This window comes from Camelus dromedarius, chromosome 36 (assembly GCF_036321535.1).
Source record: "Camelus dromedarius isolate mCamDro1 chromosome 36, mCamDro1.pat, whole genome shotgun sequence".
Classification (NCBI taxonomy): domain Eukaryota; kingdom Metazoa; phylum Chordata; class Mammalia; order Artiodactyla; family Camelidae; genus Camelus; species Camelus dromedarius.
Genome location: NC_087471.1, coordinates 572,138 through 850,943, shown reverse-complemented (window position 1 = coordinate 850,943; position 278,806 = coordinate 572,138). Strand labels below are relative to the sequence as shown.

Genomic DNA, 278,806 nt, shown 5'->3' with positions numbered 1-278,806 from the left:
CAAGTGACCCAGGGGGGCTCCAGGGAAAATGACATCTTCCCTGGAGGCCTGGACCCCAAGACCGTGGGGCCCGGTGATCGTCAGCGGCAAAGCTCAAGCCATGGGGTTAACAGAGTTAGGCAAGGCGGTTCCCGGGGCCCAGAGCAAGGAACAGCATTCAAGGCTGGTGAGCTAAGCTTCAGAGCTGCATGGACAAACTCACCAGCTGTTTCCTAAGACATTCCTCCTGAGAAAGCCTAGTTCTGTCTTGTGAGAATGAAGGTGAATGAGGTCAAGACAGGAAATGCTGGGGACCAGAAAGCCAAGAACAAAGTCCAGGAGAGGGAAGATGGTGATATTGGTGTTGTCAGTGCAGCCCTCCCTTCCTTCCCGCAAGGCTGCCTCGTAGCCTGTCCCTCTTGCCTCCTGTCTCCGCTTCCCATCTTTGGGATTTTGAATCCCAAAGGGAAAAATGCTTTTTCTTAGTATCTGCTCATTCAACTTTGTGACGTGGTATTGCAGTATTACTGCGCACTGCCGTTTCCTCCAGCGCTGAACACTTGCATATCAGGTGCTCAGGGTGATTAAAATTAATGGAACTTGTGGTCCCACGGAGTCCTGTGGTTCTTGTAACAACATCAAAGTGTTTCATATAACATCATGGATGAATGAGCATATGAAATGCGTGTTTCCGTGCACAGAAAACTCTCCTGGAGGAATCTGCATTTTTTAGTCTCTTGGTTTGTGGGCAATACACTTGGAGGAAGCCAAGCACTGATGCTAAAGATGTGAGCTGGGTTCCCGCACACTTGGCAGGGACCAGCTCCCCACCTGGCACTCACTCTCCACTGAAGATTCCGCATTACCAGGTGGGAGCACCCTCTCCTTGGAAATGCCACCTCTAGGTACGAAGGAACCACTGAGATCTGGGGGACTGCCACTTTATTTTAGATTTGCGGTGTCTGCAAGACAATACTTGAATGAATGAACCAACTATATTAGAACAGTTAAAAAGGGGGCATGAAGTGGAAAAGACAGTGTGGAATATGGTGCCCTCTTCCCCGGCAGGAACATTTGAACACTGGAAGCCCATTTACAACTTGAGATGTTTATTCCCAGCCAGCACCCGAGGACTTTTCCTTTATCCTTTGTCTTAAAAAAAAAAAAAAAAAAGGCAGATTTTGATTCCTGCCTTGGAGAACCTTGCTGGCTCCTTGATGGCGGAATGGGTCTTGCTGGATGAACTTAACTCTCTTTTAAGATAACAGGACAGATTTCTCTGTCACAGTTCTTGCTACGTTGCGCACGTAACATTATTTTCCCGGTGGAACGATGAAATTGTGTCTTTAGGTTAGAGTCTTTTCTAGTATTTCAAGGGTTTTTGTAACCAGCGCTGAAGCTCTGGGCTCAGGTGCGCCAGGTCCCACGCTCTCTGGGCGACGTGCTGGCACCTGCAGCCCCGTGGGCCCAGCCTCTGCACCACCCCCCACCCCGGCTCAGGGCCTGCCCTGGGGGCATGTGACAGGTAGCCCTCACCACTCGCAGGTGAGGCCGACCCGGGGAAGCTTCGTTTCCATAACAACCCAAATCAAGGAGCGCCCCGGAGAGGCGGGTGCGAGTGCCCGTGACACACTTTCGCCATTAAAATGACAATGACCCCGGGTCCAATCAGAATCGTTCAAAAATAGAATGAGCCTCTCTCGGCGGAATTACAATTGATTTCACCCTGTACTAACGCAAACTTGGAAACGATAAATGTTGCAACATTTCGTAGCCTGCTTTGCAGGATGACATGAGCAGTGACATGTCAAGAAGATAATGGTGCAGTAATGCGGGAAAAAAAAAAGCAGCCAAATCTTCCCAGGGAAATATGGCCTTAATTGGCTGCCATGGGAGGTGTATACGAGCAACGGTTAGGAAAAGCAGCCCTTTTTTTCCCATTCTTGCCTTCTTCCAAAATGTAATTAGTATACTAAAATCAATGTACATTTATTATTATTATTATTATTTAAATTTTTATTTATTACATGGTTTTAATCACTTTTGCTATTCTTTTTCTTGACAGTTTTTTTATGGGGAGGGGAATTAGGTTTATTTATTTCTTTTTTTAATGGCAGTACTGAGGATTGAACCCGGGACCCCGTGCATGCTAAGCCCCCACTCTACCACTGAGCGACGACCTCCTCCCTTGCCTCTTTTTAAAGGGTAACTCTGCTAACAACAAATTATCTGAGTTTTCCTTGACCTGAGAAACATCTTTATTTTCCATTTATTCCTGAAGGACAATTTTGCCAGATAGTAAATTCATAATTGACAGCTCTTTTCTTTAAAAATTTGAAAGTGTTGTCACCTCCTTCTGGCCTCCGTGATTTCATGTGAGAAATCAGCCATCATTTAAACGGGTCTTTCTTTGTAGAGAACAAGCCATTTCTCTCTAGCTATTTTTATGAAAATTGTCTTTGTCTTTAGTTTTCAAAAGTTTAATTATGAAGCTTTGGTGTGGATTTATTTGGATTTATCCAATGGAAGTTTTCCTCAGCCGCCTGAATTTGTAGGCACAGGTTCCCCCACTACCCAAAAGCAGAGCATTCCTACAAAACCCTTTCTAAGCCAAAGTGGTACAGAGGGAAGAAGCAATTACACTGGGACACACCTCGCTATTGGATGCACAAAATACACCGTGAGAAAGCACAGATGCTCACAGACAGTTCAAAGCTACGACGGCCTGATGCTGAGGTCTGAGCGTCCTTCCTGGGAGGGAGCGTGGTGGGGCCCCGCTCATTGTTTGGGGTTCATGTGGCCTCTGTAACAACCTCAACAAAATAAATGCTGAATGATATTTTCTTTCTTTCTTTTTTTTTTGGGGTAAAAGTCCTCCTCAGACTTCTTTTGGTAGGCAAAAACAAGTGCCAATGTAGGTCTTTTGTAAAAGCTAGGTGGCACAGGAATCGAACTTTCAAGAAACCGGGACACCAGTATATGTCTTCTGCCAAATCTGAGAGATTGGCAGCCATTACTTCTTTGACTGCTTCTCAGCCTCATGCTCTTCCCTCTGCTTCTGAGAGTCTACACTCTGGATCCTAGATCATTTGTTCCTGCCCCACGGATCCCAGAGGCTCTGTTTATTCTTTTTTTTTTTTTTCTAGTTTATCTTGTTCAAGATTAAATATCTTGGCTATCTTGTGTAAATTCTGTTGATTTTAGTGGGGTGGGAAGGCACAGACTGGGAGTTCCGAATTTGTAGATACTGACAGGCATATGCAGAATAGATAAACAAGATTATACTGCACAGCACAGGGAAATGTACACAAGATCTTGTGGTAGCTCACAGCGAAAAAGAATGCGACAATGAATACATGTATGTTCATATATAACTGAAAAATTGTGCTCCACACTGGGAATTGATGACATTGTAAACTGACTACAACTCAATAAAATAAAATTTTAAAAAATATGAAAAAAATCTATTGATTTGTCCTCATGTTCATTGATTTTATCCTGTCATCTCCATTCTACTATTGAGTCCACCCAGCGTGTTTTAAAAATTTCAGTTGTTCTCTTTCAGTTGTATAATTTCCATTTGATTCTTTTTAAAATACCCTTGTATTTCTTTGCTGAGATTTTCCACTTTAAAAATTTATTTCAGGGTAAGTTGTCACGGTAATTCCTGGTTCTGGGTATGATGAGTGATCTTCGATTGTATGAGAACGTTTTGGCATCATGTTAGGACAGCCTCGTCCTTTCTAGGACTTCTGTTCCTGCAGGCAGCTTCCTGGCTTAGGTTTAAGGGCTAGGCTTGTGCCTGGTTTGGTGGCTGTAGTTCAGTGTCGGTTCTGTTTTCAAGGCCCTTGCGTTGTTACTCCGGTCTGCCTCGTTCTTTGTGAGCTGCCAAAGCTCACACACAGCTCCGCAGTTGTCACCCGCAGGGGAAAGAGGCTCTTCCAGACCCCTGGTGTGGCCAAGCCACTTTCTGGGCTCAGAGGCCGACTCTGCTGGGCCTGGGTCTCCTTGTGCCACTGCGGGGAGGGCGATGGGCTCCACTGCTGCTCGCCCTGCAGGTGGAGAAGTCCAACTGTCTGCGCTGGTGACACACAGCTGGGGTTGCCTGCTGGGGCGTTGGGGCTGCCACTCACACAGCCTAGCCAGCAGGTGCCACACGGGTCCCTCGCGATAAGCACGAGGCCTCTGTTGGCTTTCCCTCTTCTGGTCCTTTGGCGGAGGACCTGGGTTCCTTGTTTCTGTCCTGCTCTGTAGCTGCTGGTCCCGCTTGCAGGCTCTCGAGCGCCCAGTCTGAGGTATGTGGGGACAAACAGGGAGCCCCTGGAACTCCCTGGGTCGTCATCTCTCAAGTTCCGCACCGGAGTCAGTGGCTTCCTTTGTTCCTGCCCTCACAGTCCTTTTATCAGTGTCTGTTAAATTATCTCCAGGGTTCCCAGCTGTATTTAGAGGAGGAACAGGGAAAGGTGAGTCTACGTCATCTTTTTCCAAAACCCGAAGCCTGCAATTGACATTTTAAAAACCTGGATTACTAATTTTAAAGATGTGTCCCATGATTTTCTATTTAATGAGTTTTTTGTTTTTTTTAAATAGATTGCTCTGAATGTCTTCCAGAGCTGACCTTTAGACTCAAGGGAGGCCAGAAGGCCAGGCTGGGGTGGTGCCTGGAGCCCCCAAGAAGCCCCTGTGGATGGGACACGTGGCTCTGGTTCTGGAAACTGCCGTTCCTCTGTTTCTTGACACTCGGATTGTTGCGAAAAAATTTGTGACAGCTCGGTGTTTCAGATCTGTTGTGACAGCAACCTGGATCCGGGCGAGAAATCAAACAGCACTCGGAGGGTTCGAGAACTCAGGTTTATCACACCACCGGGCACACACGAGTTAACACCTCAAGTTCTGGACCCCGTCTGTAAGGCTCCACAGGCCTTTATAGGCTGCTGGTTTACACTTTGCAACATCATATGCAAATAAAGTACAACAGAAGTTGACCAACCAGGAACAAGCTTTGTAGAAATAGACCAATCAGGAGTGAGCTCCATGCAAATGAAGTACTACAAATGGACCAATCAGAAGTTAGGGAAGTGGACCAATCAGAAGTGAGAGTAATAACCAATCAGGAGTGAAAGTAATAACCAATTAGGGAGCCAATAGAATTGTAGATGTAAGTTAGCCGCTTTAGAGTCAAAAAGTGAGTTAGAGCTTCTGGGCCGGGGAACCGGCCGGTGCTGGGAGGAGAGCAGCGGCCCTGCCTGGGGATGCTACTGGGTTTTTTGTGGGGCTTCCCGCCTCAGGATGAAAAGTAGCAGAAAGCCCCTGTCTCCTCTCAAGCAGAAGAGGCAGCAAGTGCACAGACACATGCCTCCCCTTTGTAGGTGTTTTACCCTTTTTTTCCCCCTACATCTTCCTTCTATTATTAGCGGTTTTTGACTTTTATAGTAACAACCTGTGTATCGAGAGGTCAGATTTCAGGAACTTTCAGTAGTCAGGAAGGCAGGGAACCGAATTAATTGGACTCATCCCCCTTGAGACGTTCTGGGCCGGTTCTACCAGGCAGGGGACATCAGATGGGGAGTCACTGTATTGACGGAGTGAAAGATATTCCGGAAATTAACCCAGCCAGGGTCATCAGCAGGTTTAGAGAAAGGCCAGCAGGTCAGCAGGCTTTGGAGAGGCGCAGAGGAAAATGACAGGCAAGGACGACCAGGGGTCGGTTTTCACGACCACGGGAGTGATGAGAGCCTGGCGGGTTGAGGGGGATGGAGCTGAGCTGAGCAGGCATCTGCAAGGTGTCCCCTGCAGTGGGCCCCTCCTTTCTGCTAAGGGTTTAAAATTTGAAAAACTTCAAGCAGGTGATTAAATGGTAACCGAAGACCATGTCTGGTACGGAGCCTTTGAGAGAAGGGCTGAGAGGCAGCGAGTGTTTCAGGAAGGCGGTGATGTGGGGAGATTTGGGGAGAAGGGACAGGACAGGGCGGTTTGGGGCCCACAGGGCAGGTGTCTGTGATCTGCTCTGGTGTTGGGTCCACCGGTGTAGACAGTGGACTAGGGCTTTGGGAAGCAACCTTTCCTTTCCTGTCTCCTGCTGTGTGGACAGATGCGGGGGTAGAGGACAGGGTTGGGGAGTCAACCTACACTTTTGCAATGCCAGCTGGTACCTCCCGAGGCCCTATGGCCACACCCCCACCGGACTTCCAGCCCTTAGCCACCTGCCTGCTCCTCTTTGGAAGAGACAGTCCTGACGCGCGTTTGCCTTAGCAGAGTTAACACCCCTGGGAAATGGCTAGTTTCACAGGCTGTCAGGCCCACTCGTGTCAGCTCGTGTCTCCATCTTACTGAAGTCATAAATCCACTATCCCCCCAGGTACCAAAGCCCCTTACCTCACTTACAGCCAATCAGAAGTCTGCTCCCCTATCCTTTGTGTTCACAGCCTCTTCCTCAGTAAAAGACCCTGCACCTCCACACTCGGTGGACACGCGGGCACCTCTTGCCTGTGTGGGTTGCTGTTGCCTGTAGCAGTGAACCTGTTAAACTTCCCTTTGTTCTCAAACTTTCCCTTGCCTTGGGTAAATTCTTCTTACCAACCCACATCACTGGCCTTGCCAAGTGTCCCCCAACACTTAATTCTTAAGCTTTTCCTGCTGACCACCCCTTTCCCTCCCCTGTGCTTTGCTTCTTTTAGGAGAGATGGAGAAGCAAGCAGGAGCCAGCACCACGGAGTGGTGACCAGAACACTGTAGAGGGAGGGGTGGATGGGAGTAGTGGGCGTCTGTGACTTCCATCAAAGGATGACCCTGACAAGGGAGATGTGGAGCAGCCCACTCAGGAGCTCTCCCCTTCAACCCTGCCTCCTGGAAGCTCTGCATTTGCACTTGGAGGAGCCGACCAAGAGCACCTGTGTCATTGACGGTGTTCATTTCGGCCACACGGTGTATGGGAACCGTCCATGTCCAGTGCTTTCTTTCAACTCTCCTCGTATTTCTTTGTGGAGACCTCTCCCCATTGGTGATACATAAGCTGTCTACTGCATTTGCTTGGTATGCAGTAGAGATTGGTAAGCTTTATCTGTGAATGGCTGGATAGTAAATATTTTAGGTATTTTGGGCCACACAGACACCCTCTGCCCTGACGTGGGAAAGCAGCAGAGGACGGCATGTCAACAAACGGGCATGGCTGTGTTCCAATAAAACTTCATTTAAGGACAATAAAATTTGGATTTCATTTAATTTTTATGCCATTAAATGGTATTATTAAAAAAAATTTCCCCCTAGCCATTTAAGAATGTGAAAATCATCCTGTCACAGCCAAGGGGTGCCCAAGGAGATGTGACGACTAAACCTAATGTAGCTTGGATGGGATCCTGGAACAGAAAAAGGACGTTAGGGAAAAACTGAGGAATCCTGAATAAAATGTAGGCTTTAGTTAATAATAAAGTATCAGTGTAGGCCCATTAATTGTGATAAATGTACCATGCTAATGTGAGATGCTAGTAGCAGAGGAACGTGCGTGTGGGGTATGTGGGAACTCAGTACTGCCTTTGTAATTTTTTGTAAATTAAAAAAAGTTCATAAAAAAGTAAAAGCCATTAAACAGCAACAGCATTTTTAGCCCATGGGTGTACAAAAACAGACAGTAAGCCAGATAAGAGACGGTAAGCCAGATTTGGCCTAAGAGCTATAGATTGCCAATTCTTGGTATAAAGAATAAAACTGGTTTTTTTCCAGTCGACATGGTGGAGTGGTAGGACCACGAGCTCGCCTCGCCTCATGACTACAATGAAACCACGACTGACTGCTGAGCAACCATTGAAAAAAGACTGGAACCAGCAAAAAAAGCTCCTCTTCAACTGGGAACATAAAGAGGGAGCCGCAGCAGGACAGTAGGAGGGGCGTGCTTGAGACGTAATTGGGCCCGATACCCTCCAGGTGGGCGACCCACAGGCTGAAAGATAATTAAGTCGCAGAGGCCCTCCCACAGGAGTGAGAGTCCTGAGCCCCACGTCAAGCTCCTCAGCCTGGGGTTCCAGCATTGGGAGGAGGAGAAGACCCCAAAACACCTGATTTTGAAGGCCGGGGGAGGGGGTGGAGTTAGGCCCAGGAGCCCCACGCAGGACTGGGGAAGACAGAGACTTAGTTCGCTTGGGAAGCGTGTTTGGGATCTCGCAGGCACCAGGTCCAGGGGCAGAGACAGTGATTGCGTAGGAACCTGGGCCAGACCTGCCTACTGGTTTTGGAATGTCTCCTGGGGATGTAGGGAATGACCATGGCTCACCTAGGAGACACAAAAGCTGGTGGTGGACATTACTGCAGTGTTCATCTACAGGAGCTTTCCTGGAGGCTGACATCTTGATTGCATCATTAGCATCTAGACAAAGCCCCACCCAGCAGCCTGTAGGCTTAAGTGCTGGGAAGCCTCAGGCCAAACAACATACTGGGTGGGAACACAGACCCACCCATCAGCAGACTTTCTGAGCCACAAATGCCTCTAGACACAGCCCTACCCACCAGAGGTCCAGGGCCAAGCTCCACCCAGCAGTGGGCAGGCACCTGCTCCTCCTGCCAGGAAACCTGCATAAGCCTCTAGTCCAGCCTCATCCACCAGGGGGCAGATACCAGAAGTAAGCAAACAACAATCCCAAAGCCTGTGGAAGGAATCCACAAAGGCCAGGCTCTACACTGGGACTGTTGGACCCTGACCCTTGGGTTACAGGAGAGGAGTGTACTGCTGGGACACGTAGGACGTCTCCCACAGAGGGCTACCTCTTCAAGGTCAAGAAGCATAACTAACCTACCTAAAAATACAAATAGAGAGATAGACAAAACGAGGTGGCAGAGGAATATCTCCCAGGCCAAGGAACAAGATAAAATCCCAGAAGAAGAAATAAGTGATGAGGAAACAGGCAATTTATCTGAGAAAGAGTTTAAAGTAATGTTGGTGAAGTTGTGCAGAGAACTCAAGAGGAGTATAAATGCACAGAACAAAGTTTTTGGCAAAGAGTTGGAAAATATGAAGAATACCCAAACAGAATTGAAGAATAAAGTCACTGAAATGAATAACACGCTAGAAGGAACCAAGAATAGACTAAATGAAGCAGAAGAGCAGATCAATGAGCTGGAAGACAGATTAGTGGAAATCACTACTGCAGAACAGAAAAAAGAAAAAAAGAATGAAAAGAAATGAGGATAGTTTAAGAGAACTCTGGGACAACATGGAGCACACTAATATTTGCATTATAGGGGTCCCAGAAAGAGGAGAGAGAGAGAAAGGACCTGAGAAAAATTTTGAGATAGTAACTGAAAACTTTCTTAACTTGGGAAAGGAAACAGTCACCCAAGTCCAGGAAGCGAGAGTTCCACACAGGATCAACCCAAGAGGAACACAACAAGGCACACAGTAACTAAATTGACAAAAATTAAGGAGAAAATATTAAAATTAGCAAGAAAAAAGCAACAAGTAACATACAAGGGAACTCCTATAAGGCTATCAGCTGATTTTTCAGCAGAAACTCTACAGGCTGGAAGGGAGCGGCACGATATAATTAAAGTAATGAAAGGGAAAAACTTACAACCAAGAACACTCTGTCCAGCAAGGCTCTCTTTCAGATTTGATGGAGAAATCAAAAGCTTCACAGATAAACAAAGGCTAATAGATTTCAGCATCACCAAACCAGCTTTACAACAAATGTTAGAGGATCTTCTCTAGTCATCAAGCCAGAAGAAAAAAGAACAAAAAGAAGAAAGAAAGAAAAAAGACCTACAAAAGAGTGCTTTGGCAGTTTGGGGTCTTTTATGGTTCCATATAAATTTTGGAATTGTTGGTTCTAGTTCTGTGAAGAATGTCGTGAGTATTTTGACAGGGGCTGCATTGGATCTGTAGAAGCTTTGGGTAGTAAGGCCATTTTGATAATGTTGATTCTTCCAATCCAAGGGCACAAGATACCTTTCCATTTCTTTGTGTCATCTTTAATTTCCTTCATCAATGTTTTACAGTTTTCAGTGTATGGGTAAGCTTCTTGGTTAAAATTATTTCCAGGTATTTTATTGTTTTTGATGCAATGGAAATGTTTATGCTAGTTATAAAATTCTGGTTTTCGAAGTGAAAAAAAAAACTGATTGAAGGCCTGCAAATGGCAAAATATCCTTCTTTTTTATGGATGAGTTGTATTCCATTACATGTACATGTTACATCTTCTGTATCCATTCATCTATTGATGTGCACTTAGGATGCTTCCATATCTTGGCAATTATAAATAATGTTGCTGTTAATAGTGCATGTATGTATCTTTTTGAATTAATGTTTTTGTTTTTCTCAGACATATGCTCAGGAGTGGAATTGCTGGGCCATATGATGATTCTATTTTTAGGTTTTTGAGAAACCTCCATATTGTTTTCCATAGTGGCTGCACCAATTTACATTCCCACTAACAATGTGCAAGGGTTCCCTTTTCTCCACATTCTTGCTGACATTTGTTCTTTTTGCTGATGGCCATGCTGATAGATGTGAGATGACATCTCATTGTGACTCTGATTTGCATTTCCCTGATTTTAGTGATGTTGAGCAACTTCTCACGTTCCTGTTGGCCATCTGCATTTTCTCTTTTGGAAAAATGTCTGTCCAGTTCTTTTGTCCATATTTTAAATGGACTGTTTGTTTGCTTGCTTTTTAATTGAAGTACAGCTGATTTAAAATGTTGTACTAGCTCCTGATGTACAGCATGGATGGACTGGGAGGGCATTGTGTAAGTGAAATAAGTTAGACAGAGAAAGACAAATACTGTGTGTTATAACTTACATGTGGAATCTAAAAAAATACCACTAACTAGTGAACATGACAGAAAAGAAACAGACGCACAGGTATAGAGAAGGAACTAGTAGTTACCAGTGGGGAGAGGGAAGGGGGAGGGGCAAGATGGAGGTGGAAGATTAAGAGGTCCAAATTATCAGGTACAAAATAAGCTACAAGGATGTATTGTACAGCACAGGGAATACAGCCAATATTTTATAATAACTATAAATGGAGTATAACCTTTAAAAATTTGTGACTCGCTCTATTGTATGCTTGTAACATATAATATTGTACATCATCTATACTTTAATTAAAAATGATATTGTAAAATAAATACATAAATTAAAAAAAAAAGAATAAAATGGACTTCTATATCTGGCAATATGGTAGACCAGGACATCTCCCTGACTGTGTCAGTGAGAACAGCTGAAAGTAACGCCTAATAATAATAAAAAAAAAAAATCCCTAAATTGATCAATGATCTGGCAACAAAGTGTGATGGTTAATTGTATCGCAATTCGGCTAGGCGGTGGTGTGCAGCTGTTTCGTCCATCATCTGTGAAGGTGCTGGAAGCTGTGGGAAGGGGTTCTGTTGATGTGTTTCATATTTACGGCTAGTTGACTTTAAGTGAAGGAGCTTGCCATTGACAATGTGGGTGGGTCTCATCCAACCACTGGAAGGCCTTAAGAGGAAAATCCAAGGTTTCCTGCAGAAGAATTCTGCCCCAGGATTGCCTGCCAACTCCTGTCTGAGTCTGGAGTCTGCCCTACAGATTTCAGATTTACCAGCCCCCCACAATTGCATAAATCAATTCCTAAAAACTCTCTCTCTCTCTCTTCCCCATCCCAGACATATTGTATATCTATATGTGTATTGTGTGTATCTCGGTTCTGTTTTTCCGGAGAACTCTGACTGATACACAAAATAAGGAACAGTAAGAACAAAAATGAATGAAGGCAGGATTCCAAACAGGCAAGCTGGCTCCTGAACTCAGCTTTCATCTTGAGGACATTTGCGGAACCAGGTGCAGGTTCTTTTTTTTTAAATTACTGATTTAATTAATGTCAATTAATTGTGTCAATTTCCGGTGCACAGCACCATGTTTCATTCATACATATACATACACATATTCATTTTCATATTCTTTTTCATTATGGGTTACTACAAGATATTGACTATATTCCCCTGAGCTATACAGAAGAAACTTGTTGTTTATCTGGTTTTGTCAGGATTTTCTTGTATTTCTAAAGTGAGAGATATTCTGTCAAAGTTCAGTTGGTATTCTGTGTGAATTAATCCTTTTTCAGATGTAAAGTTTTGGTGTATTCACAGGAGAGGGAGAGGTATGGGTCCTTCTACTCCATCATCTTGGAACTCAGGCTGAGATGTAAGTTCTAAGAGGAGAACCTCCAACTTTGAAGTGGGACGCCAAAGGTCTACTCCATCCTTGCAGGGGTGGGGCACAAACAAACCTTCCCTACCATGTGGAGGATACGAAGATAATTGCTGACATTCCTTCAGATGAGAAGAAACCTCCCTGAGCATTTTAACCACAAGCCACTGTTTATATAGATATTCATTTTGAAGTCACACTTGGGTGACCCTAAATGCCTGGAATTTATTTTTCAGGTGGTTTCAAATTGACTAAGTTCTTAGGCAACACCTGGGAACAAACAACCATCTTCTTGGAGGACACTAAACATTATCCTTCACGTGAAACATTCTCACGCTTGAGGTTAGCAAAAAAGGGGGCAATTCACAGTCACTTACAGAAGGAAATAAGGTGTCTTGAGTGAGAACCAGCAGCAAAAACAGTTCCCAGAAACAGGCTCGTAAAGTCTTCAAATACTGGCATTTTTATACACAGGGTATAGAGTAACTACAATTAACATGTTTACATAAAGTAAAAAGAAATTTGAAAATAGAATAATGAACAAGAAACTATAAGAATGACCAAAGGGTTAGAAAAGAGAACTAACAGAACTTACAGAAATGAATATATATATATAATAATTGAAATTAAATACTTGATTGTATGAGTATAGTAGCAGATCGGGAATAGCTGAAGGAAGAATTAGTGATTTGGAAGATAGAAATCACTGAATTATTGATGATTTATAAGAGACCAAAGAGAAATAAAGGGAAAGTGATACTCTAATTAGAGGCATTAGACTGTAGGGCTGTCATTCGCAGATCTGGGCAAGCGTCAGAATCCCCTGGAGGACTTGCTAAAAGACAAACTGCTGGGCCACACCCCCAGAGTTTCTGATTCAGTAGGTCTGGGACGTGGCTGAAAATTTGCTTCTCAAGTTCCCAGGGATGCTGATGCTGCCAGTGGGGGCCCTACTTTGAGAACCATTGCTATCAGTCTGCTTCAAAGCTTGCCTTCACGGGCTCAGAAGCCCACCTGCACTTGCTGGCTGTGTAACTTCGGAAATTCCCCTTCACTTCTCTGTGCCTCAGTCCTTCCATCACAGGGTTGCTGTGGGGAATACGTGAATTAACACATGTAGAGTGCTTAGTGCTATAGTGGCAAGGGGGAGGATTCTAAAAGTGTTAGCTGTTACAATGTTTTGTACACGGGCCCTCTGACACACTTTCCTGAGCACCCCAGATCACAGAATTTATGAGCCCTCTGAAAGTCACTTTTGGAATGTTCCAATGCTACCAATTCTCTGATACACAAGGGAACTTGTTGTGTTAAAGTGCTTGAAGCAGATTGTGGGGGAAGTCTTGCCCTGACTGTGAGAATTTCATTGTGTAATATTTAAAGAGAAATTTACTTGTATTTATATAAAAGATTGAATAGGTTGAATTCACTTCCAATGACGTGATTCCAAATAACATGTTTAAATAAATAGATGAAGCTCACTTGTAGCATCGACAAAAATTAATCAGTTGATCTAAGAAAGAAAATTTTATTTAAGCCAAGTTGAAGAGTATAGCCTGGGAACAGCCCCTCAGAAAGCTCTCAGAACTGTTTCACCCTTTAGAAGTCAAAGCACAGTTATATAAGTATTTTGAGACAGAGGGTTGTACATTATCTTGTTAGAGCAGGCAGGTAGCTAGATATGAGCAGAGGAAGGGGGACATGGGCAAATGGCAGAAAACCGTTCATCTTGTGAACAATGCAGGTCCTTGCACAGACCAAGAAAAACAGGATCCTCTGGACTGATGAAAAACCATACCTTCTGGGTTGATAAGTGTCCTGGAAGGTAGGACAGGACGGGAATCCCCACCACCCAAATGTAACCTTTTGATCATTATGACCTTTGTCCAAATGTAACCTTTTGCTTATGATAGCCCCATCCAAATGTAACCTTTTGTTCATTATGACCTCATCCAACTTCCCCATCAAGACTAAAGAAGGATGAAAAATCCCTTCCCCCCCCCCCCCAAGGTAGAGCTGGGATGGAGATCAGGAAAGATGACCCCAAGCCCCTCCCCGCCAATGAATATTCTGCATATTCAATTTTACAATCATATAACGAGCTTGCCCAGGAAACTCGGGGCAGCCACCCACTGGGTCTGCCTGCTCTTTCCTTGAGAGCATACTACCCATCCCTTAATAAATCCTTTGCTTTTCTTTCTTAACCTCCGTGTCTTGTCTCTGAATTCTTTCTGCGACAAGACAAGAACGTCTCACCGCCAACTACATGACCTATTATTGGCAGTTTACACAGTCCAGACCTGCAAGTGCAAAGCAGTGGGTCATCATGACCCTTTACCAGCTCTGGATATCCCTTTGGATGGAACTAGGACCCTATTTCGTCGTGAACTATTGCTCAGGCTGTCATGACCTCCCTTGCTGGACGGCTTTCCCTTTGTTCCTGTGGCCCCTCGTTTCTCCAATTAGCAGCTGCCTGAGTCCACTCGTTGGAACTCAGGGAAAGCCTAGGGGAGTAAAGTCTTATTCTTAAACAAGAAATGGGGGATACGAAAGGGCTTTGGTACCCAGGAAAGCCTGCAGGGTCCTGCTCAGTTTCACAGTTTAGCCGACTTTAGCACAAGGAGCTCAAGGAGCTCTGAGGAGTGACACAAAATGAAAGACTCTTAAAGACAGAAGGAAGTGGGAACGAGGAAGCTATACTAGGCGAAAAAGTTGGGTTACGTTCCTTTAGGAGACGGCAGGAGTCTATCAGGCAGATTACCTAACCGGTGCTGATCAGGAAACTCTGATTCCTCACTGCAGCTCTGGGAGAGCCGGAACTGGAACTGAGTCTTGATTTGGTGACACTCATTTGGGGCTGGCTGTCTTGTTTTAAACACTTACTAGATTATTACTGATTCATTATAAAAGGATATGACTCAGGAAGGGCAAGAGGAAAGAGGTGCATAAGGCAGGGTATGGGGAAAAGCCAGGGGGCTTCCGTGCCTTCTCTGGGTGTGCTGCTCTCCCGGAGTCTCCGCAAGCTCACCAGCCCAGAAGTTCTCTGAGCCCTGTTTTGGATTTTCATGGAGGCTTTGCTGTACAGGCACGGTTGATTAAATCACCGGCCATTGGCAGCCCCTCCCCTCTCCCCTCCTGGAGGTGGGGGTTGAAACTAGAAATGCCAACCCTCTGATCACATGCTTGGTCCCCCTGACAACCAGTCCCATCCTTAGGTGACTGGGGGGCTTTCCAAGAGTCACCTCATTAACATAACATGATGTCTTTATCGCTCTCATCATTTGGGAAATTTCAGGGGTTTTAGGAGCTCTGTGTCAGAAATGGGAGGAAGATGAAATGTACATTTGTTATTTTATGTATATATATATAAATATATTTATATAAATATTTTATATATTTTATATATAAAATATTTATGTAAATGTAAAAATACTATACATCAAATATATCTTATGCATAAAATATATAAAATGTCATATACATAATATATAAAAATATCACATGTTGCACATATGTATTTTATGTATGTGTATATAGGGAGGGAAGGATTAAGCTTATTTACTTATTTATTTTTTAATGGGGGTGCTGGGAATTGAACCCAGGACCTTGTGCATGCTAAGCACGCACTCTACCGCTGAACTGTACCCTCCCCCCACGTTTGTTGTAAATCACAGTATCACACCCGTAATGCTCCGGCACGTGACTGTGCGGTGTTCCCGAGCACAAGTCCCACCCTCTGGCTTCCCCTGGGGCGGGGTCAGGGTGGGGGTGGGGTGGGGGTTTGGAGTGGGGGGGTGGATAACCGGCCCCAGCCTCAGTCCTGCCCGCTGAGCCTCCTTCCCCTCCAAGCCCAGCTGCGCTCCCACTTCCGCGGGACTCGGGGGTCCGATTTTTGAGTCTTTCAGGGGCTTCACGGTGAAGATCAGGTTACAGCTTAGCCTCTCTCTGCGCAGCCAGCTCAGAACTTGGCTCTCCCGGGTCTGCAGGGTCAGATGCCAGCTTTCCAGTTTTGTTGCTTATTGTCTCCTCTCCCATTCTCTTTCGTCTTGTGGGTTTGTGTTGTCAAAAACTCTATTTGCTATTGTTTTAGCTGCGTTTGGGGAGGGGATGAAAGTAAAGGGATGTGTTTAATCTGCCATCTTCACTCCTCCACCAAAATTCCAGTGATTTTTTTTACCAAAATAAAGCACCTTAAGGTTCAGTAAGATGTCATCTCCTTGCCTTCTCCTGAGTAAGGAGCTATTGCGTTCTTCCCAAATACCCTTCATTGCCTGTGAAGATCCTATAAAGAGCTTTTAAATTAGCGATTGTAAAAAAAAAAAGGGAAAAATTCAATAAATTTTAAATGAGTGATCTCAGTGCCATTAAAGACATATTCTTACTGAATATGTCATAAAAGAATGTTTTTCAAATTTAGGAATTAATGATTCTAATGTACTTGACTTTGTGGAGTTAAGAAAACATAGAATCCGAGATTTTCCCGATGCTGCAAACTGGTCGTTAATGCTAACTTTGAACTAATGTCAGTAATAATAACTAGATCGTGGTTTAGCAATTTTCGCAGAGGTATTTAAAAAGACTGTTTAAAAGCTAATTTGAAATCATCAGTCCTCACGACTGAGGAAGCGTGGCTGCCGGGGAGCCCCCGGACATTTCCCCAAATTTTGCCCACCCCCCGGGTGCTCATGCTGGCCGGCACCAGCCTGCTGGGGCTCCTCCCTGCTCTGCTTCTGGCTGTGTCGTTCTTGACTCTGAGGGTCAGGAATCTGGACAGGGCACAGTAGGGGTGCCTCATCTCTGTTCCACCACGTGTAGAGTCTCAGTTGGGAGGACAAGCACGGCTGGGTGTTGGCTGGGCCCCTCCCTCTCTTGTCTCCATCCCCACAGTCTCTCCACATGGCCAACCTGAGCATCCCTTCAGTGTGGTGGCTTCCAGGTGGTCTGACCAATAGATGGTGACCCAGGGCTCCGAGCGGTCAAGGCAGAAGCTGCAAGTCCCCTTAAGGGATGGGCCTGTAACTGGCATGGTGCCACTGTCACCATTCGTGATGGGTCAGCGCCAGCCCAGGTTGGGAGGAGAGGGTGGACCCCGCCCCTCTCTGGAGGGAGTGCCGGGGTGTTTGCAGCCATCTTTACTTTGCCTTGTGTGGACTGTGAGAGTCTCAGCATATCCTGGCTGTAGCACACAGCGAAATCTGGGAACAGCCTCTACGTCTCCCTGCTCATCTTCCTTGAGTCTGGCCCATCTGAGTCCAGGCGGACTCTCTGCGCCATCCTGGGGGCTAGGCTGGGGCAGAATCTTCTTTTCCTGCAACTGTGCTGTCTCCCCAGATCTGTCTGTATCTATTCAGAGGTAAGAACCCCGGAAATCCCATTTCAGGTGTATGGAGTGTGTGTGTGTGGTGTGTGTGTGGAGCGTGGTGTGTGTGGTATGTCTGTGGTGTCGTCTGTGGTGTGTGTGTGGTGTGGGAGGTGTGTGTGTGGTGTGGGAGGTGTGTGTGTGGTGTGGTGTCTGTGTGATGTATGGTGTGTGTGACGCACAGGTTCGTGAGTTGCCTTATGCCGTTGTCTCTGGATGTGGGTTGGGGTCCTGGCTGTCTCTCTAGGGAGGGCTGGAGGGATGGATGGTGTGAGCTTGGACTAGTGGGTACCACTCGGGGAGGGTTCATTGCCTTTGTGTTCTCTGCCTTTGGATGGAAATGGTGTCGTGCAGCGTGACCCCTCTTGAGTCTGGGTCAGCACTCTGGAGCTTTCGGCCCTTCAAGAGCTGACATCTTTATTTTGAGATAATTCCACTGAGGGTGGCCACTGGGGTCAGGGCCTCTCCCAGAGCATAAGTTAGAGCCCAGAAGGGCCTGTGTGCGCATGTCAGCCTCACTCACCAGCTGCTCCACATTTAGATTATGAAGTGGGGGTAACAACCTGAAACATTTTCCTATCACATGTGAAAGGGCCAGTAAATTACAAGGGAGACACAGGGGCTCCGGCTGGGACTGGAGCGCGGCCCCGCCAGACACAAGCTCACCAGCAGGAACATCGGAAGTGCATCCGGGGGGAAAGGAGGGTCCAGGGCCGACTGGAATGGTCGGTTGCCCCGAGGGCAGGTGCCCCGACAAAGCTACTCCTCTCTTTGGCACCTTCCTTACCTGCCAAGTGATGAGGCTGCAGGTGTGGGGCCCGCTACGGACTGAAGGTCTGCGTCCCCCAAATGCGCATGATGAGGGCCTAACCCTTAATGGGATGGTGTCTGGAGGTGGGACCTTTGGGAGATAACTGGGTTTAGATGAGGTCGTGATGGTGGGACCCCCATAGGGGTTAGTGCCCTTATGAGAAGAGACACCTCAGAGCTTCCCCTCCACCCCCCACTATGTGGGGACAGTGAGAAGGTGGCTGTCTGCAGCCCCAGAGAGCCTCACCAGGTCCCCACCACGCTGCCCTCCAGAACTGTGAGAAATGAATGTCTGTGGGGTTTTGCCACGGCAGCCAGGCTGACCGAGACAGGTCCTGAAGCTGCTGGCAAGGATTTGGAGGGGAAGGAGCGGACCCCCCAGGAGGTGGGGGTCCCTCTGTGCCCACGTGGGGCCCGGTCCTCACACCCATCTCGGCCTTTCCCCGCCACTCAGGCTTGGCCCCCACCAGCGTACTTGCCCCAACTGGGCTTCACCAGCCTGGCTTCTGGGCCAGGGTGGCCCCTGTCTCCCTCTTTGGTTTGGTCCCCTTTTTGATCAAGGACAACCACGGAGGTGCCGTCGGGAAGGTCCTCCTTCACCCTGCAAAGCTCAGGAGCTGCAGAAAATAGTTCCAGGAAACTTGGGCCACTTTGAGGAATGACCACCTACAACAATAAAACTTACCGCCGACAAACGAAACATTCACTACACATCGGCCTGAGGGAAGATTCTGGATTCCCATCAGGATTCTGATGAAGTGTGACAATCTGTTTGCCAGAATATGATTTCAGAGACATTGAAAGGGAGACTTCAAAAAATATTTTGATTTGCTTCATTTGGGGCTTTCTAAATATTTAAGGTTTAAAATCTTTCAGATTATTGATTCAAAATCATGTTTATTTCCAACGACTTATGTTTAGTTTATATTTGCCGTTTATAAACATTCAACAAAATCAGTCCCATGTGGCATTTAATAATGTTTCAGCTGCTATTATTGGTTTTTCCTTAGAATTCTGGGAGGGTGATGAAAAGGAGGCCGATGCAATGCAAAGGGCATAGAAGCTGGGAGGTGATCCTGGGACGCGTCCGCACTTCTCCTTCCCACAGGGGAGACCTCTAACAGGTTCTGCTGGATTCATTGTGAAGATACCGAGAGAAATCGCCTTAAATTAAATCTCAATATTCCAGCCAGCCTGGCGGCGCAGGCTAACTGCATCTCAAAGTGCAGATAACACGCTGATGCTCACGGGTCCCCCTTAGCAACAGGATTGCCATGGAAACACATTGTAACTCACTGAGAGGAGGCAAGCAGGAACAGGAGGGGTTTGCAGGAATTTCTCATTGAAATAATTACAGTGGTCTCAGTGTGCTGAAGAAACAAGTGCACCATGACTTAAAAAAAAAATCCTTTTCATAGCATGTTTGTGACAAGTCTTGCTTCCAAAGAGTTTAGTTCAAATGCTTACTATTTTAAATTTAATTAATATTGTATTTAAAAAAACCTGTTTGGAAGCACCTGGTGGTCAGTTTTCTCTTCTAGGATACAGAGTGTCACATGCATTTAGATGTTTGCCCAGGATTATGAGAGGCAGAAAGGATGTGTGCGGAATCTATTTTCATAACATTAATGATTTGATGTGATTTTGTATTAATTGCGTGCCATTCATGCTTTTATTCAATGTTCTTTATTTTATTTATTTATTAATTTTTTATTAGGTCATAGTCAGTTTACAATGTTGTGTCAATTTCTGGTGCACAGCACAGTTTTTCAGTCATACATGGATATACGTATATTCATTTTCATATTCTTTTTCACCATGAGCTACTACAAGATCTTGAATATATTTCCCTGTGCTATTCAGGATAAACTTGTTTATCTATTCTATATATACCTGTCAGTATCTATAAATCTCGAGCTCCCAGTCTGTCCCTTCCCACACTGCTCCTCTCTGGCAACCACAAGTCTGTATTCTATGTCTGTGAGTCTGTTTCTGTTTTGTATTTATGCTCTTTTTTTTTTTTTTTTTTAGATTCCACATATGAGCAATCTCATATGGTATTATTCTTTCTCTTTCTGGCTTACTTCACTTAGAATGACATTCTCCAGGGACATCCATGTTGCTGCAAATGGCGTTATGTTGTCGGTTTTTATGGCTGAATAGTATTCCATTGTATAAATATACCATATCTTCTTTATCCAGTCATCTGTCGATGGACATTTAGGCTGTTTCCAGGTCTTGGCTATTGCAAATAATGCGCTATGAACAATGGGGTGCAGGTGTCTTTTTGAATTAGGGTTCCTTCTGGATATATGCCCAGAAGTGGGATTACTGGATTGTATGGTAAGTCTATTTTTAATCTTTTGAGGACTCTCCATACTGTTTTCCACAGTGGCTGCACCAACCTGCATTCCCACCAGCAGTGCAGAAGGCTCCCTCTTATTCAGTGTTCTTTGTAATGAGTTGTTACTTTCCTGGGTTGGTTTGTATCAGCACCGTAAACAGGACTGTGCCTTCTGGGCATCTGACCGTTTGGGAAACCCTAGGGCTCCTAGGAGAGATTTTGTTTCTATTTAGAAAACATTAGCTGCTTCTCTGAATCAGAACCAAAAGAATAATAAAATGGCATTTAATAAATTATTCCTAAAGATTCTTCATAGTGAGGATCTGACTTTTGCTTTAAAAAGCAGCCTTTTATTCTGGTGGAAAACGTGTATGTGTTCCTGGCAAAACTTTTAGAAATGATATAAAAGCACAAAGACAAGAACGAAGCCGCCCCAGAAACCTCCCACTGAGGGAGAGCTCACCCCCGAAGTATGGCACTCTTCCCTGAAGTCTTTGTTTTTAGGTGTCTGTGTTGTTTTTTGTTTTGGTGATTGTGGTCAGGACAGTATTTGGGAGCCATGCATTTAACATACAAAGCACTCACACGAAGTTCTTCAGCGAAGAAGGAAAACTCAAGCAGAAACCCTGCAGGTTGTCTGACATACAGAGAGGTTAATTCTTCACTCAAGAAAGATGGCACTCTATGGAGACATTAATGAGAGTGCTCACGACAGAAACACGACTTTAAGATCGATTCTGGCTGCCGTGTTAATTCCTGACGGCGATTTCCGGGGCCTCCGTCCCCGGGGGGGAGGCTGTTGTGGGCTGGACGTGCTCAGGTCGCCTGCGGCGTTTCCAGCTCCACTAACCCAGGTTGGCACCAAACAGGTGCCCTGATACGTCTCTGTTCTTGCTTATTGAGTTGTAATTTTTACTTATTTCGATGTTACAATGTCTAGAGTTTTCTAAGGCACAGGACCTTGGAACAAATACATTATATTAAGACAGTAATGAGTAAAACATCTAACAATGTGACTCTCTGAAATAACAACAAACGTGTACTCACTGTGCAGAAAAGAGAAATAATTCTAAATCCACATCTAGGGATCCTGGGCGTGGGGCTTTCTGTTCACTGCATGAGCCACAGCATCGCTTTAGCAGAGCTGAGGACCATGAGAGGTGGACCCACTGGAGGACGAGGGTGCCATGTCTGTGGCTTCTGGGAGTTTCCATGAGCTGTTATCAAAATGCAAACCTAGGAATATAGAATACAGAGACCTCAGTCTGGAAGGAAGCTAAGGCCTGGGCTACAGCCGGCGGAGCAGGCAGTGATGGCGTTGTCACCAGATTAATCAGTGCTTGGGTTTCTTTTTCTTCGAAGAGGCTATGAAAGCTGGTTGCGTTACCACGGACACTTTGTAGGAGGCGAAAGTCACTTGAACATCACCACGGACAGCAAAGAAATCACTTGAGGCCATGCATCATGTTTACCAGGAGCAAGGCAAGGGAGGAAGTTTTCAGGAAACTTTTTATTGCAGTAAAATATACGCAGCACAAAATGTGTCATTTTAACCATTCCTGAGTGCACAGTGAAGTGGCAGTTAAGTACATTCCCAACGCTATGTACCTGTCACTACTATCCATTTCCAGACTGTTTTTGCCACCCCAAACATAACCTCCACCCCATTAAACACTGACTCTCCACTGCCCTCCTTTCAGCCCCCAGCAGCCACCATTCTGTTTTCTGTCTCTAGGAATTCAACAACTCTCAGAGCCTCATGTAAGTGAAATCATAGAATATTTGTCCTTTTGTGACTGGTTTATGTCGCCTAGCAGAGTGCCCTCAAGGTTCATCCGTACTGTAGTATGTGTCAGAGTTTCCTTCCTTTTTAAGGCTGCATAATATTTCATCTTGTGGATATACCGTGTTATGTTTATGCAATTATCCATAAATGCACATGTGATTGCTTCTACCTTTCGGCTATAGAGAATGATGTTTCTATGAACATGGGCATACAAATATCAGTTCAAATCCCTGCTTTGAATTTTTTTGGGTACATACCCAGAAGTGGGACTGCTGGATCGTATATAGTAATTCTGTTTAATTTTTTCAGGAACCACCCTACTTATTTTCAAAGCAGCTGCACCATTTTACATTCTCACCAGCAGTGCATCAGGGATCCAATTTCTACACATTCCTGTCAATGACTGTTCTTTTCTTCTTCTTCTTTTTTTTTTTTTTTGATAGTAGCCATCTTAATGTGTGTGAAGCAGAGGATGGACATATTTTGAGAGAAGGTGGAAGGAGAAGGTGCAGAGAAACAATCACCAATGTGGCTTTGCTCATAGGACCAGCTCCCACTTCTTCTGGGAACTGTGCTCACTGGGAGGGTGCTGACAGCCACGCTCTGAGGATGCGGGTCATCTGCCATCCCACCCTCGGTCCCCTGGGGCAGGCTCTCCACTTTCTCTTGGTGAGCATTCTCTTAACCTTCACACTTCACTGTCCTGGACCAGAGAGGGCAGGGCAGTTCACAGTTGGTGAATGAGGTAACCCACACTGTGAATGAAAAAGAAAAAGAAAAGAAAGGAAAAACAAAGATGTTTGTACAGAAAAGTATAACTTTCCAGGAAGAAGAAAGTGAAAAGTGGAAATCAAATGGGGTGCCCTCTGCAGTGTACCTAGGTGGGAACTCCCAACGTCCGAGCTCCATAACTTCATTACCACCGCCATCTGCTCCTGTTAACCCCAAAGAGCTGAAACTAGTGCTTAGCGGACTGACAGCAATGCCGACTCAGTTCCTAAGAGTGTTTCGCCAGGGCCTCTGTCAGTGTGGGACGTTTCATTTCTAACATCAGTAACATTTAATGGGAAGAATCCCTTGGAATCTTTCAATACAGCTATTTGTTGTCATGTTCAGATACTGCCCACGGAAATTGTCCCTGGAAGTTTCTAGAAGGGATGTGTCACAACCTCCAGGACTTCCTGCGAGTCCTGGGCTGCAAATCACTGTTTCAGTTTGGAGAGCGGAGACTGTGATCCTTGTGGGGCATCGTTACTGAGGACCCAGGACCGGGCTGGTCTAGGCCGAGAGGGAGAGGCTCTGAGCCAAAGTGCTGTCGGGAGATCAGCTGGAATATGGTTTGACTGGCTCTTTTTTGAAGGGCTGGACAAAAGGATGAAAAGCCACAGATTCTACCAGGGGTACGTAGCCTGCATCTCCACCTCAGGTGCAGGCCCAGTGGTCCCCCCGCTGTTACAGATCTGAGGCAGACACAGAGTTTCTGCCGGAGTCTTCAGACGCCGCCGTTGTTTGGCTCCAGCCTGACCTCTCTTCTGAGTCGCCATCTCCTCGCGGCCCCTGCACTGGGAGGTCTCAGGAGAGCTCGAGCCCTGGTCTTGATCTCTTGCCGTCAAGTCAGCCCTTCTTCCTCAGTTCTTCGTCTTGGAAAACAGGCCCTCTGCCCACGCTTCATCGCACCCTGACTGTCCATTCTGACTCCACAGCCCAGGCTGAAATGGCACGTCTCTCCGGGGCTCCTGACCCCTCACCTGGACCTGCCGGCTTCCCCTCCTGCCCACTCAGATCCATTCTCTACTCAGTGTTCAAAGGGATGCTTCAAAATGCAAAAGGAGACCAGGCAGTCTCCTGCCTCAAACACTCCGACAGTTTCTGACCCTCTGAGGATAAAGCTAAAGTCACTGCCCTCGGCTGCGAGGACTCCCTGCTCACGTGGCCTCCTCGCCTCTGGACATTTGCTCTTGTTCGCAGCCCAGTCTCTTGGGTCCAGTAGAGCATTAAATACAGCTGCCCACACCGTGGCCCAGAAGGCCTTTCTGCCACGCCGGCCCCACAGCGCTCCTGGATTCTGGTCTCAGATTAAGAGTCATTTCCCTGGAAAGGACTTCAGACATTAGTGACACAGCATCCCCTGTGGTGCTGACTCAGACCACGCCCTCCCCTTTCACTGTTCTTCAGAGCTCCTGTCACGATTTGTAATCACATACCTATTTTTAAATTTTTATGTTCTCTCTTTCATGAATCAAAATGTTACATGATAAATACACTTTTCTATCTTACATTTTTGAAGAATTAGTGTTTATTTTTGCATTTAAATTTAATTTTTAAATTTCTGTTTGAACTTTTAATTATGTGATAATTGTAGATTCACATACAATTGTAAAGAAATAATAATGAGAAATGCTGTGTGCCCCCCACCCATTTTCCCTCGGTGGTAACATCTGCAAAGCTGTAATGTAACACCACCACCCACAGTGACATTGATGCAGAGCGTTGCCAACACCACAGGGATCCCAGAGCCACACCCACTTCCCCACCCCCGGCCCCTCCTTATCCCCTGGCAAGTGCTAATCCGATAGGCATCAGAGCTCTCTGATTTTGTCATTTCAAGAATGTTATACAAATGGAACCATTTGTTACATAACCTTTTGAGACTGGCTTCTTCACTTGGCATAATTATCCAGAAATTCATCCAGATGGTTGTGTGTATCAATAGTTCATTTATCTGTATCGTTGACTCATATTTCGAGAAATGGATATAACACGTTTGTTGAACCAGTTACCCACTGAAGGATATCTGGGTTGTTTCCAGTTTCTGGTCATTACAAATAAAGCTGCTATGAACATTTGTGTACAGAGTTTTGGGTGCATGTGGGTTTTCAGTTCTCTGGGCTAAATGTTCAGGAGTGTCACCGATGGATCGTATGATACTTACATATGCAGTATTTTAGGAAGCTACCCAGCTGTGGCTGCACCATTTTACATTCCCATCAGCGATGTCTGAGTGACCCTGTTTCTCATTGTCATTCTAATTTGCATTTCCCTAATGGCTAATAATGCTTAAAGTATTTTCATGGGCTTATGCGCCATCTGTACATCTTCATTGCAATGTCTCTTTGTGTCTTTTGTCCATTTTTTCTAATTGGATTGTTTGCCTTTTTACTGCTGAGTTTTGTGTGTTCTTTATATGTTGTAGCTGCTAGTCCTTTCCAGGATATGTGGTTTGCAAATATTCTCTTCCTGGTTTGTCTTTTCAGTCCCTATTTGTTTAAGTGTCAGTTTTCGCTACTTTTGATGTAAATTCTATGAGGTTCCATGAGATGGACCCACGTCACCGTCCTCGCCATGACACCCTCAGCTGGCAGAGATGGTGCTGGTAACGTGGAACGTGAGGAGTAAATGCAGAAAACAATAAGATACATTTAGTGAGTTTTATATCATTGAAGTCACCCTGTATTTAGTTTTAAAAGTACATTTATTGCTTTATTTCTGGTTGCAAAAAATACACGTTAATGACAGAAATACGGAAAATGGCTTAGCACAAAGGAAGTGATCACTTGTGACAGTGTCACCTGGAGATGAGCATGTCTGTTTATGCACGTGCCCTAATGTGAGTGAACATATATGGATCTATGTAGGTGACATGTGGACATTACCTTATCTCTCAGGGTTGCTTGCTGCAAGCACAACCCTGAGAAATGGCCGGGGCAAAGAGAAGTCCAGCCCATGAGTTCCTGGTACCCCCGGTGAGATTTGTGGGAGGTGGAGAGACGCATGGAGAACTATCTCTCTCAACACGTGAATGCCACATAACTTTTACACATTCAGGAGCGTTCTTTTGAAATGTTTTGTAACATAAGTTTTTTATATAGCAAAAATATATTAACATTTTGTTACATTTATAATATGTATTACATTTACATGTCTATGTATATATACAGCTTTAAACATTTGAGATCAGGGTATTTAGTATTTTGTAACGTGCTTTTTTTTTTTTTTGTAACGTGCTTTTTAATTTAACAAAATTATATTGACATAATGTATGTCAAAATTTCAAAAGATTGCATATTATTATTATTGTGTATGAATCACTGCAGCCCCTTTAAGTGAATTTCTATTGTATATTTAAAGTGGCAATGAGAATTTTATAGGAAAAATTTCTTGACCATGAGTTTGGAATTACCATTTGTGTGTGTGTGTGTGTGTGTGTGTGGTGAGAACACTAAAGACCTACCCTCTTAGCAGATGTGAAGTACACCTCACAGTGTTGCTAACGAGTCACGTCGTTGTGCGTCTGACCTCCAGAATCTGTTCGTCGCGCATCACTGACACTTTACAGCCCTTGCCGAACATTCCCCGTTTCCCCTGCCCCCAGCCTCCGGTAGCCACCATTCTGCTCTCTGTTTCTATGAGTTTGACTGTTTAATTACCACATGTAAGAAAGATCATGCAGTTTGTCTTTTCGCATTTGGCGAACTTCACTTAGCGTAATGCCCTCCTGGGTCACCCATGTTGTCACACATGGGAAGATTTCCTTCTTTGTCCGTCTGTCTGTCAATGGACACTTAGATTGCTTCCACATCTTGGCTATAGTGAATCATGCTGCGACAAACATGGGGGTGGGTGCAGATAGCTCTTTTGAGATCCTGATCTAATTTCCGTTGGATATTTACCCAGAAGTAGAATGGCTGGATCATATGACAGTTAGAGCTATTATTTTTTAATCTTTTGAGGGAACTCCGTATTAGTTTTCATACTGGCTGAACCAATTTACATTCCCACCAACAGTGGACAAAAGTTTGCTTTTCTCACATCCTCACCAACATTTGTCATCTTTCCTCTTTCTCACAGCAGCCACCCTGAAAGGTGTGAGGTGATAGCTTGTGATTACAATTTGCATTTCCTTGGTGACCAGGGTTGGAAGTGCAGCATTTTTCATGTGCGTGTTGGTCATCCAGTCCTATTTCTTAGGCCAGTTGGTAAGATCAACCGTATCCCGAGGTTGTTAATGAGACAGGGTGGACTGGGGGCTAAAAGCATTGGACTTGGAGCTGGACATATTTGCACTGGAACCCAGTCACCCACTGGAGCTGTGTGCCCTTAGCTACGTTTTAAACCTTCTATGAGTCTATGTGTTCATCTATAAAATGGAGGAACAGTTGCTATGGGACAGCTCTGAGGTTTCAAGGGGATCATCTTTGTAACCCCTTAGCTCAGCATCTGATATCTGTGGACGAAGAGAGGCCAACTGGCCTACCAGTAAACAAAGGGCATCGCAGCCAACAAGCCATCAGCCACTGCAGCTGCCCCCTGTGCGGCCCCATCACCAGTTTCCTGGCATCACAAAGGTGACTAAGAGGGCATTTCCTGCTTCCCAGGTGGCCAGGGGCTCCGCATAGCTTGTTTGATTAAAAGCAGTAAAGAAGTGTGTCATTTTAAAAACTAGAAGAGGAAATAAACGATTAAATTAAGTGGCGAAGAGTCGAGGAACATTGAAGATGTGTCATCTACCTGAGAGCGAGAAAGATCCTGAATGAGAATCCGGGCAAAGCACTCCAGCTGAACGCTGCGGTCCTCAGCAAGACCCACAGGTGCTGGGTGGGGTGCCCTGCGTGGCGCGGGATCACCGCCGCTGGTGCTGACTCAGCCCCAGACCAACTCAGGAGAAATTCAGGGAACTGATCAAGTCTGTGAAGGTCACGAGGTGACAGTGCTCTGACGGTGGCTTCTTGTGGTGACAACTGGTGCCTGCCGCGGCCCTGTGACTCCCATTCCTGGGCTCTCAGATGTCTGCCTGCAATCCCTCAAAACACAAAGCACACTGTTTCCTGATGTTTGTTTGCCTTAGCAGAATTAACAGCGCTGGGAAACGGCTAACCTCACTGGAGCTCAGGCCGACTTGTCTCAGCTCACGTCTCCTCCTTATCGGAGTCATAAATCCCACCGCCTTGCTTGTCTCAGTCCGTGTCTCCATCTCATCAGAGCCGTAAATCCAGCCACCCTCACATATACCAAAGCCCCTTACCTCACCTATAAGCCAATCAAAATCTGCTCCCCCGTCCCTTTGTGTCCACAGACCCTTCTCCAATAAAAGACCCTGCACGTCTGCCCCAGTGCTCACACAGGCACCTCCTTTTCAGTTATGATGACTTTTATTTCTTTTTCTTTCCCAATTGCTTTGGTTAGGACTTTTAGTCCTATACTGAATAAAAATGGTGAAAGGAGGCACCCTTGCCCTTGTTCCAGACACTAGAGGAAGAGCTTTCATTCTTTCATGACTGAGTACGATGTTAGCTGTGGACTTACCGCATATCGACTTTATTATATTGAGATAGTTTCCCTCTATTTCTAGTTTTTTTAACATTTTTATTGTGAAAGGGTATTGAATCCTGTCGAATGCTAATTTTTTTTCTGCATTGATTGAGATGATCATGTGTTTTTTTTTTCTTCTCTCTCTTAATGTGCTGTATTACATTGATTGATTTTCATATGTCGAGTTAATCTTGAATCTAGGAATAAATCTCACCTGGCCGTGGCGTACAACACTCTAATGTGCTGTTGAATTTTGCTTGCTAGTACATTGCTGAGAATTTTTGCATCGCTATTATCAGGGACATTTATCTTTAGTTCCCCTTTCTTGTAGCATGTTTGTCTGGTTTTAGTAATACTGGCTTCATAGAGGGAATTTTGAAACATTCTCTCCTCTTACATTTTTTGGAGAGTTTAAGGAGGGTTGGTACTAATTCTTCCTTCAATGTTCAGTAGAATTTATTAGTGAAGCCATCTAGTCCTGGGCTTTTCTTTGTTGGAAGGGTTTTGGTTCCTGGTCCAATCTCCTTACTACTTATCAGTATACTTAAGTGTTCTGTTTCTTTGTCATTCAGTAGAGTTAGGTTGTGCATCTCTGGCAATCCATCCATTTCATGTAGGTTACACAGCTTGTTGGTGTATAATTGTTGAAATTATTCTCTCACAATTCCCTTTTTCTTTTCTTTTTTTTTTCAACTTTAATGCATTTATTTAATCTAGTGTAATAAAAATATTACCATTTCAACATATAATCAGCATAAAATTATTATTATTATTATTAACATTTTTTATTGATTTATAATCATTTTACAATGTTGTGTCAAATTCCAGTGTACAATTCCCTTTTCTTTAAAATTTGATGACGTATCTTCTCTTCTATTTCTGATTTTAATTATTTGTATCATCTCTCTTCCCCCCCCTTTTTTTTGCTAAAGATTTGTCTGTTTTGTTGATCATTTTGAACAACCAAATCTTGATTTTGTTGATTTTCTTTGTATTCTTCTATCTCTGCTCTAATTTTTATTACTTCCTTCCTTCTGCTAATTTTGGGTTTAGTTTTCTCTTCTTTTTCTAGTTCCTTAAAGTGTGAAGTTAGGTGGTTGGTTAAAGATTAATGCAATACTTCACAGATATATCCTTCACTCAGTACTGTTTTTCTTATGACTCATTTGTTATGTTGTATTTTCTTTTAAATTTATCTCAAGATATTTTCTAATTTCTCTTGTGATTTCTTTTTCTGACCCATTGTTGGTTTAAGAGTTTATTATTTAATTTCTACAAATATGTTGACTTTGCTGTTTTCCTTCTGCTGTTGGTTATCAGTTTCATTCCATTGTGATCAGAAAAGATATTTTGTATTATTTTAATCTTTTAAAATGTTTTAAGGCTTGTTTTGTGGCCTAACATATGGTCTCTTCTGGAGAATGTTCCATGTGCACTTGAGGAAAATGTGCACTCTGCTGCTAGTGGGTGGAGTGTCTGTACATGTCTGTTAGGTCCAATTGGTCTATAGTGTTGTTCAGTTTTTTGATCTTCTGTCTCATTGTTCCATCCATTCTTGAAAGTGGAGCATTGACATCTCCTGCTGTAATTATACAGGTGTCTGTTTTGCCCTTCAATTCTGTCTGCGTTTGTTTGTTTACTTTGGAGCTCTGATGTTTGGTACATTTATGTTTATGATTATTATGTCCTTATTGATGAACTGACCATTTTATCATATGTAATGTCCTTCTTTGGCTCTCATAACAGTTTCTGACTTACAGTCTATTTGTTCTGATATTTGTTTAACCACATCTGTCCTCTTTTAGTTATCATCTACACAGAACATCTTTTGCCATCCTTTCACTGTCAACCTGTATGCGTCCTCAGATTTAAAGTGAGTCTCTTATAGACAGTGTATATTTGGACAGAATAACTTTTATCTTAAATGCATGAAATAAAATTCATAGAATTACAAAGAAAGCCAATTATATTTAAATACAGTTATCAATTTTTTTAAAAACATATTTGACATTTGGTAATATAGACAGTTCTTTATGAATTTATAAGATATCCAGATATGGTGGTGGTATTTATTACCACTGTAATTTTTGAGGTAGTGAGGAATATAAATGGTATTTTAAAACATATGTGACAGCTGTACTGTGATAACCAACAACCCTGGATATCCCCTGCATCTATACTTTATTAAAATGGTAAATTCCAATTAAAAACTCATTCCCCCACTACCTCCCCCACTGGAGTTTCATGGGTCCCAGATTAAGAACTCTGATTTCTTAGAAGGCTGCCCAGTTGTAAGGACAGATGATCACAGTGTTTTAAAGTGAAAGAAGTAGGAGATGAAACAACATGATTTTATTTATGTAAAAAAATATAGACAGAGACATGAAAGAGTAGACTGAATGCTAGCAGTGATTTAATTTTCTTCTTTATGCAGGTCTGTATTTTAGGTGCTTGGTTAAATGTTCCCAGAAGCCCTATTCTTCCTGTTTCATAACACACTTATTATTTATCTGTTCCACACTTGCTTTCTCACCAGCCAGGGGGCCATGTGGGCAGTCTGCTTCACTCTTGAGCGTGGTGGGAGGCATTCACTCATGGCAAAGGCTCTGGACCTTCCTCTAGTTAAGCCTGGAATATATGACTTTACAATTCATTTATGCTTCATCCATCCATTTATGCAAACATTCACCACTGGCTTGGTGATTCCTGAGATGTGAGTGAGCATGGAACGCTTGCCAGGCAGAACTGAGATGCTGAAGGTGCACGGATTCTTAGGGCGGCCTTTGCCCTTGGGGAAGTCGCAGCCTTTTCAGTGGAGACAAGTGTAGCTGTGGACCCCTGCATTGCCATTCATTCCCTAATCATCGCCTCACCCTCCTCAGAAAGATCGAACAGCATCACCATGTAGAACTCAGTCATGGTGGTGCAACTTGCTCTGGCCGGTGAAGTGAGAGCAGCATTTATGTGCGTCACTTCCTGACTGGCTTGAAGGTGTGAGCGTTGGCAGCACTGTTTTGTCTGCACATGATCATGGGCACAAGAGGCTGCTCTGTCAGCCGAGTCTCTGAGAGAAGGCAACTGGGAGCAGAGCCCAGCTGACCCAGGGTTGATGTGTAGATAAAGTGATGAACATGACATGAAGATGTCAGGTCTTTGGTACCACAGAAGAACCTAGTCCATCCTGACAGTACCGCACCAGTTAAGCAGATCTACCTTGTACCAAAGGCAAAAATTTCTGAGTCCTGGAACTAAAAATATCACTTATTTTTCTTGTTCTTGACCTGGCTTTCTGATACAACTGCCTGATACATTTAAACACACAAACTCCTTTTATTAAGGTGTCGGTATCACTCAGATATCTAACTCAATTGTTACAACGTTGTGAATTTTATACATTCTATGCTCCTCTCAGTTAACATTACTGTTACAGGAGGTGTGAGTGCTTAGCATCAAACAATGGTTACTCTAAACTCTCATTTGGAAAACCTGGATTTGGAAAGCTATTTCCTCTTGGTCACACTTCTAAGTAAGTGTTGATTCAAGGACAGAAATACAGGGCAAAGCTAACCTATAATCACAACTAAACAGCAGTAAAGGCAGCTAAGCATGCGCCCCACCACTGAGCTATACTCACCCCCTGGGGTTAGTACTCTTATAAAAGACCCCAAAGAGCTCCTTGCCCCTTCCAGTAAGAGAGGAGACAGGGGGGAGATGCACTCTATGAATTAGGAAGTGGGTCCTCATCAGACACAAATCTTCTGGGACGAGACCGTGCACTTCCAGCCTCCAGTCACCAAAGACTCAATGTCACCTGCACACCCATGACTTCTAAGTTTCAGCCTCCAGCCCCGACTGCTCCTCAGCTCTGGACGGTTCTCCATGGAAGTGAAGGGGACCCGGAATGGGCCCCCCCCCCCATGCTGGGGCACATGTGGCTTCCTACAGCCCCCTGCCCAGTCCCACAGCCTCTCCCTGCTTTCCACAGAGGTTGGTCCTTAATAAGCATCTTGCACCCCAAACTCCAGCTCAGCTTTGCCTCCAGACAGGAAAACTTGCCCCACTCTCCCTCACCCATCCTCTTCATCCAGATCACCTTACTGTCTCCTTTCCAGCCCACTTCTCTGGCCTTCCTTCAAGATCCTATCAGTTTTTTTTAACTTGTACTGTTATTTACTACGTTCATCAACTCCCCACAGCCACCCCACGTCCCTGCCAAGGTGTCCACATAAAATGCAAACGTGGCTGAGTCACCCTTCTCAAGCCACTGTAGACCTGCTGGTGTGTCTCAGGGAAGGCTTCCAGCGCTCCCCACCAACCCAGCCAGCCTACACAGGATTCTGGGAATCGTGAGCCCTCTCAAGCTGCTCTCCCACAGCGTCTCCTCCTGGGGCCTCCCCGCCTCAGCCTACCCGGAAGATCCCAGCCACCCCTCAGAGCGCTGCTCGGGGCCACCTCCCCACTGAAGTCATCCCTGACACCCTTAGGCCAGGCTCAGCATGGTCCCCTCGTGGTCGATTTTGAATCTCGCACACCTGGAAATATTCGCACAGCCTGCTGCTTCATAATAGTCACTTTAAACTTTCTGCCTCTCTTGGTAGGATGAAACCCTCTGTGGGGCAAAGCCACACTCCCCAGGGCCCAGCTTACCGCCCAGAACAGTGTGTCTGGACAGCCTCTAGGAGCAGAAGAAAGCAAGGGGAGGCATTCTCCTCTAGAGACTCCGGAAGGAATGGGTCCTGCCCACATCCCTGTGTGAGCCGTTTTGGACGTCTGACTTCCGGCACAGGGAGATGACAAATTTACGCCGTTTTAAAACACCCGTTTTGTGGTTATGACAGTAATAGAAAATCAATACACTTTTAAAAAAATTGGAGTACAGTCAGTTACAGTGTGTCAGTTCCTGGTGTACAGCATGATGTCCCAGCCATGCATATACATATATATTCATTTTTATATTCTTTTTCATTAAAGGTTCTTACGAGACATTGAATGTAGTTTCCTGTGCTGCACAGAAGAAATTTATTTTTTATCTATTTTTATACATAGTGGTTAACATTTGCAAATCTCAAACTCCCAAATGTACCCCTTCCCACCCCCTTCCCCCTGGTAACCCAATACCCTTTTAAATTAATAGATTTAAAAGGAAAAACGGAAATATTCCGGACAGGCCCCGGGATGCCTGGCTTTCTTGAGACTTCACAATGGTTTCCTTTTTTCTGTTTTGGTTTGTGCCACCAGACTCTGAACACTTCATCTATGATCCACTGTTGTGCTGTCACAGGCTGATACACTTGATACTTGGGCATTTGGAATAATGTCTGAAATAAGCAGTAACAGCCCCCGTTGAGGGCCCGCAGGGCTGTCCTGGGTGGGAGGGACGCGGGCTTCTTGGCTGGGATCGCAGCTTCTATTCTGGTGCTGAGAAGCCTTTGGGATTGCCTTTCTGCTTTTTTCCCCCATCTTCCAAAATTCGGATACCATCTTCCTGATAAGTGAGGTGTTACTGCATTATTATATTCTTAAAATATTAACCACCTTCTTAGGTGATCAATCGTCTTCCATGTGGCAAATCTATAGTGCAATTTGTCTTTAAAAATGGCCAATTTCCCTCCACTTGCCTCATCATAACAAAAGAAATTGAAGTCTGCTTTTGGCTAAAGGGTTAACTGTGTAGCTTTGGTGTTTTTTTTTTTTTTTTTTTCCCCTCTCCTTGGAGACTCACAACGTGCGCGCGCGTTCTGTACTCCTTTCACAAAAAGAATTAAGGGCGAGGAGCCTGGGTTTTGAATGTGCAGTCGCTGTACATTCATGATAAACGCTGAAAAGAATGGCACATTCATGGCTGCTCCGTGATGTAAATGAATGGCTGAATGGAAGCCTCAGGGCGCAGCTCACCTCCGAGAGGGCAGTCCTGTTCACACGCGTCCCTGACCCACGGTTCTCGAGTTTCCTGGAGAAACTAGCGTTTCCTGTCTTTGCAGCAGCGCCCCCCCCCCCCCCGCCCCCCGTCTTTGTAGCCAGGCTGAGTTTTTTGTTTTTTTCCCACACTGCCGCTGGATGAAAGGGCCCGCCTCTGATTGGGGAAGCCTCCACTGCGGAGCCGGCTCCCGCTGAATGAGTCACCGCGGCGGCCGCTCATTGGCGGAGGCCGCGGAGCCGGGGGCGCGCCTGGCGCCGGCCGCAGGGCCCGGCTTCATTCACAGAAACGCGGGCTCGCTCGCTGGCCCTTTCATTCACACAAACAGCGTTCCATTCACAGTCTGCTGTTTTTGTCCGCCTCTAATGAAGACCACGGGCTGGGGATGGCGGGGCCTCTCTGCTCTGGGTCTGGGGGGACCTCGATAACCCTCCCGCTCGTCTCTGGGGTGTGCATTTGCTGTTGCTGTGCAGGCAGGCGGAAGGGAAGAAATGAGGGCCAGGCGGCCGCTCCGCGAGGCCTGCGGCCCTGGCAGCGGGGCCGCCGCTCCTCCGCGCTCCTGGCCCCGCGGCTGGCCTCACCCGGCCGGCCATGGGTGCCTCCCCTTGCACCCTGTTCCTTGAAGCCCTTCAAGGCTCGGTGCCTCCTCTATCACATGTCTAGTCGTGGGTGTGAGAAGACTCAGGGTGACCTGAAAACGTGCTAGAGGTAAATTGATTTTTCTGCACAGAAGTAGCCGGGAAACTTGGACAGGGAGCGTGTGACCGTGTGGGGCAGCATCTTGCACGAGGAAGGCCAGCAGAGAGGCCCTGGGCACAGGGGTCAGTGGGCCTGGGTCTCTGGAGGCGCCCTGAGGCTCTGGGGGAGGGGGGCCATGCTCTCTGTTCCGCTCACTGGCAGGAAGGAGGCCTGCGCGTTCGCTTGCAGCCCGGGTTTGGAAAACCAGGCATTTGTCTGCGGATCTGATGTGTAACGAGGGCAGCTGCATTTTTTTTTTCTTCCTGACTTCAGGGTTGCAAGCAGCGACTGAAGGGATGTGGAAATGTATTTGTAGCGTTTCTTAGGCATCTTTCCAGACCTTGAGCACATTCAGTTGGAATAAAGCTTCAAGCACAGCCCCCTTTTTGGAATGGATTTCTGGAGCCTGCTGCTATTCATCAAAGAAGCACTCTTCTTTTTTGGAAGTAGGTTTTCAACTTAACCCTGGCCGAGAAGGACTGCTGTAAATCGGCAGGGAAGACACCCTGACTGGCTCTTGGGCAGAGGTTCACATGCAGATCTTTTTTTTTTTTTTTGGAGGAACTGCATTGCCACAAAGACACTTGTCATGGCTGCTCTGTTGATTGGACAATAAAAAGAAAAACCCTGGAAATTTTTTTTTATGTTCACCTGGGAGTGAATATTACTTTTTTTTTTTTTTTTGAGATTTAACAATTACTGCTGCTTTCCAAATCAGAATTCATGAGGATCCGCTGAAAATCTTATTCTTAAAAAGCCTTCGTCACATTTTAACGCAGCGCCGTCAGACACTTTTACAGGCTCACACAGATGGGCTGAGCAGGGAAGAGAAAAACCCCAGCACAGAATAATGGGCTTCAGAAAGTTCATCTGATCTTCCGAAGGGACTTGACTTACCTCTGGCACAAACGCTGGGAGGGGTCGGGGGGTGGGGGGCTGAAGAAACAAAGGTTGGAAGGAAATATCTGGGAAGGTAGGAGAAAGGGATTTGAGAATTGATTGGCTCGAGTGTGCTGTCAGTGGGTGTATGTGGTTTTTTTCTTCTTTTTTTTTTTTTCGCTACAGGAAGTGATTTGCAGTGCTCACCGCGCCTTTGTTGAGAAGGGTCTCCTCGCAGAGTGAGTCACGCTTTTGCTGTGAGCAGCCCCGAGCAGCTGGGCGCTCCTCAGAGGGAACTATGACTTTTGCGAAGCAAACGCGCCGCCCTCCGCAGCCGAGCCCGGGGCCGGAGCTGCGCGGCCGCGGCCGTGCGGGCTGTTAGCGGTGGGAGGCCGGCGCCGCCGCCCGCGCCACCCCCCACCCCCGCCCCCCACCCCCCCGCCGGCTGTCCCGGCCACTCCGTCCCGCCCGGGGGACCGCGGCTCGCCTGCTATGCGCGGCAGCCCGCGCCGGGGGCTGGCACCTGCAGCGCCCGGGCGGATGCGGCGAGCCCACGGAGGGGCATGCTTCCACGCACCAAGTACAACCGCTTCAGGAATGACTCGGTGACATCGGTCGATGACCTTCTGCACAACCTGTCGGTGAGCGGCGGCGGCAAGGTCTCGGCGGCGCGCGCGGCCCCGGCGGCGGCCCCCTACCTGGTGTCCGGAGACGCGCTGCGCAGGGCGCCCGACGATGGGCCGGGCAGCCTGGGCCACCTGCTCCACAAGGTGTCCCACCTGAAACTCTCCAGCTCGGGCCTCCGCGGCCTGTCGGCGGCCAGGGAGCGGGCGGGCGCGCGGCTCTCGGGCAGCTGCAGCGCGCCCAGCCTGGCCGCCCCGGACGGCAGCGCGCCCCCCGGGCCCCGCGCCCCGGCCATGCGCGCCGCCCGCCAGGGCCGCCCCGGCGACGAGCCGCCGCCCTGCGCCCCGCACGCCAGCGACCAGGTGCTGGGGGCCGGAGTCACCTACGTCGTCAAGGTGGGTGCAGAGCGCGGGCCGCCGGGTGGGGAAGCCCGGGCGCCGGGGCGTCCGCCACGGCGGGTGCCCTGGGGGCCGGGAGGTGCGCGCTCCTTCGCCGTCCGCTCGCCTGGCAGCGGGGACCGGGCGCAGCCGACGCGCCCGTTGCGCATCCATTGGGATGAGGTCTGAAGCCGGTGACCTCACTCTGTCCTGGTTTCCCTGGGCCCCGCTCCTCGGGCATGCCTTGGCCACCCCGCTGGGCCGTGTGTCCGGCCGGCACCCCTCCCGGCATGGGCCCCCGGCCCTGGGAACTGGGCATCAGGCCCACCTAGGAGGCCGTGAGCACACTTACAGGAACGGGGCAGCCCCTGCGGCGAGAAAAGCAGGTGGTGGCACCACTTCTGCTGCGTTTGCCCCAGGTGGCAGGGTAGGTGGGTTCATTTCTGCCACGGCAAGAATCCCCAGCTCCTTGCGGGGCAGGCCAAATGCTGCCTTGCTTTATACCAGACCGGTTCTAACTTCTTACCCAAAGGGAAGGCTTCCTTTGGTGTCTGCCTGTCATGCCTCACTGTGTTGGTTTACAGCAGCAGAGGAGAACCGGGGACTGTTTCTCCCCGAGGACTGGAGGCTTCCATTTAAATAGGCTAAAGGGAGCTGAGCCGCTGTTCCTGCAACACAAAGAAACAGTCACGCCCGATGTAGTCCACAAAATTCTTTCCTTATGCAAGGACGCTGTGATATTTAAAGAACACACACTCGGCCCTGTTCGCTTGGCATGCCCCACGCTTCTGATGTCCTGCCCGCCAGGCAGCAGAGAGCCACCACAGGGCTCTCCAGACACCCTCCAGACGGCAGGAAGGGGTCAAAACCACGCCGTTTCAGTCTGGTCACTCCGAGGCACGACTTTTTGTTTAAAAAGTAGTGAGACACAGACTGTGTCTCCACGGAGTTGTCAGTCACAGCCAGAAACCTGCAGGCTACCCCGCCGGGACACCCTGGCTGCAGATCCCGCTGAAAAATTCTACAGACCGTATCCTCAGGTAAAATGCTGTCTCTTGGCCATTTTGAACCAAATACGAAAGGAAACGGTTAACTTTGTGGATTATCTTTAACCATCTAAAAAGTACCGACAAAGGAAGGCAATCGTCAGCATTGAAAATGGGGCCTTTTCTCCTTTTTGAGGCTCTCTTTTAATTTAACCTTCATCTTAACTTCTAGAGATGCATTAATATATTTTACAAAAAGGCTGCAGATCAGCATAAGTTATGCACAGCTGGTTGAGTCTGTTATAAAAGGAAAAGAACATTCTTCTTGCATGCTTTCTTTCAATTATATAACCAGGAGCCAAAAGCAAAAAGAAAAACCCAAACCAAACCAAACCCCTGACAACTCTGAGGTTAAGGAGCAATGCCAGAGCCATCACTTGTGGCAGGTTAGTGCAATTGCTCTCTAAGGGGGAGGGAAAAAAAAACACCCTATGTTTAAAATCGACAGATGTTGGCAAAGCTTTTTCTACCTGTCATGTTGAACATAGAGGGTCATTTTCAAATGGAGGGAGAATTTTCAAACTTATGCCTTTAAAGTTTTCCTTTAAAAAAAAATCATTCACTTTGCTTAGGGCTTTAGACTTGATTTTTGAAGGATGGAGGCTGACATCCAGTTCTAAATGTCAGTTGTGGCTGAGGAATGACGAGCAGCTAAAACTAGTCTGCTCTGCCTGGCCATTCGGTGGTGGCTTCCCTGGCGTCAGCACTGAAACAGGGGAAAGGCTGGGTCTACCCAGAACCTTCTGGGTTTGGGGTAAAGGGCCATAGTGACCTAGCGGTGGGGAGGGGGTACATAGCATGGCTAGAACAGAAGCAGCTCTCTTCCCTGGAGAAGTTTGAAATCACACAGCAAAGGAGACCAGACACTGGAGGACAATTTCTTCTGCGCACGTTTGATTCACATGATCACGTGGCCCTCTGTTGGTGCGCATCTCTGAGTTGTCCTTGTTGAGTTTAGAACCAGGAACTTATTTTCCTGAAAAAAAATCACAAAACTGAAAAAAAAAAAAGCCTTCATTTGGTATTGTTTGCTGATTTGTGAATAGTTTTACTGGAATCCTTGCTCTAAAAGATCTCTGGTAGATAGAAGGGGGTGTTCTTTACAACATCAGCTGCAAAATCTAAATGCTCAGGGTTTGGGAAAGAACGTATTCTCTTTGATTTAAATTTATTTCTAAATTAAGGAAAACCCCCACATGTTTCCCAGTTTCCTGGAAGATTCATCTACTGTTTAATTGTAGATTTCCTATGCTTCACAGAAATATCTACCTGCAGACAATATTAGGCTGTTGCACACAGATTTATTATTCAGAAAGATTTCAATCTAATCTACTTACGTGAAAGTGGAAATTGTAAAACGCACATGTCTGGTGGGTTTTGACCAATTAGGAAACATCAAACTAAATAGCAGGTTGTTATATTAATTAATGAATTTAATTAATTTTAATTCAAAATTTAAAAATGGAAGCAGTTCCTGAGCAACAGTAGAATTGCAGGCTCAGAGCCTGTTGAATTTGTCTTTCCTGCCATCACTTGAGTCTGCTGTTCATAACAGTATGAGGTTATGCACACGGGGAAGGGTCCAGGCGCCTCCAGGTTTGTATGGATTTACATCAGGAGACCCCCATTGGCAGCACCCTGTACCTGCCAAAGTATGCTGGCACTGGGTTTTTTCTTTGGGTGACACGAAAGGGAAGGAACGAGAAAATATGCCCTTGATAGACAGAAAAGGAAAATCATAGCAAGCAAAGAGCAACGAATACTTTCATTACAATTCTATTTTAGGATGATTTATGATCTGGACTTGAGAGGCCGATAGAAACACAGACAAGCATTGATTTTGCTGCTGTCCACCCCCAAGCTGGCGAGTGCCCGTCTTTAGCAGGTTCCAAGGGCAACAATGGGGGGCTCCACCTGCAGATCCGCAGAGCACAGAGTTCGGGGAGGAAAGAGAGACATGAGAAGTTGAGTCAGTTCTTACAGAACAGGGGTCAGTTCTTACAGACGGCCGCTGGCTGGGGTGCGAGAGTCATCTGAAGACAAGCGCAGCCTTGAGGTTCAGCCTCGACTCCGCCAGATGGGAGGCCACACTGTGTGGGCTGTGCCTGGGTTAGCTGTCGGCCCTGGGAGGGGGGCCCTAGAACAAGGGCTCACGTCACAGACTCCAAACAGGGTGAGAAGTGGCCACGTTTAGGACTGACCCGAGCACCCACGGCAAGAGTCAGGAGGGCCAGGGAAGAAGCAGCGGCCTCCCCGACCACCACCACACAGTGACAGGTGCCGCCGTGACGGCCTCAGACAGGGCGGGTTTGGGTCTGCAAAGAGCGTCACTCCTCTACTGGCGACGGCTCTCTGGTGTAAGCTAGTCACAGAGTTTAAAAATCAGAGAACCACTGAATCATCTCCTGGTGCGCCGGAGGGGGTGGGCTTGCTTTTGGAATTCAGCCTTGTTCCTGCAAGAGCTCTTTAAAAATTATTTTGTTTCTCCCATTGTGAATCTGGTGAGACTGAGGGTGATATAAATTATTCATTTTATTTATAAATGTTCTGTTGCTCTTTATAGGCAGTCCTTACTCACCGCACAGACTCTGAAATGTAGTCTTCGTTTTTTTTTTAGGGCAGTGTGGTATGACCAAACATACATGCTCCCTTCATCTTTTATTTTTTACTTTTTAGGGGGGAGGTGATTAGGTTTATTCATTCATTTTAGTGGAGGGACTGGGGTCTGCACCCAGGACCTCGTGCACGCTAGGCAGGCACTCTGCCCCTGAGCTGTGCCCTCCTCCCTAAAATGTATTCTTAATTGCTTTTCTTTTTTCTTTAAAAGCATTTTAAATCTTTTTTTTAGCAAAGATATCTAAAATCTTTTTTTTTCTCGAGCTGTATTCTTTTCATAAATGCGAGTAAATCTCGTATTAAAGAACCAGCAATGGAGTCGTTTCAGGTGCAGCCATGATGCGTTATTACCGTGGGGTTGGCTGACTGAATTTTGTTTTAATTCTAGATTAGAAAGTTGTTCCTTGATGTAGAATACAGCTTTACAAGTTGACTTTTTTCTTAAAATTGTTGAAAAATCTCATAAATGGGTGGCTTACATGTAAATGTTGCCCAAATGGTTTGAAAAACAGCAAACGTCTTTTGAGGCTAGTAGACAAAATTATTAATTTGATCTGGAAAGTGTGTCATCTCTCTTTTCATGTGACACGAGTAGAGCAGATGCATTACATGTGTGTGCGCACACACACCACATCACACACACGCACATAGATACCCACCGCCCCCACACCACACCCCTCATTCCATACATACAAACGTCCACACCCCACACCCACTCCACACACACACACCACATATAAACCACGCATACACACACCCCCCACACCCACTCCACACATACACACAACACATATACACCATGCATACACCCCCCCACCACACACACGTACACACACAACACATAATCACACATACACCCCCCACCACACACACATACACGCCACACACACGTACATACCCGACTCCCCCCGCATGTATACGCACACACACCACACATACACACACATGCTTTTTGCTGACTTTGGACAGAATCGTTAGAAAGCAGTTAATGTCCTATTTGCAGAAATCCCTGATTATTTCATTCATTGCTTTTATGTTCATGGTTAAGAGAAGATAATTCTGCAAGGTCAGATTTTGATGAGACGTTAATCTTATAAAGAGCAGGCTTCTTGCTTCTCTCCCTCCCCACTCTGCGGTATCTGTGAATGTATGTCATGTTTTGGGGAAATACATGATAAATATCACTTAAGCAAAGTTGTGGCGATGGAAAATCTGGGTAGCAAGCGTGTAAAACGGATGACAGGGTGGCTTCCCAGCCGACAGGCTCCTCCTGAAGGGTGTGTGAAGCTGGAGCCCCTCACTTAGTTGGGGTGTCCTGGGCAGGGACCCCCGGACCCCGGTCCCACTTGGCCCAAGAGGCGTGTGGGGCTCCAGAGGGCAGCCCGCCCCCTGGACCTTTCTCGCCACAATCCCACCCCTGCGGGGAGCGCGGGGAACGCGCGATGCCCGGGAGCAGCTGTGGAGACTGGAGGGCGGAGGCCGGGTCCTCCCTTTATCACCCGGTTTCTGGAAACCCCACGAAGCCAAGGCTTCCTGAGGAAAAGTGTTCAAGGAGTTCGTGGTTATGACGCTGCTGACTTCAGCCTTGGCGCCCTCCTGGTGTGTCTTCTGAAACGCACTGATTTCCTAACGTGAAAGCCCCTCAGAAGGGCCTTCCTCACGCCCGTCTGCTGAATGCACAGAAAGAGCAACAGAGCTTTTATTCAAATTTTAAGAATTTCAACTTGTACGAACCCTGCAACGTCGGCGGAACTTGGCCTTCACCCAGCCTCGCACCAGCAGGGCTCTCTGCCGGGATCCTTCTGGCAAACTGTGTTTTACCAAATTCCGTTAAATAGCATTGATGGGCCGTCTAGAGGGACCGACAGACCAGGTTCCACCCCATGGCTTTTTGCTTTTCAAATGTTCAAATTTACGAATACCATTTGCCCGGATAGAAACCTTGTGTTTAAAAAATTTTCTTGAAAAACCACAACACAGTTCCAGCTCTTTTGATGGAAAACTGGTCCCTAACCTCGTTTTCAGCACAAACACTGTATAATCGGGGCTCCTATGCTTTCCCCCAAAGAGGGAGGAACCGCAATTTTACCTCTTGGGATAAAACAGTGAAAACATGACTGTTCTGAGTGTTTTTCGTGTGGAAGAGCCAGCTCCCCGCACAGCACCTCAGCCTTTTTTGGAGATGGATGCAGTGTGTGCACACGGTTCGGTCCTTCTGGGACCGCTGGGCTGCACCACGTCGGGTCCTGAAGGGCCCCTGACCGCCTAGCCCTTGGCATGTCCCTCTCACTTCCTTCCCCTCTGGGCCTCAGTTTGGACCCTCCCATCTTCCCGAGCAGAGGGCTGTTCAAGCACAAGTCCCTATAGTCTGCTCATCCGAAGAGGAGGAGCCTTGCCCCCAGGTGTCCTGCCTGCCCTGAAACCAAGGGTCGGGGAGGGCGTGTGGGGAACAGACGTTTGTCCCCGAACACTGAGTTACTTCTAGAAGGTGGGAATGGTGAGTGGGACAGGCAGAGAAAGGCAGCCTCCAGAGGCTGGGACTCGTCCTGGGGCCCCCAGAGAAACATGATCACGGACTCTAACTGTGGACGCTGACTGGCCACCTCATGCTCACAGCCCTGTGGCCCTGTGATGTCAGTTACCTGTTCTTTTGTAAACCTTCCTTTACAAAATGTAACATTTGCTATGGAGATTTTCAAACATACATACAACACACAAAATATATCAACATAAAAAGTGGGGAGGAATGATCTAATGCACCTGCTGGTACCCAGTAGCCAACTTCTACAGGTGTCAGTTCATGGCCATCGGCACCCCCCCTGCCTTCCTGCATTGTGCAGAGCTGGCTGGGGCTCCCACTTCAGTGCTCGGACAGAACTTGAGGTTTTGATGAATCAGTTGCAGGACTGGGCTTAACTGTAGTTCCAAATATGGCAGAGCAGGTCCAGCGTCACAGGTACTGGGACATCCCTGCAGTCGACTCTGTGGTCCCCGAGGCAGAGGCGGTGGGGCAGCCTCTGTGATTTCTCTGTCGGAGGTGATGCTGTTGGGCTCCGGGAGATGCCTCTGATGGGCACCCCCAGGTGATGGGGTGGGAGCTGTGCCTCCCCACCCACGCTGCTCAGGCTCCCCTGGTCCACCTCACCTCCTGGCCTGGGCTGATCCTCCTCTAGCAACCAGAGGATTCTTTTAGAAGTGGGTTTTCTCCCAAACTGGTTTTATAGTAGTGTATCAGTCAAGGTTCCCCAGAGAGACAGAACCAATGGGACGTGCATTTATGTAGAAGGAGATCTGTTGCAAGGCAGTAGCCCGTGTGATTATGAAGGCTGAGCAGTCTGTAGAGGGAGTCGGCAGGCTTGAGACCCAGCAAGAGCCCATGTTTCGGCTTGAGTCCTAAGGCAGGAAAAAGCCATTATCCCAGCTTGAAGGCCATCAGGTAGGAGGAATTCCCTCTTGTTCTGGGAAGGTCAGTCTTTTGTTCTGTTCAGGCCTTCGACTTATTGGTTGAGGCCCACCCACATGAGGGAGAGCAATCTGCTTTGCTCAGCCTTTCCATTTAAATGTTAAAGTCTTTTAAAAACTCCTGCACAGAAACACCCAGAATCATGTTTGATCAAATATCTTGGCACTTGGTGGCCCCATAAAATTTACCATCACAGGCATATACACAAACTTTTAAAGTCTTATCTAGAGTGGCCACTAGCTGACTCAGACACTTAAGGAGATTCACATTCCCTGAAAGAATGGAGGTGAGGGATGAGAAATGACAAAATAACTCCCCTGGAAGAGTCTCAGATTTCCTCCCCTTTTCTGTGGGTACCAAATGGAGACACCTTTAGAAATTCCTCAAGCAGGACCTCAGACTGAGGTCCTGAAATATGAGACAGATGGACTACTACCCTGCTCACTAAGAGAGCTGTGAAACAAGTCTTTATGGGACCAGTGACAAGAGTGTGTGTCTGTGGTTCGCACACTTGCCCAGAGTGGAGGCTCGGACGGTCTGCTGTGCTGGATGAATGACGGTCACACCTAACGTCATCACCAGAGGTCAGAGCAAGTTCACTGGTGGAAAAACACAATCTGATGCGTCTGGTACAGACCCTCAACCAGGGACAGAGGCCCTAGGAGGGAAATCAGATGTTTCCAGGCCAAGACGTGTCACCACTAAAATGCATTTTTTTTTTCTAGATGGCAAATAATAGTTTGGAGGTCCAGTTTTCTCAGTTTAAGATTTGCCATCCTGGATTTTTAAAAAGTATTTCCACGTGTGCTTCTATTTGTAGCCTTGAGTGATGTAGAGAACCAAGAGTAAGTATTACCAGACGATGGATGGAGCCAGGGCTGGGCCCCTTCCAGGAAGCTGGGCTCTGCGTGGAGGGCTGATCATCGGGCGGCCAGAGAGGCACCGCTGGGCACCTGAGCCTGTCCTGAGCTCACGTTCTGAGAGGCTTCTCTATTTTGTCTGCATCCTCGTGACTGCTGGAAACCGGGGCACAGTCCAGAACTGCAGGTCCTCACACCTGTCAACCTTGGTCGTCTCGGGCTCATTCCGCTGGCCTCACTCCCTCAGGGCCCCTCCAGACTCTCCTCCCGGTCTCTGGGCTGGGGACTCCGCTTTTGTGAGGATGGTTATTTGCGAGGGCTGGTGGCTGCCCTGTGTAAAGGACCGAGCCCTGATTTTTTCAGGGAGAGTGGGAACTCCTGTGATAGACACTAACCTTGCTTGCAGAGTGACTGATTTGCCCGCACGGGAGGAGAAAGCAAAAATCATGAACTGATGGTCAGGAGGGAGGGTTCTGACGCTCCAGTGTTGCCCACCATCTCCTGTTCCTTTGTCGTCCCCCCGCCTCCAGCTGTATCTGTTGGTTAGGCTCCCAGGGAAGGGGTGTGCTGGGAACTGTTAACACTTGGCTTTCCGGACAAAAATATCGTGATTTATGGGGTTTGCCAGTTCTCGTGGTGTAAACAGTCACCGCCCGGCTTTCCCCGGGAGGTGGGAAAGGAGGAGCAGTAACACAGCCTCGCAGGGGCTTCACTTCCAGGGTGTACGTACAAGGACTAGGAAACGATGAGTTGTGAGCACTGCTACCTTTTGAAAAATATAACTAGTTTTTGTGGACCTCCTCTTTAGGCTTATTGCAGCCCAGAACAGCTTCCCCTCCAAGCATCCCATCTTCACTCTCCTAACTCTTCCTTCCTCATTTTACTTCCTCTCGTCTAATTCACACCAAAAATTGGCTTCTCCTGATCCTCAGGCAGTGTCTGGAAAAGGCCCCTTAGTGACCCCTAGTTTGAGAGTCTGCAGCGCAGACTCCCCCGGTGCTGCCCCCTCGCAGCTTCTCTTCCAGGCGCCCGGCATCTGCTCTAGAGGTTCTTCCTCTTTGCTTCCTCTTCTCGTTTCAGTTCCTGGATTACTTGTGAACAGTCTTACCCCCTCCATTCGTCTACTCATCACTGTCCCTCCATCAACGTGCCAACCAGTTGCTTCGTTCAACTAGTGTTCACTGAGTTCCCGTTCCAGGGCAGGCCTGTGCTGGGACCTGGGGACAGAGAGGTGGCGAAACAGGCATGCTTCCTGCTCTTTTGGTGCCAGTGGTAGAGACAGATGAGAGGAAATATCAGGAGACCACATTGGTGGTGGGGAATGCAGAAATCAAGGATGGCTTCCTGGAGGAGATGGTGCTGAAGTGGAGCCCTAAATATCCAGGAAGATGAATGGGATTTGAAGGCAGATGTGTTATTGCATGAAAGTGTGTGTCCCCTTCGAGGAGGAGGAGATGGAAGCTGAGGGCATCCGGTGTAGCTAGGGTGTATTGAGTCTGGGGGCGGGTCTCAAAGGGATGGCCAGCTCCAGGCAAGTGCAGTGAAGCCACTGGGGATTTTCTGCGAGATTATTCTGTCTTCTATGGGGAGAACAGGTTGGAAAGGCAGGAATGAAAGTACAGGCAATTGGGAGACAATTGGGAAGGATGACAGTGGCTTGGGCCGAAGGTCACTGGCGTTCATTGAGCCCGCTCTGTTTTGCTTGCTCTCCGTGCAACACGCCCATCCACTGTTTCATGGCTTCTTACATGAAGTATGTCTCAAGCTGAATTCATGACCTTTCCTACCTGCATTCTGTTCCTCAGTCATTGGTGTCGCTGCTCCCCCACTTCCCATATTCAAGACCTCAGAGCCATCCTTGAACACATTCTTTTCCTAAAACCATTACATCTCTTTGGTCACTAAACTATCATTTTTACTCAACAGGGTTTCAAATCTTTCTTCTTTTTCTCTTCTTTTGTCCTGATTCGTGCCTTCACCATTTCTTGTCATGTTTATGACAATAAACTAACTGGTCTTCAGATGATTGCTTTGGGAAAGGCTAGTCTTTTTAAATTGTATAACAATGATAATAAACTCTCACTAAAATGTTTCAAAGTTTCCCCTTCACTGCCTTCCCTTCTAATTTTCTTCGTCTCAGAGATAAGCACCATCAGCTGTTGGCTGTTTATATTTCCAGAGAAACACATACACACTTTCCCCCCTTCCTTTCTTTTGTTTTTCTCTTTTTCCTTTCTGATACACAAAGAAAAGCATTCTCAGTACGTTGTTCTGCGACTTGCTCTTTGCATTTCATACGCCTTGGAAATCCTTCAACATTAGTACCTGTAGTTCTGCTTCATTCTTTTTGGCATTTGCTCAGTATTCACGAATATAGAGGTGCTAACATCTATTCAAGCAGTTCCCTATTGTTGGACGTGGAGGTCGTTTCCAGTTTATCACACATAGTAAAATAGTGAACCTTCTTCTACGGGCGTCTTTCCGCTTGGGCACATATTTTTGCCTGTCTGTACACTGCGTGTTAGCTATTATTAATCTTTTCTTCTCCTATTGCATTGGCAGGACCGAGAGTACAATGATCAGTTTTGTTGGTGGAGGTGACTTTTTCACTCCTGGCTACAAAGCGAGTCCCCTGTACTTAACTATGAAGGGGGACATTTACCAATACATACACTTTCACAGGTTAAGAAACATTTCTAGTAACCTTCGTTTTCCAAATTAGCTTCCAAATTAGTTTTCAGCATCTAGTGAGATAAATGTATGTTTTTTTTTTTACATTTTTTCTGTTAATGTGATGAATCATTTATCTTTGTAAAATACATGTTTCATCTTCCTAATTAGAAGCTCCCTGTTGCTTGTCCTTGCTTATAGAATTCAATCCTAGCTTCTTATTACGATGCAAACTTTCGCGGTTTGGCTTCAGTTTAGCTCTTGCCCTCAACCCCCAACATTTCAGCCACACAAAACAACTTGTTTTCCCCAGACCAGCTGCACCTCTAGCCTTAGCTCAAAGTCTCTGGCCCTGGGTCCTTTTCCTCCACTTTGTCTTAGCCTAAAATAACTCTCTGTTTGCTCAGCAGCAGATCCCTCTCTTAGGAAGGCAGAGTTAACGATCACCCCTCAGGGTGTCCACAGCCCTGGGGGTTCATCTTCGTGTCCATCAGCTCAACCCATGCCGAGTGGGAACCGGCCAGATACTTACCACTGGGTCTCCTGAGCACTCAAGGTGAATTAGATGGTCCCTCCTTTCATGGCAATCATCCTCCAGAGAGGGGGCTACATGTGTGCGCTAGAAGGCTGTGAACTGTGGGAAAGGCGGACAGTTGGCTGTTCCCCAGCCTTCCCTGGGGAAAGGCCTGAGATGAACAGTACGTGCAGGTGGAGGAGCCGGGCTGGCTGTCGGGCACCGGGCAACGAGACAGAGCGAAAGAGGCTGGTCAGGAGGATGGCTGGGGTTAAGGATGTAACTTCAAAGAGGCACATTTTGAACTCTGCTCTGTTTAAAAATTCCTTGATAATTGTTCCTCCCATGAACTGGCATGTAGAACACGGCCCACCCAGAGTCTTCACAGGCTGTTCCATAGCTAAGAAGCATTATTAACAGACCCGTGAGTTCTGTTCTTATGACTCTTTCTCTTTAGAGCTAATTACAGAAGGGTTTCAGTAGGAGAATTGACTTTAATGAGAGCCGTGAATAATCATTATTAAGTGAAAACATTATATAGCCAGATTTCACCAGGGCACTTCCAAGCAGAAAGCTAAACTGAACGCTTCCACGCGCCCCCACCTGTAATTAAAGCACGCGGATTTACGAGAAAGAACAAGGGGAAATGAATGTATCAACCAGTCATTTATGAAGGCTCGATCACTCGCCTTGTCCTGCGGAAGGTATTGTGGATTGTGAAACAGGAACAGGGCGATTTTCCAAAAGGAACTTGTGATCCAGTTGAGCTGGAAAAACCTGCTCCATTTTAAAAAGAAAGAAAGAAAAAAGGAAATCATGTTCAATAAGGTGCTGATGGCATGGTGAGAGTTCAGTGGTGGCTGGAGCTACCAGGAAAGGCTTCACAGATGGAGTGGCATTTTTTTCTGGGTCCCGAAAGACTGTCCAGCTCTGGGTAGGTGGAGGGGGAAGGGATGCCCAAGCTGGAGAATCAGAGTGAGAAACGCTTTGGAAATGGGGCTGGGTTCCGCATTTGACTAGGGGATGGGAAAGGCAGTCCACGGCAGACTGGCCGCAGTCAGAGGGAAGCTGAGGTGCCGGAAACAGGGGCCGTAGCCTCTTGGGACGCTGCCTACTTAACGGAGGGACCAGTCCCCTGCTGGTCTTCGTTGGATTGTCCACGCGGCTCATGTTTGTGGCTCTGATCTCTTTCCTTACCAGGTGGCAGCCCCTGAGGGAACCACAGTTACATTTCTTCCCCTCTCTCCTCTCCAAGCTAAACATTTCTCTCTCAGCCGACTGCCCTGGGCTCACTATATCCTGGATTCCCTTATCTGTTCACGTCTTAGTTTGTGAATTACACTTAAGGGGCTTGAGTCATGTAAGGTGTTTGGTGGAACTGCAGTTCTGGCTTGGGTTGGTGTATATTCTATTTTTAGAGTTTTGTCCTGTCTCTAGAATAATTTGTGCCTTAGTTCACATGCCTACACGACGGAGATAAATTCATCTTTGTCTAAGATACAAGCTGCTCTTTTTTATCCCCAAGAAAGAATGATAAGGTTTTCTTTATGGCCTGTTCGTTATAATCTACCAGCAGCATTACTGATGATTTTCACAGTCACACTTCCTTTTATCAGAAAGCTCATTGTAGACTCACCTCTGCCCACCAACCCCTGCAACCACTGCCTACTGTTATGAACTTCAAGCCGTCAGCCTCTGTCATCAAAACTCAGCATTGTAATTAAGAAGGCCAGTGGGAGCATCCCTGGGAATACCACCACCCCACCAAACAAGCAAGTGCCCCGCGGCAGAATGGCGGAACAAGCTCTGGGTGCAGTCGTAGCATACAGTATCACGCGGGCATTTGAAACAGGGAATTAGAGTTTCCTCATGGCCGGCTGGGAAAGGGTTTCCCGGCGCATTGTTGCGTGACGAGAGCCTGGTACAACAACATGCGTGTGACGGGAACCACGCTTGTAACAGACCCAAGTACAGAGATGCTTGTATGTTTCCACAGTTGTAGCTGGAAACTTCCGCAGCCCACTCGGAGCAACCGTTAGGCTATTATGCCAAAACTCTGCAAGGATATTCAAAACCGAGCAGCATAATCAACCAGCAGGGTCTAGTGGACTGCCACAGGATGCTCCGGCAAACCACGGCAGAACAAACATTCTTATCAAGGGCCCGTGGAGCCTCTCCCGAGATAGGCCACAGCTCAAGCCACAAAACAAGCAAATCTAACCAAATTCAAAATAACTGGAATCATACAGAGGGTGTCTTCTGACCACAGTGGATTCCAATTAGAAATTAATGAGGAAAGACAACAGGAAAATCTCCAAACACTTGGAAATGAAGCCACATGCCCATAAATAGTCCATGGGACAAAGGACAGATTTCAGAGGAAATTAAAAAAGACATAGAATTGAATGAACATGAAATTACATCATGTCAAAACATGTGGGACACAGCTAGAACGCTGCCAGGAGGGAAATTTATAGCAACAAATGCTTACTTGGAAAAGAGAGAAATTCTCCAACCAATAATCTAAGTGTCTTGCTCCAGACAGTAAAAAAGAACAAAATAAAGCCAAAGCCAGCAGCAGGCAGGAAGTAACAAAGATAAAAGTAGAAATCAATGTAACAAAAAATAAAACCAGTAGAAAAAAAATCAATGAAACAAAAATCTGATTTAAAAAAAAAAATCAGTAAGAAGAGTAAACCCATCAAGACTGACAGAGAAAGAAGATGCAGGTCCCCAACCTCAGGAATGGACCAGGGGCTGTCCCAGCAGACCCCGTGGCCACGACAGGGCTTCCGGGACAGCGTGGCCCTGTTCTCAGTTGTTCACGTCCAGGTGGCTGGTTAATGGCCCCTCCCTCAGAGCGAGGACAGTCAGGCAGCCTCCACGGACTGGGGGGGGGGGTGCGTGGCAAGGTGCAGAAGGCAAAGCCAGGCATCCAGGTACAGTCTGGTCCACTCAAAGGGTTGCCCAGGGTTGAGACTGGGGCCCAAGGTGCAGTGGGTCCACAGAGGAAGGCTGGCTAGGAGCCCGGCTACTGGCACTAACCCCGCGAAGGGTTCAGCTACACAGAGGGATGCTGGGCAGACCGCCAGGGGCCCTCTTGTCCAATAATCTTTCCATTTACTTCTGTTGGTGGGGAGGGGGAGAAAGCCGATGCTCGAGGTGAGAGGATGCATTCTCTAAGACCAAACGGCCAGCTAGATCAGCGTCAGAGCGAGGATGAGCATGATGGCTGGAAGACACACTCCGTAGCATAAGGAGGGCTGGTCAGCTTTGCCCCCTCGCGCGTTCGCTAGAACGTGGCTTTAGCTGTAACACCAATACGCATTTTTGGACGATTTCTTCCGCCTCTTCCTCTGACTTTGAATAGCAGCCGTGGCCTGCTGCACGGCTGTGATCTGCAGATGAAACGCAGTGCAGAGGTTCACTTTTAACCAGGCCCCAGTCACACTTCCTCTCTGACTCAGCTTCCTCGTCGTAAATGAGACGATGACACACGCCACCAGCTAACATTCACAAAGACGTCCTGGCTTTTTGGAGGAAAGCCTATATGGCATTTGTATTAATACATTTTTCTCTGCGAGATGAAAGATGAAAAGGGAATTGTCCCCCGAGCGAAGGAAACGTAGACGCAGACTTGTTGTCCTGTGTAACCAAATGGCTAACTTCTTCCCTGTCGGGGGCGGGGCAGAAAAAAATCTGATAAAGTAAGGAAACTGGAAGTGGGCTGTCACCTCTCTCAACACTCAACCCATTGATTCCCACGAGACGGTCCCACAGCATCACCTCATCACTTGCCCTTTGTGCTGCTGCTCTGGAGACACATTTCTGGCTTTTAATAACAAGTACCCCAGGCTCCCTGGACACACGTCAACTTGACTGAACTCTCTTCCTTCCCCAGGGTGATGTCCATCATATGGAGCTGCATCTGAGCCTCAGGTTCCTTGTCTGAAATGGGGGTGACGAGCACCGTCTTTACAGGGGCATCAGGAGGTGACGTAAATGAACAACTGGAGGGCGGTTGGCCCAGTGACTGGCAGGTGACAGCGCCTTACTCAGAGTTGGCCATGTGAGCCATCCAAGTGCCTATTATTGAATTCACAGCTTGCTTCTCTTAAAATTCCATGAGTCAAGGATGACCTCTGTCTTCGAAGAGATTGATTATTCATTTGCTTTACTCAAGAAAGAGTGCTATAATGTCACAGAGTGTGACTCCGGCTCTGTGTCACCTCAGCCTCCTAACCCACGTGAATCTGTCCGTGAGACGGACGTGATGGTGCAGCATTGTCCTCGGTGCCACTGAGGTGGGTGTGGGGTTGAGCCTCGGTGGGGTGAAAGCTGGAAGGGACTGCAGATTACATTTGGGGCTGCAGTGTGGGCAGCGTGGGTTTGTCGTGGAGGGCGACTGACCAGGTATCGCCAGCAGCTGGTTTTGATGCCCTTTGGGAAGCAGCAGCATGGATGCTGGAACCGGAGTTCACTGCGGGTGGGTGGCGTCCATGCCGCCGCAGCTTCCAGTGTCTGTGCTGAGGCTGACGGGCTTTGAGAACGAGCTTGCCAGCTGCTCTATTAGCCAGTGAACAGGAGCTGAGCTGTTGCAGGGTTTCAAACAACATTTAGCACAATGCCGAGTTATTCCGGTGGTGGGTTGATTAGAAATGATTTTGAGTTTTTTGATGCTTGTTTGTGTTTTCCAAATTTTTGTACAATGAACATACGTTATTCATCAGAAGAAGTTGAGGATTAAAAATAAAATGAGGGGAGAGGGTATAGCTCACGTGGTAGAGCGCATACTTAGTGCACATAAGGTCCTGGGTTCAATCCCCAGCACCTCCTCTAGAAATAAATAAATAAGTAAACCTAAATACCCTAACCCCTAAAAAAAATTTTTTTAAATGATTTTGAGGGCTCTCTTTTTTAAAAAAATTTAATTTATTATTTTTTAATGGAGGTACTGGGGACTGAATCCAGGACCTCGTGCATGCTAAGCATGCATTCTACCACTGAGCTACACCCTCCCACCCCCTTGATTTTATTTTTAGTGCTCTCCTAAAAGCAATGATCTTTTGTTCTTTTGGTTGAATGTGTAGTAGACATGCAACCTTGAGTGTTCAGCTCAGCCAGCACCACATACACACACATCCCAGCCACACGAGCACCTGACAGAGATCTAAAGCGTATTCCTCGGCGCTACCACAGCCAGTCAGCACCCTCCCAAGGGTACCCACTGTTCTGACTTCTGCCACCAGTGATTGGTTTATGTCTGTGACCTTTCAAATGAAAAAATGCTAACAGTCTTGGCCAAATTAGTGCTGTTAAGTATGGCCCATCCTTCTTGAGGGGGTAGTAACTTTTCATTAACTTCAAGGTTGTTTTTAGAGGAAATTTTATAAATATATAACTTTAAGGGTACAAAATCCCATATAAAGTAGGTTAGGCAAATTAATTGATGAAATCTAGCAGTTTCCTTTTCTCAAATATTTGTACACATTTGTAATGAATAATCTTAACTCTAGCATCACTAAGTCAAATCATTTTGGAGCCTGGAATTATTTAAAAGCAATACCAGACAGAGTCAATGTGCTGTTTTGTATCAGTGGGAGGGCGGGCGTGGCTGGCCTGACAATTGTGAGGGGATGCTCTTGGATGCAGGCACTTGCGGTCAGGTTGCTGAGATGGTCGGGCTACAGCTGGCCTCAGCACTCCTAAACGATTTTTTCAAACCTAAAAACTGGAGGGCAGAATTATCGTTGAATTTGACGTTGCTACGTATTCATAAGTTGATGCCATTTGAACTCTATTTGATAGCGAAGTAGTAGTATTTACAAGTGCTCAGGTGCACTGGTCACCACGGGGGATTTGGACGAAGGAGGTGACGTTCACGGCTGGCCCTGGGCCTCCGGGTTCTCACTGGCTGTTGAGTGATGATTTGCTGAGCCAGAGATGAGACTCAGGCAAGAGCTGGTTTATGGTGTATTTTACACCCCACATCTTTAATTTCCCAGAGGACAATTCATCATATGTGGCCACTTTCCCAGTAGAACCCTGGGAATTCAAGTCACTAGGGTTCGACGCCACTAACAGCAAAACCCTGAAAGGAGAATCATTGACTGTTACTGCAAATCCAAAAGTCTGTGCACAACCTTACCAGATATGGATGCTTTTAGTTAATAATGTTTAGCTTTCTCTTATGAAAACAATACATGCTAATTGCAGGAAAAGGAGAAACTAGAGAAAAGCATAAAGAAGAAAATTAAAATGACCTATAATCACATTTTTCATAGTACCTGCTATTAAGGTTTCCATGATGTTTTGGCCCTTATTTTCATTTCTGCAAAGTTGAAACCAGACTCAATGATTCTCGAAAGTATTAAACATTATTAAAAGACATGGTTTTTAATGGTTGCATAATATTCTGTCCCATTAATGTATTATAACTTACTTAAACATTTCCCTAATGTTTAGTATTTAGGCTGTTTCCAATATTTACTGCTATAAAAACTTGGGTTTTCAAGCATTCATTCATTTACTCAATAAATTGCACTGTGTTTATATTCAGGCCCTGTACAGGTGCTAAGGGCACAAACTGGGGATTAAAAAAAAAAAAACTGATGTGGCTTCTCCCTTCATAGAATTTACATTCTGGTGAGGAAGTCAGAAACTAATGAAATAAACAAGATAATCAAATGGAGACTTAATTTGCAAACCTAATCAAATAGTTTAAAAATGCATCCATACCCAGAATAGCCAAAAAATCTTGATAAGGAAGGAAAAAATTAGAAGACTCACATTTTCTGATTTAGGACAACACGATACTAGCCTAAGTATAGACGTGTAGATCAATGGAACGGAATTGAGAGTCCCGGAATAAATTCATACATTTATGGTCAATTTATTTTTGACAAAGGTGCCAACACTGTTCAATAGGGAATTGTCTTCTCAGCAGATGGTGCTAAGACAACGAGACACCCAAATGCAAAAGAATGAAGCTGGACTCCCTCCCACATCGTATGTAAAAATAAACTCACAATGGATCAAAGACTTAAATGGAAGAGCTAAAACCAGGAAACTCATAGAAAATACACAGGGGTACGTCTCTGTGACCATGGATTAGGCAATGGCTTCTTGGCTGTGATACCAAAAGCAGAAACAACAAAACAAAAATAAGTAAAGTGAGCTCCATTAACATGAAAACATTCTGTGCTTCAAAGGACAACTGTGGAATGGAAGAAAATATTTGCAAATCACACGTCTGATAATGGACTGGCATCCAGAATATAGAAAGAACTATTATAACATAACAATAAAGACAAAAATAATCCAATTAAAAAAATGAGCAAAGGATTTGAACAGACATTTCTCCAAAAAAGACATGCAGATGGCCAGTAATCACGTGAGAAGATGCTCAATATCTTTAGTCATTCGGGAAATGCAAATCAAAACCACAGTGAGCTATCACTTCCCCCCCACTAGGATAGCTGAGAGAAAAAAGCCAGACAATATCAAGTGTCCGTGAAGGTGTGGAGGAACTGGAACTCATATGCTGCTGATGGGAATGTAAAATGCAGCATCTGCCTTGGGAAATGATTTGGTGGTTCCTCAAAATGTTAAACACAGAGCTATTACATGACCCAGGAATCCCACCCCTGGGCGTATACCCAAGAGAAGTGAAGGCTCGTATTCACACAAAAACTTGTACACGAGGGTTCACAGCAGCACTCTTCATAACAGCCCAAATGTCCGTCAACTGCTGGATGGATAAACAGGAAATGGTGTAAGAAGGGATGAAATGCTGACACATGCTGCTACATGAATGAGCCTGGAAACACATTATGCTGAGTGAAAGAAGCCAGACACAAAAGGGTTCCTATTGTGTAATCCCATTTACATAGAATGTCTAGAATTGGCAACTCTGTAGAAACAGAAAGTAGATTAGTGTCGTCAGGGGCTGGAGGTGGGGGCCGCTAAAGGGTCCTTACCCAGGTTTGTTTTGGGTGTGATGAAATTGTTCTGGAATTAAACAGAGGGGATGGTGGTCCAGCAGTGTGACTATACTAAAAATGAATGAATTGTACATGTTAAAAGGATGACATTTTATAGCATATCAATTATATTTCAAGAAGGAAGAATTACTAAAAATGCAGGCATGTTTATACTATGGAATATTACTCAGCCACAAAAAAGAATGAAATAATGCCATTTGCAGCAACATGGATGGACCTAGAGATGATCATCTTAAGAGAAATAAGTCAGGCAGAGAAAGACAAATATCATACATATTGCTTATATGTGGAATCTAAAAAAAAAAAAGATACAAATTCTATATACAAACCAAAACCAGACTCACAGACGTACAAAACAACTGGTTACCTAAGAGGGAAGGGCGGGTGGGGGGATAAACTAGGGGCTGGGGATTAACAGACACACATTACTAAATATAAAATAGATAAACAACAAGGACCTACTGTATAGCACAGGGAACTATTCAATTTCTTGTGATAAGCTATAGTGGACAAGAACCTGAAAAGAAAAAATAATGTATGTACGTGTATAACTGAATCACTTTGCTCTACACTTGAAACTAACACTGTAAATCAATTACACTTCAATAAACACTTTTTAAAAGTGCAGGCATGTTAATTAAAATAAGCCAGAGGGTAGAGGGACCTTGGCTTCATCCAGCAACTGAGGTCTGAATGTCGGAGCAGTTGTCTCGGTGAAGAAAGGAGGTAGGTGTTCTAGGTAACAGGCTCAGGGTGCAGGTCCCAGGAGCGGGACCCGGAGCGGCCGTGCCTGTTCTCGCGCGCCCCACGGTGTTTCCTTAGACTGGGTGAAACACGCTAGGCAGTCAGCTTGCCGTGAAATCTCACTTCTGAAGCAAGAAAGTTCATTGTAGAAATTACGATTTTCAGATAAGTAGCAAGACGGAAAGAAATCACACCCTGCAGAGCTGGCAGAGAGGGAGGGGGAGATGCCCTCACACACCATGAGCAGATGTGTGCACGGGCACAAGCTTTATGAAAAGCCGGTTGAAATACTTCTCATGGGAATGTGCTGCGGACGCACGGTCGATGTTCTGAACACGGTACACAGAGCTTTCATTAATTAGGCTCCGCATAGTGCCGCTTGTTTAAAATCCACGCGGCCTCGCGTGTTTCTCACAGTGAACCCCATTTTACAGACGAGGAAACAGAGATCAGAAAGGCCCAGGGGTTTGCTGAGATTCGCACAGGCCTTGAGTCTGTCTGGCAGAATGCAGACACAGACGCAGACTTCACAGGGCTCTGTCGTTTGCCAGCCAGCGGAAGGGACACGTGCCTTTCCCAGAACCGTGTTCTAGTGCTTTTCACAGAGCTGAAGACAGAGGAGTGAGATTTGAGGCCAGTGGTTTTTCTTGTTCATTTTTATACTGCAGTACTTGGCACCTAGAAGCACTAAACACATGTTGAATCGTGTAATTCTGGTAGAGTAGGCTTAAAAGTGCGCATTCCAGTTGACATACCGACTTAGAGAGTAGGTAGTTAACTCACAGAGTATGTTTTCATCGTAAAATTGTAAGGAATCATTGGGAAACCCTAAGCATGTGATTCAGTTGGAAAAATATCAACTTACTGATCTTTTAGGAAATGCCGCTGTGATTCCCAACTGAATGTTACCTGTATCCGCTTCCAGGACATCACTCTCGATGGGGAAAAATCGGCACCCAGATAAATAGAGAGAAAATGCTGAAATTTACGGCAGTAGGGTTGGCATCTACTATTTTGCTTTCTGGAATCCTTAAACAACTTTTCAGTTTGAATAATTACAGAATATTTTTGCAAATATTTGCTGTGCTTTTTACTTTTCTCTCCCATTGCTAGGATCAGCATTCCCCGTCTCCTCCCCGCCCCCCACCGTGTTTTTCCTTACTGTTCTTTGACTTCAAGCACGCACTCGCAGACACCGATCAGGGTTAATATAGTACAGCCAAGGAAGAGGGATTAATATAGTACAGCCAAGGAAGATATTTCACCATCAAATATCTAACTTCCAGAATAATTTCAAGGAAGCAGGGTCAGAGTGTATTCAGTACATGACATACCACAAACCAGTGTAAACTAATGCTAATAAGTGAAATAAAAAGTTAATGAAAAAATTATGACTCATGAGATGCCTGCGTTATCAGATACAGTGTTACAGCTCTCTCGCTCCGATGGCTGGAGGGATGCTGAGTGCATCTTTAGCTCCATTAGCCCTCAGTGAATACGTGCACCAAACATTTATTTTGTACCCATTCCACGTAAGGGATTAGGAGCGCAAAGAGGAATAAAGTCACAATCCTGCAGGCTCTTCTGGGTGACAGAAAGTGTGAGTGGGTGTTGGAGCCTGCTGGGTTTGGGGACAACGGTACGGGGCTCCAACTCCGCATTTTGGAGGCGAGCTGGGATGTTCGGGAATTGACAGGGAGGGAGGGCATGGCCATGACAGAGCCCGAAAGGTCTGAATTTCCTTCGTTTGGAATTTCAGCAAGATGACATTTTTTTTTTTTCCTGTGCAGAGCATTGTGCCGTGATAAAGTGGTGAAAAGGCATCTTGCAAACAGGCAAAGAGGTCCGTGGCAGCAGGACACAGAACGTGCTCTCGCAAGACGAGGAGTGTTATTACCCGCGGCGGGAGGGGCACTTTCTCGGTGTCTGATGTTTGATGTGGATCGTGAAGGGATCTGAAAAGAGGAAGTGGGGAGGGAGGGTAGGAAAGAAGGGACTGCAGCAGGAGGGAGCGGCATATATCAACACAGGAGGTGTGACAAGCCGGGATGGGGGAGGTAGCGATGGAAGATTTGATTTGGTAGGAGTACGGGGGTAGAGCTGGTGCGTGAAGCCCAGAAGGCAGATGCAGGATAGACCAGTTATTTCTATTTACTGCCTGCTTTCCTGACCAGGATGGCTCCTCAGTCAGTGCACGGTCTCACCTGTCCTGTTTGCTGCTCTCCCGTTGTCCGCCTACGCTGGTTCTGATGCAGACTCGGAGCTCTGCCAGCCTTTAGGGGACGCACGAAGTGGCTGAAGGGAGCCCTTCATCGATTGCAGAGCTAGGCCGTTGCATGTAGTTGAGGTTCTCCCACGCTCGTTGCTGCATCATCGCCGTGTTTTGTGATACATATCAGCGTTTCTTCATTCGTTACATCGCTGATGGGTAGTTGGTTTTCCTTCAGCTTGGGACCATTATGAATTGGGCTGCTGTGAATATTTTCTGTACGTTTCTTTTGGTGGACAGATGGATTCATTTCTCTTGGAGGGGAATTGCTGGATCACAGGGTATGCCCACGTTCAGTTTCAGAAGAAAACGCCAAACAGCATCGCCAAGTGTTTGCCCCCGTTGACACTCCTACCAGCAGGGCCAGGGTCCCTGTTGCTCTGCACCCTCCCCCACACTTGACGCTGTATTTTCCACTTTACCACCCGGGTGGGTGTGTGGTGCGTGCCGTGTGGTTCAACGCGCAGTTACCCGATGACGGATGAAGTCGATTACCTTTCATTTGTGTCTTGTCCGCTTGAAGTTACCTTCAAAAGTAAAGCACAGTTTAAACTAGTACTTTTCTGATAGCAGCTTTAGTATCTGAAGTTCGTCAGGATTCTAGTCCGAAGGAAGCAAGCGTCTCACGCCCTTTCGTTCCCCTTCATTGCCGTCTTCCCTCTGCCACACTCCTTCCACCTCCCACGTGAACAGGGCACTTCAGTTCCAGATGATTATTATATTAAGATACAACTGCAAGACGTGTAGACTTAATCAATTTCATTGATTATTAAATATGGTGTCTTGTTACCCATTTCTTTTTCTAGGATTTATTTTAATTCTTGCTTGAGTATAAACTCAAGTAATTCTTTCAGAAAGAGTTTCTTGTGCAGCAAACTTTCTGAATCTGTGTGTATCTGAGAATGCTCTCAACTTGTCCCTCACCCCGACAGGATAGTTCAGCTCGGTGTTGAATTCTAGGTTCAGAAGTCATTTTCCTTCAGAATTTTGAAAATGTTTCTCCACTGTCTTTTTGCATCTGAAGTTGCTAAAGAGAGGTCAGCTGTCCATCTGCTCATTGTTTTATCTACGTATTGATATTATTTTTTTCTTTTTAAATTGAAGTCTAGTCAGCTACAATGTTATCTTTTTTGGGGGGGGAGGTAATTAGGTTTATTTATTTATTTTTAGTGGCAGTACTGGGGACTGAACCCAGGACCTCCTGCATGCTAAGCATGTGCTCTGCCACTTGAGCTAAACCCTCCCCCTCGTTACAATGTGTCGATTTTTGGTGTACAGCATGATGTCCCAGTCATGCATATATAAACATACATTCGTTTCCATATTCTTTTTCATTCAGGTTATTATAAGATATTGAATATAGTTCCCTGTGCTCTACAGAAGAAATTTTTTTTGTCTGTTTTTATATAGAGTGGTAACATTTGCAAATCTCAGACTCCCAAATTTATCCCTTCCCTTTCCCCAGTAACCGTAAGTGCATGTATGTATTTTAAATTGTGGCAAACTATACATACCGTTTTAACCACTTTTAAGTGTACAGCCCAGGGGCGTTGAGTGCGTTCACATTGCTCTGTCTAACTGGGGTAACTGAATACTCCTCTCCAACCTCTGAACTTGCTAGAATTTTCTCTTTATCATCGTTCTGACATTGCACCAAGACATGGGAGTTTTTTGGTCATTTGTCCTTTTAATCTTGCTTGGCACCGGGTGGAGCATTTCAAAGGAGATCCTGGGTCTTCGTTATTATCTCTTCTCTATGTTCTTACATCTGCGTCTCGTGTCTGATGGCTGTGGAAATGCCTGGATCCAGCTTCCATGCCGCTCTTACCTTCCTTTACTCATCCGAGCGCTTTGTGCCTCTGTGCTGTTGGTGTTTAGTGGGCTTGACTCCCCAGTCTGTGTTTGCTCTTCCTCCCTGTGTAGCAGCAGTGGACTTCAGAAGCGGTGCCCCTCTCCGGGCGTGGGCTTGATCACTCTCAGCCAGTCATCGTCAGCAGTTAGTTCGGGGACTAGGGTGAAGCCTGGACAGAGCGCGTTCCTGGAGACACCCTCTCGGTGCCTTCCGCGCTCATCGGCGTTCTCCTGCCGGTGCCCCGCTGCACGCACGGTGCAGGGCTTCCTCCTCTGGTCCTGTTCTGACTGGCTTCCATCCTTCAGGGATGCTTTAATGTGGCTGGTCCCACTGGTGTGTCCCTTCTTCTGTTTTTCCACTGTAGTGAGGGATTCACCTATTCTTTTTTAAAAATAGACTTTATTCTTTTAGAGCAGTCTCAGGTTCACAACAGAATTGAGCAGAAAATGCAGAGAGTTTGCACATAGCCGTCCCCACCCACACATATATGCTCCCCTAGACTCAACATCCCTCATCAGTGCGGCATATTTGGTACCATCGCTGAACCAACATGGGCACATTATTATCAACCATAGTTTACCTTAGGGTTCCCTCTTGATGTCATACATTCTATGGACGTTGACAAATGCATAATGACATGCGGCCACCACTATAGTATCACACAGAATAGTTTCATTGCCCTAAAAATCCCTTGTGCTCCATCTGTTCATTCCTCCCTCCCTCCATCTCCCCAGACCCCTGGAAACCACAGTCTTTTTATGGTTTCTGTAGCTGTCCCTTTTCCAGAATATCGTTTGGTTGGAATCGTACCGTTTGTAGCCTTTTCAGACCGGCTTCTTTCATTTGTTAACGTGTCGTTCAAGCTTCTTCTAGTCTTTGTGACTCTTCTGTCAGTACTGGGGACTTGAGTGGCAGGAGGAGGCTGCCGTGTGCATGCAGAGACAGCCAACACGATCCAGGACCTTTGTCAGCTTTTAAACAGAAAACAGTTTGTCGTTCCTGATATAAATGCATCTCCTTCTTAATTTCCTTGGCTTGTTAAGCCTCCTTGTATTTTGGGGGGATGCCCACTGTTGGGGAAGGAAGCTGTCTTCCAGCTCTGCATGTGCCCCGTAGATGGAGTGAGAGCTCGTCCCTGACCCCAGAGAGCTGGGTCCTGGCCAGAGCTCAGCTCAGGCTCATGCCAGGGAGTCCCCGTCTCAGGGGGGTGCTTCGCTGAGACCGAGGGGCGTGGCATGTAATTATTTTTAACTACCAAAGCAATGAATACTTATGAACTTTGGAAAATACAGCAAGTATAGTGTAACAGTTTTCAGGATGACTCGACATTATATTTGAAAATATATATTTTTTAAAATAGCCAAAAACCAAATCCCCCTTAATCCTGCCACACACAGATAGCCCTGGGCAGCAGGTGATTGAGATCAAGAGTTAGGGTCTGATTCGAGGTGGTCTGGCTTCAAATCTTGGCTCCTCCTGTGACCCTGTAAACTCAGCATTTCGCCTCTCTAAGGACCGGTTCTCCAGGTGTGGCCTCTGACCAGACATTAAGCATCAGGCCCTGTGCAGACCTGCTGGGTCAGAAGTCCTGGGCTGGGGGGGGGGGGCGAGCCTAGTGTTCCGGGTTCAACAAACCCTCCAGGGGCTTCTCACGCAGGCTCATCTTTGAGAACCATTACTCTACGCATGATTGCTTCCATTTGCCCTTTAGCCAGGTAATTATTTGTAATTGAATAAGTAATCTATGGATACAGTCTTTAAAAAAAATTTTTTTTAAATTGGCAGAACCGGGGATTAAACCCAGGAGCTCGCACATGCTAAGTACGTGCTCTCCCACTGAGCTATACCCACCCCCTCCTACGGATATGTTGTTGTTGTAAAAAAATTATGTCACCTGGGGTAAAAACCCAGGGTCCCTCTTCTCCACCATAAGGTATCAGATGCCTTCCCAGTGGGCACTGCACTCATCAGTTTGCTATACGTGCATATGTGCAGACTTTTATGCCGCTAGAAACACGTAGTTTTGTGGGTTTTCCTTTTTTGGTTTTAACATAAATGGTATAATAATACGCATACCTTCCTGAAGTTAGCTTTTATTATTATTGTTATTATTATTATTTTATTTGCCTCAGAGATTTTTCAAAAACAGATCCATTGTTTAAAATTACTGCTTGGATCAACCCTGATTTAGTTTCTTTCTAATATAACCACACAGTGAAAGTCTTTGCACATGTCCCCTCTTAAAGTGAGTGAGAATCTCCCCTCAAGTAATTTCCCACAAGAGTAATTGTGGATCAGCAGAGAAGAGCGCACGTCTAAATATTGGAGCCGTCCTCTGAGATGCTCGTACCAATTACAGTCCCACCAACAGTCAGTAAGTACTGTTTCGTCCCACTTCCACCGACACTGATGTCATTAAACTTTTCAGTTTTTGCCCATTTTCAGTTTCGTGCTGTGGTTTAAATTGTACGGCTTTGAGTGCTGGTGAAGTTGAGCACATCTTCACGTGTTCGGCAGCCACCTGCGTGTGTCCTGGAAGTTCCCCCTTCACAGTCTGCCTCCGTTTCCACGTTGTGCCGCGGAGTAGGGAGAGCACCTGCTACGCGGGGCCGCGGCAAGGATTAGCGCTCAGAATGCTCAGCCCCACGCCCGGCACGTGGTGCCTGCTTAATAAATGTTTGCTTTTAATGATCAACATTTTGGTACAATTTCTTCCTTGTTTTTATGTATATAGCTTTTGAAAGACTTGGTTGTTACCATACCATATACATAACTTTAAAAAATTGACTATATTGCATTCTTTATATGGTCTCCACATAAACACATGATGATGACATAGTCCATCCAGTGGCTTCACCCCAGGGCCCAGCAGCGCCTGAGGGGCATTCAGTTTGTTTCTTTGTTGTTCTTGTGATAAACAACAGTTGATACTTTAGGGATGAAGCTGTTTTAGGAGCAGGGGTAATTAAGATCCATTCCTTAAGTTACAACTTCAGAAATGAAGTTTCTGGAGCAAAAGAACGGTTTTGAGCCTGTTTATATGTATAGATAAATTGTTTCCTGTGTGGTTAGGCAAATTAAAAATATTTTTACTATGAGAGTAGAGCCTTTACTCTTACTGCACTTAACGACACACACGTGAAAATCCAAGAGTCCTAAAGTTGTGAGATCAAAGCACAAGGCCACTTCTCTCCATGAGAAATCCCGTGAACCTGAGAGACAGAAGGGTGAACCTCAGGTTCATGGAATTTCAAGCTACACTTTAAAAAAAAATTTTTTTTAACTGAAGTGTAGTCAGTTACACTGTGTCAATCTCTGGTGTGCAGCACAATGTCCCAGTCACGCATACACATGCATATATTCATTTTCATATTTTTTTGTTAAAGATTATTACAAGATATTCAACATAGTTCCCTGTGCTATATAGAAGAAACTTTAAAAAAGAATCTATTTTTATGTACAGTGGCTAACATTTGTAAATCTCAAACTCCCAAATTTATCCCTTCCCACCCCCTTTCCCCAGTAACCATAAGATTGTTTGCTGTGTCTGGGAGTCTGTTTCTGTTTTGTAGATGAACTCATAGTGTCCTTTTTTTCTTTGAATAAGATCCTTTGTGGATGGTTCCTCGTGGTGAAAACTCAGATCTGGCCATGGTCCTGAATTACGTGCCCTACGGCTCAGGATGCAACCCCAGCGCCCCTCGAAGCCCCAAGAAGGGTGGGCACAGCTTTGAAAGCGAACGTTTCTCTGTGCCCCGAAGGCAGGCACAGTGGTACCTCCCTCCCCCTGAAGAGTGAAGAGTGTATTTGCAGTCTGACTGCTGCTCAGCAGTTCACAAAGCATCCTGAGGCTCTGACCAACCCTGCAACAGGCTGTGCCCCTGCAAGAGGCTGAGCCCCTCAGGGCTGGAGGCTCCAAACAGCTGGCAGGAGTGGGATTAGTTTCAGGTCCTGGGGGTCAGTTCTGGGCGGCAGGTTTCAGTACAGACTGCAAGCCGTCCCCGATGTCCTGGCCCTCCCGCACGTGCCGAGCACCAGACGGTTTTCTGTTGTTCTTGGACCCGGGCCCTCTGTCCCTAAACTCCTGCGTTCCATGGGGAACTCTTGCAATTCCAGCTCAACAATGTGTCCCCGTCCCCTTCACTCCCTACAACTCCGGGTGGGGAGGGAAAAACACACCCGCTAGGACAGTTCTGACGTCACCCTCGTCCTCAGGCACCCACGGCTGGGGCTGTGCGTCTCCAGGGCCGTGCAGACCTCGGACACGGCCGCGCCCGGCTCTCCGGGGTGAGGTGAGCGCCGTCAGAGCCTGCGGAGGGTGGCAGGTCTGTGACTAATCCTTCCCAACTCTTACTTTGGCTCTTTGTCTCTTCTGTCCATCTGTAGCCGGCTGAGGCACACACTTGGAGAGAAACGCCTTTCTCAAGACTCCCTTTTACAAAATAACGGCTTTTGTCTTAGTGTGATTGGCAGTTTTTGCTCTTTTCTTATGTACTGAAGGAACAACATTTCCCCTTATTTTCTTCCTGCTCCAGATGAATTGAGTTTTCTTTCAGGATCCTTGTAAGTTGCAGTCCTTTTTCTGATGGCTCTGAATTCTTGCCCACACACCCCATTATTTCTTTGAATTCTTAAAAATTTTTTCTTTGAATTCTTGAACATGCTAGCTCCCAGTGACACTCTCATTTGTGTTATAGGAACACTGTCTCCAGCCCTAGGGGTTTTTGCTTTTAACATTTCTCCTTCAGAAAGCTGATTTTACTCTGTGCCCTTGAGTTATGATTTTTGATAATAGTGCTGTTTGCCTGTTTTCCTCTCTTTCCTGACGACGGCCTTCAGACACTTGACTGGAGTTACTTTATTTAACATCAGGAGCTTGGGTTCTCACAAAGTCCTGTTTATCAACGTCATGCTGTCAGCTTCCTATGGTTTGGGACGTCGTGATGCCCTAACTGGGGGCTGGGAGTCCAGGGCTTATTGCAAAGAACAGGAGGAGGCAAAAGACACGCTGTTCTGCGGCCCTCGAGGCAAGCTGGAGTTTGAAGAACTAAAACGCACTGCAACACAGGCCGTTTTTAGCTAAGTATGGACTGTGGCTGAGCCCTCAGCCACGCGTACGAAGGCGCCCCTAGGAAGCAGAAATGTTCAAATAATACTATTACTGGCATCTTGAGCCACACGCACGCCAGGAGTTGTGCGAGATACTTTACAAGTGGGTTTTACACTCACGTCAGATCCAGGATGTAACTATCCTCGTCACTGTTCTCATTGAAGGAAAGCAAGGCTCTGGGAGATTTAATTTTTAAAAAATACTAAAAAACTAAGAAACGGAAGAACCAACTTTTTTTTTTCCTTTTTATTTTTTTAATTGAAGTACAGTCAGTTACAACGTGTCCATTTCTGGAGCACAGCACAGTGTCCCAGTCATGCACATACATACATGTATGCGTTTCCATGTTCTTTTTCATTAAAGGTTATTTCAAGATATTGAATATAGTTCCCTGTGCTCTACAGAAGAAACTTTTTAAAAAAATCTATTTTTATATGCAGTGGCTAGCATTTGTAAGTCTCAAACTCCCAAATTTATCCCTTCCCACCCCCTTTCCCTGGCAAGCATAAGATTGTTTACTATGTCTGCAAATCTGTTTCTGTTTTGTAGGTGAGTTCATAGTGTCCTTTTTTTTTTTTCTTTTAGATTCCACATATGAGTGACATCATATGGTATTTTTCTTTCTCTTTCTGGCTTACTTCACTTAGAATGATGATCTCTAGGTCCATCCATGATGCTACAAATGGCATTATTTTATTCTTCTTTATGGCTGAGTAGTATTCCAGGGTATAAATATACCACAGCTTCTTTATCCAGTCATCTGCTGGTGGACATTTAGGTTGCTCTCATGTTTTTGCTATTGTAAATAGTGCTGCTGTGAACATTGGGGCTTTGGCAATTCTGGGTCTTCTGTGATTTCATATAAATTTTAGAATTGCTTGTTCTAGTTCTGTGAAAAATGTCCTGAGTAATTTGATAGGGATGGCATTAAATCTGTAGATTGCCTTGGGCAATATGGCCATTTTAACGATACTGATTCTGGAAGAACCAAGATTTGAACTTACATTGCCTGCATACACCACTGATCAGATAAAGAAAGTTTAGAAAGTTAAATCAGTCTCTCTCTCCCTCTCTCTTTTTTTTTTTTAAGACGAGGTGCTGGGAGAGGGGAGGTCCCAGTGGTAGAGTGAGTGCTTAGCATGCGTAAGGTCTGGGTTCAATACCTAGTACCTCCATTAAAAAAGAAGCTAATTACCCTCCCCCACAAAGTGGAGGCCCTGGGGCTTGAACCCAGGACCTCGTGCATGCTAAGCATGTGCTCTACCACTGAGCTATAACCGCCCCCCCCCACCAATCAGCCTTTATACAGACAAATCTGACTTGAGAGGACACCAGAATCCCTAGCGAGAGTGTGGGAAGTTGGGGACTTGCATTTCTGGTAAGTTCCCAGATGCTGCTGCTGGCCAGGGGACCACACTGTGAGGGTCACTGTCTCAGATCCACAGTTGATACAGACAGTGCTTCACGGTCCCTTCTTCGACTTCCCAGCATTTTGTCTTCCATCCTGGCTCCTGTTCAAGTTCTTTCTACCTGAGCATCCTAACAGGTGCAGACTAGTGTTTATTAATTGTGACCTGAACGAGGTGGGGTATTTTTACCTTGTAGTTAGTAAACTAATGCTTATTTTATTAGTAGCTACCATTTACTGATTACTGAAGTGTTTTAAAGTCATTTAAGAGACACTTCTCTGCCCAGTGCCTCAGAAGCCTAAAAGGGAAATTACTCAGTAGACTGACAAAAAAAAAAAAAAAAAAATGAAGATACGATAGACTTTTCTTCAGGTCTAGCATGGATGACATTTCCATTCGTGGGCCTTGCTTGGAAGTAATGAGCCTGGGCTCACCGTAATTCCAAATGAACTCTGCAAGGGGCCTCTAACAGTCACTGAGGCTAGAAATCACCCGAGTTAAATATTCATAAGTTCTTCTCACCTCCTCTGGCTGCAAAGGTGTGGGGACTGAGGAACAGTTACTCTCAGAAGCGGCCCTGGACCCTGTGACAGTGGATGGTCCAGGCAGTGTTAGCAAAACCCCCAGGGCTCTGACTTGCTGGCCTGTCTGGGATCACACAACCCACCCTTGACCAATTGCTGAGGCTGGGGGTGGGCTTCAAAGGCGCCCATCGTAGGAGGAGACTCCTGGAGAGCATGGCTGGTTTCACTGACCCCTTCACTGTCCGTCACATCTTCAGAACAAGGTAGGATCTTGGGGGGCTGTTCCAGGCTCCTTGTAATTCGAGGCACTGGAAGGTCTTGACTGCTCTGTGATCAATTCTGCATCACAGCTTGGAGGGCCAATTTTTATCACGCACGTTCTTTTCCTTTGGTTGGAAAATATTTTTGATTTTTCCCCACTTTGTAACTGTACAAACAATAACTGAACACATTCTTGTAAGAAAATGTCTAAACACTGTAGAAGTACTCAGAGATCATCCTCCTTTCTAACCGTTCTTCTCCCCACTGCTCTTCCCAGCAGGACCCGCTCCGTCTTTGTCTCTTCTCCGTGCCCTTGTGTCTCCAAAGGAGGACCGAGTGAACCAGGCACCCCCGTGTTCACGCCCTTGAGCGACCCCCTCCCCCTGTGTCTGGGCTGACGCTGTGACTCGCTTCAACCAGTGAAATGTGCACGAAGTAGCAGTTTTTTTGAGACTCTGAGTTTCAATCATTGAAAAAAATGGTTGCCTTCGGAACCATGGTTTAGATATGCCCTAAGTGTTTAATCATGTAGTTACTGATCAGCATTGGAGGTGGGGGTTCAGATTTTCACTCTTGACAGGCAAGGACGTAGTGAATACTTCGCATGTACATTTCACGCACTCACGCATGAAGAAGACCTACCAGTAGCGTGACCGCGCATGAGGCAAGCACGTCTTCTGTGCCCCCAGGTACTTCCAAGTGGTCTCCCCAAACGGCTTCACCAAGTTGCACTTGCTACAGGGACACGTGAGGGGGCCTGTTTCCTCCCTTCTCACCCAGTTTGACCATTCTCCTGGGTGAGAAATTGTCTCGTTTTGGTGTTAATAATAATTTCTCTGATCACCAGTCTTTGCAGACACATGTTGGCCAACTGTCCTTGATCCTCTGTGGATCTTCTGCTTGTGTCCTCTGCCCGTTTTACCTTATGGGCTTGCGTAACTTTTGCTTGTTTGTTTTGGCTTTTTCTCAGGCTTCCACATGCCTTTTCGTGTTTTCTATACTGTTCGGGGCTTATTTATGGCCTTTGAGTTTTCGGTCTTGTGATAGGAACATCATTTTCTGGGATTTTTTTGGTTACTGCTTCTCTACGTTGATTTCTGAGCTTTAGCTCTTTATCCTCTTGGGATTGATTTTGTGCACGGGGTGAGGTGGGCCTGTTGGAGAGGGCATGCCATTCACGTGGCACAGCGTGCGTCGCACCTTACACACCACGCACAACAGCCGTGCGCAGGGCTGTCTCAGCGGATCCTTCTCCCGACGTGCAGCTCATCATGTCCTCACGTTGACTCACTGGCTCATCTTTTCTTCGGTGACTCCCACAGGTCTGTACACCCTTTCCTTCTGGGTCTCCGTCTCATCCCTTGCATGCTCTGTCCATTTCCATGCCAATGTCACATAATTTCCACCAGTTCACTTTCATTTTTATCTTCTTCAGACTTTTTCTCTGTGTCCTTCAGGCTCCTTCTTCATGATGGAAGTTTTGGAATTAATTTTTCAAGTTCTGGTGGAAGGATCCTGTTGGGGCCTTAATTGGCATCACAGTAAATCTGTAGATGAATTTAGAGAAGAATTGGCATGTGTTTAGTATTGAATCATCCATACCAGAAATATGGTATGTCTTTCCACATAAGCAGGTTTTAAAAAATTTATTCATCGTTAAGTTTGTCTTCAATTTCAATGTCTTGCACATTTCCTGTGAAGTTTATTTCATGGCTCTTGTTTCTTTTGATTGTAAATGAGATATCACTTCCCTTCTTCCTTTTGTTAGCATTTGCCTGATTTAAATCTGCTTTATCTTCTTAGTATTTTCTTTGTCATTTTTTTAAACACATGTATTTATATATTTACATTTATTTGCATCCTTTTTTATTGAGGTACAGTTCGTTTACAATGTTGTATCAGTTTCTGGAGCACACACATATTTTTAGCAAGCGTGGAAGTCCTTGACCTTCAATTAGTGGGTTTGAGCCATTCATGATTCACGGTGATCACGCAGGTGATCAGACCCACTACTGATGTTTTGTTTTATATTTTTTAATTTGCATTTTGTTTGTGCATTTTCTATTTTTCCCCTTCTTTTTGCTGGCGGGGTTTTAGTTTGGAAGTCGACCGTTTCGATCCTGTTTTTACGGTGGCTTACAATTTTTTACACACATATGTAAGCTTCCATGTTTCTCCACTGCTACCTAGAATGAGCCAGCTCTGGACCTACCTCCACAAACTCAGTAGGGTTTAGCACAGGCTCTCCTCATCCTCTTGCAGCCTCTTCCAGCCGTGTTGAGACCTTCCGAGATGTTAGTTCCCCATCACTGAGAAAAATATTGTGAGTTATGCGTCAGTGGTCATCAAGGCATAAGGCGTGCCTGTAGCTGCTGTGGATTCTCTCCCCAACGTTGTTTCTCATAGCCCACCTCCTTCTCTTTCTTTGTATTCTTTGTTTCGCTGGAATAATTCTTTCAGAGAGTGTCTGTGGGCGGTTAACATTCGGTGTCTTTGCTTTGCCTTCCCACTCGAGTGCTAGTGAGGGTGGATGTGAGATTCTTGGCTCAGACGCCTTTTCTCCCGGCTTCCAACGTTATTTGTCTTCGTGTGTTTGGTGCCGAACGAGAACTCTCTTTGTCAGGAGCCTATTTTCTCTTCTCCCCTCGTGCAAGGCTTTCAGGATGTTTCTCGCTTGGTCCCTTTGTGCGGAAATCAAGCTGCCATATGTCCAAAAGCAGATCTTTTTTTTTTTTTTTTTCAGATTTCATCTTGGAGCCTTGGAGACACAAACCCTCCCTAAAACAGAACATTTTAATCCCTTCGTTCTTGAGTGTTTCTTTCCCTCTCCTTTTTCCCTTTTCCTGGAACTCCTGTGAGGCTGACTGATGCACGGACGTGGGTTCCGAAGCCCCAGACTTTCTCTCCTTTGTATTTCAGCCTCTTTTGTGCGAAGAGGTTGCTGTCTGCACGTCGGGGAGGTTTTCTGGGCTCTGTGGTCCAGGCTTTCGCCGTTCTTCCATTTTGTACATCCCTGGAGCCCACTGACTGGGTTTTTTCTGTGTAGTAAAAACCTGTAGACACGGGATGGAAAAGTCAAACTCTCCTTCCCCGTGGTTACCAGAACTTAAAAAAAAAAAAAGCCTTGGAACAGACGGAAGAAGACAAGTTTAGGACATGCAGAATAAAGAACCCCAAGTCTCATTAAAGGCAACTCGTAATATCTGAAGTGGAGAGAGCGCTCATGCCAATGGATAACAAAGCTTACTGATAAACGTGAGCTCTCTTCATGGGGATTTACCAAACCTCAGCTGGAATCCAGATAGTTTTTGAAGGACGGGAGAACTTCACAAGATGATTTCAAAGTTCTTAAGGAAAAACACATACCGGAGACACAGGAATTGACAAATGACATACAGTAGCGTTCAGGCAAGGGTCCATACGGAATGAGGAGTTTAACGCACCACGGGGTTGGCACGTTGATCCAGGAGGACGCGGATGAATTATCAAAGCAGTGGTGCTGGTGGAAGTAGCAGCCCATTTGGAAGCTGGGACTATAATTCATGCCACAGCCTTTGTAGAGAAATAAATCCCAAATAGATTAAAAAGCTAACTTAAAAACGTTAAGTAAAGTGGCTGCACATATAAATAAATAATACGTGAAAATTGTTAAAATTTAGGAGACTATGGTGAGACTCTGGGGACAGAAGACCTTCTCAAGGAAGACAGGGCGTCCCTGAGCCACACAGAAAATGATGGACGTGACCACAGTTGTCACTACAATATTACTGCATTAACAGTTTCTTTTAGATAAAATGCAGAAACTTAACCATCAAAGGAAAAAAAATGATTGAATGGGAGATTAACATACTAATCTATACGAAAAAGATGGAGAACCTAATAGAAAATTGGGCCAAAGGTATGAACAGTCAATTAGCAGAAGAAGAAGAGCAAACGGCCAACTAACAGGTGAGAGAGCTGCACAACCTTATCAGGTATCAGGGAAGCTCAAATGAAAACAACAAACAAAAAGAAATCCTTTTGCCCGCAATAGGCAGAAGATTCAAAAGATTGATGCCTACGGTGCTACGAAGGCTGGAGAAACAAGCTTGCTAATACGTCGGCGGTGAGAAAACGCATCGCTACAGGCTGTTGAGGGGTAACCCAAGCCCGCGCCCTCGGCGGCGGTGCGCGCAGAGCAGTGACACGCGGCGGCGGGGACAGTCATAATTCCCCGGAGCTGGTCGCGGTCCCCACGCAACTCTGCGGCAGAGCTGGCGGCCGTGCTCACACAACTCAGCGGTGGTGGCGGAGGTGCGGACTTCCCTGTCCCGTGACTCTGAGCAGTCAGCGTGCCTGTAACTCTGCTCCACGTGTCACGGGACTCACGGCTCCGCGTTAGTGGCGGCGGCGGCGGTGCCTTTCACATGGTTCTGTGGTGTCGGCTGTGGCTGCATCCACGACAGTCTGTGACGTCAGTTGCGGTCGTGTAACTCGTGTAAGTCTGCAAAGTTGGCCGTGTTGTCCAAATAGCCCTGCAGAGCTGGCGACGGTGCTGGGGCCCACACGGCTCTGCAGCGGTGAAGGCGGCAGGCTCCTCCTCCTTGGCAGCGCTGGCCGAGCTAGTTGTCGTTCTGTGCGGTGGCTGCAGGCAGTCTTCACAGAAGCCTGCTCTGGTGGTCATGATATTCATGTAACTATGACGGTGCGACGGGGGTGGCAGTCAGATGACACTGGGTGGTGCTCATGGCCTTGACACAACCCGTGGCGCTGGTTGTGGCAGTCGCCTCGCTCAGGGGTTGTGCTGGTGGTAAATGTTGCTGTGAGCTCACCATTGACCGTCTGGTCCCACATCTCGGTGCCGTTGGTCCCGGTGTCCACACAGCCTGTCACGGTGCTGTGTTTATAAACACACCGTCTGCGGCTGTGGTGCCCTCGTGTGACTAGGATGCTGCCGCTGGAGCCATTCCCACGGCTCTGCGAGGCTGGCCTGCCGTTCACACGTCATGCACCACCGTGGTCAGGGCGGCGGTGGTGTGTGGTCAGGCCACCCAGGATGGCTGTTCTCTTGCCCTCGGTACATCCCCTGCTCGGCCAGTGCCTGCCTCGCCGACACTGACTTCCACGGATGACCTGCCCACGTACTTGCCTTGACCACGGCTGGTGACTGTTCTGATCGTTGGATCAGAACCTCTGCACCCCAGGAGCGCATCAGAGGGGCCGTGAGGGGCGTGCCCCCTGCTGGTTTCCCTGGTAACCCGTGAGCCAACGTGATGTCAGTTCCCCTTATAACTGGCAGCCTCCTCCTCCCCGCGCCCCCCACCGCCTTCCCTGGAAGCGAAGGCTGTCACTGTGTCCTGCCTGCTGTCGGCCGCACAAGGTGGGGTGTCACTGCAGGACCTTGCTTCAGACTGTAAGACTCTCCCCATCCATTAAGTCACTGATGTCTCTGCCGCTGACTCTGGGCTCTTTCTTTGGCCTTGAGGCTGGGCAGGTGCAGGGCCCGCGGGCCTGTGCGGTGCAGCCCGACTGGTGGTGTTCAAATGCCCACGTGATCGAGGACGTGCGTTCACGTGGCCCCGCAACGTCGGTGGCAGCTGTGTCCAGAGATGCTGTGAAATTCATCACGGTGTTCCTGTAACCCTGCAGCAGTGTTTCGTCGTGGTGTTGGCATAGTTGTGTGACGTCGGTGCTGCTGTTCACGTAGCTCGAGACGGTGGTGGTGGCGTAATTCAGATAGCACTGTGCCTTGGTCATGGCACCTACACACCTTTACGATGATGACAGTGTTGGCGTCCACACGTCACCGTGAGGTCATGACATTCCATACCTCTGAGAGTGTTCGCAGCGTCCACATCACGCTGCGGGGTGGTGGCGGTGTTCCCGTGACTCTGCAACGTCATCCAGCACCTCTGTGATGGTGGGCATGGCCTCCAGACGATCTGCAGCGGCTGCTGTCCCATTCCCTCGTCTGCAGTGGGGGTCGCAGGATGTCCCTTCCCCGAGTCTGTGGCTGTGGATGTGAAACTGACTCGGCTCTGCAGCGGGGGTGGCGGAGGCAGTCACGCACTTCTGCGAGATCGTGGTGCTGTTAACACAGCTTCGCCACCGCGGCTGAAGCAGTTTCTTCACCCTGCAGTGCGGCTGGCGGTGGGACTCACAGCCCTCTGGGGTGTTGCTGCGATGCTCCCACAGCTGGGACAGCGCTGGGCGTGGCAACCCCCCAGCTCAGCAGAGTGGGTCGCGGTCTCCACACAGCGGCAGTGGTAGCCGGAGAGCCCTGCTGCCGTGGTGCTGGCAACTTTGTGATGGTGGAAGTGGCGTTTTCGTTAAGCCTTCGGCTTTGGCGGTGGTGGTGGTCACAGAACCCGGTGATGCTGGTCCTGGCATTTGCCTGTTCTGCGATGTCACTTTAACCACGTGCCTCTGCAGTGTTGGTGGCCGTCTGGTTCCCGCCTCCATGACGCTGCTCATGGTGCCCATGCGGCTGATGGAAGTGGTGGAATTTAAATAACTCCGGGCCTGTGCAGTGGTTGGAGTAAGAGTCACATTTTGGAGAAATTTAAAGTTTTGCTGAAAGTTACGTAATAAGATATGACAGAGCCAGGCTCAAATTCAGATTTTCTGAATAATTCAAATGCAGCCTTTTCTGGACGACACCGTGAAGGCGCTTCCTGCTAAGTCTAAATTTAAAGGCATTGGTATGAAACACCTGCACCTTCAAGCTCCCCAAGGGCTTTGGACACAAGCGGTGTGTCTCTTTCATTCTGCTTGTTTGGCTTTAGCTGTGGCCAGATTTTCACAAATACGCACACATTTTCACGTGTGAAACTGATAAAAAAAATTCAGCTACAAATTTAGATGTTGTATAAGTAATTCTGAAAATTTTTGTTAAATAATGCAAAAGAGGTCTTTCTGGTAAGTCAAAATAAAGCGCCCTTGGGGGCAATCTACAGTTTATTCCTAGAGCCCCCAATATGCTTATTATATAATGAAGTTTCATGTTGGCCAAAATGTTAATATTGTAGTATTTTCATTCTTTGTTTAAAAATTATAAACCTCTAGAAGCTTCGTAAAGACTAGAAATGTGATGTCGGGACATTGGGGTTTGGGTGGTGGTTACATGGCAGGTACATATTTAAACGTTCATGGAATCAGGTATTTAAGATTTCTGCATTTTGCAGCATGCGAAAGGTTTTGAAAATGTATTTCTAGACAAAATAAAAAATAGCAACAGGTTTCAGGAGAGTCAAGTCGAGTGCCAAACGTAACACTCGGAAAATCTTCTGTTGGGTGTGAGTTACTGCTTCTACAGAAACAGAACAAAGGGCCCCCGTGAATATGACGGTCAAAGGTGACTTGGGAGATGCGAGTGGCTCCAGAAACGGCCTTGCTGCGGCGAGAAACGGTCTGTGCGTCTCAGTTCTCAGGGCTCACGGCTGGCGTTTCTTTCCCCTTGCAGTACTTGGGGTGCATCGAAGTTCTGCGCTCCATGAGGTCGCTGGACTTCAGCACCAGGACGCAGATTACCAGGTAAGCCCTCTTGAAGCGGACCCCTGTGATGTCACTGTGGAAAGGCGTGCCCTCGGAGGCTCACAGCTCAGAAAGGTCCAGAAGGAGAGTCTGCCCATGAGCGCCGGTGACCGGTACCAGGGAGGCAGGGCCCACTGTGTTTCAAGCCTTCCGAGGGCTCATCCATTTCGGGGACGTGTGTGGCCTGGCATATGCCCCCCTGAAGGACACGCCAAGCTCTTTTTATAATCAGGCTGCAAACGGAGTGTTGATGTTTGTTTCTTTAATAAATGAAATTCTGATAGCAGATTGATATTTTAAAAATCTACTGAACTGTGTTATTTCTTTTCAAAAGAAAATCAATGTGTCAAGAGGGAATTTGCGACAGAGCACACCGAGAATAAAGTGCATAGAACTGGCAGGAGAAGAAGAGGGTGTAATTTGGAAAGCAGACCAATTCTTTGAAGGTGTCAGTGATTTTGAGCCGGTTTACGTATTCTTGACCATCAACTAGATTCTAACCTTCTCGGTGGCTGGAATTGTTGTTAAGCACTTTTTTTTTTTTAAAAATAAAATTCATAGCCTAGTAGAGCTTATACCTTTAGGGAAAAACAAATGCCCATTTCAGGTCGTCTTGAAGAAGAGAACCAGAAAACTAAGAACGGGTCTGTGAAGCAGGCACACTTCTGGGGGCGAGGAGCTGGTAGTCGTGGAATTATTTAAATGGTGCCTTCAGAAAATGCCTCACATTTATTCCATTTAAACCTCTCTATGTGAGAGAGGGTGTAGCTCAAGTGGTAGAGCGCATGCTTAGCACGCACGAGTCCTGGGTTCCATCCCCAGTACCTCCTCTAAAAGGAAAATAAACCTAAAATAAGTAAACTAAATAACAGTGTTTAAGTGAAAAAAAAAAAACAAAAAAAAAAACAAACGCCTCTCTGCTGGATGTCTTTGGATTAGCAAGCCAAAGGCTCGAGACTGAGTTTTAGGAATCAATTAGTTGCTGAATAATGCACGCACCTCAGTTCTGTGTTTTAAGCACCACAGTGATACCTCCTGCCTCCTCAGAAATTTGTGTCCGAAAGAGTTGGTGGCTCTCCTCTCTCTGAAGCAACTCAAGACACACGTGGTGAGGACAGGGCAAGCGGACCATCTACGCCGGGGCAGGACTCCATCTCCACTTGTCTGTAGAGAAGGGCTTATGAAACTTGCCAAGGGGAGGAGTGGTATTTTGAAGTGAGGGCATTTAGAGGAAAAGTTCGAATGCTTAGTTCGTCGGTCATTCACCCGTCCCAGCCGTGGAAAGTCTCGTGCCCCGCCGGGCGTCTGGGCAGAGCACCAGGGGTGCTGTGACACAGTCCACCTTCGCATGGGGGCTGGTGGTTTTTAAAAAAGAACTGTGGACCATCTCTACTGAATTCCCTTCATAGATCCTGGGACTGCTGTCCTTTTCATTCTCCTGATGTATCTGTTGACCGTTTCCTGCTGGCTGTGCACTCACTGTGCTGGCCGACGTGGGCTGTCTTGCTTTGCTAGGCCTCCTGGTTTGGGGGGAAAAGATGCCAAGACAAGTGACTAAGGGGCCTGCGAGGGGCAGGGACCAAGTCCTCCTCCTGGGGAGCGGAGGAGAGTGGGGGCAAGGGAACAAGCCAGTGCCCCCTTGCGCGAAGTTCTGGGCGCTCTTTGGGGAAGAACCCACACGGGCAGACGGAACAGCAACGCGGCAGAGGACAGCCGTGCAGCAGACACCCATCCCACCCCGTCTAGATCTTAGCGGGGGCGCAGCGATGGGCTGGGCTGGCTGGGGGGCCGTCCTTCGACTCGGGAAGCTTGGCGTTGAGTTCTCTTTACAGCAGAATTGTCCTGGGTTTGTCAGACCTTCTGAGAACGATGTTTGCTTTTCTCTAGGATGCTTTGTCTCTGACCTTATTTTTTATCACGGGACATGTTGCTTGTTTTAGTTAATAGCCAGAGATCACTTGTGGGAAATCACTGTCAGAAGGAGGCCTTTGCACCCAGGACAAGAATGCCCAGCTGTGCCCTGCAGACGTGGCTTCCCAAGGCTGCGTGGAGCTGGGTGCTAACCGTGCCTGCGATTAAACCTACCCCCGTGGTTCACTTTATACACTAAACGCACTCTTGAAAGACTGCAGGGAAATCGAATGCTGTAATTGAGTTATCTCAGACGGGCCCTGGGAAAGTCTGTTTCCAAAGCTTCTTAGCCGTGCCTTCCGTGTGTGTTTGTCTAAGCAAACAACCGCTCCCTACTCATCTGTTCCACTCTTTCAAGTTTTGGATGTAAGTGTCTTTTAGAGGCCAAGCCAGGGGTCCTTTCGTTGGGGTCAGCTTGGTTTTACGCTGCTCCTGATGGCTTGTGGCGTCGGCTGCAGCACCGCCCGCGGATTACGGGTGTCTGATGAATGGGTAGCTTTGAAGTCTACCCAGAAGCTGCCGCTGACGGCGTGCGCGGTTTCAGCGGTGGCTGGTGAAGGCTTTGTGCTCCTAGTGCTCTGGGCAGAGGAGCTTGGCGACCCGTCCACACTGCTCGAGGCCCTCGGTGTCGGGGGCCAGTCCCCACCTCAGTGATTGTTGCGGGAAGCGCACCTGCTTGGTCACAGGGTGATTTCCACGTCGGACGCACCTGATGCCTGCAGGACAGGGCCTGGCGGGGGGGCCACCCCGTTTAAGCGTTTGCTCTGTCCTGTTCCCTGAGCACATGTTCAACACGGTGGGCACGGGGCCCCAGTGTCCAAAGAAGAAGTGCGTGCTTGCAAGCTTGCGGGCAACTGAGGGCGCACGGAGCGCGGCCTCCACGCCCACGGCGTCCCTGGGTCACCCCGCTGGTGGTTTACATAGAGGAGCCGAGCCCTTCGGTGGCTGTGGGAGTCCGGCCGGGGGACAGAGACGCCCTCCAGAAGAAGAAACAGCTCCTGCAGAAGTGGCTGGCTTCCCAACGTGCCCCTGGCTGCTCTACCAGACGCGGCCTTTCAGAAGGGGAATGCCTTGAACTCCCACCCCCAGTGTGTCCTCGGTCCAGGACGGGTCTGGGGTGCGGCACAGAATTGTCCCCACACCCTCGCGGGTCCTCAGTGATGCGCCTCTACGAAGGCCATGCAGGAATCCTGGCGCAGAAGCGTGGCTGCTCTGGAGCTTGTGGGAGCTGCCCTCTGCTCCCTCTCCAGCGCCAGCGCCACTGCTCAGTCCCCGAAACCCACGTGGGGACCCGTTCTCCCTGAGGGACTCCACGTTGGCTGTGCAGCTCCCCGAGGACCAGGTCTCGGCTTGGTGTCACCCTGGAGAAGGACCCCAGCCCAGGGCCATCAGAGACCCCCTCTTTCATCTGAGTTAGGCCACTGGGCCTCCCCACGAGGTGACTCTGGCCCAACGCTGATGGCCACTGCCCCGGCGACTGGCCCCTCTGGCCGCGGGGACCACCGCATGCGTCGTCCTCTCCTGCGACTTCTCTCGTCTCGCCTCGGGGGACGAGTTGAACTGAGTTACTGTGCTTCCCATCAGAGAAGGATGTGCGCGTCAGACGGACGTGCTCGGGGTCAGACTCCTGGGGAGCAGCCCGTCCGGCGCCCTGCACGGTGACAGACGCTCCCGGGTGCCCATGGTCATGGGAACAGCACTGCCTCTCTTCCCCCTCCCCTTTGATTTCCTGATCTGCTAATTTTTATTTTATTTATCTCGTTAAACTTGGTCTATTCTGGGAAATTACCTTAAGCCATTTTTAGGGCATGGAAAGCCATAAGCACGTAGACAGGCACTCCCAGAGCACTCAGCACGGTGGCCTCCTCAAACAGCCAGTGTGAGCAGCTGAAGTGTGTTTTTGGTTCTAAACGACCCAGCTGACCTCTGGCACTGCTTGGATTCATCCGATAACAGCCCAGTTTGCTTTCCACCCCCGCTGGCGCAGACGGACGCGTGAACTCAGCGTGCGTGGCTTTGCTGCCCCCCCAGGGTGAGTGCCTGGACAGACCATTGCCCGGGGCCCCGCACAAACGTGCTTTTGCCAAACTGGAGAGAGTAAACAGTTGAATCCAGTTGAGGTGTTTTGTTTCTCTTGTTTAAAAGTTGTCCTAGTTCCCGCAGGCCCCGAAGATGCTGGTCGGGCCCAGACCTTGATCAGTGCGGCCCGTGGACACGGCCGCTCCCTAGAACCCGCTCTGCACCCACACGCTGGAGGATTCTGCGTCAGAGTCGAGATGTTTTCATCCCTTTGGTTTGAACCCAAACTCGAAACTTGAGAAAGAATGCCCTTTCTCGTGGAAGTGTTTCGCTTTCATTCTTTTTCGACCCGTCGATGGGGCCTCCGGGCACTCTTACCGCTGATGACTCATCAGCTTTGCCCACGTTGAAGGTCAGAGTCACCTGGCCGCGACCTGCTCCCAGTGCTCAGCCCGGGCAGAGTGAAAATGGACAGACTCAGCGTCAGCCGGTGACGCTGGGAGCTTTTCTGTCCGAGGTTTCACGCGGGGGCTTTGGTTAGAAGGTGGGTGTGTGAGCACGTGGACGTGGTTCTACTGGGAACTGAGAGTCTGAACAAAGTAGCAAGGCTGCCTGGACGGTGTGAGGGAGAAGGGAGGCCGGGGACGAGGCGTCCTGCGTCACGGACGCTCCTGGTACGGGGAGAATGGTGGCCTGGCTTGCGGGGCATCTCTTACCAGTCGGCAGCAGAGAGGGCTCCACCTTCAGTGGAAGGAGGGCCAGCCAGACGAGCTCGGCGCGGCTTCTCCACTCTGTCCACCCTCTCTTCTCCGAGCTGACCTGGGAGGCGTGGTAATGCTCCCTTCTCCAGTCACCTCTGGCTCCCAACATTCTACACATCTCAAAGTAAATAAATAAATAAATAAAGCCAAGGTAAAAACTTTCACCCCATGATCCTTCAACTCCCCCCCGAGTCCCCGAGCATCCTCATCCGTGTGTGCCCATCACAGCTCCGGCGCATTTTCCCTCGGGCGCATGCAGGCCTCCCGGCACCGCGGGCCCTCGTTGGACTTCCTGCGAGAGAGGGGCCGACCAGGCTGCGGGCCGGGCGCCCTGAGCTCCTCCACCAACACCATGTCCATGGCACCCTTCACCATCTCGCCTCAAACAGTCCTGTGTCACGTGGCCATTTCATCACCGTTCATGGGAGGGGGCGGTTTGGGGAAAGGCCGCAGTGACTAACGCGATATTTGTGTTGCTTGTAGAGGCTTTCCCATCCCCGGGGTGGCGTTCGGGCTGTGAGGAGCTGCCGTGGCAGAAGACGGACCCAGAGGAAGCAGGCAGGTAAGGGCTGGGCACCTCTGCCTCTTGGGGGGGGGTGGCACATGGTCCAGGGAATGCCATGTGGTCGGACTGCACTCCCCTGCCGCGTAGGAAGGTGGAAACACCCGGGGGTGGGCGTCTGGACGTCTTCTGTCCAGGTTTGGGGTGACTGCTTCCTCTTGGGCTACGGCACGAACTCCACAGGCCGCACTTTGGCTCTGTGGCTTCCGCACTCTGCAGGCCGGGAGGACTATTTGGAAGGGCCCCTGTTTGCAAATCCGTCGTATCAGCGGAGTTAAGATTCGCGGTTGGCATCTGGCCTTTGGCTCAAGCACCTTCACGTGCGTGGATCTGGTCTCTCCAGTTAGAGTCCCTGGTTGTGACATTCCAGAATCCCTTTCTCACTTCAAAATAAACACCTCTAACGTCGATTTAAGTTCATCGCACCAGGAAAAGGAACAAATCTGTGAAACTCTTCCCCGAGGCTGGTTGACTCTCAGAATTAGAAGGGAGAGCAGCGGGTGTGAACAGCCTTCCCGCCCCGCCCCGTGCATCCGGCTGGTGCAGGACGGCCAACTCGCGGCCTCAGCCTTCCTGGCTCATTCTAAATTTACTTGTTCCGAACGCGTGCGTTTCGCAGGCTGAGCCTCTCCCGAAGCCTTCCGCCCCCAGGGGGGCGAGGCCTGGCAGGGAGGGGGGTGGTGTTTTCTCAGTTTAGAATGCTTTTTGACAACACCAGCTTGGTGGTGTGCAGACGCATCCGGCGTCAGCTGAAGCAGGCTGAGTCCTTCCGCCTTGCTTCTCCGCTGCTACTCAGGGTTTCACACCCGCCAGAGCAGTTTTGTGCCCCTGCGCCCCCTTCATCATCGTTGGCATGTGAGAATGTGCTTGATGCGGGGGGCGTGTGTGGATCACAGGTGCTCCAGAAACCACGCCTGGGGGAAAGGGGCCCAGAGTCACAGGCAGCGGGACAGGCGTTAGCAAGCACGGGGAAAGTGCTGAAAAGTACCACGGAAGCAAGGAGGAAGCTCCTCGGGGCCTGGATGGGTCTGGGAGGACTTCCTAAAGGAGGGCGCATTTCTCAGGGTGAATTTCTCCCCCAACCACGCAGCAGACCTGAAGGAAGCATAAACCTGAGGCCACTGCTTCCACTCGGGGTTCTGCCTGTCAGCTTCTGTGCAGTAATGCTAATGCCTGCCAAAGGGTGGGGGTCTGAGTCGGGCTCAGCGAGGGAACTCGGGCACAGTCTGCACCCACCTGAGGTCCATCTGGCCCTGGGCCCAGCTGCCTTTAGGGCCCCAGGACGGCCCTGGGGCAAAGGGACGGGGGTGCCTGCTTCCTGATAGGCCTCAGTGTAGTGTTTGGTCCCCACAGGCTAATACACGCTGATACCCAGTTTGTGAGGGTGAAATGAGACATCGCTTCTAGAAGCACCTGGCACAGGCCATGCATGGGAAAGCTGCTCAAGGCCGTTCCCCTGACCAGACCCGCATGTGCAGGGGCCCTAACCTGTCCCCTGAGCAGACCTGAGAGTCGGTGTGCGGAGCCTCCGGGGGAGGGTGCTGCAGGGAGCACGGGCGGGGGGGCCGGAGGTCTCCATCATGGAGCGGGGGCCCGGCTCTGGCCCTGGAGGCGGCGTGGCCACGCTTACGGGGACGTCCCTGGAGCCCAGCGCGGGCCGGGGGCTGTGAGGGGACAGCTCCGGCTCACGGTTCACAGCACCAAACGCTCGGCTCCCGGGCCTGTGTCTCTGAGTCGGGTTTTTCTCTTGAGGCCTCTCTGGACACTGTCCTGGCCGCTCGTCAGGGCAGCTGTGTCCTGGCCCGTAGGGCAGGGCTGTACTTACAGGGGGTGGGCTCCTGACCCAGCGGGCGAGGGAGAGGATCCCTGGGGACCAGCCCAGGAGAGCGTTCCAGCTTCTTCTTCCCTCTCAGGGGCGGCTCCTCACCCGCGGAGGAGGGAGGACGGAGGGAACCCCCCAAACAGGCTTGTGGAGGGCGTTAAAAAGGACACCTCGAAGCACTGGGGTTAGGGTCTAGCTGCTCAGCACGCCTGGGTAGCTGTGTTTTATCGTGGGTCTCATCCTCACCCTGTCCAAGTTTCTGTAGGTGAGAATACCTGATAATACGATTGATACTGTTATTCAAAGTGTCAGTGTCAACCAGTGTCATTCAGGGCAGTGTTTCCAGCTGAAAAGAAAGGGGGGTGTGATACAGCGACGGAAGTTACTGACAGGGGTAGACTGCTTGCTGACGTGGCGCTGGTTTTCCCTTGAAGCAAAATCATCTAGCGTTTCATTCTGTCCCCCCGCTTTGCCAGTTGCTGCCTCTGCTGAGTATAGTAATAATAATAATAAATAATAATAATACTCGTATTGAATACTTACTCTGTTCCGGGCATTACTCTAAGCATGCCACCCATTATTGCAACAAATGTTTATCGATCACATGCACCGTGTCCAGTCACTGTTAAGGTCCCGGGAACAGGGCTCTAAGTAAAGGCTTACTGTCCGCCGCAGGGAGAGAAAATAAAACACACCGACGTGTGTAAGAGAAGGGTGTTAAGGTGAACTTGCCTCTGAACCGGTCGTCGTTGTAGCTGCAGATCGTCACGTCGCAGTTCCACGTCGTTTGGCGTAGTAATTTCAGGTAGTGATGCGGGGGTGTGAGGTCTCCCGTCAGGGCCCCTGGGAGGTTGGTTGTGTGGATTTTGGAGATGAGGAAGCTGAGGATGGGGAAGCTGACAAAAGCTGTTCAAGTCCGCAGAGCCAGGCAGAGTCGGGACTGGAACCCGAGCAAGTCCGAGTCCAGAGGCGAGAGTGGCCCGCCCTGCTCCTGCCACAGCGAGGGGGCTGCGTCCTTCAGGAGCCACGGGCACCGTGCTGGCAAAGCCCAGACACGCGCCGGGCGGGGGCTGCCCCTGGCGGATGGAGACTTCCTGTGAACTACAAAATGCCGTGGGGGCCTTGAGCAGAGCGCAGAGAAGCCGAGGCACCTGCAGGCTGGCTGGGATGCGTGGGCAAACACACCCAAGGAAGAGGGTCAGGGGCGCGCAGGGTGGGCTCTGCAAAGGCCGTGCGCCTGCCCTGTTCATCCTGCTGGCGTTCATCCTGTGCTGCAGCCGCACTTCATAGAATTTCACTAAATAACAGAAGGAAAAATATTAACAATGCTTTTTAAAAATTTCATGTGGGTAGTTTATAGAGAGGATGGGGACCTCACCGCCTTAACTAGCCCCAAGTGAGGAGGGTGGGCTGGCATGGGGGGAGGTGGAGGGGAGGGCGGGATGGGGAGGAGAGGACAGATGGGGTGAGGAAAGGGGCTGGGGGCGCTGCGCAGGGGGTCGGCCGAGTGGGGTCGGGGGAGACGGGGTGGGCGGGGAAGGTGGAGGGGCTGGTGGAGAGGACAGGTTCTGCGGGGCGGGAGATTGTCTTTTGTTTCTCACCTTGAACATCCCAATAAACCAGTCTGATTCCCACCTTCTGCCCCCCACCAGCTGGAAAATGCAGGCAGTACCCAGCTTCCTGGTTTCTCCTTTCATTTCAAGCACGAGTAACGCTCTGTCAGGGTGACCTCGTCGCCTGGTTTTCTGACAAGCTGGTTATGGAGACCAGGGGCCAGGGACGCAGCCGTCTCTCCCCGTGAGGGCACCTGTCACCCGGGGGCATGGAGACTTCCAGCCACAGGGCCCGTTCCTGGGAACCGGGGTGGGGAGATCTTCCTACCGACAGTCTCCTGGGTCAGAGGCAGGGACAGAGGCAGGCTCAGAGCCCGGCGTGGGCCTGGGCAGCCGGTTGGCAGCACTGACGAGGGGTCAGGATCTCACAGGATGTGTGGTGAGGAAGGGCGAGGGGCTAGGCTGAGTCCAGATGTCACTGAAACGCAGAGAAAAGGGGGCTAGACAGACACCGCGCCTAAGTTTACGGAAGACTTTGCAGAGCCTCGCGTGCGCAGCCTCGAGATTCATTTCCGTGTTTACGTGGTTATTTCTTTACGTCTTTGGCAGCCTGTTATGCAGCTCTGTCTCCTAGCGCAACTTCCTGGCTGGTAAGGACATGTCACTCTTTGAACGGACAGGAAACAGGACACTCCTCCGTTACCGTGATGCTGTCCCACGGAGATTCTGCTGCAGTGGGCTGGGGCAAGGCCAGGGCGAGCCTGCTGACACCTCTGGGCGACAGCACTGGGCACAGAAGATCTTTGTCTCCTCCCTGCCGTGTCACACCACACGGAAGGGACTTCTCGCCTAACCTGGACTCCACTGTATATGGATTTCTCGACGAATCCATCCTCCCCGCCAAGTTCTCAAACTCGGACGTCCATCAGAATCACCTGGAGAGCTTGTTACAACCAACGGCCGGGACCCACCTCCAGAGCTTCTGACTCAGGAGCTCTGGGGTGGGGCCGAGGGTTAGCATTTCTAACCTGTTTTTTGGGGGGGTTGCCGATGCTGCCGGCCCAGGTGCCACCCCTGGGGAAGCAAGGTTCCAGAGTTCTAGTGTCGACTTCTGAACCCTTTGCAGCTGCCCACGTGTGAGACCACAGCTTTGACAACAGGCCCATTTATTTTGTTTGTTTGTTTGTTTTTAAGTGATGCCAGTCATCCAAAATATTTAACAATGGAGACGCGCACGCGTGGCTCGGTGGCTTAGAAGGGCTTAAGTAGAACCCCCAAGAGGAATAGATGGCGTTCATTCTGTATTCTCCTCGGGGACCACCTGGCCTGGTGTGTATTTATAATCCTCACGCCAGAAGCGCGTTTGCGTGAGAATGTACCCTCTGATTGCTCCTTTTCTGTCTTGTTCTCCGAGTTCACTTACCCCGGACGTACCATTCCCTCTTCGCCCTTGCAGGGGGAGCTAGAGTCGCAGGTTCTGGAGGCAGATCGTCTGGGTGTCTGCTAAACTGCACAACTTTCCAGCGGTGGGATGTTGTGCAAATAACTGAAGGTCCCTGCCTCAGTTTGCCCGTCTTTAAAATGGGAATCATGATGGCACCTCCTTCACAGTGTTGAGGTGGAGTTGAGTTAATATCTGAGAAGCGCCTGACATGCTGCCCAGTACATGGGAGGGCTCAAGACACATTCGCTGATGCTGATATTTTAATTTTTACTATATCTTCACCTTGTCAGTAATCTCACTGCTCTAAATAACACTTCTAGGGATAAAAGCCACAAACCTGTGTTTGTGCCTCTGAATCTTCTCTTAAGCCCAGTGCTGTGTTTTCAGCAGCTGCCTGGACCTGTGTCTTCCTGGAGATGCTCAGCCAGCTGCCAAGTCGTAGGCAGCCTGTCTCTGCCGTCCCTCCTCTCTCGCCTCTGCTGCTGCAGTCAGGTCCAGCTCACGTCTCCTTGAGTGTTTGTCATGACTGCCGCCCACACGTCGTCCCAAAGTGGAAACCAGGGAGTCAGAGTCAGCCCGTCTCTCCTCCCCGTTCAGTTCCCAGCGCTGTTGACTCTCCCTCGGAAGCCTCGCTAGTAACCTCTCCCCTTTCTTTCAGTCTCTCTCCTTCAGTTCCCTTTGTCCTTGCTGATCGGTTCACGTGCCTGAGTCACATCACTCCGCGTTAAGCTTCGCTGCCTTATCCACTACCAGCAGGAGGCAATGAAAAAAATTTAATTTACTATTCAGTGTTTTACTTGACCTGCCCCAGCATAGCTTTCCAAATACATTTCTTGTAAGTCCCCATTATGCTTCTTTTGCACAAGCAGACTGACCTACACGCTGCCCCACTCTCCTGGTCCACTGCCACACCTCAAGGTCAAATATTCAGCCCCAAGAAGTACTTGCTTTTGCCCTGAGCACAATAAGGCCACTTTGTCTGCATTGCTCTAGAGGCTTTTAGCTTATTGCACATTGTATTAGGCTTCTAAAGACGCAAGCCATTTTTCGTCTACTCTAAAATACTGTTTTCTGGTGGTGGTGGGTAGAGCTCAGTGGCAGAGCACGTGCTTGGCATGCATCAGGTCCCGGGTTCAATCCCCAGCACCTCTGTTAAAAAAAAAATACTGTCTCCTGTAAAAACCACTTTATTATTTTATAACTGCTGAGAAAAAAGCACTGCCTATTAAACTGTGACACAGTGCTTTCACGTTGCTCAGATTCGATTTGTCTATGTTGGAAAAAGCCGCCTTGGACTTTTGCAGGCACAGATTTACATCATTATAATTCTTGTACATTTGTTAGAAGGCAAACAGGAGTAATATGAAAAAGATATTCCCCAAAGAATTTTTTTTCCAAGTTCAGAGTCTGAATGTAGTGAATCATTTTTTGATGCAGAATCTTGCTATCCATGTATTTTCCTAAGTTTTATTGTCCTTTGGGCCATTTCAAGAGCATTGGAAATCGGTAAAATTGGAATCAGAAAAAGAATAGAAAAATGTTTGAAACGGAAAGGTGGCTTTTAATAAGTACTAAAATTGATAAACTGCTACTTAGACTGATTGAGGAAAGAGAGAGAAAATTGAAATCACCAATGACGGGGATGAAGGAGGGGACTTGGGTACGGGCCCTGCGGACGCTGACAGGATGAGAAGGGAGTATTGGGAACAATTTTATATCGACCAATTGAATAACGTAGATAAAACGGACAAGTTCCTTTAAAGGCACAACTCCCAAAGTGGCTTAAAGGAAAAACAGATGCCCTTAATAGGCCTGTATCTGTTAAAGAAATTAAATTCACGGTAAAAACCAACCAACCAGCCTTCCCATGGGGAAGACTCGAGGACTGCGTGGCTCCACGGTGACTTCTACCACACATTTAAGGGCGACATGACACCAGTTCTCCACAGTCTCTTCCAGGAAATACGAGGGAACAATTCCCAGTTCGTTTTGCGAGGCCAGCATCATCCTGATGCTGAAGCCAGACAAAGGCATCACAGAAAACCAAAACCACAAACAAAACCACTTGTGAACTTAGACATAAAACCCTAACAACAGAGCAGCAAACTGAGTCTAGGAGGACGTCAAAAAGGTAATGATATGTCACACCCTGGAGGGTGGTTCAAGGACTGTAAGGTTGGTTCAACATCAAAAAAAAAAATCAATGTGATTCCCCACATCCACAGACTGAAAAAGAAAAAAATATATGAAAATCTTAAGAGATGAAGAAGAAAAGCCTTTGATAAAATTCAGCACACATTCATGACAAAACTCTCAGCACACTGGGACTAGAAGGAAACCCTTAATCTGAGAATAAGACATCCACGAGGAACCGACGACCAGGATCACGGTCAGTGGTGGAAAACCGAGTGCTCTCCTACTAATTTCAGGAGCAAGGCAAGAACGTCTGCTTCCACATCCCTTACTTCGCACTTTTTTAGAGAGTTTAGCCAGTGCAGTAAGACAAGGAAGAAAGAAAAAGAAAAGCCGTATAAATTGGACAGGAGGAAATAAAACTGCCTTTATTTGCAGATGGCATAATCCTCTCTGTAGGAACGTCTAAAGAATCTACATGAACGCTACTAGAATTAATAAGCGGGTTCGGCAAATTTTCAGGGTATAACTGATACAATATCAATTGTATTTTTATATACAACCAAAGATTAGTGGAGAAATGAAATTTAAAAAGGACCATTTACAATAGCACAAAAACCATGAAATGCTCGGTGTTAAATGTCACAAAATAATGTGTAAGATTTATAGGCAAAAAAACTCTAAAGTCTGATGAGAGAAATTAAAGAGGATCTAAGTAAATGGAGAAATATATTGTGTTCATGGTGTGGAAGCCGGTACCGTTAAACTGGCAGGTCTTCCCAAGTTGATCTATGTATTTAATATAATTCCAGTCGAAGTCCCCATAAGGTTTTTGTAGATATTGACAAGCTGATTCTTCAGTGTATATAGAAGAAGCGAAGACCCAGAGTAACCAAAACAATTTTGAAAAAGCAATACAAAGAGAACTCATGCTATTTCCAGTAATCAGTATAGTGTGATGTCAGCATAAAGACAGGACAGCAGACATGCAGGGTCCAGAAACATCCCCACGTGGTACGAATTGACAGGACGGTCAATTAATTTTATTGTTATTACTTTAAAAAATTCTTTACAATTTTTTTCTTCTTTATTTTACATCTTACTAAATTCACATTTATTTTTTGAGGGGTGGGGAGGTAATTAGGTCGATTTTATTATTTATTTTTAGAGGAGGTACTGGGGACTGAACCCAGGAAAACTAAACCAAGAACAATAAAGCCAACAGCAACGAACTTCAGTCTCCATACACAACAAACAGCCTCACTCAACACACACACTTAACTTGGGAAAACAAAACACATATACTTAACTTGAGAAAACGAAAGTTAACTTGCAATGTAATGCCTCATAGTCCTCAATCCAAATGCTAAAACTATGTAACTTCTCGAATAACACATTTGAGACAGTCTTTGTAATCTTGAGTTAGGCAAAGACTTCTTAGAACACAAAAAGCACAAATCATAAAAGAAAAAAAGGACACATTTGCTTCATCAAATTAAAATTTTTCTCTTTGAAAAACTTTGTTAAAAGAATGAAAGACAAACTCCTGACTGGGTAGAAATATTTACAAAAAACACGTTATCTGGTAAAGGATTTGTATCTGGAACATAGAAAGAAGTTTTGCAACAAAGCAGTTTTAAAAATGAGCAAGTGATGTGAACAGCACTTCACTGAAGAAGAGATATGGTTGACAAATAAGCACATGGGAAGATGTTCGGCGTCGTTAGTCAGTACCAAGGGCTGGCCACCATGCGGAGGAGCTGCTGAAACCTCAAGGCATGGCTGTTGGGCAGGCAAAGTACAGCCACTTTGGAAGACAGTTCGGCAACTTCTTATAAAGTTAGTCACTTACCATATGACCCAGCAATCCCACTTCTTTTTTTTTATTTTTAAAAGAGAAATGAAAACATATCCACACAACATACAAAACCCTGTATATATGAATGTTTATAGCAACTTTTTTCATAATTGTCTCAAATTGGAAAAAAAACCTCGAATATCCGTCTACTGGAAAATGGACAGACCAAATTGTTTTCCAGTATAATGGAATACTACTCAGCAATGAAAAGGAACAAAATATTTTTAAAAATTTATAGTCACCATGCTGTACATTATATCCCCAGAACTTATTTTCTTATAATTGGAGGTTTGTGTGTTTTGACTGCCTTCACCCATTTCCCCCATCCCTACCTCTCACCTCTGGCCACCACCAATCTGTTCTCTGTTTCAGTGAGTTTGATTTTTTTAGGTTTCACATATAAATGATATTATAGAAGATTTGTCTTTGTCTGACTTATTTCACTTAGCATAATGTCCTCAAGTTCCATCTATGTTGTCAAAAATGGCAGGTTTTCCTTTTTCATGACTGAATACTATTCTATCGTATATCTGTATCATGTTTTCTTTATCCATTCATCCACTAATGGACATTTAGGTTGTTTTGAAGTCTTGGCTATTGTAAATAATGCTACAATGATTAAGGGGCTTCAGGTACCTCTTTGAGGTAGTGGTTTCATTTTCTTTGGATATATACCCAAAAGTGGAATTGCTGGGTCATATGGTAGTTCAAGTTTGTATTTTTTGAGGAACCTCCATACTGCTTTCCATTGTGGTTGCACCAATTTACATTCCCGCCAACAGTGCACAGGAATTCCCTTTCTCCACATCGTTGCCACCACTTTTCCTTTTTTGATAAGAGCCACTGTAACAGGTTGACACCTGATGTCTCATGGTTTTGATTTGCATTTCTCTGATGTAGTAGTTGATCACCTTTTGATGTACCTGTTGGCCATTTGTATATCTTTTTCGGAAAAATGTCTGTTCAGTTCCTCTGCCCATTTTTAAATCACAATGTTGTTGTTTTGCTATTGAGTTTTAAACCTTTTATCAGATAGATGATTTGCAAACATTTTCTTTCATTCTGTAGATTGCCCTTTCATTTTGTTGATGGTTTCCTTTGTTGTGCAGAAGCTTTTTAGTTTGATATAGTCCCATTTGCTTACATTTGCTTTTGTTACCTTTTCTTTTTGTGTCAACCGCCCCGTTCCCCACTAAATTATTGACCAGATCTATGTTAAGGAGCTTACCCCCTACTTTTTCTTTTAGAAGATTTTTTGGTTTCAGGTCTATGTTCAAGGCCTTAGTCCATTTGAGTTGATTCTTGTGTATGATGTAAGATGGTCCAGCTTCATTCTTTTGCATGTGGCTGTCCAGTTTTCCCAACACCATTTATTGAAGAAACTATACTTTCCCCATTGTATATTCTTAGCTCCTTTCTTGTAAATTAATTGGCTATATATGAGTGGGTTCATTTCTGGGCTCTCTGTCTGTTCCATTGTTCTGTGTGTCTGTTTTTATGCTAATACCACATTGCTTTGATTACTACGGCTTTGTAATATGGTTTGAAATTGGGAAGTGTTATGCCTCCAGCTTTGATCTTCTTTCTTAAGATTTCTTTGGCCATTTGGGGTATTTTATGGCTGCATACAAACTTTAGGATTGTTTGTTATAGTTCTGTGAGAAATGCTATTGGAATTTTGATAGGGATTGCAGTGAATCTGTTTATTGCTTTTGGTAGTGAAGACATTTTAACAATATTGATTCCTTCAATCCATGAGCACAGAATATCTTCCCATTTATTTGTGTCCTCTTCAGTTTCTTTCATCAATATCTCACAGCTTTCAGTGTACAGATCTTTCACCTTCTTGGTTAGATTTATTCATAGGTGTTTTATTCTTTTTGATGCATTTGTAAAAAAGATTGTTTTCTTAATTTCTTTGTGATAGTTCATTGCTAACATATTGAAGTGCAACTGATTTTTCTGTATTGATTTTGTTTCCTGTGATTTCACTGAATTTGTTTGTTAGTTCTAACAGTTTTTTGGTAGAGTCTTTAGGGTTTTCTACACATAATATGTCATCTGAAAATAGAGACAGCTTTCCTTCTTCCTTTCCAATTTGGATGCCTTTTATTTGTTTTTCTTGTCTCGTTGCTCTGGTTAGGATTTCGGTACTATGTTCATAAAAGTGGCAAGAATGGGCATCCTTGTCTTGCCCTAATCTTAGAGGAAAAACTTACAGATTTTCACCATTGAGTATGATGTTAGCTATGAACTTGTCACATATGTCCTTTATTATGTTGAGGTACATTCTCTCTGTACACAGTCTGTTGAGTTTTCAATCACGATTGGATGTTGAATTTTGTCAAGTGCCTTTTCTGCATCTATTGAGATTATTACGGCTTTTATTGTTCATTTTGTTCATGTAGTGGATCACACTGATTGATTTGTGGATGCTGAACCATGCTTGCATCTCTGGAATAAATCCCACATGGTCACGGTGTGTGATCCTTTTAATGATTATTGAATTTGGTTTGCTAATATTTGTCTGTGGACTTTTGCATCTTTGTTCATCAGGGATAGTGGCTTACACCCCTTTTCTTGTGTTGGTTTTTGTATCTGGGTAATGTTTGCTTCATAAAATGAGTTTGGAACTTTTCCCTCCTCTCCTGATTTTTGGAAGACTCTGAGAAAACTCAGTGTTAATTCTTCTTTAAGCGCTTTGTAGAGTTCACCAGTGAAGCCATCTGGTCCTGGGGTTTTCTGTGTTGGGAAGTGTTTGATGACTGATTCTGTTTTACTAACCATTGGTCTGTATGACAGAATCTCGATACATGTAGTAATAATATAGGTAAGTCCAAAAGCACTGTGCTGAGTGAAAGAAACCAGACACAAAGGGCTGCATGCTCTATGATCCCATTGATATGACATTCTGGAAAAGGTAAGACTGGAGGCAGAGATCAGATCCAGTTGCCACGGTCTGGAAGTGGGGGGAGGGAGCTGACCGCAAGAGGGGCATGGGGAAGCCTTTTGGAATATCGTCTCTCTCGATTTGGTGGTGATAACATGATGGTACATGCTTTTCAAAACTCACAGAGCTGAACATCTAAGAAGAGGGAATTTTAACCCATGTAAATTATATCTTGAGAAATCTGTCTCTTAAAAAGATGCTCCACTATTGTCTCTGAAATTTTCGTTCAAACTAATGGTACTCGTTCTGCAAGTTGTGATGCAGGAAGTGGTAACGACATCATGACTGTGGCCTTGCCCAAGGAGGTTTCAGACGTGTTAAAATATGAAAAAAAAAATTTAAAAAATGTGCATCTTAGAATCAATTCCTTGTGGTTCCTTCTCTTCCCCAGAGAAGGAAAAGCTCTCTGAGCCTCTAAGGCCTTTGATGACATCGTCCGAGACTGGCTTTTCCTTCCACCTCACAGATGTTGATTAATAATTATTGAGCAAGTTAGTGCATTTTACACCAGAGACGCTTCTTAGACCTGAGCTGATAGGTGGAGAATTTTGTGCCTTGGGAAACGTAGGGAATGCACAGATAGTAATCAGGCATAAAGCTTTAAGGAAATAACTCTATTCTCTGGATCAAGGTGGACTCTTTTTTTTCTGAGTATAAAAATAACACCAAGAAATTAACGTGTGCACATTGGTAGAAAATTGGAGTGTACAGAAGCAGTGTAACGTCCCACCCACAAACCCAACACCATTAAATATTCTAAAATATCACATTTCAACTGTCAGAGGCACTCCCTTCACATTTTAGCATCTCTGAAGTCTGGGTGCATCTATGTTCAGCCGTATCTCACCCTCGTCCTGCACGGCGGGCTGCTGTTGTATGTTTCCTGTTGTTACTGATCGCGTGGACATCTGACTGTTGTTCCTGTCAGCTCAAGCAGATGACTTTGGTCCTCAGTGGTCAGTCCCCCCACCATTCAAGGGAACACGTGTCCTCATTGTTGGCCAAAATCCTTCCCCCAACCCCTTTTGGAAAAGCCAAGCATTAACTTTTGCATAATAGGCTTCAGCGGCTTGGAAGAAAATACCAAAATAGTTCTTCTAAAAACTGCTGTATCACCTACCTCCTTGTTGGCTCAGAGGATGACAATGCACAGAAATGCCTGGAGACCAACAACTGAATCAAAATGTGTTTTTCAAGTGTTGAAACCACAAGGCAAAGAGCTTGGGAGGATATTTTCGTCTATTTCACTTACCTACTTCATTTTACAAACGCAGAAGAGTGACATGTATAAAGAAAATCTATGCATTAGTAAGTCGAACAAGGTTCTCTGCATGTATAGAAGAAAAATTCTAAGCGGTAAAATGTTGTATCATAGTTTTTTCTTCTGTTGTGGGACGTGTAGTATGATCCGTTTCTGCCGTCGGTTGCATCTTCAGTTTGACTAAAGATAGCGCCTCCATTTTTTCTATGCATTTAAAAGTCCTTCACACGATTTTAAACTAATAGAAAAGGTGTAAGAATAGGACAAAGGACTCCAGCAAATGTCTAATGTTTTTTTCTGAACCATTTTGAGAACGCAGTGGAGATACTGTTCTTCTTAGACCTTGACCAGGTAACAACGTCTTTCCTCAGGGCAGTGACATTTTCTGACACAGCCAGAGCACAGGGATCAAATCCAGGACTACAACACTGACAGGACACCCTTGCCTACCCACATTTCATCAGTTGTCCCAGTAACGCCCTCCAGAGCCATCCCCGCCCCCTCCAGCGTTCTACCCGGGCCCGCATGGTGCGTTTCGTTGTCACCACATCTCTTTGGGCCCCTTTAACCTGGAAGCGCCCCCCCAGCCTTTCTTTGTCTTCCTTGACGCTGACATTTATGAAGAGGACACGCCAGTGTAGAACTTCCCTCCGTTTCAAGGCGCCTGTTGCTCCCACGAGTCATCTCGGGTTGTGTACTTCTGGCAGTAAACAACAGAAATCGTTGTGTCCATCCCGGTGCGCGACATCGGGAGCACGTCATGTCACTTTGTCTCGTTATCGATGATGGCAGCTTGGACGGGTGAGCTAAGGGGGTGTATTTCTCACATACGGTGTTGATACAACGGTGTTCAGACTGCCTATAAAGGGTCGTGTTCATCTCTCTTCCCTTAGGATCATAAACATTTCTCACCATCGAAAGCGCTCAGTATTTACTGCTTGTGACTTTGACAGAACAAAGTCTGACGTGTCTGGATGCGGCAGGGGCTGAGCTAAGTTGTCTGGAACCTGGCTGTGCGTTTCCCTGACGAGCCCTCGGTGAGGCCTTCCCGCGGCCCCCGGAGACCCCGGGCTGTCCCCACAGGAGCCCCAGGGGAGCTCCTGGGCCAGCACACAGGAGCTGCTCCGTCAGCGTTCGCGCAGATCTTCCATTTTCACGAACCCAGGGACAGGACTGAAAATGAAGCATCGGGAAAAGCAAGCTGCTGATCGAGGCAGCCCACAAAACGCGGTAACCAGGCAGGCGCCGTGTGGGAAAAGCGGCGTTAAACATTTTTCCTGCCCTCTTGCCCCCAGGGCCCTCTCTGTGGGAGTCAGAGCGGCTCCGTCTGCCGAGCAGAACGGGAGGCACTTATTTTAGAGGACGGGGCTTCCGTTGTCTGAATATGACGTTGTGGGATCGTGTCCTTTTTGAAAACATTTTCTACTTACAACCTGGCAAAATGAAGACTTGCTGGATAATTTCCAGATTAGCAGCTTATAACTCCTTTTGAAGTAACGCCTGTAGGTGCCGGAGAGTAAATCCAGTTAGCTAATCTGTAATTTTCTGTAATTTAGTTTAATGCGCTTTACTACCTGAAATATCAGATGAGAGAGACGTTGTTGAATGGCGCGGCTGACCCCGCCTCCTCTGGGGGCCGTGGTTTGTGGCTGGTGTTCGTTTAAGAGAGTGAACTCCTCCCCAAGCCACCTGCTGGCGCCCGCCCGGCTGGTGTCCTTGCCCTGGGGTGTCCGCTCAGGCCCCAGTGCCTCTGCAGCGCCCCCTCTGCTGGACCTTCTAACTGCGCCTGCTGCCTGGGCTGGGAGCGCCTGCGCCGGCGGGCCCCCTGGCAGGACTGGTGTGACTGGCTCCCTCTGCCTCGTGCAGTCTCCTCCGCACCCCTGTGAGGCCCTGGCCACTCCTTGTCATGTTCTTTTCTGTTTCAATCCTCACTTCCTCAGGCCCTGAGTCTAGCAGGACCAGCCTCACACTGGTGGCTGTTGGACCCCTTGTCCACCCACTCTGTCCAGAGTCCTCTTCCCGGGGAGGGCAACCGGCAGGCAGGTCCTGGGGCTCTGGTTTTCAGACCCTTCGAGGAGCATCTGAAGCACCAGCAAATGCTCCCTGTAGCCCGTGACCATCAGAGAGCCAGGCTGTCCTCACCCCTGCTCCCTCTCGACCCCGCTGGGACCCGCAGGACAGCCAGGTGACGGTGGAGTGGGGTCGGGCCATCCCTGCAGCCTGCACACTGGGCGCTCCCTGAGTGTGTGCGGGAGGATGCGGGCGGGCCCTTCAGTGACTTTCACGCTGTCCTACCTTCCTTGGACACCTTCCTTGTAAACAGCACGTCCACAGGCTCCTCCTGGGCGAACACGCACAACTGTTACTGCTGGTGACTGGGGAGTGGGACCCCGGGCACGGGGGGCCAGGGTCCCCTACGGGAAGCAAGCAGTAGGTGCTGTGTGGTGGCTTCTCGGCTTTGGCGTCGTTGGCATTTGGGGGCCAGATGGCACTTTGTCGTGGGGGCTGCTCTGCGTTTCAGGATGTCTAGAAGCCCCCCCGAGCTCCACCCTCTGGACTCCCCTCCCCCAACATTGCAACGACCCAAACTGTCTTCAGACTTGTCCCCGTCCCCTGGGCTAAAGCTGCCGCTCTGCACTAGCGTGCACCCCTTACAGCTAAGGGCTGTTTCGTCATTACAGTCTCACACACACACACTCACCAGAGGAACTTTAGAAAACAAAGAAAAGCACACAAGAAAGGCAACGGGATGTTTTCCCTTAATCTTTCACTTTTTTTTTGCAGTCACGCTTTATGCAAAATTGTGTGCCCCTCATTTTTTTGTTAAATATAATATTAAATAATCAGTTTCATATTACTACTTGTATGTTCTGTGCATGTGTCACCTCTAGGCCACTCCCCCCGGTCTATTTACTTGGTCTTAGTGGAAATTCACTCAGCCTTACGTCTGGTGGGAGCTGAGACCCCGCGCGGGGTCTGACCTGGGCACAAACCTCCACTGGGGGTGGAAGGGACAGGGCCAGCCTCACGGTCTCCACCCGGCTTCTTGAATCCAGGACACGAGCAAGTAAGGATGGCCCTCCCTGTCCTCGATCTAGAAGCATCTTAGGCCCAGTTATTAGTGGGTAACATTTTGTGTGTTTGACAGAATCCTTGTCGCCATCTGAACACGACTCCCTCAGCCGTGTTCAGCGTTAGTGCGTAGAGTGGAACCTGCTGAAATGCATGTGCCTAAATGTATGTGAGTTGTTATTCCTCAGCTGTGGTTTGTTCACACGTGAGGCAGCGCTGTCTGATGTGTGGCTCGACGCCCACAAAAGCCTTTTTTTTAAAAAAAAAACTGAGTTATAGTCAGTTTACAATGCTGTGTCAATTTCTGGTGAACAGCACAATTTTTCAGTCCTACATGAATATGCATATGTTCATTTTCATATTCTTTGTCACCGTGAGCTACCACAAGATCTTGAATATATTCCCCTGTGCTGTACAGTATAAACTTGCTTATCTATTCTGTATGTACCTGTCAGTATCTACAAATCTCTAACTCCCAGTCTGTCCCTTCCCACCCCACCCTCTCTGCCACCCCGGCAACCACAGGTCGGTATTCTATGTCTGTGAGTATGTTTCTGTTTCTGTTTTATATTTAAGTTCATTTGTCTTCTTTTTTTTTTTTTTTTTTAGATTCCACATATGAATGATACCATATGATATTCTTTCCCTCTTTCTGGCTCACTTCACTTAGAATGACATTTTCCAGGTCCATCCCCATCCTTGTTGCTGCAAATGGCATTATGTTGTCAGTTTTTATGGCTGAATAGTATTCCATTGTATAAATATACCACATCTTCTTTATCCAGTCATCTGTTGATGGACATTTAGGCCGTCTCCATGTCTTGGCTGTTGTAAATAGTGCTGCTATGAACACTGGGGTGCAGGTGTCTTTTTGAATTAGGGTTCCTTCTGGATATATGCCCAGGAGTGGGATTCCTGGGTCATGTGGTAAGTCTATTTTTAGTCTTTTGAGGAATCTCCATACTGTTTCCCACAGTGGCTGCACCAAACTGCATTCTCACCAGCAGTGTAGGAGGGTTCCATTTTCTCCACAGCCTCTCCAGCATTGGTCATTCCACAAAAGCCTTTTAATAGCTGCGGAGCACAGGATGCGCTGAAGGATGGACCACGAGAAGCATGTTATCGTTTAGGTGTGAAAGGCCCTGAGCTCGATTATTTACAGCCTCAGGCAGGAATTCTATCACTACGGGCATAAAAATGCATTGAGGAATGGTGATGCAATTGACGGGAAATACTGAAGGTTTAATTAGACCCAGAATGAAGGACAAGATTATAATCAGTGCATCTCAGTTGGTCGACCTGTGGCCCAAGGGGTTAGCCGGTAGGTGGGAAGCACACTACACTTTTACCCCAGGCGGCTGCAACGGCCCTCAGTGTCCGGCTCTGATAGCAATGACTGTTCTTTTTATTTTGGTAAAATATACATAACAAAACTTACCATTTTAATCGTTTTAACCATATCGTTTAGTAGCATTAAGTACACTCCCATTATTGTGTAGCCATCACCACCATCCGTCTCCGGAACTTTTTCATCTCCCCAAATTGAAACTCCGTCCATACTAAATAATCACTCACCCTTCCTTGCTCCCCTCAGCCCCTGGCAACCTCCATTCTGCTTCCCGTCTCTGTGAGTTTGACTCCTCTAGGGACCTCCATCGGAGGAATCATAGCATTTGTCTTTTTATAACTGGCTGATTTCACTTAGCAGAACGTTCTCAAGGTGCATCCACGTTGTGGCGTGTGTCAGAGTTTCCTTCTTTAAGGGTGAATAATATTCCACTGTGTGCACACTCCACACCTGGCTTATCCATTCATGTGGTCAACGGACATGTGGGTTTCTTTCACCTTTTGGCTCTTGTGAATAAAATGCTGCCGTGAACCTGGGCGTACAGATCCCTGCTTGCATCCCTGCTTTTTTGGACACACACGCATATATATATATATATATATATATATATATATATATATATGTATATAATTTGGGGGGGAGGCGTATACCTGGAGGTGGGATTGCTGGGTCACATGGTCATTCTGTGAGTAATTTTTTGAGGAACATTCATACCAGTTCTCACAGCACCATTTCACATTCCCACCAGCAATGCACAAGACTTTGTCTCTCCACATCCTTGTCAACACTTACTCTTTTCTGTTTTACTTAAGACATTTTTTAAAAATAGTGGTCATCCTGATAGGCATGACACGGTATCTCCCTGTGGCTTTAACAGGAGTGACCCTTGACCCTTGTATAGTGTTTCAGTTTTTTATTGTGAAATCCCTCCGCCTGTGAGTGCGTGTTTGATCCCCTCACAGGTGACAGGCGTTTGCTGTGGCTCTAGTGCCAGGCGTCTCCGTCTGAACTCGTCAGCGTTCTCCCAGCATTCGGGGCTTACGCTGCAAACGAGGTCTGCTCCCCACTGCCGCCTCCCAGCTGTGTGACCTTGGACAGGCCACTTAACCTCTCTGGTCTTAAGTTTGCACCTGTAAAATGGGTATCATAATGATTCCTACTCTATTAAAATATGAACGCCCTCAACGCCGCAGAACAGGGCCAGACACTTACCAAACGCTCTGTGAGTGTCAGTGGCGGCTGTTACTGTTACTTTTGCAATCTTCCTGGTTTGGCAGTGACACCGCCCCATTGCCAGGCAGAGTCGCTGCCCTCGAATTGTGTGTCCTCTTCTTGAAAATGCCGCTTGGGTTCCTGCCTTCCTTCCGTTCCCACACCAGTCTCTCCCGGGGCCCTTTAAAGTGCGGGGGGCTCGCTTTCACATTAGCTCTGAGTACTTGCCCAGGAACGTTTTCCCTGAAAACGTACCATATCCCTGTTTCAGAATTACTTTCATCAGCTTTCTTCTGGCTCCAAGAGCGTTGGTGGGTTCTAAGGACGTGGCAAAACCCATTCCAGTCCTGCTGGCTGGTTTTCCTGTTGGAATGTTCAGCCTTATCTTTGTGTTTAAAAATAAATTTGTTGAGGTGTAGCAGCCCTCTGGTGGGATGCACAAATATTCAGTGTGCAGCTCGCTGGCGTTTTCCATGTGCGCGCACTAGATCACGACTTCGAAAACTCCCGGATCCCGGAACGCCCCCTCCCACCGCGCTCCCCGAGCCGGGGAACCCCTGCCCCGTTCTCGAGCTTCCGTGCGTGGGAGGATGCAGCATGTCTTTGCCTTCGCCTCTGCCTTGTTCTTGCCCTCGTCACGTTGTCTTCAACCTTCTGTCGTCTGTTCTCTTTCACTGCCGGGTGGGCCCAGCGAGGGTGACTCCCTGCGTGTCCTCCCAGGAGCGCGTGCATACGCCTCTCCTGGTTGCGTGCCTCGGTGTGCGTGGGTGGCTCAGAGGTGGGCTGTTTCTTGTTTCATTAAAATCCTTTTTCCGTGACTGTATGTTTTCCCATCGCTTCATTGAGGTCTGATTTAGATAAATGAAATCCAGCCATTTTGAGTGTACAGTTCGATGGGTGCTGGCAACTGTATACAGTCACTTAATTGGCATCATGGAGAAGATACAGAATATTTTTATCTGCTTTCCGAATTCCCTTATGCTTTTTGAAGTTGATTGCCATCCCCAAATTTGCCCCAGGCAACCATGGCGCTTTCCTGCACTACAGTTTTGCCTCTTCTAGAATTGATAAGTGGAGTCACCAGATGAGGTGTTTATTGTCTGCCTTCCTTCATTCAGCGCAGCGCTGTGCGGGTCACCCATGTTGTTGTGTGTCGTTGCTGGGAGGGGTGCAAAACGGCACAACACTTTGGAAAACAGCTGGACAGATTTTTTTAATGAAATTAATATAAATTTATCATACAACCCAGCAAGACATACGTCCACCGTATGTCAGTGTTCTGAGCATCATAATCCACAGAAAACCCAAGCTAGAAAAAACCCAACTGTCAATCAACCAGTGAACAAATAAATCCTGGCAGGTTCCTGCCGTAAATACCACTAAACAGAACGAATTACCGATGCGTGTGGCCACGTGAACTAATTTCTCGTTCTATTAAATTGTTTTCTTTTTAAAATTTAATTAAAATAATAGATGCTTATTGTAAAGAGTCAAATGGCATGAAGTATAGAAAGAAAAGATGAAGTTTCTTTCTGTTCCAGTCACACCCACTTGAGGTGAGGTATCAGGGAGCCACTTTGTTTTGTTTTTTTTACATTCACACACACAGATAACTACACACACACGCATCACACACACGCAGGGATTCTGCCTCTTTTTGTTAAAAATGGATTCACACCAACTTACTGCTCCGCATTTTGCCTCCTTCATGAACAGACAGTAGATCTGGGTCTAATGTGTGTGTGTGTGTGTGTGTGAACAGCTGCAGGCCATGGTGGCTACATCCCAGTTTAGTCAGCGCTCCCGTTTTGGCTGCTGTGCTGGACGGACCCGAGTGGCAAGGCCTCGCGTCCTCTGTCCCCGGGGCTGGAGCTCCGATTTCCGTACGACTCCCCCACGTGGGGCTTTTCCAGGGTCACCTCTCAAGTTCCCACCGCCTCGAGCAATGGATGGACGCAGCCCTTTCTGCACAGATTTGTGGCCCTGGGTCCTGGTGTTGTTAATTTCCCCAGTTTGGTGGTCAAAACCACGCTGCTCTGGTTTCCCTTGGAGGTTTTGGGTACCAGAAAGGTGGCACCTTCTCACACGTGTTTGCTGGCTGGCTTTATTTATTTATTTCCTCACTGAGTCACGTTTACATCACCTGCCCACTTTCCATTGGGTTCTTTTTCATTTTCTTATCAGTTTGGGGGGAGCTTTTGGCACATTGTATGTGTGCTGGACATATTCTGCAACACAGTTACAGTTTTTAATTGGAACACATCTGTCGGTGATTCCTTTATGACATAGCGTTCCTGCCCTGAATATATCTCCTTCACTGCGAGAGTCGACTAATGATTCTTTTAATATTTTAATTTACACTACCTTTTACATTTGGATTTTTATTTCGCCTGAAATAAGACATAGGTGCCCAAACTGGAATTCCCCACTGAGTTGAAATTCCGCCGTGTCACCTACTAACCTCCTTCATGCACCTGGCTCTGCTGCTGGGCCCTATTTCAGCCACTGATAGATGTGTCTTCCAGATGCCAGTAACCTGTGATTCTGGTCTTGGTGGCGTAGTCGTGTTTCTGGTCTCATGGGAGGCGTTGCCCCTTTCTTGCTGTTTAGAAAAACTTCTTCACAATTCTTGAACTTTCTCATGCATTCGAACATCACGTGGTCCAGCGCAAAAAGATCTCATTAGAATTACAACTATTATCAAATTCATGTATTGCTTTGGGGAGAATTTACATTTATTTGTTTATCTATTTAACGGAGGTACTGGGGATTGAACCCAGGACCGCCACTGAGCTGTTACCCTCCCCTCCCACCCCGAGAATTTACATTTAATGCTGTTACGTCTTCCTATCTGGGGACATGTATTCCTGTCTTGTTAACGTCCTGCAGTAACATTTCACACTTGCCTCCATGCCGGCCGTGCCCCACGTGTTATGCTCATCCACTGTCTTGCGCAGTCTGGCCTCAATGTGCGTGGGGCTCCCCACCCTTCACCTCACCACCCCCCTTTCGATGTGCTCACTGCTGTTAGGAGGAAAAGAGTCTTTTTGTTTCTCTCTCTGTTACCAAACCTTCATATTATTTCCCAGGAATTTTTTTCCTCGCCTCTCTTTAGATATAACTTCTCCCATTGCTTATGACAGCACCCTCGTGGGTTACTTGTCTGTTTTCTTGGTTCCCGTCCAGAGTCTTTCTCCAGACCATCCCCCTGTGCTCTGTAGCTACCTTCCAGGCACCTCCTGGTCCACTGGGCCCAGCCTCTCCTCTCTTCATTTCTGTGTCTTTGCTTGCCCTCCCCTCTCCCGCACCGGCCACGGCACCCTTCTCAACATACACCCCACGAAAACCAATGAGGGCCCAGCCCACGCTCGGGGCAGAGGATGCCCCCGCTCTGACCTTGCACTTGAAGGCCTGTGGTCTATCCTTCCTCAGAGGCCTCTGCGCGTCACACAGTGGGGGCTCGATGTGGTCCCTGCTCCTCACTGCACGCACTGTGCCCCCCTTTCCCTGTCAGCTCTCAGCCCACCCCTTGCGGGTGGCTCTGCTCCTTGTCCATCCCCCGCTGCCCACGGGGTCTGGCTGCTCTACACGCGCTTGACCTCCGACCCCTGGAGGGGGAGGGGCCGGTGCAGGCCCACCCCAGTCCGAGTGCTGGCCTCGTGGTCCTGCTGACCTGCTGGGCGTCCCTGCACCCCGGGAGGAGAGCGGAGCGGACAGGGGTGCCATGTCTGCTCCCCCGCGTCTTATCTGAGTGCGATGCTGTGTCTGCACGCCCTCTTCTCATCTGGTCCATCAGCGCTGGGCACCACCCATCCTGTGTGGTCGTGGGGTGTCGTGTGGACCTGGTGATGTGCTTGGGTAGCTTTCGAAGGCAGCTCAGGACGCTGAGCGTCCTCACGAGAGACGAAGGCTCAGCGCTCTGGGGCCGTGAACAGCGTCACCCAGCAGAGCTGCCCCTGGCCCTGCGGGCTGCGGTGCCGGCAGGATCTCACACCCGAGGCTGGGTGTCCTCTTCCTGTGTGGCCGTCGGGGTGCTGGCTTCCTCGCCCACGGGGGCTGCTGGCAGTGCGGCCCTGGGTCAGGGGGTGCATTGGGTGAGTTAGGTGGCTGGCGCCTCCACCTCCGCCTCTAAGGAGACTCAGGGCTGGGAAAGGCCTGGATGTGGAGCCCGGAGGGTCTCATTCAGATTTTGACTCTTCTAATACCACGTGATTCTGGGAGGAATTAAGTAACTTCTCTGAGCTTCATTCTTTTTATCTCGGTTTATTTTTTTCCCAAAGGGGAAGGATGGTGCCTACGTCTCGGGGTGATGGCTCAGGGAGATGGGTGGCGGGGGAGACCCACAGCAGAGACCAGCTCCCTCACTCTTGGGGTGTTGGCTCAGCACAGCCTGCATGCGCGCGCGTGTGTGTGTGAGAGTCTTCCTCCTACAACTTAGAGCCTTATTTGCAGGGGGCCTCGAAGACCCACCCTCCGGGCCCCAGACCCCTCAGCCCCCCTCACTCCACCCCTTAAATCGAGGATTACCTGCACAGACAGCAACTGCCCAAACGTATTTCCTTGTAGGTTTATTCAGTGCTTCCTAACGTTTTTCTCGGGCTCCCCTCCTGTCCTTCGTGCTCGGCAAATTCAAACCAGAGGGACTTTGACAGGTGCATAGAAACGGGCAAATGTGGACAGAAACTCACACGTGAGGACTAAGAAGGGGACTCTCTCCAATAGAACGGAGTTTGGTGAACGATCAGAAGAGGGAAACATAGCTTGTCCAAATAAACGCCACCAGCAGGAGAGCCGCCCACACGAAGGGGCGGGATTCACGCCATTTGTAAAGGAGGAGCGAACACGAAGGCGAATCTGTGTATATTCGTGTATGACCAAGGCACTGTGCTGTGCACCAGAAATTCACGCAACGTTGTAAACTGACTATAACTCAAAAAAAAAAAAAAAAAACAATGAAGGAGGACGAATTAAACCAGCATTTTCTCTCTTGCCTTGCAGATGTGCTGTCTCCCTGGGAGGCACTGTCTGAGGACCCGAGGAGGGGGCTCCGGACCCAGGAGTGCCGCTCACCACCTCCGCAGCCCCCACCGGGGGGCTGACCCCCTCGCTGCCTGGTGATTGTCCTTGTGACTGACAGCTTGCCTGGTATTAAACATGTTTTGAGAAGAACAGCCCACTGTGTCCATGGGGTATTTGCTTCTAGGACTCCGTCCTCTGGCTTCCTGTGTTCCATGCTGCCCGCCTTCTGTGGTTAGTGCGGATGGCAGTCTGCCGTGGTCTTGCTGTTGACGAAATGGTGACGGTGTTCTGGGACCCGTGAAGTAGACCAGCGAAAGAGGCAGGCGTGTGGGGCGTCCCCTCCCCTCCTCTGACCGCTGGGCCCCCAGGGGTTCCTTGCCCTGGCCCCCAGCAGCTGCCCTGGGAGGGGGAGCTCACTGCGATGACCCCCCAGGAGTGGAGAGGAGGAGCCTTCTGACTGAGATGGCTCCCTAAGCTGCTGTGAGGCTGACATGACCTCCCTGCCCACCAGGCAACTTGAAGTCGGGAGCCACGGGGGTGGGCAGGGTGCCGGGAAGCACCAGGGTGGGCAGGGGGCAGAGCAGGAGAGAGGAGGTTGAGGGCAGAGCCTCTCCTGGGGTATCCACGGGAAAGGCAGGGCAGGGTGGCGTGAACAGTCAGGATGGCTCATGTCAGTAACCCCTGTGGGCTCTGAGCTGCAGGGGCGGCCGCAGTTGCCTGGTGCCTGGTCCTGGGACGCGTCAGCACAGGGGTGTTGCCTCTGGGGTGCGGAGGCCCGGGAGAGGAGGCCTGGCTCCGGACTGGTCAGTCTGCACGTCAGAGATGCTCAGAGGGGGTGCCCTTTGCTGTCTCTAAGAATCAGCCAGCCCCAGTGCGGGTGGTCTCTCCCCAGCCAGAAAGGTTCTCTAGGATGTCGAAAGGTCACGATACGCAGAGAACAGCTACAGAGGACGAGCCGGTGCGCGGCACGGGACTGTCAGACAGGGCTGCGCTGGAAATTCCCCCGTTGGCTGCACCTGCTTTTGGCTGCTGCCTCCAGGACCCGCATCTCTGTACCCGCAGGGCCCTAAAGGGGAAGATCTCCTTGGGAAACGGTTCTCAGTCTCGTCGGCCAGCGCAGCAAGGCGCGGGAACGGCCTAGTGTCTGAGCTGCCTCCTCGCAGGGGCACCCACGGTGATGCGGCTGCCATTCTGCAAAGAAAAGTGAACACGGCAGATCGAGGGGAGAGGGAGCAGGGGTTTGGTCCAGGTGTAGGCGGTTCAGTCGAGATTGGAGCCAGAGAGGCTTGGCGGTGGAGGTCTGCCCCGAGCCTCACGGGGCGTGGTGGGAAACCCCGGAGCGGGCTTCCCCCAGGTGGCATCACGCCGGCCCCTTCCTGCCTCCTGCCGCCTCCCAGTCTCTCATACGGCTTCAGCCGTGTGGACGGGACGGCGTTCCCTGGACCTGTACCCGTGGAAGCACGGCTCACGTCCTCTCTTTTGTCTGACCCCCCGCATGCCACGTGATTCGGTTCAGGCTCCTTCCTGCTGAGTGTGTCCGCAGTCTGCTCCCTTCACTCCGAGCAGTGTCACTGGAGCACCTTGAACGTGGTTTGCTTATCCGCCCTAGGCAGGGTTTGGACTTTGTATATGGCCCCTGGTTTCTGGTCCCCGTGGCTCCCTGGTGGGTTAGAATTGGTGTTAAGGATTTCCCAGGCCTTATGTGGTTCTGTGAGTGTAAGATTCTGAACCCCGTTGTGGGGGGTGACTTTGCCGAGGAACACGCAGATGGGCTCTCCCTGAGATCCGCAGACTGGAGTTCAGACAATGTGCCACCTCTTTGGGCTGCCCGCGTGGCCTGGCCTCGCAGCTGTGGGTCCATGTCCTGGGGGGCTCCCAGCAGGTACCTAAGCCTGTGTGACCTCAGGCACATTGCTTGACTGCTCTGTGCCTCACCAACTATAAAACCAGCCTGAATGGTCCTACCTTCCAGGACGTGTGAGGATTAAACGAGGCCATACCTTGAAAGCACGTAGAAGAAAGTCTGGCAAACGTCAGGCCCCCGTTTGTGTCTGGTTTGTGCATCCAAAGGGTCACAGGCCTCGGGGTCAGGTTTGCCTGCTTCTCCCGCATTCCTGCTTTGCTGCAAGGGAGCAGGTCTCAGTGGCTCTGGGTTCTTTAAAGCTCGTGCTGTTTGATCTCAGAAGATGCATCTCTCCAGAACTCTGGCAGCGAAGACAGATATGCGCAGGGGTTCCAAGGCCTGTGGATTCCAGGCTGCCCTGGATAGCCCCGTCCGGCCCCTTGGTGGCTGGTGCTCCGAAGGCGGGTGCTGCCGTCTCGCCTGGAGCGCGGCGCAGCCAGGTGGACCCACCCTGACCACCCGAGACCGCAGCTCTTTATAACCCTGCGCCTGCCAGAAAGGTCGGCTACAGGTGTGCTCTCTGGCTTAGCAGCAGCCTAAAGCCGTTGAGTTGGGAGCAGAGAACTTTTTCTAAACCACTTGTTAGAATTTTTAAGGGGAAAAGAAAATTCAGTGGAAGCGTTCCCAAGGATAAAGCGAGTCCTCGATCTTTCAGACAGAGACACCTGTGACCCCAGCTGTGACCCTGAGCAAGCTTTAGCTCTAAGTCAGTTAGGGATAGCAGCTTCATTGCTGTCCCAAGGGGCCATATTCCTGGTCCATATGCTTTCAGCAATGGGGTGGTCTTCACCTTGTGAGACGTTGTACAGCATGGCTCAGGAAGCTCTTTTCTGGTCTCCTACTGGGCTTTTTGTTTTTTTAATGAGAAATTATAAGATACTATTTTTTTAATAATCATCAACCAGTATTTATTGACACCTACTGCGTACGTGTGTCTGGGGCGAATCACATATGCTGAAAACGTTGGGATAAGAACAGTGTGGGCGATTCCATGAAATTATGACAGTTAGGGAGCTTGCTTTAGCAAGTGGTGCCCAGATTTCAAGATTCGTGTCTGCTAATGCCTGCAACATACCTCTTGCTGGAAGATTTACATGGTTTCAACCCGTTCTGATGGAATTACTTTTGAGAAATTAAGTCTGAGCTGTTTCTGATCCCTAAAAGTTACGTTTAATGCTGTCTGTTTGCCGGGTCGTTTGGTTACCCTTGGCTGCTCTGGGCTGCGAGTGTCGGGAAGTTTCGGGCCGTTTGGTGGACGGAGCTGGGAGGAAGCCACTTGCTCTAAGTGTCCCTCTGAGCGTCCCGGTCCCCCGCTCGCCCTCTCACCCTGGCTGGCAGCCCCCGGCCACGTCCCCATGCGGGTTCGGCCCTCAGACGCTGCCCGCCTGTGTCTCACGGCTTCCCCGCGGAGGTAATGAGCCGCCTTCCCGTGTGCTTGGGGAGGAAGGGAGGCCGTCCCCGCGGTGAGAGCCAGCCGTCTGCGGCCCCTCGTCGGCGTCACCCGCCACGATCGGGCAGGCCTGCAGGCAACCTCCAGGTGACCCTCTTCTCTTCTCTTTTTTGAATTGACGTTTGGTTGATTCGCGATACTGCGTGAGTTTCTGGCGGGCAGCACGGTGAGTCAGTTGCACACATTCCCTGGGCTCTGCACTGGGTCCTTGCTGTCTGTGTTTTGTGCACAGTAGCGGCCTCTTTTCACCCCGGAGGTCGGGGCTGGTCCCCCTGCCCGCTGTTTCTCCGCCCGCTCTGTGTGCATCGCGCTGCTGCCGGGTTCATATCTTTTCAGTTCTGGCTCCCCGGCAGCCCTGTTTGGAAGGCCTCTGTGGTTTGTCCCTCCTCAGCGCATCTCTGAATGCTTCTTGGACCTGGGTCTGAATTCTAGATTCCTCTGCTTCTCTTTCCACGGCCCTCCGCCCCTCCGACCGCAGTCTGCCGGCTCAGCCCCGCTCCCTGTGGCTGCTCCTCGCTCCTTCTCCGTGGTGTCACGCTCCTCTGGCCCCGGTTCCAGTCCTTGTCCCCTGCTAGTCAACAGTGCACAGTGTGCTCTGGCACGCTGGCCCGTCTGCTCCAGACGATTCCACGTGGTGTTGGTCTCCAGCGCTGCCCTGTGGGTTTCGTGAACACAGACTGGCTGGCCTTCTCCGCGGTGGTCAGGGCTGTGATGGATTTGCAGGAGGATCGGGGACAGCTTCTGGGTGGGGGGTGGGGACAACCCACTGCACGTGGCCCTGGTTTCCGCCTTGGGAAGACCAGGGGACGGGTGCTTTCGTTGGGGACAGTCAAGGCTTGGTTTGAAAACGCTGAATCTGAGACGACTTTAAGACAAGGAATCGGAAATACCAATTGGATGTGGCAGTCGTCTGTAAGAGCCTGGTCCTCTGGGAGACGCTGAGGCGAGAGATAAAGACAAACGGGTCACTTGGAGCTAGAAACAGTAAGACACCTCAGAATGGGAGCGGGTGGCGGTAACGCAGAGTCAGACTGGGCTCTGTCTTTGTTTAGCTGAGGTCCCGGGTGGGGCGTGGCTCCAGCTGTGGTGCAAGAACACCCGAGGGGGGCTTGGGAAGACAGGATGAGGTGGGAAGCTGTTTCGCTGTTGTTTGCCCAACACCCGCCCAGCAGGTATAAGGAAAGAGGCTGGGAATTACGGAGAGGATTTCTTTGGCCAGAGTCCTTGCCCTGGGATCTGTCCCCCTCATGTGGGAGGGGCCAGGTGGTCCCCCTTGCTTTAGACAGTGAGGGGCTTTGGGAAGATGGTGCACGGATCATCTAGAGTCTGGGGGGCCCAGTGGACCAGTGGACTCACACCAGTGAAACCTGAAGCAGGAGTGGGTGTGTCTGGGGAGAAGCAACCTCCTGCTGATGGCCAGGCGACGGTGCTGTGGGCAGGAGGCACCCGGATGGTCCAGGAGCCGCTGGACCCACCCCAGCAAGCTCCCTGCTGAAGACTAGGGCCGTGCCAGCAGCCACGCCGCGGGTGTGGATGCCAGGAGGGGGCAGTGTGTGGGCCAATGAAGAACCGCACGGGCACCCGACCGTCCCTGGGGGAGCAGCCTTCAAAGAAGCAAGGAGAGTCCCCGGTGAGGGGTCGGCTGCAGACCTGGCCAGGGGCCCAGCCCCAGGGCTGGCAGTGCCGCTGAGCGCCCCCGACTCTCTGTGTGCGTCCCTAAGACCCCGTCTCCAGCCCAGCCAAGGCGTCAGAAACTGCAACCAGGAGACTGGGAGACGCCTCCCTTCCTGGCCGTGGGCGGCTTGCAGCCCCAGGCGGCGTGCTAAGGGCGGGAGGAGGCCGCTGTAACTGTAAGTGGTTTCCGGGCTTCTACTGTCATGCTGGACTGGGCGTTTTTATCACCGAAAATAGGAAAGTGGAGTCAGCTGTAAGTGACTGAGGGCATCTTCTTGTCTGGAAGTGAGGGGACCAGATGTGGGGCACGGCCGGGGCTTTATCCAGGGCCAGGGAGGAGCCAGCCCCACGCCGAGTGGATTCAGACGGAGGTCGGGGCAGTAAACTCGTTCTTAGATTGCACGTCCACTGGTCCAGGTCACACAGAGGATGGAAGGGGAGGCGGGTGGAACGGCTCCCTGGGGCTCCCCACGGTTTAGAGGTGCAGTCACAGGGAAGGCAGGAGACGGACCAGGAGCGCCCGGGAGGGTGGAGGACGTCACCGGAGCGTGGGGCCAGGAAGTCAAGAAAAGGAAGTGCGTGAAGGAGGTGAGGACAACGGGGCTGCCTGTGGACTCGGTGCCGGGAGGGTATTGGCGGCTCTGCAGGGACAGCTTGTGGGGGCAGAAGTGGCCTGGAGGGAGGCGAGGAGGGGCAGGGACGTGCGGGTGGAGACGGCGCCATCAGCCGTGCTGTCGAAGGCCCGCTGTGTGGCCGCACCGCGATTTGCTGAACTGGCCCCGTGATGGGCACTGACGGCTTCCCATCGGTCTGCTAAAGCCTTTGCTGCGGTCGGTGGTGGTGAACGCGGGTCTTCCGGTCTGTCTCTGAGCGTATTTGGACGATGCGTTCCCAGGAGAGCTGCCGGGTTAAAGGGCCCGCATGTCTTTCATTATCAGGGGTCTGACCAACCTGCCCCCGCGGAGGCTGGGCTGAGCCACACTCTCACTGGCGGGGGTGCCCTCCTTACAAGGCCTGCCGGGCTTAAATCTAACTGCGAAAAGCGGGGCTTAGTACGGGCTTAAGTTTGCATCCTTACCGTGAGTAAAGCTGGGCTCTTTCCGTATTTTCAAGAGACATTGTATTTCCGGTGTGAACTCTGTTCGGCTCGCCTGCCCACTTTGCATTGAGTTTTTGCTGTTTTCCTTATGGACTTACGTTAAGACAATGATTTCTTTTACTGTGAAATGTTACCGTTTTTTGTGCATGACGTTTTACTTTTAGGATACTGTGTCAAAACTTCCTTTTATGGTTTCTGTATCATTCAGAGACTAAAAAAAAAGTCTTCCTGGTTTTCTTTTAGTACTTTTATGGTTTCATTACAAACAAACTAAATTCACCTCGGATTTATTTGCATATAAGGCATAAGATGGGAACCCAGCTTAGCTTTTTCCTGGATGGTTGTGCAGATGCCACTCACTGGGTAACCCCCCTACTGCATGCAGTACCGCGTGTATTCCTGGAGGGGAGGAAAAACCTTTTTGGCTCTGCTTTTCTATGTTCCCTGGCTGGAACCCTGCGAATTAGGCTGACAGAAGACAGAGTAACAAGAGAAAAAAAAAAAAACCCAAACTGTTGATGAATGCATTCAGTGCATCTGCACGCAAGGCAACTCAACGAAGTGGTTAGAACTTGGGCTTATATCTTAATCAAAGAACAATAAATCTGCACAGAACTGACAAGACACAGGGAAAGACCTTGAGTTTTTAGGGGTGGAAAATTGCGGGAAGATAAATGCATCAGAAAACTAACGGCAGATAAGAACTGGTAGCAAGACTTGTTACACAGATTCCTTTGGTGCATCTCTTAGTGGATGGAGGTGTCGCCAGGGATTAACTTCTGTCCTTCCTGGTAGAGAGGGGAGGGAGACGCCTTTACAAATTTGTGTCTTGCTTGTAGGCGAATCGGGGAAGTGCAGAGAGCTTTTCTTGTATCTGTTTCTCGTCAAAATGATCCTTATGCCGGGGGCACGTTTGGGGAGAGGGGTGGTATGTCAGCTTATCTGCACGTTCTAAGTGTCCCTCTTTCTGTTTCTTCATGAAATTGATTGCAATGTGTTCGTTTCACACCACTCTCCTACTAGAACATGATCAAATGGATGTAGAAATAACCCGATGTCCTATTTTTTGCTTTGTTTTGTTTTAGTCTGCAAAGCGTGTGTGTGTGTGTGTGTGTGTGTGTGTGTGTGTGTTTGGGGAGGTCAGGTGGGCAGCAATGAGATAGAGGAGGAGGGAGAAAGATGGTGCTACAGGATTTCAAAGGGTCCAGCTCTAAAGTACTCTGTTTCATTTAAAGAGCTGTTAAATGGGAAAGGTACGGCTCTAATGACGAGGATTTTAGACTGAGTTCCACTGAAGATGGTGAAATCAGGAGAAAGTGAAGTTCGGCATTCGAGGCTGGCTTCAGGTACTTTCGGATGACCCCGGAGCTGCCAAATATTCCATTTTCATATTAGCCGGACGCTGAGGTCATGGCTTGGCTTCCCGAAATGGAACAGAAGGCTACGAAGCAATCTCCATTATTAACAGCAGGGCAGCATCGCTACCTGGGACTCAAACTGGGATTAAATGGATCTACACAAAGCTGAAGAATTACTGCCAAGTGATTACACAGGACTGCTCACCAAAAGTCCCTCTGATGGCCAGTTAGGACAGTAAGAATCGTTGTATTTAAATTAGACTTCGGAGTCCAAGTGACTGATTTCAGTCGTCGGAATATTGCCATTATTAATAGTTATGTCACATTTCTATTTCAAACAGAGCTGGGTGCCGTCCACCTGGCTGAGATGAGCACGCACACACGCACAGGTTATCCTATGAGCACCCGAAACAAATTCACGCCAGTGATGGAGGGAGTGCATTTTTCCGAAAAGCAGCTCGGTTTGCACAGCTCTCGGGGATTCTGAAGGCTGGCTCACAGCAGGGATGCGTCGCACTTTCCTGAGCCCGGGCGCTCTGAGAAATTTCTAGAATTTCTTACATTTGTGAGTTTTGAGGCCAAAAGATTGAGTCTCTGTACGTGCCCCGAGACGCTTGGGAGGGTGTGTTTGACAGACCGTGTTTATTATTTGCAGCGTTTTCTCCACAGTCCTGTTCCTAATGCTCATTGGTCGTTTCCACCTCCATCTCCCAAAGCATCACGTAAGTGGCCAGGCCGCTGCCCCAGCTTCGTGGCCGAGTTAGGTTAGACGTTGGATGGTGTGTAACCTGTGTGATTAGTCAGACATCTGACATTTCCTTTCTGAAAGCTGTCATCCAAGACTGATTTTTTCTCTCTTGTCTTCCATGTCGGTGGACGGGAAAAGAAATCTGACGCTTATTAAGCGTATTTAAGGAAAGACTTAACGGGAAACTTTCCACTGGAATAATGTCTCCCCAGCCTCCTGGGACTATCAGAGCGTTAGTTGCTCTGCTCAGCTACATATATCACCTAATGTAACAAGCACGGTGCAGACATGCGTCAAAATCAAAAAGATTAAACAGATAAAATACAGATAATTTTTACGCACGTTTCTCAGAGAGACAACTTGGCCCTCTTCAATAAGGAGTTTACTTTTAGAAAACACTTCGGGAGATCATTTTGATAGAACCCCCGGTGGAATGTGATTATAAAATAAATGACGAAGCATAAACATCAAAGACAGTTGCTGCTTTTACATAGGCGTTTTCTGGGTCACGGCGATTCAGAGCCTGCAGTTTCTACGGACTCAGAACTCTTGAAATGGTGCTTCTTGTCCCCCCCCGCACACTGAGTTGAGCGGCAGATGTGAAACTTGGCTGAACAGCCTCGCCCAGTGTGACAAGGCCACATTGTGTCGCGATGACAATGCATCTCCTAGATGACAGAAGATAATTGCAAGGAGCGTTCAGCTGAGAAACTTTGTGGAGTGTTTCTGAGGACCCGCCATCTTCTTTATCACTCAGTGCATCTCCAAATTCCGATTTATTTTTTTTGCCCTGTTCTTATACTGTCTTGTCCTTCCCCCAGTGGGAGCTGAGACATTCACCCAGCTCCCGTCTGGGTTCCTGACTTCGGAGCCACGTCTGCCATATCACCCGAGTCACAGAGCTGAGCTCCATTCGCTTTCAGGCACCTGCCCTCCCCACGCCCTCCCCAGCCCCCAGCATCCGGGCTGGATGGCCTCCCACTGCTCCCAGCTCTCCTGCGCGGAGCAGACCTGCGGGTCGGACCCTCTGCAGCCGGTCCTCCTGCCCGGCCCCCTCAGTACCGAGGACGCTCCGGCCTCCTTCCTCAGCGCAGAGCCTCACTTCTGGCTCATCTGCACACCCGTGGAGTCCCTCTCCTCCTGACTGTGTGATATTTACCACACGCAGAAGCTGCGAGTAACGCTCAGAGGAGCAGATTTCTCTTAATTACCTTCTGACTCACTTCAGAGGATCTTGGTCACTAGTAGGGGTTGACTCAGCGTTTCAGGGTCCTGATTTTAAAAAAAAAGGGGAGAGTATGGGGGGCAATTAGATTTATTTATTTATTTAATTTTTATTTAAAATTTTTTTCTGAGCGGAGGTAATCAGGTTTATTTATTCATTTTTAATTTAATGGAGGCACTAGGGATTGAACCCATGACCTCGCTTCACGACAAGCATGCACTCTACCACTGAGCCATCCCCTCCCCACGGGGTGCTGGCTTTTTAAAATGGCACCTTAACCAAACGTTTAAAAAAAAAAAGTGTGGCACTGATAATGCCACAGCATCAGGGCACAACCACAGCAGTGGGAAGAACCAGGCTGCTGCCAGTCCGAGGGGCTGAGACGAGCTGTTTGCGTCTTGCTTAGCTTTGTTTTGGGCACGTGTGGCGTGTCCGGGGTATGTCACCCTGACCGCTGTGACGAAACCGGTCTCTTCCTGTCTTCCTCAGAGAAGCCATCAGCCGGGTCTGCGAAGCCGTGCCCGGGGCCAAGGGAGCCTTCAGGAGGAGAAAGGTACGGCCCTCGCGGCCCCGCGTCTGTCGGTGTCTGTGCTGTCTGCGCTCCGCCACCGCTCAGCTCCTCGAGTCACACACAGTCGTTCAGTTCCCTGTCTCCATGGCCTGGCTCCTGTCACTTTTTTTTTTTTTTGCTGGGTGACAGGGAACCAAGAGACATCCCTTAGTTTAAAGGGGGTGACTCACAGTGGCTGAGTCTCTTTCAAAAACAGAAAGAGCTTCGATCCCCTCTTGGCCACGAGGCCGACGAGGACCGTCAGCTGTCAAGGCCAGCCCCAGGTAAGCTCCCTGGGCCGAAACCTAAAGGCAGGCAAAGCAGGGCCAGGCGTTCTTCTCTGCCTGAAGTGCATTAATTCACTTCCTTAGAACCACTCTTTGTGGTAGACGCCCTCAGTGGTAAAAGTTTAACAACAGGCTCTTGGGGCTGGCGGTGGAGACAGAGAAGCTCAAAATCTGCCATGGTTGCCGTTTTCTGGGTCATAACATCTCCGACTGTGGTCGATTTCCAGCTTTAACAGGACATCCCTAAAATGGAGTTGGGAGGAAACATGCTGTAGGAAGTGATGAGTTTTGAGTATTTATTGTTCATTTTTAAAAAATGTAATTGGTTTAATTGTAAGTTTACATAAATTAAATTTTAATGGCAGCAGTTTTTAATGGTCAGCTCATCAAACTCCTAAAAATTTAATAACTGTTTCTCATTAGTTGGAACAAGCCAGCTCCAGAACGCCATCGGATAGCCCCATTTTACAGATGATGAAAACTGAGGCACAGAGATGAGACCCCCACAGGATAACAAGGTGACGGTGCTGAGCTCGAGCTCAGGCTGCCTGGCCCCCACGGGCCCCACATTCCAGCCCTGGATTCAGCCTCTTCATCCAGGAGGTGGTTGGACCAGAAGAAAAAAATTGGATTAACAGAAAGCTCAGAAACACCCTTTCCTTAAGCATCTTAGTAAATGTATAATTAAATACCCACCGTCTCGACTTTTCTAAGCCTGGACCGAACGGCGGGGACTGTGTCCCTGTATCTCCGGGTCTGTCCTGAGCCTGAGGTTTGGAGGCAAAGGGCGTGGTTGCCTCTGCTGCTCCCAGGGCTGCAGGTCAGCTCATGTCTTCATAGCCTCGGGACACCTGTGAACCCACAGAGCAACGGGGTTTCAGGCAGAGAGTTTTGGACGAAGGCTCGGGCGAGCTGGCTTGCGTTCTTGTCAACCCACAGGGGACACAGAGAACCAGGGCCACGGGAACTAGGAGGGCGTCTGAGAACAGAGACAGGGAACCTCCTCTTTCATAGCCACCTGGCGCCCGACAAGCGAGTCCCAGGCTTCCTTCACGGTCCCCCGGGTGGAGGTGGTGGAAGCAATGGCAGTTTCGGGGCTCCACCACTGGTGTGCTTAACCAGAACCTCCGGGGCGGGGAGATTTTTACACAGCGCCTGCCTGGTTAAGAGCTGGTGTTAACCGGCATCTCAAAAGAAGGCATGTTCTAACCCGAAAGGGAAAGGTGGGGCAGCCTGCCGGTCCCGGTGCCAAGGACCGCTCTGAAGGGCTGACTGATGTACTGGTCGGAGCAGAACCGAGTCTGTCTACCCTTGTGCTGGCTCCCGGCCCATCGGTTCTAATTGGACCATCTGTGGGAGCACGGGCCTGGGAGGATGTCCCGGCCAAAGGATTAGCTCTGCTCCCTTCAGCAATGAGGGTTCTCACAACTCTGCGGGCTCGCCTGCCCATCCACCCATGAGCTGGTCCGTTTCAGCCTGGTCCTGAGTAGTTTGACTCCTGGTGGGAGGAAGCCGGCTTCTGAGACTCCAGCGCTGCGGGCCCGGCCCGTGGTGCCTTCCCGGGACTCCCGAGTGACCCGCGAGACTCATCCCAGCGTAAGCTGCTTGGAGCGTCCCCATCTCTGACCTCCCCGCGAGGGTCCTCATCCCAGTGTGCACATCTCAGGTGCTTTACAGTTTGCACTTTGCGAGCTCTAGAATTCGCCTGTTAATACCAGGCCAGCCCCCACCCCCTCAGCCCAGCTCATTCCTGGCACGCTACCTTCACGTGCCCGATGAGAGAGGGTTGGAGGTGTGGCAGACGCACTGGCGTAGAGGCCCTGACAGCGCGGCCTCCCATGAACAGAAGGCTAAAATGACATTGCTGCTTGATTTCGTTTCACAGCCTCCGAGCAAAATGCTGTCCAGCATCCTGGGCAAGAGGAACCTCCAGTTCGCGGGGACGAGCATCTCCCTGACCATATCCACCGCCAGCCTGAGCCTGCGGACGCCGGACTCGAAGCAGGTCTGTGGGGCTGCCCCGCCCAGAGCCCCGGCCGGTGCCTTTCACGGGCCTCCCCCTCCAGCCTTACCGGCCCCTGCCCAGCGCGTTCGTGTAAAGCCTTCGCCAGTCTGCAAACTCCGGCCGCTTCCGAAGGTCGCCAGCGGAATTTAGTCTCTTGAATTCTGCTCTCACTTATTACCTTTTTTGGGTTTTTTTGAGGAGAAGGCATGAAATCACCAGTTTACTTACAACGTAAGAAGCGGTGTTTGTGTGCGCACACGTCTCCTCTCGGTGCCCTTGCCCCATTTTGTTTTCTTTCACATGATCTTCTGTTGGTTTTACAGCCCACGTTTTATTTTCGCATTTAGCATCTTCGAGATGGTGGCATGCTGCGGTTTGAGTGGCAGACTTTTTTATTTTTTAGCGGGTCAGAATTTGGGGGCCTCGCACGGTTGGTCGAGTCGTAGGGTTGGCGTGACGTGGTGCACCCGCGGCACGTGCAGCGTGGCGGGGTGCCTGGCTGACGGAGGTGGCCCGGCGACGAAGCTCGTTGAGACAGACTCTGCTAAGATGGCTGGGTTCCTCTGCACTGTCCACCTTGTAGTCTCCTTTGATTGTTAGTTCCTTCAGCTGGAAAAATGGACGTATGAGTAGCTGTTCTGGTAGCCACAGAGCAGTTCCGTTGGCCAAAGGAGGCAAAGGAGACGAAAATGCTCCTAAACCACAGAGGGGGGCTGTGGGTGGAGCCCGCCCTCACCTGCTCTGCTCACTCTGGGCCTCTGTGGCTGGCAGCGTAGGCGGGATTCAGATCCATCTACACGGCGAAGGATGGGCAATTCACAGACCTCCGGGTGACACGCTTCTCCACTCCGGCAGTGTGCTAGCAGGGACGCCCAGGGTTCCTGCACGTTGCTATGCATATTCCTGTTTATTGATTCCCATGCTCCCCAGATAAGCGAGCAGCACCCCAGCCTCGTTTAGGAGGAACAGGACTCCCCCAACCCCCTGCGTGGCCCAAGGTACTGATCCAGCCTAGACATGAGAGGCAGCGCCTGGGCTGTGTTGTGACACCGTGGGTGCCACTTCTCACTCCACTCCTTCGTCCTCACCGCCCTGACTGGTAGCCCTTGTCTTCTCTCGTCGGCCTCTCTGAGGGATGCGAGCCCAGTCGTGCAGGTGGTGGGTTGAGAACTTCCACCTGGCTCAGCCTTTCTCCGGAGCTGCCTCCGGCTCGGGGCTCGCCCGCTGCCGCGTGGTAGCTGATGAGGCTGCCCCCCACTCCCGGGCACCGCACCCACATGCCCCCGTCCACTTTTATCCCAGGGGGCCGTTGCACCTTGTTTCTAGGCATCCTCGGACCGTGGTCCTCGGTTCTGTGAGTTCTTATCTTCTAATTCCTCCTTCTAACTCACTCCCCTCCTTGAAAAAAAAAAAAAAGAAAAACAATTTAAAAAAATAAAGAAGGAGAGGCCGACTCTCAGAGTAGGAAGGATGAGGCCACCCCCGTCCGGGGCCTGGGGGCTGGCTGGGGGTGTCCAGGTGGCCTCTAGGTGGGCGGGGTGAGCGCTGGGCTCAGGGGCTGGCGGAGGCCAGCTCGGGTGATGTGGGCAGAAGGTGAGGAAGGGTTGGCAGGAGCCAGCGCTCCCATCGCCCGTCCCCTCCTGTCTGGCTGAGCGATGCAAACTGCGACTGAGCCCGAGGGGGCAGCCCCTTCCCAACCCGGAGAGACAGCAGAAGGGCAGTGCTGGCTCCCCTGGGCGGCTCTCCCAGGAGCAAACAGGACAGAACACCCTCAGAGCAAGGCGCGTCCGTTAGTCAATCAGCTCTCGTTCTCTGACTCTCCTTTCCAGTCTCTGTCTTTCCCTAAAGGACACCGTACCATCGTACAGGAATGGTCGTGTTGACCAAATAGGATTTCCACTGTTTTTCTTCTTAAATCTTCGCGTTCACTTTAATTTCCAAAACCCCAGTTTTCAAGCTGCTTTAGAAGCAAAAATTAAATAAGCAAAAGAAAAAAAAATGTAAATACATAAAAATGAACGACTTCAGAAGTCATAGGTGGTCACCATTTGGGGACTTCTGTGTCCTCATTGCTCCCCGGGGAGCCCTCTACCCCTGGACGAGAGGCAAGAGTCAGAAAGCTGCGGCGGGCAGCTGTGAGGCTGAGTCAGCGGCTTCGGGCACAGGGGGCAGGGCGGGGCTCGCTTTTGGTCATTATATGCGGAGGTTTCTCTAGCTCCTGAGTAGTTTTGGAAATGCCAAGGACTGAAGCAGACATTTAAAAATATCTGATTTTATCTTATAATTCAGTGATGGTTTTGCTTTGAGTTTTACTGGAGCACGGTTGGAAAAACCTCTTGGATTCCGGCTGTGCGAATGCTGCCTGCCTGCCGGCAAGGGCCCGGGGGGGCTGTGCGAAATGAGCCCCGGGTGTGCTGGGACCGAAGCAAGAGTGCTGTTCCCGCCCCCGGAAGTTTGCTTCAGTGCCATTACGTTGTCTTTAAAAGATAAAAATAGCAGGGAGGACTTCTGTGGCTTCTCTTAAATTTAGGGCAGCTTCCAGCTTACTCAGTGTCTCCTGAAGCCCGCTGTACGCCGCAGTGTATGATGCTAGTGGAACTCTCCCATTTTAAAATGAACTCAGAACATCCTCGCTGCTTTTTAAATTGATAAGTTACCAGAGTCCCTGAGATGGCACTGATTTTCGTCTCAGATTCAGGCTTTCTAATTTATGTGCACCTGATACAAATGAGATGAAGAAAGAGATCGCCACCCTGCCCTCCACGCCGGCTATGGGGTCTGCACTGAAGACCCCATATGTCTTTGGAGACAGAAACCGCACAGTTGAAATGTTTGGGGTGAGATGTTTGCCTTCTCGAGGAGACCTGGTTGTAGACCCCCTGTCTTGTTGTAGCTGGAGATCTCTCAGCCAGCTGCTTATCCCCTCGGGGCCTCAGGCTCCCCATCTGTGAAGTGGGATTACAATATTTCCTACGTCACAGGGCTGCGGTGAGACTTACATGAGAGAATTCTGGTAAAGCAGCTCGGTGAGCGGCTGACAGGTTGTGACGTTTCTTTCAAGGTAATCGATTGCTATTGCATTTATAATTGTTACTTTCATTGGGTACCAATGCTACCAATTTTCAGGGAACCTTGTCGAGTCGTTTGGTTGGTTTTCCAAGACATGGGAAGGTTAATAACAGCATATCTCGTTTCTTGTCTTGGCCTTGGCAGATCATAGCCAATCATCACATGCAGTCCATCTCCTTCGCCTCCGGGGGGGACCCGGTAAGTGCCTTCGAATTTGTTTTCTCTCTCGTCATAATTGCTGAGTAGGGGCCCTGCTTCAACAGTGTGCTTCTTAGGACCCTATGAAGACAGCTATGGGGGGCGGGCACAGCTGGGTGGCAGAGCATGTTAGCATGCATGAGGTCCTGGGTTCAATCTCCAGTACCTCCATAAAAATAATTTTTTTAAACAATTAAAAAAAAAGAAAGTTAACTGTGTCAACAATTTCCCCTTCTCAATTTCATAAGCTCTGACTCTGATTTTTTAGGGGTAACCCATGGCAAAGACCTACCATTCTATTTCATTTCATTAGTCAAAAGCTGTCAGATCCTTGAAGCACTGGCTTTCTTAAGAGGTAATGACAGTTTGGTGCAGCCACTGTGGGAAACAGTATGGAGATTCCTCAAAAGACTAGGAATAGACTTACCGTATGACCCAGGAATCCTGCTCCTGGGCTTGTATCCAGAAGGAGCCCTACTTCAGGATGACACCTGCACCCCAATGTTCATAGCAGCACTATTTACAATAGCCAAGACATGGAAACAGCCTAAATGTCCGTCAACAGATGACTCGATAAAGAAGAGGTGGTATATTTATACAATGGAATACTATTCAGCCATAAAAACTGACAACATAATGCATTTGCAGCAACATGGATGTCCCTGGAGAATGTCCTTCTAAGTGAAGTAAGCCAGAAAGAGAAAGAAAAATACCATATGAGATCGCTCATATGTGGAATCTGAAAAAAAAAGAAGAAGAAGACCAATGAACTTAAATATAAAACAGAAACAGACTCACAGACATAGAATACAGACTTGTGGTTGCCAGATGGGAGCAGGGTGGGAAGGGACAGACTGGGAGTTCGAGATTTGTAGATACTGACAGGTGTATACAGAATAGTTAAACAAGTTCATACTGTACAGCGCAGGGAAATATATGCAAGATCTTGTGGCAGCTCACAGTGAAAAATAATGTGACAACGAATATATGTATGTTCATGTATAACTGAAAAATTGTGCTCTATACCAGAAATGGACACAGCATTGTAAACTGACTGTAACTCAATTAAAAAAAAAAAGAGGTAATGACGCAGCTCCCAGTTTCTCAAGCTGCCCGGCTGCTCATTTCGTGACTCTGCCAGCCCTGATTTGTTCCTGTTTCCTCATCAGCCCCCCCTGGGGTCCTCCGTGTTTGTATTTCAAGTCTATCTGAAGGCCATGAATTTACTTAGGCCGGCTTATTCTTAAATATTTGAAACTGGAATTTTTCTCTCCAAATTTAGCACTGTAGTCGTTTAATGGCTTGTTTTGCCAACAGGGAAGGAGTTGCAGAGACAGAGACAGAGAGAGAATAAAGGATAGACGGAGAATGTTCTATTTCTCATTGCCTTTTTTCTTTTTTCTTTTTTTATGAAGAAGGTAGAATCACAAGGCGTTTGCCCCCACGTTTGGTCAGGAAGGTACCGTAAGATGCCAGCGCTCAGTTTCAGTGTCACGAAAGGCAGGACTCAGAAGAAAACGGCTTCCTCCTCAGGCAGGGCGGTTTTTTGTTACCATTGTTGTTGTTTGCATTATTTTGTGAGATTATCAGTAGGCAATGCTCAGATTTTATGTGAAAGTTCACTGAGTAGCCTGAGTAATCGGTGCGTTAAGTTACTCCTCACGCCGAGGGCAGGGACCTCGTCTCTTTCTAGCCTGGGAAGGGGGCCTTTCCCACTCCCGGCGTGTATCTCATACACCATCCTCCCCACGCTCCTACCTGGGTAACCTCGTTGTGGAACTGCGGTCGGCACACTGAAAGCCAAACCCGGGAGTGGTTTGCACGGCTGGCTCCAGTCTCAGCATTTCCCAAGGACAGTATAACCATGGCGTTGAGTGCCTTCGCTCCAGGAAAGCCTGCGCCTGCCCCCTCTGCCCCCACCAGCTGCAGCCCCCAGGGGTGCACCATGCATCGCCCCAGAATGGCTCCTGCCTGAGATGCAGGCGCAGGAAGAGGTCTGGGCGGCTCCCTGTCTCAGGCCCCTAAGCCAAAGGCACTGGCAGGGGAGGGATCTGGCCACACTGTGGACGGCTCTTTGCCCTTAAGCCTCTGCGTAAGTGTCGCGGGACGCCCAGAGCGCTGCCTAACCAGCTCACTCAGTGAGTCCCGCTGGCTTGGCCCTGTTTCATACTGAGGGTCTAGTTTTCCAAAGTCTTCTATGATGAGTTCCTCTTCTTTTCTCCTTCCCTTCCCTTCCCCCCATCCCATCCCTTCCCTCCCCTTCCCCCCTTCCCTTCCCCTCCCCTCCCCTTCCCTTCCCCTCCCCTCCCCTTCCCTTCCTTTCCTTTCCCATCCCCCCTCCCTTCCCCTCCCCTCTCCTTCCCGTCCATTCCCTTCCCTTCCTTTACTATCTTTCTAATCTTTTAACTTCCTGCCTTCTGTTGTAAAATGAAATACATCATTGAGATGTGAACTCAGAAAGTGGGAGTCCTCCATAATCCAGCCCATCCACAGAGCATTTCTGACGATAGTGTGCAGGCGTGTGTGCAGGCGTGTATTATCATCCCCCTGTACTACACGTCTACACAGATCTACACTTATGTCTGTAACTGGATCTGATTAATTTGTAGTGAGTGTCTACTTGCTTTGCCTAATGCACTTCCTGGAACTATGGTTTCTTAAATTTGGAAGGTAACCCAGTTTCAAAAACAAAGGGCAGAAACATGGCACACCTGCGTCAGCGTCTCCTTTCAAGAGCTCGTCTCAAACCTCATCTTCACGATGACGTTATGAGTAGAGATGCAGAGATCTAGAAAGCGGAAAGCCAGCTACGCTGTCCTGTGTTAAAAGTATTTTGTTCTCCAAGATGCAGAACAGATCTGTGAACTATTTTCAGTTTTCCCCACCAGCTCTTCCCTAAAAAAAGGAAACATTCAGTGACCCATGTAACTTTGAGGATTTTTTTTTCTGATACAGGAAGTATCATGACACCGGGGGACGGGAAGCCTGCTTACTTTTCATTTTAACCAATCCAAACGCATGGCGCTCTGTGCATGACTTCCCATTCCAAACTAGCTTGGAATCATTACGGATGGTAGATGCTTTAATAGAAACCAGCAATTCTAGGTTCTTTTCTTGTTCTGCTGCTAAGTGTATGTCTGCTTATTGCTCTGTGCCTGAGTTTATCCAGGAAGAACGTGGTGTTGTGAAGTGTCAAGCAAGACAGACTAGAAAACGCTGTTAATTCCTACAATGAAGAAGGCACACTGCCGTCGTAATCTACGATCATTAGCGGTTTTAAAAGATCACCCAAAGGATGCCGGAATGATAGTCAGGCTCATGACATCTTGGGGAGTGAGAACAGACATGGGTAAATACAGAGCAGGCACTCGGCAGCCCCATGCTCGAAGCTTAGGGTGCTCACCGTTGACTGGGTGATGTCAGGAATGTTGTTCTGAACAACAATACACTCCCTCCCTGTGCCAGAAAAGCATCGGTATCGGCATCAGAAAAGCTGCCCCTGGCTTGGCCCTTGATCGCCTGAGCGGCAGGGACACAGCACATCTTTTGCCTGGGCCTCCTGCCCCCGCCTGGAGCCAGAGCAGAGCTTCTCGGCCTGAAGAAAGAATTTAAAAAGAAGAATTTCCCTGTATGTGCCATTGGTGTGGGGCTCATATTAATTGTTACCCATATATAGGTACAAAAATAAATTATGTGTAGACTCCCTATGTTTACACCTTTTATCAAACTGTAAATCCCAGACTTGGAAGTTAAGTACAAATAAATACAGTAAAGTCAGTAACACTTAAAGAAAAATTAATTTACTGCGATGAGTGAAGTTTTGCTGAAGCTACGTCTCCGCTCCCAGCGTGACTCTGGAGGTGGCCACCACGGAGCAGAAGCCTTTGGGGTCAGCATCCCCCTGCTGCCACAGGTGTGGCGTGCCTCACCCCGTCCACTCATTTCTTCTACTCAAGCAAACACGTCGGCCGTACATCATGGTGTACAAGTGCGACATTAACTTGCTTCAGGTGGGGCCAAGCCATCTAGTCTGACTGTTCTTTTCTCTCTGATTCTTTAAAAACCTGGCACCCATAGTGTCGGAAACCCAGCCAAAAACCTTGGCGTGGAAATTGCGTGCAGAACTTGACGGCACAGTTGTCATTTAGATGATTCTGTACGTTCTTGTGTTAACTTTTAAGATTATCCTGGAAACGAACACATAAAATTAAAAGGAAATTCTGGCGACATCTCAAACACTGGAGAATATGTCAGCCCAGCCCTAGGGTTCCCCGGATCTTGGATTGAGAAACACTAGTGCTCCCTACGGCCGCTTCCGACGTTCCCATCTGAGTCCGGGAAGAGGATCTGTGACTACCAGCTGTAATCCTCATTTTCGCCAGCAGCTTCGGATTCTGACCAGATCTTCCTTGATGAAACGACAGAAGGCCAGGTTGACGGGTTTGACTGTCCCCCACACCCTTTCTCCAGGTCAGTCTGTGAAAACATTAAATAGCAGTGGCCTGAGAAGGAAGAGGAGACAGCTGAGGCCGGCTGCGTGCTGGAGGGCGACCCCGGGGCCGTGTCACTAAGTCCTAGATTTTACTGCTCACCGCATGACAGGCCAGAACATCAAGAGATGAGGTGTTGGGGCAAAAAAATAGCAACTTTATCCAGAAAGCCGGCAGGCCGAGGAGATGGTGGACTAGTGTCCCAAAGAACCGTCTTGCCTCAGTTAGAATTCATGCTTCTTTTTTATACTAAAAGGGGAGGGAGTGAAGTCAAACATTGCCTGGCTCCTCAGGGGAGGGGTTCATCTCCTTCCTGCAGCCACGCGCAGGTGGGCCTGGCCAGGCCGCTTCCTGTGAGCTGAACACTCGCTACGCGGGAAGGCGGGTTCCCAGAGGTGGGCCATTCTGCACCATTTTAGCTTCTCCGCAACATCCCTTTAGTGCTTAACTCGTAGCAAACGCAGTAGATACGAAGGTGACCGTGAGAGCAGCAGACCCAGCGTGGAGTCGGACTTGCGTCTCCCTGTCGCGGCAGCAGCTGCAGGGAGCTCTGCCTCCGTGGCCTCAGTGAGCTGGGCTTCCTGGGCAGCGGTGTGCGGGACGGCCCCTTGCACCCCGTGCCCTCCCTGCCCTGGGCACTCGTGACCCCGGCACCCCCACCCACACTCGCGTCCCTCATCCCCCGTCCCACTGGAGGGTCTCCCAGAGCTCTGCCAGGGGATACAGGGTCGTGTCCTCGGCCCATACGAACTGCGACAACGAGGGAGCAATGAAGGAGCTACGACAGAGGATCTCGCAGACACTGAAGACACTGGGGCTCGTCAATAACCCTGGAACCCTTCCGAGCCATCACGTCTGGGAGACGTCCACAGCGATGAGGGAGCCCCTTACTAGCTGCCGCCTCCCGAGATGCATTTGAATGTTGAAAATGTCAGCTTTGCAGGAAGTCTTTCTTTTGCTTTCAAGACTTAAGTGCATTATTGGTTCCTCCGACTTTGGAAACTAAAATCCACGTGGGTGCCTCACTTCTGAGGTCGCCACTTCCTCTGTGAGCTGAGTAGACAAGGCTGGAAGGGGACTTGCAATTCATCTGCGAGGGTGAGGCTTCTAAAGAGAGCGCATAATTCTGAAACATCTTAAAGGGACTAAATGACTACTTACGTCATCGAATCTCACCCACCCAGGAGGGGTGTTTGCAACCAACCTTGGAACATCCGCTTGGAATTATCTCGTAGTGTGGCCCCCAGACCACCGGCAGCAGCAGCTGGAAACTTGTCAGAAACGCATGTCTGGGGGCCTGGCCTCAGACCTGTCGAATGGGAAGCCCCGGGGTGGGGCTCGGCGACCTGTGCTGTGACAAGCCCTGCGGGGATTCTGACACCAGCTCAAGCTGGAGGACGCTGCTGTAGACAGCTGGCGGCCTTGGTTCTCAGCCTCCGTTCACGTTAGAACCGTCTGGGGTGCTTCCCCAAATCCCCGATGCCCGGACCTCGCATCTAATCCAGTAAAACCAGACTATCTGGGAGTTGGGACTCAGTGTTTTAAAGCTCCTTTGTTTTATTTGGGCTGCTCTTGCTGCCGTCTTCACGAGTGATGTGACATCTGGTTTTTCTCTCACAGGACACAACAGACTACGTTGCGTACGTCGCTAAGGACCCCGTTAACCGCAGAGGTAAGTCAGTGCGTGCCCTTTGTCACCTCGTGTGCAGCCAGGCTTGACACGGGGTGCCAGACGTCCCTCGTGATCTCAGCCCCTCCACCCGAGCGAGCCGGGGTCAGACCGTGCTGTGAAGGGGGACTGAGGTCTGCAGGCAGTGAAGCGGGGCGGCGCACCGGGCCGGGTTGGGAGATGCTGAGTGTCTGTGAGCTTCAAACACACACCTGCGTCCAGACGGCTGCAGCCTGGTACCCCGACCTGCGCGCGCACTGCAGCTCCCGCTCGTGCTCTGACGGTGGCCTCGCTGACATCTGAAGACTTTACAAACCGCCTGGCCTCCTGCCCGGCTCCAGCTCCCTGTGTCCGCTGCCAAGGAGTCTCCCAGAGAAGGTTCACACTGCCCTGCCCAGCCCGGTGTCCAAACTCAGACACAGGCTGGCCAGGGCATCGGAAGCATCAGGTCCTTCCACCCGCATTTATTCCTAGACCCTCCACCCACATTCGCTGTCCTGATTCTTCCATCATTCATAAAACCAAAGCCCCAGCCCCTGAGACGAACAGGCCTGGGCGGGTGGCGGGCCGACTGGGGGCGCCAGCCTTGAATCCCGGGCGGCCACGAGGTGCCCCACGCTCCGACGTAGGTGAAGATGGTGGGGTGTGTGCGGCTACAAAGCAGCCCTCCCTCCATCAGCCTCGGCTCCTCTCCCCCTCCCTCCCTCTCCCCCAGGCACCAGCGGTTAAGATTTCTTAGTTTGCTTTGCAGAATTCTTGTATCTGTCCACATACACAAAAATTCTTTAAAAATTCCAATACCAATGAGATGTTAACTTTCTGTTTTCCCACCAATCCCAGGGGAGGGCGGGGGGAGAGGGCAGCCTACACCTCATCGCAGAGTTAAAAGTTGCTGAAGTAATTCTCTTATTCTTGTTTGCTCCAAGTTAACCTCAAGTAATCCTAGACTTTTTCTCGACACCTTTGATGGCTCCGAAGTCGACAACGGTTCTCAGAATGAACTATACTGTACACTCACCAGGGGAGCTTCCCCGAATCTCAGCGCCAGGCCTCAGACAGGGGCTAACCCAGCCACGGTGGTCTGTCCAGCCAGGGCGGTCTGTCCAGCCAGGGCTGGGAGACCAGGCCTGAGGGCTAGACCCGGAGGGGCTTAACCCCGTGCAGGCTGCCTTAGGGCCACAGGAGCGCAGAGGCTGCGACCCTGTTCCACAGGCACGAGCCGGCACTGCCTGCGGCCCGCGGCACCTTTCAAAGTCACGGAGATCAGTATCCGCTCCACATGCTCGCGGTTGCCGGACCAGCTCCCTTAGGGACCTGTGTGCGGTGCTGGTGTGAAGACAGTGTCAGACCTCTGCGCTGTGGCTGGTGCTTTGGGGGCACCGCCAGTGCGGGGGTCCTTGAGATACTTGGTGGGAGATGTTCACGCCTTCCTTCCAGTTATCTGTTGCCCGTGACGAAGCTTAGCGGCTGAACAACCATCATTTTAAAAAGACATGTGATTGAGTGTCAGGGGTCCAGGCAGTGCTCAGCTGGCTCGTTCTTCTGCCCCATGTGGCGTCGGTGGCGGTCACTGCGTGCCCTTTGGCTGGCGGCCGGCCTGGTCTGGAGGATCCAGGTTGGCTTTGCCTCCATGCCTCGCACTTTGGCAGGGAGGACAAGCCGTCCGAGCCAGCAGGGTCCTCTTCCCTCGGCCGGGAGTCTCAGAGTCCCTCCTAGTGGCCCCTCCATCTGGGCCAGAGGACTTCCTGCGCAGTAGCCCTGGGCTCCAGCGATGCTCAGGTGGATGCTCCCAGCGCCCTGAAGGCCAGGCTTAGCGTCACCTCTGCCACAGTCTATTGGTCGAAGTTGTCCCAGCCGCCTCGGAGCCTGCTCCCCGACAGGGATTTGCAGCCTTCCTCATCGGTCACACAGGCAGACCACACGGCAGACCCAGCTTCCCAGGAGGCAGCGAGGGCAGGGAGGGGAGTCCTGGGTCTGGCCAGGAATAGTATCTCAGCGCATCCTTTGCCTTCATCCTGTAGGCGTCCACCCCATGATGACCCCCTTCCAGTAGGAATGGTCTCTGCCACACAGGAGTCAGATGAGCAACAGATGCTGGGAGCAAATGTTTTTAGTTGGGCCCTTAAAGATCCAGCTCCCCGCGCAGGGGCCCCCACTGATGTGACGGAGCAGGCCCTGGAGCACTGTGGTGCCCGGCTGTCAGCAGAGCGTCTCAGGATGGGCCAGCATCCTACAGAGGATGGTCAAAATCCTACAGAGATGGGTCATCAGAGACCCTCGCCATCACCGTCAGCCTTTCCCACGCTGGTTCCCGCTCACACATTTTAGTGGATGTTTTTGGTTAGTCTAGAAGTGTGGACAGTGAGAATCTATGTTTTTCTCTCTAGTTTCAAGCATCCATGGCTTATCTAGTTAGTCTGGTGGAAGGGCCAAAGATTCCCGGGCCAAGACATTAAGCTGAGCAGTAACCACCACCCCCGTCTCGAGGGGATAAGGGTTACCAGGGAGTGAAGTTTCACGAGGTTGGTGCCTCATGGCTGGAAGGCAGGGCCTACAGGAGACCCAGCAAATTAGGCCCTGCGGATCCTAATATACCAACCATTTTGTTTTCACATTGGAATTCACACGACTCCCCAGCGACTCCCGTCCCCGGCAACCGCGTGCATCTGTTAGCTGAACGGACTGTCTGGCCCACAAAAGTAGCTGAAAGATAACGTCCTAGTGAGACATGTGGCTGCCGATACACGCAGGAGGCAGTACTTCCCATAATTTATATCCGCACAGCAGCCCCGTTTGCGGGCCCCAGGGAGCGCCCGCGCTTGCGTGGAAAGTCACATCCCGTATGTTCAGCGCTGCGGACTGGACGGCGGGAAGGCCAGCGTGTTCAGCCTGGGCAGCTTCTAACACGGCCGGCCGTCCTCCCCCAGGACTCCTGAGGCGTGGGGGACGTGGGGGACGGGCCTGCGGGGACGCCCCGCACGGAACGCGGCCTCGAACGCGCCTTCTCCAGGCTTCTCTACCAGCGCGTGGCGTATTCAGCACTGAATTTAGGGCTCCTCTGACCCTAGACAGTTGTCAGCCCCAGGAAGTGACTTTCTGGGAGTGACCTTAAAGAGCGTAAGCTCCTTAAAATAACATAGCACCGCTCTGACTTCTCTCTCCCCTAGAAGCAAAAAACAAACAAACAAACAAACAACAAACAAAACCTTCGTCTGAATAACAGGCGAAAGCAATGGTTTATTTTTTTAGGCCAGGAGGTCAACGTCCGTCTAATGACACAGCGGTGGGAGCTTGACCTTCCTGTGGGCAGACGACTGGGTGGTTCCTCATGGCCGAATGCTGTCAACAGTGGGCTTTTTTGTTTTTGGTTTTGTTTTCTTTTGTTTCGCTTTTCAAACAAGCCAGCCCCTGGGCTTTAAACATCCTGTGCCGAAGACCCCCATGACCCTGCCTAGCGCGGGCCTCCGTCCGAAAGTCAGATTTAAGGATTTACCAGCCTGCTGCCCCCGCTGCTCGGAGGCCCCGAGGCCCCTCACCCTGATGAGCCTCAGAGCTACGTTTCTCCGTCCACAAAGCGTCTCATTCGTCCTGCCCACAGGACCCGATGTGAGCTCACTCCTGCGCTGCCCCCGCCCCGTTCCCTGTGATCCCCACCACCTCCACTCCAGCCCCTCTCACCTCCTGGCTCTTCTTGGAACATGTCAAGCAAGCACCTGTCTCAGGGCCTTTGCACCTACGGACCCGATGCCCATGCCGCTCTTACGCTAGCCCTTCCATGGGTCACTCCCTGATTTCCTTCCAGCTCCTTCTGGGAAGTCACCTCCCAGATGGCCTTCCCTGGTCCTCCTCCTGTCACCCTGCACCGCTGTCCTCCTTCATCCCTTTCACTTTAGTTAATGTCTTTATGCTTGTGCTAGATTCCTGTGACTGCTGTGAGGAATTACCACAAACCTGGTGGCTTAAGAGGACAAACGTTCTGGCGGCTAGGGGTCTGAAATCAAGGTGTCCACAGGGCCATGCTCCCTGCAAGGGTCCAGGGAAGGAGCCTTCCCGCCTCTCCGGCGTCTGGTGGCTCCAGGAGCCCTCAGCTTGTGGCCGCACCGCCCGGTCTCAGCCAGCGTCTTCCCATTCCTTCCTCCTTCTATGTCTGTGTCATCTCTTCCGCCCCTTATAAGACACTTGTCATTGAACTTAGAGCCCACCCTTAGCCAGGATGAGCTCATCTTGAGGTCCTTAACCTACTGACGTCTGCAAAGATCCTTTCTCACAGGTTCAGTGGCTCAGGAGATGGACAGGTCTTTGTGTGTGTGGGGGGTGGCCACCAGGCAGCCCATTCTGATGGTGTATTTTTCCCTCTTCGTTTTCAGCGCCCACCCTCCAGACTGTAAGCTTGGTGACAGCAGGACACTGTTTTGTTTCCTGCTCTGTTCGTAGACCCTCGAGCAGGGCCTGGCACAAAGCAGGTGCTCAATGCACGCCTTTGAGCGAGCTCTCCAGTAGTGATTTTACGCTCCTGTACAAGAGCTTTCCTAGCATTTATGTCTGAAGGACAAATCACTGTGCTTGGGGGCATCTTCGGCTTTTTAAAAAGACTTGTTTCACATTATAAAAGCCCGCAGGTGGCACAGCGGGGCTCTCCCTGCTTCACCTCTTGTTCAACGCTTGGGATTCAGTACTTTCAAATTCCCGCCAGTCCAGCGGGTGCAAAATCATCTCCTTACAGATTTAGTTTGCTGCCCTGGGGCTAGGACACATACTAAACGACTCTTAATTAATAGCACGGGAAAGGAATCTTGGAGTTCTTACCTGGCTCAAATGAAAAAATCTGGTACAATCAGGAGCATGTGGACGTATGAAGTGAACAGACCAGGGTTGGCTGAAAAGCAGGCCTGAAGCCGGGGTCTCCACCTGTCCGGGAAGAATTCACACCGGTGGTCGGTGTTCCTTCTAAGGGGTGAGAGTCTGGCCCACCAGGAGGAAGACGGAGCGGTTGTTCTTTGGTAGGACTTTTCTCGCTGGGCAGTGGCTCCAGGTGTCTCTGAGACTCCTCAGGCCAGTCACCAGCTGGTAGAGAACGTGGCTGTGAACCTGAGCTCTTGGAGCGTCTGTGAGTCTAGACAAGAGGACAGTGGGACAGCCCGAGATGGGACCCCTTCAGGGGCTGGGCTGCCCTGGGGAGGCTGGACGGCTGTGAAGTGTGAGTTGGGGGTGTGGGAGGGTGGGAGGGGCCATGGCTTCTTAGAGGGGCGGCACAGATCCTGAGAGGTTTTCCCCCCACACCTGCAGAGACCCCCATGGAGACAAGGCCCACCACGGGGCGGTGACCATCCCCCAGGGTGTGGAAGGAGCCACTGTGGTGGGGCACATGCGGGAGGCTCTGTTTACAGGCACTGCCGATGTGAGCCGGAGGGGCCCTCACCCCGTAAGCATGTGGAAAGGGTGCAACGAGCCAGCGACACCCTTTCCGTGTGTCCGCTGCTCCCGACCGTGGGGTGGGGGGGAGCGGGGTCCTACTTTTTCAAAGTGAAAAAACAATGATGATCTGATCAGATAAGCAATCAACCCCTCCAAACTCAAATGATTAAGAGAAATATTTCAAAGAGGGGAAGATGAATTTCTATCCATCATCACTGGTGACGGACGTCCCCCAAGGTATTTATCTTGCTTTGAGGTCATAACTGATGGTGTGGTGCTTTCGAGGTCAACGAAACACCTCGAACTTTTATCTTTATCTTATCCTTTTAAACATCTTCCAAAAGCTAGTTATATAACATACATTCTATTATAGTAGCATGGGGATATATGCTAATAATTTATAAATAAGTTGACACATATTTGGGACATGTGCTCAGGATAGTGAAGAGTTCTTTACAGGTAAACATGAAAACCCTTGGCAACCTCTGATTTACAAAAGTAAAGACATCTGGGTGTTCGGTGCGTGTGATGGGCATTGCCGGTGCCCACTGATGTCCTGGCCCTGCTCCCCCCAGCTCTCAGGAGACTGCCCACCCGGCCCCACCTCGGTCCTGTATGGTGGGCTGAGAGCAGCGCTGTGCAAGGCCCTCCTGTCTCCTTCTTCCCTGGAGCATGGTGGAGGCCTGGTGCTGAAATTCAGGATCAGAAGATCAAAGCAGCCTGTCTCTCGGTGTCGCCACCTGGGAGAGGTGCCCAGGAAAGAGCGAGCAGGAGTGGAACTGTTTTCAGCCCCTGAGATGCTGGGGATGTTTGTTACGGGGCGTCACTTGCTTGTGCTGACTAACAGAGCAGCTGTCCCAGGCAGGGCTCAGAGAGCACGCTCAACTGGATGGTGGCCCCGACTGGCCCGCAGGCCGTTTAGCAGTCAGATGGCGGGAGCAGCCCTGAGCACCAGCAGGCAGGTGCAGCCACTCGCCCCTGGGCCATTTGGAGCCATGGGGAAACTGGACTGGCCTTCTGGCCTGCCAGTGTCTACCGGGCATGGAAGGCGTTTGGCTGGCCCACCAGGAGTGCCGTGTGCAGAGCGATGCTGTGTCCCAGTTCCGTCTGGTTTGGGCCACAGAGCTTTCTGCTTTCACGTGGCTCATCCCAGGTAGGAGTGGCCTCTATGGGGAGGCTTGATGAAGGCCCCCCACTAGTGTCAGGGCTGGGCTGGCTGCTGTGGGGTCTGAGCTGGCTCCCCTGGAGAGTGACTCCAGCCTTGCTGGTCAGGGAGAGACCAGGGTGGGCAAGCAGGCCCCTGTCCCCAGACCACCCACACCACTGCACTATTGCAAAGGGGCCAGAATGAGGAATGACCCTGTTTCCTGCCTCTGTGTTTGTTCTGGGCCAAGTTTTAGGTTCTCTAGCATCGTTTTGAGTCTTGACTCTGGGCACCACCACTCCGTACGTCCCTCTCACTCAATCCTTCTCCTTCTTGGTCATGAATGACACCTCTGGCCCCATCCTTTCCTCGTGGGATTTAAGACGAGCAGCCCTGATGGCCACCTTTGGCCAGGACCTCGTCATCCCTCACACACCAGGTCATGCAGGTGAGGTCAGAAGACAGTGGCTTTTGGCTAAGGACCATTGCAATACTCTCCAGAGGAGACCATCTGAAACACAGAAGGGCCAGTCTACAGAGGGGTCCTCCGACCCAGCCCACAGACGACGTCTTCTCGGTCCTCTGAGGACTGAGCCAGTCCTGGAGCCTGGAGTCGTGGTTTAATGCTGCATCTGCTGGTTCTGTCGCCCTCTGGTACCCAGACCCGAGACAGGGCTCTGCCCTCATCCCATGAGGGTGCTTCCACCCAGAGCCCTGCGTCTTCCAATGTCCCAGGAACTGACTTACAGAAGACCCTTTCCTTCTCATGTTCTCTGGTGTGCAGATGAGGGGGCCACGGAGACCGATCGCACGGCTCCCTTTGCAGAAACCTTGGTCTTCATTCACTGTGTTGAAGGTTAGGGCACTGCTTTCCTCCTTAGAAGAAAAAGAAGCTGCATTTCTCGGGTCCATCCCTGGTGCACTCAGTTCTCCAGAGTTCTGGCCAGCCGGTTCCCTCGGCTGTGCCGGTGCTGGAGAACAGCAGGACAGGGCGGGCAGGGGCGGATGGAGACGCGGGGCAGGTGCGGGAGCGAGGCTCTTCGCCTCACTCCACCCTAGACTCCTGCTCCCGACTGGCTGGACAGGCACCTCCATTCCCTTCAGTTAATGACGACCGCACCGTCCCAACAGCTGCTTATGGGCTTGCTTTGTGCCCACCTGGGCTGATCCTGAAAACTAGTATCAACAATAAAATAAGACAGGATCAATACTCAATAACAAAAATACAGCCGGGACGTCTGTCTCCTCTGGACAAAGCCCTCGGCCATCGCTGAGGTGGGGCTGGTGTTCTGAGGGACAGCGTTGCAGTCTGAGGCAGCAATCCAGTGACATTTGCCCTTCCCTGGAAGCGCTTGTCCCCGCGTCCTCTCTGAGCCCAGGGGGAGAGAAGCCCGAGGCTGGCAGCCTCGCTGTCACCCTCGCTGTCACCGTCAGGGTGAGCTCTGCGGCGCCGGGCTGCTCTGTGCGCGGAGAAAGCAGCATCGTGATGAAGAGAGGCCAGAAGGTGGAGGTGGTGATGTCCCTGTTCCTTCCTTCACAACTTCCCATCTCAACGAGCCCTCTTTCTGGCACGTGCTGGCTTCCCCCGCGGCGGGGAGACGGTTCCGCAGCTCCCTGATTGCTGCCAGCGCCGGGGAGCCAGCACCCAGGCAGCGACGCGGCGCCTCACTGCTGGCCCCCGCCGTGCTCCTGGAGGCCCTCCTTGAAGCACAGCTGTAGCCTAGCTGTCGGCAAGAGAAAGGTGGCGTGTGACACACCCACCTGTCCTTCTCTCCAGGGAGAATGCCCTTGTCCCAGTGGCGACAGAGCATGTCACGCCGGCCACGGTGCCACGTGGCGGGGCGGGGGCTCTTCTGCGGGACTCCGTGTTCATGCATCTTGGAGGAGAGCTCTGCTCCCCTGCAGAGCAGAGCGGGGACGTTCTCCGCTGCCTTGCCCTACTCCACCGTCTTTTCTCAGGAGGTTCCACATGGATTACACCACATCTTGGTCACCAGGACGGCATGTCCATATGAGCTGGCAGGTGCCCCCGGGAACTGGCCTGAACATTCAGCCTCATCCAGTGTAGATGCAGGTGGTGTGTGGCGGGATGGTCCTACTGGGTAACTAGTGTCCCTTTGAACTCATCTTCAAAGGTTGTTCATCTCACTGCTTCGAGTGCCACACTTGGCAACACCGTACTCCCACTGGGAAGTAAGCAGAGGACTTGCTCTGAGTCCATCGGAGCTCAGGATTCATTCAAAGGAGCCAATTTAAATTTGTTTCTTGGTTTTTTTTTTTGAGGCTCATGGGACTCTTCTTGTTCCTCTCAGGTTCTGGGTCCTGTGAGTTTTCCTTCCAGACCCTATTTCCCTACTGAGTTCTGAGTGGATTTTTCATAGACTTTAAAGCGATCGGAGGGAAATCCAGTTGCACTTTAAAACGTTAAAATGTACTTACAAACAGAACCTCTACTTTTGGAGGGAATAGGCCATTAAGGAACGGACCCCTGTAGCAGGAAACCGAACGGCTGGGCCCCGGGGTGCAGCTGTGGGTGGAGCTGCCACGAGCTGGTATGAAGGTCACCTCCTGTCCCCTTGTCTCCGCAGGCTACGGGGTTTTCCCCTCGGGAAGGAGGAGCCTGGGCAGCCCCAGTGTCTGTCTCTAACGCTCCGTGCCCCTTGCTTTCACAGCCTGTCACATTCTGGAGTGCTGTGACGGGCTGGCCCAGGATGTCATCGGCTCCATCGGACAGGCCTTTGAGCTCCGGTTCAAGCAGTATTTGCAGTGTCCTTCCAAGATCCCTGCTCTCCACGACCGGTGAGTAGTGTCTGCAGTGGCCCCTCTGCATTTTCTGGCCTTTCCTCTTAAAAACACTTGAAAGGAGAAAATCCACAAAACCGCCTTCCCGGGGAGCACGCTGGACAGACACGGTCCGTCACAGGGCCTCCGGGGCGCGCAGACGCCGGGCCGGCGCCGGGCCGTGGCCCAGGAAGCCGACGCGCGGGCGATGCTCCGGATGTTTAGAACACTTTCTTGAAACTATAGTGACAGTGGCCAACGTTACCAAAAAAACGGTAGTGCGTTTCTGTTCTGGGTCCTCTGCGTGCGTGCGATGTTTCCACATGTGCCTCCTTGGGCTGGCATCACGGGTTCTGCCTGGCCCGTTGTCCCTGTCGTCAGGGTGAGCCGAAGTCCTGATTCGGAGGCTCCCTCCGGGAGGCGCCGTGCTTGGGGCGACCAGCGTTGCGTCTGCCTTACTGGCCTTTTTGGCTTTCAGACTCGATGGCCGGGGCGGCCCCAGGCGGGGTCCTAGCCAGCCTGAGTCTCAGCAGCTTCGTCTGTAAAATGGGAACAACAACAGCTTGGCGGTGTTTGTTTAAGTGTTAAGCGAAACAGTAAATGTGACCAGGGGTTTTGAGATGTTCGGTTTAATTATAAAAATGCTTGGACTCTACCACTTAGTTCCCTTAGGACATAAGGGTATTCCACGCAGCATAAAAAAGCATTAAAAAAAAGTAATACGGGGCAGTCGTCTGTCCTACTGGAGGCCTGTTACAATGGTGTGCTCACTGTAAATAAAGCTCTATTTTATTTCTCCCGAATTTGCTTTTCACGTTTTCCCCCCAGTCTCTGCAGCCACAGATGTGGGAGTCAGTTGTGGGAGCAGAACTCACCTCTGTGTTTCTTATTGTGAAGGTGACTTTCATCTCTCTGAAGTCTTCATCTTTCGTGAAAGAGACTTTTAATTTTATTTGCCTTCACCCATTGGAAAATTTCTTGCAAGGCATGCATTTTGGGGGGTGCCTGTGGAAGCCCCGTTTTTTCCTGGTTGATAGGGGCTTCTGCAAGCTCACACAAGCTTTGTGCAAGAGGGAGTTAGAGGTAGAAAGTGGCGGGGGACCCGATAGCCCTTGAGTGGGTGAGCGAAGTTTTAAATTACGTATGTAACAGGACACAGTTGTTAAAAAGAATTCATCAGTAAATGTGTATTATCAGAATGAATCTCGAGCATTTTAATGGAGTGAAAAAGGATATGAGCCATTTATGGAAAATTTTAAAACACATAAACAATCGTATGTATAGTTTATGGATAAATGCATGTGTATAAAAGTATAAAAACCTGCAAGGATATTACGTACCGACTCCAGGACACCTGATGGTGACGGGGCATGGGGCGGGCTTTAACTGTTTTTTGGCTGGTGTATTTCCTCTCTAACACTTCATAATGAAAATGTTACAATACATAAAAAGAATTTTGCAGTGAACACTGGTACTCCCACCTTCTAGATTCTACCATTTACATTTTGCTGTCAATATCACATATTTATCCATCCAAAGTAAGTCTGACACATTTTATTTCTTTAAGAGAAGGAATCAAATATAGCAAAATGTTCACATTTGTTTAATCTCAGTGGTGGATGTGTAGGTGTCTTTGATATTAATGACTATGTTTTTCTGTACTTTTGAAATGTTGCATAAAAGTCAAATAAAAGACTAAAAATAGACTTACCCTATGACCCAGCAATCCCACTCCTGGGCTTATATCCAGAGGGAACCTTAATTCAAAAAGACACCTGCACCCCAATGTTCATGGCAGCACTATTTACAGTAGCCAAGACATGGAAACAGCCTAAGTGTCCATCAACAGATGACTGGATAAAGAAGCCATGGTATATTTATACAATGGAATACTACTCAGCCATAAAAAATGATAAAATAATGCCATTTGCAGCAACATGGATGGCCCTGGAGAATGTCATTCTAAGTGAGCCAGAAAGAGAAAGAAAAATACCACATGAGATTACTCATATGTGGAATCTAAAAAGAGAAAAAGATAAATGAACTTATATATAAAACAGAAACAGACTCACAGACATAGAATACAGACTTGTGGTTGCCAGGGGGAAGGGGGGTGGGAAGGGGTAAACTGGGAGTTTGAGATTTGCATATACTGACGGGTATATATAAAATAGATAAAAATCAACAAGTTTATCCTGTATAGCAGAGGGAAATATATTCAATATCTTGTAGTAGCTTATGGTGAAAAAGAACATGAAAGTGAACATACATATATTCATACATGACTGAAAAATTACACTGTACACCAGAAATCGACACAACATTGTAAACTGACTATACCTCAATTTAAAAAAAGTCAAATAAATACTATGAGAATAATATGTACAAAAATGAGTCGGGGGAGTTCACTGAATTACTGTGCTTCCCTGGGAATATTCCTAAGGTATGAAGTCCTGTGTATGTTTCTATATAATGAAGTTTGAAGAAGGTTTGAGGAAAGAAAATGAAGTAGGGAGATATTATCTACTGAGAAAACTCTCAACCCCAAATGCAAGTATGGCATAAAATGAAAATGTCATAAAATTCTAAAGCAGAGCAGGAACAAGGGTGCCCATATTCCCTGACATCCGTTTCATCTTGTCTACAAGCTGCTTGTGGTGTTCACTGAGGAGGTCTGAGACCAAGGGAGCAGGTGGGGACATCCTGGGCGTGACAGACGCCACCTTGTCTCCAGCTGCCATGCGCCCTCCTCCGCTCCCCTGCCTGTTCCGGGGACCCTGGGTTACGGCGGGCGCTGGCCCCTGTTCTCTCTGAGATGCTGAGATCCTAGGGGCCAGCAAGACAGGAGGTTCTATTTGTGAGCAATTCTCCTTGGGTTTTCTGCTCACTCACTCAGGCCATTTCTCTTCAAATTGGAAAATGTAAGCTAAAGGCGTGAGATTTGGGTACATATGTAGTCAGCTTCTTTGCCCGCATACTTTGGAGTGGCGTTGGGGACAGATGAGTGGGGAGCAGGCGTGGCAGCATTAGGACCCACCAAGCTGCCCCAGAATCTCAGAGTTTCATCTTGGTGGCACATGGCTTCCTCTGTGCTTCTCTTTCTGCTGGTGAGTGGGTGGCTTCTCTTATTTGTGAATTAGTTTTTGTTCATTATGTTAATTACCTGGGGAGAGACTCTGTGATCTGGATTTATCCTCCATCTCCAACTGATAATCAAAAACAGCACTTTTAAAGAATAAGGATTTTTGCTATGGTATGATTTTTCCTTAGAAGCTTTTTTTCCTCTGATATTCTTGCAGAAATTCAAGGTCATTGTCAACACAAAACCAGAGAGAACAATGAAAAACAATTCAAATGTAGCCAAAGCTCCATTAATTATTATTTTTAAAAAATTGCTGTATAATTTATTTATGATAAAATTACCCTTTAAAAATATATAGTTCTGTGGTATTTAGAATTGTCAAAGATTTTACAAGTACAATCATCACAACTCTCTAATTCCAGAAAGAAACCTCATACTCATTAGCAGTTACTCCCCATTTTCTAACCCCTGCCTCCCCAAACAACTACTACTTTTGTCTTCATGGATTTGCCAATTATGGACATTTTATGTAAATGGAATCATACAATATGTGCCTGACTTCCTTTGCTTATTGGAATGTTTTCAAGGCTAATCCATGCTGTAGCATGTATCTGTATGGCATATTTTTTAGGGCTGAATAATATTCCATTGTATGTCTATGCTAGCTTTTGTTTATTCATTCATCAGTTTATGAACATTTGGGTTGTTTTCACCTTTTAGTTCTTATGAATAATACTGCTGTGAAGATGTGGACAAGTTCCAGCATGGACAGGTGTTTCAGTACTCTTGGGTATATACTTAGGAGTGGAATTGCTCAGTCATATGGGAGCCCTATGCTAAAATTTTGAGGAACTGCCAAAATGTTTTCCAAAGTGGCTGTACCATTTTACATTTTCACCAGTAATGTATGAGGGTTCCAACTTCACCAGCATTTGTGATCATCCATCATTTTGATTTTAGCTATCCTAGTGAGTATACAGTGGACTCAGATTGTGGTTCTGATTTATATTTCCCTGCTGACTAAAGATGTCAGCATCTTTTCATGTGCTTATTGACTATTTGTATATCTTCTTTGGAGAAATGTCTGCTCCAATACTTAGTCCATTTTTAAGACTGAGTTATTTGTCTTTTTATTGTTGATTTGTAGAGGTTCTTTATATATTCTGGATACAAGTCTCTTTTCTGATATAGGATTAGCAAATGTTTTCTCCCATTTTTTGAGTTGCCTTTGCATTTTCTTGTTAATGTCCTTTGAAGCACAATGGTTTTTAATTTTAATGAAGTTCAGTTAACTTACTTATTTTCTCTTTGGTTGCTTTTGCTTTTGGTGTCATGTGTAAGAAACCATTGCCTAATCTGAGGTCACGGAGATTTACACCTATGTTTTCTTCTAAGTTTTAGCTCTTACATTCAGATCTTTGATCCATTTGAGCTTATTTTTCATATATGGTGTGAGGTAAGATCCAACTTCTTTCCTTCACAAATGGCTATTTAATTGTCATAGCACCATTGGTCAAAAAGACTGTTCCTCCACACATTGAATTGTCTATGCATCCTTGTTGAAATCAGTTGACCATAAATGAATGGGTTTAATACATCACAATAAAGCAAGTCACACATTCTTCTTCGGTTTCCCCATGCCTTTAAAAGTTACGTTTACACTATACCATAGCCTGTTAAGTATGCAATTATGCACACTTAATAGCATTATGTCTAAAAAATAACATACATACCTTAGTTAAAAATACTTTATTGCCAAAAAATGCTAGCCATCATCTGAGCAAGCTGTAATCTTTTTGCTGGGAGAGGGTCTTGCCTTAATGTTGGTGGCCGGTGACTGATCAAGGCTGATGGTTACTGAAGGCTGGGGTGGCTGTGACACATTCTTCAAACAAGACGACAATGAATTCAGCTGCATTGTTTCACTCTTCCTTTCATGAATGATTTCTCTGTAGCATGCAGTGCTGTTTGGGAGCATTCCTCCAACAGAACTACTTTCAAAATCGGAGTTACTCTACTCGGACCCTGCCACTGCTTATCAACTAAGTGTGTATAATATCCGGAGCCTTTGTCGTCGCTCCGACAATCTTTACAGCATCTTCTCTAGGAGCTGCCTTCATCTCAAGAAACCACTTTCTTTGCTCATCCCTAAGACACAACTCCTCATCCATTAAAATGTCATCCAAAGATCCACCAGTTCAGTCATACCTTCATGTTCCGTTTCTTCATCTAATTCTCTTGCTATTTCCACCACGTCTACAGTTACTTCCTCCACTGACTCCTGAACCCCTCAAAGTCATTGATGAGGGTTGGATTCACTTCTTCCAAGCTCCTGTCAATGTTGATAATTTTACCTCTCTCTGTGAATCGTGACTGTGTTCGATGTCATCTGAAATGGTGAATCCTTTCCAGAAGGTTTTCAATTGACTTTGCCCAGATCACTGTCTAGATCACTATGGAGAGTAGCTATTGCCTTATGAAATGCATTTGTTAAATAATAAGACTTGAAAATTAAAATTACTTTTTGATCAAAGGGCTGCAGAATGGATGCTGTGTTAGCAGGCATGAAAATAACATTAATCTCATTGACATCTCGGTTGGAGCTCTTGGGTGACCAGGTGCATTGTCAATGAGTAGTAACATTTTGAAAGAATCTTTTTTTCTAAGCAGTAGGTCTCAACGGTAGGCTTAAAATATTCAGTAAACCATGCTGTAAACAGACGTGCTGTCATCCAGGCTCTGTTCTATTTATAGAGCACAGAGTAGACTTGGCATAATTCTTAAGGGCCCTAGGATTTTCAGAATGGTACATGAGCAAGGGCTTCAACTTAGAGTCGCCAGCTGCAGTGGCCCCTAACAAGAGAGTCAACCTGTCCTTTGAAGCCAGGCATCTCTCTAGCTCTGAAATTCCTAGGTGGGTCTTCTCCCAGTACAAGGTAGTGTGGCCACCTTCGTTTGCTGTCCGAGCTCAATCTTCTGGAGAACGTGCAGTAGTTTCCGTATCGGCACCTGCTGCTTCCCCGTGTACTTTGATGTTCTAGAAATGGCTTCTTTCCTTAAACCTCATGAACCAGCTTCTGCTAGATTCAGACTTTTCTTCTGCAGCTTCCTCATCTCTCTCAACCTTCATAGAACTGCAGGGAATTAGAGCCTTGCTCTGGATTAGGCTCTGGCTTAAGGTACTGTGTCTGGTTTAGTCTTCTGTCTGGACCATTGAAACTTTCTCCGTATCAGCGATAAGGCTGTTTCACTTTATCATTCATGCGTTCACTGGAGCGACACTTTTAATTTCCTTTGAAAACATTTCCTTTGCATTCACAACTTGGCTGTTGGCATAAGAGGCCGTGCTTTTGGCCTCTCAGCTTCTGACATGCCTTCCTCACTAAGCTTCAGCATTTCTACCTTTTGATTTAAAGTGAGAGGCATATGACTCCTCTCACTTGAACAGAGTCCCTCTTAGGGTTACTAATGAGCCGAATTTCAACACTGTTGTGTCTCGGGGAATAGGGAGACCAGACAAGAGGGATGAAGATGGAAGGACAGTCAGCTGGTGGAGCAGTCAGAACACACACAACGTTTATCAAGTTCACCATCTTGTATGGATGTGTCTTGCGGCACCCCCAAACGATCACAGCAGTGGCATCAAAGATCACTGACCACCGGTCACCGTAACAAATATAATAATAATGAAGACATTTGAAATACTACAAAAATTACCAAAATAGGACACAGAGACATGAAGTGAGCAAATGCTGTTGGAAAAATGGCACTGATAAGCTTGCTTAACACAGGGTTGCTACAAACCTCGGATTTGTGAAAAATGCAAATTCTGAAAGCTGTGAAATGTAAGAAAGGGAAGCGCAACAGAACAAGACATTCCTGTGGAGAGTTCTCGGTAGACAGCGTTTTCCGTCGGCACTTGTGACGTGCCGTCCCGCGGCCTTCGGGCCTCCGCTGGGGCTGGTAAGAAGGCGCCTGCTGCACCACTGAGGACCCCCGTACACGGCGAGCTGCTTCGTTCTTGTTGCTTTCGTGCTTCCTTCTCTTTGGCTTCATGCAGTTTGATTATGAGGCGTCTGTCCGTGGACCTCCGTGATATTCTCAATTTGGTGAGACTGCACGGTCATGTTTGACTTTTTCTGTCCATGGTTCCCTTTAGTTCTCAGGACCTATTTGAAGTAGCTAATTTAAGGTCTGTCTGCTTAGTCCAAAACCTGAGTTTCCTCAGAGACAGTGTCTATTGATTGCTTTTTTTTGCTGTTGTTCTTATGTAGGAGCCAAAGTTTTTTGTTTGTTTGTTTCTTTGCATGCCTCATAATTTTTTGTTGAAATTGGAAATTTTAAATAGTATAATGTGTCAACTCTGGAAATCAGATTTCTCCCCTCCTCAGGATGCTCTTTTGGGGGTGGTTTGTTTTGATGACTTTCCCAAACTAACTTAGTAAAATCTGTATTCCTCATCATATGTGGCCACTGACAACTCTTCTCAGTTCACTTACGAGACAGCTAACGACTAAAGAAAGAGTTCCTTCTGGGTCTGAAACCACAAGCCTCCCAGTTCTTTGCTGAGGGGCTCTGTGTGTGTCCTCGGCAGTCAGCCAGGCAGCTGGCATCTCTGCTTCAGCTTTTACTTTCTGCTTGTGCAAAGCTTCTAGGTCAGTCACAAGCAAGAACTCGAGGTTTGTACATCTTTTCTCAGCAGGCACACAGTCTTGGGCATGAAAACAGCCCTGTGCATACACACAGCCTTTTAGATTCCTAGAAATACATCAAAGCTGATCATTTTCCAGCTTTTTCTTTTAAGCTTTTTGATTAGCCCACTCTCTTCCCCAAATGTGAACCACTGTTTCAGGGAGCCACCAAGTTAAACACTTGCCTCTAACTGTTTTTGACAAGTGGCCCTGGAGAAGAAGCCCTTTTCCCTGGACAAACTGTGAATCAGGTCAAATAAAGACAGCCCAGGGAGTGGAATTGCCTAGAGAATGAGCTGACAGATCATCATGACTCTTCACTGGGGACAGGGCTGTGCAGGAACCGCACTGCTGTTTTGTCCCCTCCCATAGCTTTTAAGCTACTGGTTTCCACTATGACTATGGGATTTTGGTTTTTAGGGCTACCATGGAAATGGTAATAGGTCAAGTTAAAATGCAACAAAGCTGTTGTTCTGGCAGCTGTTTGTGTTTGTTTGTTGAATAAATAAGGTTGCTACAATTTCTGGTTAATTTTCAGAGTTCTGAAAAAAGTTGATTTTGAAAAAAACTTTTTTTTTGCTAGTTTTCTTGTTGCTATTACTGAGGAGAGCATTTGCAGAGGTCTGGACTCTGCCATTTCCCCTGATGTCACTAAATCTCCAATTTATAGTTAATTTTGTTTTGGGTATATTTCACGGCAAGGTATGTCTGTACCTTGAGAATCTGGTTATCCTTACATAAAAATTATGTCTTTCCTTGTTAAAATGCACTTTTTAAAAGGAGTTCTTTCCGGTTTCAAAGATAACTGGAATTTTCTAAAGGGTAGAACTGCGAATAAAGCAGTGATGGTTGACCAAACCACTCATCTGCTTTTTCTATATGCCTGAGACCTAAGTGGCTGAAGGGGCAGTGACCAAACTCTGCCTTCTAGGGTGACAGGTACTAACATTAGATTTTTTTGGTTTTGATTGCAAGCTCAACTTTTGGCTAAAGTCCTTGAAAAATCCTCTTTTGATAGAATGCAGAGTCTAGATGAGCCATGGACTGAAGAGGAGGGTGACGGCTCAGACCACCCGTACTACAACAGCATTCCAAGCAAGACGCCTCCTCCAGGGGGGTTTGTGGATGCTAGACTGAAAGCCAGACCCCACTGCCCTGACGTGGCCCAGGTGAGTCTGGTACCTTTTCCCTTAGATGCTGGCTAACTGAACTTTATTTCCTTTTGCTTTCTTCAACTCTGTTTTCAGACTGGTGTTCTATCCAGAAAAAATAACCCATAAATTTCTCCCCTTGAGTTTCCCGAAACAGGCAAGTCGGGGAAGCTCTTGTTTTAACATCACAAGTGTTAGTCAGACGCACTGGAATTGTATTGTGATTCCTGAGATGCGAATCTGGGGGCTTCCTCCTCGTCCCAGGACAAATCCCATTATACTGTGATCATAATGAGGAAAAGAGAGAGTTCAAGACTTTAAAAAGGCCTGGGGTGCTCCAGGTGCCCTGAAGAGAGAGTGGATGTAAGCCTTTAAAATGAATTTTTTTGAGCTTTTCTATTTCACTCATTTTCCCTCCAACTCAAAATTCCAGTAAGACATTCGCTTTCCAGAGTTATGTTCTCTCCATGGTATCGCTTTGTTACAGGGCATTAAAAAAAATAGACTTTATTCTTTTAGAGCAGTTTCAGGTTCACAACAGAATTGAGTGGAAAATACAGAGCTCCCACATAGCCCTCCCCACCCACACATATATCCTCCCCTCCCCTCAACATCCCTCATCAGTGCGGCATATTTGGTACAATTGATGAACCAACGTGGGCACGTTATTATCAACCAAAGTCCATAGTTCACGTGAGGGTTCCCTCTTGGCGCTGTACATCCTGTGGGCTTTGACAAATGCGTAATGACGTCTAGCCACCACTATAGTATCACACAGAATACTTTCATTGCCTATAGGGCATTTTTTTGATGTCACCTACCTTATGTGAATGACAATGACACCAATAAAAGTGGCAAAATTAAACTGAAACCAAGCGTCAGTAACTCTAACACTGAGAAGGCACCACCAGGGTGCACCTGCCCAGGCGTGAATGGTTACGGGCGTCAGGGCTGGGCGGGAGGGACCTTCTGACACACAGACGATCTCTAACTGAGGTCTGTTTTAGGGCTGTGCTCAGAAGAGCTCGGTTTCAGGAAGGGATGTGGGGGGTAATGAAAACAGGGAGGCATTTGTAGTTTTTCATGCATTTTTGATGAGGTTGTCATAGCCACACAAACATTTATCAAACCTTCATGCCAACCACAAGGCATGAAGGGAAATTGGGTGTCACAGGGGTGCCGCCCACTGGCCACTGAAGTCCCTCTTACTGTGCTGTGGCTTTCAAAGGTGAAGAAACAAGAAAAGATACTTTTTTTTCCCTTTGTGTATTTACATATGTCTACAGTTTGCAGGGAAAGAACAGACTTACTACCAGGGGAGACACTTAGGAGACCCGTTTGGAGAAGACTGGCAGCAAGCACCTGCCAGGCAAGGTGAGCGGCAAGGTGAGGTGGACGAGGAACATGAAAGGTACTTTTCAAAAGTGATGTGCTGCCTCGTGGGCAGCTCCTCTCGTGGGGAGTGGTAAGAGTGACCCACCGGGATAAACACCTGCTGCGGGTGGGGCTGAAGACTCCTGGCCAGTTCGTAGAAATAGAAACAACGGCTGTTGGGGATGTCGGAGGGCACACATCAGATGACGCGTCCCCTGGAGCCAGGACCAGATCACCGCCACCCTCCCCCGCAGTGCTGCGTGCGCTCCTGCACCCTAAAACTTTCCGTCTAAGGCCTCCCTCTGGCAGGACGGCTTGCCCGCCCAGGGGCTGAGGGCTCCACCTCCCTGGGGCACCTCCACCATCTCACATGGGGAGACTGGAGTGTGCTTTGCGCTGTCCCGAAGCCCCTTAGCAGGGCTGAACCCGGTGACTCCCAACAGTAACTAGTAGCTTTCCCTTCCGTGTGTCACCCCCGCCTCCCCTGTCCAGGGCCAGCTTTGGGAAGAACGGAGCAACACAGGGCCCTCAGCAGAGACGAGGCCAGGGGTGCAAGTCCCTCCCAGGCCCTGGGGACTCTCAGAGGACACTCGTACCTCCTAGCAGACCTATCAGCATGTACCTACGTCCCACATTACAAATAGCTCAGATATGACTAAGGCCTGTTTACTTTACCTGCTAACATAAATCTGTAGATAGTTACTTCCATACATATGTATATGTGCATGTACATATATGAATATATAGCTTACTTCTTTAATTTTAAACTTTTTCCCTCCTCAGACATTTCCACAACTGTCAACAGCTCTGGGGCCCTGGAGACTAACTGTACAGGGTCTGAAGGGGATGGAGTGATGAATGGATTAAGATCCGATTTACACTCCTATGTATTTAACCATTTATTGTTAATGTATGTAATTTAACATAATTTATTTAACATGTGTCTAATTTATACATGTAATTTAACATGTATGTAATGTTATGTAATTTAACCATTTATTGGTTTAACATTAAGGCTTTCCCCTTCATTATTGCCATTTGTGCCAGCAAGTAAATGACAATATATTTTAAAAATTTTCCCCTCATATAAAGGAATTTCATGTTTTGCCTGCCCCAGCTAAAAGATGACCCAGCTGACAGATGACCCACCTGTGCTGGCCCAGTCAATAAATCATAAAGCCCAGTCAATAAACCACATGGCTCTACCTCACAATAGGATAGAAATAGCAAGTTAAAGTTATAACTTTGCTAGAGGTACTTTTTAACTATGTTTTCATCTTTGTTCTCTATATATTTAAAAAGCATTACATACACAGTGGAATACTACTCAGCCATAAAAAAGAATGAAATCATGCCATTTGCAGCAACATGGCTGGACCTAGAGATGATCATACTAAGCGAAATAAATCAGACAGAGAAAGACAAATATCATATGATATCACTTATATGTGGAATCTAAAATAAGTGATACAAATCTTATTTACAAACCAAAAATAGACTCACAGGCATAGGAAACAAACTGTGGTTACCAAAGGAGAAAGGGCAGAGGAGGGATAAACTAGGAGTTTGGGATTAACAGAAACACATTACTAAATATAAAACAGATAAACAAGGAAGTACAACTGTACAGTACAGGGAACTAAATTCAATTGCTTATAATAACATACAATGGGAAAGAATCTGAAAAAATGTATATATATGCATCACTGAACCTCTCTGCTGTACACCTGGAACATTATAAATCAACTGCCCGTCAATAAAAACCAAACTTTAAAAAGTGTTATATACAATCGTGTGCATAGACATAGTAACTTTTAAGGACTAAAGGAGACACAATACTGACATTAGATATTTCCCTGCTGAGAAACTTGTCAGGTTTACTTAAAAACGAGGCCTTTTTTATATTCAAGTTACTCCGGCCAATCAGGAACAGACCCTGGGAGAAACTCACCAGGGCGGAACGAGTCTTACGCACGTTCCTGGGCTGGACTTGAGACTCATGACTGTCCATCAACTTCTGGCTCTCATCTGAAAGCACTGAATATCCTTTCCATAGAACGAGTAAGAGTGTCCCTTATTAGTCTGCTGGCAGCCGTCTCCCCTAAATGAAACTGGACTCTGGGAACCACCACGGTGTGCCTCCCTGCCCCCGACCCAGCGCCTGCCGTGTCCGAAGTGGGAAGACCCACCAGCAACTTATTCCATGGGCTTTCGATCTTCTCCTCTTAAAAATTAGTCTGTAAAGTTCTTCTTAGGGACTGATTTTTCTGCAGTCCATACAAACGTGTGAACCGCAGAAAGTCACCACCGAGGCAGAGAGCGTAACGCAGGAACGGGCTGTGAGACACAGAAACCACGGCCTGGGAGAGCAGCAGGCGCAGTTCAGGACTTTGTGGAGACGCTCCTCAGCGAAGGAGTTTCCACAGGACACCTGCATTCTCCCTCTGACAGGCCGGAGACAGAGGGGCTGCCAAAAGTCCTTCAGCGGGCTCTCGGGAGCGTGTCTCTAAAAGCCCTGAACTGAGGCTGGCTAGCTGGACTGAGCGGGCTTCAACACCCCGCCACTCACAGGGTGTGAGAGGCAACCTCTCTGCAGAGACGTGAGCGGGACCAGGCGATCCTGAGAACGTCTGTGCAAGCGTGTTATAAACAGCCACCCTGCACAGGGCATCCGATAGTGACCCGAGCAGGGCATCACCCTTCACTGCCCCGGCAGCGACGGCGGGGAGCCCCCGGCTCAGCCCGGAACCAACCCTGGTTCAGGCGAGGAGCCCCACGAAGCCACAAGCCTGACTCTGCTTTGTAAGGAAGGAGTCTCAATTCGCTAGGAAGTCGCTTTCTCAGGCGGGTGGTAGCACCCGCACTGCATTGACGAAGCAAGCGTCTGCACTTAAAAAAAGAGCAATTACAATAAGGCTTGTTGCCCTCCCGCTGGGTTACTTTGACCTCGAGCTTCTGTGAAGGGGAAGAGGGCCCCGAGGCAGCTTCGGCCGCAGGTGTGGCCCCTCTGCCTTCCCGGCTCCGGGCCGCAGGGACCCCGAGTCGTGCTGGGGCTCCTAACTGTCACGGGCGTCCACTGTTGTGGGCTGGGAGGTCCCATTTTGGCGTGGAGGAGTGGAGGGCGTCCTGCCCAGAGCACAGGAGGGTGTGCGGGACTTAACCCACGGGCACCTGCAGGAAGGATGTCCGACGGGCGGGCCGAAGGCGCTTCTCTGGGAAGCGCCGGGTGGCTTAGCGTGAGCAGCGGCTCCGTCAGAAGAGGCAAGAGGGCCGTTTTCTCGTTGCAGGGGCCTTGGACATCTACAGCGTGCCAGCCGGGAGATCGCCCGTGGCCACCGCCGGAGAGGCCCCCGCCTACGTCAACACGCAGCGCGCCCCGCGGCAGGCCCGGCCGGCCGCCGGCAGCAGCGCAGAGAGCAGCCCCAGGAGAGACCTCTTTGATATGAGTGCGTTTCCATTTGCTGCCTTTTTTTCCCCCTGTGTTTTACACCATCTTTGTTTGAAATGTGTGCGATGACTGGGTTTTCTGCTAGAGGGTTCTGGTGAGTGGTGCTCATTAGCTGTACTTTTCTGGGTGATGGTTGGGCTTTCCAAGGCTTTGAGCGTGGCCAGCCCCTGCTGTGGCATTCCAACCTTCTCTGCAGTCCAGAGGCCAAGCCACCTCCCCGTCTTTTTGTGACTGACTTTCCTCCTGAAGCTCTGCCGTGTATTGAGACAAATGATAAACACACAGAAATGCATTCGTTTATTTACTCCCTCGGACGCCAACTGGGTATTGCGTGCCGAATACTGCATCGGTTTCTAAGGTGCCAGGATGAGGTGGATTGGCCCCTGTCTTCACAGAGCAAGACCAACACACACGCAAGAAACTGTGATGTGCCCCTGGTTTGCACGCACACTGCCGTTTTCCCTTCCCTTCTCTCTCCCTCTCTCTCCCCTTCCTTCTCCCCACCGAGCACCTACCGTGGGTCAAACACTACTCTGCTTGCTGGGTCACACGGGAAAACGAAATAGACATAGAGTTTAAATAGCCACTCTGTGTTGCGAGTAGTGACACGCACTCTGATGACAAACAGAACGAAGGCCAAGAAGAGTGACCCAAAACGGCTGTTGACGGCAACGTAGTGTGACGTGTGCCACCGCGACTGGGGAAAATAAACCGTCCGTGAGCTGGTTCGTGAAAGTGTAAATTGTTGTTAAGGACTTTTGAAAGCGCTTCCTAAGCTCACAAACAGCTCTACGTCCCCAAATTTCTTTCTCAAATTCCTTGAGAATTTTACAGGCTGAAGAGGGAGGGAGAGGAGCCTGGCATTTTTACTGAGGTTCTACCACATGGCTAGGTGCTTCCTATTGCATTTAATTTTTGCAGTGGTCCCTTAGGTAGACATTATGATTATTATTAATTATGATGATGATGATGGCTGTTTTAATCCTAGAGGTTCAGTAACTTTACGGCTGGGCCAACACTCGGTACTGCGTGTGGGTGAGGACAGAGCGGAGGGCTCTTATGAATAGGCCGCACCGTGACAGTAAGTCTGCTTCTCCTCGGCCACTTTGGTTCCCAGACACCAGACTCCCACTGATTCACAGAAACCACCAGAGCCAGAAGAACTGTGGAAGGATCCAATCCAATCTCTTCGTTAAAAAAAAAAAGATGTGGAACTGGCCTAGGAGGGAGGCGGTGGCCTCAAGCTACAGAGCCTCTGTCTGCCCAGCTGTAATGGTATCTCCTGCCTTCAGGGGAGCAGTTGTATCTGTGGTCAGCTTTCACTGTCTAATTTTATCAGTTCACCAGTGACTCCTGGCCCCAGAGCCTGGGCAGAGTTAGACTGGGCTGGGGTTTGAGATGGGAAAAATAAATACCAGAGCCGCCCTTTTCTCATCCGTCAGTTTCTACTCTTCCTCCCAAAATGAGAGAAGGGGAGACAGAGAGCTGAGAGAGCTGTGGAGAGGCTGGTATCTGCTGAAAATGATGGAAAAATAAATCTAGCATGTTGTGTTTATCTTGAGCCACTCTAGCTAAATAATAATGACAGTAATGATGGTGGCAGTGGTGCTGATGGTGGTGACGGTGGTGAGGACAGTGATACGGTGGTGATGACGATGAGGGTGATGGTTATGGTGGTAATGATGGTGGTGACGGTGGTGAGGACAGCGATATGGTGGTGGTGATGACGATGATGGTTATGGTGGTGATGAGGGTGAGATGGTGAAGTGGTGTTGGTGATGAAGGTGGTGATGACGATGTTGACAGTGATGGTGATAATGGTGACACTGATGGTGGGGCTGAGGTGATGGTGATGATGATGGTGGTGATGAGGTCTGTGGTGATGGTGATGGTACAAATTTTCAACAACTCCAGGTAATCAGGGAAAAAGTAGGACAAAAAGAGAAAATCCGCAAACATAATTTTAGCTAATAGTTTTAACCTTTTTCTCCCCACATCTGTAAATGATTTAACAAGTGTGAAATTGACTGAATTTTGGTTTCCTTTATTCACCTCACTTCCGCCTATTCCCTACTAACCTGAAAAAACTGGTCTTATTTTGCAGCACTCACTGAATATTCACAGGGCGCAGACTCTGTCCCGGGAGCAGTGCTGGGCTCTGGGGAGGTAGCTGTGCCCAGGAGGAACCATCCCTGCTCTTGTGGTGCTTGCGTTCTGCTGGGTTAGCAGTGTGGTCCTCGATAACCATCACAGCGCCTTGCGCTTGCATAGCTCTGAGTGCAGTTTTCAGAGTGCTTTGTACCTATTACCTTGTTTGGAAACCAAAGATGTAGTTAGACGTGCCTGGCAAGCTCTCTTACTGCTGATATCTGTTGCTGTTGGAGCAGCAGTCTTACCATTGCCTGATGCCCTGCAAGGAGAAGTGTGTCCTGAAGGGCATGAAGTCAGGCTCAAGCTCAGACACTCACACAAGAGCCTTTTTCTGCAGGGAGACACGTGAAGGTCAAGGGGAGGTGAGCTCCCAGCCTGCAGCAAGTCACGCAAAAGTCACCGAATGAATGTCAGTCTTCTCTTTGAAAAAATTTCACCTAGTACAAAGATTTTGGAAGGAACATTTGTTGGGTTGGGCTTAGGTTTTGAACAAAATCAAAACCTTGCAACTTGTCTTTCCTTTTTTTTTTTTTTTTTTGTATTGGCAGGTTTTTATTCAGAAAAGAACAGATTTGTTGAAGAGGCTAGCCGATGTTCCAGAGAAAGTAGATGGCGTGCGATATGCATGGCTTCTCGGGGAGTGCAGAAATGAAGTCATTCTAACTAGTTAGACTAAGGGTGTGCTTGAGTCTTCGGCACAAGACACAATGCCCAGCTGTCTTGGGAGAGCAGACTCATCAGGAAGGGTCACGCCGAGACTTGGGCTGTGCTTTCAGATGCTTGTTCGGATAAGTCTCGTTATGTTACCAGCCCGTCATTTTTCTCGCCTTCCTTTTTTTTCTTGGGAGAAGTTGCCTTTCCGTTTCTAGCTCTCACGTTGTGCTGTTTGTCATTTGCTCTTCTTGGGACTGACTTGTCGCTGGCAACTGTCGTTGGCAGAGCCTTTCGAAGACGCTCTCAAGAACCAGCCGTTGGGGCCTGTGCTGAGTAAGGCGGCCTCCGTGGAGTGCATCAGCCCCGTCTCACCCAGGGCCCCGGACGCCAGGATGCTGGAAGAGCTGAGAGCGGAGCCTTGGTACCAGGGGGAGATGAGCAGGAAGGAGGCAGAGCGGCTGCTGAAGACGGATGGAGACTTCCTGGTCAGGAAGAGCGCCACCAACCCCGGCTCCTTCGTCCTCACTGGCATGCACAACGGCCAGGCCAAGCACCTGCTGCTCGTGGACCCAGAAGGCACGGTGAGCGCGGGGCGGAGTGTGGCCGCAGTGGCCGCCTCCCTCCCACAGCCCCCCCCCCCCCGGGGTCGCGGCGCAGGGAGACCACTTGCCCTCCTCTGCCCACATGTGCCCGCAGAGTCCCGGGTCACCCCTTCAGGACCCTGGAGAGCGGTCACGGAGGCCTCGATGCTTCCAGGCCAGAGCCAGTCCTGAGCCAGTCCAGAGCCACCCCGTGCAAGTCCTGACAGTTGGAAAATCACCAGGGTCCAGGGTGAAAGGCTTTATTCTCACGTCCTCTAAAATAAGCACAAAAACTGAGAAAGGCTGCTTTCCAAGCACGTTCACAGTGGACAAAGACGTGCAGGGGTCCTGGGCTTTGCATACTGACCTCAAATCTCTCTAAAAGTTGAACCACAGGTTTTTATTTGCAAGTGGTGAGACGTGGCGAGGCAGGAAGTTTCCCCCGTTCTTGAGTCTCTGTCTTTCCCGCGCAGAAGGCTGCCTGGTGACGGGGGGTTTGGCTCTTCCTGGCTGTGCGGCTGTGTCCCCGCAACTCTGCGGGTTTGACTGCATAGCCCGTCCTCCAGACAGTAATTACATCCGGCTTCACCCCGGCACAGCCCAGGAATTATTATGTTGAATGAATGTAATTACACTAATGGAACCTCTGAGTACAGTGCAGGATTACTGCTTAAAATCCTTTTCCCAGTGGAAACAAGGAGGCAGGCAGAGCCGCCTCCACAGCGGCTAAGAACACGGCCTTTCCCCTGGGCTGGTGAGGATGAGCACTTAGTCTCCAGCGGGACCTGATCGTGAGTCAGCTGTGCGTGTCTGAGGAAGGAGGCGGTGTCACCTGAGACAACCACACCTCAAATTCTCAAATTGCTTCTTTCCTTTTCCCTTCGGTGCACATTTTTGCCATCTGTCAGTGGTGCCTGCTGTATACTGGATTGTCACCTGGGTGGGCCATCTGGGGCTCCCCGGATACGTGGTCTGCACGTCCCTTCCCGAGCTGTCTCGGGAAGGACTGACAGACAGAAGCCACTGCAGACCTCGTGCCTGTTCACCCCTGTTCCCGGGACGGTGTCTCTGGGGCGTCTCCCACGAGTGGACTTTTGGGTCCCAGGATATAGATACGCTTGATTTCGCCTGGGATTGCTTCTGCTTCCAGAGTGGCTGGGCTGCCGACATGCACAGCCTCAGAGCGTGAGGGTCGCCTGTCCACCTCCTCCTTGCATTGTCTGTCTAGTTTGGGGAGTAAAGTGATGTCTCCTCGTTTGCTGTGCAAGCCACTGATCACGCTTCATCAACAGGTTTCCCCATACGGTTGATGTTCCTCCTTCCCCCCTGCATGTTTCTCTTCTAATATTACTGGTTTTCTTGAGGGGTTTTTTTGGTCATAGAATCTCCAAATGCACTCTTCCACTTTCTATCAGATAATTGTGTCTGTGACATCCTCACCAAATAAAAGTCTTTGTATTTCTGGAACGTAGCTGAATCCATCAGTTTTCCCCTTGATGATTTATAGTATTTTTGGGGGGGTAATTAGGTTTATTTATTTTGTTTATGATTATTTTTAGTGGAGGGGGTGGGGATTGAACCCAGGACCTCGCGCACGCCAGGCATGCGGGCTACTGCCGAGCCATAACACTTCCTCTGTGATTTATAGCTTTGAGTTTTAAAAGATTTCTCACCTCCAAATCACAGATACACTGTATGCCCTTCTATATTTTCCCCTATTGACTTTAGAGATTTATCTTTTCACATTTATTTTTCAAATCCAACTGAAGCTACTTTTGAAGATGATACAAGGTGGGGACCCGACGTTGAAACATGTCTCCGTGTAGAGAGCCGCATCCCTGTCCCTACTGACCAGATAATTCATCCCTTCCCTGTGGCAGTGAGGCTCCTTCCACCCCACACTGAGTTCTCTGTGTCACCGGCCTGTTTCGAGATCTCTGTCTGTCCTGTTGCTCTGACTGTCTGTCCCTGTACCAGTTCCACACCGTATTGCTCACTATGGCTTTAACTTGTCTTAGTATCTGGGGGCCTGTGGGTCCTTTTTCTTGATTCTCCTCTTTGTTAGCTGTCGGAGCTATTCTCAGACCTTTATTCTTTGCTCCGATTTTCGACTCAGTTTATAAAGTCACCCAAAATACACGTTGGGATTTTGATAGGACTTGCACTGAATTTATAGATCAATTTGGGGACAGCTGACATATTTCAATATTAAATCATCACATCTATGAACATGGCATAAGTCTCCACTTCTTTAGTTTTAAGGTGTCTTTTGTCAGAATTAAAAAATTCTTTCTGAAAGTTTGGGTTTTTTTTAGTTTTTTTTGGGGGGGGCGGGGTAGGGTTCAGGTTTATTTATTTATTTTTAGAGGAGGTCCCGGGGATTGAACCCAGGACCTCCTGCATGCTAAGCACGCACTTACCACTGAGCTGTACCCTCCCGCCCCTGGAAAGTTTTCTGTTTCCTTTGTCAGGTTATTTCCTAGAGTGTCTAGTTTCAGTTCCTGTTGTAAGTGGTATGTTATTTTTGATCAGTTTTTCTCAGTAGTTGTTGCTGAAGGCAGAGGACTGCAGTGTGATCTTGTGCCTGGAAAATTTGCTGACTGCAGTAGTTTTAATGGCGCGGCGGTCATGCCGTTGCACACACGGCCTGTTTGGTCTCCAGCTCCCCAGTCCCACGCCTTGCAGGTGGCCCTCCCACATGCGGGGACCAGGGCGCCTTTGAGCGCTGGCCAGCAGAGGAAGCCCCTGTCTTGTTTCCAACTCGAAAGGGAAGGAGGTTTTGTTCCTTTAAGGATGATGTAAGCTTTTGGTAGACTGTTCTTCTCAGCTTAAAGGTCTTCATTCACTCAACATTGATTCACTCAACAAGTGACTACTCCAGGGATGTGTCCATGAACCAGTGAAAATGACAATCTCTGCTCTCATTAACATACATACCAAATACCTGATTCCTTTTATCACGTACTTATATTGAACTGTATCAAATGCTTCTTCCACAGCTTTTGAGATAACACTGTGACTTTTTTCCTAAAGTCTGAATGTGGGAATTAACACAGGTAGATTTTTCTTTTTCTTTTTTTTTTTTTAACATTTTTTATTGATTTATAATCATTTTACAATGTTGTGTCAAATTCCAGTGTTCAGCACAATTTTTCAGTCATTCATGCAGGTAGATTTTTCTGATGGTGCATCCTGCTTGGTCTTGACCAAAAACTAAGGTCACAGAAAATAAGGTTTGTGTCACAGAATCATTCCAGACTTCTTTCCTTTCACGTTGGCCACCTGTTAATTCAGTTGTGCTCATTTAAAAAAAAAAAAAGGCGGGGGGGAGAAAATAGCTAAGCCATTCTAGGAGAACATAAATAGTTCAGCTGAAAATTTTATGTATTTTTTAAAAATGAAAAGTTAAAATTTAGCTAAATGACTCCTTCTTCTAGACCAAAGCTGATTCATTTTCTGTTCACTCAGTCTTTACAGACAAAAGGATGATTTTTTAAAAGACACACACTGTTAATGACAGGCTATATATTCACACACCAGTCTCGAGATGACGCAGAAGAGCAGGAGGAAGTTACGTCAGACCAGGCGTCCGAGCGAGCCAGAAGCCCCCCAGGCTGCACCGCGTAGACAGCTTTCATTTTGGAGGATAAATTTGCAGTATGGTGGGGAAATGCGTAAATCACACCTACTAGTCACTGTCCTTTGGGTTTTTTTTCTGGATTTGATTACCTAGCTTAATTGATGCCATGGAGGATAGCTTTAACTGGAAAAGAAAATGGAAATGAAGGACAATTAAAAATGCAATGCCGCTTCCTTGCTGTGAGGACACCAAAATAGAGGCGAACACGTTCTTTTCAATATTTATTCCTCTGATTTTCATGGTAATTGGTGGGTCCCTGACTATAAAGGGGGAAACTTGGCAGAGCTGATTACTCAGAGAAATAAGGATGCAGAAGAGTCCTGGGTCTAAATTTACTCCGGCGTATACCAACCTCCATGCTCTCCCAGTTGTGCAAGGCAGGGGTGCCCGGGGCGAGCTGGGAATGTGGGGGGCAGGGAGCCTGTGGCGGGGCTCCTGAGCTCCCGGGGAGATGCTGAAGGTACTGAGCCTGGATCAAGGCGGCTGGGAAGGGGCCGGTGAGCGCGTCTGTAAGAACAGCCTCAGGGATGGAGTCTGGCGCCCTTTTTTTTTCTTTTCAACATCTTTCAGAATCACTTACTCAGCCCTCTGTGTCTGAAATCATTCCCTAAGTCATTGATCATCGATTCACTCCTTTGGCCTTGACAGGCCAGCACAGAGAGGTGGGCACCGTGCTTGCGTTTGAATAAGCCGTTGCTACGCGTGGCTGCGTGTTCCGTGGGCTTCAGTGACGTGGTCTCGGGTTATGACAGGCTTGAGCGCACGTACAGAGGCTTGCGCATTCATGAGATCACCAAACACCGACTACCGTCCAACATCCACATTTATTAGGGTTTTATTTTGTTCCCAGAGTAATTAGGAAAACAGAAAGTCCCCGATCCCTCCACATAATAAAACCCTGCTGTTGTTTTAAATCCCCTTGTCCCAGTCAGTCTAGGCTGTGCTGCTGTGACAAATGAAAGGTAAGTTCTGATTGAGTGTGAGAGCTTCAGCCCCCACTCACATTAAGCCTGTGTGTGCTGAGTGGCTCCCTGGCCTCTCTGGCCCTTGCTTGGGTGGCTCGGGGAGGCGGGTGCATCCATCCCCTGGGTCGGCCTCGTCCCTGTGGAGAAGGAAGGGAGGGAGGGAGCGCAGCGCAGCAGCTCTCAACAGCCTCACGGGGGAGGCGGCACATGTCACTTGCCTCACGGTCCATTAGCCCCGACCTGATCCCAAGAGAGGCAGAAGAATCTTAATGACTCATGGAGAGTTCTTGACCAACAAGGCTGTCTCAACAGTGTATCTTTTAGATTCCTGTCAATGTAACAGCCCCAAATATAAACAAATAAGGTTTTACAGACAGGCTTTAATGCAGAGTAACAGGCCCCCCGCGCTCCTCCTCGCCCCACCCCCAGTTCCAAGAGACAAGCAGGCTCTCCGCAAGGTTTCGTCCAAAGTGCCTGAACGGCTATTCACTGATGTCATGTTTCAGTATTTCCCGATCTTCCTTGTGAAACTCTTTGGAGCACCTCATTTTCGCCACTTCTTTCATTTTCCGACAAGCGTTTTACTTTCTCTGGTGGTTGTTTTCGTGCCTTAAAAGTCATCAGCGCCTCTCCCCGATTCCATCCGCGCTGGGAACCGTGTCTCACGACCCCCTGCCCTTCCCGGGGGGACTGGGCGCCCTGCTGGTCCCTTGTTTCCTCGCCCCTTTGTCCTTGTCTGTCTTCTGTCTTTAACCCACAAGAGTAAAGAAAATGGTCATATGAATTCCCACGTACCTGTTTTTGGCTGCAGAATTTACCCGTAGTGTCCCCGTCTCGATGCACCTGTGTCTCACCCCCATTCATTTTTGGGGGTATCTTTTGAAGGCATAGCACAAAAACCATTTTTGTTCAGAATCATTTGACGGTAAGCCGCTCAGATATTCCAACACCCCGCAGAGTACTCGAGTGTGAATTCCTGCAAACAAGGGCCTTCCCCACCTAACCGGGGCTTTACCAGTTGCCCCCAGAAGGTTCTTTGTCTCGAAAGGATCCAGCTCAGAATCACGAGCTGCATTTAGTTGCCCCGTGTCTTCACTCTCCTGCAGCCTGGAGCAGTTCTCAGCCCGGGTTGTCTGACGTTTCTCATTACTGGGTTCAGGCGACGCATCTCGGCTGAACCATCGCGGAGATCCTGCTGCCTGCGTAGCTGCATCCTGCTCGGGGGCGGGGGGGGGGTTTGCTGGCTGCCTGCATGGAGGGTTCACCTGGCTTTTTGATTCTAGACACTCCAGTGCGTGTAAAGCAGTAAACCACCGCGGTTTTGATTTGTGTTTTCCGTAATGACTAATGACGTTGAGCGTCCTTTCACATGCTTATGGGCCATTTATGTCTCTTCTTTGGAGAAATGTCTGCTCAGATCCTTTGCCTATTTTTTTCCTCCTTCAATTTTTTTAAATTGTGGTGAAATATTTATAATATAAAATTTACCATCTTAACCACTTTTTCGTGTATAGTTCAGTGATATTAAGTGTTTTCATACAGTTAGGTGACCACCACCTCTGTCCATCTCCAGAACTCTTTTCATCTTGCAGAACTGAAACCTTATACCCGTTAAGAAATAACCCCCCTTTCCCACCCTCCCAGCCCCTGGCAGCCGCAACTTCCCTTTCTGTATCTACGATTTTGACTACTCTAAGTGCCTTACGTAAGTGGGATCATGCAGTATATATCTCTTTGTAATTGGTTTATTTCAGTTAGCATCATACCCTCGAGTTTCATCCACGTTGTCGCCTGTGTCAGAATTTCCTTCCTTTTTAAGGCTAAATGATATTCTATTGTATGAATATATCGTGTTTTGCGTATCCATTCATCAGCTGACGGACACTTGGACTGCGTCCACGTTTTGGCCACTGTGAACAATGCTGCTGTGAATACAAGGGTGCCGATATCGCATCCGGACTTGCTTTCAGTTTTTTAAGTATATATCCGGAAGTGAATTTGCTGGATCATGTGGGAATTCATTTTTCATATTTTGTTTGAGAACTCATCATACGTGTTTCCACAGCGGCCGCACCATTTTATGTTCCCCTAACAGTACACAGGGGTTCCAATTTCTACACATCCTTGCCAACAGTTATTTTCTGGTTTTTTTTTGGGGGGGGGGGATAGTAGCTTTCCTATGGATGTGAGACGTTATTTCACATTAGTTTTGATTTGCATTTCCCAAATGATCAGTTTTGTTGAGCATCTTTTCATGTGCTTGTTGACCATTTGAATATTGTTAGAGAAATGTCAGTTCAAGTTCTTTGCCCATTTTTTGAGTTGTTTAAGCTTTTTTAATTTTTGAGTTTTAGGAGTTCTTTACATATTTTGGTTATTAATTCCTTCTTAAAAATATGATTTACAAATATTTTCTTCCATTCTCTGTGTTGCCTCTTTACTTTGTTGACAGTATCTTTTGATGCATCACATTTAAACATTTTCATGAAATCCAGTTTGTCTGTATTTTTTTCAGTTGCCCGTTCGCTTGGTGTAATATCCAAGACATCATGGCAGATTCAAGGTCTTGAAGCTTTTGCCTTTTGTTTCTTCTGAAAGTTTGAGGTCTTACATTTAGGGCTTCGATCCACTTCGGTTAGCTGTTGTTTGTTGTGTTAGCTATGGGTGCAACCTCATTCTTTTGCATGTGGATAGCCAGTTTTCCCAGCGCCAGTTGTTGTGAAGACTGTTCTTTCTCCGGTGAGTGGTCTTGGCATCCTGGCCTAAAACCATGTGACCATGTGCATGAGGGTTTGTCTCTGGGCTCGCTGTTCTGTTCCTTCGGCCTGTGTGGCTGTTTTCACAGCAGCACCACACGGTTTTGGTGACTGTGGCTTTGCAGTGAGCTCTTAGTCAGGAAGTGTGAGTCCTCTGACTTTCTGTGACTTAGTCTCGGTAGGTGTTGTGTTTCTAGGGATCTGTCTGTTTCATCCGGGTTATCCAGTTTGCAGCTGTTGTTCACAGAACTCTTACACGCTTTTTACTTCTGTAGAATCAGTCCTAATCTTGCCACTTCATTTCTGATTTTAGCAATTTTGAAACTTTTTTTTCTTAGTCTCGCTAAAGATCGGTCAATTTTGTGGATCTTTTTGAAGAAACACCTTTTGGTTTCATTGCCTTTTCCCTGCTGTGTTTCCCTCCTCAATCTCATTTACATCTGCTCTAATCATTATGATTTTTTCCTTCTGCTTAGTTTTTTTTTTTTTTCTCATTTCTTATTTCTAAGTTGTGAAGGTAGGTTGTTGGTTTGAGATCTTTCTAGTTTTTTTAATGTAAATGTTTAAAGCTCTACAGTTTTCTTTCATTAATATCTAGCTTCATCCTGCTGTGGTCAGAGGAGGTACCCTGTGTGACATCTATCTTTTAAAATCCATTGAAACTTAATGTGTGGCCTAACATACGGTCTGTCTTGGAAAGCATCCCACGTGTGCTTGAGAACAGTGTACATTCATTCCATGGTGAGAGTGTTGCGTATGGTCTGTGATCTAGCTGGTGTCTTGTGCTGTTCAAGTCTTCTGTTCCCTTCCTTACCATTACTAAGGGTCGGGTACTGAAGTCGTCAACGACTACTGGAAAACTACTTCTCCCTTCAATTCTGTGCATTTTTGCACCACATATCTTGATGGTTTGTTCTTAGATGTGCGAGTGTATATAACTGTTCTATCTTTCTGGTGTATTGAAACTTTTCTTAGTATAGAACGTCTTTCTTTGTCTCTTGTAAACTTGTTTGATTTCAAGTCTGTTTTGTCTGACATTGGCAGAGCTAGGCCCACTCCCTTTGGCTTACTGTTTGCGTGGAATTTCCGTCCATTCACTTTCAACCTGTTTGCATCTCAGGATTTAAAAATCAGTCTCTTGTAGACAGCATTTAATTGAATCTTTCAACACTTTTTAAAAACTCTGTGCTTCACATCTTTGTATTTTGATTGGACAGTTCAATCCATTTACATGCAAAGTAATGACTGATAAGAAGGGACTCACTTCTGCAATTCTGCTATTTGTATTCTATAAAATACATATATGTGTATGCTTTCTTGTTTTTCATTTCTTGCATTACTCTCTCCTTTTGTGTTTAGATGATTTTTTGCAGTGAAATGTCTTAATTCCCTTCTCACTTCCTTTAGTGTTTTTCTCTCTCTCTTTTCTTTGTAGTTACCAGGGGATTATATTTAATATCTTAAAGTTACAACATTCTAATTTGCATTTGTAGCATCTTAACTTCAGTAGCATGCAAAATCTCTGCTCCTTTACAGCTCTGTCCCCACTCTTTTCACTTGCTGATGTTCCAGAATTGCATCTTTCTACGTGGTGTGCCTAAACACATAAACTAACAATCTTAATGCAATAGTCTCTTAAGTGATGTAGAAAGCAAAATGTGAAGTTACAAACTGAAGTCACAATAATACTAGCTTTTATAATTGCCCACGGTTTTACCTCTTCTGTGATCTTTATTTCTTCATATAGCTTTGAGTTACTGTCCAGTGGCTTTCGTTTCAACCTGCAGGACTCCTCTTAGCATTCTTGCTGGGCAAGTCTAGTGGAAATGAATGCCCTCAACTTTCATTTATCTGTGAATGTCTTAACTTCTCCTTCATTTCTGAAGGATAGTTTTGTCAGAAGTAAGATTCTTAGTTGACAGGGTTCTTTTCCTTTCGCTTTTAAATATATTTAGCCACGGTCTTCTGACCTCCAGAGTTTCTGATGAGAAATGTGCTGACAGTCTTATTGAAGATCTCTTGTATATGACACGTCTCTTCTTTCCTGCTGCTTTCAAGATTTTCTCTCTGTCCTTGGCTTTGACAGTTTGATTATAATGTGTCTTGGTGTAGATCTCTTTGCATTCATCCTTCTTAGAGTTCATTGAGCTTCTTGGATGTTTATATTTATGTATTCCATCAAATTGGGGAAATTTCTGTCACTTTTTTCAATGAATTTCTCTTTTTCTCTTCCTTCTCCCTCTAGCACTCTGACAATGCATAAGTTGTCTGTTTTCTGGTATCCCACAGGTCCTTTAGGCTCTGTTCACTTTCTTCAATCTTTTGTCCTTTGCTCCTGAAACTCAGTAATTTTAATTGTCCTATTTTCAAATCCCCTGATTCTTTCTTCTGCTTGTCTTAGGTTTTGTTTGCTCTTCTTTTTTCTTGAGGTGGGAGGTTATGTTACTGATTTGAGATTTTTTTCTTTCTTAATATGGACATTCACAGCATTCCATAAGTTTGGACTGTTGTGTCTTCCTTTTCATTTATTTAAAATGTTTTCTTATTTCCCTCCTGATGTCTCTTTAGCTCACTGGTTATATAGGATTTTGTTGTTGAACTTCTACCTATTTGTGAGCTTCTGACATTTTTCCTGCTATTGATTCCCAGTTTCATTCCATTTTGGTCAGAGAACATACCCCCTTTGTGTGGCATTATTGTTATACATATTAAATCTATTAATACAACAATGCATTGTTGTAATTATTACCTTACTTTCTGACATTATTTCCTTAGCCTGATGCAGCTTTGCCCCCCCCACCTCCTTTGTGCTGTTATTGGCAAGAATGTTATACAGATATTACATTTCTGTCTGAGGCCCAACACTACATTATATTCATATTATTTTATACAATTACTTTAAAATAAGTTAATCTTCAAGTTTCTAATTGCCTTTCTTCTTGAGACAAGAGACCTAAGTTTTCCTCACCATGTTATTTCTATCATCTAGCTCATTCCATCTATTTCTGGAACACACATAAAGACAGTCTGATTTCCTGTTCTAACGTGGGCTTAACAGATTTCTAAAGCAAACCCATCGTTCTAAGGACACATTTTCAGCGGCGTCCTGGGCGAGTTTCAGCCTGTTGTGCATACTGTGTCTTCCTCCTTTGTGGTTTTCACGCACTTTTCTTTGGGGTGCTTCCTCCAAGCTGGCGCACGGGCGTGAACCTTCTCATCCCGACGCGTCTGAAAATATTTTTAAGTTGCTTTGCTTCACTTTAGGGTTGGTTGCAGCGCGGCTGCTCTGATTCTTGGTCTTTTGTGGGTTCCTTTTTCTTTCCCTCCTGAACATTTTTAGTGTGTTCTTTTTTCTTTATCTTCTTCAGTGACATAGTTATGAATCTAAGTGTGTGCCTTTTCTCATTCATTTTTCCCAGGGATGTGATGAACCGACTCACTCTGAAAATTTTAATTTTTCTTACGTCAGACCAATTTCCCCGTATTTTTTCTTTGATAAGTTCTTGCCTTCTGTATGGCTTCCTTTTGGAACACCCGGTTGAGGGGACTCTTGGCCTGACCCTCTTTCTCATCTTATCTGCAAGTTTCCAGTTCTTTGAAAATTTGCTCTATGTTCTAAAAGCGTTCCTTGATGACCTTCCAAATTTTATATATATGAAATTTTATAAATTGTGTATTAAATTTCTAAAGGAAAATTTGTTGTCTTCTGATTTTTTTTTTTTGTGCATCTTGTTCTTTTTAATGGTTAAAAGAAAAGTATACTTTTACTTTTGATGTTATTAACATGAGTTGTTTTAAATAGTTTGTCTACTTTTCAAATTATTTTCTGGGGTCAGGTGTTTGTTGCTCACCATGATTTTTCTTTTCATGGCATTTTTAAGATATAAAAGATATAAAAGAAGAAGAGACTGGATCGATTTCCTGGGGTGAGTCTCCTGTGCTGTGATACATTTAGGTCTCTTTCCCTGGAGTCTTTCCCAGCATTGCTGCTATGGGCTGATTGAGACTGTGAGTGTGTGTGGTGGGTGGGGCAGGGGTTGGGGACAGGATGGAGGCGATTAGGAGGGGGGAGCTGTTTGCTGACAGATTAGAGGATAGTAGGTTGAGAAGAGGAGAAGGGGGCTTGGACTCTAAGGCTGGGTGCCTCCCAGGGGCACTTTACTCGGAATCACCATTACCTTCTTATAGCTTTAAGTTTCCCCAGGCATTTTATTTAATTTCTTTGGAAAAACATTCTCTGGCTTCTTCCCTGAAGGTAAAATGCTAGTTTGGCTGTAAGGAGACAAAGGGAAAGGAGGGAGTGGTGGAGATGCTGGCTCAGTTCCTCCTCGGAGCAGTCTTCCGGGCAGCCTAACTGCTCAACCTCCCACCATGGCGCATCTCTGCCCTCAACTGCAGGATCCGCCCTCCTCGCTCCATTCTAGGCCACCCTCCTCCTCGCTCTTTTATTTCAACAGGCTTCCATCTTCTCCACTGGCCCACAGTGTGCTGATGTTACAGCCTCCTCTGGCAGTCCACCGGTTTCTCTTTCGCTTTCGAAGTGTATTCCTCTACTGTCTTTTCCCTGGGGTTGATGAAGATGGCACAGGACAATGCCTATACTCAGCCTTACATTTTAAACTAGAATTTCTTTACTCATGGTTTTCCTGTTAAAAACTAGAATCATTTAATGATATAAAACATCAGCTGTTCCTCCATCTCTATTTTCTATCAAAGACGTAAAATTAAAGAAATTAAAACACACAGGTACATTTTAGTCTCTTCCTCGCTCAGTATTTGATATCGAACCTTCCTTATCAGTGCTGTCTTGCCCTGGGGGAGCTTGGAGCTAATCTGTTCACAGTGTTTCTGTGCTTCCCTGTCCTGGCTCTGAAGAAACCCTGATTGAGGATCATTTCCTGTGAATTCCCCTCTTGGTCACCATGGTCAGCCTCCCACCTTTTTTCTTTTCTATTGTCAGAAGCCGAATTTACTGACTCTTGGGCAAACTTAGAGATGATTCAGGCTTCTTGGTGCCTTGGAACTGTGAAAGGAAGGGAAGCTAGACCCAGAAGGACCCGGGGCCAGGGAGCCCAAAAGTGTCCCCTTCACCCTGGATATGGCTGGTGGTGGGGATGGGGGTGGGCATGCACGGGGTAGAAGGGGTAGATTGAAATCTGTCCAGGACCCCAGCTGAGCAGGGATCCAAGGTCAGGCTCACAATTTGGATGGAAAATGAGAGCTCATGTGGGGCAAGGTGTTGATTGGAAGTGTAAGCAACTGGTGTGCAAGATTCCAAGTGTAACTCTTGGCACTGCGGTCCCGTGGGCTGATGTGGACCTGGCACTGTGGCCACTGGGTTTAGGAAGGACCTGGATGGCATCTTAATTTCAAATTGGAAAGAGGCCGGTCTGCCAGTCTGATTCTTTTGCACTTAGCTGTCCAGTTTTCCCAACAGCATTTATTGAAGAGGTGGTTTTTCCCATTGTATAGTCTTGATGTGGCCCATTTTATTATTATTTTTTTATTGAAGTACAGTCAGTTTACAATGTTGTGTCAATTTCTGGTGTGCAGCACAATGCTTCAGTCACACATGAATATACATGTATTCATTTTCATGTTCTTTTTCACCGTGAGCCCACTTTAAAATCTGGTCGTTTGCTTTCCTATTGTTGGTTTCCAGAGTTCTCGGTATATTCTGGATAATAGTCCTTTATTAGAGACGTCTCTGCCAAATGTTTCCTTCCCGCTTGTGACATGTCTTCCCCATTCTCTTGACAGTGTCATTGGCAGAGCAGACATGTTTAGTTTTAACGAAGTCCAGCTTTTCATTGCCTCCTTTCATGGATTGTGTCTTTGATGTCATACATTAAAAAGGCACCCTCCAACCCCCAGCCATCTCGGTTTTCGCCTGTGCTACCTTGCAATATTTTTAGACTTTTGCATTTTACCTTTAGGTTCATCGTCCATTTTAAGTCAGTTTTTGTAAAGCGTGTAACGCTTGTGTCTAGGTTTATTGTTTTGTGTGTGGATGTCCAGTTGTCCCGGCATGACTTGTTGAAAAGACGATCTTTCCTCCGTTGTACGGCCTTTGTGTCCTTGTTCCAGATCAGTTGTCTGTATTTGCGTGGGTCTATTTCAGGGCTCTCTGTTCTGCTCCGTTGATCTACTTGTCTCTTCTTTCACCAACGCCGCTCTGCCTTGATTGCTGCAGCTCTACAGTAAATCTTGAAGTTGAGAATTATTAGTCCTCCAACTTTATTCTTCTTCGATATTGTGTTGGCTATATTTGATCTTTTGCCTTTCCATATAAACTTTAGAATAAGTTTATCAATATAAACTTGATGGGATTTTGATTGAGATTGCACTGAATCTATAGATCAAGTTGGGAAGAACTGACATCTTGACATTATTGAATCTCCCTATACGTCAATACAGAATATCTCTTCATTTACTTAGTTTTAAAAAATTTCCTTCATTATAATTTTGTAGTTTTCCTCATGTAATTGTGCATATATTTTGTGAGATTTATATCTAAGTATTTCACTTTTGGAGTGCTAATATAAGTGCTATCATGTCTTTAACAAACTTAGCTTATTCATTGCTTATATATAAAAAAGCAATTGACTTTCGTGTATTAACCTCATTAACCTCTTATCTTGCAACCTTGCTACAATCATTAAGTTCCAAGAGGTTTTTTTTTTTTTTTTTTTGGTTGCTCTTACTGTTTTTTTTTGGATTTTCTTCATAGACAATCATATCATCTGTGAGCAAAGACAGTTTCATGCCTTCATTCCCAATCAGCGTACATTTTATTTCCTTTTCCTGGCTTATTGCATTAGCTAGGTCTTCCACTGTGATGTGGAAAAGGAGTAGCAAGGTGGGACCTCCTTGCCTTGCTGCTGGTCTCAGTGGGAAAGCTTCAGGTAACTTATGATATTCCTTTATTAGCCTTTTAATGCTCGTAAGATCTATCGTGATGGCCCTTTGTTTCATTTCTGGTATTAGTAATTTATGTCTCCTTCCTTTTTTTCTTATTTAGCTTGGTTAGAAGCTTATTGATTTCATTTATCTCTTCAAAGAACTAGCTCTGGGAATCATTGGTTTTCTGTGTTGATTTCCTATTTCAGTTTCATTGATTTCTGCTCTCATTTTTATTATTTTATTTTTAAATTATCCTTTTACTTTCTCTGAACTTGCTTTTCCTTTTCTGGATCCCTAAGGTGGAAGCTTAGATTGTTGATTTCAGCTCTTTCTTCTTAATATATGTATATTTTAGTCTATTCTCCTGTGGCCTGACTCAAACAAAGCCTTCCAGCCTCATTTTAATATGAGTTTTGCTATGCAGAGCCTCACATAGCTGTCTGGGGTTAGCATTCCATGTAGCAGAATCCCTGAATCCCTGTCCAAGGTCTGTCTGGGCTGCTGGGCTTTTGAAATCAAAAGCCGTTGTCATTTCCAGCACACAGCAGGTGAGTCCACACAGGTAGCTCTGTGAGGTTCTCTGGGCAGGAGCCAGACCAGAATTTCAGCCAGTATTTACAGGAGTGAAGTAAACTATTTCTTTACATGACTTCCCCTTCTGTGCGCCTTTGCTCGCATGTGTGTGTTTATACTGGCCGGCATACATGCTGCTGAAACACTGACCAGTGGTCTTCAGCTTGGGTAGCATGTTGGAATCGCAGAGGGGACACAGGACACACTAGTGCCGGGCCCCAGCCCAGCTCCTGATGGAGCCGGCCTGGGCACGGGGTTACTGAAGGCTCCTCGGTGACTGCAGGGTGAGCCCAGGCTTACAGCGCCGTCCGAGGCACCTCCTGGTCGTAACCCTTCTCCACCCTCCCCTAGTGCCCCAGAACGTAAATGAGTGTCCATCATTAAGAAGTGGGACTGAGGGGTCACTGTAAAGGCAACACCCCAACAATACTAAGCTCAAGCTGCAGTCCTGGGCGCCCTCAGCTTCCGAGGAGGGGGCTGTCGTGTTACCCAGGGGGTCCTTCTGGGTGGGGAACTCTAAGGAGCTCCAGGAGGATTAAACAACCTCAAATGAAAGTTGCCAGAAAATTTTGCAAAAAGGTTTTTTCTGAATGTGCCCATCAGGTTACATCCTTACTGGGGCTCAAGGCCCAAGAGTCAGGGGACCTCATGGCCCAGGAAGCCCCTCTTTGGCTCTGGTGCTTACAGAAACGGGTGGGGAGGGGGTCCTGCAGCAGAGTTGGATCCCAGGAGAGGAAAACGTCCTGACTTTTTAAAGCTCTAGCTGCTGCCTTTGGCCTCCACTGGCCGAGCCCACATCCGATGTCCTGGGCAGGGGCCTCTGACATGCATCCCTGGAGCACAGAGTTAGGCAGAGGGTGAGACCTGGCCTGAAGGTTCAGAGATGGGCATCCTGTTGGTGGGCTGATGGAGAGGGAGGGACAAGAGTAACCACATTAGGGGAGGGGGGTGAGATTAAGAACCTGAGGAAAGACGAGCATTGGGACAAGTAAGGTGGGTTATAGACATGCCCTCAGGTCCCTGAGGGAGGGGCGGGGGAGAGCTGGTGCCCCAAGGGAGGGGTGGGCTCTCAGGGATAAGGCTGGAGAGAGAATGCGGTGCCCAGGCGCCCCAGACCCAATGTGAGGGCCTTCTATGGCCTGGAGGGTGAGTGCATGTTGCCAGGGGCCTGCTCCCTGTCCACCTCTGCTCCCTCTCAAAGGGGCAGGACCCCGGGGCTCTGTCCGGAGCACACCGGGAGACTGCCCCTGGCCAGACCTCACACCGCCTCCTCCACGTGTGGGCTGTGCCATGAATGTACTGGCTCGGGGTGGAGGGGGGAGGGGTGCTGGCGGCCCCCCGGGAGCAGGGCACAGCCCAGCGAGCACAGGGAAGCGGCAGCGCTCCTCCCGTGCCCCCAGCCCATGTCAGGCCTTCGTCTGTTCAGGAGAGGTCCATGGACAGGCACCGTACCAGCCTCTAGACCCGGTGGCCAGGGACGCGCAGCGCCGCCCCTGCATCCCAGCCAGGGTCGCCCTCCAGGGGGAGCCTGGAGCCTTCCTCACAGCTGTGGGCTCCCTCCTGGTAGGAGTGCAGGATGCGGGGGGCCGGCCTGGAAAGCGTGGTGAGGAAGGGAGGCGGCCTGACGGTGCTGACGTGGAGACTGAGCCGGGTTCCTGGGTGGACGAAGCACGTCCTGGGCCGGAGACCACTGCGCAAAGGCCGCTGGGTGGTACAGTGGTTTCTGGGATGCATCCGATGAGGGTAGGAGGGGCGCAGGAGAGAGGAGGCTGGCGGGAGGCGGGGAGCTCACCAAAGCCCCTGGTGCTGAAGACGGGGGCGGTCATGGCTCAGTCCCAGAAGGGTGGACAGACAACGGAGTGGCCAGTGACAGTGACCTGGGACTGGGCAGATACCATCTCTGAAAGGCTGGGGAGCCCCGGGTCCCTAAGGAGGCTGCCCGTCCACTTCTGTTCTCTTTCCTCTGCCCCTGGGTCATGCTAACCTCCCCCTGCACCCTTCGCAGATCCGGACAAAGGACAGGATCTTTGACAGCATCAGCCACCTCATCACCCACCACCTGGAGAACAGCCTGCCCATCGTCTCCGCCGGGAGCGAGCTCTGCCTCCAGCAGCCGGTGGGAAGGAACCCGTGACCCACCAGCTGCCCTGCCCGACACTGCGCCTGGGGTCAAGCGGACTCAGTTCTTCTCGGTAGATGGGTAATCGGGCCACAGGAGCTCGAGCAGCTGCCCACTGGCTCTGAGCTTCCTCCAAACGCCCCAGGAGGAAAGCCTCCCTAAAATGCAAGTTTTATAAACTTGTTCCGAATTCTCATGTGCATATGAAGGTGTACATACCTATACAGCCTGTACAAATTGTCCCTCTATATTTATATTTTTTAAGACCCAGAAAGATGTAAGACTAATGTTCTGTGCTGTCTGTTTTTAACGAAAAAAAAAGTTTGACTGTAGTTGTCCGGGCAAAAATGTTAGTCAACTGACCCATTCCACAGGGAAAGTCCACTGGGCAGGTGTTACCCACTAAGCACAACACAGAAGCGGCGGGAGGGTCGGTGATAAGCGCTTGGAATTATCGTAGCATAAGGCGCCTAGCTCTGCATGGAAAGGGCTGTGAAGTGCTGGTTCTGGCGGCTGTCCCTCCTCCTTGGCGACACCTCCCAGGCTGTGTGCATCACACCCGCGTGCAAGGCGTTTCCGGGACCAGGGTGTTCGTGCCGCTGCACTGAAGAGCAGGCGTTCGTCACTCCGGCTGTATCGGGCAGCGCTGAGCACAGGGATGCTGTCTCCCATGACCCTGGCTGGTGGTCCAGGGGTTCTTGGGGATTCACCTTACTGCCAAATGTGGCATAAAATAAGCCTCACTGATCAAGATCTTGGCTGGTAAAGGCTTCCTTCGTTTTTACCTGTATGATGACAAAACCAGGCTGTGTGGAGGGGCAGCTGGGGGCTTGTACATCCTTGTAGCTAACAGGCTGCTTCAGGACCTGCTAGTGAAACTGCCCCCCGGCCCCGCTTACATTCAGTAGAGGACAAAGCACGTGCAGGAGCTGTGCCGGGAAGACAGGTACAGACACGCGCTTAGAGTCAGGCCTGGGAACGTTCCAGCAGCCGTGGCTGATTCAGCTTGGCCGGAAGCGAGGGGCCAGACGCAGGAGTTTTGGGGATCAGTTCGAGGTCCCGCTTCTGGAGAGGTTAGTGGGTGGAGTGACTGTTTGTCGCTACAACAGGTTTCCCAGCTGCTCCAAGGAGAGGGTGCGCGCCTGTCCTGGCTCCTCCCTTCCAGATAAAATACTCAGATTTCCTACTGTTTCATTTGGTGTGAGGACGTTGACAACGTTTATAACTTAAAAAAAAAAAAAAGTCTGGCTTGAGATCACCATGTGCTTTAACAGATGTCTTTTAAAAGAGAGGACGATTCATTCATTCGTTGGCACCTTCCCGCTGGTGCTACAACGTTGGCGCTTGTCCCGTGAAATCCCACTGCGTGCGGCTCCCCTTCCTCCCGCAGCACGGAGACACTGCCCGCACACTTAGTGCTGGGCAGCAGTACATTAGATGCTTCTAGGATGAGGAGTTAAGGGTAGATTTTTAAAACTCTGATGAGCAAAAAAAAAAAACTTCCTCCAAGTTAGAATGCTGGGCCTGTGAACCCTGCGTCCACTTTTAGGGTGTGTGTGGCCGGGACGGAGGACAGGGAAGAGCTGTTGAGTGAGGATGGGTCGGGGCAGGGCCAGGGCCTCGTCTTGGCCTTCTGTGGAGTTCCTCCCCCTTGAGGGTCCCAGGAATCCAGTCGGCTGTGGCTTCAGTCTTCTAGGATGTTCTCCAGTGACCAGGCAGGTCTGACACTTACATAGCCCACGCTGCCCCTTCCTGGCGTGCTCCTGGGGTCAGGTGCACACAGATATTCTGCTCCAAGTTATCCAGAAGCGGTGGGGACTGAACAGGGACGCAGGGCAGCAACTGGGTCGGGCTCCTGCCCTGTGGTGACACAGACTTTGGGACATGAGAGCTGCCCGGCACGCTGTCTCTCGGAGGCCTGCAGCCCTGCAGCCCTGCAGATGTACATAAGCGTCTGACCTCCCTGGGGATGCATGATCCTTCTCTGTGTGCAGCTGTACACACATACACAAGTGGATGAAAGGACTTCGTTCAACAGTCTTGTACGCCCCACTGCGTGAGGCCAAGATGCTCACGTAAAGGGCAAAGCAAAGCAGGAAACAAGAGTTAAGAACCAAGAGCCTTTCAACGTTTGATCTGCTTTTTTCTCTTGGGGCCGTAAGAAACGGTCATCTGCAATTTCACTAGCTCTCTGCTCTGAAGTCGGTGTTGATCTCAGTGCTGATAAGCGATATATGTTTTGTTTTGTTTTTTTTTTGCATGAGAATCAATTTAGAAAATTAAAAGTATTGGGGGATCGGATTTTGTTTCAATATTAATTCAAAATACATATTTTTAAACTCAGATTACAAGATTGCGTCCCCTGGAACAGTGCCAGTGGGACAACCTGGCCCTCCTTTGTGGCCTTCGGAGCAGATGTGAGATGCAGCAGGTGGCAGAAATTTCTGAGTCCTGGTTTCCTGCCATTCGTAAAGCATGTGACTGCTCACTGGGGCCGTCGCATCCCCTCCTTCAGGCGCCCTGTGCCGGGCAGCACGCGGCCTCGCCCTCAGGTGGGGAGACTGAGGTGCAGATGCTGCCCCCGCCCGGCTCAGAGCTGCCCGGTCGCGGGCAGGGCCGCCCGGGGCTGGTCACTGTGCGCCCGGCCGGCCACCCGGCCCCGCGGAGTGCGCTGGGACCTGCGGCCCCTCTCGAGGCCCCCCTGCCGCTTGCCCCAGGCCCCTGTGTCTGCTGGGAGAGCAAGGCGGGCCCAGAGGTCCTGTAATGGCCCTTTCGGCCAAGTGGCCATGGAGGTCTGCCTGCCAACGCCCCCCCCCGCACCATCCTCTGTGGATGAGCTGTGCTCTCCCGTGACAGCCTCCTCTGCTCAGAGCCCGCGGGGCTTCCCGCGGGGCTGCGCGTCCCTGGTTTCAGTCCGCTTTGCGGCCTGACCACCGAGGGGACCCGAGCAGCTCCCAGTGGAAGCAGGTGGACAGTCAGAGAGACGGATTCAGGTAACTCCCCAGCTAAGCCCCAGGCTCAAGCAAGCTGCCGCCCCCGGGCCTCTTCTATCTGAGAGGCCAGGGGACCGGAGCCCGCCTGGCCTTGCTGTTATTTGCCCAGTGATTCTGCTTCATGTGTCTCACGTGTGGGGGTCGACGGATGAAGGCCCAGCTGGGGGTCTCCTGATGGAGGGGGGCCGACGAACAGGCCCCGAGAGCGCAGAAAGTGACCAGCCGTGTGCGGGCGGAATGACGCGGTGGTAGGCGAGACAGGCCTGGGGGAGTGGATGGAACAGCACTTGTGCGGCCCCCAAAGGGCCCCGACTCCCGGCTGAGTCCAGCCTGCCGTCCTGCAGACGGCCGCTCCCTGCAATGGCCCTCTCCGTGCAGGTCGATGTGATGCCGGGGTGGCTCCTTTGCATACGTAACACTTTAAAACTAGCGTCCTGGTCCTTATTCTCTGAGTCAGTCACCTCGCGGAGGCCAGTCACGCGTTTCTTTGGGTCCTTGCTCCCCGGGCAGCAGCCTTGGCTCTGGCACGCGCAGAACCACGTGGCCTCGAGCTGCGTGCTGGGCTCCTCTGAGCCCTGGCTCGCCGCCCGCATGGCCGGGCTGTGCGGTCCCTGTCATGAGAGGGTGTGGGGCTGGTGACCGTGTGCAAGCCTGCAGGACAGCTGTCTCCCGGGATGCTTCACTCTCCAAAGTGTACATCTGTGCTCTCTTACTGGCTAAGCGCATATCCCAAAATGCCTTTCTGGGGATGGAGGCAGCCTGGCTGGAACTGGGTAGGAGAGTCTGGAAAGACTGCAGGACACAGACAAATCCTGGCCGTGGGTTTCAGAATAATATTCTCTGGTTCTGTACTGAGACTTTCCGTTGGTTCTGGGAAAGACAAATGGAGAAACTCCTTTACTGGCACATGTTGTAAACCCAGAACTGCCCCTGCTCCCCAGAGGACACTGCAAGGGGGCGTCTGGGCAGCGTACAGCTGAAGGGACCCGTTTTTCAGTGAGGAAATTAGAGCTGATTGACTTGCCAGAGGGTGATGACAGTCAGCGGCTGAATCAGGACAGAGCGCAGGACTTATCAGGGTCCTTTAGGGCTTGGATAGAAAGCTCAGCCCCCGATGGAAAACGATACGTGGTGCTTCCCTCCTTGGGTTGCATTTATGCTCCGTCTTTTTTCCCAAAATGCATAAAGGCGTGAGTCGTTCACACGAACGAGGAAGTGTTTCTATCCCTTTGTTGAGTTTGGGGTTCCGCAGAAGCAGATCCTGAGGGAGGCTGTGAGTGGACGCAGGTTCTCAGGGTGATGACCCCGGGGTGAGGAAGGGAGGGAAGCTGATAAGGAAGGCGTGACACGCAAGGCAGCAGGCGTGGGTAACTGACTGCACTGGGGGCTGCGGGAGGCAGGGCTGGACACGCTTCGGAGCTAGCCTGCTGGGCGGGGAGCGAGCTGGACACTTCCTCACCCAGGGCAGCACTGGTAGAAGGCTCTTTCCGGCCAGTGTCCTCGCGGGTCCTGTGAACAGCAAGCCCTGAGTCCTTGGGCAGAGAGACAGGCCTTCATGAGCAGACCTGGGGTGAAAGGCAGGCATCAGAGCCATCGGGGTCGTCCCCAGAGCTCCTGACTCAGTGGGTCTGCATGGGGCTGGAGAACCTGCATTTCTAACAGAGGGTGGTGGCCGTAGGTGGTCTGGACTTTGAGAGCCACCACCAGGTGTGAACAGCTAGTCCTTACCTGTCTCTCACTGGTGATTTTCCCCTCTGATTTATAGTTACGTTTTCATGTCACAGATGCCAGGGTCCATGCTGCGAGCTTAAAAGTGGAGGATTACTAAGCATTTATAACTCCATGCACTCATTGCTGGCAGATAAAAGTGCCATCTGCCGGCCACGGTTTATTTATAAGGGGTTTATACACATTTATAAGTTTGCAAGCAACAAATGCAGTTTTAAAACTGGCACGTTTTCTAGCAGCCAGAAAAATTGCAACTTTATACCAGGCCTTGTGAGTATCAATTGCATACGTGTATGTATGTTACACACACACACACACACACACACCCCTGCTGATCATGACGAATGTGCTTCTCCGTACGTGTGTACGCACACACGCACGCCGACGCCCACACTGATCACAACGGCTGTGCGTTTCTGTGTGTGTGTGTGCCCGTGCAGGCTGGCTGGGCGACTTGCAGCTCCGGATTCCTCCCTGGGTTTTGGTACTTTAACAATGACAACCAGGAAGTTGTACAAATGGTGAGTTTGGGGACTGATACGTCCTGGCGTCCACAGGCACAGGGAGGAGGGCCCTGGATGCGGCAGGAACAGGATAAGGGGGTCACCGGGGGCCACTGTGGGAAGTGACAAAGGGACAAAAGGGAAGAGAAGACAGTAGTGGAAGACAGGAAAGGAGAGGACGGGACGGCAGGGCAAGCAAGTTGAGACCTACGTCCTGTGTTCACCCAGCAGTGTGCAAAGACAGGCCGGGGCAGGTGTCGCGGGAGGCCGCCCGCCAGGCACGCCTGGGGACCACGCCTTGTCTTCCCGCTGCAGCCCCGGACGCGGCACTGCTGGGCGCTTTCCTAACCCGCCTTCTCTTGGCCTCATTCCACGTGCGTTCACATGAGGCGGGAGCTGTGTGGTTCCCGGGGAGCGTGCAAGGGCTCCGCCGGCCTGGAGGGTCAGAGGCCCTCCCGCGTTCACGGGTGCCAGGACAACGGCTCTCGTGGGCCCAGACACACAGGGCTCCCTCCCCAGGGCTGCAAGGGCCGTTCTCAGTGCAGAAAGCGCCAGAAACCAAGTCTCATTCAAGTCAGTTTCTACTTTGTGGTTTGAAATGCTCTGGGTGGAAAAGCACGTACACGGTGACACGCGCTGCGGCCCCGGGTGTTTGAGGGAATTAACTCACACTCGTCTGGGACATTGTTACCGCAACCGAAGTTTCTAACCACTGACTCAAGCGACAGTTAAGGCAGAAATCAATGAACAAATCCATCTTTGAACACTGGGTTAACTTTTTAAAGTAACAACCGTGTGTTGGTTGCAAGTGGAAATGTTCTTTGTTCATCTGACTTTTGAGCATCACTTGTTCCAGAATAAATATTGTAAAATCAAGTACATGAATGTTTCTTTGTATCCAGAATTAAATAAGCATTAAAATCTGATGTTTAAGTCCATGATTAGGAGAGAACGCTGTGTAAATTTAACGTGCAATGACGAGGCATTTATTACTTTAAAAAAAGCATTTGGATGGCAAATTATACACACTGATAAATATTTGAAAAATTTGTGTTTTATTTTCCATTAACTTGTGTGAAACAGAAAAGAATTACTGCAAAGGTCTCTGTCTGGGTTTACTGGCGATTTACCACATTCTACGTTGGTATTGGGACATTATGGGCATGGGGACATCGCTGAGGAGTGGAGGTACAAAACCCAGTTTCGAGTTTTCTCATCTCTGTTCTACGAAAAATAATAAAGCCTCCGTTATTTGGCCAACATCTGGGAGGTCTGACGAAACAGTGGGTGAAGGGAACTGGCTAGGTAAATGGCGCGGCGTCCAGCTGCGAGCCCCGGTGCCACGCCGGGCACACGCGGCCCTGCCGGGGCAGCCGGGTGCAGAGGCCACGTGGCATCGCTGTGGTCGTCACTGGGCCCAGGAGCAGGGCGGTCACGCCCTCCTAGGCAATGCTGCGCTCCTCCCGGTTACCACTGCTCATCAGAAAACGTGCCTTCATCTTCAGAACAGTGGTGTGTGCATTTCTGATTGTGTAGCAAACCCTCTGATATTCGACTAAAACCCTTTGGGTGTTGAGGTTTTGCACTCGTAGACACAATTTAAAAGCATGGGCTCGGTGACTGAATTAGCAGTTTTCTATCAAGTACACCTTGCTCCGTGTCTGGGGAAGGTTCTTTACCGGTGCAGGGGAACCACAGGTCGAGGGTGGAGAGAAACAGCCGTCCTCTGAGTGGTCCGATGGCACGTGACTGTCAGTGTGCGTCCGTGGGCAATAAGGAGCACCGTGGAAAAGCTCTCGTGTGGGTGGTGGCTCTTGTACTGCCTCGCACAGGAGCGAAGGGGCGTTCTAAACCCTCCCTAGAAAGCAGACTTCCTCAATTATCCCCAGGAGGCGTCTTAGAAGACAATCCCTGCAGAGCCCCGCCGGGGCCACCGCAAGTGTGGAATGAACACGGCGGCTTGGCAAGGCCGTTTCTGACGGGGTTTTTGCTACCTCTGCCCACTCTGCCTTGGGCAGGATCAAAGGAGGCAGGAGGCTGCGGCCCCTGGTTGTGCTGGGCAGAGTTCGTGAATGTCCCCACCAGCTAGTTACGCCAAACCCCGGCCTCTTTCTCGGCAGAACGTACGGTGGAGAGGCGAACACTCGCCATCTGTAAAGGAGAAAGCTGGAGGAGGGTCAGCTCTGACCTGGCCTCTCCCGTTGCTTCAGTTCCAGCAGGCGGCGCAGGGCCAGCCGCCCATCTCTTTTGTCTGACCTTTGGCTTAGCACCTTCTCCTGTTGAAAGGGTCAGGCTCTTGACCTCCTTCTCCACTGACCTGCCCAGACGGGTGGCACGGCACCCAGTACACCGAAGTGCCCCAAACACCAGCGCTGCCAGCGGGCAGTGTGGAGAGAATGTTACCCGACTTCTAAAAGTGGTTTAATTCCTGGAGGAACACGGGCCCCAGGTGAGAAGTCACGCTGCCACTTCGCACATCACCAAGGGCGGCCCCGGGGTACACAGCCCCCTACAGGGACTGCCCGCAATGAGCCTGTACAAAGGCTTTTGGCTTTATTTCCTTAACAAACACACACGGGACACGGTAAAGGTTACTGACTGAACGAGGCCTAACGCCCAAGTTCTCTGCGGCTTTGACCCTCAACTTCTAAGGGCTCTCCGGCCAGCGAGCTGGGAACGTACACAGTGGTACTAAATTTGATTATCTTCTCGCATGTATCAAATAAACGCAGTCACTTTTCGGCGAGTATTTTTCTTTCAGGTTGACTGAAAGTTTTGCGCTGTCTCAAAACAAGTTGGGGCCGTGGTGCCCGGGCTTATCGACATTAGTGCCAGAGACCTGGGGCCCGCCAAGCGCCTCGGAACCGACTTAAACAGCTCCTAAGTCACTCCACCACCTTAGTCAAAACGCAGCGCCCAGTACTTCGGCTCTCTGAGACGTTCTTCTCTTTCTTACCCCCGTATCTCAATGCTTAACTTTTCTGGACGTGTCCTGGGGTTTCTCATGCTGTCGGACAAAAGAGTAAGTTCCTTTTCAGTGATGTAAAGAAGTCCTCAGAAAATGCCACCGATGAACGTCCCCTTGCAAACAGGATTTCTCCTACTGGTAACAAAAATTAACAAAGATGTCGGCTGGTACATGGTCACTCAGGACCCACGGAGATGTTCCTTAATAAAGAGGAGCTTGCATCAGATCACAGAGACAAGTCACCTTCTCGCTGAAAAGCCGTTCGTGTATTGAGACTGCCCCCGTAGTCTCTGCTCAGGCAAAATCCTCGCTGAACCTAAAAACGGCAGGGGGTTCTGATGCGAGGTTTACCCAGGTAAGACTCCTCTGGAAAATTTTTCTTTTTTATTGTTTGTTGTCTTTACAAAAAACTCAGCATGTGAACGACATGCTCACGACAGCTCTGCAGATCTGTGTATTATTTTTCATCCATTTGTGCTGCGCCCTTGGGGATGGCTGTACAAAGACACCTGCTAAGGGACCCCTTCATAAGGTAAACAGAGTGATGCAGGGCACACCTGTGCAGAAAAAGAAGTTACAGTATCACCACCCTGCTCTGAAGAGCGTGCAGACCGCCAGGGCACAACTAAACGGCTCTAAGAGTCACGGTCGGGGCCAGCTCTGGGGAGTCGTGACACTGCCGACGGCCCCGGCTGCTCGGCTGTGACCACAGGGGGCTCCTGACCTCATGCTTCCCTGATACAGGTTCGACTCACCATAGAATTAGTGTCGTCTTGAAATCTCTTTTAATTCAACAGAATCTTCCCATTACGGTGAGCAGACCCTTGGTCCGTGCGAGTCGGAAAGCTGGCCGGGCCGGGCTCTGTCCTCCGCCTCCCCCTCGTGGGTTCTCTTCTTGGCTGGTCTGGGGCACAGGCCCCTGGGATACCTTGGCTGGCTTTTCCAAAACCACCACATCATCTGGCTAACTTGGCGCTTGGACTGGCTTCCGACTCTGCAGGGACCCGTGACAGAGGACGAGCAGGGCTCCCCTTGGAGGGCGTACGCCCACAGGACTGGCTTGTTCTCCCCAGGGTCCTCCAGACACCATCAGGGACAGGCCTCAGGACAGCGTGGGGTCAGCCTCACACATCTGAGACAAGCCTGGGACGAGAAGCCCTGTTCGGGGACTTGGGCTTTTCAAACCCTGCTCAGCGTGAGACTGCACCTCTGTCTGAAGAGACTGGGGCCGGCGTGTCCACCTGCTTCCCAGCTGCGTCCTTGCACCTGCTTATACCTGGGGGCTCAGTCAAAGCGGACCTGTTCCCCCTGTGACATCAATACCACACGCACTGCAGCTCACGTGTGTACCGACGGCAGACATTTGAAACACAAGTGCTACGGAACACAGAAATGGCAAACACACAGCGTCCATTCTGTGCGCAGTCAATGTAGTGTAAAGTCACCAGACACCATCCTGATGATCTGGGAAACGTACTGTCCACTGTGTGGTCCACGACCTCCCCTCCCCAGGCCCTGCGGCCAGCGGCCAGTGGGACTCAGGGCAAAGCGGCCAATGACAGCAGCTTCGTATGTCTGGAAGACTCTCTAGCCTAAACGGGCAAGGTGCGCTGTCTACACTGAAGTGGGTTCTGATCCCTTGCCCCCCCCCCCAAGAGACGTCCAGACCAGGCAGGCTGTCAGCAGATTTCCTGAGCCACAGCTCTGGAAGGGGCCCCGTGGGTGAGGCATGCGATCCGTAAGGACGTGGCTGCAGGACCGGCTGCCGCTTCTCCTGTGGACACACGAGGAGCCCCTGTTCCTCAAGGCCAGTGCCTTCATTTACAGAAGATCCCGTTCTGCAGGGTTTTGTTCCTGTCGGTGATGCAGGGCGCGGCGGCCCCCTGGGGAAGGTCTTCCTTGCTCTTTGCGGAGGGGCTGCTGTGGTTGCTGCCGCTGGACTTGCTCCTGCTTGGATCGAGAGCCGGCTGGGTGGGCGAGGAGCGGGCACCCCGGCCCCGCACCAGGCAGGCGCAGACCAGCCAGAAGAAGGCCCGCCGCATCTCCCTGCTGGCCAGCGTGTAGATGACCGGGTTCATGGCGGAGTTGAGCACCGCCAGCACGATGAACCACTGGGCCTCGAACAGGATGGCACACTCCTTCACCTTGCAGGCCACGTCCACCAGGAAGAGGATGAAGAGTGGAGACCAGCAGGCGATGAACACGCTCACCACGATCACCACGGTCCGCAGCAGGGCCATGGACCGCTCCGAGTTGTGGGGGCTGGCCACTCGGCGGCTGCTGGACTTCACCAGGAAGTAGATGCGCGCATACAGGATGACAATGGTCAGCAGGACGGCCGTGAAGATGCTGATGCAGAAGGCGATGTACCTCTTGGAGTAGAGGGGCAGGATGGTGGAGCAGTCGGGGAGGTTCTGCAGGCAGTTCCAGCCCAGGATGGGCAGGGCGCCCAGTGAGAACGCGATGAGCCAGCACATCCCGATCAGGAGGAAGACGCGGTGCCTCTTGTTGGCGTCGTAAGGCCTCATTTTGACCATGGTCAGGTGCCGCTCGATAGCGATGGCCAGCAGGCTGCAGGTGGATGCCCCCAGGGCCACGAACATGCTGCCCTCCCGCAGGAACCAGACCGTCAGAGACAGGCTCAGCGTCTTCTTGCCCGACATCAGAATGTTGACCTTGTACACTATGCCGGCCAGCAGGTCGCAGAGGGCCAGGTTGCCGATGAAAAAGTACATGCGGTTGTGAAATTTATTGTTTTTCCAGATGGCGATCAAAACCATCAGGTTCTCCAGGACAATGAAACTGCAGATGACCAAGAACAGCACGGTGGTGAGCATGCTGCCCTCGGGGGCATCCCTCAGCCTGCCCTCCAGCTTGCCCACGTAGTTGTAATGTTCGTACAGGGTCTCGTTGGACGAGTAGGGCCTGGGGCGCGGCACGAGCACCATCGTCACCGCTGGAAGCGCGCAGCCGGTTAGCGCCAGAATCCACTAGAGGGCGCCGTGGGCACGTCCATTTCTCAGGCTTCAGCCGCGAGCCAGGCCGGAGCCCAGGCAGGGTGCGCCGAATGAACGCCTGCGGAAAGACAAGAGGAGAGGTGTCCACTGGTGAAGGAACAGCACCCAAGAGCCACAGCGACAACAGGTTGGAGAAAGGAGCCACAAATGCCGGAACACGTGGACGGCTGGTGCAGGAGGGCCCAGAACGGACCTCTCAACACAAGCCACGCTCCTAAATCCTAAATGCTTCTGGGGACCCTAGGGAGCGGTTCTGCCTGCAGCTAACTGGGGAGGGAAATTCAGTGCCCGGGCCCCGCAGTCATTCAAGGGTCACGGTCACACACAGATCCAAACACTTCCACCTGGAAGTCTCAAGACACTTCGGGACGCTCACCAGTTCATCCTCGCCCATCGCACAGGGGCTGGCAAACCCTTATGCCCAGCTGCCGAGAGACACGGAGGACTGCGTCAGGTCCAGAAAATGGGATGGAAACTGAGTAACGCCCACCCGACTTCTGAACCCTCCTCGGTGAGCTCTGGAGTGATGTGTGGGAAGTACTCGCACTTCCTGGAGGGGATCCCCTGGCGCCAGGGCCAGGGCCAGAAACCCAGTCTAGACGGCCCATAGGTGGGGAGCTCGGGGACCCCGCACGCAGCCACCAAAGGAAGAACAGGACAGGCCGTGCACGGCCCACGCGGCCACTCCCCCAGGGAGCGCCTGAGCGTAGAGACAGCGGAGGACAGCAGGCAAACCTGTGAAAGCCGAATCAACTTCTACTAAGACCGAAGGACGACGAGCAAGGACAAGCACGTGGACTTCTGAGTCTGGCTTCAAATTCAGAGTTTACACGTAACTGTCTAAACCACCCAAAGTAAACTGGTGTGTATGAGCTGAGAGATGCCAACCTGGGAGCACAGAGCGAGTCGCGTGGAGAGCCCCACCGCCAGGCCCCCCACGGCCCCTCCCCGCCCGACCTGGGGGTGCCCCCCCGACCTGTGGCGTGACCCATAGGCCTCCTGTGATGTCCACGGTGACGCAGGTCCCACTACCAAGGTAGGAGTGGCTTTCACTAAACTGAGTCTAAACTAAAAGTATTTGAATATTTAAGTATATAATTAAGATCAAACGAGGCTAATTGACAACAGCTTCCCGTGAGGATTCAGTGAAGTTTTATGACATTTCAGTTTGGTTCAGAGGTGCACAGACCACTCTCCAACGAGGTGGGGCTCTGCGTTTTGGGGTGTGATGGCATCTGAAGGTCTGGCGCCCCCACTGAGCTCATTCCCAGGGAGGGCCTTAGCCGCTGGAAGGTCAACGTGAGGGCGGCTCTGCAGTAGAGAAGCAGAGGAGATCCAAGCAGGGCTTCCCGCCTTCCGGAACCCCCAGGTAACTGTCCCAGGGCCGCGAGGGCGTTCTCAAACCTCCCCTCCCTTAGTTTGAGGGCCTCTGGTTTTCCCACGTCGGGCAGAGGTGGCTCCACTGCTTCTTTGCAGAGATCCCTTCCCGTGTCCTGGTGTTTCGATGTGCAGCCTGCTCTGGAAGCCACATGGGCCCCCGGTGTCTGAGCCAACGCCTGTGCTCGGCCTCCAGGACCCTTCACCACCAGGTGTTGGCAGAAACCGCTTCTAACTTCCAAAGGGAAAAGTGGGCAGGTCCTTCGTCTGCACTAACAGCGAAGTGCTCGAGAGGCACCTGCCAAGGTCTCCCTGATGGCTGATGAGCCCCAGGGCCCTGGGGCTGCCTCCCCTGACCCGGGGGAGCCCTGCTGCCTCGGGCCGGGCATTAAGGCTCCCCCGCTCAGCCCTGGTGTCCCCCTGCTTGGTCTGGAGCGGCAAGGATGAGGGTCTGCAGGTCTCCCGGAGGCGGAGGCAGAGGCAGGGGTCAGGTTGCTGGGCAGCCTTCCCACCGGCCCCCTCCTGCCCTGGCCCCTCCCCCATTTTTATTTAAATCTTGCTCGTGCTTCAAGCCACACATCAAATTCTACCTGCTCTGTAACACTGTCTGCAATCAGCCCGCCCCTGGTGACTTTTCTCCAAGGCTGCACACTGCTTTTTCAAACAAATTGCAATAACCACTATCTATAAAACTAGATAAAAAACAGACTTCTTCTACATAGCACAGGGAACTATATTTAGTATCTTGTAGCCTTTAATGAAAACGAATATGAGGATGAACACATGTATGTGTGTGCATGACTGGGACACTGTGCTGTACACCGGAAATTGACACATTGCAACTGACTGTACTTCAATAAAAAAAACCAAATTGCGAGCCGTCTTTTTAAGGGTGGAAACACGTTCCCTGAAGCCCTGTGTTTAGCCCTCGCGCCGACACCCCGTGAGGTCCATCGTGGCATCTCTCCTCTCCCAGCGCCTTGTACACGGATGGGGGCCCTTTGTTACTGCTCATCTAAGGACGCTCATCTGCGGGCAGTGGACGGAGAACCCGCGCTCCCACTTTGCCGGTCCTCCCTGGCTGTCGTGGGAAACCAGGCCCAGGAGAACTCAGCCGCCTGGTTCTCTTCCCACCACTTCCCGCCCCAGAGCACAACCCCTGAGAGGCCTCGGGGTCCCCACACGGACGCACCACCCGGGTCACGTGTGTCCCGTTCATGGAAAGGGCAGGAGGAGGAAGGCACATGCTCCACCGAGAGTCGCAAAGCGCAGCATCCTGAGAGGGGCTGTTTCCCTGACAGCAGTGGGGTCACACGGCTGGCCCCCCACGCCAGGCCGCCTGCTGTCACCCCTCCAAGGGGCCGCCCCTCTGTCCACGGCACCACCGTGTCTGGTCTGCCTCAAAAATGCCTCTGAGACATGCACTTTCCCATCGGGGTTTCCACCCCAGGACCCCAGTAACGGCAAATGTAACATGAGAAGTTTTGACGGTAACTGACAGCACCAGGATAGTCTGAATGATAAAACAAAAACAAAAACAAAACCCACAAAAAAACCAAAAACCAAAACAACTGCTACCAAAAAGGACAGGAAGGTAAATGGTCCCTGAGTTCCCACGGACCCTGGGGCAGAGCGACGCCGGAAATCCCACTCCAGGCACCTGCACGGAAAGGTTTCTGAAACCAGGGTACGTCTGAAGTTTGCCTCCCGTGCCTGTTTCCCCCATGGTGACCCCACCCTAATTAAATACCCCTGGCTCCCTATGGACGGTCTCCACCCGCTGACTGTGCCTTGTGGTTCGGACGGCAGGGAGAAGCCAGTCCCTTTAATAAAACTGCTGGATCTGTGCTTCTCTGGGGAATAAAGAACCAAGGGAACAGACCACAGACTCTGCAGACTCACATCAATTCCTTTTTCCCCTGAATATGCAGAGTTTTGATAGAACTGAGCAGAGAAAAAAAGGGAAACAGTAAAAACTAACAACCAGCAAGAAAATGACCCAAATAAAAGTACCCTAAGATGTGCCGGAAACCCATCAAACCCCTGAATCCTGAGGGTGGCTGTTATTTTCCCATTAATGCTTGATTTGTAACTTCCCCTAATTACATACTGAGCTCTCCAGGAGCATACTTTTTCAGAGCCTCTTTTGTTAAATGCGAGTCTCCGCCTTTTGCGTCACAAGAAGACACCCATCTCCCTTTGGAATCCAAAAGCTTATTTCCTTTGGATCATCAGCATTAAAAAGTAGACCCTGTCTGAGAGTTAAGTGCTGGGCTAAAGGCCAGACTGATTCGGAAGCCTTGGAACACGGCTACGCGTGGTCAGAACCGTCTCCCGGGAGAGTTCAGCCTCCACCCCAAGGGTGCAGCACAGGCTCCGAGTTTGCCAGGAGAACGCTCTGCCCACGCCCGGCCCCTGAATCCCCGGGAGTCAGCCAGCCCTGCTCGGGGCGAGGTGGCGCAGCAGCCCTCGTGGCTTACCCGCCCTGGTGCTGCCGGTCACTGCAGGGGTGCCGGGCACCGGTGCTCCCGGAGGCCAGCCTGTCCTACCCGTCGTGGCCCCTCTAGTCACCACCACTCTCCGGGCTTCCCATCCCCAGAGTAGTTTAACCTGTGTCCGACCGTCGCATAAACGGAGCCATACGGCAGACAGCTGCGGGGCAGCTTCCTCTGAGCGTGATGTCCTGCGGGTCGTGCGCGGAGATGGGGGCGGCTCCCTGCCAGTGCTCCCCCGCGTGGGTGGACGCAGCGCTTCCGTTCACTCTGGTTGGTGGATGTGGGGTCACTTCCACATGCTGCTCTAAGTTGGGTTCCTAGGACGGGCTGAGGACATGCAGGGCGTGCAAGTGCCCGCGTTTCCAAGGGGCCCCGTGGGTTTCCCAGAGCCGGCTGATGTCCAGACTGGGTTTTGCTGGGAGAGTCCCTGCAGAGGCTTACAGGGCTCAGCCGGCGGGCCTGTGGACTTGTGTCTGTGGGGAGCTAGAGACGGCCCCAGCGAGGGCAGGAGTTCCACATCACAAATGCCCCCGATTTGTTTCATTTTAGAATTTAAGTGTCCAGGGCTGGCAGCGACCAGTACTGCCTTCCTGCTGTAGGAGTATCACTGCTAAACTCCCACCTGAATGCTTAAAAACAGTTTGATGCTGAGAAGTCTGGCCGGGTGCTGGCTCGTCCTGCACATATTCAGAAAGCCGGGCTTGTTTAGAAGACGAAGGAGAGAGATACTTCTGCTCATGGGGCAGTGGTCTTCCAACAAACCCAGATTCCGACAGACCCACTCCCTCCCCCACTCCAAGTGAGGACCTGACCATCTGCGTCTCACGGTGAAGCTGCCGCAAGCACTCTGCCCACACCTGGGCTCCCCTCTGACCTATTCAGCACAGACCCACCACCCAAGAGCTTTCGACACCAAGACTTTCCTTTTTGCAGAGAAAGGATACAACACCTTCTAGAAGGCGGTTCAGAGGTGTGCCCCCCCACTCCCATCCCTCCATTCCAAGGAGGGGCATCTGGGGGGAAAGGGGGAACCCAGCTTGAGCTGATGGATTCCAGATGTATTTTCTCTGCTAGACAGTCACTCTCTCTATACACGTCCACTTGAAAAATAAACAAACTATAAAAAGAAGGAGAAGGGAAAAACAAAGGAAAATATGTCCACAGTCTGTGGTCTGCCTCTCCCTCTCTCTCTCTAATGGCAAAAAAAAAAAAAACCCAAAAAACAAACAAACAAAAAACCAAAAGCAGCACAGTAAGAGAGAGAAATTTCTCCAGGTCGGATGCAGGAGATGTATTTTTAAAGGCACGTCCTTCCACTTCACCCCCCAAACTGAATTAACACACCAAGCAATTTGCCAACAAGCAAAATTTCTTGGAAAGCAGGATTATTTTTTCCCCCTTTAGAAGAATTTAGAAGGGAAATAATGAGTTGGCCGTTTCCTAGCCCCAGCAAAATTCCTTCGTTAATGAGCATTTCCCCTCGCTCCGGGTTTCTTAGGTGACCTCACTCTGCTTCCAGAGACAGTTCACGGCAAGAGACTTCACACACTCAGTCTTGCCCGCTTGTGCTTTGCTCTGGGCCCATTAGCGGAGCTCCCTGTGGGATAACAGATGAGCCACATGTAAGGGATTCCACATCACCCACTTGCTTCTTCGGAGCACGGAAGAGCGTGACCCCTGGCTGGGCTTCCTGCTTCCCAGTGGCTTACCCACGGGTCATCCTCTCGGCAGACAAGGCTCAGATGCTAACACAGATCTGGGTGCAGTCCAAGGAGCCCCAAGTATGCAGGCTGTGCCGCAGGACCCGGTCCAGCCAGAGCATCTGCCTCTGGGCAGGCTCTCCTGAGCACCCGGGTTTAGCTAAGGGAGGGCCACTGCTTTTGACGCAAGAGGCCTTTACCTTCACTGCTTTTCAACCAGCCTTCTCAAACCCATTCTCTTCTCTGCTTGTTCTAAGTAAGGGCACAGGGTTGAATGCCTACCAAGACTGCCCCGGGAGGCATGAAAATGTGTAGAAATGAGCTCTGGCAGGCACATGCGAACAGGGGGTGCCCTGCCCAGGACGTCCTGACTGCGGGGTCCCTGTCATCCTCTCCCACAGCAGTGACCCAGCGCGCACACCACACACGGCGCCTGCGGGTCCCACGTCTGGGCCCCACCGCAGCATCTAAACGGACAGAGGAGGAGACTGAGGCTGGGGGAAGGGGGTCACTCTCCTGAGCGGCACAGCTTGGACGAGGCTGGAGGCCTGTGTGCTCGGATTCCAGCGTATCACTTGAGGGATAAACTCTTTCAGAGGCTGCCACCTTTCCAGGTGTTCCTCACCTAGACAGTGACAAGAGTGTCGCCGGCACGCTTGAAACCGAATTGCTTCTAGCTACTAAGCTGGCAGAATGCTGGGACGCTAATCTGGGGCTTCCCTGAAACACATGGGGCACTCTGACCTCATGGAAATGGGGCAGTGTTTTCAAAGCCAAAGAGCCTGGTCGACTGACTCCGGACTCTCGCTCCAGTCACGGTGCCGATCGGACGTTAGGGCCACCCGATCGGTGCCTCCCTCTCCTCTGAACAACCTTGTTGCTGATTTACCTGATAGGCCTGTTGCCTGGCCTCTTGCAGATGCAGCTGTAATTCCTCAAAAACAGAACGAAAACAAAACAAAAGGCAACTTTATGCCCAGTAACTGCAACAACTACTTAAAAGTATTATGAATTAAAACGAGATGATCACATTATCTCCAAAGGCCTATGGAATATCTCTTAAGGCGATTAATTAACTTTACAGAAAATGTATAGCAAAGGAATAATATGAAATGGTTCCAAAACTGGTAAGAAAAAAATCAGGGAGGGAAATGTGAGGAAATGGAAAGGCTTGTGTTGCTCACGGCACCGCAATCTTGGCTGACTGGCCAACGTCCCAGCTATGTCAGCATCCAAGTCGTAACCCCAAGTCCTGGCAGAGAAAAAGGGGGTTCTCTAGTTGGGCAACCCCAAAATTTTCAAATTCTCATTTCTTTGTAATAAAAATGTATGCATGCACTGTATGTACTGAAGTGTTTTTCGGAGATGGAAGATATATCCCAGAATCAAAGAGGTGGCATCATTTCCAGAGAAAGGAAAATCGGTCCCTGCATTTTGCGAAATAAAGCCGTTAGGACATATGCACGGGACACGGGATGTGGCGGGGAGGGAGGGGAGTCCTGCATTTGATGAGGCTCCCAGATGTAAGGAGGGAAGCGACATTTTCAAAGATGGAACCTGGCTGAGGAACCGGCTTGTCTCTCTCTTTAGGGGAGGCCCCTAAGGGCTGACTCTGCCTTTTGGGTCTCTGGTGGCTCGCAGGCCCAAACTGAACGCTTGCTGACTGAGAAAACCCAGTATGTGGTTCCCTGTGGCAACAAAATTATTCACGCTGGCGTTGAGCGCCGCATCAACTGAGTGAGAAATTGTACAGATCGGAATACCACCCCCTCCACACACACGTACACACATACACACCACCTACGCCGGCAACAGGCACCGCCATCCTTGTTACTCACACACCTACAGCACATAACCCTGCCTTTGTACTTTCTAGGAATTGTTCCTTTTCTTAACCGCGCCTGCAACATTTTCATCAAACAAGAAATGAATGTTGAAAAGACAAACTGTGAACGTGTGACAGATACAATGTCTGCAACTTCCAACGTCCAAACTTGGAAAAGTCCCCTAACTCCGGAGGCGCCCGGAGCCCGAGGCTGGGGCTGGGCACATGGGGGGCGGCGCTCCCATTCCTGAGATAACCTTCCAGAAGCCCCAGACTCTGCGCAGGCTGCTACCCTCTCTCCACCTTCAAAACATAGCGTGCTCCCTTTAGAAGTCCGACAAGAAGACCCTCTCTTACATCTAAATAGAAAAGCACCACGGGGTGGCCAATGGACAGAGACGAAGTGAGAGGGAGTGGGGAGAGAGCCGCTTGGAGACGGGTTAAAAGCGGCGTCAGGTCAAAGAAGGGCTGGGCTGCCCGCGCTCCGGGCGGCGCGCAGCTGTGAGCACCGCGCCGACCTCCCCGGGAGCCTGTAACTGCGCCGCGGGGACCTCACCCTCCAGCCCCGACTCTGAGAGCCCTGACTGCCGCGGGGCGAGGCAGAGGCAGCGGGAACTCCGCGGCGAGTGCGGTTGAGCAGAATCATTCCCCAGGAGAACCACCACGCGCACGCACCTCCAGGGCCCCCGGTCCTCGTCCTGGACGGAGTCTAACTTTTCGGTTGTCCCAGGAGAGCGGCAGACGGAACTTCCCTGCGGAGAGTCGCTCCTCCTCCGTTCGGGCTATTAAGACGCAGCCGGGTCTACACGCGCCGACCGCAGTTAAAAGGAACCACCGCCACACCCCGCGCGGGCTCGGTCCCCGGGGTGGACGGCCTGGGGGGAGGGTGGTGCCGACCGCCCCGGTCGCCGTCGCGCCCAGCCTCGGCTGGACGGTGAGGAAAGTGGGCCCGGCTGCCCGCTCCCAACCCGGCGCCCCCGCCCCCTCCCGTCCCCCCCCCCCCCCCCGGCGGCTCACCTCCGTCCGCGAAGGGCGCTCGCGCCGCCGGCATCCTGGCGCCCCCGCCTCCGCTCGCACGGGCGCTGCGCTGCGGCGCGGGGCGGTCTCGGCGCTCGGCGAGCGGGATGCTCCCGAGCCGGAGCCTCCCTCCGCGCGTCCTGCCACCGCGCTTGGCGCCGGGCTTCTGTCGCGTGTCTCCCAGACCGGCTTGCTCAGCCTCTGCCCCCGCCGGTCAGGGCGCAAACTTTTCCAGCGGCCCCGCCGGGGCGGGGCTCCCGCTCCGCCTCCCCCCGCGCCCCGCCCCTCACGACCGCACCTCGCGGCGCCCCCGCCCGTGTTCCCGGCCCTTATGTCCCCGCCTCCCATCTCCCCGCCTTCGCCCTTACCCCCTCCCGCCCCCGGCCCGGCCCCCATCTCCCCACCCCCCACGACCCCACCTCCCGGTGCCCCAGGCCCATCTTGCCCCTGCCATGTTCCCACTTCCCCGCTCTTCACAACCCCACCTCCCCCCCCACTCCCGCACCTCCCGGCCCTCCGCCCCCTTGTCCCTCACTCCTCCCCTCAGCGCCGCGCCCGTCTCTCCGTCCCTCCTCTCCCGCATCCCCCTTCCCCGCATCCCGCCCCCCTAAACCCTTTCGTCCAGCTCCCCGACTTTCGCCCCTGGACTCCCGCTCGTGTCTCCCCGCTTCCCGTGCCCGCTCCCGGTCGAGCTCCGGGCGGGTCTTGGACACCCCCCTCCCGGCGGCCTCCCGCCCCCCTCCGCAGTCCCACTGGCCTTGGCTCACCCCGGCCTCTGCCTCCGACGGCCTCCGGACCCTGGGCCCTTCCGACGAGCTCCAGGCTGCCGACCCCGGGGCTCAGGACCCAGAGGGGCAGGCTCAGACCTGGTCCGGAGCTGGACTTGGACAGGACGCACTGAGGGCGAGGGTTTGGCAGATTTTATCGTCATCATCATCATTGTCGCGATCGTGATCATTTCTGCTTGGAAAAGACAGACCACTGACTGGAGGCCTAACGTCTGGCAACGTTTTGGTTTGGACCCCGCGCCTGCCACCTCCCTCCTGCTCTGAGCCTGTTGCGGGGAGGCTGGCCCCTGGGGGCACACAGGCTCCTAATTCCCTGCCCCACCCTGACAGCTCCAGGACCTGAGCTGGCAGACCTCACAGACTGCCCCCTTTTGTGGGGATGAATGAAGTAATTTATGCCAAGCACTTCCCCAGGAAGAATCCCCAGGGAGGGGCCTGCCAGATCTACTGTGCACAGAACGTGAAGGGTGAAGGCCCCAGTAAGTTAGCCCAGCAACCAGCCCTCGGAGCTTCTAGAGGGAGAGAGAAAGAAAGAAAGGGAGAGGAGGAAAGGAGAGAACAGAAGGCCTGTTACCCAAAGCAAGGCTGTGCATTCCTGGGCAGAGCACACTGGGGAGGAAGGAGTCCCTGAAGCAAGTCGGAGCAACTTGGGTGAAGTGTTCCTCTGTTACCTGTCTGTGATTTACCCTCTTGCTTCCAGAGGAAAAGCCCCAAGCCTCCTTCCCCCAAAACTGGAAGCAAGTGCTGATTAGGGGTGAGACTGATCCCTGACGGGCACCTGGCATGTTAGGCAACTGAGTGCAAGCTGCCAGCGCTTCTGCTGGCTTCCTGGATCATCTTCTGTTGAGAAGCCTGAGCCCTGGAGGAAAGGGGGCAGGGTGGGGTGGCTGCAGAGCTCCGGCTGGCCCCTGGGGCTCAGTGGGGGGCCGGTGCTGCCCTGTCCTCGTCTCCACTTACCCTCCTCTGCCTGTGCTGCCCTGAGTCCCCTCCTGCACGGTAGCCTTCCAGATGGCTCAGAGCATCTTATGCAAGCTCAGAGAGCATTTCTGTCCCAAACTGCGAGGGGAACCAAGTGTGCCTTCGTTTTTCCACTCTTACAGCATCAAGTCAGGAAGAGGAGAGGCGGGGCTGTGCACCTTCAGCCACTCACCACAGCCAGGGAAACGAGACCACGTACCGGCCACCGTGCTCACACTTGACAGCAGTGGTTGGCTGGTTCATCAGTGGGTCCGTTCAGTTAGGTGCTTTGCGCTATGGAAAATGTACTACTAGATTCCTGGCTGAAGTTTGCTTTGATTGGTGGCCGGGTCTTCATTCACTGGAGAAAGCCTGAAGCATGGACGTATCAGGGCAACTCTGCAGCCTAGTGATGCCTCGAAGACTAGCTTTGGGACCAGGACTCCAGAAGCTTGAAGAATGGGGGGGGGGCGCTATCCTGCAGGCGTCCCGGGGGGGGGGGGTGACAGACAGGCATCCCGGAAGCTCCTCTTTTGACAAGGCTCCTTTTCCCCAAAGATCCCCCACCCTGAGCAGCTCTCTCCACACAGGGTCCTCTTGCTGGTCCAGGGCCCACCCCTGCTTGCTGCCCCGTCCCTGGGCCTTAGAGCCCAGACACTGGACCCTGACCGAGGGCCCTGTGTGCCCCCCCAGCCCCCTAGAGGTCGTATTCTCTTACTGCTTCTCTGGAGAGAACCAGCTCTCCCTGAGAGTCTGCTGAACTGAGCATCACTCATGATGAATCGGCCTGATGATTATGGGATGCAGAATCCAGCACACAGCATCCCTGATGCTGTATTCCCACTCAAAATGCTTCACTTGAATCAAAGGCCAAGCCTGCAGCCTTCCCTTCTGGCTTAGGGGAAGGGCTCAGACAGCAAGGCACATGACACCGGGGAGAAGCGATCAGACGAGTCCGATCAGATGAGTCGGGAGAGTGGGGCGTTCTGTACCAGCTGGCCCGGTCTCCTCAGAAACTCAATGCCAGAGAGAGAGGGGGAACAGGTCTAGTATAAAAACAGCTGAAAAGAAGCAGCATTTGCAACAACAGTCGTGGACCCTGATCAACTCCTGGGTCAGCTAACCAGCGGGAAAGGGTTTGGAGGCTATTTCCACATGACAGAGTATTGAAGATGTTGCAGAATTATTGTTCAGGTGATTAGGTGTGATAATAGCGGATTGCTCGTCTAGAAGAATGACCTTAGTTTTAGGAGATGCCTGATGATCTGCTGAAGGTTGCAATGTCTTGATGTTTGAAACTTGTTTTTTAAATGATTCAGCAAAAGCAGTGTGTACACATAACGCTGATACGACACATGTTAGTGGTTACTGGGTCTCGGGAGTGGGTGGGAGGGAGTTGTACAAGGTGTCTCCCTTCTCTGTGTGCCTGAAACTCCTCCGTAATAAAAAGCTAGAGAAAAAGAAAACGTCAGGTACTAAATAATTTAAAAAACTTCTCCGTCTCTGTGCTCAGACCATCAAGTCAAATCTAGGTTATGGGAGTAAAATTAAAAGTAGCATGATTTATATCTGTTTATTTTTGAAAACCACATGGCCCCAAAATCGAATGTCATTTGGACAAATATATTGCGTATTATGATGTATATGTGATATAATGTTACTAATTGTTTGTATTTTAAAAAAGGAAATACTTTTCACTTTCCCAAGACATTAGTGCCTGCAGCCTCACAGTTAAGAGACACCCAGTTTTAAGACTCTAACCCACAGGGGAGGCTTCCCCAGCACTGCTGGGGCTTTGCAGGAACATGTTGCAGGAACTGGGAAGGCCAGACGCTTATGCTTATGAATGTCCTTGCCTCTTGCACCTCTGTCTTGGCTTTTATCCTGAGCCACGTTGTTCATGCCACCTCGTTTGGTTTTCAGAGGCAACATGGTGTGGGTTCACACACGTGGACAGGGCTGTGGTGGGAGCCCTGGGCAGGGGGCGGGGCAGGCCACGTGGGCCCCAAGGAAGGGCTTTGGGTACAAAAGAGCCTGGGGGAGCCCCGGGCAAAGGTGGGGGCCCAGGTCTTGTGGTTCTCCGACAGAGTCCCACAATGGAAGTCACTGACGTAGGGCTGGAAAGAAGTTGCTCTAAAACCTTGGGGTGGATTTGCAAAATGGAGCTTAGCCTTCTGTACCTAATAACCTCGTCTGGAGCCAAGAGAAGCCTTTGATTCGCTGTCACAGCTCTTCAACAGTAAGTATGCTTTCACGGACAGAGACACCTGCAGAGCCAGAGCTCACGGCTCTGTGACTTCTGCTGTTACACCGCCTGTCCCCATCTTTTCGCCTCATGCCTCTCCTCGCTTCTCTCTCACTGTCGGTCCAGAATCAACAGAGATGCCGGCAAGTGTTCTTTACACATTTCCTGTATTGTAAGGATGTCTCTAACATTCAGACACCTCACTGGTGTGTGTGTGTGTGTTCATGTAAGTGTGTAACTGTGTGTATGTGTGTACGCACGTGTATATGCATGCATGAGTGCATATGTGTGCATGTGCATGCACATATGTGTTTGTGTGTATACATGTGTGCATGTGTGTATTCATGTTGAGATAGGAGGAACGGGGACAAGACACAACCACTGAAGGAGTGACACCACAGTTGAGGGCAGGACAAAGTGGTTAGAACCAAGACAGTGGAAGATTCGACTTCCGGGAGACCCTGAGCCGCATGGGGCGCCCACAGGCGCCATGACAGTTCCCAGGCTGACCATAAAAGGTCAAAATGTGGGAGGCGGGGTGTTTCCTGGAAATCCCCGCCCCTTCCCCAGTCGTTGGAATGCTCCTCCTACGCATTAGCACATGAAATTACCCAGCCCAGGAAACCTCACAGCCCTGCACCTCACGGTGTCTCTCTCTCTCTCTCTCCCTCCCTCCCTCCCTCCCTCCCTCCCTCTCTCTCTCTCTCTCTCTCTCTCTCTCTCTCTCTCTCTCTCTCTCTCGCCTTCTGAGATGGCCTGCACTCCGCCTATGGAGTGTGTGTCTGCTTTTACTTCGAACTAAACACCCCACCCCGCTCGACCTCTCTCTCTCTTGCCTTGCTGAGATGGCCCACATTCTGCCCGTGGAGTGTGTGTCTCCTGAGCCGTCGCCCCTTCTGAGGGAGACAGACTGTGTTCTGCCTGTGGAGTGTGTATCTCTCTACAGAAAATTACTGTCACTTTACTATGCCTCGTTCTTGAATTCTTTCCTGCCTGAGGCAGGGCAACAGTGTGTGTGTGTGTGTGTGTGTGTGTGTGTGTGTGTGTGTGTGTGTGTGTGTACTGCAGAGGGACGGCACCCCTGTGAGGGAGATGACTGTCCCACCACCCCTGGGAGGTAAGCCCACGGACTCCATACAACATAAACATTTGGCTCTGGGCTCTTGGCACAGAGCTCCTAAAATCCTTGACTCTATTATCGTTTGCATGCTAACGAGATGGCTGGGGGGTGCGGCCCTAGATACCTTCAGCATGAGAGCTGGTTGATAGAGGAACCGGCCCTGTGATTACAAGGTTGGAAGCCTTCGTCTCCACTCTGAGGAGTGGAGAGAGACTGGAGGTGGAGTTCATCACCAGTGGCCGATGATCTAATCAAAGAACGCTACAGAAGGAATCTCTGAAAAGCGTCCCCGGCCCACAGAGCTGGGGAGCGTCTGTGTCAGAGAACATATCCTTGTGCTGGGGGAGTGGCGTGCCCAGAGGGGGCACGGAAGCTCCGCACTCCCGCAGACCTTGCTGGTAGGTGCCTTTTCCATCTGGCTGCTCCTGAGCTGTGTCCTTTGTAATGAACCAGTGTCATAAGTACAGTGTTTCCCTGAGGTCTGTGAGTTGTTCTAGCAAAGGATCAAACGTGAGGAGGGTGTGGAGCCTCTGAATTTGTGGTCAGCCAGGCAGGAGGCCCAGTGAGAGCAGGGAAACGTGAACTCAGCCTGGGAGCCGGCGAGGGTCTAGCGTGTCTGTGGGTTTGCCCATGGGGCGTGTTGTCAGTAGAAGCCTGCGTGCTGTGAAAGCAAGAGGGGAAAGGGTGATGGGTGGGCTGGAAGATGCTCCACCGGGGTGGAGGCGAGCCTGACTCGCTCCATTGTTTCGACAAGTTGGGCTGTCTGAGGGCTTGCGGGCAATGCCTGCATCTGAGTCCCACAGACCCAGGAGCTCAGTCTTTGGCAGCTTGGTGCTCTGAGTCAAACTATTCCCCAGAAGTGCCTTTCCTTCTGGGTGCTGCGCCTGGGACCTTGCGGTGGGGCTGGCTTGCTGGAGTAGCACTTTCCATCCATGGAAGACAGTTGATAAACACAGTCTGGGGTGTAATTCAACAGAAACGCCCCGCTTGTGTTTACCCGTCACTCACATGGCACGCAGCAGATGAGCTGGTCTCGCGTAAACCTGTCTGCACTCTGCTCGGACTGGCTCTGTGTATTCCTCCCGCGCCTCTGGCTTTTTAAACAAGTGTCTGCAACACTTGAATAATTTGGCTTTTCCTTGGCTGCCAGAGGGTTTGTTTGGTGATAAGGGTGGAGAGAGAGGGTGGCAATGATGGCAACAGTAATTACCAATTTCCTCAATCCTCCACTGGCAAAGACTGGATCTCCGGCAGAAAGGGCTGAAGGAGTTTTGATGGGGCAGTAAGAGCAGATAGCAGCAATGACTTGGTGCCCACTGCTGCCAGGCATTGTTCAAAGACCTTCACACAGAACGACTCCTTCCTTAACCCTCACAATAACCCTATGAGATGAATGCCAAGATCAACCCATTTTTCAGGTGAGGAAACTGAGGCACAGAGCCGCTCATACATTTGCCCAAAGTCATAAGTAGCAGAGTGGGAATGCCCTGACTACTTGGAGTCTGCTGATTTATTTTAGCACTTTGTGGGAGGCAATGCTCCTGGAAGTCACAAGGCTGACCTTTATACATGGATGGCCGATACTTGGGCACCTGCAGAGAGGCCCAGGGTCTGCCTCCCTCGAGCATGGGGGCAGGAAGAGGAGGACAGATGCCACCCAATGACCCTCACTTTTGCCAGTCCTCACACCAACTCTTGGTTGTGGACTGTGCATGGGTGGTTTTGGGGAGATGGGATGGAGCCGTCCCAGACCCCTTACGGACAGCCTCTGCCATGAGGATGGCTATGAGGATCCCACAGGCTGGGATGCTGGAGTGGGGAGAAACGTGGGGTGTCTTGTTTCTGCCACCATTTAAAAAAATAATTTAAAAATTGTTATTTTTAAAACATCTAAAAAGAAGGTAAAAGGAAAATATTTGAATCAACTGGAAAATTGATAAGAGAATACTGTAAGTTTTTGCATATAAAATTAATTTATACAAATCAATAACCTTATATACAAATGAAAACCACTTAAAATATAATAGAATGAACAGTCTCACAAAAGCAAAAGAAAATAATAAAATATAAAAATAAACTTAAGAAAAATGCAAAATAAAAAAAGATTAAAATAACGTGGAAGGGTGATAAGTAATTTTATGGAAAAACACCTGATTCTTGCATAATATGTTAAAGTTATAATGATGTTAATTATACCTAATTTAGTCAACACATTTAAATATATCCAGATAAAATATTGACAAGATATTATTTGACATAGCCAAGTTAAGTTCAAAATTACAAATATAGTTGGAAAAATTAAAAAAAATTATAACATCATTCTTAATTAATAAAGAAACTGTTGAACTTCTGAGCGTCAGGGTCCACATCTGGAAGACGGTACATTGCACCCTGTCCAATGAGAACAATGCTAACTGTCTGGGCATTTACTTGGATCATGGAAATTCTACAACTTCTCACAAGGAAAGGGTTTTCCTTCTGTATTAATTGAATTGAAACCATGTACAAACTCTTCTTCTTGATCAAAATATGTTTTGAGAACTTAGATTAGAAGAGAAAAATGTCTCGAGTCAATAATCTAAGCTCTCACTTCAGGAAATTAGACAAAGAAGGGCAAAATAAACCCAAAGCAAGCAGAAGGAAGGACACTAGAAAGATAAGAGCAGAAATTAATAAATTAAAACAGAAAAATAATAAATGAAAGAACATGTGGTTCTTTCAAAGATCAGCAAATTGACAAACCTCTAGCAGGACTGACAAAGAAAAAAGTGGGAAAGAAAGAAATCAAGAATAAAACAGGCTATCCCCGCACACCCTGCAGACATCAGAAAGATAATAAAGGAAAACCGGGAACAACTCCAAAGACGTACAACTGACAGCTTATATAATGAGCCAGCTCCCTGAAAAGTACACTCTACCACAATTCTCCCAATATGCAATAAACCATTGGAATAGCCCTGTGACTATTAAGGAAGTGAAACTTGTAATTTTTAAGTTCTCAGAAAAGAAATCTTCTGACCTAGATGATTTTACTGAAAATCCTACCAATGTGTATAAAGAATTAACACGAATTCTGCACAATTCTTTCCGAAAATAGAAGAGATGAGAACACTTTTCAACTCGTTTTATAAAGCAAGTATTATCTTGATATCACAACCAGACAAAGACAGTACAGGAAGACCATAGAGCAATATTTTTCATAAATATAGACACATTCTTATGAAAATATTAGTAAATAAAATTCAGCAATGTATAAAAATAATTACCATGACCAAGTTAGGTTTATTCTAAAAATGGAAACCTGGTTTACTATTTTAAAAATCAAGCAATGTAATCCATAATATTTATAGGCTAAAAAAGAAAAATCATGTGATCCTATCAACTGATACAGAAAAAGTATTTTATAAAATTCAACACTCATTTATGATAAGACTTTCAGATAACTAGGAATGGAGTGGACCTTCCTTGACTTGATAAAGAGCGTCTGCAAAATACCTGTGGCTCACATGATACCTGATGGTGAGAGACTGAATGCTTTCCCCTGAGATCAGGCACAAGACAAGGATGCCCACTGTCACCACTTCTATTCAACACAGCGCTGGAAGCCCCCAGCCAGCAGGATACAGGAAAGAAAGGAATAAAAGGCGTATAGTTCAAAAGGGAAGAAATAAAATTGCCCCTATTTGCATGTGACATAATAGTCTTCAAAAAAATCCTAAGGGATCTACAAAAAACAAACATTAAAAATGCCTAGAACTAATAAACAAGTTCACAGGGTACAAGATCAATGTACAAAAATCAATTGTATTTCTATATGCTAGCAATAAACATGGAGACTGAATTTTAAAATTTAATAATCACTATAAACTTATAATAATGAAAAAAAAAAGAAATTCTTAGGTGTAAATCTAACATGCACAAAACTTGTATGATAAAAACTACAAAGTGCTGAAAAGAGAAATTAAAGAGCTAAATAAATGGAGAGATATACCATGTTCATGGATTGGAAGACTCAACTTACTAAAAGGGATCAGTTCTCCAAAACTGACATAAGATTTAACACAATACCTAACAGCCTCCAGAGGAAGGAAAGATAAGCCAGATTACATGCCAGGAAATGGGCATTGTAAGAGCACCAGATTTGTCAACAGTGCCTTTGACAGACAGCAGAGCCTGGAATTAGACTCCCAGCCAAAGTAGCAACTGAGTCTGAGAGTTTTATACAGATGTCTTCAGATCAAGCAAGAACGGAACCTTCTCTGCCCTTTTCTTAGGAAGTTACTGGAGAATGAGGTTCAGCAGAATGAGAGCATATATTAGTAAACAGAACAGCATGGATGCTGAGAGTAGGAAATCTAAACCAGCTGGGGAAGGCAAATCCCATGATGCCGAGATGGAGAGTCTCTGGGTGACGGCTCTCCAGGAGCCTTCCTCCCCCTGCTGTTGGATGCCGCTGGCAAGTTTAAAGGGGGCAGGCCTGGAGAATAACCTTCCCTCAGTTTCCTCTTTGGCTATTCCCACGTTGTCTTTAACGCCTCCACTTGTGAGACACATCAGGTATTACTTACTCTGGGGAGTGGGAAATCTTGCAATTAGTTGGGATGGGAGCATTTGGGATGAGCAGAGGCTTGCTGGAGAAGCATGACCAGGAAGGGAAAGAGAAGGAAGATGTTGCAGTTTTTGGTAGAGGGAGGGTGCTGGCTACCAAAGGAATATATTACGATGAACCATGTGAAATGACTACATTTGGCCACTTTTAGCCACTAACGTGGTAATTTGATAAGGGTCACCCTGATAAGAATATTGCTAAGAAACACAGAAGGTCTTCTGTATAAATGCTCTCGGTCTTTTATAAACCAAGCACGTAAACCTTCCCTGTCCTCTCTCCCTGACTCTTCTCTCCTGTTACCTTCTCTACTCCAAACAACAGGGAAGAAGGAAACGACCTCTCTGCATCTGCGACCCCGAGTCTGGGAAGACATCGGATCTTTGCTTCAGGGCTGCCATCTCGGGGTAGTAAATTAGCCAACCAAAGGGCCACAGACTGTGGGCTATTGGAGCCTCAGGATCTTGCAAAGTCAGACAAAAGCAGAGGCAAGTCATAAACTGGAAATACATCCTCCCTGCAAGGCTAACTGCTGGCTGAAGCCCCAAGGTAATAGGGAATCCTCACCAGTCCCCTGAAAACAGTTTCAGTTATGCTGGGAGGAAGCAACTTTGATTCATAAAGAGTAAATTCTGTTCAATAAAAGCCGCGGGGAATGTTCGAGGGCTGCACAGGCGAAGATGCTCACATGCGCACGGAAGATAAATAAAGGGGACAAAAAGGAAAAAAAAAAAATCTTTGGAGCATTGTGATTTCAAAAGGAAAGGTTCAGACTGAGCTAGAGGAGAGTAGTGGGTAAACCCAGGAAAAATGAACGCTGGTACCAGCAGGGAGTTGTGTGGTTATCAAAAGAGCTGAGTCAAAAGTAATGAGCTGCTTGAGAGCCCAAAAGAAGACTGAGTCAGGCTTTGTATCAGAGGGAGGAAATGGCCTGCGGCCCTGGCTCTGAGCGCTTCTTCCTGTGCCCAGAGAGCCTGCAGCTCCGTGACCTTCCTCCAGCTTCCCTACTCTCCCTGGGATCCCAGGACTTCCTGGCTCAAGGGTTTTCAGCTCCATGCGCCCTATTGCATTGTCCAGAAAGAGGGTATCTGACAAAAAACCCGCTCCCCATTGGGAACAAACTCAAGGAACAGCACGTCCTCGGGGGGCTTCTACACGGGGTCCTTCTGCCCGGTCCCCATTCTTCACGACAGAGAGGGACCCGGGTCTTTCTCACTGGGGTCTGCACCCCAGTTCTTGCGTGTGGTTGTTAGAACACACTTACCATTCAGTTTCCCCACCGAAAAAGGGAAATCATGTGTTAAATCTTTCATCAGGGAAAAAAAAAGAAAGGACTTTCGGACTTTTAATTATTTAAAATGTTAACTCTGTGTTTTGAAATAATTGCAGATTCACAGGAATCTGGAAGGATGGTGCAGAGAGGTCCCAAGCCCCCTTCACCCAGTTCCCTGACGGTTACGGCTTACATAACTTCAGCAAAATATCTAAGCCGGGAAAGCGGCATGGAGAGCGTGTGTGGCTCCGCGCTGTTTCATCACGTATGTGCCTTCTTGTAACCACCACCTGGCTGTGCTCTGAGAGCAGGTGGGACGGGGAAGCGAGCTCCCAGGCCTGTTGGAGTCTCCTGTTCCAGCCCCGCTCCCACACCCAAGGATCCCTGGGGGTCTTGTTGTCAGGACCCCCCTCTGCAAGCTTTCCTGGGGCAGTTCCCACCCCTTCGTCCGGGTGAGCGCTCCCGGAAGTTCCATGAGTGTCTCCTTCCCTGACAGCCCTTGTCCATTTCTCTTTGTCCCTCCGGCCCCCAAACCTCATCCATTTGTAGCCGTTCTGGCGGGGTTCCAGGAGGCACAGGAGGTAAGTGCTTGGTCGATGTAACATGTTCAGCCGCAAGGCCCACGGGCTTGCAAACACAGGGAACTCACCCACGTTCTAAGCAACGAGGACTGAACAAGAAGACAAGCCCCTCCCTCGACAGCTTCCCCCTCCCCGCGGCTTCCCACTTCCCTCTCCTTCTTAGAAAGCTGCAGTTTCCCCCTTTTCTGCCTCTCCCCTCAGTCTGCTTCCTCGCAGCTTGATCTGCTGCTCCAACCAGCACATCTCTCGAGAAGAGCACCAGGGGCCTGCGTGCAGCTAAGCCTGGCGGCCCCTCCGCTGACTGACATGCAGACACAGCGCGCCCACCTCCTGCCGGGGCGCGCCCCCACGCTCGCTGGGCTCTCCTCGCCGCCGTCTGCGGAGACCCCTTCGTGGCCATGCTGCTTCCTACCGCAGCGCCTTGCTGCCCCGCCGGCGCCACCCTCCTCACCTCATCAGGCCCTACACACACCTTGGCTTCCAGACGAAGAGGCTCTTCCTGCAGGAAGTCCTCTCGGATGCATCTGATGCTCTGTGAGTTCTCTCCTGGCCACTGAAGAGATGAATGCTCCCCTGATTCCTCCTTCCCGCCTCCACCTGAATTCTGCATCCGCCTCCAGACCCTAAGCTCCATTATCAGGAAGACTGGGATCTCTGAGGTATTTAAGCAACACATCCCTGAGGCTTTACATCGTGTAAGCCAGCCCCAGCACACAGCGGGGGCATCCCGCTCCCCCACGCAGTGGAGCATGGTTAACATCACCTCCGCTGGCCGCCTTGGAAGCGCGCGCCTTCTCACCCCGTTTTTGGGGAGACGGTGAGATTTCTAGTTTTTCCAAATTTTTTTTACACCAAGTGATATTTTTATTTTTTGAGTTCACGTAATTAAGACGCACATGTAAGGTCAGTGACCTGTCAGGATGTGGGGAGTGTTTCTGACCTCACAGTGGCAGCTCACAGGCACCCCACGCTGGGCCCTGGCTCTGTGGGGCCCCAGGAAGCGCCGGGGGACCCCGCTGTCCCGAAGCTGGGGGCCCGCTTACCTGGGCGACGGGGCCCCCGGAGCGGCCACGCGTGCCAAGGTTTCTTTCCACTCGTAGCCTTCCAGGGTTACGAGGATCTTCTTCGCCAAATGAAAAGGTGGACAGTTGATGCTCCATGTAAGTGGGCAGGAGGGAAGCCTGCACTTGGAACCGGGGCTCTGGGAACACGGACGGCCCTTTGGACGGATTCCAAGCCCGGAGACGGGAGAAATGTGGCTCAGCAGCTGTGGCCCGCAGCGCAGGACGGCTCTGGGGAAAGCGTGGAGCGAGCATGTGCGTGCGTGCGTGCGCGTCTGCACTCGTGTACGCGTCTCTGCGTGTGTGTCTGTGCGTGTGGGTGCATGTCTGCACTCGTGTACGTGTCTCTGCGTGTGTGTGTGCGTGCGCATGTCTGCACTCGTGTACGCGTCTCTGCGTGTGTGTCTGTGCGTGTGGGTGCATGTCTGCACTCGTGTACGTGTCTCCGTGTGTGTGTGCGTGCGCGCGTCTGCACTCGTGTACGCGTCTCTGCGTGTGTGTGTGCGTGCGCGTCTGCACTCGTGTACGCGTCTCTGCGTGTGTGTGTGCGTGCGCGTGTCTGCACTCGTGTACGCGTCTCTGCGTGTGTGTGTGCGTGTGGGTGCATGTCTGCACTCGTGTACGCGTCTCTGCGTGTGTGTGTGCGTGTGGGTGCATGTCTGCACTCGTGTACGTGTCTCTGCGTGTGTGTGTGTGCGCGTGTCTGCACTCGTGTACGCGTCTCTGCGTGTGTGTGTGCGTGCGCGTGTCTGCACTCGTGTACGCGTCTCTGCGTGTGTGTCTGTGCGTGTGGGTGCATATCTGGGCATGTGTGGAGCAGAGTCTCAGGTCCACACCGCGCCCTTCTCCGCAGGCAGGCTGTGGACCGGCCGCCCCATCGTCCCATGAGCTCCCAGGTCAGCAGCTGCCTCTGACGGCTGGGGGGTCTGACAATGATTTTTGAATTCTGTGCAGATTATTACTTACTTGGTCTGCAGTATTTCTACCCTGCTTTCTGTTGACTGTGTTGAAAGACAATCTAAGATGGAATTTTTCTTATTTCTCCCTTACTTTTTCCCCCACTCCCAGTCTCATTTGATCTGGATCACAATGAGGCGAAGCATTTTCTGTGTTCACTTGGAAGTTTTAAATATTCCTCCTGGTCTTTGATCCCATTCCCCTGAGTCTGTAGGATCATAACCATGGTGTGAGCGTCTACCAAGCTGAAGGTGGGAGACTAACTCCCGCGTGTAGCTACTATACGTAAAACACAAAATAGATAAAAACAGGTTTATGCTGTGTAGCACAGGGAACTGCATTCAATATCTCACAGTCACCTATAATGAAAAAGAATATGAAAAGGAATATATGCATGTCTGTGTGTGAACGAGACATTGGGCTGTAACCAGAAATTGACACAATATTGGAAACTGACTGTATGTCAACTAAAAAACCATTTTTTAAAAATCTATCCACTCATTACTTAAGCAACATATGTTTACGCTCTTGTTACTTTGAACTGTTACAAAGACGGGACACCAGTTACATTCGTGCACCTTGTCACATAAAGAGTAAGTTCCAAGAAGCAGAAAGCAGGGTTTGGACAACTAAATGCCTTCCCCCCTCCCGCCTTCTCTCCCTCCCTCTCAGCTGTCATTTATTTACATATTATTCAATTTTTCAACTAACATTTGTGGTGCCAGGCCCAGAACTGGCACTGGAGCCTGTGAACAGGACCAGACGTCTGTCCTCTTAACCCCTCTAATCCAGGAGAGCAGGAAGGACCAGGCGGTGATGCCCTTAAGGAAGGCACAGCGGGCTGGGGGTGCGGTGGGGGCTCCCAGCCCAGCCCAGGGGGCGGTGGGCAGGCTTACCGAAGGAGGGCCTGCCCTCCGTCTTAGAGAATGCTTACTAATGTGCAGGCCCCAGCGGTGGGGGGCTGGGTGGGGGGCGCCAAGCCTGGAGGGTGAGTGCCCTCTGGGCATCGCGTGCGGTTAGCCGTGGCTTGAGGTCTGTGTGTGCAGGGGTGGGAGCGTGAATCGGGGCTGGCCAGCTGACGGGAAAGGCTGACCTCTCAGCTGGCACGCTGAGGCTTTCCAACCGTCTTTCTGGACAGAGGGCCATCCCAGGCTTCGAAGCCGGGGTGTCCTGACCTGGTGGGCCCTCGGGGACACACTTCAGCCTCACTCTCCGCCCTCAGGCCTCCGTGGGCACGCGGAGAGGAAGTGCACCCTGGGCAGCTTTGGAAGAGAGGGCGGGCAGGGGCCCGGCGAGGCCTGGCCGGGCTGAACGCTGCGGGCTGCAGGAAACTTCTTGCTCTGAGTAGCTGGAGCCCCGCGCTCCGGGGTCGGCAGGCAGCCCGGTGGGTGTGGTTGTGGGTGGGTGGCTGTAACCATCCCTGAGAATGCCTTAGAGATTGTGACCTGTGCTTTTGATTGGTTGCTTTATAAAAGCATATGTTACCCATCAACAGCCAGGCCACCGAGGTGTGCTGCTTGTTAAAGGGCCTGCTGTCTTTGTGGGAGCATGGAAGGCAGAGCTCATCAGGAATGCAATCTCTGAGACCCTGTGGGACCTCCTGCCCTGGAATCTGCCTTTTAACAGACCCGCAGGCATTTCCTGAGGCGCTGAGGTGGGAGGAGCTCTGGGCTGCAGCGGCAGTTCCCCGCCTCCTGCACGCTGGCCTCACCCAGAGAGGGCTCACTGTCCCCAGACCCAGCCACAGGCCAGACCAGTGGAGCCCGTGGGACAGGCGGCCGCCCGGGGCAGCCACCTGCTGGATCTGGCTCACCTGAGCCGGCACCTCCATCTCTCTGGGTAGCTGCTAGGGCTGGTCCTCGCCAGGCTCTGCTCCCTGACCCCTCTGGATCTGGAACCTTCCAGCTGGGCCCCCGCAGCTCTGCGCTCCCTGTGTTCTCTCCCCTCTCCGGGGGCCCCCCTCCCTTTCCTGCCCATCACCCATGGTTCTCTTCCCGGGGGATTGCTGCATCCATCCGCCTCGCGTCCTCCCCTCTCCTCCCCCAGGTCGAGTCCATTGTCATGATCACCCCTCATGCAAGCCCCCAACAACTCTCACCCTCTGTCCCCATCACCGGGTGAGTTCTTGCCAAAACCCTGAACTTGGTTTTACCAAACCCTAAGCTGACATCATTCTGGGCCCAAGCAGCTGAGGGCAGCTGGGGGAGAATTCCCGAATTCTTGCTGATTCCATGTCCATGTCCTTGAGCCCCCGTGGGCCTTCATGCAGCCTGGAAGGCCGCTGTGTTCCCCGGTCCCTTTGCTCATGCTGCTCAGAGATAGTCCGGTCACATCTTCTCTTCTACACATGAAGGCCCCGCCCTTCTCACTGCTCACTACTGTGTTCTTTTTTCACTTAGGAAATAGAATAAACCAGAAGGAACATTACACGCTCTCTCCTTGAATCCAGCAGCCCCCCTGCTCTGTCCCTGGATGCTTCACTTCTTTCCTGTTGAGCGGAAGGAACTCTCTGGAAGCTGCCACGCCAGCCTCACCACTTGCTCCCGGCCTGGCCATCGTCCTGCTCAGTGGATGATGCATCCCCGGGTTTGTCCCCCTTTACTGCATTGTTGCCGCCTCTCACTGACCCATCAACAGCCAAACTCCTTCCAAGTCCTTCTCTACCTGCTGTGGCCAGGCTGTTATCCCCACCACCTGCGTCCACCCTCCCGCATTGGCAGGAGCTTAACATGGCACTCAAGCCTTCCTTCTGGAGGCACGTCTTCCACTGGCTTCGGGGCCAGCCCTCCTGCTGAGTGTCTTCCCACCTCCACCCTGTTCCTTCTTGTACCCTTTGCCTGATCTTCCCTCCCCTTGTGACACATAAGAGTGGCAGCTGAGGGCTCAGCCACAGACCGCTTCTCTCCTCCACCTCCGTTCCAGGAGGGGGTCCCCCCACCTCTGCTTCAAGCCCTGCACCCTGCTGACGGCCACACCGAGCCCCCAGCCCCCGAAGCCAGCCCCACACACCCAACATGCACGGCCACTTCAGTTTCAGTACCAGCAACATACATGTGTGAATTCAACACACATGTACATGGTACATGGTACATGGTACAGGTGTACAGACATGTATGACAATTTAACACATTGTCCTCTCAAACAACACACACTTGTCTAACGTGTTACCTAAGCTTCAGTATAGGTACACACTCAGTCCCACGACACACACACTCACACACGCACATCCACTCTAGTCCTGAAGGCTCTGCTAAGTGAGGAAAAGCCATAGGAGTTATTTTTCTTGTTCTATGAAAATCCCACTGTGCTTACAGCCAGTTTTCCCCCCTGTGATTTTTGGCAGGCATGTGGCTTGGTGTCGACCACTTTCAAAGCAGATCACCGAAGCCTCCCCCAGGAGCTCCTCTTCGGAGTTAAGACCCTTTCCTGATGTTCACTTTCCATTTCTAAGTTCCCGCCCCTCTGAGCCTGAGTCACTGTGAGGTGACAGGGAGAGCGGAAGGCCAACGTCACAAATGTACATTAGAAAACTGTCTTTTGCTTTAAGAAATAGATTAAGTGTGAGCAGTAAACAAAAAGAGAAGCGTTGAGAGTGACCGCAGGGCAAGGACCGGGAGAAAACAGCTGGGTGGTGGCTGACAATGCAGGGGGGAGAGAAAAGCTATGTGACGTCCAGCAGACCCCAGCATTTCAGTTTGGGGAGGCCTGGTGCGCCGTTCAGGAAAGGGGGCATGCAGTAGCCACACCCCGGGGTTCTGAGGGTCTTATCCAAGTTCAGCCGAGGCCCGGGTCTCATCAGTGCTCCTGCGACAGGGAGGCAATTGACTTTCATAGCTTCCTCTTGAACTACACACCCAGGAGGATTTCGCTCAGCAGAGGCTTAATAATGGCTCCAAAACCATAGCTGGTGGCAGGAAGCCCACGGCTGTGATGAGCAGTCCCAGGGCCCCGGGATCCAAACAGAGCAAACAGGAGGCGAGGAGCACAGAGGACGGAGCAGGGATGCGGACTGGGGTAGCCACGCAGGGCAGAGGTCGGCTCACTATGGGACAGGAGCCAGGCGCCCAGAGCAGGGGCTGGCTGTGCACAGATCCAGAGCCCCTGCAAGTCACAGCGGCAGTGTGATCGGCCAGGGCTGGCATGGCTGAATCAGGTCAAGACGTCTGCTTTAAGGCGGGTTATGGGCCAGTACATCACAGGGAGCCACAGGTCTTCAGTGGGGAGGAAGGGCTTTGGCCAGGTGACAGGTGGGGAGGCCCACTGCAGGACAGACACGGCTGTGCAGAACCTGGTGACAGGACCCAGTGGCTCCCAGGAAGGTGGCCCTGATCAGTGCCCCATCCTGGGGCAGAAGGCAGGAAAAAGTATTTGACAAAATTCAACATCCGTTCATGATAAACACTCTCAACCAGCTGGGTATGGGGGACCAGGCCTCAACATAACAAAGGCCGCATACAACAAGCCCACAGCTGACCTCATACTCACTGGTGAAAAGCTGCCAGGAACTGAGATCGAAGGTTCCCAGAACAGCCTGGGCCGGCGCAGGATGTGGCTGGAAGTGCTGGGGGAGGGGCAGGGGCCGAGGTCAGCTGCCTCCTGCAGCCGCTGGCCTTGTGGCAGCCCTCAGACCCCTCAGGAGCTGCCAAGGCAGGCCAGCCTTGAGACTTGTCTTGGGACCTAAAACGTCGCAGATCCTGGAGAATGCCCCATGTGCACTTGAGGAGAATGTGCGTTTTGTTGCTTCTGGATGGAATGCTCTGTGCATACCGTCTAAGTTTTCTGGTCTAATGTGTTGTCTAGGTCTCAGGCTTCCTTACTGACTTTCTATTTGGATGATCTACCCATTGATGTGAGTGGGGTATTCAGATCCCTTCCTATTAGTTTATTACTTTCAATTTCTCCCCTTAAGTCCGTTAACATTTGCTTTGTATATTTTGAGGCTCCTCTTTTGGGTGCGTGTGCATTTATAAATATCATATCTTCTTACTGGACCGACCCCTTCAACACTGTGGGACGTCCTTCTTTGACTTTTTTCACAGTTTTGTTTTAAAGTCTGCTTTGTCTGATGTGAGCCTAGTTGCCCCAGCTTTCTTCTCATTTCCATTTGTGTGGAATGTCTTTTTCCATCCTTCCATTTTCGGTCTGTGTGTCCTTTCTCCTGAAGCGAGTCTCTTGTAGGCAGCAGAGAGAGCCTTGCCTTGCCGTCCACTCTGTGTCTTTTGATTGGCAAATTCAGCCCATTTACTTTTAAAGGAATTCTGGACAGGTATGTACTTGTCAGCATTCAGTTAACTGCTTTGTGGCTATTTCTGTAGTTCACCTGTGGTCCTTTCTTCTCCTTCTCCTTCCATCATGAGTTGGTGTTTAGCGCTATGTTTAGATTCCTTTCTCACTTTCTTTTGTGTATTTACTCTAAGGTTTCCCCTTATGGTTCCTGTGGGGTCTGCTGTTGAACCTCTCTCTTGTATTTTTCAGTTCAGCTATAACTTTGCTTTGGTACTTTCTTATATTTTCCATCTTTTTGTTGAAGTTCATCCACTTCTCCCAAGTTCCGTGAGCATCCTTAGGACCATTCCTTTGAACTCTTTATCAGGTAGATTGCTTATGTCTGTTTTGTTCAGTTCTTTTTCTAAGGTTTTTGTCTTGTTCTTTTGATGGGAGCATACTGCTCGGTCTTCTCATTTTGCCTAATCTCTGTTTGTTTCTATGTGTTAGGAATATTAGCGATCTCTTCCAGTCCCGAAGGGGTGGCCTGATTTAGGAGATGTCCTGTGGGGCTCAGAAGTGCAGTCATGCTTGGCCACCAGAACCAGGCACTCAAGGGCTGTCCCCTATGCGGGCTGCATGCACCCTCCCGCTGCCGCAGGGCTACAGCTGCTGCAGGGCGCTGGTGGGTGGGGTTAGTGCTCAGCCAGCTGCGAGGCCCGGCTCAGTTACAGGGGTGGCCAGGGCCCTCAGCGAGGGGTGCCCACTGGCGCTAATAGGTTACATGGACAATTCCAAAACGGTGCCCACAAGTGCCAGTATTAGTAAGACAGTGTGAGGTCGCAGAAATGGCTCCCACCGGTGACTCAGCCCCTAGGAAGTACCCCAACTTGTTCCTGCCTCTCCTGCACATGCCTCAAGATTAGTAAGTGGGCCCCCTTCCTGAATGGTGCCTGGGCTTTTCAGTGTGGTGGTTTTGAGCTGGTTTTGGGGTTGAGTGAGTCTGCACATGGGCCCTTTAAGAGTGGGTTTTCCAGTCTTTATATTTCTATATTTCCTGGGCATAATCCCTGTTGGTTTTCAAAGCTAGGTGTTTGGGGGGCTTGTTCACAGGATCTGGGGGGGTGTCAGATGTGAGGCTTGAATCCCTCATTCTTCAGGGAAAAGGCCTATAGCTTTGTGATCCCTCCCGGTTGTGGGCTGGGATGTGGGTTTTTCCCTGGCAAGCCCGTATCTCTGCCTCTTTTACCCACTTTGATACTGTTTTTCAGTCCTTTATTGTGGAGGCCTTGTTCATTGCTTTTAGGTCCCTTTCTGAGGAAATTAATTCATATGTATTTAGATTTGTTGTGTCCCTGGGAGGAGGTGAGTTCAGGGTCTTCCTGTGCTGGCACCTTGAACCGTCTCTGCAGGAGGAAGGGCTACAGACAGTGTCTGGGAGAAACACCTCCATAATGTTAAAAATTACAGCAAAGGAATGCCCAAGATTGTTTTCTGACACTATAAATGCAGCTACTTTTCTTTCTTTTTTTTCTTCAAGTTTTTGGGTACTTTCAAACGATGGATAAGGACAAGGCAATCAGGAGAAATGACAGCATTAGAATATGTTACATCCGGAGGCCGGGACAGTTCCCAGTCTGGATACTTTTAAAGCAAGGACATTCGCAATGCTTGCCGCAGGGTTTGTTACATGGAAAGTCGATGCTTAGCTTCCTGGAGGTAGCCTCCTCTGTCCCTGAGAAGTGCAAACACGTCATGCATCAGAAAACCTTCTGAGTAGTGTCCCCTCCCTAGTCCCTCTGCAGAAGCTGGACCGCAAAGGGCACTGGTCAAGGCAAGAACCTTAACTGCTGAGAACGCTTCCTGAAGTCACTCAGCACTTCCTAGTGACTGGCAATATAGACCTAAGGTCGGAGGCCAAAAACAGAGACCTGGAAACACGATGAAAGGAAAGACGGAGATACTTCAGGAGGCCTTTGGGAGATGGTTGACCTCTGAGAACAGCCTGTTCTGCTCAGCACTCCAACAAGAGTGAGCCCTGGCGCTCCAGAGGGGTGCAGGTCTGCACTCACAGGCAGCCTGTCTGGTGGGCTCCGATGGAAGAAAATAATGTCACAAGTCATCTTGCAGAAAATATGTACATTTACCTCCCCCCATCACCACCCCAAGAAATGTAGAGTCAGCTGGCCTGAGAAAGGCCATGGGCTGCAATCAGTTCAGAAACACTGTATGCTGACGCTGCGAACTTAGCCCTGTTGAACCTAACCCGCTGCAGACCCTTCCTGAGAAGTCCCAGGACTTTCTGCGTCTTGCCCCACAGCTCTCATCTGAAGGGGAAGGCTCTGGGGGCTAATTCAATCTGGCCAACTGCGAGACTCTAGCCAGAGCGACAGCTAATCTGTCATTATTATAGAAGTCCTTTCCAGTTTCTGCCTTGTATTCAGAAACTCGTGTTTATAACCAAACTTGATTTTATAAAACGTTTATAGGGATGCTGGATGGCAGGAGAGAGAACTTTCCAGGCTACGAAACACTGTTTCCCAAAAGCCCAGAGAACACCACTGAGAACCCAGGCAGGTCAAGTCATTCAAAACCACCCCGGTTTGGCTGGTTTCTGCTTTGACTCTTCTAATCCGCTGAGGGCTAGCTAAGAAAATAGCCCGTAGTTTATGAGGAATTAATTTTTCAATATTTACGGCTAATTTCTGCCGCGTTTACCGTCCCTAACCAGTGTGACTCATTCTTTTTCCCCTGTGGTGTTTACCTTACAAAAAAAACTTCTGTGTGATCGATGGCTCTCTGAGGAGTTCAGATTCAGGGTTTTGACCTTTAGTGGACTTGACTTCCTTTTTATTTAACCCCTTTCTTTTTACCACCATCCATTTCTTTCTTTATTCTTAAAAACAATGGGGATAAAAATAAAGCAATAAGGGAGGTGGGAAGGGATAAATTGGGAGTTTGAGATTTGCAGATGCACACGACTATATATAAAATAGATAAACAACAAGTTTCTACTGTACAGCATAGGGAACTATATTCAGTATCTTGTAGTGACCTATAATAAAAAAGAGCATGAAAAGGAATATATGTATGTATATGTATGACTGAAACATTATGCTGTACACTAGAAATTGACACAGTATTATAAACTGATCATACTTCAATTTAAAAAGAATGTAAATTTAAAAAATTAAAGTGATCAAAGAGCTGCATCACAGAATCCATCCTCTCGAGCTGGACCTCTCCCACTGGCGCCTGCCTTCGTGCAGGGAGTTAATAGAGGAGCATTCGTTTCCCCACGCTTTACATTCACGAGTCTTTTCATCCTTTTCAACTGACCATCACAAGCCGAACCTTCAAGTGAAAGATGTTAGCGTTGCTGTCTTGTGTGCCTCTGGGACGTGTTTGTACAGGAAGGTGTCACAAATGTGTTACTGTCAGACACAAACCATGCAATAGGATAAACCAGCTCTCACAGTCCCAGGTGACTACAATTGTGCAGAGAATGGGTGTCGAGGGAGCCAGCCCAGCGCTGGGGACCTGGGGCGCTGGAGCCAGCGGGAGGGGGCGGGGCTGAGAGCTTCATCAGGAGCAAGGAGGTCCGGGCCGGGTCTTGAGCAAAGCCAGAGAGGGGCAGCTGGCAGGGAGGAAAGAGAAGCAGCAGCTGCTAAGATCGGCTGGGAAGACGTCACTGGCAACTGTGGGACAGCTTTGCAGATGCCTGTGTGAACACGAGCCTTTGTTCTCCCAGGCGTTCATTGGCGTTTCAAAAGGATCTCTGTCCCAGGGGGTGAGCGTCACACTGCAGTGAGCGTGGTGCGGTCGGGGGTGCGGAAAGTGAGACTGCGGGGCCCTGAGGGTGGTGGGCGGAGCGCTGGACCGCCCGCAGGGCGCTGACGTCACACAGTGAATGGTGGCGACCCCGTGCAGGCCCTCAGCGTCCAGCTGGCGGCTGGAAGGGGCGCCCTCAGAACGGGCAAGCCAGCTGAAGGGACCGTTTCCCAGCCTGATGAGCAGGTACTAATTTGGAGAAGTTCGAGTTGGGATGTCCATGAAACCAACCTAGACTTTCTCTCCAAAATACTATAAAAACAGATTAGCTGGATCCGAAAAGACATGTCCGCCCTTTAGGCTGAAGCTTTGAAAAGCGTTACAAGGTGCGGTGACTTTGGGGGGATGTTGATCGAGCAGCTTCGGAACAGGGACGTTCGAACTTGACTGCTCTTGGGGAATTCCTATATGCCTTAAAAAAACCGCGCATTTTTTATGACTTCGTGCTGCAAAGCCTGTCCTCAGACTCCGTTCGCCTGCCGTCGGCGCGGGTCCTGGGGACCCTGGCCTCAGCACGAAGGACGCTGAGAGCACGTGGCCGCCGCAGGTGGAGTCGCCGGGCCGGGCCCGCGCGCTCGGCCCGATGCGCGCCCCGCAGCCGCCCCGGCCTGGGCCGCGGGCGGGCGCTGCCGAGTGGCTGGGTCTCGAAATAAACCGGGCCGAGCCTCCAGGGTCAGATTCCGGATGCCGGGTGATTGCAAAAGGAAAAAGAAAACTCTCAGGGAAGTGATGCTCTCGGTCTTGGCTGCTGAGGGAGGCACGTGCCCGGAAAAGACGTCTCCCGGCCGCGCAGGAACTCAGCGAGCGCTCCGCCGGCGTCTCCCCGCAAAACGTGGCCGCACGCGGAACGTGGGCGTGGCGGGACCCGCCGCGTCTTTTTTTTTTTTTTTTTTTAACTTACTTTTCTTTCTATAAACTCAAGGGCGCTTCTCTGACAAGTCTCATTCATAGGGGTGCTAATTTTTTTTTTTGTTTAATTCTCTTACCAAGTTACCTAACTTTTTGGTTGCTTTTGGCGGCTGGTGCCTCAGAACTCTGGAAGACAGAGCTGCTCCCTGCCCCCCGCCCCTCCTCCACCCCAGGTTCCCCCCCCCCCCCCCCCCCCCCCCCCCGCTGTAAGGGACAATACCATAAGACCGCTGGCAGGCTCGCTCTGAAGCTGTTGCCTTGAGAGCAGTCAAACCCTCCAGGTAATCACTTGGTTAGAAAAAGTCCAAAATCAACCAACATCCCTCTCCGGTCACAAAGGAGGAAAGGTAACTTGAAAACGTTAAAAAGGTAGAAAAATCCATTTAGCCAAATAGAAGAAGAATTTAGAGCAGGAGGAAATGCAGATGACATGTTGGCTGTCCCCAACTGTAAACACACACACACACACCCCTTATGGCAACACACCCATCATCCTGCTGGGCTGACCTCCGTGCGCCACCCACAAGGTTGGTGGCCGCCTACCCAGAATGATTTCAGGGTGCAAAGGAAACTGTTACCGAACCCAAACTCGTTCTGCTCGCCACACAACAGGCCAATAAATCGGGAGACGAGGTGTTGGGGCAAGGAATAGCGGCTTTATTCGGAAAGCCGGCAGACCCAGAGGATGGCAGGCGAATGTCTTGGAGAACCATCCTGCTCCAGTCAGAACACAGACTCCTTTTATACCAAAAGGATAAAGGGAGGAGGTGTGGTTGGTTGTTTCAAACTTCTTGCTGTAGAAATTATTCTTGCAGCCGTCCATGTGAGTCAGGCGGTGGTGTCCCTGTAAACTTCCAACAAAACAAAGGTTATTCTCTGTTTTGCAACTGGCCATCTCAACATACGTGCAGAAGTGCTAACATCCTGAAAGGTCAGAGCCCTGAGAACAGGCTGTCCTGTATATTTTAAGCTAAAGGCAACATTCTTTTACAAAAGGTGCAGAGCCAGCAGGACTACGCCTAGAAAACAGGGAGCAGTGGTTAAAACTAAAGGAACAGATCCAATATGGAGTCAGATTTGTTCTCCTCTATTCCAAAACCACCCCCTCCTTCTCTCCTCCCCTCTGCACTCACCTCTGCTGACCAGTGCTTCGATTAGATGCTCATTTCATCAGAAAACAAGTACGATTTTTACACTTGATTAAAAAGCCCCAAATCTGTGAGCCTAAACAGAGATTAGATCATCATGAGTCACTGAACTTTCCTGTGATTACGTCTGTGAAATCCACTCCTGGGAGCCTGCGGGAAAGCGGCAGGAGGGGAAATTCAGGCAGCAGGAGGGTTTGGGAGCTTGGAACGCACCCTGGCCTTCTTTTCATTTGTGATAAGCCAGGGGATTTTTATTATAAACAGACTCAAAAAAGCAGCATCAGCTCTGCAAGCCCACGATGGAGCTAGTATCTCAGGTATGTGCCTCGTGATTAAGCAGGAGGCACTCACAAGCACGTAGCAGCAGTCTCTAAATGCAAAACGTTAGTAACCAGCCATATGTCCCTCTGAAGCGGCAAAACCCACAGAGGGACCAGCAAGACCTCCCAGGCAGGGCCACTGCCTTCCTGCTTTTGTGCTTCTGTAAAACGGCTTGCTTCTAGGAAAACAAAACTTACCCCTAAAGTTCCATTGGTTCCCAAAAGCTCACTCCTGATCAGTCCATTTCTAACACCTCATTTGCATATGGCACAAACTTAATCAAAACCTAAAACCCTATAAAAGCCTGTGGAAACCTGCAGTCGGGGTCCAGAGCTTGCAGTGCTAACTCCTCTGGGCCCACGGGCGTGATAAACCTGAGTTCTCCAGCCCTCCGAGTGTCGCTCGGTCTCTCAACGGGATTCCGGTTGCTGTAACACCTCAACAGGAGTAAGTGGTCATAGAGTCACAAAGCGGTGAAAACAAATGATTGACATTTCCCTCTAATAATATGGATAAATCTCCCCAAATGCTCACATCCAAGCCCCAGGCGAGGGGCCCTCCGATGTAACACATTTGCTTGAGTGTGGAGTGGAGCAGCTGGGCCACTGCAGGAGTCTGGCTGGAATTCCCTGGTGAGGGGCACTCCCTCTATGGGTCCTTTCTGATCCATTCTCCACACTCAGGGATCACTTTCTCAAAAGCTTATGGCACCTCCCAAGTTACTCTCAGGGACATGACTTTGCTGTAGTGCTCATTGCTCAGCCCCAGAAAATGTGGGAAACAGGGATGAACAAAAAGAAGCCAATAACATCATTTTTGTTTCCACCACCCGGAGCTGTGGATACTGCGGCATTTTGTTTCCAAACAATTTCTGTGTGTGTGTGGTGTGTGTCTATGTGTGTATGTGGTGTGTGTCTATCTGTGTATGTATGTTTATATTTTTCTTTTACAAAAATGGTGTATTTTTAAACACCTTTCTTATGGTATGATTTCTGTTTAGTAAACTACACATATTTCAGATGTTCAAGTTGATGGATTTTGATAGATGTAGACACCCATGAAACCACCACCACAATCAAAGCAGCTAACATTGCCATCACTCCCCAAGAGGTGCAAATTTCAAATTCCCAATTTATCCCTTCCCACCCTCTTTACCCCTTGTTAGCCATAAGTTTGTTCTCTATGTCTGTGAGTCTTTCTGTTTTGTAGATAAGTTCATTTGTGTCCTTTTTTAAAGTTTCCACATATAAGTGATATCATATGGCATTTTTTTTCTCTTTCTGCCTTACTTCACTTAGAATAACAATCTCCAGGCCCATCAATGTTGCTGCAAATGGCATTATTTTATTCTTTTTTATGGCTGAGTAGTATTCCATCACACACACACACACACACACACACACACACACACACACACACACACACACACACACATCTTCTTTATCCAGTCATCTGTCGATGGACATTTAGTTTGTTTCCATGTCTTGGCTATTGTAAATAGTGCCGCTGTGAACACTGGGGTGCATGTATCTTTTTGAATATTTTAAGTATTCTTTTGTAACTTGCTTTTTCCATTGAATATTTGGCTACATGTTTCCATGTCATTCTGTGTTCTTCAATACCTTTTTAAAAAATTGTCGTAAAATACACATAACATAAAATTCACTGTTTTAGTCATTTTTAACTATACTGGTCTGTGACTTTAAGTACATTCGCATTGTTGTGCAGCCATCACCACCATCCATCTCCAGAACTTTTCTATCTTCCCAAGCTGAAACTCTGTCCCTATTAAACACTACCTCCCCATTCCCCGCCACCATCCCCGCCCCTGGAAACCGCCATTCTGCTTTCTGTCTCTATGAATCTGACTTCTCTAGGGACATCATATATGTGGAATCATACAGTATTTGTCCTTTTGTGGCTAGTCTGTTTCATTTAGCGTAATGTCCTCAGGTTTATCTGTGTTGTAGCATGTGCCAGAATTTCCTTCCTTTTAAAGACTGAATCATATTCCACTGTACTTCAGCATCATCTTTTTTTCTCTTTTTTATTGAGTTATAGTCAGTTTACAATGTTGTGTCAATTTCCAGTGTAGAACACAATTTTTCAGTCATACACAAACATACATGTATTCATTGTCGCATTCTTTTTCGCTGTGAGCTACCACAAGATCTTGTGTATATTTCCCTGTGCTGTACAGTATAATCTTGTTTATCTATTTTACATAAGCCTGTCAGTATCTACAAATTTCAAACTCCCATCTGTCCCTTCCCACCTCCCTCCCCCCGGCAACCACAAGTTTGTATTCTGTGTCTATGAGTCTGTAACTTCAACATCTTCTTAAATGACTATATCGTATTTCTTTTGCTCATGTACCATGGTTTATTTAAGTAGCTCTTTATTCATAGATGTTTGGTTTAGTTCCACTTTTTTTTCACTTTTTTTTTCCACTATTGTAAGCAAGACACCAGTGGCTATCTTCATAGCTAAATATTTGCACATACACCTGACTTTTCCCTTAGGATAAATTCCTAAGTGGAAATGGAATTGCTGAGTCCAGTGTTGGAGGGCACATTCTTGTAGCTACGTGAGGCACTGGCCTTTGACTTTGGTGGAAGTGGTCCCCTGGTGGGTCTTTGTCGCCTGCAATTCTGTCTCTAAAAATTTATCCTCTTCAAAAGAGCTCTCTGTGATAGTTACAGCCCTTCTTGAGGAAAAAAGGCAGGTAATGGCTACCACTTGGGGCTGAATTAGGGTGACTGTTCTGTTTCTCCAGCAAGAGGAAGGACTTAGGTTGGGAAGGCAAGGAGACCAGCAGTTTTGAATACGTCAGCCGCATCAGAGCTTTTGTATGACTGTTTCATCAGTAGCTTCTTCATCCTCCAGGATTTGATGGTTCAGCTTCTTGCTTTAAAGAAATTTAATTTTTAACTTGGAGGTAATTTTATATTTACAAATAGTCAAAAATAGTACAGGGCATCCTCATCTTCGCCATTTCCCTGATGTTGAAATCTTGCATAACTACAGTACGTTTGTCAACACTAAGTAATTTGCACTGATTCTACACTATTTACCGAAGTCCAGGCTATTCAGAGGTCACCTGTTTTCCTACTAACGTCCTGCTTCTGTCCCAGAATCCAGTCCCAGAGTCCACATCGCAATGAGTTGCCTGAACATCCCTGGGACCTGGGATAGTTTCCAGTCTTTGTTTTTGAGACTTTGATGGTTTTGAAGAGCCTGGATCAGGTATTTGGTAGAATGTCCCTCAGTCGGAGTTTGTCTGACGCATTCTGGGGAGGGTGTCACAGAGGTGAGTGTCCCCTCACGTGCTCATATCAGGAGCTACATGCCAGCAGCATCTCCGGGTGCCAGTAACCCGAATCTCCTGGTTAAGGTTGGGTCTCTGTGAAGGTTCTGTTTTCTCCTTTTGTAAGTTAGAAACCAGTCACTAACTCCCGCTCACGTGTACACGGAGGGGAAGTGAGATCCACCGCCTGGAAGTGAATCAAAGACTTTGTGGACTATGAGGAAACCACCGTGGTAATTAATAAATATTTTGCAGGAGGTGCTTTGAGGCTGTGCCAGTAGCCTCTACTTGTAGCATCATCCGCGGACCTTGCCTGCAACGATTATTACCGAGGTGTTCTTGGGGTGATTTCCTCTTTCCCTCAGTCCTTCTATGTTTATTATTTGGAATTCTTGAAGAAAGTTTTGTCCTGTTTCCCCATTTGTTTACTTTTCAATTATTTATTTATCTCCGTGCCTACCAGTGGATATTTATTTTCTCTTCTGGGTTAAGGATCTAATCGTCTCATTTATTTTGTTGCTCAACTTGTTGCAGCTTTGGCCACGGGGAGTTTTTTCCAGGTTGGCTCCTGTGCTCTTTCAAAACGCCCCAACTGTTATCTTTTTGTTCTTTCTTTTTTTTTTTTTTTTTTTTTTTTTTGAGTACCTTCTTAGTTTCTGGCGCGGCAAGATGTTCCGAGCTCATCTGGTATTTTCTTTGCCCCTAGAATCAGCCATTTCTCCAGGGAGCTGTGGTTCCCTTTATTGGAAGTTGGTATTTAGAAACTGAGAGCTGGGACCTGGGTCTGTGTGCTGCTCCTGGGACGTCGTTGCTTGGAGACCCTCACGGTGGACAGAGCTAGTTACTGGCTGTGTGCGTGTGATCACCTTTGTATGCGCACTGATCGACCTTTACCTGAGTACCTATCTGCCCTTATCCATATGAAAACAAACATGCATTCTTACCAATGTATTCAGCTTTATTTCATCCTCAGTCTGTTGATTTTTTTTTTAGTTAGATTTAGAACAGGAAATTTTAAAAATACAATTAAAAAATTTTTATTGAAGTACAGTTGCTGTACAATATTATATAAGTAACAGTTGTACAATATAGCGGCTCTGAATTTTGAAAGATTGTGCTCCGTTTATAGTTATTATAAAATATTGGCTGTATTCCCCACGTTGTAGAATACATCCTTGTAGCTTATTTTGTACCCGATAGTTTGTACTCTTCCTCCCTTACCCCTAAATTACCCCTCCCTCCCCCTTCCCTCTCCCCACTGGTAGCTGCTAATTTTTCTCTGTATCCCTGAGTCTGCTTCTCTTCTGTCATACTCATGGTTTGCTGTATTTTTCTAGCCTCCACGTGTGAGTGGCATCACACCGTCTTTGCCTTTCTCTGTCTGGCGTCTTTCACTTAGCATAATGCCTTCCAAGCGCAGCCGTGCTGCTGCAAACGGCAACCTTGCAGGACCAGTTAAGAAGGAGTGTCAAAGCCTTGTACCGGCTGAGGAGACTTAGGGCTACGGTGGCTGTCATGATGGAACTTTGTGATCTAGAGAAGTGCTCCTCTTCAGCCAGTCACGCATCTAGGGCTGACATCCTGTCCCAGGTTTCCTGTTGTTTGGAGAACCTTAAGGATGGTGGTCAGCAGGCGGCCTGCCTTCCTGATGCCAGGGTTTCTAACGAAAAGTCTACAGTAGTAAGTATCCTGAGGTCCCTGAGTGCACTTACCTAAAATAATGTGTGGGCTTGCGTAGCAAGAACATCTTGTTCAGTTTTATCTGCCTCACACTAGGGTTATCTTTACAACAAACTTCTTGTTTTCAACATTGATAAAGAATCTTTGTTAAAACTTATAAAAACATTAAATAAGCCTCTCCAGAATGTTTTTGTTGTCTCCTTACTTCATCTCCCTCCTCATTTCACCCCAACACCCAAAATAAATCATTGTAGAACTTCTAGTTTTAGGCCATCATTCAATTTTTTAAAAAATTAATTGAAGTATAGTCAGTTACAGTGTGTCGAGATGTGTAAATGGATAGACTCCCAGGGCCTCCCCATGCCCACTAAATTGGGACCTCTTGGGTGCCCCCGCCAACAAATTGCCTGGGGATGCTGTTGTGAGACAGGAGGGAAGGGGGCAGGGCACAGCCACTCAAGGAATGACACAGCAGTTAGCACCAGATGGCAGAAAAGTCAATGCCCCATAGAGTCTGAGGCCCAAGACGGCAGGAGATTTGACTTCCAGTAGACCTTGAGCTTCATTATAGGCTCATGGTAACATATCAGCATGCTAAATGACACTCCCGCAGGTGCCATGACAGTTCTGAGGCTGGCCATAAAAGGTGAAAAAGAGGGCGGTGGCCCAGCTCCTGGGAATCCCCACCTCTTCTCCAGAGTAGTTGGAATAACCCTCCCATTTGTCAGCACATGAAGTTACTGAGCCCATAAAGACTAACATCCCCACATCTCGTGGCTGGTCTGATTTCTCCTGGCTGACCCCGTGCTCTGAAGCCACCGCTCTCCCTTCTAAGTGAGGTGGACCACACTCTGTCTACGGAGTGAGTATCCACTTTTACTGTAAACTGAACACCCACCCTCATGCCTTGTGGCCTCCCCGGCCTTCTGAGATGGCCTGCACTCTGTCTATGGAGTATGTATCTCTCTAAATAGGTATACTTTTACCCAACTGTGGCTCCCTTTGGAATTCCTTCCTGTGAGAAGCCAGGGGCCCTCACTTGGCGGGGTGCCTCCCAAGGACTTGCCTGAGACCTGGGACACAGCTTCCCTCCTGCACCCCATTTTTCCCTGCATCAGCTGCAGTGCCAGTTCTGGTCAACTCATCTTGGTGGGCCTGGATGGTCTGAGGCCGCCTTTCATGGTCTCTTTGGAGAATTAAATGCCTTTAACTTTGCTACTCAAATCGTGGTCCACAGACCATCAGCACGGGCACCACCTGGGAGCTTTGCCAATGTTTAGAAACTCGGGCCCCTCCTTGACCAGCTGATTGAGGCTCTGCCAGTGTGTTTCACCACACTGTCCTTAGGCCACAAGGGGACTAGGTTTCCAAGAGTAACCATCAATTATTAAGACAATATAAAAAGAACTTTTTGTTTTAATGAAGCAACTGGATTTCAGGTAATCTGTAGAGTCCTGAAGCTATTTTTTTTCCTATAAAAAACATTGTCAGATTTTTCTTCTTATATATCATCGTTATCATCTTCATCACCTTCTGATTCATACAAAGAAACATTGCAGGAGAGTAAATCTTACAGTTGATGTGAGGGCTCCAGGGCATATCTGGTAAGGATTTGCTGGGAATTTATACATTCCCATTGGAATTCCCCTTTTGATGATTGTGGAAGTTCTAAATCTTCCGTGTCTTTGCGTGTGTAAGATTAAAAGTAAAAACACTATTCAAAAACATGGCCTATTTGAAACTTTGAAAACACACACTTCTCGACTGTCAAAGTAGTCAGGTACCTCACCTTTGCTGTCCTAAGGGCCTGGCTTCTTGTGACGTTTGCAGAATTAACCCACTGGATCCCTCCTTCCACCAGACACCATCAGCCAATTTCCCGATCTTCAGTCTTTGTTCTCTTTGGAGACACAGAGATTTGGAAATCTCTGGAAATGCCTTCAGTACAATACATCATCATTAGAAGGTAGACTTAACATCAATGTGAAGCTGCTTATACTGACAGACCCCACCCACGTGGAGATGACTGAGACTCCCAAGAGCAAGGCAGGTCAGCCTCACCAGCTCCTTAATCTGTGCTGGAGCCAGGCTGTTCCAAGATGCGATTTCTCTCCTCCAGCTGGGGGAGGGGTGATCCTCCTTTCAGGGATGCCTTCCGGTCAGAGCAGCCTGTTCATCAGTTTACATCCTGAGTGAGGTCAGGACGGTGACCGTGACTTCCTTCTTCCTCTCCTCACTCAAAACTTTAGCAGACCCTTAGCCTCCCCAGGTCCTGGTTTCCTGGTCAGTGACACACCGATGACCACACCCATTAAGGGGTTTACAGTCTGTGGACCAACTCAGATGAAAATGTCTGGATTCTTCAAAACACATCAAAGCTTTGTTCTAGAAGGGCCCTAGAATTTCCCAGACATCCAGACAGACTCCAGGAAATCTGCTAGCTTTGGATGGCCAGAACTATACCAGCTTCAGAGTAGCTTGAGAACAAAGAGACTGAGGTTGATGAGAGAGAAATATGTAAGAAATAAAGTCTAGAATCAAAAAAGAATTTAAGCAACTGTTCCTGGAAGGCTAACCGTCTTCAGAGATGGCCTTCTCTGCATGTGGACATTTGTTTTCATTGCTGAACTTGGCTTTGGGTGCATTTTGTGAAGCCCTAAAGCATCAGTCTTCTCACTTATGTAATGGAGATATTAATACCATTTGGATTTAACCATTTGGTGCCACCATCAACACCACCACCATTACTGTCACATCAGTGACTGAGAAGGGGCTTGGGCAGGGGGCCCCCAAAGCCAGCTTGGAGTCCTGGTCATGCAAAGCAGCTCCTTGATCGTCTGTGCATCCAGCGTGGCTCCAACCCTTTACTAGTACAGCACCTGACGTCCATACAAAGTTACAGACAGGAAAACACACAGTCAGCTCTTTGAGCATCTTTAAAAATTTTTAATTGTAGTAAAATACAAATAACATACAATTTGTGATCTTAACTATTTAAAAATACACAGTCCAACAGGGTTAAGTACATTCACATAGTTCATGCAGCCATTACCATCATCCATCTTGAGAACTTTTTCATCTTCCCAAATTAAAGCTTCACTCCGTTAAACAATGACTCCCAACTGCCCCTCTCCCCAGCCCCTGGCACCCACCATTCTGCTTTCAGTCTCTATGAATTTGACTCCTCCAGGGGCCTCAAGTAAGTGGAATCACGCAGTATTTGTCCTTCCGTGACTGGCTCGTTTCACTCAGCGTGATGCCCTCGAGGCTCATCCGTGTGGTGCCAGGTGTCAGATTCCCTTCCTCTTTATTGCTGAATAACATTCCTCGTGTGTGCGTGCTACCCAGTCAGCGGACGCAGGTTGTGTTCCCCTCTTGGCTATTGCGCTGCTGTGAACACGGGAGCGCCAGTGTCTCTTCAGGACCTGCTTTCAACCTGGAGGGAGGGCGGGGGTGGGAGATACTCGCCGTGTGTTATTAACAACACACGTCACTACGAGCTTCTGTCGGAGTGAGGGAAGACTGAGGGTTCTCAAGGTGCTTCCAGCCTCCTGGGCTGTCAGTGGCTGGTACCAGGGGACGAGCTGACAATCCTCAGAGTGAGTCAGGGGTCCCAGGTGTAACTTCAGCTCTGGATTTTTTCTGAGTGAGCTGCCTTTGTTTCATGAGAGGCTTCAGTCTTCTCTTGTGAGGTGAGATTGGTTCGGTCATCCACAGGGGTCATTACCCTGACATCGTGAGAGAGGAATTAAGGCTACTTAGCAGTTGAACTTCCCAGAAGGCAGGACCTGGAGCCCAGAAGGCTGGCAGCAGCAGAAGGAACAGCGCCGGTCCTTCCTTCCTTCTCTCCTGACCACCTGGCTGTTTCCCTGGAACAGGAGCAGCCCGCACGTGGCTGATGAATTGCTAAAGCTGCGGGGTTGCTCCCAGGGCTCAGATTAAAGCACAGAGTCCTCCTGGTTCCTGGAAGCCCTGATTCCACCTTGTAAGAGTCGAGTGCCTTGCATCAGGCCATCTGCTCACATCTGCTGGTGGTCATGGCCAGACCGGAACGAGAGTCCCTTCCATTTGGCTCTTTTTAGTTTCAGTGTTTGGTCCTTGCAAGTCAAAACCATTTTATTGGTCTTGAAGGAGGAAAGATGAGGTGTTTATTCTAAGACATGGGTTTTTAGCACAGCTGGGCAATGATGTCCAAAATCCCCCTTCTTTGTGGTGATGTGGTGAGAAGCAGGTTGGAAGTTTAAAGTTCAGGGTCATTGGATGTTTCATTGGATATGCCTTCAAACACACCCTACGTGTTTCCAAAATAATATATGCTCCCTAGCACAAACCCCTTGCAGCGGCGGAACTCAGAGGGAAGCCAGGAGCATGGGCTTTTCCGTGCGAGTTCTGGGGCTTCATCCTTCTCCGTCTCACAGCAGCACTGCTGAGAAGTCTTTTCCCAGGACTCGGCCATGTGTGATTCTGCTGCAGGAAGACCTGAAAATGGAAAACACAACAGGCACCAATAAAAAGAGAAAAAAACCTACAAAATCAATAGAATTAAACTTGAAGGGATGGGGCAGTTTGGATTTGAGAGCGGGGAGGAGCAAAGCAGTGGCTGCTTCTCACTGGCGAAAGGAATGGCTCCCATTAAATTATATCATCCAAAGTTGTAGCCACTGTCTGAGACGCTCAGTGTTGACAGAATATGGTCCGCGACAGCCGGACTCCTCCCTCCATGTCAGTCCAAGTCACGAGCGTGCTTGAGATTCTTTGGGAGAATTCCCCCACCGCAAGCGCCCACGTTTTGAGTTCAGCTGGAGAAGCAGCACCCAGTCTGGACCGAGGACTCAGGAGCACCCCGAGCAGGGGTGGTAGCCGTGTGGGTTGCTGCACCGTCTGCCTCTCCCCTTTCTTCTTTCAACACAAAACTATTTATTTTAGAATCATTTTAGATTTACAGGAAAACTGCGAAGATAGCACAAAGCGTTGCTGTAAACCCCTCCTCCAGTCTCCTCCCCCCGTTAAGATCGTACCTCACCTTGGTGTGTTTGTCACAACTAAAGCCCACAGTTTATTCTGTTTCACCCGCTTTCCCAGTAGCGTCCTCTCTCTCCCAGGATCCAGTCCAGGGCATCGCGTTGCAGTTAGGAGCCTTGCCCATCCAGCCTCCTCTGGCCAGTGACAAGTTTCTCAATGTTTCCTCCCTTTTGATGACCTTGACCCTCTTAAGGAGGACTGGTCAGGTACCCAGGAGAATGTTCCCCAACCCGGGTTTGTCTGATTTTTTTCATAATTAGACTCAGGTCGTGGTGTCTTAGAAATAATACCACCAAGGTGAAGTGCCTACTCAAGACATCTTGCCAGGAATACAGCACATTTGCTCAACATCACAGGTGCACATTAATCTTCACCGCTGATGAGGATGATGTCTGCCCGACTTCTCCGCTGTTAAGCGTTACTAGTTTTCCTTATTCTGTTCTATTCTCTGAAAGTCACTAAGTCCAGCCCATTGTCAAAGGGGGAGGGAGCTTGGAATTGAGCTTTACTTCCGGGAGGAAGTATTCCAGTATTCTTTGGAATTCTTCACTGCAGCTCCCTTTTAGTGTTGCATTTCTGGCACAGCTCTTGAGCATTTTCTGCCCCTGCAGGGACACAGAACTGTGGTTGGAGGAGCTGTGACTCTGGGGTGGTGGGAACAATTGAAATCCTACACGGCAGCCTCCCTGGCCACGGTGGAAGTAAGTTAAAAATGAATATTAGAAGTGCAACCAGAAAATCTCTAAATGTCCAGAAATAGGCAATACATCAAAAAATAATTCATTGATCAAAAAATTCAATGACTATGAGAAAATATTTTAGATGGAATGTTAGTAAACGTCTGTCATACCAAGACTGGTAGGATACAAATATAGCAGTGCTTAGAAGCCAAATTATAGCCTTAAAAGCAATTATCAAGAAGGAATAAAGGCTGAAGACGGTTACTCACGTGAGCCTCTCGAAAAGTTGGAAAAAGAATAGCTCGAAGGAACTTGAGGGCAGGGAATGATGGGATCAGCAGAGTCAACGAAGGGGAAACACGCAACCGAGGAAATCGACAGACCTAATGGCTGGTTCTTTGAAAAGACACAGAATTGATCGACCTTTAGAAAGACTGCTAGAGAATAAAAGGGGAAGAAACTGGAGAGGGAGGAGAAGAAGAGGAAAGAAAGAGGAGAAATAACCAGTAATAGGTTTTATATAAATTTTTTTATTTAAGTACAGTCTATTTACAATGTTGTGTCAATTTCTGGTGAAGCCCAATGCTTCAGTCGTACATGAATATACATATATTCATTTTCATATTCTAAAAGGTTTTTAAAAGGACCGTAAGTACAGAATTTGTCCTTTCAAAGACAACAGTAAAAGCATAAAAAGGCAAGCTAAAGAGTAGGAGAAGATATTTGCTATTTCTACAAATACCCAGCAAAGGGCTCATATCCAAACTATACAAAGGACTCCTGCAAATCAACAAGGAGAAACTGGAAGGAATAATTAATACGTGGAACGTTTATACCCTGCTGGTGGGAGGAGAAACTGACACAATACTTTGGAAGATGGTTTGGCAACATCTGCTAACGCTGAATGCATGCGCACCTGTCCACCCAGCAGCCCCACCCCTAAGAATACGCCCGACAGAAGAAACGGTCCCTGGAAGGCATGCCCAAGAGCGTGTGAGGAAATCATTCACTCATGAAAGCCTGAAATTGGAACCTGTCCAGTGCCAGCTGATGGTGGAATGCTTGCAGCAGTGGAGGTCACTCGATGGAAAAGAACAGCGTTCAGCAGGAGGACAAAACGAGTTACTTGCAGCAACACAGGTGAATCTCGCAGACATCCTGCCCAGCAGCAGAAGCCCAGGTGCAAACACGGGGCACGTTACATTTCCAACCTTTCCAACCAGGCCACCAGGTACGGGACTGGCAGTGAGCACAGTGGTTGGGAAGGGGTTGCTAGGGGGCATTTGGAGTGCTGGTCGTGTTACTGAGTCCAAACTCGCTCTGTTTGCCACACGACAGGCCAATAAATCCAGAGACGAGGTGCTGGGGCAAGGAACAGCGACTTTATTTGGAAAGCCAGCAGACCCAGAGGATGGCAGACTAATGTCTTGGAGAACCATCCTGCTCCAGTCAGAATACAGGCTCCTTTTATACAAAAAACACAGGGGAGGGGCTGTGGTTGGTTGTTGCAAACTTCTTGCTGCAGGAATTCTTTGTTCCTGCAGCCGTCCATGTGGGCCAGGTCATGGTGCTCCTGCAAAACCTCCAACAAAACAAACGTTACTCTCTATTCTGCAACTTTGTTATCTTTATGTGAGTGCAGAGCGAGCAGGACTAAGCCTAGGGAACAGGGCACAGCGACCAAAGGAACGGATCTAATGTGGGGTCAGATTTGTTCTCCTCTATTACAGTCGTGCTTTTGTTTAACGGTTAAGGTGCTGGTGACCCAAGGGAGTTCATCTTGTGAGCATTTATTGAGCTGGAAGTATGTCTGTGCACAACTACCAGAGGCTTCTGGGAGCAGCCTGCCTCCCCGGGCAAGTGGTCCCTCAAGGCCCCCAACGTAGCAAGAGAGCCTTTCCGCCTTACAGGCTTCACCGTCTGACAGATCTCTTCTTGCTTCTGCCTCAGAGCGCAGCAGAAGTTAAAAGAGACGGCGGAATAAAGGGTTGCCCCCTGGTCCCACACCGGCTCCCATCACTGCATGAATGAGCCGTGTGACCCTGCGTGGCTGCCGCCTCCCCCGTGAGACGGGTGCCAGGCTAGAGGGAGCTCAGAGTTATCAGGAGGATTAAATGCTTCACACCCAGCACGGTGGCTGGTGATGACTAATAACCGCAACTCAATAAAAATGAGCTTTATCGTTAAAGCACGTTTTAAACCGTATTTGATTTTAAATACAAATGGGTATTACTTTTATTTTGGCTGCTGTTCACACCTTTAGCTCTAACTCTGGCTTTTCCATTATTAAGAAACAGTTACAGGGGGTGAGGCGGGAAGCCCCGTGAAAAAGACCCGCAGGACCCCCAGGCAGGGCCACTGCTCTCCTGCCAGCACCATCCGCTTCCCTGGCCCAGCGGCTTTATCTCACTTTTTGCCTCTGGACTGGCTAACTTCTAGGAAAGTGGAACTTACCCCTAAAATTCTATTGGTTCCCTGAGCTCACTCCTGATTGGTTATTTCCTTCACTCCTGATTGGCCCATTTGTAGTACTTCATTTGCATGGAGCTCACTCCTGATTGGTTATTTCTCTCCTTCCTGATTGGTCTATTTCTACAAAGCTTGTTCCTAATTAGTCAACTTTTGTTATACTTTATTTGCATATGATGTTGCAAAGTGGAAAAGCCTGTGTAAACCTACAGACGGGGTCCAGAGCTTGGAGTGTTAACTCTTCTGGCCCCGCTGGCGTAATAAACCCGAGTTCTCCAGCTCTCCCGGTGCTGCTTGGTCTCTTGCCCGGATCCAGGGTGCTGTCACAACCGAGCTGTAACCCTGAGCTGCAACGCATTTTTCGACAACACTTGAACAAATAAGTGAAACAGAAGGGCCTGTCATCTGTGGCTGCAGGGTCTGCAGGATGCTGCTGAGCCCACTGCTGACTTGGGGGTCTTTCTCCCAGACACCCCTGCAAACATCACCAGGTCTGACACCTACAGCCCCGTCTAGGTGGAGCCTCAGCCGGTGAAGCTCAGAAGAGAGGCTGTCCTTCTGATTTATTCTAGACCTGTTGGGTTCCTGCCTAATAGAAAATGAGTAAAGTAATAGGAACTTGCCTTCTAAGCTCCTGCTGGTAGGAATGCAAAATGGAAGACAATTTGGCCATTTCCTACAAAACTAAACTACTCTTTACCATATGATCCAGCAACTGTAATCCTTGGTGTTTACCCAAAGTAGTTGAAAATGTATGCCCACATAAAAATTTGCACATGGGTATTTGTTTGTAACTGTCACAGCGTGGAAGCAACCAAGATCTCCTTCAGTAGATGAATGGATAAATTGTGACACATCCCGACAATGGAATGTTATTCAGTGCTAAAAAGAAATGCGCTATCAAGCCATGACGAGACATAAAAGAACCTTAAAGGCATGTTACTAAGTGAAAGAAAGCAATCTGAAAAGGTTGCATACTGTGATTCCAAACCTATGACATTCTGAAAAAGACAAAACCACGGAGATGAGAAAAAGCGAGGGAAAGCCAGGGGTCGAGGGTGGGGTGCAATGACTAGGTGGAGCCCAGAGGACTTTTAGGGCAGTGAGAATACTCTGTGTGATACCAACACGATGAACACATGTCATTATGCACTTGGCAAATCCCATATAACGTACACCGCCAAGAGTGAACTGTAATGTGAACCATCGTGATGCATCAGTGTAGCTTCAGGGGTGGTAACAAAGGTACCACCCTGGGGGCTTGGGGATGCTGAAGGTAGGGAAGCTGTGCGTGTGTGGGCGGGGGACATGTGGGAAATCTCTGCCTTTCCCTCAGTTTTGCTGTGGACCTGAAACTGATCTAAAATAAAGCCCCCCCTCCTTTTTTTTTTTTTAAGGATTAAAACAGTTGGCTTGGAATGGGAAGTCCTTCTGCACCTGCCCCACCTCCCCCTGCTGGAATAGCTGGAATTAAGGGAGCAGTGAGGGCTGGTGAGTGTCTGCAGGGCGTCAGGAGCAGAGCTGGTCAGTGCCTTCGTCCTGCACAACTGCTCTGCTCTCCCCATGAGCAGGGAGCTCCTTTCTCTGGATACGTGGTTCTGTAAGGCCTCCCAGAGCCTTTGCTTTTTCCTTACGCAGCATTTCTGCATTTGATGTTTATTTCCCAACAGTGTCTTGTGGCTCAAGTTACTGTGAACAGAAACAAAATTGCAGGTATGAAGATGTCTTTAGATCTTCAGAAGAAAGCCATTCTATAAAACCAGGTCATTATTCCTAATAAAATGATTCAGGACATCCATCTCCTATTCGTCCCCTTCATCAAATAAAAAATGATCTCCATTATGTCCATTGCCAACTCTTCCCCTCCTCCTCTCTCCTCCCACTTCCTCTTGAGAAAATAAATATCTGGTTTCAGTTAATTATGGGGCACAAAGTTTATATTTGTTCCCACGGGGTCTCAGAGATTTCCCTCTTTTTAAACAACTTTGTAGCTTCCCAGGTAGAAATAAAGGAGGACTGGGACCTGCCACATCACTTTCCCCCTTCTTAAGATTTTAGTACCATGGCACTCTCAGTGTGTAATTGCACAAGTGTCCAATATTGAATTTTTCAGTACAATTGGAATGTTTCCCAAGGAAACGAACATTCTTTTATCTGGTCATTGCTATTTTACAACTGTTAATCTGTGGTGTTATTTCTCATATTTGGTTGGCTATGGGGTAATTTGTATTTTATTTTATTAAAAAAAATTTTTTTTGAGTCCTAGCCAGTTTACAGTGTTGTGTCAATTTCTGGTGAATGGCACAATTTTTCAGTCATACATGAGCATACATATATTCATTTTCATATTTTTTCACCGTGAGCTACTACAAGATCTTGAATGTATTTCCCTGTGCTGTACAGTATGAACTTATTTATCTATTCCAGTGTAATTTTTTAGTATTTCTGGTTATATTATGGGCGTTGAATCATTGCAGCCTTGGAAACTGTGGCCATGGGATCTGGGGTCTGGCGTGGGAGCTTAGAGGCACCGCCCAGTGACCCACTCAGTTGTCCAGTCCCTTGGCTTAACGCCTGTGGGCTCTGTGTGCTCTGCTCCTTGCGGAGGAGCTGCTGAGCCAGCTTTTATGGGGGTGGGGAACCTCTGAGACTGTTACAGTTTGCTGTAGGGTTTACGTCCAAACTGAAAGGCAGACGGAGCCTGGAGGTGTGAGATGTGCTTTCTGGGCAGACCACTTTCTTTAGTAAAATGGGGATAATAGCAGCTTCCTTTTGAATTTGCTAGTGAATTTGGCAAACGTTAGGGGTGGGTGGAGTCTGAGGCCATTTCTGCAAAATGTTTCTTCTGCCAGGAACTAGAGGGCTGAAGTGCGGGCTGCCTCCTGCAGTCCAGGCTGTTGCTCCAGCGCAGAGCACGGCCCCACGCTAGAGCTGGGCTCTCCGGACCGCTCCAGGGAGAGGGAGCTGTAAGGCCCTGGGTCGGGCTGCCAGTCTCACAACGTACACTCAGTTGTATCGACAACCCCCAACAAGCAGTTTCAGGTCCGGAAACTCCTTGAATCGTGATGAGCCACCAACCTCCCGTTTTTCCTGCATGCTTGTGACATCTGATACGAGACCTTCGGGAAGGTGGTTCTTCTGAAACTGTACTTTGTATCATTGTTCTGTTGCTCCTTTATTTATGTCAACCTAACAGCTCTTACAAGTCGTCTCTCAAGGATTCGAAGCCCCGAGTCGGTTCGGTGGCCTAATGATGTCTCATAACCTCCCACTCTCATCACCTCTTTGCTTAGTAAAGAAAAACAATGTTTTTACTTTGTGATGGAAATCTCTCTCCACTTGCAACACTGCAGTAAGCTAAGAAAAACAAACCCAAGTCATCTTCATTTTGGATGTTCAGTTGTCGCGGTGCCATTTAATGGAAAGGCTGTTATTTCTCTATCAAGTTACTTTTGAAACTTCATCAAAAGTATGGCTGTATTTCTGGACTCTCTATTCCACTCAATCAAAAATTCTTTTTAATCTATAGTTTCAACAGATTTACACTGTGAGCACACTGCAATCTGGAAACCAGGTAGTGTCAGCTTTCCAAATTTGCTCTTATTTTTAAATGTTGTTTTGGCTATTATAGGCATTTTGAATTTCTGTATGAATTTTAGATTCAATTATCAAAATTTTTAAAAGCCTGCTGGAATTTCAAATGAGATTACGTTGATTGCATACAGATCAACGTGCGGAATTGACATCTTAATAATACTGAGTCTTTCAACCCACGAACACGGTATTTGCCTTCATTTATTTAGGTCTTCTTTAATTTTTCTAGAATATAGTTTTCAGCGTATAGTTCTTTCACTTCTTTTGTCAGATTAATTCCTAAGTATCTCGTATTTTTATGTTAATAGAAATGGTATTATTTAATTTTTAATTTCCAGTTGTTTACTGTAAGTACATAGAAATATGATTAATTTTTGTGTATTGATCCTTATACTCTGGAAAACTGCTAAACTTACTCGTTCTATTAGCTATTTTGTAGATTTCATCAGATTTCTATAGGGATCATGTCATATGCAAATAATAAAGGAAAGATTTTTTTCCTTTCGAATACGAACGTCTTTAATTTCTTTTTCTTGCCCAATTTTACTGCTGGAACTTCCAGTTCAGTGTTGAACAGAGCTGTGTGGTTCCTGATCCCAGGCAGAAGGCACTCTGTCTTTTCACCATTAAGTATGATGTCATCTGTGGAGCTATGGTCAGATGCCTTTCTAGTTTTATTTCAATGAGGGCTTTTATCTTGAGTAGATGTGGGATTTTTCAAGTGCATTTTCTGTGTCTATTGACATGATGATATGATTTTTCTTTTTCAGTTTGTTAATATGACAAATTACATTGGTTGATTTCAAATGTTAAACCAACCTTGCATTCTTGAGCTAAACCCCACTTGGTCGTGATGTCTTTTGCTTTTGATATATTGCCAGATAGATTAGCTAAAATGCTGCTGAGAAGTTTTGCTTCTGTATCCATGAGAAATAGTGATATGTGCTGTCATTTCTTTAGTATCCTTTCTGGTTTTTAGATCAGGGTAATGCTGGCCTCAAAATGAGTTGAGAAGGAGTCCTTCCTTTTTAATTTCCTGGAAGAATTTTTATAGAATTGTAATTCTTTCTTCCTTACACATTTTTTTTAAAAATTCACCAGTGAAGCTACTTGGGAGTAGAGTTTTTGAGTTTGTGGGAAGATTTTAAACTACAAATTAAACTTATTTAATTTAGAGTTATTAGAGCTATCTATTTCTTCTTGAGTGAACACTGGCAGCTTATGTCTTTCAAAACCGTTGTCCATTTCATCTAAGTTGTCAAATTAATTGGCATAAAATTGTCCATGATGTCCCCTTACTGTCCTATTATTACTTTGATTCTGATGTGACGTCACCTTCTTCTCCTATTTCGGTAATTTGTGACTTCTCTCTTTTTTTCTGATCAGTCTTGCTTCATGTTTATCAATTTTATCGATCTCCTTAAAGAAATCATTTCTACTTTATTGATTTTTTTCTACTGTATTTCTATTTGGCTTTTGCTGACTCCCACTCTGACATTTACTCATCCTTTCTTCTACTTACTTTGGATTGAACGTGCTCTTCTTTTTCTACTCTTAATGCGGGAGGTGGGATTTTAAATTTGAGACTTTCGTTTTCTAACATTGAGGCTTAGTACTACCTATTTCTCCCTAAATGCTCTAGTGACATCTCATAAATTTTGACTTGTTGTGTTTTTATTTTCATTCGGTTCAAACTAGTGTCTAATTGGATCTCCTCCTTGGCCCATGGCTTATTTAGAAATGGGATGTTAAATTTCCACATATTTGAAGGATTTTCCAGAGATCTTTCTGTTCTTGATTTTAAATTTAATTCCACTGTAAGTAAAGCACAAAATTTGTGTGGCTTGGAACATTGTACATTTCTTGAGATTTGCTTTTTGGCCCCAAATTTGTCCTATCTTGGTAAATATTATGTGTAGGCTTGAAATAATAATGCATATTATGCTATTGCTGGGGGTGGGGATAAATGTCAGTTAGGTGACAGTATTGTTCAAATATTCTATATTCTTACTGAGTTTTTGTCTACCTGTTTTATCAATTACTGAGAGAAGGTTTTTGAATTCTCTGATCATAGCCATTAATTTATATATTTCTCTGTATAGTTGTAACAGTTTTTGCTTCAATTATTTTTATTTTCTGTTATTAGGTGATATTTAGGATTATTCCTCTTAATGAATTGACCCCTTCGTCATTATGAAGTCTCTTTCTTTAACCCTGGTTATCTTCTTTGTATAAAATCTACTTTGTCTGGTAGCAGCTCCAACTTTCTTTGACTAATGTTATCATGGTATATCTTTCTTTATCGCTTTACTTATTGCTTATTTTTATTATAACTTGTTATGTCTTTGTATTTAATATATGTTTCCTATGGGTAGCATATAGCTGAGTCTTGTTCCTGCATCTTTTTTTTTTTTATGCTAACTTAAAAAAAAAATCTTTAGTGTTTTTTTTGGGGGGGAGGTAATTATGTTTATTTATTTAACTTTTTTTTTAATGGAGGTTCTGAGGATTGAACCCAGGACCTCCTGCATATTAAGCATGCACTCTACCATTTGAATTATATCCTCCCCACAATCTCTCTTTTAATTAGGATATTTAGATAATTTACTTTTGATGTGATATGGATGTGATCATTTGATGTTTGTTTTCTATTTGTCTCCTCTGTTCCTTTTCCATTTTTCTGTTTTCTTTTCTTTTTTTTTTTAGAATATCTTTCTGATTCATTTATTCGGATTATATTTTTAAAATTATAATTATTAGGATTAATGTTTTAACTTTGTCTTTTTTGTTAGTTTTACTAGTTATAACTTTTTTGTCTTGTTATTTTAGTGGCTGCTTTAAATTTTGAACACAACTTTTAATCATCACAGGCTAGTTGATAGTGCTACCACATCACTTCCTATATTGTATAAAAACATATCAATAGCGTACTTCTGTTTTTCTCATTCCCGATTTTCTATTATTGTCCCATACTTTTACATAATTACTTACATAACTAATAAACCACACAGAACATTGTTATTCCTTGTTTAAATAGTCAATTATCTTTTAAAAGTATTTAAATATTAAGAACACATCATTATACCTTTATCCATATAGTTACTAATTCTGATACTTTTCATTTCTTTTATAGATCCGTATATCCTCATGTATCATGGTCCATCTGCCCAAAGACCATCCTTTACAATTTCTTGTAATGCAAGCTTGCTGTGGGTGAATGTGTTATGCTTTTATGTATCTTAAAATGTCATTATTTTGTCTTAATTTTTGAAAGACATTTTCATGGAACGTAGAATTTTAAGTTGGCAGAGTCTCTTCTTTCAGTTCTTAAAGCTGTTACTGCACTGATTTCTCACATTATTTCTGACAATTCTGCTGTTTTCTTGTCTTAGTTCCCCTGTATATAATGTCTTTTTCCTTCTAGCTGATTTTAATATTTTCTCTTTGTGACTGGTTTTGAGCTAGTTCATAATAAGGTGCCTTGATATTTCCTGTTTCTTGTGATTGAGGTTCAGGGAGCTCCCTGCATCTGTGAATTTATAGGTTTTATCAAATTTGGTAAATTTTTTGTCATTACGTCATCAAATATTTTTCTTGTCTCTACCCTCTTTTTCAGGAACCCCAATTATCTGTTTATTAGGTTCTTTGAAGTTTTTTTTACAGATCAACGGATGATATGTTTATTTTTAGAAATTATTCTTTCTCTCTGTGTTTCATTCTTCATAAAAATTAAGATTTTTCCTGTCTTCCTGGACATACGTGTGCTTCAGGCACTGTTTCGTCTAGCCCTCTCTCGTGGCTCCTCCCCAGCGTCAGGTATCTTCTTCACACACATATATGCTCACTGGTGCTCAGCTGAACATTCAAGGGAAATCCAGGGTTCCCTCCCTGTGCATTTCTCCTCTCCAGTACTCTGCCTTGTGACCTTCAGCCACCTTGGTCTTCCAGACACTCAGCTCCATCTCCTCAGCTCAGAATTCATCAGACTGCCCCCGAAATGCCCCTGTCTGTGCCCCAGCCTGAAAACACAGTTCAGGTAGTCGGCTGGATCGACTGTTACACTCATTTCGTTTGTTTCCTTTTCCTCAAGGATTACTGTCCTCTGTTGCCCAGTGTCCAGTGTCTGAAAAACGATTGCTTCACCTTGTTTGTTACTTACATGTTTGTGGAAAACAATTATTTCTTATAATTTATTATTTATATGTGTGTAGGGGTAAATCTAGAAGCTTACGTCTTCTCAATACTTTTATTTGAAACCCTGGATAAACTTGATAATTTCCTAGGAATATAAAATTTACTTAAACCGACGTGAAAAATGTAAAGACACTCTTTTCCAGAAAGGAAATAGAAAAAAATTGCCAGTGAAATCTCCAGAAATCACTAGATTCAGTTGTTTTCACAAACAATTCTACCAAACTTTTATGTAGTAAAAATTCCAATGCTATTAAAAGGTTCTGTTCCAGAACTTAGAAAAAGAAAAGCTTCCAAGTCATTTTTATGCCATGAGAGTAGTACTCAAGTTCAACAAAGACCAGTGCAACTTGAGAGTATTGATTTAAAATTCATAAGTAAAATACTGCTCACTAGAACTCTGCAGCAAATAAAAATAGTAATTCGCTATAGCCAAGCACGTTTTATTCCTGGAATGTAAGAGGTACTCAATGGTAGGAAATTATTAGTATGGTTATTAATAGAGCTAAATTGAAAAAGCATGTGCTTATTTCCACGGATGCTGAAAGGTCAATATCAATAAAATTCAATATCCATTAATGGGAAAGTTCGCTTAATGAAATAGGTATAAATGTCTGCTGCATGATTAAGATAAAATATACCTATTTCAGCCTCAAAGCAGCAGCATCCTTTTGACTGTAAAGTACTTCTATTAAGTTAAATAATAAGACAGGAATGCCCACTTCTGTCATTATGATTTTAATTTGTTTTGGAAGTGCCATCCGATACAACTGGAAGCAGAAATCAAATCATGATCAGATTTACACAACATGTAAATTACATCTTATGTATTAATTCATTATGTAAGTGGAAAATCAGAGTGTCCTCTGGAGAAAAATTATTACAGACAATAAGAGAATTCAATGGCATGGCTTGACACACAATCACATACAGAATTCTACAACCTTTATGTATAAAAGCAACAACTGATTGGAAGAACTAAATGGGAGAAAAGATCATATCCAAAATATTAGGAAAAATAAGAAATGTACAAAAAATGTGGAGAATCAATGAGAAAAACTGTAAAATTCTTGTGAAGATCATTAAAAAACAAAAACCCACCTGTACAGGTAGAAAGACTGCCTATGTACTTGAGCAGAGGACTAAACATTACAAAGATTTTAATTCCTCCTATAAGTTAAATTCTAGCATTATTTAGAATCCAATAAAAATATTACTGGTTCTTTTTTTAACTAGGCAAAGTTCTTATGGAAAAAACTAAATTAAAAAAATAGGGCAAAAACTATGTGAAAAACAACAATGATGAGCAGGGACTAACCCTCACAGAAGTTCAAACACATTATGAAGTTTCAATAATTAAAATGATGTGATGTTGATGCATGAATTTATAGATCAATGCCACAGGTTAGAATGTCCAGAGAGATATAGTGTTATGAACTTGTGAAAATTCACTAGATTATAGAATTGGCATTTCATAGGTGAAAAAAAAAAAGATGGGTTATTCAGTAAATGCTTTTGGACAAATAGGGAAGCATCTAAAAAATATAAAATTCTATCTTGCAGTTTACATTAAAATTCTAGATAGAGCAAATATTTCAGTATTTTTTGATTGTTAAAAATATTAGAAGAGATGGTCCACCATATAAGGAGCTTGGAGGCTGCCACTCCCATCCTCATACTAAGAAAAAAGCTGAAAACTGGAAAAAAAACAAGTCTTTTATGTCCATCAGAGAATTAAGGTCATGGTGTAAACCACCACCCTGAAAACTGGAAATGGGAAGCTACAGAGAACCATGGCTTAGATCCACTCAGAAACCATCACTGGAGCCAGTATCAGATAGGAATTCTTAAAATGTAATTGATTAAATGCAGGAGCCTAGTGCATGGACTAGTTTGAGACATAAAACCTCCTGGAGGCTGAGCCTTGTGAGAGGGGATGTATGACTTCTTGAATTTTATCTCTGGGAGCCTTATCAGGTTCTCAGGACACAGATCAGAGAAGTGTCTCCTCATGCTTCCAGCAGGGGAGAAGGGTTTGGTAAAAAAAAAGCAACCCTTTAAAAATATGCCTAGAGCATACTTTTCTTAACAAAGGAAAATATTTCAGCAGAGACTAGACAGTCTGGGTTTTTCCAGAGCCTAATAACCTAGGAAAATACCCAACTTCAGTTCCCTCCAGCCTTTCGTGTGGGAGAAGGGAAATGACAACCCAAGCCTCCACTAGCTGTCTTGACTCACCTAAAGGGGAAAGGGACAAGAGACTGAGAAGCACTTGTGAAGCTCCCAGCCCAGGGCACTGGGTCACTCAAAGACTAAAGCTGATCACAGGACTATCAAACACTTCCCGTCTCCCCCCGACACCTCATCACCACATCACAAAAGACCTATTTACCACATGCACCTTTAACCAGTGTATCATGTCCTGCTTTCAACCAAACATTGCGAAGCCTACTAAAAGGCAAAAACAGAATTTGAAGGGACAGCGCAAGCATCAGAACCAGAGTCAGATATGGCCAGAAGGTTGGAACTATCAGACCAGGAATTTTAAAGTGTAGTTAATATACTGAGGGCTATAATGAAAAAAGCAGACATCATGCAAAACAGATGGGTAGTGTAAACAGAAAGATGGAAATTCTAAGATAGAATAAAAAAGAAATGCTAGAAATCAGAAACACTGTAAAAGAAATGAAGAAGGCTTTTGATGGGGACATTAGTAGACTGGACATGGCTGAAGAAAGAACCTCTGAACTTGAAGATACGTCGATAAGAACTTCCCAAACTGAAGCGCAAAGAAGAGAGACTGAGAAAAAGTGGAGCAAAATAGGCAAGCGCTGTAGGACAATTACTAGAAGGAAAATTAAAAAAGAGAGACAGGAAGATAAGAAATGTCTGAACCAATAATGAATGAGAATTTTTCAAAATTAATTTCAGAAACCAAGCCACAGACCCAGGAAGCTCAGAGAACTCCAAGAAGGATAAATCTCAAACTCTGCACTTCGGCACAGCATATTCCAACTGCAGCAAATAAAGAGAAAGGAAAAAAATCTTGAAAGGAGTCAGAGTGAAAAAAAAAAAAACAACTTTACTTATAGAGGAGCAAGGATAAGAATTACATTGGCTTCTTTTCAAAAACCCATGCAACCATATTAATAGTATTGAACAACAATGACAAAAACCCTCAGCAACCAAAACTTTTGCATCCAGTGAAATTATCCTTCAAAAGTGAAGAAATACTTTCTCAGACAAACAATAATTGAGGCAATTTGTTGCCAGTAGATCTGCCTTGCAAGAAATATTAGAAGAAGTTCTTCAGAGAGAGGAAAATGATATAGGTCAGACACTTGGATCTGCATATAGAAAGGAAAAGTGTTAGAGAAGGAATAAATAAAGGTAAAAATAGATCTTTTGTTTTTCTTGCTCTTAATTGAGCTAGCAGATAGTTTGGAAGGTAGCTATGCTCACTGCTGTACCACTAATGCTGCACAAACAGGTAGCAATTTGGTCCACACAATAGCAACAGTGTGTTTGGTGATTATTGCTTATGGATGAGCGACATGAATGACAATAGTGATGTAACGGAAGGGAGGGAGGGGCGCCTGTGAAGTATAGTGCTGTGTGAAAGTGAACCCATATTAGTTGCAAATGTATGTTGTAAACTCTAGGGCAACTACCAAGAAAAGGGGGAAAAAAGTATAATTAATATGCAAGGAAAGGAAAGAGAATGGAATTATAAAATGCTTAATCAAAACCACAAAAAGCAGAAAAAGAGTGGAAGACAAAAACAGAAACAGAATAAGGGCAAGAAATAGAAAACAATAAAAAATATGGTAGGTGTTAATCTAATTATATCAATAATCACTTTAAATTTCAATGGGTTAAATGCACCAATTAAAAGACAAATACTATCACAGTGGATCAATAAGCAAGACCCAGCCTTAGGTCATCTGTAAGAAATTCATATTAAATATAATGACACATACAATAATAAGTAAAGAGATTGGGAAAGACATATCATGCGAATAGCAGTTACGAGAAGCTGGAGTGGCCACATTCATTTCAGACAAGCCAACTTTTGAAGAAGGAAGATTACCAGATAAAAAGAGGGCTACTGCGTAATGATAAAGGGGTCAATTCCCCAAGAAGACGTAATAGTTCTTAAGGTATACGGGCCTTACAACAGAGTTTCAACATACATGAGACAAAAACTAACAGAAATTCAAAAAGAAATGGATACATTCACCACTGTAGTTGGAGACTTTAACACCCCTGTACCTGACAGTTCCAGCAGAGAGAAAAGTAGGAAGGACACGACTGAACTGAACATCATGATCGATGAACAGCATCTAGTTGACATTTGTAGACTGCTTCACCCAGCCACTGCAGAACACATGGTCTTCTAAGGCTCACATAGAACATTCACCAGGACAGACTACGCTCTGGGAAATAAGACACATGTTAACAAGCTTAATAGAAAGCATACCATGTGTGCTGTCTCATACCACAGTGGAATTGAACTGGAGATCAATAACAGAAAGGCAGCTGGAAAACCCTGAACTCCTAAATAACACACAGGGCAAAGAAGAAGCCTCAAGAGAAATTCAAAAATATTTTGAACTAAATGAAAATAAAAATACAACTTCCTATAATTTGTGGGGTGCAGCAAAAGCAGTGCTTCGTGTTACTTTGACTGCATGTATTAGAAAAGAAGATGAATCTTAAAAAAAAAATCTAAGCTTCCATATGCGCAAACTAGAAGAAGAGAAGCAAATTATATCCAAAGTAAGCAGAAAAAAAGAAATAATAAAATTATAGCAGAAATCAGTTAAACAGAAAACAGGATATTAAGAGAAAATCAACACAATTAAAAGCTGTTTCTTTGAAATGATCGTTAAAAAAATTGATAAACATTCTAGCCAAAGTGAAAAAAAAGGGACACAAATAATAAATATCACAAATGAAAGAGGGGCCAGCACTACTGATCATAAGAACATTAAAAAGATAATAAAAAATATTGTAAACATTCTATCTCCACAAATTTGATAACCTTGGTGAAATGGATCAATCCCTTGAAAGACATAATCTTCCATAACCCACAGAAGAATCAGACAATCTGAATAAGTCTATGTCTATTAATGAAATTGAATCAATAATGTTAAAGGATTATTATCTGGGCATCATTCCCAGATGGGTTCATTGGTGAATCCCAGCAAACATTTAAGGAAGAAATTCTATCTAATCTCTGAAATCTATTTCAGAAATTAGAAGCAGAGATAACACTTCCTAACTCATTCTGTGAGGCCAGAGTTACCCTAATGTCAAAACCAGACAAAGACATTAGAACAAAAAAAAACTACAGTGTAATATTTCTCATGAACATAGATGCAAAAATCCTCAGCAAAATATTGGCAAGTTGAATCCAACAATGTAAGAAGAATTATACGCCTCAATCAGGTAGGATTTATTCCAGGTGTGTAAGCATGGCTTGAGATTTGAAAATCAGTCCTGTCAACCAGCTGAGGAAAAAATATTCATGATCATATCAGTCGATGCAGAAAAACACTTCACAAACTTCAACACCCATTTATGATGAAAATTATCTGCAGACTAGAAGAGAGAAGAATTACAAGACAGAAGAACTTCCTCAACTGGATAAAACAAAACAAAAAACATCAAAAACCGCTGTTGAAAGACCCCTACTACTAACACCACAATCAGTGCTGAGACGCTAGACATTTTCTCTCTCAAATCATGAACAAGACGAGGATGTTCCCTCCCATCAGTCCTGTCCAACATAGTACTGCACATCCTAGATAATGCGTCAAGGCCAGAAAAGGCAAGAAAAGGCACACAGTTTGGAAGAAAGAAGAAATGAAACTGTCTTTGTTCATAGATGACATGACTGCCTTTGCAGGAAATCCCCCAAAATAAAAAACAAAGACACAAAGAAACAACAACAACAACAACAAACTCCTGGAACTAATAAGAGATTGCAGCAAGGTTGAAGGATACAAAGTTAATACACGGAAGTCAGTTGCTTTTCTTTATACCAGCAATGAACAATCAAAATTTGAAATTAAAAACACAATAATACCATTTACATTAGCAAAGAAAAAATGGAACACTTAGGTATAAATCGAACAAAATATATACAAGATCTACATGATGAAAACTACGAAACTCTGATGAAAGAAATCAAAGAAGAACTAAATAAATGTCCAGGCATTCTGTATTCATGGATGAGAAGACTCAGTACTGATAAAATCTCAGTTTTTCCCAGCTTTAGCTATACATTCCATGCAGTCCCAATCAAAATGCCAGTGACTTACTCTGTAGATATCAATAAACTTGTAAAATTTATTTTTTTGGGGAAAGGCAAGAGACAGAGTAGCCAACATGATATTGAAGGAAACGAACAAAGTCAGAGGACCGACCGACTATCTGACTTCAAGTCTTGCTATAAAGCTGACTTAAATTATTAAGCTGTATTACAAAGCTATCATAGTCAGAACAGTGTGCTATTGGTGAAGGAACAAATAGACCAACGAAACAGAATAGAGAGCCCAGTAGAAGACTTACACAAATATAGTTAACTCATCCTTGACGGAGGAGCAAAGGAAATTAGTGGAGAAAAGATGGACTTTTAAAAAAAGGATCTTGGAACAAGTGGACACACGCATGTAAAAAACAGTTCTAGACTCGGACCCTATATCTTTCACAAAAATTAACTCAATATGGGCCATAAATTTAAATGTGAAATGCAAAACCGTAAACCCCCTCGACTACAGCACAGGAGAAAATCCAGGTAAACGTGGATTTGGTGGTAGCTCGTCAGACACACCAAAGGCACAATCCATGAAAGAAAAAAAATGGATAAGGTGGACTTCCTTACAATTAAAAATTTCTGCTTCACAAAAGACACTGTTGAGAGCATGAGAAGAGCCAAGGACTGGGAGAAAGTCTTCGTGAAACATATACCTGATAAAGATCTGCTATCTAAGATATCCAAAAAGCTCTACAGTTCAACAATGGGAAAATGAAAAACCAGTTAAAACTGGGCAAAAGATGTGAACAGATACCCCACTAAGTATGCAGATATATAGATGGCAAATAAGCATATGAAAATGTGCTCAACGTCAAATATCACTAGGAATTACAAATTAAAGCAATGCTAAGACATCACTGCACGCCTGTTAGGCTGGCTGAAATCCAGAACTCTGACAATACTGAATGCGGTTTACAGAAACTACTCATCGCTGATGGGAATGCAAAATAGTAGAGCCATTTTGGAAAGCTTGGAACGACTTTGGGACTTTTTATAAAACTAAACAACTCTTTTTTTTTTCTCCAAAACTAAACAACTCTTAATATACCACCCAGAGACCATGCTCTTTGAAATTTAGCGAAATGAGTTGAAAACTTATGTCCACACACCCACACAAATCCTGCACACGGATGTTTACAGCAGCTTTTTTCATGATTGCCCAAACTTGCGAGGAACCCAAGATGGCCTTTAGTAAGTGAATGAATAAATAAGCTGTGATGTATCCAGCACTGAAAAAAAGGGCTCTCAATCCAACGGGTCCGGGCGGTAAGTGCGCCTGGCGCAGGACGGCTTTACGCAGGCTGACTCACCTGATCGTCACAGTGGCCTGTGCCGTCCGGGTTCTCCTGTTTGCGTTTTACAGATCAGGAAGCCGGACGCTTAGACAGGTTAGTGATTCGGGCACAGTCGCGCCACGTGGAGCCGGGGTCCCCGCAGGCCCCCGAGCTTTCCTGGGCGGCGGCCGCGGACTGCGCGGCGGGCCCGCCCGCAGAAGGTGCCTCGCGCGAGTGCTGCTGTTCCCGGGCTGGGAAGCGGCCCGGGGCTCTGAGGGACACCCGTGTGGGGAGGCGCCCGCTGCCCCGCGGGCCCGCGGTGGGACGCGTCCCCTCTGCCCGGGCGCAGGCTGCTCGGGCCCTGCGGTTCGGCGCGTCCCGGACTGCCAAGGGGTCTGCTCTGCGGCTCCTTCCCAGCCATCGTCCGGGGTCAGCTGGGGTCCGCCCTGTGTGAAGATGCTGCAGCCCTTCCTCTGACACCTAACGGAGGCCCGGGCGAGCTGCGGCGCCCCACTTCACGACCGAACTCATCCCGAGTGTGTTCTGAGGGTGCTCCAGCAAAGCCCCGAGACCCCCCGCCAATGCAGAGGACGCACAGCGCTCCCACCTAGTCTGGGCGCCCAGAACACCGCGCGAATTTAGGAGACATTTCGGAGCGGCCAAGCTAGCTCTAGAAGGCTTCCCAGAAAGCTTTTACACTTGGCCCCTCGGATGCTCACTCTCAGTGGACTCCGAATACTGGTGGCACAGACATTCCTTCCAGAAAATTCGCTCACGTGTGCACCTGCTGCTCACCGGCGAGCTGGGAAGCCAGCACATCAGGGCACAGGTGCCGTCACACTGGCGGGCGTCTTTGAAGGGCCGCGTCTTCCTGCCCCCCCCCCCCCCCCCGTGCGCCCGAGCTCAGCCTGAATCTCTGGGGGGCACGCCCACCCTCCGCCTCACAGGCCACCACAGCCCCAGGGCGCTGCGTCTTCAGGTCTGTCCGAGTGCCTCGGGCAGCAGGCTCGGCTGCTGCTCTGCGGATTCGGGCCGGCCTTGGAAAGGCTGGCTCGCCAAGGGCTCAAAAGGAGGATGAGCACAAGAAAAGCACCTTTCCCTCTGCTGAGTGTTTAACATCTGTTTTATGACAGTGGCGCACAGCTCCAGCCATTGACCAGCGATAGACGTCCGACGATTGCTCTGTAGAAGGTTTTTCCCCTCTGTTCACTGCCCAGCGCTGCACCACCACAACACAAACACTACCATTTGCCGCTCCACGTCGATCCAGATTACACACACAGGTGAAGACGCAGAACTCAGTTTTCCATTGAGAGGTGCCAAAGCTCAAATGGAAGACAAGACCTCTGTTTCCTAAAGGCATTTGCAAACCGCAGAATGTTCTCTGACGCAGCTTTGCATAGTGAAGGCCTGAGATGCTAGGTCTTCATTGAATACTAGTTCCATTCATTCTGCAAATGCCAAGCTATGTGAGCACAGTCTTCGGCAATGGGAACAAACACTGAGGTATTCAAATCTTGGGTGGGTTTCGTCATGTTTCTTGGAAACAGAAAACATTTCTAAACAATGTTCAAGCTATGGCTTCTCAAAACTCCTCAAACGTCTTCAGCAAGACCAGTTTGAAGTGGTTCTCTCCTAACAGGGACTGAGCCGGCCTCCATGGGGACTGGAAAGTTCACGCTCACACAGGAATGCCCTTCCGTACAGGAACGCCTGCCTCCTTGGGAGAGTGAGAAGGCGTGTGCTCCGGGAAGGGGACCAGCCACAGACAGCCATACCGCTTGGAAGACACCGAGAAAGGAGGGGTGCTAGATGGGCTCTGCACCCCGAAGGTCTGGGTCCACCGTGGTTTGTGGCCTATTATCCACGTGGCTGAGGGCAGATGGCATAACTTCTCCAGTGATCAGTGTCTTTGTCTGTAAACTGCAACAGTGAAAATAATAACAGCAATTTAAAATTCAGTAGGTTGTTGGGAGGATTAAATAAGATGATGCATTTAAGTCACTGGATGCAGTGCCCAGCCAATGGTGAGTGGCATTAAAGTGAAACCTGTAAGTGCCACTGAGAGGTCAGTTACTTAAATTTTCTCAGCTGCAAGACAGAGGTAACAGCTGGAACTTTTGCTGGTGGGGTATCTGGACATACAGGTCATCATTTCATACACCAGCACACCCTCCTCTGTGACAAAGTCTCACTGGTGTCCTCCGTGGTGTCCCTGTTATATGGGACTAGGAGACTATGGGGCTAGAAGGGCCCCGGAAAGAAGGTTTCCCACATTGTCAGAGGAACTTCTGATTCTAACACACTCGCCCCGACTCCTGGGTCTCTTCCCATCACAACTGCTTATTTGCTTATTTGCCGGGAGCTGCGGGAGAGGGCAGGGGGACATCCACTTTTTCTGTTACGTGATCTGCGTAGGTGGCCATGGTCACACCCACTTGGGTGAGAACTCAGAGTGAGGAAGGCAGTCGATGCTGGGTGAGCCCTCCCTCGGGCACGTACTGGTTGGTTTACACCCACATCAGGAAGGTGGATGGAGATTTTAACTTAAACCCGTTGTTTTGGATTTTAGAAGATAGTGTTCTACATTAGTGGCTAAAATTAAAAAGTGACATATCCAGGGAGCTCGTTTCTACGTGGCCTCCTTCTTTGTCTCTGTGTTGGGAGGAAAATGACCAGGTTTGGGAAACCACGTGCAGGGTTGAATGGTGCGTGCAACCTGAATGTCTGAGAGGCACACGTTTCCCTGCGTGTGCACGCCTGCTCTCACCCAGTTTGGTGGCCCCCGTGACGGCGGCCACCTGGGGATGCTGAGCTTGGGGACTGGTGAGCATGTCTCCCTCACATCCAGCTTCTCTGCTCCCGGGCTCAGTAGCCCCCCTCTCTTGTCTGGGACCTGGGGGTGCCCAGTGGCACAGACCACGCGGAGTCATCATATGACTCTTAAAACAGGGAGCGGCTCAAATATAATCTCAGTGAGTGGTGTCAGTGGTTATCAGTCAAAGGGGAACTTTCCTCTTTTGATTTGAAACACACTCTTCCAGGCAAAGCCCCCTTTTGGTAACACGATTTCAAAGTTCAAGCCCTCAGGGCTGTTTATCCCCTCCCTCGTGCCGGCATGAGGGTACTCTGGTACCTGCTACCAAACTCCGGTAAAGAGGGAGTTGGTCTGTGTCTGGCCACTGGGACTGAGTGGCCTCCACCAGGGGTGTTGGTCTTGTCTGTGGGGTCCTGTGATGGTGTCAGCAAGTCCTTCTACCTCCAGGAGTTCTGCTGGCACCTGGTGCTGAAATGCAAGGCCTCTGATATGCCGCCCTCTACTCACTGGGGTCCTCACACCCTGCAGCAACCCGGAGCAATGACATAGCAGTTGACACCAAGATGATAGAAAATTCAACTCCCAGTAGACCTTGAGCCTCATTAGACATTCAGTGTAACACATTGGCGTGGTAAGTGGCCCTCCCACAGGCGGCGTGACAGCTCCCAGTCTCACCATAGAAGGTCAAAAAGTGGGTGTGGCCCAACTCCTGGGAATCCCAGCCCCTCCCCCAAAGTGGTTGGAGTAACCCTCCCACTTGTTAGCATATGAAGTTGCCAAAAATGAGTCTGTAAAAGCTAACAACTCCTGTTACCATGTCCAAACTTGTTCTGCTCTGCATGACAGACCAATAAATTGGCAGCTGAGGTGATGGGGCAAGGAATTGTGACTTTATTTGGAAAGCTAGCCGACTGAGAAGATGGCAGACTAATGTCCCGGAGAACCATCTTCCACAATTCAGAATTCAGCCTCCTTTTATACTAAAACGGGAGAGGGAGTATGGTTGCTTATTGCAAACTTCTTGGTGAGGGAATTCTTTGTTCCTGCAGCCGTCCACGTGGGTCAGGTCATGGTGCCCCTGTAAAACCTCCAACAGAACAAATGTTATTTTCTGTTCTGTAGCTTGTTATCCTTGTAGGAGTGCAGAAGTATTAATATCCTTAAAGGTCAGAGCCTTGAGAATAGGACCTTCTGTATTTCAGGCTAAAGGCAACATTCCTTTACAAAAGGTGCAGAGCGAGCAGTACTAAGCCTGGAAAACAGGGCGCAAGGTTAAAGCCAAAGGAACAGATCTAATATGGAGTCAGATTTGTTCTTTGCTCCCACCTCGTGGCCGCCCTCCCTCCTGAGTGGGACAGACCACACTCTGTCTATGGATCTGCTTTTACTTTAAGCTGAGCTCCCAACCACCACACCTCGTGGCCTTTCTCTTGCCTTCTGAAACAGCCCGCACTGTCTATGGAGTATGTCTCTCTCTGAATAAAGCTGCCTTTACTCAACTGTGGCTCACTCTTGATTCCTTTCCTGCATGAAATCAAGGACCCTCACTTGGCGGGGTGCATCCCAGGGACTCATCTGAGACCTGGGACACGGCCATCCTCTCGCCCCACATTTTTTTTCCTGTATCAACTTAACAATAATTTAGATTTCACTTGTAATAGAGTTTGAGTTGGTAGTGTAGACAAAGAAAGGGTTTATTACACAAATTAAGGTTGCATCCAGGGTTGTGGAAGTATGTTTAGCCTTGTGAACCAAACTGCACAAGTACTTAAAATAATCTGTAACCGAATTTAAAAAGTTGCCCAATAAAATAATGTTTATTATTATATATAAGGCTAATATTTGTATATTAAAGCTGGTCCCATGAGGAGTCTATTTTAATCAATTTGAATATCTCTAAACACCCATTGTTTTTATGTCAAAGGTTGAACCCAAGTAACAAGTTGTTTTAAAAATTGCTGCTCATTAACCAACTATTAGTATATAACTAAAATTCAAAATATGATAAAAGAACATGGAGAAAGGAAAATATTTTTTTCCAATATTTTACTGGAATAAAGATTGATGATGTCATTGACCAGAAGGAAAAAATATGATGTTTGACACTTTTCTTATTAAAAAATTAAATCATTTTATTTGTTTTCCTGATATGAAAGGATGTAACTCCTGAATGTACCTACTGATTAAAACGCTTCCCACTTGGGCCAGGGAATGAGGGTTCTGTTTCCAAAATGTACCAGGAATTCTGCCTCCAGTACGGGGGAGCGAAAACACTTAAGAAAGTGCAATCTTGCAGATACGAACGACAGATCTTGTATAAAACATGACGAACGCCTACCGGAGGTATGTTGGGGGTGCTAGAAGACAAATAACCTGTTACAGGAAGGACAGAAAGTTTGAACAGACACTTCTCAGAAGCAGAGTTATGGCGGCCAACGGGCACACAAAGTGAAGCTCAAGACCGTTAGTCACCGGGGAGACGCAAATTAAAATCAGGATGTGACACCGCTCTACGCCCACTGGGATGAATAAAGGAAAAACACTGACCATTCTCAGTCCTGGTATGAGGCCAACTGGAATGGTGCATCACCCCGGAAAACCAGCAGCTTCTTAAAAAGTTAAATATACGTGAATCTGTACCCTAGCCGTTCCCTTATTAGGTATGTATCCATGAAAGAAGTTCACACGATGGCGTGCACATGAGCCTTCATAAGATCTCCAGTGAGATTTAGTTTTAGGATATTGTGAATAATGTCCATTCACGGTTGGACGGTTAACCAACTTGACGTATGTCTGCATAATGGGTGGTAATTAACGCGAAAAGGACTGACTCTTAGGGTAGGTATGGGTGAATTTCAAAGCAGTTCTGCTGAGTGACAGTAGCCAGTCACAAAAGGCCATGTATTATATTATTTTTTTAATGTAAAATCCTAGGAAGTGCAAACTGATCTTTAGTGGCAAAAGCAGATCAGAGGTTGCCTGGAACAGGGGCAGAGGGAGGGGTGAATAGCAAAAAACAGGAGAAATTTTGGGGCGATGGAAGCGTTCTGTCCTTCTCGATATGTTCAGCTGTCAAAACTCACTGGACTGTAGACTTTAATATCTGTGGGATGTCGTGTGTACTTTGTTCCTCCCTCCATAAAGCTGATTTTTTAAATTGTCCCAGACTCCTGCTTAACCAAGAAAAATAAAAAGCATTAGGGGATCTGCTATTTTTGTGTGTGAGACTGGAGCTCAGAGCCTTCTTTGAGTCGGCGGTTTGTGAGCACTCGGAACAGGCGTCATCATGCCCAGGGCGCCCGGGGGCTGCAGAGAGAGATCTGCCCAGTGTTTCCACGCAGGACGCAGGATGGCAGGTCCCCAGCAGCCTTTAGCCTCTGAACCGGCAGAGATTCTTTTCAACATCAAATTCACACTAAAAAGTAAAGCTCTTCCCCTCAAAAAAAAAAAAAAAAAAAAGAGAGTGGTGCCTTGAAACAGCACTGCAGTCACTAAGGAGACTGGCCACTCTCAGCTGACAGACCCCCATGGGCAGCTAAGTGCTCGGTTGCCGTGGCAACCTTTCCCTCCCTCTCCCGGTGACGACCCCACACTGACGAGCAAGGATGCCGACCGGCACATCCAGCTCCTCCTGCCTGGGAGACAGACAGCATCGAAGGGGCTGACTTTCTGACGTCCTGAGGTGGTCTGCGTCGGGCAGGGACTGGGTGGCTCCGGTTGCCCGTCAGCACGGCACCCAGGGCAGCAAGCTGGGCCAACGCAGGGGCAGGCGAGGCTCAGCGGACGGACGGCTGCAGCCCGCCCTGCCGGGTCCTTCACTGTTCGTGTGTCAGCATCAGACACAAACAGCCAGTTAATGCGAAAAGTACTTGCTTCTGTCCCGTTAATAATAAAATACAGTAAGAGGAGGGGTTTGGGGTCTAAATCTCCTACTTAGCGCCTAAGTTCCTCTGTCCCCCATTAGGTGACAGCAGCCACGCACACTGATCCGTGCTTGAATAAACATGACACTGATGTTTGAATGTATGTTCAAGAGTGAAAATTGTAGCTAGGATCCGAGAAAGCCTTACCAAAAACCAAAAGGACAGAAAGAGAAAAAGAGCTCTCCAGCCATGAGCCAGCCGTCCCCAACAGCTGCGACCTCCAGAATGGGCTCAGTCCTGGTGGGGGCTGTGGGGCCTGGCCGTCCCCTCCCTGCTGGGGCCAAGGAAACACTCCCTGCCAGGAGCTGCGGCCCTCCTGGGCATTGTGGGGAAGAGTGCCCACATCTGGGGTACAGCAAAGACACCAAGGGGCGGGGGGCAAGGGAGACCCCTGGTCCAACAGGACCCGCCTGTCATGGACACCTGAGGCTCAACCACCAGCCGCCCTGGCCCCACAGAGGCAGAACGGACCCCTCCCAGCAGCTGTGGCTGCTGGTGGAGAGCCGCCCAGAGCCCAGAGCTGCCCCAGTGGGGCCGTGGTCACACCAAGGACAAACTGTAACAAGTCAAATCGATTAAATTAAAATCAAAACAAAACAAACTGATCGCCCGCACCCCAAAAGAGAAAACTGGTCTCTTAGTGCCCAGTCTCAATATTTTCCAATTAACACGTGAAAGAGGGTTACTGATCAGGGCGGTCGGTAGGGCCAGACACTGTGGTTTTCCCTGTTTTATTCCTCCCCCAATTGTCGGCACTTCTGACTCCCCACCCTCCCTGTCTCTGTCTCTGTCTCTCCCTCCCTCCCTTTGCCTGCCTGTCTCTGCCTCCCTTCCTCTCTCCCTCTGTCCCTGCGTCTCTGTCTGTCTGCCTCCCTTCCTCTCTCCCTCTGTCCCTGTGTTTCTGTCTGTCTGCCTCTGTCTGTCTCTCTCCCTCTGTCCCTGCGTCTCTGTCTGTCTGTCTATCTGTCTCTCCCCCTCCGTCTCCAGCTCTGGGAACTGTAGGTTCCCTCGTCTTGGGCAGCTCAGGGAGGAAAAGAAGAAAAGTCACCGAGGACCTGGCGCAGAACCAGCTCAGAAAGACCAAATTCCAGGACCTTAGAAGGTCACACTGCATCAGATCAAGGTTAGGAACATGAAATGGGGGCTGACATTTGGAAGAGTTGATGGTGGGGAGAAGGGAAAAGGAAAATGCATGGAGATGGTTTTCATATGTTTAACTTTTCTGCTTGACTTAAACATATTGTTTCCCCAAACTTGACCCTCCCCCCTCATAAAGAAAGAATAAAATAAAAGCAGCTTCGATGTTGGACCAGTAACTAACTTGCTTCTCAGCTTCCTGGAGGGCGTGTGCACACAGGAGATGGAAGGAGTCAGCCCTAATGACCAGGACGGGCCCTGGAATGCTGACAAGCGGATGACTGGCCGGCAATTTCGTTTCCCACATCAGAGCAGAATTTACATTCAGTTCAGGAGCCCTCAGAGGAATGTCCCCGTCTCCTAATTTGGCTCCGTGAATCGTCTGGCTGGGAATATCTCTGGGCAGAAGCAAATGTCAACAGTGGAGAGATCTGGTTGACAAAGAGAAGCAGGCTTTGTCTCTCACTGCAGTTTTAAAAAAAAAAATCAAATTCCTAGTTTCATAGGCATGACTGCCCTTTTGTCAAAATCAGGGCCCGGGGACAGGCTGGGGTTGAGAGGAGCAGGGTCTTTATCCAAACATGCATCTTTCAGTGACCTGACTGGGCAGGTGGGGTGGGGTGGGGGCAGAACAGACCCCACGTAGGTGGGTCCCGGCACAGGAGAGCGGGAGAGAGGGTGAGACGCGCCCTCGTCTCTGCAGAGAACGGCCACCATGCGGTGAGCACAGCCTCTGGGGAAGGGAAGGGTGCTTGTCTGAGGCCCAGCTTACACCTGAGCAAAGGTAAGGCCAGTGCTACGCGCTGTTCAATACGCCTGAGGCAACGTCCCTCCTCCTGGTGGCCCGGGCCCCGGGCTGCAGGGGGGGTCCGGACCTCGTGGCTTCTGCTGCCGACAGCCCGCGAAGCGTCCAGCACGTTCCAGCTTCTCCACGTGGAGGTGCCCACTGAGATCTGGGATTCCAGCCCAGAGTGGAGGAATACGGTTTTTAAAAGTTGGCGAAGGGGGGAGGTGGGTGGGAAGAGATAAGCTGGGAGTTCGAGATTTGCAGATACTGGTATATATAAAACAGGTAAACAAGTTCACGCTGTGCAGCACATGGAAATACAGTCAACATCTTGTAGTAGCTTATGGTGAAAAGGGATATATGTCAGTTCACGTGTGGCTGAAGCACGTGCTGTGCACCGGAAACTGACACAACGTTGTAAACTGACTATAACTCCGTAAGAAAAACATTGGTGAGACACATGTCTAACCCATTGACATGATTATTGACGAGCACTGGTTTGCAGCTCCTGCTCTGTGACAAGCTCGTGAAGGTGAGTAAGGTGGACACATGGCCCCTGCCCTGGGCTGCCCAGGACGCGGTTCGAGAGGCGCATGGCCTCTTAGGAAGGAGGGAGCAAAGGCTGCAACATCTCAGAGCCGCTCACCTCGACCTCCTCTCCTTACATATGCGTGTGTACACAGATACACTCTGCAGTTTCAAAAAAAAATTAAATGCATAATATGTTTGTATTTTTGGTTCCAGGACCCCTGCCCCCATACCAAAAGCCACAGATCCTCAAGTCCCTTATGTCAACTGAAAAAAAAAAATGCACAACTTGAGCGCTGTGACTTAAGTGTTACTTGGGGGCAAGATGAGGACTGTAGCCCGGGACACAGCGTCTCGATAGCTCCGAACACGCAGGCGGGGAGGTCAGTGCGCACGTGGTTTCAGGGACGGGGGGCCATGCGATCAGGCACGCATTTCTGCAGAAGGTTGCTGCTAGTCACAGGGAGCATGTGTCTCCATGAATGATTTTAGTGCTTTTTCTAGATATGAGGAGATGCAGGCATCGGGTCATAAAATCTTCTCCTGAAAACATCCAACTATCTGAAGGCCTGTCATGCCAGCTTTCCCCAGAGCACAGAGCGCCTCGTTCCTGATCTCCACCCTGAGCTCCCTCTGGGTGTGTTGAAGGTCAGTGACTGCAGTGGCCAGAGACTTAATCCTTGTAGAGGCAGACCGCAAGTGCCAGGTTTTAGTTGGCAATTATATAAAATGGCATAGTATTTGCATGTAACCTACACACACCCTCCTGCCTATTTTAAATCATCTCTAGGTTACTTATGATACTTAATGCAACGTGAACACTAAGTAAATAGCTGTAGACACAATGTAAACACTAGGTGAATAGCTTCTGGTGCGCGGCAAATGCAAGTTTTGCATTTTGGAACTTCCTGGAATTTTTTTTTCCTGAATATTTTCTATCCAAGTAGATTGAATCCTCAAACGCAGAACCCGCAGACAGATATATTCCACTGGGCTCGTTAAGTCTCAGATAGAAAGTAAAATAGAAATTGGAGAGTGTTTCCTCAATTTATTGACTCAGGTCTTCAAACGAATTATTTCACAACACGCATGTCCCTAATCTCTAAAACTCTGGATTCAAAAAGCACAAAAGAGCTCTGGAAAACCAAACTGACCATCAGTAAATGCAGGTCTGGGACCAGGCCATTACCGAGGAGACAGCACGTCTGCCCTGTGACCGGACAGGTGGTTGAGGCCCTGGCCGTTGTAATTCCTGATACATTAAGGCTTACATTAGCCATTTTATTTTTTGTTTTCTATTTGTTATTTTCTGTTTTATGCTTCATTTTGTTGTCCTACCTTGCTGCAGATTATTTAAACTTTTGGGGGGACTTCATTTTGATTTATACATAATGTTTTAAATGTAGTTTTTAGATTACAGTGTCAGCGTGTGCCTCTGAGTATAGTTATCTTTAGTGATTGCTTTAAGTATTACATATATATATGCACATGTACATGTTTTATATATATATATAAACATTAATCTGCGAGTGCCTTAATTCCATCAATTTGAATGACATGTAGAAAATACACCTACCTTTGCATTTCTCCTTATTCTTCCCCACTTGCAATATAATTGTCTTTTCCCATATACATTAAAGACCACATCAGACAGTATATAAATTTTTGCTTCATCCATCAAACGTAATTTAGAAAATGAAGGAGACAGAAAGTCTACTGTATCTGCTCGTATTTTTGCTGTGTTCTTTCTTTCACCCTGATGTCTTCACATGCCTTATTTTATTACTTCCTTTATGCTTAAAGAATGTCCTTCAGCTCTTTTAGGGTAGGCATACTGGTGACAAATTCTCTTAGTTTTCCTCAAAATATTTTCTACTTGAAAATATCTTGTTTACCTCTTCATTCCTAAAGGATATGATTCCATGTTGACATTCTTTTACTTCAGCACTTACAAAATCTTGTGCTACTTCCCTCTGGTCTTCTTGGCTTCTAATGAGAAATCCATTGCTAGTCAAATTGCTTTTCCCTTCTAGATAAGATGTCCTTTCTCAATGTTTTCAAGATTTTTTCTTTCTCTTCAGATGTTTTAAAGCTTTGCTCTGATGTGTCTTGGTGTAGAGATCTTTGGACAATCTTATTTGGAATTTTCTTGGCTTCTGGAATCTCTAATTTCAGGTCTTTTGCCAAGTTTGCATTATTTTTAGCCATTATATACGTGAGCCCTGCTGTCTTTCATCTTTTCTTTCAGGATTTCCATTCTCTTATTCCTCTTACTACTGTCAGTGGGGATAGAAATCAGAGCTCCTCACATGGTCTCTGCTGACAGCATGGTGGTGGAGGCTCCTTGTTTCTGAGTAGGAATCTATTCAGGCTTCTCTGACATCACCCTGGATGGAGAACTGGGGGCTGAAGCGCCTTGTTGCAGCCTTACAAAGCTGGAGTTCTGGGCTCCCCACTTCGTCTTTGCTAACACGGGTAGGGCTGGGTCCACGGCATTTTCTATGTTGGTTGGCTGGAGTAAAGCAGATATTGTTCAAAAGTTTACTGTCTTGGGAGGCTACTCTCCCAGTCCTTCGGTTAGAGAGAGTAGGCTTTTGTTCAGGGTTTTTTGGTCTGAACCTCTTGGTACGTGTGGTTGTCAGCTTCTCCAACGTCCAGTCTGAGATACACGAGCAAAAAGGAAACACAGAAGATTCACCGCCATGTTGGTCCTTAGGTCAAGGCTTGTGGTTGATCTTCCTTTTTTTCTCTACCTTTGAGAGTCCTTTTACTTTTTCTATTACTGTTTGTAGATGTGGGTGTTGAGAAACAGGGAAAAGTCCATCTACTCTGTCTTCCTGGAAGTGTACTGATTGGTTTTTGATGTTAAACCAACCTTGCATATCTGAGATTATCCCCACTTAGTCATATTTATCTTTTTATATGGATAATACAGTGCTCAATCTACAATTAATTACGCTGCACTACTGAGGCAAGATTTCTCTGTGTTATCTACACAGAACTCAGTGAATCCAAAGTGCTTTCAGCCTGGATGGTGGAGAAAGGCACTGTTCCCGGCCCTGTATCATTAGATACCTGCTTTTACCCCTTCCAGATGGTTCTCTCACTGGCTTTTCTTCATGTGCATATGCTAATTAGTAGTCAGCTGAATTATTATCAACAGATAAATGGATAAACAAATTGTGATGCATGCATAAACTGGAATACAAATCAGCAATTTAAAAAATGAACAATTTATAGGATTGATAGGTGCTACAAAGTGGATAAATCTCGAAATAATTTTGCTTGGTTAAAAAAAGTCCATTCCAAAACAAATATGTACTCTTCTTCCCTTATATAAAGTTCATGGAAATGACATTTAATTTATAGTGGCAGAAACCAGATCCACAGACGGCTGTCTGTGGTTGAATGGTGCAAGATTACAAAGGGGAATCAAAACACTTTGGGGAGGATGTGTACGATCATAATTTTGATTACTGTTATGGGTTCACAAGTGTACATAAATTTCAATAGAGTTCTAAGTGTACATTTTAAATTATGCATTCTACGTCAGTTATACTGTTTGACATAAAACTGTTAAGGCTGTTAAAAAAAAAAAAAGACAACCCTGAAGATTGTGCCTCCATCGCCGTGCAGGGTGTTGGTCCCTTCTCTCCACCTGCATAGTAAGTCTAACCTCAGGGGCCTTTCTGTCACTGACTCTGTATACTTGAGATCCTCAAGTTCCCCTCTGAATCAACATTCGTCACCTTGCTGGTCCCCTCATTAACAGGTAAGGTGCGTGCTGACTGCATCCTTGAAGGAGAATTATGCTTTTATCATTTTGCAGATTGTCCTTGACAACATTTACACCTATAAAAACACCTTTATTTAAAATATCAGTGTAGGGGGGAGAGGGCACGGCTCAAGTGGTAGGGCGCATGCTTAGCAGGCACAAGGTCCTGGGTTCAGTCCCCAGTGCCTCCATTTGGAAAACCAAATCAATAAACCAATAAGTAAACCTAATTACCTCTCCTCTGCAAAAAAAAAAAAAAAAAAAAAAAAAAGTTTAAAAAATAAAATAAAATATCAATACAAATCCTTGGAGAGAAAATATCTATAAACTTTAAGTGTAAACTACCCTCGTTTCATTCTTCCTCCACCACTGGCCATGTGAAAGGAACTGTTCTAGAAACGGATTTTTGGCAACTTGAGGATTTTAAGGAGTAAACTATGAGCATAAGGAGAGCAAACAAAATTTCATGGCCTAAGGCATTATGTGAAAATGAAGACGGGACACAGTGTTGCCACAGAGTAGGTTCTTGTCTCATCACAGAAGGAATTCAGAGATGAGACATGGAGGTCAAGAAAGTAAAGTGAGGATTTATTAAGTGGCAGGATGCTCTCACGGGGAGAGCGGGAAGACTCAGGGGAGTGGCTGCCCTGAGATCCTTTGGCAAGCTGGTTACCTAGGGTGTGAAAATGAACGGGCGGAATATCCACCGGAGAGGGAAGGGTTTAGGGTCGCAGTCCCTGATTGCCATCCCAGTGCCACCTTCTTGAGGGGAGGAGGGGTTTTTGTCCTTATTTAGTCTGGATCAAACCTGTCATGGAGTCAGTGCATCATGGGTACTTCTAATCTGCAAGACCAATTTTATTGTAATGAGGACATAATGAGCAAAAGGTTACATTAAGATGCTGAAGATTCCTCCCTTTTCCCACCTCTCTTTGTCCACCTCCAGAACACCTGTCACCCCAAAATGTGTGATTTATCGTCAGTTCAAAGGTTCCTGCTTTCCTTTGTCTGCCCGAGGACCCCTATTGTTCCCAAGATGTATGGTTTCCTGCCATTTGGCTCACGTCCCCCTTTCCCTGCTCATTCCTGCCATTTGGCCCCTGCTCCCCTTTCTCTGCTTGTATCCAGCTGTCTGCCTGCTCTAACAACAGGGACACCTGTGTATTTCAAGACCAATATCAAGACCTGTCTGGGAATTTGGGTGGACGGTGCAGAGTCCAGGAAGACTGTGTAAGACAGAAAGCACATGGCCTTTAAAAGGAAGTGCATGTGAAAACTGAGGGTACTGGGGACTTGTATTGGCATTTGGACTCACATATAACCGTCACAGGAGTAACTGTCTCTACTTACATGCTCAAAGGAATAAGCCAGGTGGAAAATAATAGACAGAGATACTGTCGGGAGAAAAGAGACTGGAAAAGAAAATTGGGTAAAAGAGAGAGAAAGTGAAAGAGGGTTTGGAGAAATGTATTTATGCTGACTTACCGTTAAAGACAGGGAACCAACTTTTGGAGCAAGCAGCTCTCAGCTGTGCAGCTGAGGACCACGACTCTGGGTGAACACAGGCGAGCAGGGGTTCGGTTAGACGTGCAGGCTCTCCTTCCCGGGGATGCTGCTCCAGCAGGCCTCCCAGACGTGTCCCCGAGGGCAGCCGACTCAGCAGGCGTGCTACAAAGCACTCCGGAGAGGCAGACTTGAACTGCAGTTTCAGTCTGACCTGGCTCACTCCCCAGCAGCTGGCAACTCTGTTCATGAAAAAAATTACAGACCTAGATGGAGCTTCCCTCTTTCAAAGATGATTGATGAGCAACAAAATGTTCAACGTCCGATCTGTTCACAAATATTACCCTCACATCTATTGTTGCTACTCCCCGGGGGGCGGGAAGGGAAATAAATAAAAGTAATAACAAAGAATACATTTCCATTGTAATTCTGCCTTCATCATGCTGGAAAACATAAACCTAATATCATGAATACAGGCTACTTGCTTTTTAATATGTATTAAAATGAATATATGTATGTTCACGCATAACTGAAAAATTGTGCTCTACCCTGGAATTTGACACAACATTGTAAAATGATTATAAATCAATAAAAAATGTTAAAAAAATGCATTTCAAGATAAGAGTTATCCCAAGCATATGAAAAAAATGCAAATGATTGTAATCTAAAACGCCAAAGAAATTAAAGAGAAAAATGGGACAATGAAAGAAAAAGAGAAGGTCAAGGAAGAGATTTTTAAAAAGAAAAAAGTAAGTTAATTTTTAAAAGTTAAAAGCAAGTTGCAAGGTTTGAGAAAAAAATTTAAGATAACATAAAACTATCATAGTAATGAAAACCACATTAGAAGCAGCAAGAATAAAAATAGAGACTGCTAGAAACAGATTCAATGCAAAAGCAGCTTTAAAAAGATCAAACAAAATGGAAAACCAGAAAATAGTTTTAGAGAGAGTAAATATGTAGAAAAGCAGATTAAGAAAATTTAACATGTGTGCAGTTGGGGTTTCTGAAGAACAGGGGAAAAGATGTAAAGTTCTGGTGGTGTTGGAACTTCAAAGACAAAATGCGAGGGGGAAAAAAAAGCCAAGTTGCTTACAAGAAAGAAAACAGACTGACGACAGAATTTCCCAAGTAATTATTTTCAGTGGCAGAACAGAGTGGAGAAATGTATCGATGATTCTGAGGAGGACCTGACTCCAAGCGATACGTGGGCAAATTCTCCTTCACTTAAAAAGACAAGAGAAAGACATTCTTAAGCTTGTATTCTTAGTGCACGTAGCTCCAAGCTGTCCTCCTTGATCAAAAATAAAAGCTGACAAATCTAATCAACTGCAGGATTTGACGCAAAACTCTAAAGGTAAAGCCATACTGAAGAATATTGCGTCTATTAAGACTAAATATCTAAACTTGCATGATGTAAGAACAGTTGACACTGAAATTTATGAGTTAATAAAGACGTTGGCATCTTTATTACACACACACAACGGTTACCACTGGAAGAAATTAAAAGGAGACAATAAAACTTTTAAATTACCAGGAGAAAAACTGGTACACTCCTCGCCACACATACCACTCACCTAAACACACACGCACACTCAAAGCAAATAAAACATTAAGTTCTGCAAATATATCAAGCATCTGTGCTACAGCTACAAAGATAAAATTTGTTAAAAGACATAACCCCTTTGTTGGATCCAAAAGCTAATTCAATTACATGCCAAAGTGAAAGACACAGTAAAATTCACAAAGTTTCAAACTGGAGGTTAGATCGAGATAAATCATGCTATTATATTAGCAATAGGAATATCTGAATTTAAAGCAAAATACATTAAAGTTATATATAATTTATTGTTTAATGATGGGTACACTCAATAATGGAGATTAAAATGTCAGAGACCTTTGTGGACCAGATAACATACCAATAAAATACAAAAGAAAAACCTACTCAAAACACAAAAAGAGATTTTTGAAAAGTGTAATAGGAACTGGTGACCTATTTCATTCAGTACATCACAAAGTAAGAATGCCTGTCAAAATATGGAATATAAGGGATTTAAACAATGCTAGTAATAATTTGTATTACATGTAACATGTCTCTATATACGATACATACACATAATACATATACATGAATATCTGTGTCTTACAAAAAGACACATATGCCTACTTTTAAGCACCCACTCAACACTGAACTCACTGAACATTTATAAAAGTTGATCACATAGAGGCCACAAAGACTTTTTAATAAAGCACAAAAATAAAACTGGTACAGATCACAATCTGCACCTGAAACAAAAAGAAACAAGAAGTTAACGATACAAAAAAGAGAGGGTGCCAAGATCACTCCCTGGGGAAAAGAACAGGCCTCAGCAAACAGTGCTCAGGCAACTGGATCTCTACACACAGAAGAATACACGTGGACCACTGATTCACACACACATAAAAATCAGCTCAGAATGGACCATCACCCTACATATAAGAGCTAAATTCATAAAATCTTAGAAAAAAATATAAGGCTAAGTCTTCATTACCCTGGATCTGACCGCGGATTCTTAGATATGACTGACAGCATATGGAACAAAAGAAAAATGAATACACTGAGCTTCATCACAGTTAAAACCTTTTGTGCATTAAAGAACATTATCAAGAAAGCAAAAAGACAACATACAGAATGGGGGGGGTGGGGGGAATAATTGCAAATAACGTATCTGTGAAAAGAGTCGAGTATCCAGAATACATAAAGACTATATAAAGAACTCCTTCAACCCAGACGGAAGTATGGATCCACGTGAAGGTATGAAAAGCACCAGAAATGATAACTATGCGAGCAAGCTGACAGCGTATTTTTCTTATTATCTAAATGCTTATAAATATAATTGTTTGAATGAAAATAGTAACAATGTAGTGTCGGGTTTATAATACATAAAAATAAAATGCTTGATAGCAACATCATGAAAGAAAGAGGAGAAGACGTGCATTACGTAAGGTTCTCGTGCTGCGAGTGAAGTGGGATGAGCTCACTTAAAGCTAGTTTGTGATAAACTAAATATGGACTCTGTAAAGCTTAAAGCAACCACGAAAATAAGCACCATAGCCAATAATATTACAGTCAATAAGCCAACAAAGGAAATGAAACAGAGTCCCCCAAAATACTTACTTAATGCCAATGAAGGCAGATGAAAGAGGAAAAGGGAAACAAAAGACAGATGTACCAGAGAACAAATAACAAAATGATATGTTTAAATCTAAGTGTATCATTTACATTAAATGTACCCTCCAAGTAAAAGACAAAAATAGAAGGCTGTCAGAATGGGTTAAAAAAGAGCAGTGCATCATATATGTGCAGAACAAAATGTGCATGATGCTTCCAAGAAACGCACTTTAAATATGACACAAATATGTTAAAAATAAAAGAAATGAAGTGATACCACACCAACCCTAATCATGAGAAATCTAGAGTAGTTATATCATTATCAGAAAAAGTAGATTGCAAAGCAAAAAATAGTGTCAAGGATAGCAAGGTCATGTCGGAATGACAGAGAGGCAACTTCATTAGGAGCACATAATAATCCTCTATATGTATGTATATACATGCTCCTAATAACAGAGCTTCAGAACAAATGAGGCAAAACCGGACAGAACTGCAAAGAGAAACAGACCATTTCATGATTACAGCTGGCCTTTCAATACCCTCTCTCGGCAATTTATAGGATAGCTAGGCTGCAAGTCAGGAGCATGTAGAAGACTTGACAACACAAGCAACTAACTGGGCCTCACTGACGCTCATGGGATAGTTTACACACAGTTGAAAACACACTCTACAACCGTACACAAAACGTTCATCAAGTTCATGACGTTATGGACTATAAACAAGTCTGCATAAGTTTAAAAAGATTCAAGTCATGCGAAATACGTTCTCAGATCACAAGGGAATTAAATTAAATCAATAAAAGGAAAAATCTGGAAAATCACCATACATTTAGAAAGTAAACACCACACTTTTAAATAGCCCATGATTCAAAGAAAAAAAAAAAAAAGCAAAAGAGAAATTAGACAGTACGTTACATGGAACGAAAATAAAACGTAACATATTAAAATCTGTGAGATGATACCAAAGCAGTGGTCAGGAGGAGGTTTATGGCACTAAATACATCAAGGGGAAAAGGTCTTAAGTAAATTGTCTGAGATTCTACCTTAAAAAATTAGAGAAAGTAGAGCAAACGAAACAAAAAGTAAGCAGAGGAAGGGAAATAATAAGGATCAGAGGAGACAGCAACTGGACGGGAAACAGAGAAACAACAGAGAAAATCTTCAAAATGAAAAGCTCTTCCTTTGAGAAAGTCAATAAAATTCATAAATCTTAAATGATATTTATCAAGAAAGAAGCAGAGAAGACACAAGTTATCAATACACAAATGAGAGCTACGTTATACCATCATGATATAATGTATCATATATTAGATATATATATATATCTCAAAAGGTGATACATGAACTGTAAGAGACTGCTGCAAACAACTTTATCCCCATAAATTGAACAACTTAGGTGAAATGGACCCATTTACTGATAGACACAAAGCTCACCCAGGAAGAAATAAACAATCTGAATAGCCCTCTAACTGCTACAGAAGTTTATATTGTAATTAAAATCCTACCTCCTTGTTTTCATACCCTGGTGAGATCCTGGAAGAGAAAAAAAGGACATGAGGTAAAAACTAATGAAATATGAGTAAAGCACGGACTTCACCTGTTAATAGGTCATCAGTGTTTGTTCACTAATGATAGCAAAGGCACCACACTGATGCAGGTGTTGTAACAGGGGAAACCCGGAGTGAGGGTTGTGGGAACTCCTGGTACCGTCTTTGCAAGATTTCTGTCAACCTGACGCTGTTAGAAGATACAACGCTCATTCTTTTTTAAAGGTAGCAAATAACACAGCATTGCTTCACACACAGCAGTCCCTCCCACAAAGCCGACCCTCGGTCAGGGTCGCTTCCGCGGTGAATTCCACCAAATATTTAAGAAAGGAATAACGCAGATTGTGCACAAGTTCTTCCAGAACAGTGAGGAGGAAGAAGGTACACTCTTCACTCAAGGTAAGGCTACTGTTTTCCAGCACCAGCATCTGATAAAGACATTCTAAGGGGACTACAGACCGATACACCTCGTGATTATAGACGCAAAAATTCTAAATTTAATTTTAGACGATCAGTCCAGCAATGCAACTGATTCTCAGAATTTGTGGATTCACCCACAACTCCCTCATCAATAGTCGAGGAGGGCCAGTGACATATTTGTCTCCTGGTACGCACTTTCCAGCTGAGGTTCAACGGAGAGACACCGTCTCTTCTAAATTCAGCTCTCAAGCTGCAAACAAGTGCCCTTTTTGCAGCAGGTTTACTGCTGCTTCAAAACATTTTTCTTCGTTATGCTGATTGTGGTGACGATTCCATAGGCGTCTATGTCAAAACTTAAACTGCGTACTTTCAATATATACAGGTCTTATATTGTATGTCGGTATTTTATTATATCTCAATAAAGCTGTCTTTAAGTCAATGAGATGCCAGTAGAGCTGTTCCCCAAGTTAAAATTCATAGGTTTTTTACCTTGCTTTATGCTGCTAAATGAGAAATAATGATGTAATTTAATACAAAATTAGTCCCCAGAAATAAGAAAAATAAACATTAACCAAAAAGGGAATCAATGAAAAACCAAAAGCAGTAAATGCAGGGGGGGGGGGTCAGTAAGAACAAAAGACAGCTGACAAATCTCAGACTTGTTCACCGCAGATGCCAGCGAAAGGCTGCTGCAGGCGCGTTAATTAGAAAACGAGGCAAAAATAAACACAGAAAATGAGCACTGTGTCCACAGGTCATGAAAAAGACGTTTAATAGGACATGCTTACTGATCTGTGCTAATAACTCTGAAATCTTGAATAAATAGACGATTTTCTGGGAAAATATAAATTAGAAAATTTGATCTGCTAAGAGATTAACAAAACGGACACGCCTTTATCTAGAATCACGGAGGAAAAAAAGAGAGAAGTTTCTGATAAAAGTTGAAGTTAAAGAGGAGAAATGACATTAGACACAACACGAAGTCTGAAGGGACCAACAAAAGCAAAGGAAATTGTGAAAATTCTTGAAGTGCTACGCTCACGTTGCCAAGCCCAGGTTCTTTTCTGCTTTCAAAGAAGGTATGATTCTGAGGGTATTTGTATTGTTTGGAGGCTGTAGGAGGACAAGAGGCTTCCAGGTTTACACGATGAAACTGACACGATAGTGACTTCAATACTTCACCAGGGGAAGGGGGAGAATAAAGACACAGAGTTTGGCAGAATGAATACCCCTGTGGAACAGGTAGAAATCTTTAGGTTTAGAGATGTCGAGAAGTTCATCTCAAGCCACGTATCAGGCCAGAAACAGAGCTGGCATTTGAATCTGAGTAAAGCAGAGCTCAAACCTAAATTCTCAACTGCTATTTAGCAGTTAAAAATAAGAAATATTCCCTTTCAAGTCAGGATAAGACCAGGACACTCACTTGGAGCCCTACTGTTTAGCGTTGTTCTAAATACTACGCCAACGCAATTAAATAAGAGGAAGTAAGACTAACGTGAACGGGAGAGGATAAAACGAATATAATTAATTGATGTGATTCTTTACCTGGAAAACCATGATGGCAACTATGTAGCCCCAAATGTTTGGGCAGAAATAGGAATGATGATGGGGGTAGTAAGATGTACTGAGGGATATGTGGGACCAGCTAGAAAATTTTAAGGGAAAAAAATGAAAGAAGTGAGCCCGGCCGTATCTTTTTAGCAACAATGTATTACAACGCTACTGTGTGAGGATGCAGATTTGCCCCGGGATAGCCTGACAGACGGAGGTGCTACCTCTACCCTGCACAACAGCACAGACTGAAAGCCCAGAAACAGCTCCGAAGGCGGCGAGAACTCCGCGTACGAAAGCTGGCGTTGCAGATGCAGTTGTGTTTGTGTGCGGGAAGAAAGCTTGTCATTTGGAAACCTGCAGAAATGCTTACCACCTACCTTATTCCAAGATAAATTTCAGAGAAATAAAAAAAATTGAACAGAAAAAAATAAGCCATAAAAAGTACTATAAACCAAACAGGTGAATTTTATAGATCTCCCCAAATTAGGAAAATACTTTCTAAACATGCTGTGAATTCCAGGCATCACAAAGGAAAAGACTGGCACGTTGGGCTTCATAAAAACGCCCTGCAGAGTAACCAAGGAAATAGAAAAATACCAGGAAGCAAAAGTTACTTGTGTTACATGTAACAAAGAGGGAATTCCTTCTTATGTAAAAGGCTCATACAAATCAATAAGAGGATGACGAACAAATCCTTTAGAACTCGGCCTGCAGAGGATGGGAACAAGCAGTTCACAGAAAAAGAAATGGCAGTGACCGTAAACACATGAATAGAGGCTCAGCGTCACCACTAAGTTAGCAGATGCAAATCTGAACAGTGACAAGACACCGTTTTGTGACCATCAGATTAAATGACTGACCTTGCCTAGCGCTGGCAAGGGCCTGGCTAACCTTTTCCACGGGAATGTAAATTGGTATCTCTTTCTTCAGAGACTCATTTCTCAATAATTTTCAAAATGTTAAATATGCATGGCCTTTGACCCAGCAACTCCATTTCTTACAGAATTTATCCTATAGAAATATGGTACTGGCATAACTGTGCGAACACAGACACACACACACACACACACACACCCCCCGCTGTGGTAAACACATTGATTTCAGGAGCTATTAAGTAATTTACTCTTTTCCTTAGATGTGAAAAACTTCAGTAGCGTTTTGAAATGGAATTGAATGCAAGCCGTACGCATCTCTTAAGCAAGGTGTTGTGTGCTTGAGAATAATTCCCAGTTAGCATGCAACCTGGTTGATGACTTCACCGGAGGTGCGTGATTGCCGGCTTCTTTTGTGCAAACTGAGAAAACCACCAGCGCTTCCTGGTCAGGCGGAGGGCACTCATTTACTTCTGGGAAAAGAAAGACACAGCATTTTGTAACTACTTGCTCAGGGACCGCAGACACAGGAATGCTTTTGTGAAACGCTCCGTGGATATCCGGCAGCAGCTGTGTGGTCCCAGCGCCTGGGAATGAGAGCTGTGAGGCTGGGGGGAATTTCTTTGAGATAAGGAGCTGCGCATTAGTGATGCGCTGGTGCTCCGTGGCAAAGCCAGAGCTCTTTCTGGGAAGAGAACTCCTGCAGCCTGAGTTCATTAGCAACACAGTCTGAGAGATCTGACTCAGGTCCAGAGGCTGAGGGCCCCAAACGTGCAGGGAAACAAGAGAACCCTTCACATATTTGAGGAAATTAAAACATGCTTTCCGTTTAGTTTTCAGTGTAAAAAAAATGAATTGTGAAATACTGTGCTTATGGTCTTTAAAAGAGTTCAAAATAGGGGCTTGTTAAATTTGCTGGAACTTGATCTTGTTTAGATGCTAAATAAACAATAACCAATATTAATGAACAAACATCTGAAGATTGCTGTATTTGTCAAAGCAGAGGGCTGGCGTTTAAAACGACCCTATCACACTTTCTGCAAAGTGAATTCCTTTGGGGCTGTCTCAAGCAGCCCTTTCCATCGAGGCAGGGCAACAACTGGGCTTCTTAGGCTATTTGCCAAGAGCCAGTCAATTTTTTTTATTGGAGTATAGTCAGTTACAATTTGTCAATTTCTGGTGCACAGCACAGTGTCCCAGCCATGCATATATACACACACACACACACACATATTAGTTTTCATGTTCTTTTTCATTAAAGGTTATTACAAGATATTGAATATAGTTCCCTGTGCTGTACAGAAGAACATTTTGTTATCCATTTTTATACATAGTGGTTATCATTTGCAAATCTCAAACTCCCAAATTTTCCCTTCCCACCCCTTTTCCCCTGGTGACCATAAGATGGGTTACTAAGTCTGCAAGTCCGTTTCTGTTTTGTAGATGAGTTCATTTGTGTCCTTTATCTTTTCTTTTCCTTTGTTTTTTAGATTCCACATATGAGTGATATCACATGGCATTTTTCTTTCTCTTTCTGGAACTCTAATTCAAAAAGATACATGCACCCCAATGTTCATAGCAGCACTGTATACAATAGCCAAGACATGAAAGCAACCTAAATGTCCATTGACAGACGACTGGATAAAGAAGATGTGGTATATTTACACAATGGAATACTACTCAGCCATAAAAAAGAATAAAACAATGCTATTTGCAGTAACACGGGTGGACCTGGAGATCATCACTGTAAGTGAAGTGAGCCGGAGTCAGTCAGTCAATTTCGAATGAAATGCCATCATTGTGCTCTGCACATGAGGGGTTATTTCCTCACGTACTTAAACAAGCCTCCCTGGACTCGTGGAGATAAACAGACACACTATTACCAGAATACGATTTTTTTGTGAACACTAATTATTTGCTGACAGTGTGTAAGCTTTGGCCATGCCAGGAGATGGCAAGTGTGAGGCATCGTAAGATGAAAAATAACTGTAACCCACACAAACCTGGGCCATCCAGCTCTTCTCTTTGGGACAGACTCCCTGAGCACCCAGCTGCACCACTCCCAACCCCAGCACCCAACCACCCAGCTCCGGAACCCTGATGCCAAACGTGGGTCTTCAACGTGGGCCTTTCCTGAGGGGCAGCCAGTGTGCGTGAGGAGGGGTGCCCGGAAATCCTCTTCTGACACCCCCATCTCAAGGGCCCATCTCTGTATCCCTTCCCTCCACCCCCGGGGGGCCCAACCTCCACCTGCTCAGGAACAGTGACTCCCTTCTCCACTTCCTCCTTCAACCCCTGCATCTCATGCACCCCCAGACAGCTCCAAGCAACTTCTCCATTCCTCACGTGGGAGCCTCTGTTCTTTCTTTGCTTCTTTAATTCAGCTCATCAACTCGTTTCATTTCTCTGCCAAACAGAAACCGGCCGATGAGGAGAAAACTGACTGCCCCTTAGACAGCAGGGAGGGGAATGGTTATACATACAGTTATTTTGTTTTTTTCTCCTCTGTCAAAGAGTAAAAAGTTTCTTGTCTTCCTTTCATTTTTTGAACACTTGCCACATGGTAGGGATGGCATGGGGGCAAGTTTGACTAAAACACAATTTTTGTCCTTGAGGATTTGACCATTTCCAGCTTTGACAACTTGGACAAACCTCTAGGACAAAAAAGAAGGGGGGAGGGAGAAGGGGAGAGGAGGAGGGGGAGGAGAAAGAAGGAAGAAGAAGGAGCAGGAGACAAGTCGTTGGTCTAAATAAAGTTGGTTTCTGCTCCATCTTTCGAAAGCTTCCCCCATGAGACTCTCTCCACACTGGCAATCTCAGGGTTCCTTTGGAGTTCCTTTGGAGTTCCCTTCAGAAGCCTTTGCCTTAACCTTGAGACAAGGAGCTACGTGTTCCCGCCTTGACCTTTTGTGTGATGCTACGATATGGTTTCCCAGGAGTTGAGATTATAACTTATCTGTAAGTCAACCAAAACAGATGGTCAATTCTAGGACACTTCTCCTCTTCTCTGACTTTTCAACAAGAGAAGAAACATACATTTATCTTCTAACTTGCTAGAGCATGGTTGAATTTTGAACAGAATCATAAGATTTTAGTCAAACAATGAGTTGCAAGTCTAGTACTCATAATAACATTTGAACTGCTGTTGTCTCCTTTTTAAAACAAAATTCACGGGGGGAGGGTAGAGCTCAGTGGTACACTGTATGCTGAGCACGCACGAGGCCCGGGGTTCGATCCCCGATACCTCCATATAAATAAATAAATAAATACCCTAGTTATCTCCCTCCCCCCACCAAAAAATTTTAAAAAAACCAAATTCATAATAAGCACCAGTGCTTAGAACATTTCCTTAGGCGTTGCCATTTGGCCACTGACATGCTTAGAGCGCAGACAAAGAAGCATCAGTGAGTGAGTGAGCAGAGTCCTAGACGGGAAGGAACGTGAGGCCACACACGTGCGTTACTCCCTGTAGTATCCTCAGCTTGGAGCGTCTGCCTGGCACGTGTGGTCCCTTCAATAATTACTTTGTTTAATGAATGAATAAATGAAAAAAAAAAAGGAATCTGAGATTTCTACTCTCTGTTTCCTTGCTTTTCATAATCCCAGCACACTCCATGCGAAGAATCCTTTCGAATATAAAAGTCAAAATGTAATCTTTATCCTCCGTACGCAGCTTCTTGGCTACTGTTACTGGAGACGCAGGCGGGCATGGAGAAACGCCTCGGGAATGAATGGCATGCTGGATGCTGGGTTTTAACCCAAAAGATCAACGGTTAGCATTCTCTTCCTGTGGACGAGATGGTCAAAGGGTGGTGATGACGAGAACTATGTTAGGAAGCTCTTTCTGCAGAATATGTGGCTTAATTTTGCCACACTCTTTCCCCTGGACAGGGCAGTGGTGTCCTCGGTCAGTAACTCAGTTTCCTTAAGCAATGCTGGGCACGGTCCGTGTTAATGCGCACTGGTAGGAAGTATGTGATGTGTGGTTGTAATTGCTCAATTGTAAATATCATAAACCTAAACATCTACTGCTCCACTTTGCTGTTTTTTAGGTCATGCTTCCCAAAATTTTAAGGCTTGTGTAAGTTTTGAGATGAATCATGACGTTTCCTGCGTGTAAATTTTGAAATTCTGGAGACTGTTCCAGATGGAGTGTCCACTTGGCTGCACACTTTCACAAGCATCAATGTGAAGACCCCGGGAGCACCACACGCAGTTAGAAACCTGGTCTTTGCTCACAAAGGAAAGAAATAGTAACAGTCACTTAATATGCAGGGTAATCCCCTTTTAGTAAACAAACATTTAATTAAAAAATCAAAACAGGTGCTCGCTTTGGCAGCCCATGCAATAAAACTGGAATGATGCAGAGAAGGTTAGCATGGCCCCAGTGCAAGGAGGACACACAGATTTGTGAAGTGTTCCATATTTTTCAATTGGGAGTTTGGGACCGACAGGTACACATTATTATATACAGAACGGATACACAACAAGGACCTACCGTATAGCATGGGGAACTGTATTCGATTTCTCATAATGACATATAATGGAGAAGACTCTGAAAAGAAAAAATACATACATGTATATGCATTTCTGAACTGGTTGGCTGCACACCTGAAACTAACACTGTAAATTAACTACACTTCAAAAAAATTTTTTTAATTTAAAAAAAATTAAAATCAATTTTAAACTCTAGTTAAGGGTTGGTAAAATCAGTGATCAGGCTCAGCGTTTGTGGTGATGGTTTTGTCCCTGACGTTCTTTCTAAACTACCTCCTGCTTGGTTGTCTGTATGGAATTTGAAACTTTTCAATACTGTGTCTCTTTCATTTGTAATGGACAGTTGAAAAGAGATTCATTACCAGTAGCAGTGTCTTCCCTTGTTTTCTGCTGTGAACTTGGTAGTTTTGAGTAAGAGATAAATAAACCACAGCGGGAATTTGGAAGTTTGAAATCTTAAAGCAAATGCCCCGCCCAACAGAGGGTGTGCTTGTGGCAGAGGACGCGAGCTGGACAGCTGGCTGCCCACGAAGGGCCCTGGGCGAGTTTCTCCATGAACCCCTGTTAGGTGGGAAGCAGAGAAAAGAGCCCGTTAGGTGGCCCTAATGCTACCAAAGTACAAGTCACTGAGCAGACACGCCGACAACGTTGAACAAATAAACAAAGAGTAAATGAATGGAAATAAATTGTGGAGGATATTTAGGATTTAGAAAACTTCTTGATGTTTGGAATTTCCCAAAGTGAATGATTTCCTTCTGGTTTTGATTTGCCTTATTTCCTTCCTACTTGTTTTCTTGAGAAAAGTTGAGGACCCCTAATCTACAGGGAGAGGCATCAGGTCACTGCCCCACAGGCTGTGGGGGAGATAGAAGGACGCAGGCAGCTGCAAAGAGATTCGTGGTTTTGGCTAAGAGACCACGAGAGGAAGGGGAGAGCTGAGTCTGGGATTAATATGGAGGGACAATGACAAAATGGGAAACTGCCACGGAGCCACTTCAAGATGAAATAATTGCATCCGTTGGGGGAGAGTAACAGCTCAGTGGTAGAGCGCACATTCAGCGTGCATGAGGTCCTGGGTTCAATCCCCAGTACCTCCATTAAAAAATAGAAATAATTGCATTTGTAAAATAAAGCAAAGTTCTACTGAATGAGGTACAGGCAAGTTGCATAAGTCTCTTTGTATGCCCACGCAGCTCATGAAAGTTTGCCTTCATTTCTAAAATAAACTAAAAAAAAGTAAAGATCTAAGCTAAATGACCAATATTTTAAAGTAAATCTGAAAGGATTTTTATCAAAATGATACGTGGTTAAAATACTGGCATACCAAAAGGCTTGCTAAAAAATCCTGTCGAAAGAAACCCATCATATTTCTCAGGGGCAACCACTTTTAACTTTTTTTTATTACCTGTTTCTTTGCATCATTATCTCCATTACTCTAAATAATATGCTTATGTAGGGTTTTTTTTTTTTTTTTGCTTTGCTTTTATTTGTTTATTTATTTAAATTGAAGTACAGTCAGTTACAACGTGTCAATTTCTGGTTGCAGCACAGTGTCCCAGACATGCACATACACACATATATTCATTTTCATATTCTTTTTCATTAAAGGTTATTATAAGACATTGAATATAGTTCTCTGTGCTGTATAGAAGAAACTTGCTGTTTATCTATTTTATATATAGTGGCTAACATTTACAAATCTCAAACTCCCAAGTTTATCCCTTCCTACCCTCTTTTCCCCAGTAATCATAAGATTGTTTACTATGTCTGCGAGTCTGTTTCTGTTTTGTAGATGAGTTTATTAGCATCCTCTTTATTCTTTTTTTAGATTCCAAATATGAGTGATATCATGTGGTATTTTTCTTTCTCTTTCTGTCTTACTTCACTTAGAATGGTATCTCTGGGTCCATCCATGTTGCTGCAAATGGCTTTATTTTATTCTTTTTTATGGCTGAGTAGTATTCCATTGTATAAATATACCAGAACTTCTTTATCCAGTCACCTGTTGATGGACATTTAGGTTGCTTCTCTGTCTTGGCTGTTGTATACAGTGTTGCTTTGAACATTGGGGTGCATGTATCTTTTTAAATCGGATTCCCTCCAGTATATGCCCAGGAGTGGGAGTGTGGGATCACATGGTAGGTCTATTTTTTGTTTTTTGAGGTATCTCTATACTGTTTTCCATAACAGCTGCACGGGGCTTGTTGCTTTAATTATCATTTCAAAAATTATCTTAGTTTTATTAACATTCAATATTCAAAAAGGGTACTAAGAACACAAAATGGGGAAAGAATAGTCTCTCCAATAAATGGTGCTGGGAAAACGGGGGATTCACATGCAAAACAATGAAACTGAACCCTTCCTTTGTACCATACATAAAAGTCAACTCAAAATTGATTAAAGACTTAAACATAAGACATGAAACCATCAAACTACTAGAAGAAAATATAGAGGAAAGCCTTCTTAGCATTGGCCTGGGCAATATTTTTTTGTATATGACATCAAAAGCGCAGGGAATAAAAGTCAAAATAGGTAAGTGGAACTGCATTAAACTAAAAAGCTTTTGCACAGAAAAGGAAACAACAGAGTGAAAAGGCAACCTCTGAGATGACAAAAAAATACTTGCAAACCATATATCTCATAAGGGGTTAATATCCAAAACATATTAGGGACTCCAACAGAAGGACAAAAAAAATCCCAAATAACCCAATTTAAAAAAGAGCAATGGACTCAAATATCAACCAGTTTCTTCAAGAAGACAGGCAAGTGTCCAACAAGTGTATAAAATGATGCGCAATGTCACTAATCAAGGGCATGCAAATCAAAACCGTGATAAGATATCATCTCACAACTGTTAGAAATGTTACTATCACTATCAGAAAGACGAAAGATTAACAAGTGTTGGTGAGGATGTGGGAGAAAAGGGCACGCTTTTGTGGGAATGTAAATTGCAACAGCCATTATGGAACACAGTACGGACGCCTCAAAAAATTAAAAGTAGAACTGCTTCTGGTCCAGCAATCCTACTTCTGGGTGTGTATCCAAAGGGATGGGAGTCAGAATCACCTGATGCAAGGGTTATCTGACCTCCCGTTGACTGCAGCATTATTTACAACAGCTAAGATACAGAAACAAACTAAATGTTGACCAATGGATGTATGGATTAAAAAAATACATATGTAGATTAGTTACGCATTTACTAGAGCACAGGGCAATAACATTTTTGTGAATATCGAAAATATTACTTTTTTTTTCTCAAAAAAGATCACTTTACACTGACACCATTAAAAAAATAAAATCTCTGTACAATTTTCACCTTTTGGTGTTTCATGTCTGCAAAGGGAAACAGCATTTTACAGTGGGTGAAGACAAAAGTCACCTGTGTGCTTTCCTTCCCTCAGCCCGTCCTCAGCCCCTGGCACGTCGCTGGTTCTCCTGGCCAAGTCAGGCACTTTCTCTGGCCAAACCCTCGCAGCAGCCTCTCCCCACCAGCCTTGCGGAGGCCGGGCCTCACGCTCCTGCGGGCTCTGTGCAGCCGGGGGCTACTGACAGAGACTCCCTTGACTACACTTTAGCCGGCTCCTCTGAACTCTCTCCCCAGGCGTGCCTGGGCTTTGGGCATCTGGTTCTGCCTCTGCATTGCCCAGTTTTAGCAAAACTCCTGCTAAGTCAGTTTAGCCAGAACCTCCCACCCTCAGAACCTGCTCATCCTCAACATCTAATCAAATCCCCTCCTCGTTCTGCATCCTCCAGGTCTGCCTTCAGCGTTCTTGCCAGGTTGGTTTGGCCAGAATCCCCTCTTGCTTGCGTTGCTTCTTCTTAGTAATTTTCCATCCACTGCCCACCACCCTGCTCCTTGGCTGTAAGCCCCCATTTGTCCGTGATGTACCTGGAATCAAGCACAGGTCTGAACTGAGATCTCTTTCCCTTTATTGCAGTAATGCCTGAATAAAACCTACTTTCTCCGCTTTCACGTCTGTCCAGCTCTGGTTTTCTTTAACACCGTGATCCCAGCCCCCGACACTGGGATTCTAGATGCTCGTCCGTGGAAGCGTGGGTCCCGTGGCTGTGGGACTTTCAGTCCTGTGGTCAGCATGTTGTGGATTCTCTTTTTTTTAAATGTATATTTACATTTATATTCTTTATATTTATAGTCAGTTACAATGTGCCAATTTCTAGTGTAGCGCACAATGTTTCAGTCATGCACAGACACACATATATTCATTTTCATATTCTTTTTCATTATAGGTGACTGCAAGCTACTGAATATAGTTCCCTGTGCAGCATATTGTGGATTAAACTGGCATTTATGGGTTGCCCTGGGGCCTTACCAGCTTTAATTGTGTTAATAGAAAAATGAGTTTTTAGTTCCAAACGACAAACTTACAAATGAGATTATAGAAAGTGCCCTTCTGCCTCCACTTCTGGCCTGGTTATCCTGCTTTTTTTCTCAGCTCAGCCTTCCAGGAACTTGACCTGCACCGGCTCATCACAAATGCTTGGTGAGGGGTTCAAATGCAGCATCTGCATGTGACCTTTGATGGTTTTTCCCTCTCACCCCTTTCTTAAGATCCATCACTGAGACTCTTAAAACCTAACCTGACTCCATCTCAGTACCTCCATTTCCACCATCCTGGGCAAGTCCCTGAACTGTCAAGTCGAGTCACCTTGTCATGACCCTCTGGTGTCTGAAAATTCTTTCTCTATGCAGCAGCCAGGATGGCTTTTGGAAACAGGCTTCCCTGGCTATGGTTCTCCCACACTGTGCCAGCACTGATCATACATAGAGTAAGGTTCAGCCTCCTGACCCGCTTTCAAACCAGAGGAAGCTGGCCCCCCCTCTTCCTTAAGCCCCTCTCTTCCCTGCTCCCTTGTTCTCATCAAGCTTTGACTTCACAGGTGGTCTGTTTGGAGATGCTAAGTCCTCACCACCAGCACTTAGCACTAGCTCCTCCTTCTGCCTCTGACCCTCTGCTCCTGTGCACGGGACTGTCTCCTCCTCCGAATCTGGGGCTTGGGTAGATGTCACCCCCATTTCCTGGCCTCCCACGACAAAGCAGTTGCCCAGACCTGCTCTGTCTGACTGTAGTGTGAGTCCCTGGGCAGCACTTGTCAGTGTATGACAAGTCCAGCTACATGGGTTGGAGCGTTGCTGCCTGCTCCCACTACGTGTAAGCTCCAGACACAAGCGTGTGTCCTGACAGTCTGCACCGTCGCATCTCCAGTGCGCAGACGGGGTCTGACGCACCGTCAGTGCCCACTGTTTCCGCATGGGCTGCTGCTAAATGAAACTCACACTCTTCTGGCAGAATAGACAAATGCGGTGTCGAGCTGAAGCCCCCTCGGCCTGAGGTTTGTTTGAGAGAAGGTGAAGTAAGCACACATCGTTCTGGTCCTTTTCTTTCCCTGGCATCTGCGGCTCAGAACAGGAGCTGACTGCTTTCATTTTCTCTAGAATGTGGGCAAAGCAAAGACATCCACTCGGGCAGTACATTGATTAAACCCCAATTCTGTGCTGGGTCTTGTGCTCGGACATTGGAACCTCTGTCTGGGCTGGAAGGCAGACTGAAAATAATCGTGAGCCAGTGTGGGAAGAGCCAGCCTGGAGCTCTGGAGGCTGGGGGATCAGCAGGTGAAACGGTGAGGGGGATCCTAAGCAGGCGGGTGATGACAAGTGTGTCCCCGGGGACGTGAAGTGGATGTTACTCGCTGGGACTGCATGTGGCTTAGAAAGGCTGGCAGCACACAGCAGAAGACACAGCTGGGCAGGAGATGTGGGCCTGGCCAGGGGGGCCCTCAGCCCAGCACGAGAGCGTCACGGCCAGGGCAGGTCCTTAGAGGGCCCATGCTGGTCCTGCTCTGCTCAGTTTCTTCCTGCAGAGAAGCCCCCACCAGGCCAAGAGGAGGTGCCCACCTGGGGCCTACAGTCCCCCTTCTAGATCATGTGTGTGGTACCCTAACCTCCAGGGCTCTGTGCAAGCCCACCTCCACTAGGTCTCTTCCCAAGGGCTGACCACCCTCACAGAGTGCACGCCTGGGCCCAGAGGTGGCTGGGCACATGTACGTGTGTGGACACATTTCGCGGTACAGACTGCTGTGTCCACATGCCACTGGGGTGGGGGTGGGGGTTCTTCTCTGGGCTGAGACCAGGGATTTAAAATATTCAGACGAATGCTATGTGGACCATCCTCACCCTCTGCCCCGGGGTGGGGGGTGTGGATCTGGTCCCGGAACCTCTGAGCTACGTGAGATTTATCCGAGTCAGCAAGCACCCCAAGGCTCTAGGGAAGGGAGTGAAAGATCAGTGGGGGTTTCCAAAGTACCCCTGCGATGTTGTGCAGGTGAGTGACGGATTAGAGGGGGCTTGTGACAGAGAGAGGCGCTCACCGTGGATGGAGGGGCACGGGAGGGGCCTCAAGAGGTACAAACTCCTTTGGCTTCTGGTTCTGGTTCTGGTTCCACCTATTAGTGAGGCAGACTTGGGCAAGTTACTTACCTCTCCAAGCCTCATTTCCCACGACTATAAATAGAACAAGTCACCCAGAGTCCTCTGTGAGTTCACGCCCAGGCCGTTCTCAAGGAGCAAGTCTCAACGGTGGTGCAGAAGCAGCCCTGATAACGCAGCACAGAGCGGGCCCCTCTCTTACGAGAAAGGAGGCGGCCCATTCAGGAAATAGAACATCCCCTAGACCTACACTCTGGCCTGCTGGAGGGGGAACGAGGGGCCTTCTGGGCCCCTGGGCCCTCCTGGGGAACTCGGAGACACCTCCGCTGCACATGTGCAGTGCATCTGTGTGTCCGTGCTCGGTGAGGCCCTGTCCAGAGGCTCCAACGGCTGCGTTTGTTGTTCTGCCCAGTGGGGCCGCAGCACTCGGTTCTGGAAACCCCATTCAGATGATGTTGTCCTAATGGCTTTTGCAGAAGGTAGGTTTCTTGCTGAGAATCCGATATCCGCCAGGGAAGGAGTCAAGGCTTCCTCACAGCACGATGGGAACCACTGCCTCTGGATTTCCCCTGGGAGTTTAAGGGGATTTTTTTTCCTCTCACTAATTTCTTTTTATTTTAAAGGAAGAAATTGCAGCCTGTGTTGTGCTTGGAAAGGAGGAAGAAACCCCAGATGTTCTTGGCCTTCCGTCTCGACGCAAGTGCAGCCTCTTTCAGGCGGATCTGGGGGCGTTGCTTAGTGTGGAGGAGAGAGACCCCAGAGGGGGTCCGCGGGCGTTAGGGTCTCCTGTCTGCCACTGGGGTCGAGCGCCCTGTGACTTCACCACGTGGGCCAGTGGGTAAGGACAAGCAGCCCCTCCAGACAAACAAGATCAAAACGTTTATTTAGTGATCTCTGTGTGTCGGGCAATGGAAACTTACTTCTCTGTGATTCGTTTAATTCTGTGCCTGTAGGCAATTTAACTGCTTAGGGCCCCAGCTTCCTCGTCAGTACACTGGACAGAGCAAGGGCACCAAGCCCTTGGTCTTTTGGTGAGGGTTGGCGTCCTTCTTTTTTGCGTTCTTTGTGGCCACCACCCCCCTCAGCAGCACAGACAAGTGTGAGTAACAAGCGTGAGCCAGGCTCCACGCTGGGCACCGGGGGCCCTTGGCCACAGATGGTGGCAATGGGGTGAAGATGTCAACTGAAAAAAACAGCACAGCCTGAAAGTTGAGAATTATGTTTTATTTGGGGACGATACTGAGGACTATAGCCCGGGAAGGCAGTTGTCAGACAGCTCCGAGGGACTGTTCCAAAGCAGTAAAGAAGGAATCAGGATAAATAAAAGTTTTTGCTGAAAACAAAACGAAACAAAAAACAACATGTAGTCGAACATCAAAAGATTACTGCTGATCAGAAGAACAGACATCCCGGGTTAATGATTTTGGTGCTTTTCTATAGGGCAGGATGCGGGAGTCCGGGTTCGCTGACATCACTCCTTTGATGTGCGTCGTAACCGTCTGCAGCCTGTCTCTCTCCATCCTGGGCCCTCTCGGGGAGCCCTGGGAGGGTGGCTGCAGCGGCTGACGGCTTGATGGCAGGCGTAACTCATGACATATGGAACTGGCAGGTAGCATTTTTTGCCCACAGATAAAGATGGTGAACAGCCTGGCTGAGTCTTCCTCCTGTGACTACAGTTTCTGGAATGTCTGTCTTTTGCCAGGTACTGTTCTGGGCCCTGCTTCTACTGTCAACCAAAAAAATATTGGTTGGTACCTGTTCTAGGTGCCACGCCCAGTTCCAGGCGCCAAGGAGACTGCAGCGGACAGGACGTGCAACTCCCACCCACCCCACGCACTAGTGGGCATCGACAGACGTGTGCACTTCGTGGAAAGTCTAAGAACCCATGGCAGCCTCCTCACCTCACACAGGAAGAGCCGACACAAGTCACCGGATGTGTCCAGAGGAGACCTGCGCTGGCTCTGGCCTGGAGGGCTGGGTGTGAACTCGGCTGTGCTGTTCACAGTGTCTGCAAGCCTGCAGAGTCCCATCCTGAGCCACGGTGACATGAAGACAAAAACACCTCGTCCCAGCTGTAAGGAGCGCTCAACCAGTGAGAGTTCGAGACCATCATCAAGTCACATAACTGTCGCGTGGGGAGGCCGGGATTCACAAACCAGGTCTGACTCTGCACCTCGGGGTCCTTGCCTCAGCCCCCCAGCCCCTAGGTGGGTGCCACACCACGGGGCTGCACGAAGAGTGGATGAGCACAGCAAGGATGCTGCAGGCGTCCCAGGAGAGGATGTGGAGGCAGAGGCAGGTCGAGAAGACTCATGGGTCTACTCACGAAGGGGCAAACAGGAGCTGCGTCCTCCGTGGGGACCGTGGAAGGAAAGAGCCCTGGACGGGGTGGGGTGGGGCATCTGCACAGCCCGGCCAATCAGAGTCGGGGAGAAGAGGCTGGGGGGGGGAGCAGAAATGGCGCT

The 278,806-nt window shown here is 47.9% G+C and overlaps 2 protein-coding genes and 1 non-coding gene across 4 annotated transcripts; 2 read left to right on the top strand and 1 right to left on the bottom strand.

Annotated features, from left to right (window-relative positions):
• The first annotated feature begins 36,721 nt into the window (after positions 1-36,721).
• Positions 36,722-176,468, top strand: SHC3 (SHC adaptor protein 3). 2 transcript variants are annotated; one of them, XM_031442060.2, is made up of 12 exons: positions 36,722-37,311; positions 76,076-76,146; positions 115,018-115,081; positions 117,251-117,370; positions 120,584-120,637; positions 126,748-126,799; positions 136,028-136,154; positions 144,928-145,078; positions 146,347-146,434; positions 149,722-149,880; positions 152,973-153,268; positions 170,111-176,468. In XM_031442060.2, the coding sequence occupies exons 1-12, from the start codon at positions 36,856-36,858 to the stop codon at positions 170,237-170,239; spliced, it is 1,767 nt and encodes a 588-aa protein (XP_031297920.2). In that variant the 5' UTR covers positions 36,722-36,855; the 3' UTR covers positions 170,240-176,468. The 2 variants fall into 2 exon arrangements, with proteins under 2 accessions (XP_031297920.2, XP_064338491.1); XM_064482421.1 differs by having other exon boundaries at positions 146,347-146,446.
• Positions 176,469-176,484: 16 nt separating this feature from the next.
• On the bottom strand, positions 176,485-181,483 carry S1PR3 (sphingosine-1-phosphate receptor 3). Its single transcript, XM_064482422.1, has 2 exons — positions 179,172-181,483; positions 176,485-178,973 (listed from the first exon to the last, which is right to left on the bottom strand). The coding sequence occupies exon 1, from the start codon at positions 181,362-181,364 to the stop codon at positions 180,234-180,236; it is 1,131 nt and encodes a 376-aa protein (XP_064338492.1). The 5' UTR covers positions 181,365-181,483; the 3' UTR covers positions 176,485-178,973; positions 179,172-180,233.
• An 88,239-nt stretch (positions 181,484-269,722) lies between these two features.
• Positions 269,723-269,829, top strand: LOC116149922 (U6 spliceosomal RNA). The gene has a single exon (XR_004133542.1). It is a non-coding gene; the product is annotated as a U6 spliceosomal RNA (small nuclear RNA).
• Positions 269,830-278,806: the final 8,977 nt, after the last annotated feature.

Bases quoted from the DNA above. Each gene is read 5' to 3' on its own strand.
- S1PR3 (XM_064482422.1), bottom strand. From the start codon at position 181,364: ATGGTGCTCGTGCCGCGCCCCAGGCCCTACTCGTCCAACGAGACCCTG.
- SHC3 (XM_064482421.1), top strand. From the start codon at position 36,856: ATGCTTCCACGCACCAAGTACAACCGCTTCAGGAATGACTCGGTGACA. The intron at 76,147-115,017 runs GTAAGCCCTCTT...TGTCTTCCTCAG, and splicing joins ACCAGGACGCAGATTACCAG to AGAAGCCATCAGCCGGGTCT. The intron at 145,079-146,346 runs GTGAGTCTGGTA...ATATGTCTACAG, and splicing joins ACTGCCCTGACGTGGCCCAG to TTTGCAGGGAAAGAACAGAC.